The 288,358-nt window shown below is 37.5% G+C and overlaps 2 protein-coding genes across 2 annotated transcripts; one reads left to right on the top strand and one right to left on the bottom strand.

Annotated features, from left to right (window-relative positions):
• The first annotated feature begins 133,640 nt into the window (after positions 1 to 133,640).
• On the top strand, positions 133,641 to 241,279 carry Crk (Crk proto-oncogene, adaptor protein). The gene is made up of 6 exons (XM_083117502.1): positions 133,641 to 134,291; positions 180,662 to 180,784; positions 185,075 to 185,279; positions 212,306 to 212,434; positions 220,703 to 220,816; positions 240,207 to 241,279. Exons 1-6 carry the CDS (start codon positions 134,257 to 134,259, stop codon positions 240,423 to 240,425), a joined length of 825 nt encoding a protein of 274 aa, XP_082973628.1. The 5' UTR covers positions 133,641 to 134,256; the 3' UTR covers positions 240,426 to 241,279.
• Positions 241,280 to 270,137: 28,858 nt separating this feature from the next.
• On the bottom strand, positions 270,138 to 288,151 carry LOC145984094 (tubulin alpha chain). Its single transcript, XM_083117501.1, has 4 exons — positions 287,993 to 288,151; positions 278,374 to 278,596; positions 275,638 to 275,939; positions 270,138 to 271,110 (listed from the first exon to the last, which is right to left on the bottom strand). The coding sequence occupies exons 1-4, from the start codon at positions 287,993 to 287,995 to the stop codon at positions 270,289 to 270,291; spliced, it is 1,350 nt and encodes a 449-aa protein (XP_082973627.1). The 5' UTR covers positions 287,996 to 288,151; the 3' UTR covers positions 270,138 to 270,288.
• Between the last annotated feature and the right edge of the window lie 207 nt (positions 288,152 to 288,358).

The raw sequence follows: 288,358 nt of genomic DNA, 5'->3' as shown, positions 1-288,358 counted from the left end.
TGTTAATTTTGTCAACTGAGGAAGGTGACACAAAAACTACATCGGGGGTTGTGTTACTCTCTGGACGAGTTGCAGATGGTAAATCTTGAAATATACCTGTAGTATTGTTATCGATGGTAGTATGGAAAGCTGTTCGTTCTGCATTTGTTCGACTATGTATATTAATATCAGCTAGTATGAAGTAATGACGGTATGTAGAAGCGATATAAAGAAAGAAGTCTGTAGGTAGAGGGCTAGTAGGTCGTATATATACAGTAGCCAATGTCACATTTATGCTTTTGAGATAAAGTGTGGCAATAGAATATTCTTGGTATGGAAATTGAGGTGGTAATATATTTGTTCTATAGGGAAATTTTGGCTTGATCCCTAGGGCTACTCCACCACATAATCGTTGCGCCGTTGTAGGACCAGGTGTATGTAGCAAGGAATACCTGGGTATGTAAAGGGGTGTGGTTTTGGGGATACGGGTTTCATTCAGTGCAAAGAAATGAATGCCTTCTTCCAGGAGAAGTTCCTGGAATATAGCTTTATGTTTCGGTAGAGAACGGATGTTCATAAATAGGAAATTATATTGTATATAGCCCGCCATAATTATATAAATAACAGTTAGGTTTCTAAACTTCAGTTTCCAGTGGTACAATTTGAAAATGTACATGTGGACCAGAATATGTAGCGAACAGGTGGACACGAAAAAGAGTCTTAGCTGTCTGTACTATCTGTTGTAATATATGTTGGCGTAGAAATGGATGGATATTTTGTAGGGTTAATGTTTGAAATCTAAGTAGATCTTCAACAGTCACTGGTTGTTTCAGAGAGTTCTGTGGTGGAGTTGTAGAGTCCATAGTTCTTAATGGTACAGTTAGGTCAGGGCGTGAGGCTTCGGGGTTTGGGCGTGCAGCACAGCGGTAACTATATGAGGGATGAGCCTGTTTGCACGTGTTACACTTGGGTGGTGCATTTAGGTTCGTGCAATCTTTAGTTGCGTGTTGGCCAGAGCAATAGCCACAGATAGGTGTTTCGGGGCAATTTGCCGTAGTGTGGGAGTTGTATTTCTGGCAGCGTTCGCATCGTAATGGAAGGGGTGCTTTTGAATGTGAAGGTTCAACCCTGTGTCTTTGGCGATATATATAAGCCCCTTCATGAAGTAAGCGATCGATCGTGTTGGAACAATCTGTTATGACTCGCATCAGGAAAGTTGGACCATTATTGTTCTGTATTCGAAGGCATTTTATGACTTCATGGCCTTCCAAACGCAGTTCTTCTAATACTTCTTGATCAGCGAGTTCTGGATCTACGCCTCTGATAACCACTGACATGTGTGGTGGTTTGTTTGGAGGTGGTGGTTGTTTGGTGGTTTTGGGTGTCAGTTGGGAAAGAGCAGCCTGTGGTCCAAAAATTTCAAACGAAACTTTGTTTCTCAGAGTGGAGAGAAATTGTGGATCTTTTGATTTTATAATGATGCCATTTCTGGTGAATATAATTTGTTCTACTTGTGCTCGGGGGAGGTATTTTTGCAGCTGTTGAAGAAGTAGCTTAGAAGTTCTATACTTGGGGTCGTAGTGTTGCAGTAGGAAGTTGTAGACAGTGAAATTTACTTCAGTGCGACCATCAATTTGCGCAGTATCTCTGGAATTGAATTTTGATATGCGTGCTTGTTCTTGATATTTTTGTTTCTTTTGTAGTTGAAGAGGAGATCGAGAGCGATCCCTGGATGTTTTTGAATCGGCTGAATTGCTTCTTGAGTTGCCTCGGTCTTGTTTTTGGATTATCCTGTCGCTAGAGTTTGCACCCCCAACTTGTTGGGGGAGCCCTTTATGCATGGTGAGCGAAGGGAGGCAACCTAGTAATCCTTTTCAAAGACGAAACTATTAGGAAACAGAGTTATTTCAGGTGTTGCAAAAATAAGCAAAGTACAAGGTGCTGCAAACGAGAATTGTAGCGCAGTTTGCTTCAAAATAAAGAGAGTACAAGTGCTGCAAACGTGGATTGTAGCACAGTTTGCTACTAAATAAGCAGAGTACAAGTGCTGCAAACGAGGATTGTAGCACAGTTCGATTCTAATTAAGCAGAGTACAAAGTGCTGCAAACGAGAATTGTAGCACAGTTTGCTTCTAAATAAGCAGAGTTCTTACCAGTGTTTGCAAACGTGATTAGCAAACAGTTGCTCCAAAGTAAGCAGTAATGGTTGTATGTCCCTTCACAGCAAGGCGTTCTGCCGAAGGCACCTCGAACACACCAAACCACTGTATAGGATTCAGTTTCCTACAGCCGTCCGTTCCAAACGTGCTGAAACCAAACCCACAGTCAATGTGTCAAGGGGGACCAACCGAGAGAGATGTTTCTTGCAGTACTTAGCTCCTGCTTATATAGTCTGGGATAAAAATATTTATCATGGGAGTTTCACTTGTATTAAACATATTCCATTTTCTGATCTTCCTTACAACTTCAATATTCACACATCTTTCGAAGGATAATAAAACAAATTTTTTCACTAATTACAATCGAAGTTATCCTTATTTGTGTTACTAAAAGTTATGTTTGTTTTGCATTTGAGTCGCACTGCCATCTAGTGTACGCTGTAGGAAATATAAGGTTTGGTGGTCAGTGCACATACAAATTCAGATTAAACAAAACACTCCGATCTGATGCTTGTGGTGCTCATGGTGGTGACCATCCAAACTAAAGCGTATTCAGTGGAATGTTTTTTTTTTTTTGTAAGGTTGATGCAACGTTATCACAACGTTGTTCCCCTACATACAACATTCATCATAAATACAACATACATACAACGTTGTGGCAACGTTATCACAACGTTGTTACCCTACATACAACATTCATCATAAATACAACATCCATACAACGTTGTGGCAACGTTAGTGTGTTGACTGGGCACCTCTCAGGTCACCACATGCGATTCTGTGTAGTTGCATTTACTATCCGTGACAAAAATATTGAGTCCTTTGTTTACGCGCTTGTAAGATTGTACTTCATGGGAGGAAAAAAAGTCAAATATACCCAGGCCCGTAGCCAGGTGGGGCTCAGCCCCCCCCCCCCCTGGCACTGCCGCCAGCCCCTTTGACATTAGGTAAAACTATTTGGTATTCTCATTTCTTTGAGGTGAAGAGTGAAAATGTAGACAGCATATATTATTTTGTTCATCTTGTTTGTGAGCAGAAATCTAAGTACCGGCAAGTGTTTAGAAGATTCTCTAGACTTTAGAAAGTTCTCTCATAGGGAAGCATCTTAATCTAGCTTCCCTGCCCCTGTTGCAGCCTCTCGTTTGACAAATATCTGGGACTTTAACGTCATCATCCACATTCCTTCTACAGCTGCGTCAAGTGCCAACAGATCCATAGTTTTGGGAACAAAGGGGAGTTTTATTGCTTCGGCCGGGGTACGGTATAACTTGACAAGTTTAAAAACAAGACGCTGCAATCCATTGTTTGCGCACCTCACATCACATTTCCCCACTCCATTGTCTGCGGCGACGTTCATTCGCAGTGTTGCAAACTGGAGGGAGCTGAATCCTCTGTGAATTTTAAACGAAATTTGAATGTGAAAGGCATGAATTAGTATCCCGTCACCTACGCTACCTATTGATTGCGCTAAATTCTAAATACATTTTGATATTTTCCCTTTAAACCTTAAATGAATTAAGTTATATTAGGGATATTTCTTACCAGCATAAGAAATGTATGAAATAAAACGATAGAAAAATGAAAAATATATAAACGATAGAACTGAGCTCACCGTCTAAATGTTTTCCAGTTCTCCTTCATCAGTTTCACTCTCCCACTCATCCGAGTCTGTGTCTACCGATGAATCTGTGTCCGTGTCTGAATCGGCTTCACCAAGTCTAATTATCAGTTCATCTACACGCTCGTCCATAAGTCAATCTCTTTCAAAGTAAGAATCTTGCAGCCAAGAGTAAAGAGCATGGACATTTCAATGCTTTAGAAAAGAACACAGGCAAGCGTGTTATCAGATTGCCTTCTCGTGGTGATTGTTGTACGATAAACAAACGAACCACCACCCCACTCGGTTTAAAAAAATAATAATAATAATAATAAATAAACTGGACACTGCTCGATGTCGCATTCAGAAAATGAAGTCATTCGCCCTGTAGTTTCTCTTCGTTATAAACCTTAACACGCGTGCGTAATACTACAGTTTACAATCGGCGCACCGCACGCATTTTCAAAGGCCGGATTAAATCAAATGAACCACTGATATAATAGGAGCCTGCATGCACCGTCACGCTAAACAGTGAAAATTGTTTGTCATATTTGTTTTAGCTTAATTTTGCTGAGTTGGCACCACTGGTACTCTCAACGCCAGACCAGTGAGTAGAAGAGTGGTGGGGAGGATGACGTAATACGAAGTGCTCCGCAGCGATCTGCGCATATCGGGACTTAACTTGTCAGGCTATAGGCACTATGATTGAAGTGAATATTGTACATTTTACTTGCATGATATAAATACCTGTATCATCAAAAATAGTATAGGAGTGTGTATTAAGGGATGGTGTCAGTAGCAGTCAATTAACACTTCAATGGATGTTTTAGAAGATATAGAAAAAACTGCAGTATTTGCATGATATTTCAAAAATTTTATGTTTTATAATAACATAATGCCCCCCCATTTACCTTGATTTAACCCTACGTTTACCACCATATTTTTGAAACGTGTTTTACTACTTGGGGTCCGTCACGGACCCCACAATTTTTTTTTACCGTTCTTTTTTGTTTTTACTTGCCATTATTTTGTCTAATGTGATTTCTAGACATTAATGAAACACTCACAACTGTGTTCAGATGTGAATTTTATTAAAATTATTACAAAAAACAGAAAATTGTATAGGTGCTATCCACCGGAGGGAAGTGCCTTCGCGCGGACGCCATACTTGTAGCACAACAACTTCCGGTTCGTAGGCTCACAACATGCCGCTGAAGGGAGCTGAGATTGTGTCATGTATGAAAGGAACGAATGAGTGTGTACAAGGCAGAGGCGTGGCGTGCATGTAACCGGTGTTACCGCAGGTAACAGAAAAATGTAAAGAAATTAAAAAGTTTTTTTCTGAATAAAATAACAACATTGTTAAATAAGTTAACCGAGTTGAGTGTATATTGCAGAGGACATTTTTTCTGCAGCTGACAAAAGCGAAGAAACAGGCCGTTCCGCTACCCTCAAAAGGCAACAGGAGGAAAGGGCGCCAATGCAATAGAACAGCGGGGACAGACTTGGAGGCAAGTGTGCTAGGGGGTTATTCATATGCCTGTTTAGGGGCCCTGTTGCCGCTGCGGCCTACAGGATCAGCAAGTGTTGTCACATTGGATTTCCACAAAAGAGCTAAATTACGCCTAAAACGGGGATACTATATCTCTGTAATAACAAGAGCTAGACTGCAAAGCCAAAGCTGAATTTAACTACAACTGAGACCGTTTACGTAATAGACGAAAAAATAAGTACTTGATGCGATTCGTGATTTGGACAAACCGTGCTCTAAAAAAACTAAGTCGGCAACAGTAGAACGTACTTCCCTTCCACCGCTGGAGGAGGGGAATTCTGTCGTCTGCCCACCGCAGAAACGTCAAACTGACCCGAATGTGTGGTTCTTCCCCTTTCCACCTCTTTGCAAAGAAACAGAGGTGGTTGACAAGGCTCGACTACTATTCACTGGATTTTCGCGGTAACTCTCTCATGAGTGGTAGTTCTTTCTAGGAGTGATTGTGGCTAAATAAATCACTGAGCGGATTTTATTTAAAAAAGAACGAAATGAACAAAAATCCAGATCAAAGGCATGTTTTTTTTTGGGGGGGGGGGGTAGGGTGGAGATGATAACGTCTGATGACCGCGACCGGTAACACTTTTGAAAAATTCACGCCACGCCACTGGTACAAGGAGAATGTAAACTACGATCAGGGCTAAATAATCTTTCACGGATCTCTCTTCATCCATTTCTTCGAGATCTAGGCGCCAAAAGCGTGAAAATTGGAAGCCCATTAGCAGGAGTAGACTCCGCAGTAATGACAACGGATGTGCAGGAACCCAAAAAGTCGGGACCTGAAAAAAAAATCCCGTTCCGATCCAGACTTCGGAAAAAATGATAGAGTTTAAAAGTAATTTATTCCCTACATATTTTTTTTTGTACTAAATGTCCGAAATTTATTGAAATTAGCAGTTTTTATTCCAGGAATGCAAAATAAATCATCACCCGAGGATGAAATTGTGTGTATAATTAACATTTTTTTTAGTATCGGGTAATGTTGAATATTTACCGCTCCTATAATCTCCCAATTTAGTCGGGAAATAACATTATTTTTCCCGTTTTGAACGTCAGGACTTTAAAAATACTCCGTCCTGTTTCCTTCCCAACCAAAAATTTTGCGTCCCGCACCCCTTTCACTTCATTAAAGGTGGAAGAGAAATCATTTAAATCTCGATTTTCTCTCTGTTTTAGTGATATGAGCAAAAATATTACTTTTCCTTTCAAAAGATGCTCGGTCATAGTCAGATAGGTTACACGTTACGTTACACACGAACTGTATTAAATTTTTGTGTGACCAGATTTTTTTTTGTGTGTGTAACCAGAGGAAATAAATTTTTGTGCAACCAGAGGAAATATTTTTTTGTGTAGCCAGAAAGTTAAGTGCGGGTACTATTATTAATTTTCGTCTTTTGCAATGAAAATATTTTCAACATTGATAGATAGAGTGCCTCTCCGATGGCGCAGTGGTAGCGTCGTCGCCTTGTAATCAAGGGGAGGCATATAGTGGTTCGGATCCCACTTTAAACTGTAGGTACAGTCCCGATTAGCCTTACTGTGCACAAAGTGGACTTAAAACACCAACTCAATCAATCAAATCAACATTGATAGAGAAGAGGTCCTAGGTTTGAACACCATGGTGAGGTAATGGTGTGTCATTGTGTTTGTCCCATCATTAATTTTTCCAGTTTATTATTCATCTTCATCGTCATGTTTAACACAAATAGCAGAAAATGGACTTAAAATAACAATGAGCGTTTTGTATTTCTGCGTTCAAACGGGAGCGAAACCAGCAACTGTGCATTACCTCATCCCTCTGACTCGCCCTGACTGAAGAAAGAAGGAAAGAAGCTCCTTTTTCCGTTTTTTATATGTTCGTACATCTCGCACTTTTTCACTTAAAACATAAATGTATGCATTGAAGCGCTCTCGCTCTGTAGGAAAAATTACTTTCTATTAAATATGTAGGCTACAAATATCGCCAATGAAACGACGATCAGCAAATGGATCTCATCTTGGAATAATGCCGTATTACTTCCTAGTTGCTCATCCAATTGATAAGCAAAGGCCTTTACTTTGCCCTGATGTCTCTTATTCTCCTCGTCGTCAAGTGCTTTTATATGATCCATTTCATCCAGTATACAAAACGAGAAGAAAGGCCACAAGTACGCGCTTGAATTACCCGGCCGCCGTGAACCGGAAGTTGTGCTACAGTTCCACAATCGATTGTGCCGTTCGATATGTTTTTTGTTTACTCGTGGATAGCCCCTATATATATAAGGCTCTATCCGAAAGGTACAAAGTACGGACTTGAAATATGGTCTTGGCGGAAGTGACGTCACCTAGTACAGTTCGAAAGCGCTAAGAACAGAAGCACGCGAGTGCACAGCTCGCAGTGCAGATGGTTGGTGACTAGGTCACGTGGTTTCCGCACTCGTTGTTCATTTGTTTAAAATCACGGAGGTAGAAAGCCAGCGACAAAGGTAGATATACGTTATGGGCCAGCAAGTTGTTGGTTATAGTTCTTCTAATGTGTGGAAATGTGTGATTTCTATGGTGAAAAATAAGTGCTTAAAACGCGAGGAAAACAACAAGTACTCAGTTTTATCTACTGATCGTATTTGGCGCTGCAGTCGAAGTGCACTTCGAAAAACTTTCACTTCCAGTCCACGACTTGAAGACCGCACTCCAAGACCATACTCGGAGGATGCTCGCTTCAAGTACGGTCTTGCACCTTTCGGACACGGCCTTAGTATCATATCAATACATATACTATTTGGTCCAAACTACATAAAGTATGTTCCAGATATTGTGTCGATTGAAAAATATAGGAATCAAGATGTTACATTACAAACATTGTTTAACAATTGGGACATTTAAATTGTCGTGATTCTTGGCGGTGTTCTTTGCAGACCCAACGAAAACAAATGTTACACCGAATGTCTGTTTTCTTGTCTCCTTTTCTTGTCTGGAAACAGAATTGCTGTGGATGTTTCTTGAATTGCTGGAACAGTTGCTTCTATTCCAATGCATTCAGCAGCCAGAAAAACATGCTTTTGGCGGCGTGGAGTATTTTGAAGCCGAGCTTAGACCCATGAAGTAACAAGTTGCTTTGCAAGAGCAAGAATGAAGTTTTTTTTTTGTCAAATTATGTACCTTCCTACTCTGCGGCAGCTGCTTATGGCACCAAATTACAAACGTGTTTAGAGCTGCTATATCAAGATACTTCATGAATAGGTTAAATGGCCATCTTCTTGTTGTTCTACAACATGAATAGTTTCCAACCATCTTATCCACCAAGTAGACGCCCCCTTTGGTTTTGTTGTAATGTAATATTATATCAGGTTTCTTACCAACAGATTCGTCTCCTGTTGCTTTGTCATGATGCTCAGTAGAAAGCAAGATTACATTTCTTCTTTTTTTCGGGATGTATGACACCATCGTCATCTTATCGCTGAACAAAAATAAAGAGGATTGTTCATTCCGTCCACGATTTTCTAACAACGATTGTGGGATATCGATCTTCTGCTTTCTCATTGTTCCAACGAGCGTAATTTTCATTTCTAGGAGAAATAACGCAAGCTCACAATCAGTAAACAAGTTGTCAACAGTTAGTCCTCGACCAGTTCCGTACAAAGGTGACATGAGATCTTTCACCATTCTGGGACCTTGACCCTTTTCAGGAGCATTACCGTCCTTTCCAGTGTACACTTGTAAATTATAAGTATAAGGCACTTTGATACCATATTTTGCAGGCTTCGATTTCATATAAACTCTAAATGGACAAATGCCCCTGAACCCTATCAGCTGCTCGTCTATTGTTACATACTCATGTGGGGAGAAAGCTTCTCTACAATGGAGTAGGGGTGTGCGGAAAAGAATTTTTTGGTCGGGACGGGATCGGGACGGGAAAAATTTGTAATTTTCCGACAATGTCGGGAAATTTTCGGGACGGGAAAAGTTCGAAATTTCCCGAAGCTCTAAAAATCTCGAATTCTACACGTAATTTTTACTTTAAGTGATTGTTTTTTGCATTTCTGCAATAAAAACGAACAATTACCTATACGTTCCAGACAATTACAATGCAGAAAACGTCGAGAATTAACGACTTCTTAAAATGAACATTCGGTATTTCCCGACCGCTCGGGATCCCGAAAAGTCGGGAAGTCATTTCCCGAAGTCGAAATCGCGACGGGAAATTTTTTTCCCGATCCCGGTCCCGACTTTTCGGGATCCCGCACACCCCTACAATGGAGGGAAAACCTGTTGGTTACATCTCTAATTGCTGCCAGTTTATCAGTCTCCTTTCTGTGAGCCCTGGTTGTTTTGTCATCAAAACGACACAATATGAGAAACTCTGTAAATCGGCTACGTGATAAGGTGGCTACAAACAAAGGGTAGGGAAATGCCTGATCTCTTGACCATATTTCTGAAAGACGGATTTTATTGATGTGAAGAGCACCCATAGCAAGCAACAATCCAACGCAAGCCCTTATTTCATCATTCTCGAAAGGTTTGAATTATTTTCGTTTCAAAGGATTTTGATCATTCCACTGCTGAATTGCCAATTGTCCATCTTCGTTTGTGTATTTCACTACAATATCGAAAATGTCACTCAAAACAGTCTCGTTCACAAGAAACCATAGCACTATAATTTGTGAGACCTGGTTTTGCTGTCACTATGTTAGATGCAAGATGCCGGGTAGGTACTGGTTCTTTTGCATTCCACTCACGGTTGTTTTTTTATAAAAAAAAACATCTTCTATAACGTCGTCAACAGTCTCAGCATCAAATAAATCTGTTGTATCTGAACGGTCACTATCTTCCTCAACATAATCCGAACAGTGCCGGATCTACAAATCTTGCCCCCCCCCCCCGCACAATATTACAAAAGGCCCCCCTCTACCCACCTTCACACACACACACACAATATATATATTATATATATAATTAATATTATATATATATATATATATATATATATATTACACATATATAATGTCTGTGTGTGTAATTCTTGATCTCATGTTGACAAACTCACATACGAGGGTCTACGGTGGGGGGTGATTCAAAAGTCCGTTAACACCCCCTATAAAAAGTAAAGGAGTTAGGCTGGGTAGAATTGGTCATGATAGAAACAGGTTAGGCTTAGGGGGAACCACATTGGTGTGTTCCAAGCGGACGTCCACCATATTAGTGGCCGCCAAATTGAATTCAACTCATTTTTTTAAAAATGGGAAGGGGATGATGTGCATAGGCGCCGATTTCTTAAGAGATTTGTGGGGGGTAAAGCTATGTAAAGCATAAATACCAGTGGCGTCTCGTAGCCTCAAATTTGGCCGGGGCTTATTTTTTTAAAGAATTTAAAATATAATGACAATTCACATGAATTACAAAAAATAGGTGTTTTTTTCTTCTAGACTACAAAACTGGACTTACTTTTTTGAAATAATTTAAAATGTAATGACAAATTACATGAATTACAAAAAAACGGGTATTTATCTTCTTCTAAACTACAAAACTGGACTTATTTTTTTAAAGAATTTAAAATATAATGACAATTCACATGATTACAAAAGAAACAGGTATTGTTCTGAAACATACCTTTCTACGAACGTTGACTCCTGTTCTTCTGCTCAGCAAATTTTGTTATAATTTTTTCGTTGAAGCCCTCTATGTTTGAAATGTATTCTAACTCTATTGTAAGCAAGTGCCAAGGCATTTGGTCTATCTTGTCCCATTGCATTTCTTAAGCAGGTTTTAATACCCTTCAATGTGCTGAAACATCGTTCAGATTCAGCTGTTGCCACTGGAGTTATTAAAACTATGTTTGTCATTTTTACTGTTTCTGAAAAGGTACCCTCTAAATAATTTTAAATAAAAAATGAATGCAATCTACTGGTAGAGTTTATGTTTTTCAACTCTTCACTACAATAAAGAACACGAAGTTCCCTCTTTAGTTTTCCCTCTTCTATGAAGGGATAATAAATCTGGGAAGATGCCTCTGTTTAAAGATTGTTCTCTTTCATTATGTCCTCGTAGAGCAAGTTCATGTCGACCACAGAATTTTAAGCAATCGATAATTCTATTTAATATATGCCTATTTTTCCGGACAAATTCACTGTGTCTTGTAATTGACAGCCTATGTCCTTCATCAATTTGTGTTCGAACATCAACCGTGCTAAACTCACTCAAACATAGCGAATGAAAGCCACCAAAACACTACAGAACAACACGCGAGATCGAACGCGACGCAAGGGAAGTAGCCCCAAATCAGCACTCAAATCCATTGCACTCTCCCCTCCTCTCTCTGCTAGCATGTGACCTTCACTGTAGCGTAGGTGGGTGTAGGCCACGCCTTCCTTTGCGACGTGCCCCGGAAAATGATAATTGACATCAATGCCGCTAGGAGCGCTGTCGTATCCATTGCAGCAGACGATGAATTTACGTGGGTAAAAATCGCCTTTTAAAAGACTGTGTGATAGTTATGCGTTATGGTGATTGATAATTACGTGAATACGTCCGTTTTTCTTTAGGGGCTAAGCCCCGGAAGCCCCAAGGGACGAGACGCCACTGATAAATACTGATTTCTTTCTGTTTGCTGGAAGACGGGCAATTTTCTTTTCCTTAAGGTGGAACCTAATACACTTGAATAAACCTTTGAAAAATAGTAATTGCAATAACTATATTTGACAACAAAACATATACGTATATCAGGGTACATCGAACTTTATTAGCTGGACAAAAAATTCACTGCACTACTGTGATTATGTAATTATACAACATAATACTTTACATGTAAATTTTGACTGAGAATTTTTTATCATATTCTGTTTATAATTATACAACATAATTATACATCAAAGAAATAGAACAAAATAAACAAAAAGATACCAAAGGATTCTGGGAATTTGTGCAAAGTAAAAGGGGCAAGAGAACCAATTATAATCCTACAATGGCCTTTGGAAATAAATTACTTGAAACGAGTCAACATATTGTTAATGGCTTTGCGTCCTATTTTAAATCAGTGTATGTAGATAGTACTGGTGTTTATAATCCATCAGAATATTCTAAAACAGAAGTCCCTTATGAACTATCAATTAGGACAATAACATCTAAAGAATATTTTGAAGCCATAAAAAAATTGAAACCAAAAAAATCAACTGGGCCGGATGAAATCCCTCCTTACGTATTAAAAGCATGTCCAGAAATATTAGAAAAACCTTTGTGTTCATATTAAATTTAATAATAAGAAATCAATACTTCCCTAATCTATGAAAATTAACGCAAGTCTGCCCCATTTTAAAAACAGGAGATTCTAGAAATATAGAAAATTATAGACCCATTGCAATTTTATGTGCACCAGCAAAAGTATTTGAACATATTATATATATGCGAATATTTAATCATGTAAAGAGTTTTATAAGTGAAAGTCAACATGGATTTTTTACTGGTAGGTCGACAGCAACGAATCTAATTAATTTTGTCCAATATGCACACAACATACTGCATGATCGTTCAAGTGTGCATGTAATTTACACTGATTTCTCCAAAGCATTTGATAAAATTAATCACGATGTCTTGTTAAAAAAACTTTCACGCTTTGGGTTGACACATAATTTTTTGTCTCTTATTGAGTCGTATTTGAATCATAGGAAACAGTATGTAACATATAAAAATGCTAAGTTATATATGTATACTGCACAGTCAGGGGTACCTCAAGGATCCAACTTAGGACCATTGTTTTTCATTCTTTTCCTAAAAATGATTTACCGTTACATGTTAAACATTCATATTGTTTAATGTATGCTGATGATGTAAAGTTATATAAACAAATTAACGAGCCCCAGGATGTTATGAAACTACAAACAGATTTAAACAGCTTATTTGAGTGGAGTGTTAAAAATCTTGGACTCAATATCAAGAAATGCTGTTTTATGATAATATCAAATACAGAACATACCACACATTATGAGTACGTCATTAATCAGGAAAAACTGAAAGAAGTTAAAAGTATTAAAGATCTGGGAGTAATAATTGATTGCAAACTAGCGTTTCATGAACATATATCTCATATAATAAATAATGCGTATAGATCTTTGGGTTTACTAATAAGAAATTGTCTCAATTTTAGCAGTACTACTTCTATTAAGCTTCTGTATAGTGCCTTAGTTATAAGCAAACTAGAATATGCATCTATTGTTTGGTCGCCACTTTACAAAACCCACATAAAACAAATAGAACAAGTGCAAAAAAAGTTTTTGAGATATCTATATTACAAGAGGTACAACATGTCTGCATACGCAAACAGAGTTTCATATGTCCTTTTACTGAAGGAATTCTCATTTATGCCACTCAGCAATAGAAGAGAATTAGGACAACAGATATTTCTTTATAAAATTATAACTGGATTGTTGGATAATAGAGAGTTTCTTCACCAAATATGTTTCAATGCTAGCACATGTAATTTAAGAATAAGAAATGTATTGCTATATAATATCCCTAAAACTGAAAAGTACAAACAATCACCATTAATTAGAATGAGTAGTATGTATAATAGAATAACATCCACAAATCCAAATATTGACTTTAATCTTAACATTTTGGAATATACAATTGCTATAAAAGCCACACTTAACAGATATACTTTCACAAATGGTTGATTATTTATTGTATTTATTAATTATTGTAGAATATATTCTATATGTATCCCTATATCCACATAAATGTGTGTGTGTATATATATACAATGTAAATATATGTATGTGGATAAGCTTAATAGATATGTGCCCATTAATATGTGTATGTATTTATTTCATTGTTGTTTCTATCCTATCATGGCCATATTTATTCTGTACACTCATGAGAAATGTGATAATATTGGTTGTGGATATATGAATAATTTATGTGTGTTGTGTATATGTTTGTATGTGTTTGGTTTGAGTTGCTGTTTTAAGTCCACTTTATGCACAGTAAGGCTAATCGGGACTGGACCTACAGTTTAAAGTGGAATCCGAACCACTTGTGCCTCCACCGGGTATCGAACCCGGGACCCCTTGATTACAAGGCAATGACGCTACCACTGGTTTGTATGTGTGTATGTATATGTATGTATATGTATATACGTATGTATATATATATATATATATATATATATATATGTGTGTGTGTGTGTGTGTGTGTGTGTGTGTGTGTGTGTGTGTGTGTGTGTGTGTGGGTGTGGGTGTGTGTGTGTGTGTGTGTGTGTGTGTGTGTGTGTGTGCGAGCACGTCATTACTCTACGTTATATAACGTTAAGTGTACTTATGTTATAGTTAATAACTATGTAATATGTATGCATGTTATTTAATCTCACTTATATTCATATTCACATTATTTATGCTATATTAATGCCTCTGTAATTGGAGATATCCTTTCTCTGTAGAAGGCAAATAAATAAATAAATAATCAGGAGATGTTTCTGCTCATCGAGAGATGCGGCGATGACCAAGCAAAATAATAAAAATATTGCATTTTATATATTTTAGAGAAGCAGTAAAAATAATAAGTCAGAATACTCGCATATTTGTGCGAAATAAGCCAAGCGACAGCATGAAACAGCTCGAAATACGCAAGAGATTCGCTTAATCTTAGACTCCAGTACTACCCCTCGCGCCGAACCCTCCCGCCAAGTTTCCTATTGAAGGCAATGGTGTTCGTCGGCCCAGATCATCGCAGAATGGTGCGAATCTCTCTGGTCTCTGCCGGTGCCGACAACAGCGGAACGCCTCCGAACTGGCAGACAGGTCCAACGACCTGTACGTTCCCCCACTCTTGAAGGTCTGGGTCATAACAGGCCCTTTTTCAGCCCCCATCCCCATTTTACAGCCACGGCAGGGTTTGTCTGGAGTCATCAAGATTCTTCCGAGTGTCCAGTGGCGTGCTCAAGACGGGGTGGTGAGGATCATAATTCTGTTTTGCTCAATATTCTTTGAAAAAGAAAAAGAAGAAAGAAAAGGCAGGAAAAGATGGCAAAATGAGGACTTCAGGAATAACTACTAAAAAGTACACTTAACCTCCCCCCTCTTCTAAAATCCTGGGCACACCACTCGAATGTCTGCTATTTCCACTTGTTAAGAGGAAAAGCACACATTGAACGATATGAAATCTGCTTTTCATTATCAAAACAACAATTGGCGGCGAACCGTAAACGTTCTTCTTACCTTTAAACGCGACAATTGAGGCGTTTGCATTTCAGTTTCCATCATATTTAATAATTCTCGTCGTATGGGATAGAATTATGTGTCTTTGTAGTCGTAAGGTCTGTGGTATGAGCTTTTACATTAAATTGGCAATGACCTTGGCGCTTATCGCAGAGAAATATTGTGCCTCGCCCTCTCTGTTGAAAGATGGACCCTGACGTTTGGCAAATCTTGCGATGACTACGTAAAAATGTCACGCTTCGCCACTGTTTATAATACTTATTCTTTCAATCCTTTATAGGAGTTTAATATCTTCACACATATTTACATAAAAACGGAAGGCCCAAGATAAAATCTACATCTGGGCGAGCGATTTTTGACATTTCCGAAGGGAAACAAAGGAGCCTATCTTGCAATGGACTGGCTCATTCAAGAGCACGAAGACTACAGTATTCCCATGCTTCTTCCTCTATTCTCGCACATATTCATTCATAATATGCCATGCGTTTTCGTTAATTCATTGCCGGTTTGAAAAAGAAAATACTGAAAAAGTAAACGCACAAGCACAAGAAACACCCCCAAACTGAGTGATAGTACCACATTATTGATTCTGCCCATTTCAGAGCCGAATCCTGCGTAATTTCCCACCTTTTGTGTGCAAAAGTTATGTAATATGTTGGAAGATATGCATTGGGCCCCTTATATGGGGGTCAAACGAGAACTGGATGGGCCCGGCCCCCTCTGCCTCTGCCTCCCGGTTTCGGCACCGGTGGTGATGTGATATATATATATATATATGACACTATTTTCTCACACCTGTAGAATGATACATTTGTTACAATCATTCAGTCAAAACTCTTTCCTGATTAAAGATAGGTTGATGAAACCTTCACCACAGCATTTATCGTGAAATTGTAGCCTAATTTGATCTAAGGTCGGAATTTTTCCAGCTTTGTCACCGCAAAAAGCTGATCCAGGGTCCACCCAGCATAAAATCAAATGGTATGTACCGTTGGGGGGGTAAATGCGGCCGGAGCGTGGTGCTGATCACATCACTTCCAAGATGTCCGGCATCGAAAATATGTGTGGCCCTGCCCCCACATATCCTAAATGTGCCTTCATGGCACGGTGCTACATGCACAGGGAACTTTACCTTTACCTGTGTATATTGCATTCGTTTCTGTATCTCGGAGTAACTACGTTTTTTTAATATGCGCATATACGAACCCTCTACTATGTCAATGGCTGAGCCCCCCCCCCCTTAAAGGCTTACTTATCTCCGCCCCCCTCCCCCACACTGCGGGGTTTTGCGGGTTGTAGATCCGGCACTGAGTTCGAATCACACACTGAGTAATCACTACAGATGTCTGCAATTTCTGCATCGCTTTCTTGTCCATCTGCTGGTATTTCAACTTCGCTTCTTATAGGAATTTTATCACTTTCAAGTAATTCTTCAATTTCCTTATCAGAAAGATGCCTTTCCATTCTGAAAATAGAAAAAAAATATGTATGCAAATTCAGTTTTATACGAACTATGTCTTATCCCAGTGCATAGTCTGCAACCAGAACGAACAACCAAATACTACTGCTTGGATTGCTCTGATCAGGAATGGAGCAGCATCAATTAAATGCATAGCCGAAAGTGTTACATGGTTTACAACGTTGGGTCCATTGCGGACCCCAGCAATTTAATTTTGAAAATCTCAGCGATCAATTCTTTTTTTCAATTAGTTTTTGCAATTGCGTATTGAACATGTATTTGTAGAGGCATACACAGGGTACCAAATTTCTAGGTCCAACACAAAAGCAATAATAACTGGAAAAACTGCACTGGGGTCCATAATAGACCCCACGTGGTAAACGTAGGTTTTTGAAAACTGGACTTGGTTTACAAAGCCCCCCTTGATAACCCGTGAGCTCTCTCTGGAGATTAATTCTAGCTACGGGTCTGAATATACCTCATTGGAAAGCCAGAAGTGTCTGCTTTTAGACATACAAAAATGTTCGTAGAAGTGTAGTTTTTTGGTGTGTTTTTCATATAAGTCGAATTCAATTGTGTGTAGCTTCTTGTAAACCAGTTGTAAAAACATGAAATTGCTTGTGATTGAAGGAAGCTTGTTTATGTGGAAATATCTCAGCCATATATAATGTTGATAATTGCTATCACCTGTGGAACAGTCACAATGGGCCTGTAGGCCAGTCAACAAGGGGGTCCAACAAGGAAAAAAAATCAGGGAAAGCTGGAACAAATTTTATTATCTTCCTTAAAGGATTCTTAACAACATATTAATTTTTCACCCTTGTACCACCCCGGATTTGGCCGCCATCTTTGAAAAGTGGCGCCCAAAATTAGTTTTTTGCAAATATCTCGCTTGAAAAGCATTTTTTTTTTAAAAAATAGATTTTGCTCAAAAATAATTTACATAAAATTCTCTACAAAATAGGTTCTGTGCACTTTTCTTCTAGGATGCGCCGTTTGGGTGCTAGATAAGCGAGACATTTTACGTTTTTTTCCGCCCCGTTTTGGAAGTGCGGAACTCATGGAAACATCTGTTACTGTTACATGATGTTTTGTAGTATTTATCTTCTATAAAACTGGACTTATTGCATTTGTTCTTTCTTATAGAATGCCATTTATGGGTTCAATTGCATGCAGTACTTACAGGAAATAGTTTAGAGTCACCTGTGTGCAGGAGATAATATGTTTGGTCAAAAAAGAGAAGATGACTCGAAAGGAACATATTGACTTGGTCGAAAAAGGTTATATCTAGGGCTGAGCCGATACCGGCAGTATCGGCATCGGTGAGTATCGGTTGATTTTCTTTTACCGATACCATCCGATACCAAAGATTTGCAGTGGATAGAAGAGCGGGCAAAGGCAACAGCTCGTCTCAACATTTGTCCTCTTTAAAAGTTCATTCACCCTTCCTTGTGATAGATTGGGAGACCAGCACAGGAAGTTCCATAGATTTTCCTAGAAACACTGGATAAAACCCCACCCTCCTGGGAAGCATATGGCAAGATCAAAGGCATGGGTAAGTGAAAGCTGAACTCAAACGTATCTATGAAGCCGTGTAACTGCTTAGTTAACGCTGTGGGAAATAAACCATTCACTGCCAATCGTGGTCATAAGATAGGTGAATGTTTTTAACCCCCCTCCGCACTAATGCCGGGTCAGGTAGTTGTGGAGTTCTTGGAAAAGAGGGATGAAGGTCACTGTGAAATTAGTTTTGTTTTATCTACGTTCAAGCACAAAGGGGAATCAGCAATTTATACTTATCATCTTCACTTCTGTCTTTCCTGTGACTGTCGGTATTGGCCAATTATGGCTATTTATTTCCGCCGAAAGCCGCCCCCCGTGGCGGAGTGGTTAGCACATCGCGCTTCGACGCCAGGGTTCGAATCCCGGCATGGGCATGCATGTTTGGGAGCGTCCAGTCATCAATTTCATCACAACATCACTCATCCTCATCTTCGCAAATAACCAAAAGAAAAGTGGCACAAAAAGCGAAGTAAAATAAAGCAAATCAATCAATCAATAATTTCCGCCGAGATTAGATTCAGAACATACGGCTTTGAATAACAGTACTAAGAAAGATAAACTAATCGGGACTGGACCTACATTTTAAAGTGGGACCCACACCACTATGTGCCCTCACTGAGTATCGAACCCGGGATCTATTGATTACAAGGCGACGGCGACACCATCGGAGAGGCCCCTCTAAAGATTGATATACACCACTAATTACAATAATGTACATAAAGTATTTATCAGGAACTTTACTTTTCATCAAATAGACGTACCATCATTCTTTTTGTTATTCAATAAATATTAATTTTTTTACTTCTTTGACATCAATTTCCTTGCCATGGCTGTTGTTTTTACACAAATTTTAGCGGTCTTAACTACACGTAACCAAGATGATGAATATTTGTTGTTTTATCTCTGATTTTATAGCGTCTTTTTACTATTTATGTAATAACAATATTTTTAGTCAAGATAGAAAGAACAAAATAAGTATTAACGTTGTCTTTCCTCCGTTTCTTAGTCTATGGTTACATACAACAATACTCCATACGCATCGGAGAAATTAAGTACTAATTAATTAATTTTCATGTTATTACAAATAATTATATTAACGTATTAAATAGAAACACTTTTATTATTATATTTCTGAGACACTTACTTGGCTCGGGTTGGCCCCAAATTATATATTTCTAAATACGTGCCTAATGATGTGACGAGTTAGTATGACTCGGTAAGTAGCCTTTGTTATTTTGTACTGGAATTATACAAGTATCGGTATCGGTATCGGCATCGGTATCGGTGGGTATCGGTCATGGTATCGGTATCGGTATCGGCAAATGGTGGTATCGGCTCAGCTCTAGTTATTTCACAATAAAACGCACTTGTAACCAAGGGGTCCTGGATTCGATACTCGGTGGAGGCACATTGTACAGTGGTTTGGAGCCCAATAGCCTATCTGTGCATAAAGTAGACTTAAAACAACAATTCAAACCACAATAACAATGATCAGAAAAGTTTTAGTCTAGGATCTGGTCAGATTTGACGACTGAGCGTGATGCGCTCATTGATGATTGAAGAGTTGTGTGGGATTTCAGAGGAGTGACTGACTTTATGGTAACTAAGTGAATTTTTGGCATGTCTACTAGTTCTAAGATAGGCAATTGGGAAATCTGTTGGTAAACTTTATGGTAGAGACGTGTAGGAAGGTCAAGGAATAACGTTGATTGAGTTGGACCTAAAGGCAATCGGTAAGGATGGAAATGATTGGATTGGCCTTGACAAGAATAAGGACAGATGTTAGAGGCTAGAGAGTTAATTAGTTAGTTACTAGTTCCCAGATAAAATAGATGAGCTGCATGTTGATGAACGAACGTCTCGTATATCAAAGGATAAACAAGACTTTCAGTTCTCTTGTCAGTGATTCTCATCTCATCCACCATTCCCTGCTTTTGTTACAGGAGCAATATTGAATAAGAAAACTAATTCTTCCGATGCTCATGGTGTTGGAATGTCTTCAATGTTGAGTATTTGGCAAATGTCAAGTTTGAACGAAATAAGAGAGGTAATCACTGGAGCGGTTACTTCTAAAGTGAAATAGAGATGTGTTGTATTCAGTTGATCCAGAGTTTTTATTTAAAATGATATTTTATTAAAAAATCACAAGACCAATTCAAAGAAAACTTTAGGTACAAACTTGCCCCGTTCCCATTATAGCTGGGCCTCTTCGATGGCGCAGTGGTAGCGTCATCACCTTGTAATCAAGGGGTCCCGGGTTCGATACCCGGTGGAGGCACATAGTGGTTCGGATCCCACTTTAAACTGTAGGTCCAGTCCCGATTACCTTTACTGTGCGTAAAGTGGACTTAAAACACCAAATCAAACCAATCAAACCGTTATAGCTCATGAGGTAGTCATATGGAAAACCAAGAAGCATTTTCTTTATGATCCTCTTTGTACCACTCTCTGAAAATATCACAACAGACACAGAGCTTCTTCGCATTATATCCTGTGAAAGCCTTAAAGGTTGCACAATGGGCCTTGTAGCTGTAGGAAAATTGGGCTAAAGTGTACAATGATCTGTGAACATTGCAATACGTTAATGTGTTCAAGATCTGACATCTGTCCTTGGAATCTCTGAAGCAAGGAGGCAGATTACAGTAGAGAAGGGGAGAAAGAGAGTGGGTGGAGCGAAGTAGAACACGCTCCTGTAAACGGCTAGTAGCTGTATTCGCTTTCCCCCCACCACGCAACCACGTTCCCCTTCACGTGCTCATTGGTCGAGTCTTCTCGAGTTACTACTTGCGCAGAGGCTTGGTTACGTTCGCTCCCTCCAGAGATTCCCGGGACAGAGTATAGACGAGGAAGGGAGCTTTCATACGGAAGCGACACATGTCTCTCGGAAACCAATGTTAAGAAATAAATGCAGCTTTTCGAACTGAAGCGACACGGTAAGCTGCACGTGTCCCTCCAACTGGGTCGTGTTCACAATACCTTGCATCGTAGCACGTCTGTTGTTCGCGCAAGCACGGTGAATGTTTTTCTTTAGATTAAAGGGGGCCTTGTCGTAAATTCTGTTTGAAATTCTTCTGTAGATTATGGCCTGTCGCTTTCCCTTCGATCTGAAAACTCACGACAACTGTGATGATCTTGTTCATGTGTTACTACAAGAACCCTTGCTGGTAGAAGACAAGGGATGGTTTGGTTTTTAAGAGTAGCAGAAATACAGACATTGTGTTCATTTGTTTTACATCAAATATTACAAAATTATTGTTTATTTAATATGCATATATTACCACTTGAAAACACATTTTCAAAGAAAGTCCTTAGAACATTTAGAATAGGTATTTTAATGAGAAATAAGCCCTCAAGTAACGGTGCAAAAACGTTTCCTTGTCTTTCGCTCTTGCAAAGTGAAGCGGGAAAAAAACGTAATATTTCTCGCTCATCTAGCGCTCAAACGGCGCATCGTAGAAGAAAAATGCACAGAAACGTTTTTGTAGAGAATTTTATGTAGATTAATTTTTGTCATAACCTCTCTTGCTGTAAAATGCTTTCCAAGCGAGAGATTTACAAAAAAAAACTTATTTTGGGCGCTACTTTTTAAAGATGGCGGCCAAATCCGGGCTGGTACAGGGGTGCAAAATTAATATGTTGTTAAGAAATCTTTTAGTAAGACGATAAATCTTTTTCCAGCTTTCCCTGTTTTTTTTTCCTTATTAGGCCCCAAAAACATCCCTTGTTGACTGGCCTACTGGTCAAAGCAAACTATTGTAGGTGGCAGCACCCCCGTTGTGTCCTCACCCCACGTTTTTAATGGGCAATTGTTCTCCGATTTTAATACATGGAGAATTTGATGCTGAACGTGCTGCTATTACATTAAATTGCAAGTTTAATTTCATCTTAACCTCATAAATTATGTCGGAACATGGCAGATAAATAAATAAGTGCTGTGAAACTAAGAATTTTAATAAGACGATCGTCAACAACAGAAAAGATATCGGAACTCAAAAAAGCCTTAAAATTTGCACAGCACTTGTTTACGTCACTTGCAATTTTCACTTTATTTTCGCTTTATTCTTGTAACTAACTAACTCCTACTAACTCTCTAGCCTTCTTAAACCCGAAGGTTCATGGCTGAAACAACACAGGCCTTCCATCTGTCCCTATCTTGAGCAAGATCTACATATATATACTCTTTTCCATTCCTACCGATTTCCTTTAGGTCCATCTCAACGTTGTCCCTCCATCTTCGTCTTGGCCTTCCTACAGGTCTCTTACCATCAGGTCTCCCAACAAGAATCCTGTAAACTCCTCTTTCCTCTCCCATTCGTGCCATATGGCCTGCCCACCTAGTTTTCTTGATTTAATTATTATAATAATATCTGGACATGAATACAAATTATGTACTTCTAAATTATGTAACCTTCTCCACTCACCTGTCTCCTCATCCCTTTTAGGTCCAAAGATTTTCCTAAGGATCTTATTTTCAAATACTCTCAATTTATGTTCCTCTTACAATGTAAGGGACCCATATAATACTACAGGCAGAATTACTGTTTTGTATATTTTAACTTTTAGTTTCTTAGATATTAAACGAGAAGACAAAAGTTTACGAAGAGAGAAGTAACATGCATTTCCTGAATTAAGCCTACTTTTTATTTCCTCTTTAATATAATTTTCATTTGTTAATATTATTCCTAAGTATTTGAATTTGGAAACTGGTTCAAACGAGTTGTTATCAATAATTAGATTTTGATTATTACCTAACACTTGGTTTCGGCCTGTAAGCATATATTTAGTTTTCTCTTTGTTAACTTCCAAACCTATCTCTTTAGCAGTTTTGAAAAATATTTTAGCATTGTATTTATATCATCCCCTATTAAGTCTACATCATCTGTATATGCTAACAACTGAGTCACACCATTTAATGTTAGTCTTCTTTAGTTTCTTTTACCTTCCTAACAGCATATTCTAAGGCAAAATTAAAGAGCAATGGAGATAATGCATCTCCTTGTTTTAACCCATCATGAATCGTAAATGTGTTAGACACATTAATACATTTTACTTTCTGTTTCACTGGTGCATACTTTTATCATACTAACAAGCTTCTTAGGTATTCCAAACTCGACAAATATATTATATAATTTATCTCTTTTGATCGAATCATATGCTTTTTTGAAATCAATGAATAGCTGATGGACATTTTGATTATATTCCCATTTTTTTTCATGTGAAAAATTTGATCTGTAGTTGATCTGTTACGTTTAAATCCACATTGATAATCACCCATAATTTCATTAGCATATGGGGTTAGTCTTGTTAAAAGAATGTTAAATAACATTTTATATGTTGTTGAGGGTAGAGAAATTCCACGGTAATTATTGCAGTTCATTTTATCACCTTTTTTAAACACAGGAACAATTATGGATTCTTTCCACTGTTGAGGGATTTCTTCTTTATTCCATATTAAACAAATTAATTTATGAATTTGACATATTAACAAATTTCCACCATATTTAATTAACTCAGCTGGTTTTAAATCTATGGCAGGTGCTTTGTTATTATTTAGCCTTTTAATAGTATCTTTAACTTCAGTCAAGTTAGGTTCTGGAACTAAAGGTTCTGTTGTGTGCACTTCATTTACTTCTGATTTATCTCCTACATGAACATTTAAAAGGTCATTAAAGTAGTTCTTCCATCTATTTAGAATATCGCTTGGGTAAGCCAGAAAATCACCGTTTTTATATTTTATCAAGTTTACTTTAGGTTGTCACCCCTTTCTAAATTCATTTACACCTTTATATAAATCTCTGATATTTTTATTTTTGCTGTTTGTTTCAATTTCGTTAATTTTGCTTTTCAAGTAATCTCTTTTTTTTTTACTTCTAAACGTGCGGTTAACTTCTCGCTATATTCTATTATAATTGCTTAGATTTGTATCATCAGAGTTATTTAACCACCTAAGTCTAGCCTGATTTCTTATTTCTATTAGATTATGACATTCATTATCAAACCATGGCTTACTTTTTCTTCGTTTATGGTATCCTATACTTTCTAGAGAATATTGATTACTGGAAAACCGAAATGGCACAAACACAAAATTGAACGGCACAAACGAAATACTATCTATTTCATATTTTTTTGTCATCCAGCTTAAAGGGGGGGCAGACCCCCAAATTTGAATTTGATTTTCTCAAAAACCATTACGGTGCAAACGAAAAAAATGTGGAACGAACATCAGATATTCCAGTGTCGTTATTTTTGTGACGGTACAAAACTGTGAGGTGCTGCGTCAAGTTGCTCCTCCCCCAAATTCAATTTACGATTACTTGATAACCGTAGTAGTACAAACGAAAGTAAAAGCGGCACAATCCGGCACAAACGAAGGAGAATTTTATGACATATTTCAATCGTTTGTACAGTGTCACTCAAAAGTTTTTAGGACAACGACATTTTAAACTAGGCAACCCAATTTACACAACGCGTTGGTGGGTTGCTTGTAGAGTTAGACTCAATTTCAGGGTTGCCACATGCACAATAGATATTTATAAAATACGCGAAAGGAATAAAAACAAGTAATATTGTATAAAATTATTAAAAATATCACTATTATGTCGCAAGTGACAAAATTCTTTCTGAAAGAAAAAAAATAGGTTTTCTAGTATTTCATCGCTGATGAGTCTACGGAAAGGAAAAGAAGGGAGAGAAAACGAAAGGTAACAAAGGAGAGGAGAAAGAGAAAGCGAAAGGAGAAGAGGAAAAGTAGAGGAGAGAAGAAAGAGAGGATAGACGAGGAGAAGAGAGTAAATGGAGCAAAGAAGAGAGAAGAGGAGACGAGAACAGGGGAGTGGAGAGTAAAATAAAGGGGAGAAAAAGAGAAGAACGAAAAGAAGAGGAGAAGAGTGCAGTGGAGTCGTAAATCTAAGACAGGAGAGGAGATACGAGGAGTGGAGATGAGTGGGAGAAAGATGCGAGAAAAGTAGGGAAGGCGATATGAGATAAAAGCAGAACGAGCAGAAGGAGGGGATAGGAGAAGGAGAAGAGAAGAACAGAAGGGATGAAAGAGAAGGTAGTTGCAGAAAATATCGTCTCAGCGTCAAGAATTGAAGCATTGGTCAAATTATCGACATGAAACATTCAATAACATTTTGAAATGTATTGGAGAATGTATTAGATCGGTTCGAAATGCATTTTAGTTTAGTTCAGAGCAAGGTAAAATCTTCCATGTAAGATCTTTGATTTTACCTGCGATTATACCACTAAAAACATGAATGTAATTTGAATATTTATAAGAATTATCCAATTTTTGTCCACTTCTCGGTTCGTTGAAATGGAGCTCTTGTAATTTAATATTTCCCCTCCCCCCATCGTTAATTCCAAACTGAATCATTCCGTTTCACACGGCGTGGACAATCAGCACGAGAAGGAAATTAAAATTTACGAAAAAATTCTGCTACCGGAAGGGTTTGAACCTATGACCATCAGATTGACAGTCCTAAACGCTAAACACTTCCCTCCAAGCTTTCGATCCTGAAAGTAAGTAGAAGGAGCTGACCAATGTGAAATGTAGATGCAACTCTCCTTCTACATGTAATGTGCAAACAATACTTGTTTGTAACAAAGAAAACGAAGGTAGTACGACTAGGCGAAAATATTTAATGGAGAATTGCACATGATGAAAACTTTTCATTCGATATTTGCGGAGGTATCCTTGCATTGAACTCGAGTTTGAAAAGGGGTAAAATTAGTATATGTCCTGAATTGCCACAAATATAAATAGTTATTTCATTAATATTTGTCAATGTCTTTGAAGCAGTACACAATTATCGTTAGAGTTTCATAATTCACGATCTTATACATGAAAATATCCCTTTGAATGTGTGTCAATTCATTTATTTCTTTATAAATTCCATATGCAGAACAATGTAGCCACTATACACTGCTATTACAAATAATGTTACCATGCTCTCCACACCTAGTATGGAGGATCAAACATGGGACCGCTAGCAACCCAATCAAGAACTCTAACCACTACACCACGCCCTTACCTTCGATTGAAACAACAATTTTTAAGTATTCTGTCTGTCCAATATTGTAAATGTCGTTGGGTACATGTATTTGAACTTTTACTTTAATTTTGAATTGCTTTCTTGTAGTATAGCAGATATCTTCGAGAAATAATTTTCGAAGTGATGAAGAAAAACGAGAATATTGGTAGTTTCGAAAATGCGAGTTATTTCTTCTAACTTATTATTGTGATTAGACATTATTAATGGAAAATATCTAGAGGCTTGAACATTGCCGGACGATATTCTTTTCCTGTGATACTGCAACAGACGAAATGCTTGTTTACTGACGCAAGTGTCGTGTTCAGAACAGTCTTATGAAATGTAGTTGCTGTTGCGTAAGGTAACACGAAATAATTACACCGTTTGCGAACTACCAAATCTGCCCAACGTTAGACGTAAACAGGCGAAAAATTTTATTCATAAAATCACTTCACATTTGACAGTATTAGTCAAGAGAGACTCGTGGGACACTGTGTTAAGGTGCTGGAGTAAATACTTCTTATTTTTCTTCCTCGAAGAACAACGATTATTAAAGTAGAGTAACAGTCGTTCTGCTCTTTCTTATTTCTTTTAAATTCTTCCACATTCCTTTTAATTGGGTTAAAAATAAATAATAATATTGCTTGCATTTCTGTCATTGACCTAGACCAGGCCCATACGCAGGATTTCTTTGAGGGAGGGGCCAGACCCAAATATATATATATATATTGATATATATATATATATATATATATATATATATATATATATATGAGAGAGAGACAGATATTACAAAATAGTTCAAATAGTGCTAGCGCTATTGAAAAGTCATGGTAATTCTATGTTTAGAAAATAATATATTTATAAATTATACGTTGCGTACTAGGAATTATTATTACAATAAAGAACACGTCTAATTGTGATTTAAGAAAAGCAATAATAAAGAGATATTCTCGCATCACGATTGCAGTTCGAAAAAGTCAGTACAGGGATTGAAAGTAACTCACTGTCCTGATTAAATCGCTGAATCGGACGTCTGGTAGCCTTGCATCAATGATTATAAAACTAAAACTACCCAATATTTCAGCCTGAAGACTTTTGCGCAAGAAACAGATTCATTTATGTAAGAAAAAAATTGAAATCTTTACACATTTCTAAAATCGACGATGTTATTTTCGTAGTTATTGATAGGTTCACATTTAAATATTTTTTCAGGGTTCGAGGGGGGCAAGGCCCGCATGCCCCCCCCCCCCTGGGTACTGGCCTGACGTAGACAGTGGGAGAGAAATGTTGGAGAATCTTTCTATTAAATTTATTATTTACATCCACCTTATGCTCAGACAGGTTTATTGACATGTAATTTGCCCGGGAAAACAAAAACTACCACTACCTAGATAGAGGCGGCAAAATCTCCCTCGGACAAGTGGAAGTGCTTAACGGTCCAGGTTGAGTTCGTGTATAGGGACGGTAACCAACAGTGAATAGCGATTAGCGATATCAAATAAAAACATATACTTTCAATTACCACTCCTTTACCTGTAGCCGGGAAGCGGCTAGCTGCATACCTGAAAATCACGGGTAGCGACATACGTATGAAATGATATTGCCCAAATTAACATAAAAAATAAAAAGTATATTCTATTCATAACAAGAAAAAATCAATTTAGTACATTTCCCCCTCTTGCACTCACACACATTCACTCACAGATTCAATCTTTTTGGGTCGCATCAACAAAAATAATACATAAAATGCACAGGTTTTTGACGACGAGCCCTAATTATTGCATTCGCATTTACTTTTACCTTGACTTTTGGTTTAATCAGGTCATTTGTGAATTTGCTTCAGTGCTACTCAAATCACTAGCCAGCCCTTACTTAAGTTCACCTTTTAAAAAAATAGGTCGGTGCGGTGACAATACATTATTTGTCCAGAATAAACAAAAGCGTCTCAACAGCAATTACGCTCACGTGGGCGGACGTTTTTCCTTTTACTTGACCTCACGTGGTCCTAAACATATCAATAACCTCCGTTGAGCGACGCAAACATATACTCTCTAGCGAGCGGGACTTCAACACTTCGCCGCGACGAGCAATTAATGTTAGCAGGCAAATACTTTAACCATAATCACATACGCGACCTGACGTAGCTAGCAGCGTCACAGCGCTGACACATATTAAACTGAACAAACGTCAAATAGATAAAACAATTAAGCGGGCGGCGCTTTACCCTAGCAGTACGCACTTCAATGAAATTAAAAAAAGGAGCACAAACAACAGTGAACTTAAGAACATTAAAAAAAATCACAAGAGATGAGTAAAATTGACCTGAGACAATTCAATACAAAATTAAGCGCAACGGGAGTCAGATACGAAGTGTCGAGTTGCGTGGGCGTTTTCAAAACATCGACGAATTTCTAGGGCATTCTCAAAATATCAATCGAGCCGGTACGTGTTGACATTCATACAGACGAATACGTTACCATCTCTCTGGTTCCACGGCGCATCCTGGTGTCCTCGCAGGCGATTGAAATCACTTAGAATGCACACGAAAGGTTTTCCTATTCTTCCTCGGTCGCAACGACGAGGAGGTGAAGAGCGTTCATGCACCTTGTTCCTCGGCGGATCAGTGAGGATGGGTCGTCGGCGTCGCTCGGGGACGTCAAGGACCTCGGCGTCTCTTCCTCTCGGGGTCGGTGAGCATCTCCGTGGTCAGGCGTGATTCAGACGTCGCATCTGGGTGGTGGACGGTCGTTCATGGGTCGCCGGCGTCTTCTTCATCACCGTCGGACGATCTCAAGCGCCGGGACGTCGACATGGCAGCGTTCGACATCTCTCTTTCTCTCTGTGGCGGCTGGGAGGCATCAGGCGGCGTAGCTCGGGTTTTCAGCATGATGTAGGCATTAGTAGTGGTGCCTCGTCTGGCATCGGGCCGAACCGAGGGTCACCCCTCTCCTCTCTTTCCTTTTAACCGGCCATGATTGTATTGTTTGCACATTATATGTAGGAGGAGAGTTGCATCTAAACCCCGCGACAAGTTAAGTTTGCAGCAACTTTTCGCCCATGTAGACCCAAACGTGCGCGCAGAATATAGTTCCGCTGCAATACTGCCGATTTTCTCAATGTATGTGATATGAACAGCTCGGCGGATGAGGCAAGACTCGCACGGGAGATGCTGAGCGCCGTTCTCGCGCGGTTTAATACATAAAACCTGCTGCAAACTTAACCTGTCGCGGGGTATACATTTCACATTGGTCAGCTCCTTCTACTTTCTTTCAGGAGCGAAAGCTTGTAGGGTAGTGTTTACCGTTCAGGACTGTCAATCTGATGGTCGTAGTCAATCTGATGGTCGTAGGTGCAAACCCTTCCGGTGGCAGAAATTTTTCGTAAGTTTTAGACCTATCCCATTGTGCTCATTGTCCACGCCGTGTGAAACGGAATGATTCAGTTTGGAATTAACGATTGGGGGAGGGGAAATATGAAATTACAAAATCTGCACATCAACGAAACGAGAAGTGGACAAGAATTGGATAATTCTTTAAATATTCAAATTACATTCATGTTTTTAGTGGTATAATCGCAGGTAAAATCAAAGATCTTACATGGAAGATTTTACCTTGCTCTGAACTAAGCCAAAAGGCATTTCGAAATACATTCTCCAATACATTTCAAAATGTTATTGAATGTTTCAGGTCGATAAATTGACCAATGCATCAATTCTTGACGCTGAGACGATATTTTCTGCAACTACCTCTTCTCTTCAGTCCCTTCTGTTCTTCTCTTCTCCTTCTCCTATCCCCTCCTTCTGCTCGCTCTGCTTTTATCTCATATCGCCTTCCCTACTTTTCTCGCATCTTATCTCCATCCCACTCATCTCCACTCCTCGTATCTCCTCTCCTGTCTTAGATTTACGACTCCACTGCACTCTTCTCCTCTTCTTTTCGTTCTTCTCTTTTTCTCTCCTTTACTTTACTCTCCACTTCCCTTTTCTCGTCTCCTCTTTTCTCTTCTTTGCTCCATTTTCCTCATCTCTCCTAGAATCTTTTTCCATTCTCTTCACTACATCTCCTCTCTTCGTCTATCCTCTCTTTCTTCTCTCCTCTACTTTCCTCTTCTCCTTTCGCTTTCTTTTTCTCCTCTCCTTTGTCACCTTTCGATTTCTCTCACATCTTTTCATTTCTGTAGACTCATCAGCGATGAAATACTAGAAAACCATTTTTTTTCCAGAAAGAATTTTGTCACTTGCGATATAATAGTGATATTTTTAATAATTTCTTACAATATTACTTGTTTTTATTTCTTTCGCGAATTATATAAATATCTATTGTGCATGTGGCAACCCTAAAATTGAGCCTAACTCTACACGCAACCCACCAACGCCTTGTGTAAATTGGATTGCCTAGTTTAAAATGTCGTTGTCCTAAAACTTTTGAGAGACACTGTACCATGTGGTGGGGGGGAGTAACTCAGCAGTTCATTGGTGGGTTCACTTCCTCAAGGAAGACGATTTCTCCTCGGTTACCCTCAGCAAGATCTTACCCAACAGGAAAGGTTCCCATAAACAGGAAGAAAATAGACGATATTCGTAAGTTGCTGGATTACACAAGCGGATATGAGAACTGTAGCCAACAACAGATGCTGAATGCTATGAGGAAGATTAGGACCGTTAGTATACTACCTATTTTGTTCTCTGAAAATGAGAATTTTTATCTTTCAACGTGGAAGATTTTTCCTTTGTTCCCATGCAGTTTAGTTCAATTTTTTTTGAAGAAAACAATATATTTTTGTTTTCAACTTTTTTTAAATTTTCTTCACGCTGGATGTCATCTATTTCATGAATAAGGAAGAACAAAAGTAATATTTGTGATTCGTTTAGATTTTTCCCCTTAAAAAAGAAAATAATAACAAATGAGCATTATTAAATCGCGGAAATAATGGTGCAAAACAAATGTACAAAAGCGGATTCTTGCAGAAACCCCGTTGTGAAAATTAGAAAAGAAATTATTTCATCATTGCAAACTCTCAAAAACCACGTAAAAGTGTTTGTACAATGGGACTTCAGTTTGACCAATTTGTTTTACTGCACTCAAATATTATGTGGGACAATAGCACATATTTTTATTATTCTCTCACAAAAGTTATTTTCAAAACGTTTCTGAAACAAACGATTCATTTGTATTTGCCTGACATCGCTCCCTTTATGGCTGTGTGCATTTTGTTTTGGACTGGTGATCTCTATGCAAAAGAATATGAGTTCTAGTGTTGACAGAATTTGAGTGTTTTCTTTTGTTAATTCTTTCATCTAATCGACATCCATCTTCATTGTCCATATTAGCCTGAGGTAGAAAAGCAACTTCAAATATTAAAAGTAACAAATGACAATAACATGGATGAACGAATGATTATACAGCAGAGCATTACTTCTATCATTTGTAGTTTTCTGACGTCCATAACATTCCTTAGTTACATGGCCCATGGTAGATCAGGATATTGTTTGTTTGTAAGGTAAAGTGTAAGGCACGTGATCGACCGCTTACTGAAGAAGATCTCTGTTTTAATTTTTTATGTTGGACATTTAAATTACCTGATTCAAAATAAAAGTCTATCATAGAAATCAAAACTTTTTTAACAGTTTAAAGAATTTATTTCTTGTTTCATTCCAAATTGTGGTCATAACTTTTGTTTTTGCTTTGTCAGTGCAATGTAAAAAAAAAAACTAACAAAGGGGCTGAATCCGGGCCGCCGTTAGGGAACGCGAGGAGGCCCCTGTATTATGAAAAGTTCGTTTTTCGTAAAATTCTGCGCTAAAGCAAACATGGTTATTAGTATCATATAATTATTTACTATTGTTATACACACGCACGTGTTCTTGGTATCCCGTTTTACCACCAGTGCCGGATCTATAAACCGCAGAACACCGCAGTGCGGGGGAGGGGCGAGCTACCATTGAGGGGGCCCTTGCAATGACGTTTACGTACTCGAATATGTGTATGTAAAACAATAAACGTACTAATTTGTCCAGCACCTCATAGCAGAGAAGAAAACACCATCTAAATATTATACATCGCGTTACGACGCCAGCGGTTTCGGGTTCGAATCCCTCCTGGGCATGGATGTTTGTGAGTGTCCATTCATCAATTTCATCCTATCATCACTCATCCCCATCTTCACAAATTAGCCAAAAGTGGCTCAAAAGGCGAAGTAAAATAAAGCAAACCAATAAATCAATCAATCAACCATCTAAATATTGTAAGGCGAAATGATTTGTTATTCATTTTAAGTTGGCTAACATCAGTAGTTTCCGTTTAATAACTTCTGTTGAATGCTCCATAACACAAACTAAACATTAATTTATTTTTAATCATACTCATGAGTTAAAGAGGTGAAACGGGCCTTACTAGAAGTCCAATACGGTGGAGCAAGGGACGAAAATCCCTTGGATAGAACTAAATAACTATTTACTTTGGGGGCCGTCAGGGCTCTAGTCAAGGGTATGCGGCGGTCTGGTCAGTGGCGGCTCGTGGTCTGACTTTATGGGTGTGCACTTCAGCATCGCGTTCAGAAGAAATGTTTTATAATTCTCTCAAATACTCGCTCTTTTTTTTTTGCGTCCATAATGATGCTAAATGTATTGGTAACCCAAGTTATGAACACCTTTTACTGAAAAATAAGGCTATGAGAGAGTTTTATTTCATAAAAATATTAATTTTTACAATTTTGAAATACAGCGGCGAATTTTCCGTCGATCACAAAAAGAGCGATGCTATTGGATATAGATAATTCAACATTCGATAACCTGACAAAATCACTATAAACATAGAAATGCCGATCTACAATATTCAATATTATTGTCGATTTGCAAAATATTTAGTAAAAACTTTCCCCCTCGCTCCACTGATAAATGTGAACAAGAATAATTACATTTGCATACATGAAACAAGCAGGATTGGGCGACTATTCAGGCGCCAAATCGGGGCATCCTCCTTGATTAGAGCCAAATCCTAAGCGTGAGTTTATTTTTTAGTCCACTTTATGCACAGAATAGCAAATAGAGACAGACGATCTACAATTTAAGAAGGGGTCCGAACCACTATGTGCCTCCACCGGCTGCGTGGCTATTTGTTATAAAAATAGTTAGATATATTGTTGACAAGAATTAATTCAAGTTACTGATGAATAACTTAATAAGTATATTGCAAAATCTTCTAAGCTCAGAAATTATCGTTGTTTTGATGTCATTATGTAGGTATTAAATAAACACATACCTACAATAAACGTGCTCTTTAACAGCATTATAGTATTTTTAAAATAAGGCTATTAGTTTTCATCATTAAAACCGTAAATATATAACATGGTTATGATTTATATTGGAGGAATGTGGAAAGTAGGGAGAGCCAAAATTCCATCTCTCCCGGGTGAAAATTTTATCCTGCAAACAAGGTAGCCGATCCAATGACCACATGCAGAAAATCAGTTGTAATCTATCTAGCAGTTGTTTATTTCTAACGACCGACTGACCAAATCAACAAACTCAAGCGAAATCAAGAGGATAAATAAAAACTATCAAAGAAAATGACAGTACTCACTCAGTCCACACTACCCTTCTTCGTACTTCATAATTTGTCTTTCCCTTCCGCCTTATCTGTCTTATTACTGCAGTTGCTGCGCACTTTGTACGAGTAGCTAACTTCCCTCCAAATATTCAACAATGTTAAATATTACGTATTTGCTTTCACTATGTACGGTACAGTTTCCCCTTTCATCATGCTCACTTTGCAATGAAAGAGGAACGAGCTTTTGATAGTGTAACAATTTTGCCACACAATAGAAAGAGCTGACTGATCCACGTCTTTCCCCCTCCCCTCGCCTGAGCGGGTGGATATTTCGACTATAGTGCCACAAGGATAGTTTATTTTGGCCAAGCAAAGGTAATGCAAGACATTGTTTAAAGCACGCGTTTCGCTTTCAGTTGTCCTCCCCTCCCTCCTGTCTTCTTCCTTACCCCTGTCATGCTCGGAACAGAGTGGGCGGAGATACCATAGAAATGTCCCTTTTCCAACAAAAAAAACAACTCGATTTACGGTGATGAGTGTGCTGCCTCTACTCCGCCACACGATCTCGAATGGAATGGGATTGCAACACTGCTGTATCGTGAACACAGCACTAGCATTGCGAGTTTAGCCCATAATACCGCGATCTAGAAGAACGAATCCCTTCTGTCAGGGATTTATCCAGGATTTTTCTCTTAGGAGGGTGTTAGAAACTTTGGGGGGGGGGTGTAAGTTTGGGGATGTTAAGTACATATTTTGGACTGTTTTTAAAATATTCGCCCTAATTCAATTTGTTTATAGATGTTTCCAGAGATTAACCCCCCTTCATTCCCTTCATGTAACATTTCAGAAGAAAAAAAGATGTCAAATGCTGGAAAAGTTGGAAAATAGATTTTTGTGGTAATGTTAGCATTTAGTCTAACTTTTCAAGTATTGCTTTTCAATAATGTTCAATAATGTACTTGATTTAATCAATCGTTAGACAAATACAACATTTAAACATATTATTACCAGGGATTATTTCATGCAATTCTTAAGCTGGTTGTAAATAAATTAGGAACACTTGTGCAATATTTTTTTACTGTATTTTATGGTTCTTATCGTAGATGTAAGTCAGATATTATCTTGGGGGTGCCCAATTCATTGATGAAATATCGGTGAGAATGCATTGCATGGGTGTGTGCGCTCTTGCTTGTCTGAAGTAGTAGTAATAAGTGCATGTATCTGCAGATATAATATGACTCTTAAATAAATCACCACACTGCGAGCGATGCGAGCAAAAAAAACTTTTAGAACTATTTATTTGCATACTGATAATGCATATTATTAATTAAGCATAGCAACAATACTTTCATTTCACAGTATGTTTACTGTTTAGAATCTTGCTTTGCTCGTTCGGTATCCTCTTTACCACAGCACATGCCCCCTGCCCCCTCTTGTTCTAGCTTCAGTTAGATTGATTGAGTGATTGAGTTGGTGTTTTAAGTCCACTTTATGCACAGTAAGGATAATCGAGACTGGGCCTACAGTTTAAAGTGGGATTCGAATCACTATGTGCCTCTACCGGGTATCGAACCCAGGATCCCTTGATTACAAGGCGACGACGCTAACACTGCGCCATCGGAGAGGCCAGCTTCAGTTAGAAAATATGAATATATAATAAAAGAAAATAATAATAATAATTCTATGTTGCGAGTGTTCCAGATTCTGCTGGTGTTTTCAAACCTCTGTTTATATACAACCTCTGATTCACAAAACTAAAATAAAGTAATGAAACTCTAGCACGGCCATGAAGACTTTAAAATATAGTGGGAAGTTTGGATGCACGTTTGATAGATACCTGGTATTGCTTTTGAATGGAATCGGTCAAGGAATTTGATATTGAAGTCTTTTACCCTAACAAAACTTTGGAAAATACGCTTGGCGCTGTTGAGAGATCTTTCAAACAACTGAACGAGAGACTCTAGGGAATTGTGCCTCTTTGCCTTAAAAGAAAACTAAATAACATGTGCAAATAAACTCATGGCATGTTAGCTGCAAAGGGAAGGCAAGGAATTTTCACTTCTAATTTGATGCAATTATTTAAAAATTGAATAGCATTTATTTCACTTTCCAACACAAAGAGCACAATGAAACAAGCTAATTTTTTCTCTCCACGTTTTCCAGCAGGCAGTGGCAAGCAGGGAGTCGTACGGTTTCCGTTACGTTACAACCAGAAACAGAATAACTTTTTTCGTGAACAGAAACGTTACCTCAGGTATATGAACATTACGTTACAGGTGTGCATAACGGTACCGAACCATAACTGATCTCTAAAGGAGTAGGTCTTCACGTGACGCTTTAACGTTACACCCATTGCCGGCAACCAGTAACGTTGCATGGTAAGAAAGAGGTTCGTCACGTATTGACTAGTAACTTTAGTGTGTGTGGAAAGTGATAGTAACGTTACAATTAACCAGTAACTTAATTGAGGTCACGGCTGTAAAAACGTTACACTCCTTTTTTCAAAGCAACAACGTTATTTATAGCTGGTATGATACAGACATTCCGATGTGCAATACCGTGTCCGATGCCGTGTTCCGGAGAGAATAACATAGGTCTCTCGTTACTTTTGTAACGTTACAGTTCTTTTCCTCCACAAAAGTCTGTTTCGAAAAAGTGATACACATATCCGTTACGAATAGCAAATACCGTTATCGAAGGCGTTTTCGAAGAAGCCTCATAATTATGATCGGCAGCATACTAACATTACAGTACTTTGACCCCTTGAAAGTCACTAAGTTATAATACGTATTTTCGTTTTGGATGTCAGTGAAAAAATTAAATTGTAAAACAAAACGTTTGAAAACATCCGTAAACAAGATTCGGCGTGACAAAAGTTCTGGTTATTGGAATTTACTTATTAACTATGTATTTATCACAAATATATTTCTTTTCTGCATACTTAATCGCTTTATGTGAATTTGTTCTAATTTGATTATTTATGCTAGATGAATTTTAACATGTACGTTCACTTTATACGATAGCAAAGCAAACGTTTGTTGAGGGAAAACGTTTATATCTATCTATCTATCTCTCTCTCTCTCTCTGTTTACATGTATTACATCATTTTTTTTTAAAAAAAAATACAGTTGTTTGGCGAAGACAATGATTCGTGCTTAGATTAAGTTGCTGAAGGACGAAACATAAAGGACCAACCATGGTCGAGCCAAAAAATCATCCGTGCCACGCGTTCGTCCACCTAAGCGAGAGGCAAGCTTTCTCCTATCGGAAGACGAAATATAATTGCTTGTTGCGCGACCTTGAGAAGGCGAACCGAACTGATAGCAGCAGCACCATGCAAAATCGGAAAATCTGAATCCTGAAACTTTGTACACGTGACCTTCGATCACGAAGCATCCGAGTAGACAACGCCTTGGGGCGATATGAAAGGCACTTTTGGCAAGTAGAAAATTCGTAGAAACGAAATGTTAGATGGAATTGTTGTACGAAACAAGCGAAACCGCGTTTGTGCAACTGGTCTGTAGCTAGACAGGGCCATTGGACTCTCAAGAAGGCAAGAATTGTATGGAAAGTGATTCTCAAAACTAAGCGAATAAAAGGACAGTATATTTTATCATTTACAAGGGCCCTCATCCGCTTACAATTTTGAAAATTACTTTCAGTAATTCTTGTCTTCTTGCACTGGAGGTGCATTAAACTTTTTGGTGTAGAAACAGACAGAACGCCCGCCTACCTACCACGTTTGAAAGAAGAGCATAGACAGACAAGAAAGTAATTTTCAAGAACGCAAGAACGGCAGTCGACATGGACATTGAGCAACGTGTGACTGAGAAATACAATCGGAACAAAGGACAAGATTATTCAAGAAACAGTAATTTTATAAAACTTCCTATCATTAACTCAAACTCAGTTCATCCCTTTATCCTCTTTTGTTTGTTATACTTTTGTATTATTCATGTTTTATATCGCTTTTCTGCCACTTGTAGATAATCGCGACGATGAAGATGAATGATGCTCATATTAAATCTATGAAGGGATGCTTACAAAAAATACAGCCATGCCCAGATGTCTACTCGAACTTGAAATGTTTGGTACCGAGTGTATGAGTGGATCACTAAACGACTTCGGCCTTCGAGGCTACGGTTTCAGTTGCAACATGCAGTATAATTACGTTTCTACTACTCTGAATTGACCAAAGCATGTGGTATGTATCCTTCATTTTACATAAAAAGCCCCCTTGATACATGAGATACTACAAATAATTTCAGGCATACCCTCGAATTCTGATTGCCTGGCACTTTTTTTTTAACTAAGTAATGAAGTGACGTTTATATTCATATTAGGCCTACGACTAGCTCGAACTAAAAACTCTTGTGAAATACTGTGTATATGTTATCCTTGTGAAGTGAGGAACTTCATATTTTGCTAAGAAAATATGTATGAAAAATTATATTTGTAGCTACTACTTGAAGAATTCAAATTATTATTATGATGGAATTTCAACTTACGTATACTCTGCATATAATGTGTTATCGGAGAGGAGTTTTTGTCTCGCAGTCAATTTATTTTTAGTTGAGGAACTCGAGAGTAAGTTGGAAATATATAATGACCCACGTTGTGGTGTGCTGTTCGATTAATCAGAATTGGAGTGAGAGAAATCTGTAGCTAACTTTATCCAACACGTCAATTTGTAACTGTGAATGCAAGTTTTCTTTGAATTAGCAGGAAATCAGTCTGCTATTGTTGTAAGTAATAAATGGAAATATATATTTTTTCTCCTCGAGTAGGAATCCGCAGCCGTTATCCAATCAATCAGTTTCTGTGTGTGAAACTTCTGTCTAGGAAAGCTACATACAATTTGCTTTTAATAACAGCAGCTTCAAAATAACCTATCCATTCTTGTCATGACAAGTAATGCTTGATTTTGATTTGTTATATTTAACTTTGGTTTTATGCCACTTTTGGCTAATCGCGAAGACGAGAATGGGTGATGAAATGACAAAATTGATGAAAGGACATCACAAAGAAAATAATGCACAGGCTGTGATCCGAACTCGGAACCTGTGGCGTTGTATTGCACTGAGCTAACCACTCCGCCACGGAGCTCTGCAAAGTAATGTTTGACCATACAATGTTCATGAAATAAAAACATAACATATACAGTGGCTCACATTAGTAATCAAATACGTAGCATCTTGCTGCATTTCTTCACAATATTTGAAAATTAACAACATGTACATAAATATAAAGGATGGTGAAATATTTATACGCATTTCTTAAAGTTATATGTAACTTTTTTTTAAAAATTTTGGGTGCGTCAGCACTTAGGTTATTTTGCACCCACCACGTTATACGGGGTGCAGCCCCTTACCATAACAAATAACATAACTGTAATGTCGCATTACTGAAATATTAAAATATTCTGACAGGTTAAAAGCTGAGGCTGTAAAGAGGCACTCAGCGCATATGACAGAAAGCAGGAGAACACACAGAATTATACTGGCCATAGGGCCAGTCGCCAGAGTCTCGTTAGTCTGCAAAGAGCAGTCCAGGGTGTACTACGTGGAATGAAGTTGAGGATTGGATGTAATACGTGGAAGGTCACCCCTTACACCCCTGTTACGTTTTCAAATCTGAAAATAGTTATTTATGTTTGGGTGTGAAAAAAGAGATCACTTTAATATTCAGACAAATCGTGAAAGCCTTCTGTTTCTGTTAAGCTACGTTTCCATTCTGACAAGTTCCAGACCCATGACGCGCAACATGTGCCGGCGCATGTTGTGTGTCATTCAGTGCACTGTTTCCAATTCAAAACTACCTCTGCAAAATACGCCCGCAACAGCACCGGAGTGCAGGACTTGAGTGTAGCGTTGTTCCATTGTGCTTTAGAGTAGTCAGTGTTTGTTCTCTTGTATTGTAATAATTTGGTAGTGATTTAACTTGTGTAAAGATGAACAATACAACTATGGCGGGTTTTGTGGTTATGGCAGGCGCGTACCATGAACTTGTAAAAATAAGAGGCGAAAACGACCTAGATGGTGGATTAGAAGTTTTCTAGCGAAAAGAAATTCGGAAGGAGCATATAACTCGTTGATGAGAGACTTACGTCTTCAAAGTGGATACGAAAACTTTGTAAGAATGACTGTAAGTGATTTTGCATTGTTATTAAATCTTGTTGGACCACAGATTGTAGTCGCGTCGTCTGTTTCTACTCTAGTGCGCATGCCCCAGGAACTTGCTGCAGGCTGTTTCCATTGTCCGTGGCGCATGTTGTGCGTCTTAATTGTTGGGGCAATTTTGTCCCCGGCACTTGCGCCCCGGCATGTTGCAGACAGTTTCCATTTCAACAAATGCTTGGCACATGCAGCGTCGCATGCCGCGCGTCATGTTGCACGGCAAATTTGTGGTAATAGAAACGAGGCTTTACATAGTTTTTTTTTTACTGGTCAACTACAGTGCGGGGAAGGAACAATTGATGCTACTTCCTGACTACATTTGTTACCAGTAGCTGCATTGCTCCCTGACTGAAGTACGAGAAAAATGGGTAACAAAAACAAAAATACAACATTTGACGAATGGCAGCTATTTATTTTTACCGTACCTAACCAAAGGGTACAGGGAAATTGAAAATGTTAAGTAGTTGATTGATTGATTTAGTTTATTTTACTTCGCGTTTTGTGCCTCTTGGCTAATTTGCGAAGATGGGGATGAGTGATGAAATGATGAAATGGATGAAAATGGACATTCACAAACAACCATACCCGACCGGGATTGGAACCCGGGACCCTTGGCGTCGCAGCGCGATGTGCTAACCACTCGACCACAGGGTCGGGCAAAATGTTAAGTAGTACATGTAAGCGTACCGTGGGTGATGCAATAAAACGTAATGAAAAGCAAGATGAGGTAGATTCCGTATCTCAGAAAATTCAACCAAGAGAAATAGGAGAACGAAATGAACGAGCTTCAGTATAAAAAATCAAGACCCTTTCCTCATCCCCACCCCCTTTCCAAACCAAGAGCTCCGAAAGCAGCTGTGCAACTTGGAGTAGGGATGGCCAAACGGATCCGGATCCGAAAATTCCGGATCCGGATCCGGGTCTGAAAGTTTTGGATCTGGATCCGGATCCGAGAGTTTCGTATCTTAATCCCATTATAATATTACCACACCTTAAAAGGTATTATGATCTTCGATTACAAAGAAATTTTTCATTAGTTAGTCCTACAAGAATTTTTTTTAAGTGTTGTTCCTAAAATACTTTGCTACGCATCGGCTAACACACTCGCGCACAAAAATAATCTTACTTGTTTAACATAAAATGTCAGAGGTGATTTTGTAAATGCCATTGAAACGAATATGTATTCATTCGAATGTATTGGAAATGAAAACACACATAAATGTGAGACATTCCATTCCAGGATGAAACCTTTAACACATATAACAAGATAGAAATGTTATACAAAAATTATACAATTCTTCTACAGTTACAGTTTTACAAATTAAAATAAAACATTATAATATATGCAGTGTTACATAATTACAAAGTGGGGTGTAAGGGGTGACCTTCCACATAGTACACCCAAATGTCAACCTCACTTCCACGTTAGTACACCCTGGACTGAAGACTAACGAGGCTCTGGCGACTGGCCCCATGGCCAGTATAATTTTGTTTGTATTGTCCTGTTGTCCTTATGTGTGCCGAGTGCCTGTTTACAGCCTCAGCTTTTAACAGAAGTCAGAACATTTTAAGATTTTTAATTATGCAACGTTAGAGTTGTTCTTTGAAATGATAAGGGGCTGGCCCCCGTATAATGTGACGGGAGGAAAATAGCCTAAGTGCTGACGCTCCCACAATTTTAAAATCAAATCAAATAATTACAAAGTGTAAAACTAACAAAGGAGGTTATCTAAGTGTCCCCCTCCGATTTCCACGAAACTTGGCAGGCGTATAGTGGGACCCAAAGGAAGAAATACTTTTTTTTTTTTTGTTTCAGCTAAACAACTGTTTTAGGGGGCAAAACCCCCTCAAATGTCAAGATGAGGACAAATTGAACTGAGGATCAGACCCCTGTGTCCCTCCGATTTCCATGAAACTTGGCAGGTGTATAGTGGGGCCCAATGGAAGGAATACGTGTTTTTTGTTTCAGCTAAAAAAACTGTTTTAGGGGGCAAAACCCCCTCAAATGTCAAGATGAGAACAAATTGAAGTGAGGATCTGACTCCTGTGTCCCCCTCCGGTTTCCATGATACTTGGCAGGTGTGTGTATAAACGGGCAAATAGAAAGAAATACGTGCTTTTTTTGTTTCAGCTAAAAAAACTGTTTTATGGGGCAAAACCCCCTCAAATGTCAAGATGAGGACAAATTGAAGTGGGGATCTGACCCCTGTGTTCCCCTCCGATTTCCATGAAACGTGGCAGGTGTATAGAGGGACCCAAAGGAAGAAATACGTGTTTTTTTTGTTTCGGCTAAAAAAGTGTTTTAGGGGGCAAAACCCGCTTCAAATGTCAAGATGAGGACAGATTGAAGTGGGGATCTGATCCCTGTGTCCCCCTCCGATTCCCATGAAATTTGACAGGTGTATAGAGAGGCCCTATGCCCCCCGTTTCTTCCTATGCCATATTTACGTGGTTTCAGGGTCTCCCCACTTCAATTTCTCCTCATCTTGACATTTGAGGGGGGGCTCTATACACCTTCCAAGTTTCATGGAAATCGGAGGGGGAGACTTAGACCTCCCTTGTAAGTGTATTAATTAATTACAATTCGCGCACACACACACACACTATATATATATATATATATATATATATATATATATGTGTGTGTGTGTGTGTGTGTGTATGTATGTATATATTATATATATATGTATATTAGCAGGTAACAATATGTTATAAGCACATTCTTACTTTCCAAAGATGCGCATGTGGGATGGCAAAACGGATCCGGATCTGGCCATCGCTAACTTGGAGCAGGCATTGGGACTGCTGTTCGTCCGAAAGCGAAATTTCTAGAAAAATGCTACAGTTCGTCTGCGACGGTTTAATGAGTTGCGTTTCGTTCGAGCCTGGCTGATGATGAGTCACACCTTGACTAACCACTGGCAGCGATGGAATTGGTGACTAGTATACCTCGGTTTACAACTTTTAAAACTACATTGCATAGACAGCGGAGTGCAGACTCAAGACAAATTGTCGAGAGAGAGGTCCCGGGTTCGATACCCGGTGGACGCACAACTGGTTCGGATCCCCCAATCCCTATTAGCCTTAATGTGCATAAAGTGGACTTAAAACAACAAATCAAATCAAAACAAATCGTCGAGAGGAAGTGAACTTGGATCTAGACATTTTAGCAGTGATCAAAACGCTACATTTTAAAAGTAGCTTCGCTACAGCTACAGCTACTCTTCCAAAATGTAGCTTCGCTACAGCTACAACTACATTTTCCAAAAAGTAGCTCGCTACGCTACTCCTGTTCGCTACTCGCTACTTCGCTACTTTTTGCGCTACTTCTGCATAAAAAACTTAAAAACAACCATGTGGATATTAAAAAAATCCCCTTCTACTGGTAAATAGATTCTGTTATTTATTATCATGGTTCCCGCCATTCGATAATTTTGATAGCAGTATTATTTCAGTTACTTATTTTTACTATAGTTTTTGAGAATAACATACCTATGCAAGTGGCATTTCAATTCAAATTTGATATATGAATATTGCAATTAGGGTGTTACCCAAATTAATGATTACAACTATACACAAATGCAATTTGGTAGGATTACGTATTTATGTTCACATCAACATATTTTTCTTGAGAATAAATGTTTCATTTTTTAATAGACTGATACGAAGGCAGCATTTTGAATGAAAAGTACCTGGGGCCCTTTGTTTACAAAAGGGCTCCAGGTTCGATACCCAGCGGAGGCACATAGTGGCTCGGATCCAGTCTCGATCAGTTTATCTATGCATAAAATGGACTCAAAACAAAAACTAGAAAAGACGCCAAGTTGGATGGGATCCTCCTGCTCCTCCATTCCCCACACTGCTCATCATTCATCATTCTTCCTTGTTCTCACAATTAGCCGAAAGTGGCAGAAAGCGACTATAGATAAGAGAATAATTAAATTTTTGTCATTGTCATGATTGAGAAAAGTTGAAGAGGTAAACAGAAGAGGATAAATGGGTGGTGGACTATATCAAAGCGTTCAAAGATTAATATGGAACAGGGATGTACCTATGAAATGCAAGAAGGTAATATATAACACATACTATGTGCCAATAATTACGTGACATAGAGAAACAAGAAAAGATGCAGGCAGTGAAGATGAAAATTTTAAGGAGTCTATGGGAGAAGACTAGAAGGGATAAAATAAGGAATGAGGAGATCTGACAGACAGTGGATATGGGGAAGCTTCAGGACAGGATAGATCAGGCACAGATGAGATGGTTCTTACACATGAAGAGGATGGATGCAGAAAGACTACCAGTAAGAGATTACAATGCACAACGAGTGGGAATAAAAACAAGGGGGAGACCAAGATGTCTGTGGAAAGAGCAGATAGTGGAGAGCGTTAGGAGAAGAGGACAAGATTGGAACACCGTGGAAAGAGAGGAGTGGTGGAAGACTAGGAAAAAATGGAGAGGCTTGACTTCTATGCAGACCCAGTCAGAGGCAGGAAACTGCGAAGGATAATGATGATGATGGTGTCATGATTAGCAAAAGTTACAGAAAAGTGACGCAAAAGTAGGAAAAATACATAAATTTGAAAACTATGTATATTAACTAAAGAAAATTGAAAATTTCTGCAGGAAAGTCAATAACTCGTACATACTTTTTGCAATATGATAAAATTATTGAGGAAACTGTCGTGTATACCCGAGTGTTCGAAACGTATTGTAATTTCAAAATTTGTGAACAAATATTATCGCGAAAATAATTGTAATTCCAGAAACTCTATCATTCTTGCAACAATAATTTCTTGCTGGTGAGATCCTATATACTGACAATGATCAATGCTGTTAACGTACTGAACTATTTATTGCTGGCACTATTCCTTTGTCAGTGCAGTGGAAAATCCATCGCTCGTTTTTGCACTGCAAGTTGTGTTTTACACAGCAATTAATGGCATTTTGGTGTCTCTTAGAGCATGGATATCCACAGGATTTGTTCCGGGGGTGACGCAAACGAGGCACTTTTTTCCAGCGGTGCAGCAAACGAGGCATGTTTCTCCCCAAAATAGCGATACAGCTAAAAACAAAACGTAACTGTTGGCTGGAATATATTCATATATGTCAGCTAGTTATCTGGATATTAGAATTATTTAGATACTAATTAAATAACATGCATATATATTTAATCTACAATCTAGATAATCTGTATTTCCATGTAATAGACTTTGTATTTATGAACTTCTTACAAAAGTAAGCATTATTGTCGAATTATTTTTGACGCTGTTGACACATTCAAAATTCACCTCAAAATGCTGAGAAAAAATGTAGCTGTAGCGAAATTTTCGCTACAATTACAGGAATTTTGTAGCTTCGCTACCGCTACAACTACAATTTTCAAAATGTAGCTTCGCTACAGCTATAGCTACAAATTTTGTAGCTAGCTACTGTAGCGACGCTACAAGTAGCGCGCTACTTCTGACCACTGCATTTTAGTCATGGCAGATGGCAACACTTTCTTACTATCTGACAACTATGAAGGTGAGATTTGTAATTTCCAGAGGGAAAGAAATATTAAAACAAAAAAAATATATTTTCTTCGATGGAGCATTTAAGAGTGTTAGCAAGAGTTTGCTTCATTAAACACTATTAGGAAAGTAGCCCTCGGACGAAACGCTACTTGGTCAGGTAACCGTAAGTTGCCTGTTCCTGGAATTCGGACGCGAAACGCTACGCCACGTGCTGTACACCTGGCGGTTCAGAAAGCGAAGATGAACATGAGCGACGAATGCTGAAACTCATGAAGGGACACTCACAGAGAACACTCATGTGCAGGTCGGGATTCGAAACCGGGACCTCTGGCGTCGTAGTGCGCTGTGCTAACCACTCTGTCACGTAATATTTTTTATTTACTCATTTTTAGCTACTTCCTTTTAAACTAACTAACTAACTCTCTAGCTTTCTTAAACCCGAAGGTTCATGGCTGCAGCAACACAGGCCTTCCATCTGTCCCTATATTGAGCAAGATCTATATACTCTTTTCCATCCCTACCGATTTCCTTTAGGTCCATCTCAACGTTGTCCCTCCATCTTGGTCTTGGCCTTCCTATAGGTCTCTTACCATCAGGTTTCCCAACAAGAATCCTATAAACTCCTCTTTCCTCTCCCATTCGTGCCATATGGCCTGCCCACCTAAGTCTTCTTGATTTAATTATTCTAATAACATCTGGACATGAATGCAAATTATGTAGTTCTAAATTATGTAACCTTCTCCACTCACCTGTCTCCTCGTCCCTTTTAAGTCCAAATATTTTCCTAAGAACCTTATTTTCAAATACTCTCAATTTATGTTCCTCTTTCAATGTAAGGGACCAAGTTTCACACCCATATAATACTACAGGCAGAATTACTGTTTTGTATATTTTAACTTTTAGTTTCTTAGATATTAAACGAGAAGACAAAAGTTTATGAAGAGAGAAGTAACATGCATTTCCTGAATTAAGCCTACTTTTTATTTCCTCTTTAATATAATTTCCATTTGTTGATATTACTCCTAAGTATTTGAATTTGGAAACTGGTTCAAACGAGTTGTTATCAATAATTAGATTTTGATTATTACCTAACCCTTGGTTTCGGCCTGTAAGCATATATTTAGTTTTCTCTTTGTTAACTTCCAAACCTATGTCTTTAGCAGTTTTGAAAAGTATTTTAGCATTATTCTTAATTGTATTTATATCATCCCCTAATAAGTCTACATCATCTGCATATGCTAACAACTGAGTCACACCATTTAATTTTAGTCCTTCGTTAGTTTATTTTACCTTCCTAACAGCATATTCTAAGGCAAAATTAAAGAGCAATGGATATAATGAATCTCCTTGTTTTAACCCATCATGAATTGTAAATTGTCAGACACATAAATACCCACACGAATTTTACTTTCTGTTTTACTGGTGCATACTTTTATCATATTAACAAGCTTCTTAGGTATTCCAAATTCGACTAATATATTATATAATTTATCTCTTTTGACCGAATCATATGCTTTTTTTAAATCAATGAATACCTGATGGACATTTTGATTATATTCCCACTTTATTCAAGTGACTTCCTTTTACCTACGCTAAAAAAAGAAATTTAAAAAAATGAATATTATTTTTTTTTTCAACATGTCCATTGAGAATGTAAATGATCTGTCCATTTTTTATTTTGTCAGGAAACCTTTAAAGTTTGACATTATAGTTATGGGACCTTTGTCGCCATTGCACTGAAAGTTTACATCATTGCAAAGGTTGATATATCTATCTACCAGATAGAACACTGGAATTGAATGAGATTAGGTAGTTGTTCTGTAATGGAGATAACACAATTCCATTATAACTTTGTCATTCGGTAAAATAATCGATTACTTTGATTTCACTATTATTCAAAATGTATCTATCTGTTAAAAGCAAAAGTAAGAACCGAAGTCCACCATGCCAGCAACACTACTACTTCTAAGCAGCTCCCACAGTTGACTGAGGTTAGAATGAAAGTTTGTCTTGTTTTAAGTTCACTTGTATGCACAGATAGGCTAATTGGGAGTAGACCTACAGTTTAAAGTGGGAAATGAACCACTGTGCCTCCACCAGGAATCGAACCCGGTTAGAATGTAAGTGGTTTCTCATACTCAGATGGCAATTGTAGTTGATTGAGGGAAATTGTAGGCTGCAATTGTTTCATCTCTTATCGTCTGATGTCTACATACAAGCAATTTGGTATATTGAGTGTGTTTTTCGTTCATCTACGCAATATGGCAGCAGCCACGAGAATGCAAACTCAAGACAGGCACACAAATTTGGAAGTAGTAAATACTGTATAGATGAATGAACAGGGCAAAATTTAAATTAACACACAAGTATTGCTTTCGAAAATCTTAGCATGCTGTGGAGCAAATTGTGGTTTTGCATTAAAGGGAAGACACGCGAATACCACTACTCACTCTTGCATGCAGTGATCGAAGTGGTAGTTTGTAGCTAGGGTGAAACGAACCTTGGAAATCGGTCGGGAAGTTGTTTGTTATTGTTTCACATAATTTGTAGGTAGTCACACGTAGTCTGAGAAACAGAAAAGTCACACATACAAGAACCTTGCTTGCAGGCCACGGATAATAATCCTGGGGAAGTGGCGCTGCCAGCTCCTATTTTCCAAAATTTGGCACGTTAGGTATTACACCAGATGTGTCATTTGGGTATGATACATTTTTATTATATTCCTGTGGAGATTCGAACAGTGTTCTCGGCTTACGAGCCAGCTTAAATCGGCGTTAGCGTCCAATGTTTCGAGCGCATACATTGCTCCCATCATAGGTAGAGAGCATCCTGCTTAGAGCAATGTATGCACTCCATTAGTTTGAGAAAATCTAAAATATGAGGAATTCCTATCCCTGTTCTCGTGTTGATATTTCCTGGCAAATAAGAGGCTGTCGCGGTCTATTGCCGCGCTATACATTGAAGAAACAATGCTTTCTAACGACCGCCATGTTGGGCAGATTTCAGTTGTATATTGGCATTTATCTTATTCGTATATTTTCAAGTTAAGAACTTGGATTAAATTATTTACAGTTAATTGTTTTTATAATTCATGTATATATTACGTTTCTTTATATTTTATAATATTATTCACGTATTTTTTTTTTACTTTCTTTTTCGCGTATTTTTGCAACATTTATTCAGAATTTATAGGATCCCAAATAATATATGCAACGTTTTCATTGTTTTTGAAGCACAAGTTAAATACATTTCTTCTTAATATCGATTTTTGTTCAACAATGTACAAGATTGAAGTAATTTGTCTTCCTTATAAACTAAATCTTTATTTAATCATTTTTTTATGTACAAGGGCAAATATGATTTATTTGATAAAATCAGTTTAGTTATTTCTATATAGTTTAATATTGTAATATTATAGCAAAGTATTTCTCCCTCGTTTTCAATAAAATATCGTATTCCTATTGGCTGTTTATGTTAGGAGTAGGGGAACCACGCTTCGTGTTTTCGGCGATGTAGAAACTTCCACGTTGGCATTTTTAATTGTTGCCAACCTTAACTTTAGCTTACTATCGCTAATTAACATTGATGTGTTATATAAATTATCAGTTTTTCTTGTGTTATTTTATGTTATGAGTTTGTATTGTAAGTTAGAACAATCTGTTATGCTGCACCTCGCGCTTGAGGTAGCAGTTGAGGTCTTGCTATTAACTGTGAAGGCGGTGCGCGGACTCTCGTGTTAAATAAATTGCTTATGACTGCCTGCGAGCGTGCATGACCCAATGAATTATAACTTTTAACTTGTGCAAATCAGTACGTACGCGCGCGATTCGTGATTAAAGATTTTGTACATTTTAATTATAAAGTATTTGGAATTTTATTTACTGTCACGTGTCGCAATTCGGTGGTTTCCTTTCTGGAGGAAGGGTGGATCGTATTAATCCCGATCCCTGGGTGAGAACTGGTGCTCCCAACTGACCAGCCGGAGCAAGGAGCGGTGTGTTGCCAATTCGGCATACCCTGGAGTTACAAGTGGTGGCACGTTGCAGATTTATACTCCGAAGTCGATACCAAAGGTTCATGGACGTCTGCAGGATTTTTTTTCCAGGGAGGGGCAAGCAAGGTAGTTTTTTTTTCCAGGGGGGGCAAACAAGGTGCATGTTCCCCCATAACAGTGTTGTCTCCTCAAAAACCATTGCTTTAATTTGAAGTTATCATGTTCATGCAATAATTAACATATATTATTATAGCTAAAATGCAATTGCGCGATATATATAATTTTTGGTTGACTTTCCTTTTCCAGGTGGGTCGTGCCCTTGCCTCTTTTTCGGACATTCATGCAAAGGTTCTATTTTTATTTCGCGTCTACCACTTTATGTTAATCGCGATGATAAAGGATGTGATAGGTGATGGAAGTGGTATAAAGACGAATGACCCATCCATATTTTCTAATCCGACATTAGACTTCGCAGTGTATTACGCTAACTAATTTGCCACGGGATCGGCTTCTTCGTGTTTGTCTGCTCATCAAATAATTGATTAGTTATTCAAACTATATAGGTAGCAAAGCTATATAAAATAACGAAACAGAAAAAAAATCCACTTGACGTCTTGTAACCTGACTGATCCACGGTTCCCCTGCGCGGGTTGATACGATATTTCGACTACAGCGCTACAAGGGCAGTTTATTTTGACCAAGCTGCAAAATTGTTGCACTGTCAAAAGCTCGTTCCTGTTTTAGTGGAAAGTGTTTACTTTCATAATGAAAGGAAAAACTGTACATAGCGAAAGCCGAGACGTAATATTTAACGTTGTTGAATTTTTGGAGAGAAGTTAGCTACAAAACGTGCAGCGACTGCAGTAAAAATACGGATACAGTGGAAGAGAAAGGAAGAGTTCGAAGTACGAAGAGGGCAGTGTGGAGTGGACTGAGTGAGTACTGTTATTTTCCTTAATATGGACGGGTTAAAGTTACAGTGGTGTAAGTCACTTTGTAAAAAAAAAAAAAAATACTTAGACACAGAAACCAGATCGAGATAAGTCAATCTGTTAACAGAAAATGTGAAGTAAGTCATGGATTTATTCAACTGGCAACAGATGGCAGTTTAAGGTCTAGTGATAAAGGAAACAGCTGTTTTGTTGATCAGCAAAGTGCTGTGAGTCAGACTCTTTTTCTTTTAAAAGAAAAGTGACTTACACCACTGTAACTTTAACCCGTCCATATTTATTATTCTCTTGATTTCGCTTGCTTCTGTGGGTGATTAGAAGTAAGCAACTGCTAGATAGATAACAACTAATTTTGTGCATGTGGTCGTTGGATCTGCTACCTTGTTTGCAGGAGTGGCTCAAGATAAAATTTTCAACCGGGCAAGGTGGAATTTTGGCACCCTACTTTCCACCTTCCTCCAATATAAATCATAACCATGTTATATATTTACGGTTTTATAATGACGAAAAATAATAGCCTTATTTTAAAAATATTTTTAAGTTGTTAAATAACACTTTTATTGTAGGTATATGTTTATTTAATACCTACAGATCGATATTTCTATGTTTATAGTGATTTTGTCAGGTTATCGAATGTTGAATTATCTATACCCAATAACATAGCTCTTCTCGTGATCGACGGAAAATTCACCGAAGTATTTCCAATTTATATATATTAATATTTTTTTATATTTTTCATGAAATAAAATTCTCCCATAGCCTCATTTTCAGTAAAAGGTGGTCATAACTTGGGTTGCCAATACATTTAGCATCATTATGTACGTATAAACGGGTGCGAGTATTTGAGAGGGTTGATAACACTTCTTCTGGACACGAGTCTAAAGTGCACACCCATAAAGTCAGACCACGATCCACCACTGCCTTCTTCTGCAGTGAGTGTATCTTCTACTTTCAGGGTATGAATGCATGATGCAAATTATTTTATCGTCATTATTTGAGGAAATTATAATCATTTTGTAGGTATTTTTTTGTAGTAATAAATTGATTTCAGGAAACATAATCCAAAATTAATGGTCTCCACTTAACTTTTTACGAAACTTTGCGTATACCGTGTGGAAATTTTGGGACTACAGCACTGGGGCCTTCAAACCTGATTTGCTTACCTAACCACCACTGCTTAACCAACCCAACGCACAGGGCCGGCGGCAAGGGGGGGGGGCAAACCGTGTACTGCCCAGAGCGGCAAATTTCCAGGGCGGCAAAATTGGTAGAGAAGAAAAATAAGAAAAAAATTGAAAACTTGGAAGTTATAATATTACTGTATAAAACTTGTTCGAAATAGGCTGAATTGCACTCAACAAAAATGTAGTGAGCAAATGTCTACAAATCATTAATCTCGATGTGATAGATGACTGACCCAAAGATGTTCATTTATTTCATTTATTATTTATTGTTTTATTTTGTGTTTAGTATGCATTATGATATATTTATGTTGTTATTAATTTCTATTTTGTTATGTTCGCAAAACGTTTTGAATTAATGTGATGTATAATTAATTATTATCACATTATTGATAATGTAAATTACGATGTATAAATTTATATATTCATTTTGAGCATAGCAACGGAAAAGAAACAAAAGACTGTAGATCAAATAAGTGAAAAATATATGAAAAATTTTAAGTAGTGACGTCCGATTTTTCATTGGATTTACCAAACTGTAAGCAGATTTGGATAAAGGGAAATACTAGGATGTTTCGTTGAAGTTAAAGTAAAAGGATTGCTTCAATAATTTTGCGCCTACAGCCAGGATTCAAGAAAGAAAGGACAATCTTCTAATGCGTGATCTGAATTTGTGCAATGGTTGTTATAGACTTTTAAATTTTATTTTGTCTTGGATTTGCAATTTGTTGAACATGTTGCGAAGACAAAATTGGCGACCCTAAATATTGTACTCAAGATTATTATTATTCTGTGCAATCATGGCAAGAAACGAAGCCTAGACATTCACGTAGGCTAAAGTCTAATGTTGCATATGAAGGAACCTACTTAAATAGTAGTAATTCTCACGATGGTGACATTTGTGATGTACAGTCAGGTAAGATTGAAGGAGTGGCATGTTGTGATAAACTCGATAATGACCTGAGGTATGTGCAATGTTTTGATTGTCATTCGTGGTATCATGTTTGAAGCTTTCCGTCACACATTGGACAATTTACCTAGGTATTCCATTCTACCACTAAGGAAAATTAATGTTGTAACAAATGTGATTCCAGTTACGATCCTTACCAATTGCCGGTTTCGGTTGATTTGGAAAGTATAAATCCTAATTTAAATGACATACTAAACATCATTAGAAGCATACAATTAGCTGTTGTAAGTTTTAATCAAGAACTAAAGACTCAGTTGGAACAGTCTAATCAAGAACTTAAGGAGTCTAATCAAGAACTTAAGACTCAGTTTGAACAGTCCAATCCTAATCAGGAACTTAGGTCAGAATTAAATCTGTCTAATGAACATATTCAGGTTAAGTTCTACGTTATATCTTTGAAACAAGCTGAATTATCTATTGCACATACACAATTATCTTCACAGCTTGATGCTAAATTTGAAGCTGTTAATCATGATATTAGTCATGTTAACAATCGGCTCAATATTTTAATGTCTGAATTTAAGGACAAAATAGATGCGGTTAGTACAGCGTGTTTACAATCAACTACACGTCTTGAATCTGCATTTGATAACAAATGTTGCAATTTTGATGAGAAACTATCTCAATTGGAAAATGTGCAAGAATCATTGAAAGAACACGTTCTTGATTGTAACAAACGTCTAAAGATTGTTAGTAATAAGTTTAATGATTATGATCAACGTTTAGATAATCTCAAATCAAATTGTAATGACTGCTCTTCTAACATTGTTGATCTAATGTTTAGAGTCACTATTAATGCTGATCTACATAAGCGTATTTCTGATTGCACAGAAAAATTTAAACAGTTTAATTACCGTATTGAAGGTATGGAACAAGGTAGCAAAAATCTTCAATCTGATTGCAAATATTTAACAGCCGAAGTCAATTCTAATGAAAATGATAAAGGTAACGTAGTCCATGCACATAATTCTTCTGCTCGTAATTCAGCTGTTACAAATAGTAAAAGTAGAACAAAATCAATTGTTGTGGACAATACAGAATGGAAGATCCAAGTGTGATGTTGAACTCAGTACTTCGTCTAGTGATGTATCAGATGATTCTTAGGACAGTTTCTGGTAAGAAGAATGTTACTAACACTCGTGCCGTAAACGTGTCCGTTGGAAGCACAGGTATAATAAATCTGTAAGAACTAGCTCTGAAGAAACTTCCGTAAAGAAATTTCAATGTGACGACACAGAAAGTTCACTCCAAAAATGAGAGTTAGATGCTGAGAAACATAACTACACTAAAGCTTGATATCAACTGTTTGGTACAAATGCATATCCTACTTCTAGTTCTGTGCTTACTACAAATAATGATAATGTTCGAAACATAACAATCCACATTGTCATATGGATCAAAACTTTAATTCTCCTTGATGTGGTGCAGGGGTGGCGCCAGCGGAAGGGGGGGGGCGAAGGGGTGCTTGCGCACTCCCTAATTTTCTTCCGCACCCCCTTCAGCAAAACCTATGTTGAAAACATGAACTCTTGAAGTGTCATATGTCGTAGTCACATTGAGCACCCGAATGTTAGGTATTGTCGTGAGACCGCTGTTATTGTATACAACAGCCAAGCATTGAGAGAGAAGCCGCATATATTTTCCTGTACTGTCGACAGTCTCTATAAAGCCGGCCCCCGTGGCGTAGTGGTTAACACATCGCCAGGAATCCCGGGTTCGAATCCCGGCCTGCTCATGGATGTTTGTGAGTGTCCATTCATTAATTTCATCTTATCATCACTCATCCCCATTTCCGCAAATTAGCCAAAAGTGGTATAAAAAGTGAAGTAAAATAATGCAAATCAATCAATCAGTCTCTATAAAGATCAGAGGCCGTTGTCTTTTCTTTCGTCAGTTAAGTGAGTTCCTATTTTGACAATGTTCTTTAACTATCATCAGGTCGTGCTCGGGAAATTATTTAACGCGAGTTGTATCGTGAAGGGTATTTTACCTGTTAGTACGTTCTATATATTCCACGTAACATGTTTAGTAGTAAAATACAATTTCAGACTTTGTCGAGGAGCCCAAAGTTCGCGAAGACATGTTGCAGTTTGTTGATGGGGATAGTGCGGCAGAAGGGGATTTTAACAAAGATGAAGTTGTGGTGCACCTCGCGTTTTGTCCTGCATCTGGGGCAGACGGAAGATAGCCAGTGGCGCAACGACAAGAGGACAACGGGATATTACCCCCCCCCCCACCTTGGTGGAAATCAATTCTATAGGGGGCTAGGGGGCAAATATTGAAGTATAAAAAAGAAAGCAAAGCTAGCAGAATCTAAGAGTATCAGGACAAAATGATACTCAAAATGGAATTAGTTTTCATGTATATCCTTATTTTCTCTTCCAGACGGCCAAGAGCACCTACAGGGGGTTACAGAGAGGCAAATTTTATGCAAATAATAATATATTTCGTATTTTGTTTCGTAAATTCGTAAAAGTTCAGAGTCGTAGCTAGAGGTTGGCTAACAGTCTAAATTAAAACGTTATAAAAGAGAGAATGCAACCCCCTATTAAATATTGTTTTCACTTTGCAATTATTTGGATCTAAAAACTTTCTTGCGAGCGTAGCGAGAAATATCAATATTTTCTATAATGCATTTATAAATTGGCAGAGAGAGAAGTAAATCCAACTATGTACTTAAGACTGTTACTGCTAAATGCATGAACAATTGTTTGGATGAAATGGAGCGCGCACATTTGAGAGATTTATATCATTTTTACTGTTGGTTTGTTATGAGGCGAATGAATTGATTATGTAATAAAATAATAATAATATGTTATATATATGTATTAATGAAATTTTGCATGCGTACAATATTTAGTATTAACATGTTGCAAATGTATTTTCTTATTTTTTACGTCGCTTCATGTTGCATATGTGTAAAACATATGTTGTACATGAAAGTTGTACATGTCATATGTACAAAAATATTTTTATTCGTCATGCATTTTCTGTCTTTCAAAAATACAGTTTGTGTGTATGTTTTCAATTATTACCTAATGTTAAATTGAACGTGTTGAAAAAATATTTCAAATCGTTTGTCCAACACAAATGCTTTAACACCGACTTCTCCCCTTTTTGCGTGATTTACGAGGATAATAACGTCTTCGATACTACTAATAATGTTATTATTATTATTGGCACGTTTATACCCAGACAAAAATTCATAGTTGCGCATCTGCTAAAATATGCATGCATATTTCATGCTTTCTTTATTTTCAACATTGCACCCCCTAAATTTTATTCCGCACCCCCTCAGCATACCCAGATCATTAATCCTGGCACCGCCACTGATGTGGTGTAATTTTAACCTACACATATCTGAATCCAACCTACAAAATGACTGCGTTAGCACTATTTATCGGGATGCAAGTGTACCATGTTCAGTTTCGAACAATCACGATGATCCTTATTCTTATAACACCATTAAGCCTTGTTTCCATTATTATGAAAAAATATAAATATGCTGACCAAGGCAGTAATTTATTTTATTAAAAACATAAACTAAACGTAACGTTTCAACCTTCTAGCAAGGTCTTCATCAGACTCTGTATCAAGTACAAAAGTAACAAGATACCAAAAACAGGGCATTATATACACAAAACATTACTCCCTCCAGACTAATAGAAAGTTGTTTTGGAACTTTCTCGCAGGTGGCTTTCACTATACTTTCACCTAAAAGGCGAAAAATATATACTTTCATATAGAATGTGGATTGGGCTTTATATATCACGCTCTTTTTCCTTCATTTTCTTCCTTCTCCTCTCCTCTTTCTCTCTTGTCCTTTCCACTCTTTCTAACACTTTCTTCCATTCTTTGTTTAACTTCAGTCCCCCATTCCAGTTCATTGTGTCTTCTTCACCTTTCCTCTCTATTTCCTTGGCTTCCTTCCATTTTCTCACTAGCATTCTCTTCTCCCTTCCTATCTGCTTAGCCTTATCCCACTCTATGTCATGTCCTGTTTCTCTCGTGTGTTTAAATATCGCATTTCTCTCTCTCTTAAGTCGTACATCATCCCTATGTTGTTTCAACCTATCTTTCAGTCTCTTTTTCGTTTCTCCTATGTACACACTCTGACATTCTTTACATTTTACTTCGTAGATAAAAGGGATGATGTACGACTTAAGAGAGAGAGAAATGCGATATTTAAACACACGAGAGAAACAGGACATGACATAGAGTGGGATAAGGCTAAGCAGATAGGAAGGGAGAAGAGAATGCTAGTGAGAAAATGGAAGGAAGCCAAGGAAATAGAGAGGAAAGGTGAAGAAGACACAATGAACTGGAATGGGGGACTGAAGTTAAACAAAGAATGGAAGAAAGTGTTAGAAAGAGTGGAAAGGACAAGAGAGAAAGAGGAGAGGAGAAGGAAGAAAATGAAGGAAAAAGAGCGTGATATATAAAGCCCAATCCACATTCTATATGAAAGTATATATTTTTCGCCTTTTAGGTGAAAGTATAGTGAAAGCCACCTGCGAGAAAGTTCCAAAACAACTTTCTATTAGTCTGGAGGGAGTAATGTTTTGTGTATATAATGCCCTGTTTTTGGTATCTTGTTACTTTTGTACTTGATACAGAGTCTGATGAAGACCTTGCTAGAAGGTTGAAACGTTACGTTTAGTTTATGTTTTTAATAAAATAAATTACTGCCTTGGTCAGCATATTTATATTTGATCCTTATTCTTCTGTAAATGGTTCGAGATTGCATGATTATGGTAACACAGGATTAAATGGAGCAAATTATATTTGCCGTAACCGACCGTATAATTCGAGAGGAAGAATTGATCAGCCTATTCGCCATTAAAGTTAACCGATATGCCATCTGGTGGGACTGTCAGGAACTAGTCTATGTAGGATACGTTGTGTTGAGTCGTTTAAAGCATGGGGAATATGCGAAAGAGTAACGTCTACTGTTCAGGTTTTTTTTGTGCTCTAAATCGTTTTATGGGTCAGAAGAATGAAAAGTTTTCATGTGTTTCCACCCCGTGGAATCAACAAAATGAAATTTGTAAATAAATCAGGGAAAACGTAATTGATTGACAGACGATTGGCATGAGGAATAACACTGCAATTCGGCAAGGAAATTACCAAGAATGCACGAGTCTGCTGACTTTATTTTTCTATATTGCCATTAAAGTAAAGTTTTAAATTGTACTTTATAAATAAAACTTTTTTCTTTTTAGAAAAGCCATGAACCGTACCTTACCAAATACATCCATGTATTATGTATGTGTGAAATTTGGAACAGGTGCAAGTCGAGAGAAGATGAAAGTAGTTTGAGAATGAATTAGTAACCAGAAAATGAAAGTGGACATGCTAATGTTGCTGTTTCATTCAGTACGATGACCTTTTTAAGTGAGGATAGCCTAGTCATGAAGTGGTGAATATTATCGAGAAAGAACTGCAACGATATGTTCGCAATTTTCTCCTGCCAGCTTTTCAAGTATAGGTCAATTTCAATTTCTTTATTTTCAAATAATTTCCGAGAACCCCAGTTACAACATGAGGTACAGATGATACAGAACTGCTTTGAAGAACCAGTGCGTATACATTAGTTTCGTCTGCGTTTTCCGTGTTATTTTTGCCTATCATAATTAAATGCTTCGTTCTCATCACAGCTTCGTTAGAGTTCCTAGAATTCACATCGCATTGGCAATATTTAAAAATATCGCGTAATTTAAACATTTTTACCATACCAGCCATGACAACACGCTACTGTTTCGTACTACTGCTGAATGAAACAAATATTTATCCTACATAGAGCGGCCATATTGGAAGCGACACTAGCTCTCAGATGGTAATTTTAATCGCGAATAGCCAGAAATACATATGATGGAGAGGGAAATGAAAGAAGTAGACGTTTAATTTTAAATGAATTATCTCAATTGCCCAAGTTCTCTGGCAAGATAGAACAACAATCAGCAAGAGAATATATTGAACAGCTGAATAATATATTAAATCTTATAGGTGTAGGCTACCAACAGAAATGAAACTGCAAAATATACAGCAATATATTATTGGTAGAGCTGGTTATAGGTTTCGTATCATAAATATTACTTTAATTCCTATGACCAGTTTGTACAAGAATTCATCAATCCGTTTGCTTCTTCAGAAGTTATTCAGTCACAACTCTCCGTATTGAGAAATCGCAAATACGATCCCAGCGTACATGACAGCTTAGATACTTTTGCTTTGAAAACTCACTCCAGTTACAGTAATTTGGTTGAAAATCCTAAAGATATAGATGTCGTGCAGTTAATATTTAGCCAGTTACCTGACAATATTGCCAATCACATTACTTGTCACGAAATTCGTTCAGTAGATCAACTGACTAGCATGTTAAGAAGGTTAGACGTAATAAAATTTAGTAGAAAGGGGCTTGTTGCTCTTCCCAATGAAGACAACGAATGTGAAAATATTCCAAAGGTTTTTAAGAACTCTGAACAAAGTAGAGGCAAGTTAAATGTGCGACGCTCAAGGACCACTACTGTTTGTACTCAGACTCCAACTAGTAGAAGGTAGAAGCCAATGCTGTTATCAATCAAGGTTACGAAAATCGGCAGGGAAACAATCTTTGAGGTCGATATTTCAACAATTTTAGGTGAACCTCTAATAATTATGGATTTCATGGAAATTTCACTGGAAGAAACAATTATAATGGCTTGGTATCTAAAAATGGGGGACAATTCCGAAGGAATTACAGCCAAAATAATTATCGTTCACCTACAGGACAATTTAATAATGAAAATTTACTCAATCAATCGAGGTTTCATTACAGCAATGAAAATCGCAATGCTAATGATAATACAATGCCATGTCATTATTTTCCTGCGAATTCAAATCCATCAAATTCTTAACTTGAGTCAACGTATGTCGAAGCAGAAGCTAATTCGTGTAATCTACAAGAATGACAAATATTATGCAAGATTCTGTACCTTTAACGCAAGTTCCCGTGAGATGTTATACATATTAAAAGGTTGGGATAATTTACTTCAAGCAAGTTTTGTACGTACAAGGGCAAAATTTTGCTTAAGACGACATCAAGAGATTTATCTATTCTTTGCACTTTAATTTAAAGAAAGGTGGAATATTTTAATCTATGCATATTCAATGGCACTGATGATGTTGAAACTTCTTATACAGCTACTGATGTGAAAAAAAATACAAGAATTGTTTCTGCGTGCTATTATTTAAGAATTTGTTCAGAGAATAATATACTCTGATTCATGCCAATATATTGTATCTAGTAGGAATGAAAAATGGAATTATCCACTAGATTACACACATAGTTATTATTTTATTTGAGAAGTGATGTGTCTACCAAGTATATGAATGAATGTAGACAAATTTTTTTGAAAGGCCATGGATGCCTGGGCGATGTGATTATTATATTCGTCTAACAATTTTATATGCGCGCAAAGAAGTATATTTGAAGAAACAGTTGCAGAATTAATTTACTGCTTGAATGTATTTAACTTCAATTGACAACGTTAAAGTATTCGTTCAAGGAAATTTGTAATCAGGTAGACATATTTGAAAAAATACGGAGTTTCCAACTGAGATAGTTTGGTTTGGTGTTTTAAGTCCACTTTGTGCACAGTAAGGCTAATCGCGACAGAACCTACAGTTTATAGTGGGATCCAAACCACTATGTGCCACCACCGGGTATCGAACTCGGTACCCCTTGATCACAAGGCAACGACGCTACCATTGCGCCATCGGAGAGGCCCAAACTGAGATAGTGAATTGGAAGATTAGAAGAAGGAAAGAACTAAGTGTATGTTTTGAAAATCTTGATTGTCGTGCATTATTTGCATCTATCAAACACTTTTGCTGAAGAAATTATCCAAGATTGAGTAAAGAGGTGTAATAAAATAAGAATGTTTGAAGAATTTGAGTACATCGGACAATGAGGAGTTACTAATACAATTTGAGATGTAATAATCTATGTTGTTCATGTTTCTTTCCATTCAAGAATATTGTTTATTTGCTTAATGTACTGAAGGAATGTAAGTACAACAAATCGAAAAATTTGTCAGTCAAGTTTGGTTCACGGAGTTCATAAAGGACTGGATTAATATTGTTCAATAAAAGGAATAATTGATCCCAAGTTGTAACTTAAAAATAACATGTTCACAAGTTTGTAACTAAAGGTGGTAAAATTTTCGATATTTACAGAACTGAAATAAGTCGAAAATTTTCACCCGGAAGGGGTGCGTATTGTGACTGACCCAAAGATCGTCATTTATTTAATTTATTATTTATTGTTTAATTTTGTGTTTAATATGCATTATGATATATTTATGTTGTTATTAATTTCTATTTTGTTATGTTCACAAAACGTTGTTAAATTGTGTCAGCAATATGACTGTTCTCAAACGTATGTTTATTTCTACTTTTCTTATTTTACGTCACTTTTCTGCCTCTTTAGGTAAATCAAATCATGAGCATGAATGATGGTAAGATTAAACTGAAGAAGGGACACTCACACACGTCCACCATCATATGAAATTGATGGACACTCAAGTCCAGGCCAGGATTTGAACTCAGAATTTTCGGTGGGGTTGACCGCTCAACGACCAGGTTTGCTTTAATTCTGAACAATAAATATTATGAAGGGGGGAGCTCCAAGTTGATCGATGACATGCATGGAAGATAGAGCCCACGAGGCAAAACTTATTGAACAACCTACGTACTTTATGGATGCCTCACTGGACAAGAGTTGTTTCTTGTACGCAAATATTAAACAGAAGTGTAGGAGTGTAAGAAAATAACATATTTCGAATCATTACTTCTGATTCCCCTCACCTTTGAATGTAGACGGTCTGAACCTTCCCCGTGTGGATCGGATGCAGATCGGGGTGGGTGTGTGTGTGTGTGGTGGGGGGTGGACCCACCGGACCATCTCGCTAGTTACGCCTCTCTGACAGTAGACCTAGCTAATAAAATATTTTTGTTGTTTGCTTTCACGGCCCTTGCTAAGTTTACGGGGCGAGCAGAAGCCCTGCCTGCGAGCCTTCCTATCTGATGATAGCAGGCCAATCAGAGAACGTTTCTACTTTAAGGCCTATTACTCCAAAAACCAAAACAAATATCGCGCAGATATTTTGCACATGTCATTTTTGTGTCATTATCCGTAAAATGGATTCAAAACGTATTTCATGTCGTACTGCAAATGTTCATTCCTTCTTATGGCTAGAGTATCCAGCTGTGGTTGCAAATTCTAAGTTGTGAGGGGGCGGGGTGTGTATATATATATAATATTCCGATGCCTCGAAATAGGTTATTGGAATTTATTTAACTTTCTCCCACTAGAACATTTTCAATTACCGCACCGTGGACTTGAATATGGCGCTCAGAATTTTGCAAGTAACTTCTGTTTCAGCTAGTCGGTGCTATAATTATCATTTTCTTTAAGTATGAGGCGATACGCCCCTCCCATCAAACAAGGCAGTGATTTTCATAACAGTTTACCTCTATTCTATATTTATAACGTGTTGCAAAGCAAGGTGTCCTAGATCGGAATCCTGAGGAAGACATGGATGTGTCATTGTGTTTGTCCTATTTCATCAGCTTATCATTCATCCTTATCGTCTCGATTAACATTTGGGCACAAACTGGATATACGCCATTACTCTTTCTCGGAGCTGAGGTGTTGCCACGTTTGAAATTAAATAACTAATTATTTAATCCATTGACAAAGATTTCAGTTAAAAATAATATTGTGCTTTAGCATTGACCATATTTTTTATTAACCTTCGAGCGGGCGCGCCTGCGCAAAATTTACGCCAAAAGTAATTTTCTTTAATTTTCTTGTGTTTCCTTTGAATTCATCGACCTATGCTTTTTATGTATTCCTCAAAGAGGTATTTTGTGTTGCATATTAGCAGTCATTGTTACTAATCCATATGTTATACTCTGTCAATTGTTGTTTATTTCAGATCAGAACACCGTGTCGTAAAGTTTGCGCTGCGCGCCTGCTCCTGTTCTGTAATTATTTCGTCAGGTCATTATTGAAAATGAGTCGACAAAACGTAGACGTTAGCGAAATTCAGCGTATCCCTCAAGTTTCTCGAATAGAATTGATTGATTGATTTTGATTTTGAGTCCGCTTTATGCACAGAAAGGCTAATCGCGACTTGACCTACTTTGGTAGCTAGACTCGTTCCCAGGATGTTTTGAGGAGAAGGACATATCCGAAAATGTGAAAGTAAGTTCTTATTATTTGGTTTATTTTACTTAGTTTATACGAGATATAGTGTGTGTGTGTGTGTGTGTGTTTGTGTTGTGTGTGTGTGTGTGTGTGTGCGCGCGCGCGTGCGTGCGTGCGGTGAGGGAAGGGGGAGGCGGGAGTGTGTACATATAATATTGCCTTAGTCTGCCAATAATTTTTCATATGACGTAGAGAATTTTTACTCGACTCGGTCCTTCTTGAACTTGGAATGTAAAGTGTTTGTACATAAACTTGTAATATTTAGGTTTTCAGCAGGAATATCTGTCGTAAAAAGTACGACACGCGCCTGCTGATGAAAAGCGTGGTGCGCTATAAATATGTAATAAATTACGTACTGTTTTTTTCTTTTTTTCAGCATTCTAACTTGTATTTCCATATGTTTCATTTATATTAACCTCAGATATTATATAAATAAATGTAGACCCAAAAAAATTTTCGTTTATATTATAAAAATTCTTGCTCATAATGAATGATACTAAATGACGTAAAAAATGCGTCACGCGCCCGCTGGTGACACGATTATGAACGCGCCCGCTAGAAGGTTAATGCCGTACTTGCTAAACATACCAAGTTAGGAAATTTGAATATATAACTTATGGTAACAAATACCATCACAATTCACGAAACAACACAGAAGGAGCAAGAAAGCCTCAAAAATGATTAAAAATGCAATAAAAACGGCCAAAAATTCTGAAAAATGACCTAAAAGACAAAAACGGCCTGAAAGTGCAAAATAAAAATAACGTTTCCTGGTTCTAACTGAAAGGAAACAGACCACTAGCAGGTTTAGCATTTTCTTCAAGACCTGTGGAAAATAGAGGAGAAACTGGGACTTAGTGCCCGAGATTCACGATCTTGTTTGAGATTTTGCTACGATATTGAAAAATCACGTAAACCGAATTTACTTTACTATGCAACTTCCTTAGATAAGTCATGAATTTTTATATAATAATTACAATGCCAGTTCATTCGTGGTAATTTTGAATCTGCCGTTTAGTTTGCATTCATAATCACGATAATATTTAGTTTTCGACGACCCGTTGCGTCAAAATGAGGCGTCAAACAAGAAAACGTTTTTTAAGAAAAGTTGTTTGTCTAATAACCTGTATACACTGTGAAAGTTTGTACGGTGACCCTTTGCATACGTTGTTTTGCTATTTCGAGACTTGAGAAGAGGCCGCCAACGAGACATTTACAAATGGACACTAGGCCAGGAGTGAGACAGGCAAATTACGACTCAAAACGAGACCGAGACTGCCGTGTCTCGTCTTGTCTCGATTCCATCCCTTGGTGAGGATGTGAGGCGACGAACTAACTCGTTCGGACAATAAAGATAATATGAGTCGGCTATTTCATCGTATGTCCTCCTCCGTAGTCGAGCGGGTTAAGGCGTTCAATCGTCTTGAGATCGTTCGCTGCGGGACGGCGTAGGTTCGAATCAAGCTCTGGTCGGAATTTATTCGGCCTACGTATAGGGCCGGTGGCAACCCACCATCGTGAGGAAATTGGGGAGCTCCGAGTGAGTGAGTGAGCGTAATCCGGTCGAGACGACCTACTATAACGGCTGGGGATACGTCGGGCCGACCCCCCGACTATTCCAATACTGGTTGAAGATCTCCACTCTTAGAGGTGACGAAGGAAAGTGTGGGAGGGAGACCGGCAGTCGGTAGGTAAGCCAAGGCCCTTCATGGGCTGTCGCGCTGAGGATTATTATTATTATTATTATTTCATCGTATAATATTGAAAATATATCGTACCATTTCAGTATGCGATATAATGGTATACACATTATTTCCTTGTGATCATTATACAAAAAATTGAGCCCGGAAGTTTGGCAAAAATGCCTTTTCTCCCTGCTGCATTTATTGATATTTTTTTTTTCCAGATATACATTTTCTATGTTGTTGCTAATGTTTTAGAACCTTTTTCATTTTGCCTATTTTGTACCCTACTGCCTATTTTATTTTTAATTCCCTTTTTTGCCATTTCCAATGAAATTTTAGTTTTTTTTAAATGATTCTTACATAACTTATTTTTCTTTCAAAAACGATATTAGCATTTATTTGGTTTATTATGTGAATATTTTTCGCCTTATTTAAGTAATATTGGGGACTTCCTCATCTTTCAACATTACTGAAGGAAAAAAGCGTGAGAAGGATGATTCATGCCCAGTTAACATTAACATGCCCTTTGGGTTAACATTTGCTTGGAAACCTGGATATGCTAACAATCTTTTGAAAAAATCGGTGAGGTGATTGACACTCTACCAGAAAATAAAGCGCCTTCAATTTGTGAAGTGAAAACTTCTGCGTTGTTCAGAAATGAAGAATAAACTTTAATTTATTTTGGCACATTATGGTTTGTTGCCAGAGACACTTACAAAGCTGGAAAAAAAGGTTGAATCTCTTACAGCATCCATGAAGTCTTCAAGGAACGGGTGTAGCTGCTGATGGAAGTGCGAGGAGAAATGGCGTTAGCTGTTGCAGAAAAGTGCAAACGTGTGAGTGCAAATGTGGACTCAGAAAAACTGAAAACAATTTGTGATATTCTTAAGCTGGAAATTATTTTCTTGACGATATGAATCCACCTACAATAGCCTACTTCATGAATGCTCCAATTACTTCTGTTTTACAGACATCATTTTCTGTTATGAAAGCATTCTTTCCGACAGATGGCTATATATGACTGTTGAAAACTTAAAATGAAAAGGTTATGTGCAATCAGGGCAAAAAAAGAAAGTAAAATGTTATTTCCTTGTAGATTTTAACGTTTTGAATGAAATAAGTAACTTTCAATTTGCCACCTTGTTTTCCTGTTTATTGTGCCTATTTCTTCCTTTTGGTGCCTATTTTCCATATTATAAATGCCTTGCCTGCCTATTTTAACCAAAATAAATACCTGAACTTCCGGTCTCTATACGTAAACTAAGTATTGAAATTTACTGTGCAACTGATATAACTACTACGCACACAGAAAGGAGACCCAAACTGAAATTGCCTTATAGAAAAGAAAGTATAATAGACTTTATAAATAAAGAGAAAAAAATATGAAAAGTTGGATACCTTTTCCTGCCAAAACCACAGCGCGTGCCACGGTTGACAGTCGAACGCGTTGCCACATGTTTTCCTCTTCTCGTCTATCATCAGCCAACCGATCTCTGCGCGTATGGTCACTGCATCGCCCAGCAGCACAGGGAGGGGTGATGACACGAAGGTTAAGAAAGAAAGGGATTAGACTGAATCTTTGGCGACACTCGAAAACACGCTGAAGGGAGCAAGGGAGGTCGGGCAGAAGGAGGTGGCAAGACGATTGGCAACTTCGAACTATACCGTGTCCCATCTATCTCTGGGCAGGCGAACGTAAACAAGTCCCTGCACAAGTAGTAACGCGAGATGGCCCACCAACGAACACATGAAATGGAGGGGGAAGCGACAGGGGCGTAACTAGACCGGGGCGTTGCCCAGGGGATTCCGAGGTAAAGGGCGAGAAACTGTAATGGATTTTCCTGACTCATGTTTTTGGACCCGCTGCATTATAGTGACGCGTGGGGCCCAGAGCTGGTAGTTTTGTATAGCTGCACGTCTGCAGTAATTATACAACGATTTCCCACTATGCGAAGCAAAGAATGCCAGCGGAGTAAAATTATGGAGGTTGTAACACAATTAAGTAATGATTGCAACGTTGGCCGGGAAATCGGTGTACGTACAAAAAACCTATCAACTTGCACCTCAAAATTACTTTAGTCAGAATTTTAATTTGGTTCTTAATGTTGTAGAAGATAACCGGGAAGAGCCTTTTCTTTCAGTTCAGAATGGCTATAATATTTTTGGGAACACTATTCTGCGATGTCAAGACTTAAAATCTTGAACAAGAAATAAGCCGAACCCAACTCTCAAAACACGACGGGCAGGTAGATAAGAAGTTGTGTATGCTCTTAAAAAGACATTTTTCGATATTATGAAAGTTTTTTTTTATTATATAGCCTAATATTAACAAGCAAGAAGCCAGACGAAAAAACTGGGGCTTTTGGGCTTAAGGGGGAAAATTGAATCGTTCAGTTTCATTCTATTATTGACTATTCAATTTAAAGTCTTGGAGCATATGAATGTTACTTCAACGTCATTAAAAACAGACCATCTTGATATGGCTGCATATGATCTTTCACGTGCCGGCCGGCAGAGTGGTTAGCACATCGCGCTACGACGCCAGAGATCCAGGGTCGAACCCCGGCCTGGAATGGGTGTCCATTTATCAATTTCATCATATCATCACTCTTCCCCATCTTCGCAATTAGCCGAAAGTGGCAGAAAAGCGAAGTAAAATAAATCAAATCAAATAAAGATCTGTCACGTAACCTTCTCTTAGAAATGACTGAGCTTCGGGGATCATTTGAATCACTTGTTGAAATGATGGAAATATGTGCCAACTGCCAAGTAGGAGGATTTCACGTTGATTCTCTGACAAAATCTAAAAGATAAAAATGCACTTTGACGAACTCTGTACGAAGACTTGCCAACCGAGAAAGCTGCTCCAATGTATCAATGTCTTACTCGATTAGACACAATTTCCTCACAACTGGACAATAGTTACAAAGGCATGAAAGCATTTGTAGACACATGGAAGGTGATACAACCTTCATTGGATCTACTCGTATAACTGAGCCAGGCGCGGCTCGTGCATTATTTTCCTGGAGGTTCATTGAAGTCATGTGACACATATTCAGTTTCCGCAAATAGACTTCCTTCGCCAAACAAAAGGATGGGGAGGAAGGGGGCTTAAAATGTTTGTCCATTTTTTTCTCATCTGGGAATATAAGGTTGTTTCTTAGTAGGGATGTGGGAATAAATTCAATAAATTCAACTACAATAAATTGTACTTTATGAATTTTTTTTTTTTGCATAATCAAGGACGTCCTCAGATACAGGGCCAAGGAATATATTTTTTTCCAGGAGGGGCAAAAAACACTCCTTCTGAAGTTACTTCAACCCTTTTATAATAATTACCATAAATTACTGTGATTGAAATGACATTTTATACGTGTAATATATCATTTTTGGTTGACATTCATTTTCCAGTTGGGGCGGCCCCACTTTTCCCCTTCCAAACGTCCATGCCGACTAATCAGAACTGGTCCTACATGTATTAAAGGGAAATGGCAACTAATGGCATGTGCGTGCATACTAAAAATCGAACCTGAGACCCTTTCATTGATACGCGACAGCTTTGTTCAAATTTGGGGCTGGTCGACCAGCACACACTAACTTTCTATCAACGGACGAGAAAGTTTGTTTACGTTAATTATGTGCATTTTTAGCCTTCATGTCTTACCTGCGCAGACAGTAACACCTACACTGAATCAATTGACGTAACGTAGTCCATCCCTCGCTTCACTCACAGCATCATTTAATACTTTCCAACGGGTATCCAAGCACTTCAAAAACTAACAAACTTGAGACAAAGTTCCCACACAATGTGTGATGTAAATGACAATGTTGTAGTACATACATACAACTTTACCCCTCCTCCCCCGCTCCCTAACAAGCTACGGCTCAGTTGTGTCCCGAATTTTCACTTATGGAATATAGGAACCCTCAAAAGTTGACCCCCCCCCCTTTTACGTGAGCTATATATACGCCCATGCACAAAGCATTGCAGGGAAGCCGGAATTTCAGGATCTAGGTGTCCTATTTTTATTGCCGACAATTCTGTTCCTCTCACAGTAGGAAGGGCAGAGAGATCGTTTTCTAAATTTAAAATTATAAAACCTATTTACGCAGTATTATGAGTCAGGAACGTGTGGTCTGACTTTACTTTCGACTGAAAATGACAGCCAAAAAAATCAAGTTGAAAAAAGATTCGAAGCTTTTGCGTAAATTATAGTAAATTAATCTATGATGTAAACACTGTAATTAATCATTAATCTTAATTTGTTAACGAGTAAAGAATGTATTTCACATTATCTATTTTATTAGTTATTTTGTATTATTCGTTTGTAGCATTTATCAAAAAAACAAATACGTATGCAATCATAATAAAGATAATTATATTTGCTCGCATCCCGTATACTAAAATTACGCATTTTTGTTCGTAGATCCAATCACTGCAATAGCAATAACTGGGGCCCCTACTTGTGTAGTCTGCACCGGGGCCCCCACGAGTGTCGTTATCCCCTGGAAAGCGACTGCAGTTATCAGCCTTCGCAGCAGAAAGTGCTCCTTCGCTCTGCCACTTGATTTCCTCTCCTTCTTTGACGCTATGCCCGGCCTTGCTCCAGAGATAAATGGGACAGGGTATAGCCCTCCTTCTCGGTGTGTAAGTACTACACCCCAAGATTTATGGCTGTGGTTTTCTCCCCGATTTTGGAAACCTAGGGCGTTTAAAAAGGCCAAAAACTATACTTTTATTACATTCTTATTTTGCACTACTGCAATTTTGATAAATATAAGTTTAAAATAAAATTTTTAAATTAGGTTAGTAACCAATTTTAGAAGCAATATTTTTTGTACGACTTAATGAGAACACGCACGCGTGAGACCTCTTTCATTTATCTTGCACGTGGGCAGCAGGGATATTTAATTGAAGAATGATATATACAAGGCATTGCTTTCCCTTCCACTATTGCTCCTTCTTCCACTATTTCGTTATTTAAATCTGTACAGATCGTAAAACTGCCGTACACGTTGTCTCTGTATAGGCTACACGGTAAACTGAAGGCTCGAAGAGCAGACTACAAACTATACTTTGTCCAGGATATCTCTGGAGCAAGGTCGCGCATAGCTGCAGAGAAGGGGGAGAAATCGAGTGGACAGAGCAAAGCAGTACACGCTGCAGCGAAGGCTGGTAACTGCAGTCGCTTTCCCTCTCCATACAATCCCATTCCCTCCAACACTGGCGTACGCAGGTTTTTTTCGGGGGGCGCTGAACTTGTGAACTTGGATGGTGCATAAACAGTGGCGCAGAAACATTTTTCATCTGCAAGGTACAATATTCGTCCTGCACGTAATATATATATATATATGATGTGTGTGTGTGTATACATCCGGATTTCCTGTTCTTTTTACGTAAATACATTTTATTTCTTTATTTTTTAGAATTTATGGCTATTTTAAAAACAGATAATTCCAAAACATATAAATCCCTAGACATCGTTTTGAGTTTATTTGGAATGTGATGGAACGGAAAATCAGCATTTTGTCATTTGAAAGTAGCGAACAAACATGCATCTATTCATTTTAATGCAGGGTGCGATTTGAAGGGGCGATAGGTGGGATTCTCACCGCCCTCCCCTTCCTGCTTTGAAACATCAAATCTCTGGTTATGAATGACACATCTCAACGGGAGATCATTATTTCCAACACACTTGTAAACTATATTGTGCTTATGGTGTTCCAGTTGAATTTAATTAAGTTTACCGCACTATACCTACCAAAAGAACAATCGTTACGCAATTTATGTCGACTTTGTACAGTGGCGCCAATTTATATGGGTCCGTGGGACGCAAACCACCCAATAATTTATGTGATTTTTTGTGAACTTATAAATCAAGTGTTTGAGCCCACCCAATGTTTTTGAAAAATTGGTGCCGCTGGTTGTCTCTCTTTTAGATGCCATCAAGGGACGTCGGAACCGGTGGGGCAACTTACCCCCCACTCATCATCGAGGGGGGCAACATAGTCTTTTTACCCCCCCCCCCAGTCGCATGCTAAAAATGAGACTATATTTTTTTCAAACTTATCTCTGGTTTTGGAAAAAAATTAAAAGTCAGTTACTGTGTGAAATACAAATATCTTGTAGCCGGCCTCCGTGGCGGAGTGGTTAGAACATCGCGATGCGACGCCAGGGATATACCAGGTTCGAATTCCGGCATGCGCAGGGATGTTTTTGAGTGTCCATTCATCAATTTCATCATGTCATCACTCATCCTCATTTTCGCAAATTAGCCAAAAGTAAAATAAAGTAAGTCAATAAACAATAAACAAGTATCTTGTAAACTGACAAAGTATGGCAACAATCAATGGCTAAGCACGGACACAATCTTGTCAATTGCCAGTGCATAGGTTCTGACTGTCGAGAAATTATTGTTAGAAGAATGCCTTTTCTGGAATTATACTTTTTTCGTCATATTTTGTTCACGAAGTTTAAAATAAAAATATGTTTAGAAGGGTTTACAAGTCAATTTCTTCAATGTAAGTTGTGATACATACGTAAACAAGTGAAAGCGGAGTTTTTAAATTTCCTGCAGCAAACGACAGTTTTCTTCAGTTAATATATATTTTGCAAATTTATGTATTTATCCTACTTTTACGTCGCTCTTTTCTGTATAATCGCAACGATGAGAAAGCATGGCGAATTTATTATTTCTCTTCTCTTGCATCACTTTTCTTGCCACTTTTGCCTAATCGCGACAATTAAGATGAATGACAATAAGCAGTGTTCGATGTCGGGGTGCAGGAGGATACTACCCCCCTCCCCCCGCCACTACCACCACCACCAACCAGTACAATTTAAGTATCACCCAATCTGTCTGATTTCCACCATGTTAACTAGTGTTGCCTACTGTAACGGCGCCAGCCTGAAATAAGTGGGGGGGGGGAGGGGCTACAGATTTCGTTTTCAAGTTTTCGGGAGGAGGCTAATACCGGCAAAATTGTATTTACTTAGCTAATACTACTTCTACTACGATAAAATTTTACCAATGGCATGTTTTACAATCAGAACCAAAGGTAAATCTCTATGTAAGATGTTCCATCATATACAAAAGAAGAAAAAAAGTACTTTTAGGCACGAATCTCTTATGCTAAATAAAATACAATAATTACCTAGGTATATTGTTTTTTTTTCTAAGCCACAATTTAGTGGAATAATACCACAGACATATTATTCATATTAACAGTACAAAATACACCATAAAAGTTATACTCATTATCAACACTCTGGATATACGTATAAATACTACATGTAGCACTATTTCTACGTAAATATTAGTTTGTGAATACTTTTTGGCTCAAATGAAAAGATGGAAACACAACAAGAAACTACAATAAGACACGTCTGTTTTTTTATGAGAACCTGCAAAATTATCTACAACCTGATTTAAATCCAAAGATTTTGCAACCCTTTTCTCAATTGACAGAATAGACAGAGCACTCAACCCCTCGTTACCAATTTGATTACGAAGGTAACTCTTGATTTGCCGTAAACCAGAAAATGTTGTTTCCCATCCATCTGTTGATGGGGGTATGCACATTGCAATAACAAAGAGCTTATACAGTTCGTGAAAGTCAATTTTAATCGTTTCAACCATTGCAAGCAGCTGCTGAAGGGTCCTTATTTTGAGTTTCCTTTCTGCCTCGTAGAGTGTCATAACTTTTGGCATCAGCTTTAACTCGGACGACTCTGAACTACCCCAATCGCAACAGTAGTGAGCAACGAAAGATTGTAGCTTTTCGTACTTAAAAAAATCCACACTTTCTTAATTTAAACAGCTAACTCCAATCAACACATCACTGTTCTTTGTAAATCTTTCCTTTAGTTTAGAAATTAGGCACTCAATTACTGAAAAATAGATCCTAACTTTAACACTCTCTTCACATGTACCTTTTGCTTGCACATGCTGTAATTCTCCTGCACGCAATCGAAAATGGCCACTAAGACGGTCCTGCAGTAATGATAATTAATTAACATGTAGGCCTACGCCTAAGACCATTCCATGTTTTTGTTAAGTGGCCTTAGAGTATTTAGGTGTTACTAGCGAACTCTATGGTAAGATATAAGAAATAAATGTGACGTCAAGCGTGCTCTGACATACGAACTCGAGGGTTTACGAGCGACCTGCAAGTCTCGTCCACTCGAGTTCTGGGTAGCACGCCGAACACATTACACAGCCCGAATACACTTCAGGTAATGGGTGGGCCTTTTGGTAAATAAGGGGCAAAATTTCTGATAGTGACACATTTCATATCGATTGCACGTTCACACTCACGCCAGCAAAATAAAGGCATAGAGTTCGTTAGAAATAATTTGTAAAACTGTTGAAAAGTGATGATGATGTTATAGGTTTGTTTTGTGTACTAACAAGGGAGGTTATCTAAGTGTTCCCCTCCGATTTCTATGAAACTTGGCAGGTGTATAAAGGGGCCCAAAGGAAGAAATACGTGTTTTTTTGTTTCGGCTAAAAAACGGTTTTAGGGGGCAACCCCCGCCCTTCACGATGAGGACAAATTTGATATTTGAGGGGGGTTTGCCCCCTAAAACAGTTTTTTAGCCGAAACAAAAAACACGTATTTCTTCCTTTGGGCCCCTCTATACACCTGCCAAGTTTCATGGAAATCGGAGGAGGACACTTAGGTAACCTCCCTTGTAAGGTTAACTATGTAAGTGTTTAATGGAACTATGTAGAATGGTTTAAAATGATTTTTGGTACAGTTAATATATTTTGAAATTTGTTATCACCAGACAATGAATAAAACTGAGGTTCATATATTTATCTGTTTAATTGAAAGCAATGCTGGTATTAATTTCAAGATCTTAATTTACAATGACCGTCCTCGAGACGCATAGGGCATTCTCTGGGACGTTTCCACTGCGCGGTCACATCAGCCTCGATTCCGCGCACGAACGTTTCCTTCAAGGAATCTATGGTAGTGATACGCCTACGAGCAACAAAATTGTCACAGCGTGCTGATTATTGCAATATTATTTGGTTGCACAGAGACTAATCGGGAAGAGACCTACAGCTTTAGTGAAATCCGAGCCACTTAATGAAATGTGCCATCACCGAGGATCGAATCCGGAACCACTTGATTACAAGACAGCAGTATTACTGCTAGAATCTCTGGAGCAAGGTCGCGCATAACGCTAGACAAGGGAAGGAAGCGAGTGGACGGAGCGAAGCGGTACACGATCATGCAAACAGCTTGTATTTGCAGTCTCCCCCCCCCCTCCTCGCAATCCCGCTCCTTCGCTTTTGTTCATTGGTCGAGCCCTGTCGAGTTACTACTTGCTCAGAGATTTCCTTTCGTTCGCTCGCTCCAGAGATTCCCGGGACAGAGTATTTCAAGGCGGGGCCAATCTTTCGAATTCTTAACATTTAAGAATGAGGTACTTTGTGTTCTAAATATTTGATTCATTAACGTCATATTTATCTCTTTCGGATATTTGCAACGATGAGAATAGACATAACGATGAAAGTGAATGGAGAACTCGAATGAGAAACTAACAAAGATAACGAAACTTGACGGTTATTTAGATGTTGAATGTCCTCCTACTTACAAAAAATATTTTTTCACACCTGGTAGAAATATTCCGCAAAATAGTTATGCGATTTATAGAGGTTAATAATTGTACACATTTAGCTGTATATATTCTTCGTAACCGACACCAGGGGTCCGGGTTCGAATCCCGGCCTGGTCATGGGTGTTCTTTGTAAGTGTCCCTTCGTCAATATCATCACTCATTTTCATCTTCGCGATTAGCCAAAAGGGGCAGAAAAGCGTAATTAAATATCTAAATTAATCAATCTTTGTCACCATTTGAACCTCCAACAACCAAAGAACAATCTCACAGACACTAATACATCCACCTACCAGACAGGCATCAGAGTATCATGTAAATTCCGTAGCAAGTTTGGTGACTCATGACTACCCCATTACTTAATATCAAAGTATCCAGGCAGATATCGTCCTACGATTTTAGAACACATCGTAATAAAATAATTTTGCGATCTTACTAAAGTAGAAAATGTACTTCAACAATGTAATGGCTTTGCTCCAACAGAAGTTTTATAATGAAAAAATAATGTGTAGCTAAGAAAACTTCTAGTTTTCCTAATTTTCGGTCAAAATGCTACAAAACATCTTGGGGGCTACAGGGGGCTGAGGTCTCTTTTGAGGGGCTTCAGCCTCACTAGCCCCCCTGTCTCTGGTTGCCTACGAGACGATAAGAGACTTTGGTCTGTCCCGTCTCGTCTCGTGAAAACCTCATCTGGTTCCGTGTCTCGTTTCGAAAATATTAGCTTGTACAGTCTCGTGTGCCGTCTCGCTTTACGAGAGGAGACAAAATGTTGTGTTGTGAGCAACACTAATGTTAACCATAGAAGCATCCCCACCCCCAGCTGTCCCCTCCCACCTAACAATTTCCACTTCAATGAAAGGACATTCCCACTTTAAACTGTATGTCCAGTCCAGATTAGCCTTACTGTGCATAAAGTAGACTTAAAACATCAATTCAATCAATCAACCAATGAAAGGACATTCACAAAGGAACAGTCATGCCAGGTCGAGAGTCAGACCTGGAACCTTTGGTTGTGACGGAGAAGATCCCGAGATGGGCTTGTAATCGAGACGAAAACGAGAACAGATCATATGAGACAGACCTCTGGAAAATTGAGGAGAGACAGATTCTCGATCTCGTTCGAGAAATTGGTACGATATTGAAAAAATAATTTAAACCGAATTTACTTTACTAGGCGACTAATTCAGATAAGCCATAAATTTTGTGTATAATAATTCGTGGTTAATTTTAATCGGCGGTTTGGTTTGATAATATCCAGTTTTCGAGAGCTCGTAGCGTCGAAACAAGGCGTCAAACAAAATACGTCATTAAGAAAAATTGTGTCTTAATAACCTCTATGCACTGTGAAAGCTTCTACGGTGACCCTTTGCATATGTTGTATTCTATATTTTTCGAGACTTGAGACAAGAACGAGAATTGCCCTTCGAAATAGAGACGAGAAGAAAACCGATGTTTATAAATCTAGACGAGACCGTCAATGAGACATTTACCAAGAACGATGCAGGCATGGGCGTATTTAGGGGGGGGGGGTTCCAACCCTTTCCATTATGGTTCAATAAAATTACCAGATTACCTGTTCTATCCGCTTGTTCATAAAAATTTCTTCGGACGTATTTTATTCTCCTAAATTCGAGACGTATAGGACGGGATATGGATGGGAAGGAAATTACGTAATTTCAAACACTAGATGGGACTGCAGACCAAATGTCTGCAATTTCCTGATAGTTTCGGAATTTCTGCGATAAGAAACTGCATTGGGACTGTCATATCAGTTATATTTCTTTTCCATCGAGTTTTCTTAAAGGAATTTGGTTTCTAAAAAAGCAGTGCAAGAAAACCAGGGAAACACCGTAACATTCTCAAGTTATTTGGCACAAGATGAACGGAAAAGCATCAATATTAAGTAGCGTGGCTTGTGGAATTGGATTCACTAATTATAGAAACTACGTACCTTACAATTTACTAGTAGAAGATAAATATTTCAGCAAGCTCTTCAGTTTCTTCGTCCTCCTCCGTGGCCGTGCGGTCTAAGGCACCTTGCTTTGGATGGCGGCTGCGGGACGGCATGGATTCGATCCTGGGTTCAGCCTCCGGGAATTTTCGGCCTGTGTATAGGGCCGGTGGCAACCCACCATCGTGAGGAAATTGGGGAGCTCCGAGTGAGTGAGCGTAATCCGGTCGCGAAGTTCTACAACGGCTGGGGGTCGGTCGGGCCGACCACCCGTCCCCCTAGTCTGGTTGAGATCTCCACGCCCCCCTGGTGGGCCGCGTGGGACTTGTTCTAACCAAATTGTGTTCATGCAGTGCTAGATTATGTTGGGCACCTCAAACGGGGTACTGTGAACATGTCAGTATTCTAAACGAGATATTAAAAAAAATGCCCCCTTATCAAGGACGTCCGCAGATTTTTTTCCACGGAGCGACAAGCAAGGTATTTTTCCATGGGGCATATTACCCCGATAATAGTGTTGCTCCCTCAAAAAACACCACTTGAATTTGAAATTATCGCATTCCGGCATCCCCATTATAATAATTAATGTAAATTTCTGTAACTGAAATCATATTATACGTGTGAAATATGTACTTTTAGATTGACATTCGTTTTCTAAGGGGGAAGTGTGGCCATCCTTGTCCCCCTTCCAGATGTGCATTCCCCTGTATTATACTTTCACCTATAAATTTAGTGTAGAGGAATCTTATTGCCGTTATTAAACTGATGAAAGTTCAAAGCAACTACGGGTAAAGGGGGTACATTGGACGGAAATCAATTCTGTGGGGGGGGGGGGGGCAACATTTAAGTAAAAGAAAGCAAGGCTAGCCGAATCTAAGAGTAGCAGGACAAAAGGACACTCAAGATGGTGTTAGTTTTTACGTCTTTCTTGCATTATTTCTTCCAGACGGCAAGAGAACCTGCAGTGGGGCACAGAGGGGCAATTGACCACTCTATTTAAAATGTTACCGGGAGTTGGACCTCGGCGCCAAACAATGTAAAGTAAATGAAAAAAATGTAAAGAGAATGCCATGGCGCCCCATGGATTTTTTAGTGCCCTATTAAATCAATATTGTTTTCAGTTTGCAAAAATTTGGATCAGAAATTTTTCTTGCTCGCTATGCTCGCATTTTACTTCTTCTGTACTGCATTGTATATTACTACAAGAATTTCAAAATTTGCATAATGTAAATATCACAAACCATGGCATAAGAAGAACATATCGGAGGACGCACATAAAATGTCGGTGCTTGGTAGGTGCGGGGAGGGAGGGGGGCACAATCCTGCCTAGGGCGCCTAAATATCTAGCAACTGGACTGTGTGATATAATGTTATACACATTATTTCCTTGTAATCATTATGCTTAAACGAAGTATTGAAATTTTCTGTGCAGCTGATGTAATCTACATTGTATTGTTATCTGCACAAAAATATTTGATCACAATTTATAAGGACTGCGCACACACAAAGGAAACACAAACTGGAATTGCCTTATGGAAAAGAAAGTAAAATAGGCTTTATAAATAAAGTGAAAAGTTGAATACCGTACTTTTATCTCATTCAATAAATATAAGTTTAAAATTGATTTTTGAAAATTTGGTCAGTAACCAAATTGAGAAACCATGTTTTTCGCATGACTTAAGTTGAGTTTCAGAACACGCACGCGACAGATCTCTTTCATTTATCTTGCATGTGGGCAGCAGGGATATTTCATTGTAGAATGATCAATAAAAAACATTGTTTTCCGTTCCACTATAGCTCCTTCTTCCATTATTTCGTTATTCTAATCTGTACAGATCGTTCACTGCCGTTCGCGTTCTCTCCGTAGGCTACACAGTAAACTGAAAGTTCGAAGAGCAGATGACAAACCAGCTACGAATAACTGACGTATCAACATGGCGGATCGTGTTTTGAGCGCGACGCTAGTCTCGCAATCGTGGAAGTCTCGCTGAACGCAGAGAAACGCGAGAACTTGCAGGGGTATTTTTCTAGGGTGTAGTTTTAAAAATTGTTGTAAGTAAAATTTACTGGAAATATCCATTTACACGCGCTCTTATTGGGCTTTGGTTCTTCTACCACATATTTCTGCTGGACGGAGGTTCAAGTCGTTTCACGTGAAAAACCGCTTCGGTTGCTCTACCGACGCTGGTTTGATGGAAGCAAGGGGCGTGAATGAATCAGAACAAAAGCATGCCTGTTCCTTTAACTTCGCGTCAAAACTTCAGCGTCGCCTTTGACCTTAGCTACGTGACATCCCTTCCTGCAATTTTTTTTCACATGCATCAGTGTTTACAACCACACATATGTGTTACCAATATTATTGGAGCTTTAAAAATACATTCCGTTCCGCGGTTCTTCTACTACAGTGCGAAACTCTGCGTATGGTGTTGATTTGTCTACACAGACCCATTGAGCGGATTAACGGGGACGGCCTAGCGATCGCCCCCCCCCCCAACTGATTCCTCTATCTACATCTTTAATTGACATAAGAGTGGATGGCAATCGCCGCCTTCAACATCTAAAACAGCGAAACTTCTAGAACTTATAGGAAGCCTTTCTTGAACCAACAAATCAAACAAACAAAACCAAGGGGCAACAACTATAAATCTAAATTTGGTTAATTTAATTAATGTTTTGAGCCCAAGTTATCCTCTAACTAACTAACTAACTCTCTAGCCTTCTTAAACACGAAGGTTCATGGCTGCAGCAACACAGGCCTTCCATCTGTCCCTATCTTGAGAAAGATCTATATACTCTTTTCCATCCCTACCGATTTCCTTTAGGTCCATCTCAACGTTGTCCCTCCAACTTCGTCTTGGCCTTCCTACAGGTCTCTTACCATCAGGTTTCCCAACAAGAATCATGTGAACTCCTCTTTCCTCTCCCATTCGTTCCACATGGCCTGCCCACCTAAGTCTTCTTGATTTAATTATTATAATAATATCTGGACATGAATACAAATTACGTAGTTCTAAATTATGTAACCTTCTCCACTCACCTGTCTCCTCATCCCTTTTAGATCCAAATATTTTCCTAAGGATCTTATTTTCAAATACTTGCAATTTATATTCCTCTTTCAATGTAAGGGACCAAATTTCACACCCATATAATACTACAGGCAGAATTACTGTTTTGTATATTTTAACTTTTAGTTTCTTAGATATTAAACGAGAAGACAAAAGTTTATGAAGAGAGAAGTAACATGCATTTCCTGAATTAAGCCTACTTTTTATTTCCTCTTTAATATAATTTTCATTTGTTAATATTACTCCTAAGTATTTGAATTTGAAAACTGGTTCAAACGAGCTGTTATCAATAATTAGATTTTGATTATTACCTAACACTTGGTTTCGGCCTCTAAACATATATTTAGTTTTCTCTTTGTTAACTTCCAAAGCTATCTCTTTAGCAGTTTTGAAAAATATTTTAGCAATATTCTTAATTGTATTTATATCATCCCCTAATAAGTCTACATCATCTGCATATGCTAACAACTGAGTCATACCGTTTAATGTTAGTCCTTCTTTAGTTTCTTTTACCTTCCTAACAGCATATTCTACGGCAAAATTAAAGAGCAATGGAGATAATGCATCTCCTTGTTTTTACCCATCATGAATTGTAAATTTGTCAGACACATTAATACCCACACGAATTTTACTTTCTGTTTCACTGGTTCATACTACTATCATACTAACAAGCTTCTTAGGTATTCCAAACTCTACTAATATATTATATAATTTATCTCTTTTGACCGAATCATATGCTTTTTTGAAATCAATGAATAGCTGATGGACATTTTGATTATATTCCCACTTTTTTTCAAGTGTCTGTCTGATGTGAAAAATTTGATCTGTACTTGATCTGTTACGTTTAAATCCACATTGATAATCACCTATAATTTCATTAGCATATGGGGTTAGTCTTGTTAAAAGAATGTTAGATAATATTTTATATGTTGTTGAGAGTAGAAAAATTCCACGGTAATTATTGCAGTTCATTTTATCACCTTTTTTAAACACAGGAACAATTATGGATTCTTTCCACTGTTGGGGGATTTCTTTTTTATTCCATATTAAAGAAATTAATTTATGAATTTGACATATTAACGAATTTCCACCATATTTAATTAACTCAGCTGGTATTAAATCAATGCCAGGTGCTTTGATATTCTTTAGCCTTTTAATAGCATCTTTAACTTGTGTCAAGTTAGGTTCTGGAACTAAAGGTTCTTCTGTGTGCATTTCATTTTCTTCTCATTTATCTGATTTATCCCAAGTTATCCTCAGATATGTTAATCAGGAGTCGACCTATAGTTTAAAGGGGGATCCGAACAACTGTGCAACGTGCCTCCAAAGGGGATTGAACCCGGGACAAATTAATTACAAGGCGACAGCAGGCTGCTCTTATCTATGTCGTTTCACTCAGACCGATGAAACTTCATTTGATTCCTAATATTTCAAAGACAGCAAAAGAGTTATTTTCTTATGTTCAGAAAGTAATGTGTATAAATTATACGAAATCAGTAAAAGGCTTGCAATAGGGTGGGAAGGGGAAGGAATTTTCGAGCTTGAGACACCCATAGAAAAGTTTGCGCTCCCCAAAATGAACCATTTCTTTCTTATTTTGCGTTCCTTTTTCTGATTCTTAAAGTTAATCGGGATAATGAGGACGAATTATCATTAGATGAAATTAAGGAAGGTGCAGTTGCGAAGAACAACCAATGCAAAAAATAACTCGATCATCCCGAAACTTTCGCTGGAGAGATCGTGAAGCGACCACTCAACGCGGTCGGCCACCGAAGAATTAGCTACTTACATTTTTCTTTTAATGACATGGAACAATTTCCCAAAATTCAGGGTTTCACATTTCACAGCACCTAACTTTTTTGTGTTTTCTCGGATGGAAAATATCTATACTGCACGTTATGCACGCCAAGTGCATTTTCCAAAGTTATAAAGGTTTTGTAAGTTAAAGCCCGCAATCTTGAACGCTTTGACAGATTTCATTCAAATGTAATACGAGATAAATCATCAGGTGTATCTAATATTTGTTTGAATTTCAGCTTAAAATCTGTAAATTTGCTGATGCTTTCGTAGTCACGATATTACTGACTTGCCATTATTTCGACCCCGGCCTCTAAATTAAACCAACGGTCTTGTTGGACTGAACTTTAGCTGAAAGAAGAGGCTAAATATTCAGATATGAATATATTACTTTACTAAATTGACTATTAAATTTATTACTCTACTCATGACATTTCACACGATTGATTTAGTTTATTTTACCTCGCTTTTCTGCCACTTTTTGGTTAATCGCGAAGGATGAGTGATGATATGATGGATTTGGTAATTGGACACTCCCAAAGAACACCAATGCCCAGGCCGGGATTCGAAACCGTGACCCCTGGCTTCGTAGCGCGCTGTACTAACCAATACGCCACGAAGGTCGGCTTTTCACCTTACACAACAAACTCCAGTAATGATTAAACTGCGCATCATCATTTTACCATGCGTGGAACTTTTCCACTGCATTATGACCAAATGGACTAACAGTATGATTTATTGGATCAAACCAAATATCCTTCTAAAGCTTTTACGTTCCTTTCTCATTATTTTTTCCTATTTAGGATAATAATCTCACTACTCTTCTTTTCCTTCTCCTAGAATTGAAAACATTTAGATGAAATAGATGTGTAAGGCTTGGTCTTTTCGAAGGCATCCAAGTCTGCATTACCCTCTAGGAACTTAATTCTTACAGGGTAATGAGGGTCTGGCTCATGGCCGTGGCCGTATAAATACAAGAAATAATGGGTGGGGTTGAACTTAATGTAGACGAAGGACGGTACAACTTTAAAATTATAACTCCATTAAGCCTTGTTTCCATGATTATGAAAAACTAAATATGCTGACCAAGGCAGTAATTTATTTTATTAAAAAACATAAACTAACGTAACGTTTCAACCTTCTAGCAAGGTCTTCTTCAGACTCTGTATCAAGTACAAAAGTAACCAGATACAACAAGAAGGGTAATGTATATACACAAACATTACTCCCTCCAGACTATTTAGAAAGTTGTTTGGAACTTTCTAGCAGATGACTTTCACTTTCCAACTTAGGAATAGCGAGGAATGCTAACAAGAAAAAGGAAAACAGAGAAGAGGAAGAAGAAGGGATTATCTACGAAGTAAAATGTAAAGAATGTCAGAGTGTGTACATAGGAGAAACGAAAAAAAGGCTGAAAGACAGGTTGAAACAACATAGGGATGATGTACGACTTAAGAGAGAGAGAAATGCAATATTTAAACACACGAGAGAAACAGGACATGACATAGAGTGGGATGAGGCTAAGCAGATAGGAAGGGAGAAGAGAATGCTAGTGAGAAAATGGAAGGAAGCCAAGGAAATAGAGAAGAAAGGCGAAGAAGACACAATGAACTGGAATGGGGGACTGAAGTTAAACAAGGAATGGAAGAAGATGTTGGAAAGAGTGGAAAGGACAAGAGAAAAAGAGGAGAGGAGAAGGAAGAAAAATGAAGGGAAAAGAGCGTGAGATTAAAAAACGTCCAACCACATTCTATATGGAAGTGTTTAGCCTTTTAGGTGAAAGTAAAGTTGGAAAGTGAAAGTCATGTGCTAGAAAGTTCCAAACAACTTTCTAAATAGTCTGGAGGGAGTAATGTTTGTGTATACATTACCCTTCTTGTTGTATCTGGTTACTTTTGTACTTGATACAGAGTCTGAAGAAGACCTTGCTAGAAGGTTGAAACGTTACGTTAGTTTATGTTTTTAATAAAATAAATTACTGCCTTGGTCAGCATATTTAGTTTTTTAAAATTATGATTCACTTGTTACTATTTATTTATTATTAATAAACAATTTTAAATGTTAACCAATAAAATTGTCTCTCTATATAATTTAGATATAAATACGAGCTTGACATACATTGATTATATTGACCAGAGCAATATTGTTTTTCCATTTAATTTTGTTCGAGTAAGGCTTTTATTTTTTTTAAAATCCTACTTGTGTGTGATGTTAATAGAACTTTCCAAATCTTTTCAACTAATGTAGTGTTATTATTTTGTTACACCATTTGTGCTAAATGTTTACTAGCCCAAATGGAGGGGTTTGGACCCGTTAACCCCCCTTATATACGACAATGGTCTGGCCCCTGGACTCTGACAGTACAGTCAATAGAAACATGTGTGGAGTTATGCATTGTCCTGTTTAATGTCCTTGTAGTGCTCTCATAGCCTAAGCTTTTATTGCAGATATAGAGATTTTAGATCTTATATAGAAGTATATACGTTTTTGTTTTAGATACATGTAATGGTTTTACGAGTCTTGCTGCCCCATTTAAGTAAATACAAAAAAAAACCACTTTATGCACAAAGGCTAATCGGGAGAATCGATTGGTCACTGCATGGCAATAATGTGGAGTAATAGCAATATAAAAGCGTGATAACCAAAATATAGGATTGGAACTAAATAAACAGTGAATAAATATGTGCTACAGGTGGCAACATCGATGTTGACATACGCGGAAGCTCTGCTCTGGCAAATCTGTTCGGAGCGTCGTCGTTACTTTGAGTTCCCGCTTCCTGCGAGTTGCGCGAGGCTGGCGTGTTGTGCGTTCCATGTCCAGTATTGTAAATGAAGTTTAGCATTCTTGAACGGGTGTTGATATTAGGTTGTGTGTGTTTCAGTGGCGAGTAGTGTAATCTTCTGTTGTTCTCAAGTGTAGTGCAGTGACTCTTCAACTATTCCTCGGTTGTTCTGCACCTAATCTCTATCTGAACTGACCATCTTACCTTCGGAATGTTCAAGTACTTACTTACCTGCGGTCAACAGGAGAAAGATCCATACGCAGAAATGAAGGATATTTCAAAACCAGGTGAGAACGTTCAACATTTAAAACCAGGGGTGCCCAAAGGGCCGATTATGGCGCAGACTGCGTCATCGAAATTTGGGGGGGGGGGGATTTTTTGCCTTAAAATAATATAAAATTCAACATTTATATATTTTTCTGAAATATATGTAAAACGATGTAGGGGAACCCGGGGTGGAATGCAACCAAGGGGCGGAACGGAACCCCCCCTCTTAAAATTAGCGAGAGTCTCTGGAACAAATCAACTATCCATAGCGAGGTGTTGAGAAGTATTTCGCGCCATGTTGAATGACCAGTGTCGTGTCGACGACGTTTTGGTGCGATTTTTGTTTTGTTTTGTAACTTTTTGCACGTCTCGACTCTGAAGGAATGACAAATTGCTTCATGTAACACGTGTCTTCCCTGATGTGTATGGCAAAGACATAGTTTGTACTACTGTGTTGCATATTTACTATTGCATATTTCCCTGGTATTTCCCGTCATAACCTCATGTAGAGTAACCGTGTAGGATGGGGCGGAATGAACTAGGGTTCCATTCTGCCCCATGTTATGTTATTGCATTAAACAACAATTAAATTCAGACCATCGGCAAGGAAAACAACAGAGTCATCAACTGAAGATGAAACAACAACGACTTTTTACTCGAAGTCCATCGAAGTATGGGTTTCCTGCGCAAGCTGTCATTAGTATGTCCACAACTCATGCACAGGAATTGATAGTGATGATGAAACAATCTTAGTTTGTGAAATTTGCACACAATAAAAACTTATTTTTGACGTAAGAAGGTTACATAATTATCATACAATATCATATCCATATAAATGGTCAAGTACTGAGAAAAGGGGGTCCATTGTGCCCCAGTGGCGGGACAGAATGGGCCGATTTACATTTGTCCATTCTTTCCAGTTTTTCTACACGTGTGTAACGTCTCCTTGAGTGTAAGTTATATTTTTATGCCTGTCAATCTTCAAAGTATATGTACCGTAATTTGTACCCTTGATGAGTGTTAAATATTACATTGTCAAGGGATTTCTGCAGTGGGGGTGAGGGTTCGAACATTATATTTTAGGGACAATATTAGCGATATGCTATGCACAAGTTTTCAGCGCCAAACGGTGCGAAAAGAGAAGCTAGAAAAGTAAATATCTCGGGATTCTATGAAAGTATTGACACGCCATTAAATTAATGTTCTTGAAAGCCTGCAAAGAAATGGATATAAACATTTTCTTGCTTACTTCGTTCGCAATAATGTGTTACAAAAATGCATGTTTGGCGTTTTGATGAGGTGATTGTGAAAAATTATACCATAGCTCCATTATAAAGATTGATTGAGTTGGTATTTCAAGTCCACTTTGTGCACAGTAAGGCTAATCGGGACTGGACCTAGAGTTTAAAGTGGGATACAAACCACTGTGTGCCTCCACCGGGTATCAAACCCGGGACCCCTTGATTACAAGGCGGCGACGCTACTACCACTACGCCATCAGGGAGACCCTCCCATTACAAAGATATAAACAATATTCTTTATATTTATTAGTTCTTAAAATATAATAGTATACTGCTATATTTAAAGCAGGTGCATCATTTTGATGATGTAGTTCTATTAGCAGTATTATTGTATTATTAATTTTATCTTTTCATAACAAAGATATTTTCGACATCAAGTTAGAATACGTGTGCATGGAGGAGGAGAAGGTGATGGGAAAATGTTTTTCCTTTCCTCTTGTAATTGTTATATTTTTAGTGTCCTGTAGTGTATAAAGATAGGTTAGTGAGTGAAGATGAATCGGATTAGTACGTTATTACTTAAACACATGTTGTTTTCCACGTTACCAAACGAGGATAAACATCTTGGCCAGTGGCGCAACCTCAAGGAGGGGGCGGGGGGGGGGGCATTGCGGATTTTTTTTTCTATTTACTTGATCACGTTGGCACTACCCATCACAGTTGCCGCCGGCCGCCACTGCATTTGACATAAGATCGTTCCACAGTTTTCTATTCCTTCCACCTAGATCCGAAACTATAGCGACTATTTTATACCCAGCTACCCCAACCATTAATATAATATCAAACAACAAAGCCTTGGTCATGGCCGTATCAAAGTTACACTATACTGGCTGTTTCCATTCACCTGTCAATCCTCGAAGCATTGCAACCTGAACATAGGAACCCAAAACTCTGTCATTTTCACTGTCGTAGCACACGCGTCCGTTAATATTCATTTCATCAAACAACAGGACACTCAGTTTTTCCACTTCAGTCAAACACTGTCCTTGCTGTTTCATAATATTCAAAACGGGTGCAAGAATTCCCGGTGGGAGTCTCAATTTCTGCGCCCAGCGACGAAGTGTTGCAATGCTGGTTAATGGAATTCCGACCTCTGATCTCATGTGGGTATACAATCGTTCACTGATCGCCCTTTGTGTTAATGCAGGAATTATATCTTCCTGTTTCCACCTCTGCTTTCTTTTCCCCTTAATTAACATGTTGAGTAAAGGTTTTGCTCAAAATTTGTCTCATTTTTTTGTTCACAATAGTTTTCACTTTCTTCTGCTCGCTTGTTTTTAAAGCCACTTTTGACTGCAATACCTTCTTATACCTTGCTTGCCATTTTTGCAAATTGATTTTAAGGTTTTTGATTTCCTCATGACAATTATTTATATCTTTTTAACTTTTCATTTTTCCCACGAAGCACTTCCAGTTGTTTTGTGTTTTCGATTTTTTCACTTTCTATTGAACAAACGAATGACAACACAGAGAAATGCTCTTGTTCTTGAGATGGCACGCTACTGTTCACAAATAATTGTTCATTTACCTCAGAGAGAACCCTTTTCCTAGCACATCTTACCTTGCACGTCTTGCACGAACGCTGTTGTCGTCACTGATCTGCATATGTGTGACTGGAAATAACAATGTAGGAATGGCATCTCTCTTCAGTCTCTTCTTTGGTGTAATTCCTATTAATTCCGATTTTAAATTGCGTTCGTGACATTCTGGTGAAAAATGTGAAGAACAAATTCTCGAGTTACCAACCTGAATTTGTCTTTTTGATAACATTTGCTCTCCTAGATTTTTTGGAACTTCTCGTCGGGAGGAAATTTAAGGTAAACAATATCAAAATTTTTCGTTTTCCTGAGATAGTTTCCACATGTGCTCACAGCACAGTTAGACATTATTATTATCACTAACACGATAATATGAAAAACACAATAAAATGACTAAAAATACACACGAATACAAGAGCAAGAAAAGAACACAGAAACACGTTTCCCTTGCTAAAACTAGCGGATACTAAACTTTTTCCAGCGATCTGTCATTTGCATGATGTCACAGTTTTACAACCACCTCGGCTTGCTCAAAGCGAGCGGCAAACACAGGTCAACGGACCTTGCCATTAAATGCTTACATCATTTCAACCTACCTTCGTTTCATTTGTTACAGTCAAGTATTCTTTACTAGTAGATGTACTAGGTGAGTTGCATCACATTGGTCAGCTCCTTCTTTCTACTTTAAGCATTAATGAATAGACGAAAGCTTATAGTGGTTACCGTTCAGGCTTGAATCTAACGACCGTTGGGTCAAACCCTTTAAGTGGCAGAAACTTTTCGTAAGTTTTAGACATTAGACATTGCGTTCATTGTCTACACCGTATGAAATGGAATGATTCTGTTTGTCAAGAACGATGAAATATTAAATAATGAAATATTCATTTCAACGGACTGAGAAGTGGAAAAAAACTGGATACTTCTTGAAAGATGAAAATAAAATACATGTTTTTAGTGGTTTAATCGCAGGTAAAATCTGTGGATATAGACCCTCCTAGCGGTTCGGTTAGAAGAGCGTGCGAAATCTTGCAAACGACGATCACAAGCTTACCACCAAGCCAACTATCCATATTTCTAGGAGACATGAACGTACATCTACTGAAAGATGACCAAGATACAAATACATTATTCGAAACTTTATCAGCTTTACGACACAAACAACTCGTTACTCTGCCTACAAGAATTACGTGGACATCCGAATCGTTAATTGACCACATTCATTCCTCGAACCCTAACTTGCACACAGCTACACGAACTGTCTATGAGGACATGAGTGACCATTTTCTCATTTACACCACACTCATAATTACTACCCGTAAAATTCACAAAATATATGAACCTTCACCTTCGCGTCATCTCTTCCGTTCTACTCAAGTACATCTCCTGACTTAACCGTGGACGAGAAAGTAAGTCATCTGCAGTCTCTCATTTCGACTTCACTCGACGAATTTGCTCCCTTAAAAACTCTCAGGGTGAGAGAAAGCAGGAAACCCTGGATTACTCCTCAAATTATTAAATTAATATCACAGAAGAACAGCTTGTTCAAGAAAGCGGTGGACCCTTCCCGCGACTATACGTGGGAGCAATATAAATATTTTAGAAACCATTGCACAACAATTACTAGGCAGGCAAAAGTAAATAACTACAGAGATATGATGAACCAGACCACTATGAATAACAGCTGCAAATGAAAGGTTATCAAAGAGATCACGGGTAGAGAATCAAAAACAACAATTAATCAATTACTAGTCGACAATGTCCTCCTAACAAGCCGGCCCGATATAGCTCATTATCTGAATATTCATTTTTCTAATATCTGCAAATCATCGACTCACGTTAATCCCAACAATTCAGGCGTAAATATACTAAGAGAAGACCCCAATGCAACTATTGTCAAGCAAATTGAAGAATTCATATAAAAATCTGTCACTGTCAATGGAATTTTTTTCAATTCTTAATAAGTTAAAAAAATAAAGGTTGGAGGTTCGGATGGCATTCCCAACAGCGTTCTGGTGGTGTTGGCCCCACTTTTAGTGGAGCCACTTGCCGACATAATAAACACGTCCTTCAAACGTGGCCAGTTTCCAACGAGCTGGAAGTACTCCATAATAACACCAATCCACAAATCTGGATCTCCTACCTTAGGGTCTAACTATACGCCTATTTCTCTAACACCTACTTTGAGCAGAGTTTTAGAGAGGGTAATAGACAGGCAATTGTCTTACCCTCCTGGAGACAAATAATCTTGTGTCTGTTCAACAATTTGGATTCAGAAAGGATGTGTCCTCGGAATTATTGTTACTTAGTTTAGTTAATGAATGGCGCGAGACACTGGACCGAAAAAACAGTGCCCTGGTTGGATTAATTCCCCTGGACGTATGCAAAGCATTTGATACTGTTAACCACAAGTTGCTAATACAGAAATTAAAGGATAGACTTGGGTTCCATAGCAAAACAATTCTCTGGATGGAAAGTTTTCTCGTGAATAGGAAAATCTCAACGAAAGTAGGATGCTCACTTTCCACCAAGGAGTCAGTGTCTGCAGGCATTCCACAAGGCTCTATACTCGGCCCAAAATTATTCAACCTCTTTATTGACGATATCACACTGATAAATTCAGATTTATCTATTACTTTGCACGCAGATGACTGCCTTCTCGTCCATGTTGGAGACACGTACGAGGATGCAAAGAAGAAGATGGAAAACTCATTTCCCAAAAATATTAAATCGGTACAACATCAACAACCTGAAGCTTAACGTTGCTAAGACGAAGGCTATGGTGCTTCACACTGGGAAGGGAATCCAGGCTAACACGATAGATAAAATCGATAGATGACGCCAGAGTACCTTTGAGCAATCATTTAATGTATCTCGGAATCATTATCGACCCCCAGCTAAATTTTAACCTCCAAATAAATAACTATATCCGTAATATTTATTACCATGTTTACATATTTCGAAAAATTCGTAAATATCTCAATAGAAATCTTAGTAGACATTTCTACCTTTCCTTTATTCGTCCCGTTTTCGAGTATGGTGCTAGTCTTACTTATAGCGGTAACTTAACTCATCTGAAGAAACTTGAAACAATCCAAAACAATTGCTTAAGAACCATTCACATGCACCCCCAAGAAAATAATTCCCAACAATTGCGCAAGATTTACAACATACAGTCACTTCGAGAATACATTACATCTACCTGAATAAGGAATTCCATAGTATACATAACAAATCTTCTCCATTGCATAATAGGATTAAGCTCCGCTCTGAGTTCAGTACCCGAAACACCAGATCGTCCTTACATAGAGACCTAGTAATCCCCTAGTAATCCTCAAACCTAACAAAAGCCGATTTGGCCAGAAGTCCTTCTCGTACCTAGCAGCGGTAACCTGGAATTCACTCCCGACGAAGGTCAAACTCAGTACCAGCAAAGCGCAGTTCTGTCGTCTTCTACGTTCACATGCCTATAAATTCTAACTCACAGTAATATTATTTTCAATGCTTAGCCCCCCCCCCGCCCCCGACGCACATATGATTTAAATTTTCATCCCTATCCTTTTCAAATAGTAATTCCATACACACTCATATCCAAACCCACACACCCATACACCTTCTTTTCTTTTAAATAACACTCAAACTTTCCTTATTTCATTGCTACTATGTAACACTCTACATGCTCATGGAAATTCATCTCATTTTCCTTAGATGTAGCATTTGTATATATACATATATATTTTTACAACATAGGACAACAAGTCATTATTTGTATTAATATTGTTCTAAATGAAATGTTGTATGGCTTAATTGTAACCCTATTGAGATAATAAATAATAAAAAAATAGTAGAAAATCGATTATCTTTAGATAGAGGAGCTCTATTTCTTTCATGAATTATTTTCTCATTTGCGATATAATACTGATTTTTTAATATTTTAAATACATAATAATTAGTATGATGCCTTTTGCGTATTTCACACATATCTATTGTGCATGTGCAACCCTGAAATTGAGCCTAAGTCTATACGCAACCCACCAACGACTTGTGTAAGTTGGATTGCCTAGTAAAAATTTGGCTGTCCTAAGGCTTTTGAGAGACGCTGTACACATTCTGTGCACTGTCATCATGCAAATAGCCGCAGAATATATGTGGCTTTATGTTTTTTATGTATTATATTCTGTTATTAGACAGCGTAAAGTATCTCTATTCACGAAGTCAGATTTTTGTCCCCATTTTCAAAATTCTGGCTCACTGTGCACCGGCAAGAAATTAGTAGGAATCCAGAGGGAGGCAATATTATGCTCCTTAGTACTATAAATACGTACGTATATTTATTATATTATGTTTACTTTGTTGACACGAATGATTGTTAGTTTCTCTTCGCACCTCGAAAAAAAGGTGCCGGTACGGTGTATCGTTACGTGCTGCCAGAAATACATTTTAGAACTATAAACTAAAATATTATTGTAAGCCTTCTTGTTGTGTGTGCGATTTCTTATCTATACTTGCACAAGACATACAAAATACGTAGGTTCAACTTAAACAACATAACTTTAAGCCTGGAAATCATTCACGTACATCTTACACCTGGTTACTATGACAACCAATCAATAACTTTCTATAAAATACAAATTCTTCTTCTTCCTCTTATCATCTCCTCCTGGAGTCTCTCTTTTTTTTTTTGTTTTAAGCGCTGGTCTCACCATATCTATCAGGAGGTCTCCTAAGTCTATGCGATCTTCTGAGTGATGCGTGCCCAGCGTCTGTATTTGGATGGTTTTGGTTATCTCTTCCCTCTGCATCCTCCGGCTGTCCTGCTGGGGTCCATTCGAGGTTTGGATCAGGTAGATTTGTTGATGAGGGGTTTGGTCCACACTCACGTTTTCTTAGCCACCTGACGTGTACCGTCACAACTTCTTGACATTTTGCTGGAGTCAATGTAGGCTCTGACAGTAATTTCTTGCTAATGGCGTCTGACCGAACACCTACAATTATTTGCTCTACAATGGCTTCCTGTAAGCATGGCCGTATTTAGAGGAGGGGTTTAGGGTTCAACCTCCCGAAACTTCTGGCATGTTGGATTAATGGAAGTTCAGAAACCAAAATTTGTAACACATTTTCAAAAACTTATTCGCAGTTTCACAAAAATACAACAGGAAGACAATGCTGAAATGATCGAGCTAGAATTTTCAAACATTTTGAATTCTGAAATTTGAGGGAAACGGGTTTAATTCTTGCAGCTCACCTTCAACCCATTCCTTTTCACTTCTGCTGTCCTCTTTCTAGTGCTGTTTCTGGATCAAATTGAAAATTCCCTTGTGATTGTCCCAAAATTCCAAATGATAACACTGTTAAGACTTCTTTCCATGTTAATAAAACATTCAAATGCTGACCAAGGCAAATTTATTGTATAAAAAAATATAAACTAAACAAAGATCTCTTTCAATTTATTGTGAATCTTTGTCTGAGGGTGGAAACATTTCGTTTGTAGTGTAATTTTTTTATACAATAAATTTGCCTTGGTCAGCATTTGAATGTTTTATTTTTTTTACCAAAATTCCCGTTCCAACTTTTTAATTCCCTGTTCTATATGGGTTTAAATCCCCCTTGATAAGAGTTTAAACCTAAGATATCCAGCTTCGTAGCGCGTTACGTTCACTATCCTTCACCCAGCGGTCGATATAGTACATACATTTAACCTATATGCGGTCCTATAAAACACATACTTGTATAGTGCATTGTTGATTGATTGATTGATTTGCTTCGCTTTTTGTGCCACTTTTGGCTAATTTGCGAAGATGGGAATGAATGATGATGTGAAGAAATTGATGAATGGACACTCACAAACATCCATGCCCAGGCCGGGATTCGAACACGGGACCCCTGGCGTCGTAGTGCGGTGTGCTAACCACTCCGCCAAGGGGCCGGCATAGTGCATTGTGGTTTTATATAATGCTGTTTCGTAAGCATAGGAACAATATGAGCGTCGGAAAGTGAGATCGAACTGATCCATAGAACCCTCCCCTTCCCCCCGAATTGACATCGTTTATTGCAAGTTACAAAATAGCAGAACGTTTCTTAGTTTTATTGTTAATAACAGAAATAGAGTCCAGTTAGTAATCGAACAGAATAACCAAAGAAAAACAGCGTTAGATCGAAAAATTTATGTTACATTACAGGTACCAGGTTATGTTTTACCATTTAATCCAAAGAATTACTGGTTCCACAGTTTTCAAAATTCCAAAAAGTAGGTTTCGTGAATGGTCAAACAACATAATTAAAATTTCTCTTACTTTTAAAGATTTTTCCTGAAGGTACCTAAAATTTAATAACAAAATATAATAACTGTGTATTTCAGTACACTGCATGAAACGTACAAAAATAATAATAATAAAAACAGTTGTGCTGCATATTCACACTTCCGATAGATAGAGTAGAAAAGTCTCCTCAAAGATATAAGGACAGCAATAATAATAATAATAATAATAATAATAATAATAATAATAATACATTTGGAATAAATTAGTTTATGAAATTTTAATTATTATTATTTAATAATAATAATAATTATTATTTCTATTATTCAAATTTCTTGCGACGCACATGGAAACAATTATGAGTGTACCCACCCCGAAAATTTTTCCTGCCTACGGCCATGCCTGTAAGTACTGGCCAAAACTATTGTACATTTAAGTGCTTGTTTCTTAACAGGTACCATAAATTGTGTTGCATTCTCGCCACTTTCCCCAAGGGTCCCGGGTTCGTATCCCGCTCGGGCTTGGTTGTTTGTGAATGTCCATTCATCAATTTCATCATTTCATCACTCATCCCCATCTTCGCAAATTAGCCAAGAGGCACAAAACGCGAAGTATAATAAACTAAATCAATCAATCAATCAATCGCCACTTTCCCGCATGCACTGTCTGAACTTGAAACGTTCCACATATTTGTTTATTCTCTGGCCATAATGTTTAACCAGATTGTCCTTGATGGTCGAATACGTTTGCTGTACGACTGATTCTGGTGCAAGAATACTTTTCAGCACCTTGAAAGTTTCAGATCCTATAACTGCAATCAGTATGGGTACCTTCCTGGCTTCATTAACGTCATGAGCCAAACAAGACTGTTGAAACCTCGTTAAATAATCTTCTATTTCTTCCGAATCTGGCCGGAACTCGGAGAATAAATTCAAACCGAACATATTCATAATTGTGGACAACTTAATATCATGATATCGTAGACACAATCCACATCACACTGATCTAAACTTGCCCTTGTACAATTATTGTCAATAATATTGTCTTACCGTAGAAAATGATGAAGCCGACACAATTTCTCGTTGCAAGAACCTATGCTGGAATGATGGTCGTCGCGTACTCTTTGTGACGTCTTCATCCATACTTATTCTCACGAAGAATCACCAAGAATATCCCACCGACTGGGCCATAGATGTAAGCCTTGTTGTTGTGTGTGCGATTTCTTATCTATACTTGCGTAAGACATACAAAATACGTAGGTTCACTTCAACTTAAACAACATAACTTTAATGCCTGGAAGCCATTCACGTACATCTTACACCTGGTTACTATGACAACCAATCAAATAACATGCTATAAAATACAAATTCTTCTTCTTCCTCTTATCATGGGTCTATCAATTATACTGGAATTATGGACAGAAACGTTAAAAAAATCAAAGTAGGTTGATTGATTGATTTGCTTTATTTTACTTCGCGTTTTGCTTTTTGGCTAATTTGCGATGAGTGATGATGATGTGATGAAATTGATGAATGGACACTCACAAATATCCATATCCAAGCCGGGATTCGAACCCGGGACCCCTGGCGTCGTAGCGCGATGTGCTAACCGCTCCGCCACGAGGCGGCAAAGTCAAAGTTAAGGTAGGGTCTGCTACATTGATAAAGGGCCAATATGTAGATAAGGGTGAATATATTATTTTGGAACGAAAAGCAGGACGTTCATGGATGCATACAGAGAGGGTCTAGGAAGATCACTTGCTCCATAGTCTATGGGCCAAGTGGCCAAAATCAAGTATTCGGTATAATTTGGGGGTACTAATATTCCTTTATACCACAGTTACATGGTTATGAATGGATGCCAAAAAACCATGATTGCCATCTCAAAGTGGTAGCTAATAGAAATGGCGGTCAATCCAAAATGGCGGATGTTGACATTTGAAAAAATGACTATATCTCTGAAATCAACGGCCCGATCTCAACGAACATTTTTAAATGAAAGCTTCTATACTTAATGTTATCTTTATTTTTTCGATACGAGCAACCATTAAATAGTTAATCACGGATTAGTAAAAAAAATCGTATTTTTTACTATTTTATATTTATCACTAACTTATGAATAATCTAGGCATCTGAGAAGAAAATATTCCAAACAAACATTGTAGCATAAACGCTTATCTTTAATTTGACATATTACACTTGTTGGTTTTCACCTTAGAATTCATATAAAACAAATGAATTATGTAGTTTGTGCATCGAATTCTTCTAGCAGCATGTGTCCTTAGTCCTATTTAATTACACGTATTGTAACTGGTATTGACTATTGAATAGTATATTATTGTTATATATTATTGTTGTCACCCATCATATTATATGAGGCCAAGCCCCTTACAATGTATAAAAAATCACCATGCATGTCTCTAAAATCTCCTTACCCAGGGTAAAAACAGAGGCGGTACTGGAGCACTCAGCACATATATTCCTATGAGCAATACCCAGGAGACCATACATACAACCATACAAAGGTAGCCTCCTCGATGGCTTAGTGTAACGTCGTCGACTTGTGATCATGGGAACCCGGGTTCGATACCCCTGTGGAGGCACAAAGTGGTTCTGATCTCACTTTATACTGTAGACCCACTCCGGATTTTCCTGTCTGTGCATAAAGTGTACTTAAAAAGAAAATCTCAAATCATACAACACTACAAAGGATTGTGCTGGCCGTAGGTTCAGACGCCAGAGCCTCGTTGATCTCCAAGACTGCAGTTGCTGAGGTGAATTACGTGGAAATGAGGTTTACATTTGGGAGTGTTCAGAAGAAGATCATAACATACGTGTACCTAGGTATACTCGTTATTAGTTATTACAGCCGAAATGTCTGCTTTCAAGAAAGTAAAAATCCCTAAAATCAGAAGACTGACCACAGAAATTATATTATATGTGGGGGAAATGCATTCACCAAAAGACATAGAAAGTTTTGTACAGTGCTGCCGTGAGCAGAAATTGTGATTGAGAATAAAGATGCATGATTTATCGGCTGAAAAATTTCTTCGCAAGTGTCGAGCTAATTTGACTAATATCAAGTGCTTAAGAAGACTAGAAGCAGATGCTTCATCCTCCCATTTGTTTTCTGAAAGTCGTCTTTGCTCATCAAAGCATGCCGAGAAACGCTTGAAACGGACACTCACAGATGAACACATCGTATACATAAAGAAATGTGTTTCGTGTGACAAAGAAATGAAATACAAGAGAATGTGAAGATCAAGGGAAACACTTACTCAGGTTCCGGAGCTGGAAATTGATAAGAAATTGCGTGGGACTGCAATTGAGAGAATAGTGGGAAAATCATCGCAATCAAATTAAGGGAGATTTTAGCTGCAGAAGAATGTTATCATAAATCTTATTACTTTGCCTACACCAAATTCAGATCAGATAAACCTGGAAATATTGGTGAAAGTAGTTAAGCAAGAAAATCGGCATGTAAAATCTATGGTATATATTTTTTCCGACAAATTCGAGGGTTGAACCTCAAAGTTACTTCCTTTCAAAACAATTAAGGATGATGATAATCAAATATAAGTCTGCCGAGAAAAGTTTCCGTTATAGCTTGTACAGTGTCTCTCAAAAGTTTTAGGACAACGACATTTTAAACTAGGCAACCCAATTTACACAAGGCGTTGGTGGGTTGCGTGTGGAGTTAGGCTCAATTTCATGGTTGACACATGCACAATAGATATTTATAAAATACGCGAAATAAATAAAAACAAGTAATATTGTATAAGATTATTAAAAATATCACTATTATATCGCAAGTGACAAAATTCTTTCTGAAAGAAAAAATAGGTTTTGTAGTATTTCATCGCTGATGAGTCTACAGAAAGGAAAAGAGGTGAGAGAAAACGAAAGGTGACAAAGGAGAGGAGAAAGAGAAAGCAAAAGGAGAAGAGGAAAGATAGAGGAGAGAAGAAAGAGAGGATAAGCGAGGAGAGGAGATATAGTGAGGAGAATGGAAAAAGATTCTAGGAGAGATGAGAAAAATGGAGCAAAGAAGAGAAAAGAGGAGAAGAGGGGAGTGGACAGTAAAGTAAAGGAGAGAAAGAGAGAAGAACGAAAAGAAGAGGAGAAGAGTGCAGTGGAGTCGGAAATCTAAGACAGGAGAGGAGATACGAGGAGTGGAGGGCCTCCCCGATGGCGCAGTGGTAGCGTCGTTGCCTTGTAATCAAGGGGTCCCGGGTTCGATACCCGGTGGAGGCACATAGTGGTTCGGATCCCACTTTAAACTGTAGGTCCAGTCCCGATTAGCCTTACTGTGCATAAAGTGGACTTAAAACACCAAATCAAACCAAACCAAACGAGGAGTGGAGATGAGTGGGATGGAGATAAGATGCGAGAAAAGTAGGGAAGGCGATATGAGATAAAAGCAGAGCGAGCAAAAGGAGGGGAGAGGAGAAGGAGAAGAGAAGAACAGAAGGGACTGAAGAGAAGAGGTAGTTGCAGAAAATATCGTCTCAGCGTCAAGAATTGATGCATTGGTCAAATTATCGACATGAAACATTCAATAACATTTTGAAATGTATTGGAGAATGTATTAGATCGGTTCGAAATGCATTTTGGCTTAGTTCAGAGCAAGGTAAAATTTTCCATGTAAGATCTTTGATTTTACCTGCGATTATACCACTAAAAACATGAATTTAATTTGAATATTTATAAGAATTATGCAATTTTTGTCCACTTCTCGGTTCGTTGAAATAGAGATTTTGTAATTTAATATTTCCCCTCCCCCCATCGTTAATTCCAAACTGAATCATTCCGTTTCACACGGCGTGGACAATGAACACAATGGGATAGGTCTAAAACTTACGAAAATTCTCTGCCACCGGAAGGGTTTGAACCTACGACCATCAGATTGACAATCCTGAACGGTAAACACTACCCTACAAGCTTTCGCTCCTGAAAGTAAGTAGAAGGAGCTGACTAATGTGAAATGTAGATGCAACTCTCCTCCTACATGTAATGTGCAAACAATACTTGTTTGTAACAAAGAAAACGAAGGTAGTACGACTCGGCGGAAACATTTAATGGAGAATTGCACATGATGAAAACTTTTCATTCGATATTTGCGGAGGTATCCTTGCATTGAACTCGAGTGGGAAAAGGGGTAAAATTAGTATGTCCTGAATTGCCACAAATATAAATAGTTATTTCATTAATATTTGTCAATGTCTTTGAAGCAGTACACAATTATCGTTAGAGTATCATAATTCACGATCTTATACGTGAAAATATCCCTTTGAATGTGTGTCAATTCATTTATTTGTTTATTTTTATTTTATAAATTCCATATGCAGAACAATGTAGCCACTATACACTGCTATTACAAATAATGTTACCATGCTCTTGTTTATAATAAAAAGAGAATTAAAAGAAAGAACACCTAGTATGGAGGATCGAATGCTTTCAAGAACTCTAACCAATACACTACGCCCTTTGTTTCCCTTGGAGCAACAGTTCTTAATTATTCTGTGGCGTCAATATTGTAAACGTTATCCTTCAAAAAGAAGTTCAATACTCTGATATAGCTCTGTACTTCTAGAATTACTCTATACACATGCATTTGAAATTTAACTCTGAATTTATTTCTTCGTTGTTAGTATATCTACGTAAGCTTGTGAATATACTTTATTTGTAATTTTATAACGGTTACATGAACATCTACGAAATAGTTCCTTATAATAACCTCCGGTTGACCAAGTTGCCAATATAAACAAATGGAATACAGATTGTCTTCGAGCTAACATTGTTAAAAAGGAGCGGATACACGTATTACTATCCCAATACTTATTCAATAAGATTTCTTGTTTTACAGAAATTATGACTTATACTATTGCATGTTGAGCTAGTGCCACCTAGCCGCCTCTGATGAAATCTATAATTCTTCAGATTCTCTTTCAAATTCGACTCTGGTCACTTGTAACTTGCTGGGTGCAGAAACAGTGCATCGACGCACAGTGTTTTGCGATAAGAAGCGGCCTTGAATAGCGTGAGTGAGTCACTTTGAATGCGAGCAAGCTACGCTACCAAGATTGTCTGCCTTTGAAAACCAAGTCATTATATTTTCACCGTTTCCGAACGCGATTGCTATTGTAGAAGTATATATTCTCTCAAAAGAGCACGAAAGGAAATTTGACCAATATTTTCCCGTCGTTTAAAACCAAATATTATCTATTAAACGAAAAGTTCACGATTGTCAATAAACGGTTTAACCTATCTCAGCATAGGTTCGATCCCGTGTTCAGTCTCCGGGAATATTCAGCCTGTGTATAGGGCCGGTGGCAACCCACCATTGTGAGGAAATTGGGGAGCTCCGAGTTAGTGAGCGTAATCCGGTCGCGAAATCCTACAACGGCTGGGGGTCTGTCGGGCCGACCACCCGTCCCCCTAGTCTGGCTGCAGATCTCCACGCCCCCCTGGTTGCCCCTCGTGGGAGGGAGGCCAGCAGTCGGTAGGTAAGCCTTGGCCCAATATTGGGCTGTAGCGCAATAGGATTATTATTATTTAAATAATAAAATTTAATAGAAAGATTCTCCGAAATTTCTCTCCCACTGTCTACGTCAGGCCAGTACCCGGGGGGGGGGGGCATGCCCCCTCGAACCATGAAAAAATATTTAAATGTGAACCTATCAATAACTACGAAAATAACATCGTCGATTTTAGAAATGTGTAAAAATTTCAATTTTGTTCTTACATAAATGAATCCGTTTATTGCGCAAAAGTCTTCAGGCTGCAATATTGGGTAGTTTTAGTTTTATAATCATTGATGCAAGGCTACCAGATGTCCGATTCAGCGATTTTGTCAGGACAGTGCGTTACTTTCAATCCCTGTCCTGACTTTTTCAAACTGCAATCGTGATGCGAGAATGTCTCTTTATTATTGCTTTTTCTTAACTCACAATTAGACATGTTCTTTATTGTAATAATAATTCCTAGTACACAACATTTAATTTATAAATATATTATTTTCTAAACATAGAATTATCATGACTTTTTAATGGCGCTCGGACTATTTGAACTATTTTGTAATATCTGTCTCTCTCTCTCTTATCTCAAAGAAATCCTTCGTATGGACCTGGTCTATGTCAATGACAGAAATGCAAGCAATATTTGTATTTATTTTTAACCCAATTAAAGGAATGTGGAAGAATTTAAAAGAAATAAGAAAGAGCAGAACGACTGTTACACTACTTTAAAAATTGTTGTTCTTTGAGGAAGGAAAATAAGAAGTATTTACTCCAGCACCTTAACACAGTGTCCCACGAGTCTCTCTTGACTAATACTGTCAAATGTGAAGTGATTTTATGAATAAAATTTTCCGCCTGTTTACGTCTAACGTTGCGCAGATTTGGTAGTTCGCAAACGGTGTAATTATTTCGTGTTACCTTACGCAAGAGCAAATACATTTCAGAAGACTGTTCTGAACACGATACTTGCGTCAGTAAACAAGCATTTCGTCTGTTGCAATATCGTCCTGCAATGTTCAAGCCTCTAGATATTCTCCATTAATAATGTCTAATCACAACAATAAGTTAGAAGAAATAACTCGCATTCGCAACTACCAATATTCTCGTTTTTCTTCATCACTTCGAAAATTATTTCTCGAAGATATCTGTTATACTACAAGAAAGCAATTCAAAATTAAAGTAAAAGTTCAACTACATGTATACCCAACGACATTTACAATATTGGAGGGACAGAATACTTAAAAATTCTTGTTTCAATCGAAGGTAAGGGCGTGGTGTAGTGGTTAGAGTTCTCGATTGGGCTGCTAGCGGTCCCAGGTTCGATCCTCCATACTAGGTGTGGAGAGCATGGTAACATTTGTCATAGCATATGGAATTTATAAAAGAAAAAATAAACAAATAAATGAATTGACACATATTCAAAGGGATATTTTCACGTATAAGATCGTGAATTATGATACTCTAACGATAATTGTGTACTGCTTCAAAGACATTGACAAATATTAATGAAATAACTATTTATGTTTGTGGCAATTCAGGACATACTAATTTTACCCCTTTTCCCACTCGAGTTCAATGCAAGGATACCTCCGCAAATATCGAATGAAAAGTTTTCATCATGTGCAATTCTCCATTAAATGTTTCCGCCGAGTCGTACTACCTTCGTTTTCTTTGTTACAAACAAGTATTGTTTGCACATTACATGTAGGAGGAGAGTTGCATCTACATTTCACATTAGTCAGCTCCTTCTACTTACTTTCAGGAGCGAAAGCTTGTAGGGTAGTGTTTACCGTTCAGGACTGTCAATCTGATGGTCGTAGGTTCAAACCCTTCCGGTGGCAGAAACTTTTCGTAAGTTTTAGACCTATCCCATTGTGTTCATTGTCCACGCCGTGTGAAACGGAATGATTCAGTTTGGAATTAACGATGGGGGGAGGGGAAATATTAAATTACAAAATCTCTATTTCAACGAACCGAGAAGTGGACAAAAATTGCATAATTCTTATAAATATTCAAATTAAATTCATGTTTTTAGTGGTATAATCGCAGGTAAAATCAAAGATCTTACATGGAAAATTTTACCTTGCTCTGAACTAAGCCAAAATGCATTTCGAACCGATCTAATACATTCTCCAATACATTTCAAAATGTTATTGAATGTTTCATGTCGATAATTTGACCAATGCATCAATTCTTGACGCTGAGACGATATTTTCTGCAACTACCTCTTCTCTTCAGTCCCTTCTGTTCTTCTCTTCTCCTTCTCCTCTCCCCTCCTTTTGCTCGCTCTGCTTTTATCTCATATCGCCTTCCCTACTTTTCTCGCATCTTATCTCCATCCCACTCATCTCCACTCCTCGTATCTCCTCTCCTGTCTTAGATTTCCGACTCCACTGCACTCTTCTCCTCTTCTTTTCGTTCTTCTCTTTTTCTCTCCTTTACTTTACTCTCCACTCCCCTCTTCTCGTCTCCTCTTCTCTCTTCTTTGCTCCATTTTCCTCATCTCTCCTAGAATCTTTTTCCATTCTCCTCACTACATCTCCTCTCCTCGCTTATCCTCTCTTTCTTCTCTCCTCTACTTTTCCTCTTCTCTTTTCACTTCCTCTTTCTCCTCTCCTTTGTCACCTTTCGTTTTGTCTCACCTCCTTTCCTTTCTGTAGACTCATCAACGATGAATTACTAAGAAACCTTTTTTTTCTTTCAGAATGAATTTTGTCACTTGCGATATAATAGTGATATTTTTCATAATTTTATACAATATTACTTGTTTTTATTCCTTTCGCGTATTTTATAAATATCTATTGTGCATGTGGCAACCCTGAAATTGAGCCTAACTCTACACGCAACCCACCAACGCCTTGTGTAAATTGGGTTGTCTAGTTTAAAATGTCGTTGTCCTAAAACTTTTGAGAGACACTGTACCAAGAATTTGGTTCCACCTATACCGCGTTTGTTACAAGCTGTCCCCTTTCCCGCGCTAGGGAGCGCTCGGCAGTTTCGGTGCCAATGAGAAACGAGGAAAAATCGTCTGCTGGACAGAGAGGAGCGAATGGAAGCCAGAAGAGAGGCGCTTACGTAGACGCTGTTGCGACGATGCGTATTTTAATTGGCTGCCTGGCTTTGACTTTCCCCAGCACCGAGAAAAGCCAGGGAGCAACTAGCGCGGGAACCGGGACAGGTTGTAACAAACGCGGTATAATGTATTCCAGCATTGACAGTACGATAGGTAATCTGACTTAGGATTTGCTTCTTGTAAACTATCTGACGACGTAAATCATATTAGAAGCAGCTCTTGAAATGGAAAAATTTTAGCTGAGGGGGTGTTTGGTCGAGACTTGGAGTTAGCTGAGGGGATGCTTCTATAGAATGAGGTAACTGGGGAGATGATTTGCGACCATTTCGCTAGCTTTTGGAATACTATTCCAAGCAACTTTGAGCACTTATACGAGATCACACTTTGGCTACGGTAGGGGGGAACCCTATTCATGGAACTACTAAACACATAAAGGAAGATGCGAAAGGTGTAGAAAAACCCCATCATCATCTCACGAGCTTTACATGAATTACCTAGTCATACTTCCTAGCAAGATTGCCTGGAACCTTTTAGATAGTTGCAATTTTAAATCACCTAAGCTAGAAATGTAACTACACTAAAGTTTCAGAAATAGATACAGCGTTGTCTATAGAACAATTGCCCACAATTTTTTCAAAGTAAGTAATCTTGCATACACGAAACTGATATTGCAATACTTTCTTGCTTTCTCCTGATAACTGTAGTACTAGACCTTTGTGCCAGCGTCACTTAATGTTTCCTCTGTATGGTGTACATTGTCAGAGACATGAATGCTGCTTGTTTGTCACACGAAACACAATCTTGATGTATGTATACGATGTGTGCATCTGTGAGTGCCCGTTTCAAGCGTTTCTCCTCATGCTTTGATGAGCAAGGATGGCTCGACACTTGCGATGAAATTTTTCAGCCGATAAAAAATGCATCTTTATTCTCAATCAAAATTTCTGCTCACGGCAGCACTGTACAAAACTTTCTATGTCTTTTGGTGAATGCATTTCCCCCACATATAATATAATTTCTGTGGTCAGTCTTCTGATTTTAGGGATTTTTACTTTCTTGAAAGCAGACATTTCGGCTGTAATAACTAATAACGAGTATACCTAGGTACACGTATGTTATGATCTTCTTCTGAACACTCCCAAATGTAAACCTCATTTCCACGTACTTCACCTCAGCAACTGCAGTCTTGGAGACCAACGAGACTCTGGCGTCTGAACCTACGGCCAGCACAATCCTTTGTAGTGTTGTATGATTTGAGATTTTCTTTTTAAGTACACTTTATGCACAGACAGGAAAATCCGGAGTGGGTCTACAGTATAAAGTGAGATCAGAAACCACTTTGTGCCTCCACAGGGGTATCGAACCCGGGTTCCCATGATCACAAGTCGACGACGTTACACTAAGCCATCGAGGAGGCTACCTTTGTATGGTTGTATGTATGGTCTCCTGGGTATTGCTCATAGGAATATATGTGCTGAGTGCCCCAGTACCGCCTCTGTTTTTACCCTGGGTAAGGAGATTTTAGAGACATGCATGGTGATTTTTTATACATTGTAAGGGGCTTGGCCTCATATAATATGAAGGGTGAAAATAGCCTAAGTGCTACCGCATACAGAATTTTAATTTCAATCAATCAGTAACATTCTTCCATGAACATCGGTAACAATTAAACAAAATTAATGGCTAGTTAATACTCCTACAACAAAAAGAACTATTATTATTATAATAACAATACTAATATCAATTATTATGATTATTATTATTAAATGTGATTGTATATATATAACAATAATATACTATTCAATAGTCAATACCAGTTACAATACGTGTAATTAAATAGGACTAAGAACACATGTTGCTAGAAGAATTCGATGCACAAACTACACAATTCATTTGTTTTACACTGGTCAAAACAATTAGGGGAGCAAGCAAGAAATCCCAAAACCAAAGTTGGAAAGTCAAAAGTAGCAATGTATGTTGATGAAGTGAGTGTGTCCTCAACTAGTACAATTCATCTGTGATGAATCATCAGCATGAAGAGCTCTCTAGTGACACCATAAGGCACGTGGCAGAATTTGTGATATGAGGAGCAATCACGAGGTCACTTGGGAACACCGGAGTAGTTGGAATAATAGTTAGTGGATGTTGCTATTTAATATTCGCAATTCATTTGCACGTACTTATAACTAATTTGCACGGGTTTTAATTAATTTGCATGTACTTAGAATTCATTTGCAAGTATTTAGAATACTTTACATTTATGTATTTGCATGTTTATAACTTTTTATGAATATATATTTATTTATTTTATGAAAAATATGTATATAGAAGGTAATTAGAGGTACTAAACGCTATGCATATGGTTTTATATTCATTACTGCAAAGTATGTAATGTATGAAACTATAATAATTAATGTTTATAATATTGAAAATAAGAGTTTACGGTTTATGAACAGCTACGAACGGTGGTAATGGTACGAAAGAAGACGGTCCCGGTACTCGAACCCGCGATATGTAATATTATTAATTAGTACTATGTAATTATTTCATTAAGTTTATGAAACACAATGAACTCAGACGCTAGACAGAATACTGTCTCAGAATCTGAACTCCGCGCAGGTAGACGAGAAAGGAATGGACATTTCCACTCAATTTTTTTTACAACATTTTTAAAAACTACACCCTGGAAAAATGACCCCTGCAAGTTCTCGCGTTTCTCTGCATCCAGTTTAAGGCAGAAACGAGACTTCCAAAGTTGCGAGCCTAGCGTTGCGCTGAAAACACGCCGCCGCCATGTTAGTACGTCACTCCTTATGGAGAGCTCGTTGTCGTCTGCTTCGAGCATCCAGTTCCGGATGGATAGCCCACGGTGAGCGAACACGTGCAGCAGTTTTACAAATCTGTACCGATTTAAATAATGGAAGAAGGAGCGATAGGAGAAAGAAAAGCTATGCTTTGTAATGATCATATTTCTATGAAATATCCGTGCTGCTCACGTGCAAGATAAATGAAAGGGTTCAGCTGCGTGTGTGTTCTCAGGCCATGCGAAAAATATTGCTTATAAAATTGGTTGCTGACCAGACACTCAAAAATATTTTTTAAACTTATATTTATCGATATTTACCGTAACCTATGTAGTGCAAAATAGGAATTTTTACATTCTTCACTTTATTTATAAAGCCTATTTAACTTTCTTTTCCATAAAGCAATTTCAGTTTGTGTTCCATTTCTGTTGCCCAAATTATGATCAAATATTTTTGTGCAGTTAAGAGAAAATAAGATTACATTAGTTGCACAGTACATATCTATACTTAGTTTATGTATAATTATTACAAGGAAATAATGTGTATAACCATGGGCGTATTTAAGGGGGATTCAACGGGTCCAACCCCCCTCTTTTTTTGGTTCACTAAAATTACCAGTTTCCTTGTTCTATCCGCTTGTTCATAAAAAAATTCCTTCGGACTTATTTCATTGTCTTAAATTAGAGACGTATAGGACGGGATACGGATGGGAAGGAAATTTCGTAATTCCACACACCAGATGGGACTGCAGACCAATATCTGCAATTTCCTGATAGTTTCGGAATTTTTGCGATAAGAAACTGCATTGAGACTGTCAAAATCAGTTATTTTTCCACCTCGAATCATATTAAAGAAATTTGGTTCTTAAAAACGTAGTGACACAAGATGAACATGTAGCGTGACTTCATGACTCAAACGCACAACTTTGTCGGGTCCAACATCCCCTCCCCCCATGCTCCCCAATCTTCCGGCCAGCAATGTCCTGGATTTTCACTTACGAAATAAAGCAACCCTAATCATACCAAAAGTTGATCCATCCCTCCCCCCGTGAACTATATATACGCCCATGTGTATAACAATATCCCATACTGAAATAGTACGATATAATTATTTTGAATTTTGTACTGCGAAAAAAGCCGCCTCATCTCGTTACCCCGAACGCATTAATTGGTTGGTTCACAACTTCACCACTAAGGATCCTATCGAGACGAGACATGGCAGCCTTGGTCTCGTTCTCGTTAAAATTTGTAAATGTCTCATTGACAGTCTCGTCTCAATTTATAAACATCCGTCTCGGTTTGGGAGGACAATTCTCGTTCTCGTCTCAAGTCTAGAAAAATATAGAATTAACAACGTATGCAAAGGCTTATCATTATAAATACAAAAAAACCTTTCTTAATTATTATTTTTTTTTTTTTTTTGACTCCTCGTTTCGACGGTACAACCCTCGAAAACTAAATATTATCCTGCTTATATATGCAAACCAAACTGCAGATTCAGAATTATCAGGAATGAACTGGCGTTGTAATTATTATACACAAAATTCATGATTTATCTGAGGAAGTCGCATGTTCCAGGTTTGACTCTCGACCTGGACATGACTGTTTCCTTGTGAGTGACATTTCATTGAACTGGAAATTGTTACATGGGAGGATGTTTGCTCGAGACTTTGGGGACAGCTAGGGGGATGCTTCTATTGTTAATGTTAGTATTGCTCACGAGGCGAGACATGTTCCGTCTCGTCTCATAAAAGGAGATGGGACAAGTGAATGTTTTCGAAATGAGATGGGACAGAAGAAAAAGTTCGTCTCTTATCATGGCAGGTTGGGTGATACTTAGATTGTGCAGTTGGTGGTAGTGTGTGTGTGTGTTGGGGGGGGGGGGGTGTACTCCTGCACCCCGACTTCGAATACTGCTTGTAGTTATTCATCTTCATTGTAGCGATTAGCCAAAAGTGGGAAGAAATGTGATGTTAGAGATGATACATAATAAATTAACCATGCGTTCTCATCGTTGCGGTTAAACAAAGTGAACGGAAAAGCGAAATAAAAGTAGGCTAAATACAAAAATTTGCAATATATATTAACTGAAGAAAACTGTCATTTACTGCAGGAAATTTAAAAACTCCCCGTACTTTTCTATACCGTATCACCTCTTATATTGCAGAAATTGGCGTGTAAACCAGAGTGTTCTAAACGTATTATCTTAAAATTTGCGAAGAAAATATTATGACGAAAATAATTGTAATTCCAGAAAAGGAATTCCAATAACAATAAGTTCTTGCCAGTCAGAACCAACCTATGTATTCGCAATGAACAAGGCTGTTCACCTGTTCAGCCATTGACTGTTATAAGGTTTGCTTTGTCACCCTAATGGAAAAACCTTTTACCGAGTGGCTGAATTATAGTAATTACTACTATACTGCTAGGGCATAATTCATCTCCAAGAAATGGAGCACAAATTTTTGCACTGGAAGTTGTAAGATACTTGTTTTGCAAAGTAACAAGTGAATTTGCTTTCGCTTCCGCGGCTCATGCTAAGTTGACGGGACGAGCAGAAGCCCCGCCTGCACGCATTTCTAAGTGATGACGTCAGAGGACCTCCTGTCTGTGGAGAGGACGTTTTCAAATCCGTGACGTAGTAGGTGAATTTCAGCGGTGTTTGAAGGCGTGTTTCTCGAGAACCGAAACAAATATCGCCGAGATATTTTGCACATCTCATGTTTGTGTCATTATCTGTAAAATGAATGGATTTAAAACGTTTTTCATGTCAAAGTGGAAATGTCCATTTGGGGGAAGTGCGTTCAAGGTCAAATGACGTCACAACGTCAGAACAAAGAAGGAATCTGAATCACCAATCAGAGAACGCGTCGGTAGGTTTTCAGAACCGGTTTTTTCAAGGTTAACCAGTACGCAAGAACAGGGGAAAGCTATGCAATACTGTAGGGCAGGGGAGGTATTCAACCAGACAACAAAGGATGTCTGAGAATGCGCAGCAAGGGTCAAATCTCTGAAGCTATGCGGTTTCCGCCGCCAATTAATATTCCGCTCAGGTTTGCCTCCAAGGCACAGGACGCTTTAGCGCAGGTTTTTTTTTATCTGTACTATGAAGAAGGGAGAGCTATTAGGGACGGGGCCTACAGTTTTCACCATTTGCTTTTATCACGGGGTAACGAACCTAGGACCCTTTGATTATTGATTTAGGTAGTAAATGTATGTTACTGTGTGCTATTTAATTTAATTTTGAGTTTATTTTTTTACCAAACTTTGACTTTATGTCAAACATTTTCACAGCTTATCCTTATTTTTACCAAAATAACACTATTTGTACTAATCACCAACATTTTTTATTAAATTTTGGACTCACAAAGACATTTTTCAACTTTTAACTTATTATTTTACAACTTTAAGTTAATTTTTTACCAAAATAACACTATTTGTACTATTCAAGCAACATTTTTTATTAAATTTTGGACTCACAAAGACATTTTTTTTCAACGTTTAACTTATTATTTTACAACTTTAAGTTAATTTTTTACCAAAATAACACTATTTGTACTATTCAAGCAACATTTTTTATAAAATTTTGCACTCACAAAAAACATTTTTTCAATTTTTAACTTATTATTTTACAATTTTATGTTAATTTTTTTACCAAAATAACACTATTTGTACTATTCAGGCAACATTTTTTATTAAATTTTGGACTCACAAAGACATTTTTTACAACTTTTTAACTTATTATTTTACAAGTTTATACCTATTTTTAACCTAAATAACACTATTTACACTATTCAGGAAAGACTTTTAGTTATATTTTCGACACACAAAGTGTGTTTTTTCAACTTCTATCTGTTTATTAGGCTTATTATTACCAAAATAATACAATTCAATCTGTTCAGGAAAGACTTTTAGTTCTCAACTGCTATCTGTTTATTTCACAAGTCTAGGCTTATTATTACCAAAATAACACAATTCAATCTGTTCAGGAAAGACTTGTAGTTACATTTTCGACACACTAAGTGTGTGTTCTCAACTTCTATTTGTTTATTTCACAAGTTTAGCCTAATATTACTCAAATAACACAATTTAATCCAGTCAGGAAGGATTTGTTATTATATTTTGGATGCACAAAGAGATGTTTTCAACTTTTTTTACTGATTTTTTGCAGGGTATGTATTAATTTTTATTTATTTTGTTTTGTATTATATATACATTTACAAATTTTTAACTTAGAGTTTAGTATTTATTTAAATTTTTTCGAAAACACTAAAGAAAAAGTACTTTTAGCTAAAATGTAAGCCACAGAATATATTATTATTATTATTATTATTATTATTAGTGTTTACTGATTTTTACTATGCTATTTTTGGTTTTGTATTTCTATATGTATTTATTTAGGTCAGGTTACGCCTGCTACGTAGGAAAGTTTGTTTATTTTAGAGTTTGCTGAGTATTTTGTTACTTTTATACTAGGTAAAGTTTTCTAAATATATCAGGTAGAGCTCCATCCATATACTTTTGTTTTTGCTGTTTGGAGATGATGCGATCAGCATCACTCTCCATCTGCTTTTTATTTTATGTACCCAATATTATTTTGAGGCTTAGTGAATTCTAGAGCCTATTTATGCAGAGAGAGGGCTTGAAAATTTTGATCTCAGATAACCCACAACTATTTGTCAGAGTATTTTAAAGGATATTTTATATTTATTATGTGCCACTAGAATATCAAACCTTGCTTAATTTTTATGTCTGTAACGCTGTTATTGTATTTCTAGCTAAGCCTTACTGGATAAAGTACACGAAATGTTTAACATTTCGACTATTTGCCTTTATACGAGGCCAAATTTTTAGTGTAACGAAAATTATTGTGTGTCTATAAAGACTGAAATCCCTTTACCGATGGGTCCATAACTGGACGCTTACCAACATTGTTCCTTTTTTAAAAAAATATAACCATTTATCAATATATTGACAATTCACAGGACAAGACGAAGTTCACAGACGACTGACTACATATATGAACCATAGGTCCATTTGCTAAACTTTTTTTCTATGCTAGAAGAATAATTTAGCCTTATAGCCTTTTTCAAAGTATTTTTGAAGTATTACTGGTTTTTTGGGTGCATCAACACTTGGGTTATTTCCATTTAGTTTATTATACGAGGCTACAATCACTATTTGAACACTGAAATCCTCTGATTGAAACTAAAAGCTTAGGCTGTAACTAGGGACTTAGCATGTATATCGACAATTTATAGGACAACACGAACCTTACAAAGGATTATAGGTGACGTAGGACCACACGCCAGAGCTTTGTTAATCTGCAAGAAGGAGTTGCAACTAATGCTATGAGGATATAATGTTAATTTTTCATTGTTTCACAAGGAGGCTATTTTTTTTACACAAACAACCTAAGTCAAATTCAAGCAGCAAGAGGAATACACAGAAACCAACATGGCATCCAGAAAGAGAAATCAATAGTCACACCCATAGCACAGTTTAAAAAACTACATAGCTGAAACCTTAGAGAAACATAAAACTGCAAACACAATATATCTAGATTCTTCCAAGGCATAGGATAGAGTAAAAACATGTCTTGCTTATGGACAAACTCAACAACATAGGAATAAAATAGACAAGCAATCCTTTTTTCAGTAGAAAATTCAAATTACTCAAGTAAGCTACATCATACGTAGTACATAAGAAGAGCAAATTAACATCATCAGCAGTAAACCATCATGCAACTTCTACCTGCTGAAACAACTAAGTGAGTATAATGTATCAGAAAAATGCCTACATTTCAGCCTAATTTACCTCTACATTAGTAATACTACCAGAATACTAAGGCTTCAAAAGTGAACACTAAGAATAATGTTCAGACTAAAGTATAGAGCATCTTGCAAAGGATTATTACTCCCTACATCTACAAGTCAATAACAATTATTCTAAATACTACGAACTTGGACAAAATATAGTCAAATACACAACACAAGAAGGAAAATAATTACAAGTAGAACAGCAGGCACTCAATATCTCAAAACAATCCGGTAAAAATATTCTACAACAAAGTGCCTCATAACATAAAACTGCTAAGTCCCCAAAACATATACAAATACAATCAATAAAAACTACTTGAAAAGGGAAAACTGACTACAGTCTCACAGACTTGATGTAAAATAACAGCAAAACTTAGAAGCATGCACAGTCAATAGTGCTCAATTTGCATACAGTTCACATGCAAACTATCATGAAAATGTTCAAAACAGTCTCCCAGCTCAGTTCTCATCTATACTTGGACAACAAAATCCTGCAACAAATTCTCAGAAATCCTACCTTTCCTACCCTTGCTTAAATAGCTAAAGTGCAATCTTCATACTAAAATATTGAAAAAAGGCATATCTATTTACATAAACGTGTGTACACATGTGTTTGTCTGCGTGTACTCTTAGATAAATTGATAAAAAAGCAATATAGTTATAAATCAAAGACTATAACTAATAATATTAATTTCAAAATAAGCTGATAGAAAAAGATATAATAACTACAGTATAAGCTTTTAATTTTTGTTAATTACAAAAAATGAAAGTTAAATACAGTAAATAAACCTGGTCCCTTACATTGAAAAAGGAACATAAATTGAGAGTATTTGAAAATAAAATCCTTAGTAAAATATTTGGGCCTAAAACAGATGAGGAGACAGATGAGTGGAGAAGATTACATAATTTAGAAGTACATAATTTGTATTCATGTCCAGATATTATTAGAATGATTAAATCAAGAAGACTTAGGTGTGTAGATCATGTGGTACGAATGGGAGAGGAAAGAAGAGTATACAGGATTCTTGTTGGGAAACCTGATGGTAAAAAATCAATAGGAAGACCAAAACAAAGATGGAGGGATAATGTAGAGATGGACCTAAAGGAAATTGGTAGGGAAGGAAAGGAGTATATAGATCTTGCTCAGGACAGGGACAGATGAAAGGCATGTGTTGCTGCAGCCATGAACATTCGGGTTTAAGAAGGCTAGAGAGTTAGTTAGTTATACATTAAATAAGCATAATATTTGGATTGTAAGTAGAGAATATAACAAATGTACAATGCATTTTGCGAAAACTGTCAACTTTGCATTATAAGCAGAAAATTAAACCAGTTTGCCCTAGAAATACATTTTAAGAATAGCCCAAAATAGCATGCGTAATAGAAAATTAAGAAAACTTTCTGATGCATAAAAGTACTGACTACTGCTGAATGAATCAATTACTGTAAAATATTATTCTCTGATTCAAGTAATTTAACTGTAAACATTATCTTTTGTGTGTAAAATATAATTGTAAGTTGAACTGATAAGTACAAATATTAACTTTATACGCCTTCATACACTCTAAATAACATAACTTTGATATATAAATTAGTAACAATTTGTTAAAATTAAGTTAAACTGTAGAATTGTTTTCTTAAATAAATATAAAAATACTAAACAAATAATTCCTTCTTTTCCTATTTAAAGGATGCCAAACAGTGTAAACCAGTTGTTAGTGGCTAAATAACATAACATTTGAAAGCAGTAACAATATTTTTTAAAAATACTGTTTTTTACCTAACTTTGTGAATTAAATACTAGTACATTTTGTCAAATTATAAATAAAATATACCTATTTCTTTGGTATTTGTACTAAAGTGAAGAAAATGTTACTAAAACTTGGCTAGTACAGTAAATCTGAGAGTTTTAGCTTTATTTGTCCGTAACTGGATATAATTGTAACTTGTTAATCTCGCCAAACAAAATCTTTACCTCAGTTTTGGAAGCTAGCTGAACTTTAGCGTTTCGAATTACATATAGTGAAGGCCTCTATAGTGGAAAAATACACCCAGTCTGTAAAAATTTGGAAATGTTGTCTCCTTCTCTGTCGAACCAGACCAAGAGTGTTCTCAAATGTTTCAATATATTTCTTAACATAACTAATTTTTCAAGAAAACAATACCTTGTGCCCAGATAGCTTAGTTGGTATAGCGTTAGGCTTTTAACCTATCTGTCCAGGGTTCGAGTCCCTGTCTGGGCGATTACAATTTTTAAATTTTGTCATCGGATCTTGTGCAGAATGGATATAAAATATGTTTACAGTCTAACAGATTATTATTTATCTTAAAATTTTGCAAATAAGCTTTTGAGTTTCTCAAATATCAGCATCTTTAGCTAACAGTACAGCATAACCAGTATTATTATGATAGAAAAATTCTGGTGGTAGAAACTACACCTACTGTAATATCTCTGTGGTATTAACTTACATGCAGCTCATAACTTTTTGGACTGTTTCTCCTCCGTTACATTTCCTCGCCATTTACCCTTAGCGTCGCGATTAGCCTCAGAAGCAAAAACAGCAAAATCTTATATTTGTTCTTTTTATATCTCTGAAACCACCTATACTATAGAAATACATTTAATAAATTTTGCAGTCTTCCTGTTTGATCTGTTAAATAAGCCAGTCAATAAAAATATAGTTGCATAGAAAAATCCTGATATAGTTGGATTCTCAAAAATATGTACAATCAGTGTTCTTGATACATTTAGCACCTGAGATAGTATAAATCAAAATCTAGTTAGTGTTGGCATGTGTGCTTCTGGTACATGTAGTTACTTGAAAAAGCAAATATTGATTGTGTAAAAAATAGCCTCCTTGTGAAACAATGAAAAATTAACATTATATCCTCATAGCATTAGTTGCAACTCCTTCTTGCAGATTAACAAAGCTCTGGCGTGTGGTCCTACGTCACCTATAATCCTTTGTAAGGTTCGTGTTGTCCTATAAATTGTCGATATACATGCTAAGTCCCTAGTTACAGCCTAAGCTTTTAGTTTCAATCAGAGGATTTCAGTGTTCAAATAGTGATTGTAGCCTCGTATAATAAACTAAATGGAAATAACCCAAGTGTTGATGCACCCAAAAAACCAGTAATACTTCAAAAATACTTTGAAAAAGGCTATAAGGCTAAATTATTCTTCTAGCATAGAAAAAAAGTTTAGCAAATGGACCTATGGTTCATATATGTAGTCAGTCGTCTGTGAACTTCGTCTTGTCCTGTGAATTGTCAATATATTGATAAATGGTTATATTTTTTTAAAAAAGGAACAATGTTGGTAAGCGTCCAGTTATGGACCCATCGGTAAAGGGATTTCAGTCTTTATAGACACACAATAATTTTCGTTACACTAAAAATTTGGCCTCGTATAAAGGCAAATAGTCGAAATGTTAAACATTTCGTGTACTTTATCCAGTAAGGCTTAGCTAGAAATACAATAACAGCGTTACAGACATAAAAATTAAGCAAGGTTTGATATTCTAGTGGCACATAATAAATATAAAATATCCTTTAAAATACTCTGACAAATAGTTGTGGGTTATCTGAGATCAAAATTTTCAAGCCCTCTCTCTGCATAAATAGGCTCTAGAATTCACTAAGCCTCAAAATAATATTGGGTACATAAAATAAAAAGCAGATGGAGAGTGATGCTGATCGCATCATCTCCAAACAGCAAAAACAAAAGTATATGGATGGAGCTCTACCTGATATATTTAGAAAACTTTACCTAGTATAAAAGTAACAAAATACTCAGCAAACTCTAAAATAAACAAACTTTCCTACGTAGCAGGCGTAACCTGACCTAAATAAATACATATAGAAATACAAAACCAAAAATAGCATAGTAAAAATCAGTAAACACTAATAATAATAATAATAATAATAATAATAATAATATATTCTGTGGCTTACATTTTAGCTAAAAGTACTTTTTCTTTAGTGTTTTCGAAAAAATTTAAATAAATACTAAACTCTAAGTTAAAAATTTGTAAATGTATATATAATACAAAACAAAATAAATAAAAATTAATACATACCCTGCAAAAAATCAGTAAAAAAAGTTGAAAACATCTCTTTGTGCATCCAAAATATAATAACAAATCCTTCCTGACTGGATTAAATTGTGTTATTTGAGTAATATTAGGCTAAACTTGTGAAATAAACAAATAGAAGTTGAGAACACACACTTAGTGTGTCGAAAATGTAACTACAAGTCTTTCCTGAACAGATTGAATTGTGTTATTTTGGTAATAATAAGCCTAGACTTGTGAAATAAACAGATAGCAGTTGAGAACTAAAAGTCTTTCCTGAACAGATTGAATTGTATTATTTTGGTAATAATAAGCCTAATAAACAGATAGAAGTTGAAAAAACACACTTTGTGTGTCGAAAATATAACTAAAAGTCTTTCCTGAATAGTGTAAATAGTGTTATTTAGGTTAAAAATAGGTATAAACTTGTAAAATAATAAGTTAAAAAGTTGTAAAAAATGTCTTTGTGAGTCCAAAATTTAATAAAAAATGTTGCCTGAATAGTACAAATAGTGTTATTTTGGTAAAAAAATTAACATAAAATTGTAAAATAATAAGTTAAAAATTGAAAAAATGTTTTTTGTGAGTGCAAAATTTTATAAAAAATGTTGCTTGAATAGTGCAAATAGTGTTATTTTGGTAAAAAATTAACTTAAAGTTGTAAAATAATAAGTTAAACGTTGAAAAAAAATGTCTTTGTGAGTCCAAAATTTAATAAAAAATGTTGCTTGAATAGTACAAATAGTGTTATTTTGGTAAAAAATTAACTTAAAGTTGTAAAATAATAAGTTAAAAGTTGAAAAATGTCTTTGTGAGTCCAAAATTTAATAAAAAATGTTGGTGATTAGTACAAATAGTGTTATTTTGGTAAAAAATTAATATAAAGTTGTAAAATAATAAGTTAAACGTTGAAAAAAAATGTCTTTGTGAGTCCAAAATTTAATAAAAATGTTGCCTGAATAGTACAAATAGTGTTATTTTGGTAAAAATAAGGATAAGCTGTGAAAATGTTTGACATAAAGTCAAAGTTTGGTAAAAAAATAAACTCAAAATTAAATTAAATAGCACACAGTAACATACATTTACTACCTAAATCAATAATCAAAGGGTCCTAGGTTCGTTACCCCGTGATAAAAGCAAATGGTGAAAACTGTAGGCCCCGTCCCTAATAGCTCTCCCTTCTTCATAGTACAGATAAAAAAAAACCTGCGCTAAAGCGTCCTGTGCCTTGGAGGCAAACCTGAGCGGAATATTAATTGGCGGCGGAAACCGCATAGCTTCAGAGATTTGACCCTTGCTGCGCATTCTCAGACATCCTTTGTTGTCTGGTTGAATACCTCCCCTGCCCTACAGTATTGCATAGCTTTCCCCTGTTCTTGCGTACTGGTTAACCTTGAAAAAACCGGTTCTGAAAACCTACCGACGCGTTCTCTGATTGGTGATTCAGATTCCTTCTTTGTTCTGACGTTGTGACGTCATTTGACCTTGAACGCACTTCCCCCAAATTCCTTTCTCGTCTACCTGCGCGGAGTTCAGATTCTGAGACAGTATTCTGTCTAGCGTCTGAGATCATCGTGTTTCATAAACTTAATGAAATAATTACATAGTACTAATTAATAATATTACATATCGCGGGTTCGAGTACCGGGAACGTCTTCTTTCGTACCATTACCACCGTTCGTAGCTGTTCATAAACCGTAAACTCTTATTTTCAATATTATAAACATTAATTATTATAGTTTCATACATTACATACTTTGCAGTAATGAATATAAAACCATATGCATAGCGTTTAGTACCTCTAATTACCTTCTATATACATATTTTTCATAAAATAAATAAATATATATTCATAAAAAGTTATAAACATGCAAATACATAAATGTAAAGTATTCTAAATACTTGCAAATGAATTCTAAGTACATGCAAATTAATTAAAACCCGTGCAAATTAGTTATAAGTACGTGCAAATGAATTGCGAATATTAAATAACAACATCCACTAACTATTATTCCAACTACTCACCGGTTGTGTGGTGCTGGCAGACCGTAAGTGCAGGTGGGATTCAGTTGAGTAGTGTTGAATAGGAACGATGGCAGAACAACACGATTTAGGGGAATCTAGCGCATGGAGAGCCATTGGGAGGATGGAGGCAGGGCAAACACAACGTGAGGTGGCTGCAGCCCTTGGTGTGTCACGCAGTGTCATTTCCATGTTGTGGACACGATTTCAACAGACAGGTACAGTACGAAGGAGGCCTGGGCAAGGTCGCCCACGGTCAACAACAGTTAGGGAAGACCGGTACTTAACATTGTCGGCTCGCAGGAATAGGCAGCAAACTGCAACTGACTTGCAATGCGGCCTTGTTTTGGCACCAGGACGAAGGGTCTCGGGCCAAACTGTACGAAATCGCCTGCGGGAAAGGGGTCTTTATGCAAGAAGACCAATGGTGTGTGTCCCTCTGAATGCCCAACACCGTAGGGCCCGCAGACAGTGGGCTGTGGAACATCGTGAGTGGGGACATGGAGAGTGGAGTTCAGTTCTCTTCTCGGATGAGTCGCGTTTCAGTCTCCAGTCAGATAATCGACGCATTCTCATCTGGAGGGAACGTGGGACTCGCAATTATCCCGCACATGTGCGCGAAGTGTCTCAGTATGGTGGCGGTGACTTAATGGTATGGGCAGGGATCAGTGTTGGTCGACGTACCCCCCTGCACATTATCCGGAACGGTACTTTGATAGCCTTACGGTACCGGGATGAGATCCTCAGGCCTCATGTTGTCCCAATGGCTGCAGATATCGGTGATCGTTTCATTTTTGTGGACGATAATGCCCGACCTCACCGAGCACGTCTGGTTGACGCCATGCTACGGGATGAGGGTATCGAATGAATGGTATGGCCAGCATCCTCCCCAGACTTGTAACATTGAACATGTGTGGGACACACTCGGAAGACGCATTGCTGCTCGGCCAGCACCGCCTACAACTCTGCAACAGTTGGAAATGGCCCTTCTGGAGGAATGGGTGAATATCCCGCAGGCTGTCGTTGATAACCTTATTGGTTCCATGCAAAACAGATGTGCAGCTGTCATAGCAGTTCATGGCGACCACACACCTTATTAGAGGTATGGATCTGTTGCGTATCTGTCCATTTCTGTTGTCTTATCACCGTGCTGTTCTGATTTTGTGCAGTACCTTGCAGAAATCACCCCTAGAACTCTGTTGTGCTAATGACTCAATAGACATGTATTGTACTGGTCGAGGACACACTCACCTAATCAAAATACATTGCTACTTTTGACTTACCAACTTTGGTTTTGGGATTTCTTGCTTGCTCCCCTAATTTTTTTGACCAGTGTATATGAATTCTAAGGTGAAAACCAACAAGTGTAATATGTCAAATTAAAGATAAGCGTTTACGCTACAATGTTTGTTTGGAATATTTTCTTCTCAGATGCCTAGAGGGTTGGAATCCTGGCCTGGGCATGGATGATTGTGAGTGTCCATTCATCATTTTCATCATATCATCACTCATCCTCATCTTCGCAAATTAGCCAAAAGTGGCACAAGAAGCGAAGTAAAATAAAGCAATTTATTCCTTCATTCATTCTCTTTTATTTTTATCTTACATTCATTCCTCTCTTTGCTTTCTTTTTTTTATTGTACAGAGAAACCTTCCTTTTGTTTTCATTCTCTTACTACTTTTGTGTTTCCTTATTCACTTTCTTGTTCCTAGTTTCTGTCTTTCTCTCTCCTTGTATGTGTGTGTGCGCGCGCTTCTTATTTTTCCTCTGAATTGTTTTACAGATTTTTCTCTTTAAATTTTATCTTATAATATATTTTTTTCTTCTTCTCTTTTAAGTCTCTCTGCCTCTCATATCTCTTCTTGTCTTAGGGCTTTTAGATAAAATGTATGCTATTGTTCCTTCTAATTATTTATTGTTTCTCTGATGTAAATCCAAAAGTCATTATTACTCCTGCTTCAGGATAAAATCGAGATTTTTACCGTAGACTTTTTGGTTGTCCAAACGTTGCTCATTATTAAAAATACTCTTTAAGTTGACGCAATTGTCCTGGTAAACGTAAACCAAACGTACATATTATCACTTGCAAGAAGTAGCGGCTTCTGCTTATTCGCACACTCGCACGTGCACACCCAAATAAATCTGCTATGCAAATATTTTTGTTTATTATTGTAGTTATTCATTGAACACCATCTCCTTCAAAACGTAGAATGTTCCCTCGCTACTTCACCTGCTTCGCTTCATCAGACCTCAGTTGGGTACACTGCGCTTACGAACACAACTCGATTTGTGTTCAGCTTACTGCTGTCTGCGTAGAGAAAACCGGTTCCTTCTTCTGGCTTGTGTCATGGGGAATTCACTCGCACCGAGCCGCGCGTCTGCGCATCATTTACACTCATGCGCGTGTTGAAATCCCAATCCATTCAAGACCATGGCAAATTGAAGGATTTTAAAGGGACGCCATCTCACCCACCTTGTTTCGTGCATGGCAGGGGCAAGAAAGAGAGGTTGGGGAGTGGGGACAACTATACCGCGTTTGTTACAACCTGTCCCGGTTCCCGCGCTAGCTGATCGCTGGCTTTTCTCCGTGCTGGGGAAAGTCAAAGCCAGGCAGCCAATTAAAATATGCAACGTCGCAACAGCGTCTACGTAAGCTCCTCTCTTCTGGCTTCCATTCGCTCCTCGCTGCCCAGCAGACGATTTTTTCCTCGTTTCTCAATGGGCGCCTCCAGGACCACTCAGCAACCCAACATTGTTGAGTAGCAAGAACCCTGGAGGCGCTTGCTACCTGGTTGTTGAGAAGGAGCGACCGCGGCTTCGCTCAACATGAAATTCTCTCGCTACCTGCGGTCAACTGTCGTCTGCAAGTCTGCTGTCTTCTGTTAGTTGCAACATGGCGCGGCGGAACTAAAAGATGCGTGGAGTAAAATGTATTTGCAAGTTCGATTATGTAGCCCAAGCGCACCTTTAGGTCGCGCATCCAATAGCCTTAAATAGTAATAACTTTTTCGCCACTATATTCTCGGAGAATGAGTGATCTGTCAACGGATAATTATGCACTGGCTTCAACTGAAGTATATTTAAAAATACCAACAAAATAACGTAGTTAAAAAAGTAATGAACCCAAATACTGTTCACAACATTAAGTTGTTTTTTTGGCTAAATCGGATGAGCATGCTCTTGCAAACATGTGTTCAGCTTGAGATGGAGACCACTTTTTATCTCGCTACGTAAGTTTCGGGTTCGAGGTCCGGTATAGGCATGGATGTTATTTGATTGATTTGATTTATTTTACTGTGCATTTTTGCCACTTTTGGCTAATCGCGAAGATGAGGATGAGTGATGATATGGTGAAGGAACAGTCACAAGGAACAGCATGCCCAGGCCGGGATTCGAACCCGGGACCCGGCGTCGTAGCGCTATGTTTAACCACTCCGGGATATTATTTGTGAATGTCCCTTCTTCATGTCCCTTCTTTTTGCAAGAAAAATTGGCATCAAGTATCGAGGCCATTTCCTGGGTGAAATACATACTTTTCAAGAGAGCGTGATATCAAGAAATGCACCGTGTGATATTTGAAAATCCATTGGAAGGAGGATGGTTTTACAATAACTTAAACGATGATCATGCAGAGTTAATCATAAAGACAACTAAAAAATGTGGCATATTCATGTATAAACGTCAATTCGTACGTGTTTATTTATATTGCTTTAATTTACATTCTTTTTGCAGCTACAAAAGCACAATCAGCAATTGATAATTTAAACTATATCAAACGTTATTGCGTGAAAACAACGTGAGAACACCGTTATACAATCTTGCACACATTTTGCAATTTATACTCACTGTTCAACATTTCTGTTCGTAAGCCAACCTCCGTGGCTACAACGTCAGGGTCACGGGTTTGAAATCCCAGCCTGGGCATTCTTTGTGAGTGTCCTTTCATCAATTTCATCATATAATCAATCATCCTCATCTTCACGATTAGCCAAAAGTAGCAGAAAAGCGACGATAAAAAACAAAATTCAAATGAAACTATTGTTCTTAAATCGTATTTATTATTGTCCTATTAACAATAGTTCATTTATTGATTTGTTTTATTTTACTTCATTTTCGTGCCACTTTTGACAAATTTGCGAAAATGGGAATGAATGATGGCATGAAACTATTGAGGAATAATGATCCCATTTCAAAGCACATTCTCGAAACTAATCTTTCTTTCACTTATAGTGTAGCGTATGCGTATGTTATAAGTGTTTTAACAAAGGTTTACAACCAATACGGTCACACACACACAAAAAGCGTTTCGGGTTCGATACCCGGTGTAGGCACATGGTGGTTCGGATTCCACATTAAACTGTAGGCCCAGTCCAAATTAGCCTACTGTGCATAAAGTGGACTTAAAACACCAAACAAACAAACACACAAGAAGTAGAGTGTTGTGTCAAACTTGCACTCCTATACGAAAATAATCTTTAATTTATACACATATATCCTTAAATAAAACTGGCCACAACCTTTCTACACTCAATGTCACTCCTCCATGGTTATTACGTATTATTTTGGAGAAATAAAATTGTAACCACAGAGAATTGTTGTAACCAAAGCTCTCAAATTAGGAATATAACATTTCCCCCAATTGTATCTCTATAGATAGTAGACACAGATCTAGATCTACTCATGTTTTACTTCGAGATTAACCACATACTTTAATTTGAAATAGCATCCATATATATGTCATCACATCGATTCATAATCCATTAATAGTGACACCGTATTCAACAGCCCAACACGCCCTGCCATTTTCGCTGCAGACGCCACAATGCAACGCGATGCGATTTTCAATTGTTTTCGGCTGGAACGTCGCTACTTCTCAACTTTGCATCCAGGAAAGGCCATAAAACTGTGTGACGTAGCAGGTCAACATTTGCTACCATGTTGAGCGATCCTGGAGGCGCCCATTGGCACCGAAACTGTTGAGCGATCGCTAGCGCGGGAAACGGGACAGGTTCTAACAAATGCGGTAAAAGCGAAACCTGTGTCTTTCATTGTAGACAGAGTGAAGCAAGTTAGCTACAAAGCGTGCAACGACTGCAATAATAATACGGATATGGCGGAAGGGAAATACAAATTATAAAGTACAAAGCAGGCCAGTGTGGAGTGTACTAACATATATCGCTATATTTGGTTGGTTCGGTGATTAGAAATAAACAACTGCTAAATAAGTTACAACTGATTTTCTGCATGTGATATTCTGATCGGCTTCTTTGTGTATGCAAATGTTATTATTCTCCTTGGTCACTATTATTAGCGGAGCGAGGTGGAAAGTTTTTACTAAATATTTTGCAAATCGACAATAATGTTGATATTGTAGATCGGTATTTCTTTGTTTTGAGTGATTTTGTCAGGTTATCGAATGCTGAATTATTATAACCCCCAGTGGAGTCACATTGTGGTTCGGATTCCATTTTAAACTGTAAGTTCAGTCCCTTTCTGTGCATAAAGTGGACGTGAAAACCAAACTAGTTATTGTCCAATATCATCTTTCTCCTCGTGATCGACGGAAAAATCACCGAATTATTTCAATTTGTAAAAAAAATCATATGTTTAAAAATTTTGAACCCTGCCATAGTCTCATTATCAGTAAAAGGCAGTCATAACTTGGGTTACCAATACATTTAGCATCATTATGTGTGCAAAAACGGGTGTAAGTAATAGAGAGGGATGATAACACTCCTCCTAGACGCGAGTCTGAAGTTCACACCCATGGAGCCAGACCACCAGTCGCCACTGCTTGCAAGTAGGGCACATAGCTACATAGATTTTTGCATCCATGGCAAGAATAGATTTCGGCGCCCTCAGCACCTAAATAGACAAACGTAATTCTTCTAGCTTACACTTCTTTTGTAATAGTTGTGATCAAGCAACAACATCCCGGACGCGTAAGGCATCCATATATTGTAATATTAAAATATTAATATTATTATTAATCAATACTGAGAATATATTTTTCACTTAGTGCAGCTGAAGTATATTCCTTCATGATCAACTCATCGAAACATCAAATATCCACAGATTTTGTCAGTTTTCAATTTTCAGAAAGACCTTTCATATACTTTAATCAACAGTCGGTATCTTACATGTCTCGTCATGAACAAACTGCATGATACATCTGCTTTGTGTTGCGACCGAAGCGAGAGTGTATTTACGAGTATTTCTTTGCAAATTGGCAACATTAGTAATTTGAAATGCACTAACTCTTTCACAGGGCGATGCGAGATTTACTCTTTTCCAACTATTTTCTTCTTGCTCGTTCAGTGTTCTGTTTCGGCATTGGCCCATCCCTCTCCCCCGTAAGTCTGCTTTCCTTCCCATTGAGGTTTAAGGGTATTTTTAAACTGTGCAAGTTAAAGATCAAATGAAAGAAAGTGAGCACCTAAACTCATTTGTCAATTTTTAGCACTATTTCCATTTCTGTGAATAAAGCCTTCTGCATATACTACAGTTAAAGCTTATTTATACGTATGTCAAGATGAAGAGAAAATAATACGTATAACTGAGAATTACTTACAAATAAGATTTAGATATCATGTCATATCATTATTAAAATACTGTTATTGTTATTGTGTTTTAAGTCCACTTTATGCACAGTAAAGCTAATCGGGACTGGACCTACAGTTTAAAGTAGGATCCGAACCACTGTGCCAAGTGCCTCCACCGGCTATCGAACCCGGGACCCCTTGATTACAAGGCGACGACGCTACCACTGCGCCATCAGGAAGGCCCATTATTAAAATACTGTAATTGTATCTGTTTTGAGGAACAAGATACACGTAATACAGGTTATTACTGTCATAAAATGGTAAATTAACGAATCTAAAACTTTGATTTTTAAATACAGGGAAGAAGCGCATTTTCCAAATCTGCATATCTTCCCCCTTGTTGTCGGTTGCGTTTTGTCGATTTACTACCCAATTTAAAAAATCCGTCTAAAATAGCATTTCTTTTACTAATGACTGTGCAAAGTGTGGTATACGCGAGGCCTAAATCTTCAGCTGTTTGTTTTAGTTTTAATGGATTAGCGTCCACTTCCCGTATAATTTTTATTATTTTCTGGTCAAGCGTGTAACTTTTCCTCTTTCTGTTCTCCATGGCCAGCCAGTAGCAAATGAAAACTTTCTCTGAAGGAACCGCTCTTCTGTTTTTATTATGGAACACGGCGCACGCCATCTATCGGCAAGTCTTTAGCGTGTGTACTTTCGTATCGCAATTACGTACAAAAGAAAATTCGTCTCATATTTCTGAACAAATGTGGCAAATCTTTCTCATCTGATTTCATGCCGCGCGCCGCCCCTCCTTGCCTTCTCTGTGACACCGCCGCACTCGTCTTTCTCGCAACTCGAGACCGACCGCCACTGGCGTACGCAGGATTTTTTTTCGGGGGGAGGCTGAACTTGCGCACTTGGGGATGGTGCATTCAATGGCGCAGAAACATTTTTCATCATATCATACAAACAAGTAACTCTTCCCCAAAAACTTTACCTCGAAAGCGCTTAGTTTCTGCGCTACAAGCGCTTAAAATCTATCCTGCATGTATGCAACCCAACGCAGCAAACGACCGATCTGAAATATCTTCCACGGGCGCGCGGCAGGGTTGCCACTAGCGTGACTTGCCAGTCTTACCTCAGCAAAATACAAAAGGATGATGATACTTGCGATGATGTAAGAAGTATTTACAGTACTTACAAACTTACCAAGTGAGTAAGACACTTATCACATTCTAAGGTAATCCTCGTGTATTTCCATTTTTCTCATATTACTTAAGAGCCATTATTTTGAAATTCGAACGAAGTGAGATAGTTGTATTTTTTGATTGGCTTCATTTTTTTATATCTTGAAGTAGGTCATGAAAAATGAATATTGTGCAATTTTGACACCTTGAAAATTTTTCCCTCCCCTGTAGAAAATGTCAAAGTTCAAGGTCAGAGACCATTTTTCATGAAAAGTGAAACATGGGTAAGTTCAGAGTGCTGTATCTTTGGAAATCAACAACATCCCAAACTTTTGTTTTGATATACTGTTAATATAAGACTGGTTGCTTATATACATTCAATTGTTTTGATGGGACATTGTTGCTTTCCATTGTTATGCGGCAACAAAGAGGATTGAAAATGCAGTTTTTTCCTGTTTTCGGCCCTTAATATCTTGGTTAAGCAACAGTACCCCAAAGATTTGTTTACTGGTCATTGAAGCTTACTATTAGGACAAGCTACCTGATATAGCACATTACTGGGATATTGATGCTGTTAGAAGATATAACCCTTTGAATACTCAAAATTTGCGAAATCCGCATCATTAGAATTAGGCATATCTCAAAACAGCATCAAGCTAAAAATACACTAAGTATGCCAACTTGTAGGTGAATGTATGTACTAACACCAGGAAAATAAAAAAAAAACTTTGGGGCCTCGTCCCTAATACTTAAAGTATTAGGAAATGTCAATATAAATATAAATTATCACACTTCCTCCCCTATCAGAAAGTGGAACAGACCTTTCTCCTACTTTTCTTTGTTCCAAATGGAACAGCCCATGTCTTGACAAGTTGTGGGAAAGTTTTTGTTTTTCTTTCTTTGATGGATAGCATAGTGGTAACGTCGGATCCTTGTTGTAAACTAGAAAGAAAACCAAGCAAATCTGGAATACCCCATTATGCTTGAAAGGTGAAGCACCCGAAAATATAAATTTGTGTCTGATGTTTGAATATTTCTTTAAGAGAATTGCCAAGATGATAAAAAAAACACGTTGGTTATTTGCAGTAATAATATTAAAGATGACGGAAATATCCTAAGCCTACTTTTCCTAAGCCTATTTGAGATTGATTTCCTGATATTGGGTTATTTTACGTCGCCGTTCTGTCACTTTTTACTAATCATGGCAAAGAGGGTGAGTGATGATATTATGAAATCGATGAAGTGACACTCACAAAGAACAATAAATCATCCCCAGACCGGGATTCGAACCCGGCACCCCTGGCGTCGTGGATTGCTGTGATAACCACTCCATCACGAAGGTCCGCTCTTAGGCCTATCTGAATTGAAACTGGTTTATTCTGGGAATCTCAAGTTATGTATAACAAGAAAGTTATGTTTTATTTGGTACAATAATACAGAATCTTTTACAAACATACTCTTATTGCAATATAGACAGTGGCGTGCATAAAGGGGGGTGGTGGGGATAATAAGCCCCCTTTGGCCCAGTTAAAAGAATTTCAGTGGCAGGAAAAGATGGCAAATAGATGGCTGCCTACTAAATATATATATATACCCCCTCCCACCCTTTCGGAAGTCATTGGTATGTACGCCACTGTATATATAGCTTTGTTTTAAGCCCACTTTATTCACAGGAAAGCTAATCGGGACTGGGGACTTGCAGCTTAAAGTGGGATCCGAACAACTTGTACCTCAACCTTGCATCAAACCCGGGACCCCTTGATTACAAGGATTTGACGTTCAAAGAAAGAAAAACGAAAACTGTCCCAGAAATTGTCAAGACATGGGCTGTTCTATTTGGAACAAAGAAAAGTAGGAGAAAGGTCTGTTCCACTTTCTGATAGGGGATTAAGTGTGATAATTTACATTGACATTTCCTAATACTTTAAAACTTATTTTCTCAAAAATGGGACGAGGCCCCAAAGTTTCTTTCTTTTCCTGGTGTTAGTACATATATTCACCTACAAGTTGGCATACTTAGTGTATTTTTAGCTTGATGCTGTTTTGAGATATGCCTAATTCTAATGATGCGGATTTCGCAAATTTTGAGTATTCAAAGGGTTATATCTTCTAACAGCATCAATATCCCAGTAATGTGCTATATCAGGTAGCTTGTCCTAGCAGTGAACTTCAATGCCCAGTAAACAAATCTTTGGGGTACTGTTGCTTAACCAAGATATTAAGGGCCGAAAACAGGAAAAACTGCATTTTCGACCCTCTTTGTTGCCGCATAACAATGGAAAGCAACAATGTCCCATCAAAACAATTGAATGTATATAAGCAACCAGTCTTATATTAACAGCGTATCAAAACAAAAGTTTGGGATGTTGTTGATTTCCAAAGATACAGCACTCTGAACTTACCCATGTTTCACTTTTCATGAAAAATGGGCGGTCTGACCTTGAACTTTGACATTTTCTACAGGAGAGGGAAAAAATTTTCAAGGTGTCAAAAGTACACAATATTCATTTCTCATGACCTACTTCAACATATAAAAAAATGAAGCCAATCAAAAAATACAACTATCCAAATATCCCTCTTTTGTTCCAGGCAAGTCGCAACCGTAACGAGGAATGACCCAGTAACTCTTTTGTCCAGGCAGAAACTTGATTCCCAGATCGTGTTCCGAACCACTAAACATAATCGATCACATTAGCGGCTCGAGAATATTCCTTTGCGGGGCTTTGTTTTTTTCTTTTCTCATTGTGCATTCCAAGCACCCTATAAAGCTCGGCGCTTGACATAAGTATGGTATTACTTCATAATAAGGATTGATTGATTGATCGATCGATTGATTCGGTTTATTATCCTTCGCATTTTTGCTACTTTTGGCTAATCGCGAAGATGAGGATGAGTGATGATGTGATGAAATTGATGAAGGACCACTCACAAAGAACATCATGCGCAGGCCGGGATTCGAACCCTGGGCTCCTTGCGCTGTGGAGTCCACTCCGCCACGGAGACCTGCTCTTAATACGGAGTTGATCCTTCTATTATTTTTGTTTTGATATTTTTATTAATTTATTTCTGAATTAATTTATCGTCAAACGACGTTGTTTTTTGATTTTATTGCAAGAACCCTTAGCATTATTTTGCTTTCTGTAAGGGACTTGCTCCGTATTATGTGACGGACTCGATTATAAATTACGCTATATATTGCCAAAGGATAATTTCCAAATAAATTGTTACAGTCTGCGTGTTCGAAACGAACTGTGATTTTCACAGTTTAGTACGTTTGTATGTAATGGAACAGGTTTACCTTTGGGTCTGACAACTAGCGCACGCAGAGGGGGGCTGATGGGGCTACAGCTCTTTCCTCCCGAAATTTTGAGAAAATCAAAATCTTCAAATGAAAGCAGTAAAGAACTTGGGAAAAACCAAAGAATAAATGAAACCGCGCCTTAAAATGACACGCGATTACATTATTTTTGTCTTTGAACAACCTTTAAGACCAAAGTTAAATATGGCAATTATGATATATTTTATAGCATATCCCGCCCCCCCTAGAACGCAGCTATGTGATACCCACCATTACAATTCCACCCCCCCCCGAAAAATACATCATGCGTACGCCAGTGGGTCTGACTGGTTACCAGTGACCTTTAAAATTATACCGTAGTAAAGTATTAATTAAATACCTTTTAGCCTGTATTTGTTGTATTTAGCCGAGAATTTGAAACCGAAATCTGCAGCCCCCTGCTTATTTCAGGCTGCCGCCGTCACTGTCATCAACCCTAGACCTCGGATTTTTAGCTTCTAAAATGCGTGCTTTTATAGGTTCCTAAACTAGGCTCTAAAATCCTAAAATTGGTTCTAAAAATCTTAAATTAGGCTCCAAAAATCTTAAAATGGTTCAAAATTCCTGAAAAATACTGATTGGGTGCAATTGCTAAAAAGAAAGTTTCAAAAGAACCGCATGAAATTTAGATAGGTATATATAACAAGCAAATAGTAATTTACTAACCAAATTTTCATTTGTATACATACATAATTTTCAAAATTATGTAATACTATACTTGTGCTGTTAGCAGAAAGTTACTTGTTGATATGAAAAATGAATTACGTGTGTATAGTTTGCTGCACAATACTATGGTGGCTAATCATCTGGAATTACTCGAATATCGGGAATTTTGCGTGAATTAATCTTTCGCGGAATTGTGAGTGATTTTTTTCTCCGTAGGCTTGAAAAGATGCAACTTTTATTAAACCAAATCCAATTGAATTCATACATATTTATAAATGCCCTGAGGCAAGTTTCTCACAGTTTAGCTTTTATTGTTATCGAGGAAGGAAAAGATAGCCGCGTGGAAAATAAAACGGAATTCTCTCATTTATTGATTTTATTAATTTTACTTCGCTCTTCTTTCACTTTCGGCTAATCGCGAAGACGAGAATGAGTGATGATATGATGAAATTGACGAAACACGTACAAAGAACGCTCATGCCCAGGCCGGACCTCTGGCAACATAGCGCACTGTGCTAACCACTCTGGCGGTCGGACAGAATTCTCTCAATCCTTTTACTTGTTAGTGTCTTTGCAGAACAATCTCTCTGACAAGCGGAAGATTTTTGCAAGATATCTTGAAGTTGATTAGATAAATTTGAGTTTTAAATTCTTATACAATTAACAATTTTTCGTAGATTGCTTGATTTGCTTTATTTTTCTTCACTTTTTGTGCCACTGTCCTCCTCCGTGGCCGTGCGGTGCAAGGCGCTGTGCTTTGGGCTCCGACAGCGGGACGGCATGGGTTCGAGTCTGCCTGGATTCAGCCTCAGGGTTCTCGGCCTATGTATTGGACCGGTGGCAACCCACCATCGTGAGGACATTGGGGAGCTACGAGTGAGTAGCGTAACCCCGGTCACGGATATCTATTCTGGCTGGGGGTTCGACGTGCTGACCCCACGCCACCCAATTACCGGTTGAAGATCTCCACACCTATAGGTAGGATTGTGGGAGGGAGACTGGCAGTCGGGAGATCGGCCTAGGCCTTTCAGGGGCTGTCGAGCCACGGGTTACTATTATTTTATTATTTTGTGCCACTTTTGGCTAATTTCCGAATGAGTGATGACATGATGAAATTGATGAATTTACACTCACAAACATCCATGTCCTAACCGGAATTCGAACCCGGCCCCCCTGGCTTCGTAGCGCGATGTGCTAACCACTCCGTCACGCGGGCCGGCAGGTTACATTGGAATCACACACCCTTTGTGTGTGGGTGGTGAGAGGCGGTAATAAGTAAGGTTGAAATAGAGGAAACATCTTGTAGCCCAGTGGCGGATCCAGAAGTTCCTTTCACATTATTAATGTTCTTTATCTTGTGTGAAAGAACTTCTAAAATAAATGTTTGGAAATATTTTTGCAATTTTTTCAGGTTCTTTGCGAAGCTTAGTCTGACAAAAAAGGTTGCAGTGACGTGCCTAAGGAAGAGGTTGGTGGGGCGTCATAACCCCCCCTCACAGTTGGGAGGGACGAATTTCAGTAGTGTAACTCACCTCACCAAGAATCTTTACACATGACCAATATAAAATTATACTTATAATATTTAATTTAATTGGTTCAGTGATACTTGAAAGAAAGCACCAGAAAATTGTGACTCATGTGCCTTTTCCCGGATACCCTAGAATTCTAACCTACACTTGTTTTTTTTTTTTTTACATAAACAATACATCATAATGTAAACAGGAACCAATCTGACTTCCATGTTACAGAGATTAGAGCATTGTTTTGCGAAAATAGGAACCCATGGCTGGAATAGATGGTTATTATTGCATGTTGCTATCATATTTCCTCCCATTGCCACTGTAAACTGATCCGTCAATTGAAGAATAAAGTGAATAAACAAAGAAAACAAAAACCTATTGTATCAAGTGGTCTCGTGTTCCATCCCGTTTTGAAGCATATTGCACAGTGGCTCGGATTCAAATATAAACTGTAGGTGCAGTTCCGATTGGCCTACTTTGACTATAAAGTCGATTTCAACTTTAAAAAATATTACCGAAGCTGCTAAACTTGGCGATAAAAGACAGAACATTTCAGTCTGCAAAAATATTAGGCTTAGCCAAAAACCTGGTAGTTGGGAGGGGCGATCGCCCCTATCGCCCTCCCCGTGGATCCGCGCCTGTTCTACCCTTGAATTTTTTAAATTTCCCCTTGAAAACCGGGAATTATACTTTTTAATACTATCATGGTCCTAGATTGGCCACCCTGAATACATAACAATCTTTTCACGTTATCCACAGACAAACTCCGCTTTTTGTCTGTGAGGATCATCTTAAATGCTGAAAATTATCTTTCAACAGAAACACGTTCAGTGATGCAAATGTGAATGCTAAAACGATGTTTCGCAAGGCGTGAATGCCACAAAGCACTGAACTGACGCGAAAGTGCGCAAGATCACGGATCGCGGAAGTTTTTCAGGGTCTTCTTTATTGCACTAGGATAGACCAACTTCGTCTTCTGACGTCACACGAGGAATACCTATGTTGTTAGGTTAGGTCTGTTAGGTTTGATTCCCTTAGCATAAATACACAGAAAACGTATTGTACATGCTAAGAGAACTAAACCAAACAAAACTAACCTAACAACTTAGGCATTTAGGGTAACAATGAAAGTATTCCACGGTAACATCAGTACGCAAGGTTGCTCTAACGTTGTGCGATAAGGGAGACCTAGTTCTCTTCGCTTTGGACTGTGGAGGTAACTTCGCCAGAGCGTTGAAAAAAAAAAAAAACACCATGAACTTGGATGAAGGAAAATCGACAGAAAGTATGTTTCTAACACGTAGTAACGAAATTTTTTCGTCACCAAACAGAGCAAATACCTCTATGGTATAAAAATCCTGTAAAATCTTAAATCTAAAATAGGTTCGAATAAACAAAATAGGTTATTCTAGGCACTATAAAACTTCAGTAGTTGTTAAGTTTTTTTAAATGAAACGCTGACGTAACTTATTTCTTATTTACCTGCACAAAAAAGGTTAAAATTCTAAAATCCAAGGTCCATAGACTTCTCAAGATAAAATTTTTATCCGGACGAGCTGGATTTTAGCGCCCCCCACCCACTTTTCACCCTGCCATTCCTAAGTTTCCACCATGTTACATATTTACAGTTTTAAATAAGAAAAATAATAGCCATATTTTAAAATACTTTAAGCATTAATGTTAAAGAATACCTTTATTTTAGGTATGCATTTATTAAATAACTACATATTGACATAAAAATAACAGTCATCTCTTTTCTTAAATTGCTACATGATTTTGCAATATAGGTACTATGTTATACAGCATAAAATTTAAAGATTTCCTCCCTGGAGGAATGGTAGCAATGAAAACAAAGGTTATATTGAGCTGTCCTTCTGAAGCCTCTAATTTTTTTTTACTTCGTTAAGTACTTCCTACGTGCCTATTAATTCACTTTATGATTGAACTTGTTGAATGATGAAAACCACTTCTATTTTGCTTTTCATCTATTATCTATTTTTTATACATCGATTTAATCTCTCCCAGATCTTTCTATCATACGTTTACTCTCACTAAATCGATACTTATCCCCCAACAATTTATTTATATTATTTCACCTTGTATATACTGCCATCTATGTTTCTTTTTCCGAAATTCCTTTAGTTCCATGCCGTGTTATTGTTTCCAGTATGAAATACCTGGTTCGTAACAACTCTTTTAGAAACAAATAGCCATGCTTGTGTAATCAAAATTAAGGTTTTGGCGCTACTCGTGAAAGACACGCCACTTTGGCGCCCCCCCCCCGAGGGCGACGCGCTGGTCACCCGGCCCTTAAGCCACGAAGCATTAAGCCGCCCCTGCCGAGGTCTACTTATTACACCGATCGCTTTGCTATCGAGGTTGGCTAATTGAACCAATGGAACGGGAAATGTTATTTTGATTTACTTGATTAAATCAGTAGTGAGCTTTTTTTAGATGCCATTTTAATTCCTAACTCGAACTCTTGATTATGCATTTTTCTTGAATATGAGAAGATTGCAATTGTGAACTTTTACATCGCAATACAAAACGTATTCGCCTGAGTTGCTAATTAAAATAAGTGTGAATGAGGCTTTAAAACAACAAAATAAGAAAAGCAGAAGCAACGCAGGGAATTTTCAGGGCAAAATGGGATTTTTTGCTTTCACTAGGGAAATTTAAGTCACGACCATCACTGGTCCGACTGGTCGTAATCATGGAACTAGTAGCCAGCCATATTGAGCGTTATTAAATCCCAGACAGACAGACCAACTAACTGTGACTGTGAAGGACAAGATGTGCAACGTTGGTGTAGACGAGTGTAGAAATTATAAAATGCTATCATGTGTGAGAGGATGATGCATTGAAATGATAGCTTCGTGTGGCATAATGTTTTTACTCTCTGTATGCATAAGAAAATCGCCGGTATTGAAATTGCATATAAACTTCCCACTTGTTGCAATTAACTTGTTACGGCGTTGATAATGCATTAATATTATTTATGCTTTCGATATAAATTTAATGTTTGCACAAATGTACCGTCTTTGCACAAACCTACACGAGCTGCGTTAGATAGTATAAATACACGTAAACGTTTGTACAATCTTATGGCTCAAACTTGTGATCGGTTGGACAACGAATATTGTATTTAATCTGCCGTTTATATTATGATTACATCATGTACCAATATTTTCGTAGCATAATAATGTAAAAATGCTTAAAGTTGTGAACTAAGGACAGTTTATCCATCGCCTGAAGAAAAGTACGCATACACTAATATACCCTGTTGGGTTTGTTCTGCTTGCGACTTCAAGGATGGCAGCAACATTTGATGCCCATGACAGGTCAAGGTATGTTGCCCATTGGCAGATTACAATTACTAGTTATTGCAAAACTGTTATGTCAAGTGGAGTTGTTAGGGCTCCTTAATTAGTGATGCATGTGTATTTCTGGGCATTAATCATTATAAAAAATAGATGTTTAACTAAGTAGGATATAAAAAATAGATGTTTAACTAAGTAGGACATTTCAAAATTAACACTATGCCTACATGATTAAGTTCTGAATTTCCATGGAAATGTCAACATTTTCTTAATGGATATTTTAAGCTAACTAGTTAACTAACAAAAATGGTGATAGAAATGGAGTTTACCATTTACACACCTTTTGATACATTCCAGATTATCTCCAATCTCTCATTTAAGCTTAAAAAAAGAAATTGAAAAGTTCAAGGAAAATACAAATATGTTCAAGAGCATTCGATTGTACTTCCAGTAGCTAAAATCCATGCTGTTTCATTGTAGTTTGAGGGACTGTGTTCGAGTGCATACCCCTCAAAAAACTTTGCCTTTTGTTTTTCAGTAGAAATACTTCGATGTTTTATGTCCATAAACTTTGTTTTGGTGTGCAAAATACCTAAAACATTAACAAGATATTTGATTATAGGTTGGCCTGTATATATGTTATGCCCATGTAAAATGGTACAATATACAGATTCTTATTTTTATAAAGGAAAATATTGAAGAAAATGCTATATGCAGCAGTGGTGATTAAGGGGACATGGAGGCAGTCCTCCCCCCACCACCATGTTTAGCTCCTGCACTATGACTTCTGCTAAGCTCTGTCTACCAAGAAAAAGTAAACTGTTCTTGCCCCTACACTTTTGGTACCTGATCTCTACTACTGGCTATGCGTATGCTTCCAAAGAATTTACCGGAACCTTCCTTTCCTGGCCTGGATATATCTCAAATACTACAGTGTATACTGTTCTCCACTTCACTGTAAGAATGAAGTGAACGCAAACAAAAGCATTTGACTTGGGACGTTCTGATTTCATTCCATATTTCTGGTGTCTGCTCATTTTTAGATAAGGTACATAAAATCGAAATCAACTCCCACCCTGTTTTAGTATAGAAGCTCTTGGGCTGTGTGCATCTGTTTATATACACTCCCTGCTTGCTGTGGACAGACAATTTCTCAAGTTACTCTAAGCAGTTAAGTATTAAATTAATATATTTGGTATTAGAATATTTTTTGTAGTTCACATGGAAATTTACACACACATAACTTATTGCAGTCTGTCATGCCCTCAATTCCACTGTGAACAGCATGGGTCACTCTTTCTATGTCATAAGGATTATGAACACAACCATTTATCCACAGTGGCATCCAAAGTCAACATTAAAAAAGTAGGATTTTTTTGGTTCTGATTTATTTTGTTATTACCACTTTTTGTTCATGTATTCCCTATACATAAGAATATTACAGTAGGAAAAGTGGTTCTTTTAGTTTGGGCCACGATTTTAGGGCCTTGTAAACCCTGTGCAACAGTGTAATTCAACCATATTTTTTTTGACTTGCATAAGACTAGTTGTGGGTATCTGTGCAACTTTATTAATTTCTTTTACAAATTTTGCATTTTCACTCTCGTTTAACTGTTAATAACTAATGCATGATGAACTTGTTATTTGGGACAAAAACCTACCCGACAATGATTACACCTTCTGGAGTCATAGAAGTTTCTAAAGTAAGCCTCAGCAACTAGTCCTAAATTTCTGCTTTGTAATAAGTCTCTATCTGCAAAAAATACAATTGAAAGGAATGCATTTTTTCACTACCAATGCTGAGCAATTACATTAGCCAACTACACTAGAAATATGGGTCTATGGGTGGGAATTGCTTCAAGTCATTGAATTGTGGGCAGTAGCATGCTACCCGGGAAGTGTGAGGGTATTGGTGCCATCATGAAGCATAGATACATTGTTATACAAAATTTTAGAACACCTTTTAAAAATTTTTAGTGCATATAAATCTACCCCCCTAGTCATTACATAATAGAGACTGCCTTGGTCAGCATTTTTAGTGTTTTATTAAACATGGAAACAAGGTTTGCTTGATAGTGTTATCATGAATGTAGATAAGCAATGTGCATTTATAGCTTTTATATAAAAAAACATGGGGGGGGGGAGCTGCAGCAAGTCAATTGTAATTTGAGTTGTAGCACCACATAGATCAAAAAATTAATGCATCTACAATGTTTCAGAAGGTTTTTCTAGTTACTTATTTTTCAATTCAAGTTTCATATACAGTACTGACTGAACATTTTATACTGAAACTGTAACTTGGATAACACCTGATTAAGATGCTTTTTAATTTTCAGTATGTGAAGTGTAAATTTTCTGTTCCATTTATTTTACCTGCAAGGTTACATCTGCAACTGAACTCAGTTCATGAATATACATGTACTTCCTTCATCATAATATATTGTTGACTTGAACATGTTGAAAGTATTATTCCATTCTTGCCTCTCTCACATGCATGCATATATTGTTCCTTGCCTTAAAATCTAAGAACTCTGCAAATAATTGAGTTGGTTTAGAAGAGTGAACCAAATTAACAGCAGGACTGTACAAGTTTTGTAGTTGTATGCTTTATTTATGTACACAGGGGTTACATTGATCTTGCTGTTTAGTCTGAAATGGGCTCCTGTTCCTACTTTTCAGCCAATTTTCATACTTTTTAACATTCATTGTGTGCAGGGTTGGGGAAAAACTACAAAAAACAAAAATGAAACTTTTTTTTTTGTTTAGAATTTTTCAATTATAGCTATACTAGCACATATGTAATGTGGCTTGATACATTTTTCTTGCATTAACATGTTTTAATACACATTTTACACAGGTTGTCTTCTCATGTGGAAGCATAAGCAGCCATTGCAGTGGATGTTGCTTCAATTTAACTTTCACTTCATGAAAATTTAGAATAACTTTGATTACAATGACAGCAGTTAGGAAACCAAATAATAATGTGTATAACACTGTGCACTGTTGTTAACGTACATCTGCGCCCGTGTCATCTGCTATTAACTGTTGTAGTAGGGGAATCAAAGTGTAGTGTGCCTGTCCGCTATAGATGTTTAGCTCGTGCGGGAAGTGCATTATGGCATGCGTTTCTTTGATTTTGGTGTCTATAAGTGTGTGGGCAGTGTGTTTGACTTGTACCTTTTGAATTTTATGGCTATTGTATTTGATGTGTTTAGCAAGACCAGTCGTGGGTTGGGCTTTTTCGTATCTGTTAGGGGCTGTTGGATTCTTTCATTGACAGATCTGATGGACCTGCTAATATAATGTGCCTTGCACTCACACTCTGCATCGTATACACCTGGGTTATCAGGGGGGGAGGAGGAAGTGCAGTTTGTGTCTGTTTAGTTTATCAGCTATTTTGGCATTGGGTTTGTGTGCTACTTTGATGCCATATGGGAGAAGGGCTTTGGATATGCGGTTGGATGTGGTGGGATGGTAGGGGAAAGGAAACCATTTATATTGGCCATTGGAGGTTGATTGTGGCAGGTTAGGGTGTCTGACCTGTATTATGGAGTGTACATGTAGTATGTACATCACATCATCCTAACCTTTTTTTTTTTTGCACTGCAGAAAAAAAGAACCAAATATAAATTGATAAGGTTGTCATCCTGGTTAAATCATTTGAATTCAAACATGGTTGGGTCATTCCATATCAAATCAAACAAATCTATTCAAACTTTAACCACACCATCTCCAGTTTGGGTATTTTTTTTTTGTTCCAGGATGTAAATATCAGTAAAATAACAGCATTCAATATTATGAATTGATCCTCACAGATATGATGCATGGAAGTTTAGTTAATGTTTTTTATTTGTAAATCATGTGCTACATAAAATTCGTCATAATTCTCTTGAGTTCTCAGACAGGATCACCAAATTTGACACAAGTTATATTTACCATTGTAAATACACCAATATTTCAAAATTTCATTATTCCAAACTATTTACACAGGTATGCCCTTTTGCCAACTCACCTTGTAGACTTAAATTTACAACTGGTGGCTCTGCTTCTATGATTATGACAGTGGACTCTATCAAAAGGATATAAAAAGTAGAGTTGCTGCCCTAGCTTGGTGTTCACAACATTAGTTTCAGGAAATGAATAGCAGAATCCGTAAACACTGATACACATTTTTGAAATGTAGAAATTTCTTTACTTACACCATTTTGAACACAACAAAATTGGGAAAATTCAATTTTCAGAGTTGGGTGGCATGTTTGGAATTCTAAAGGGTTTTCCAATAAGAATGATATGATTCTACAATGAAATAAAATAAAAACTATTTCAGATACAACCAAACTTTTTATATTATTTTGTTTAGTATAGTGTGACAATTCATCATGGCTAAATACACGCTTCTAGAACGTTTGGTTAGTATCCAAAAAAAAAATATGAAAATAAACGTTCCATTGAACTTGAAATGGATCATAATTTTGGGCAAAAAATTATCTTCTCAGATGAAGCTCATTTCTGATTAAGTGGATATGTTAACAAACAAAATTGTCGTTTTTGGTGTGAAAACAATCCATAAGAGATTCACGAGAAGCCCTTGCTTCTGCAAAAGGTCACTGTATGGTGTGGTTTATGGTATGGTGGCATCATCAGGCCATTTTTTTTTTTCCAAAATGAGATAGGAGATTCAGTTACAGTGACTGGTGAGTGGTACCAATTGATGTTAACAATTTTTTTTGTGGCCAAATTTAGATGAAATTGATCTGGAGGACATGTGGTTCCAACAGGACTGTGCCACATGTCACACTTATAATGCCACTATCGACGTATTGCAAGAACAGTTTGGTGAAAGGATAATTTCAAGAAATGCAACTGTTAGTTGGCCCCCAAGAAGTTGTAATTTAACCCCTTTAGATTGCTTTGTGTGGTGTTATTTGAAATCTATAGTCTATGTAAACAGACCACGAACCCTTGATGCATTAAGATTGAACATCGAATGCTGCATTCATGACATTAGGCCCGAGTTGTTGCACAAAGTCATCGAAAATTGGGTTCATCGAATTCACTCGTGTGCATGAAGTCGAGGTGGACACTTAAAAGATGTGTTATTCAAAACATAATGTAATAAACTATGCTTCAAAATGATATAAAAAGTTTATTTGTATCTGAAGTAGTTTTTATTTTATTTAATTGTAAAATCATATCGTTCCTATTGGAAAACCCTATATATACACAACTGCTTCATATTTGCAAGTAGTATCCTCTTCTGTTTTTGTATTCTTCCTGAATTTGGAGTCTTTATTGAAACATATTCTTTCTTGAAGCTTTCTTGGTGACAAATTATGAAAAGATTCTCTCGGGCTAATCACCAGGTGAGTTGTGGAAATGATTCCAAGCTTTCGAGAGCTAACGTCACTCTCATCTTCAGGGTAAAAGATATTCTTTCTTGTCAGGACTCATTGTGGAACATTTATCATAAACAAAATGATGCAGCTTCAAGCATGGTCTTTTCTGGAAGGTGCTTGCCTGGCTGTTTTGCAGGCTCGGGAAGAATTTCATAATCTTTTTTGGTGTTTGGTCTTTGTGTATCATATATTTGGAAACAAATTTCTGCAGCAGTTTTTTCAATTGTCCAACTTCTTGGTGCCAAAATCGACAATTCTAACTTTTATTGTCTTGTTGAAGATAAACTTTCCTGCTTCATTTCCCCCATTAAAGCAACAAATTCTTCACAAATTCTTCACAACATGTACACTTTTATCGCAGGGTTGGCCATTTTGCCCGGGCTTTTTGAAGTGACCCAACATAGATGTTTTTTTTTAGACAAAACCTGAAAGAAAGATAAGACTGGGTTTTATAAACTGCTTGCCATTAAAAATGCAACACCCAGAAGGAGTAATCGGAATTGGACGAAATGTGCACAGTGTGTAGAGGAGAGGTGCAGAAGGAAATGATTAGGTGTTCAAGGCCGTCATGCGTCATGTGCGCCTGCCACGCCATCTGGTAAGTGGTACCTGTATCAGGTCAGATAGGTGCAGAAAGCAGTGAAAGTGCATGGTCGTGAGTGTAGTGTGTTAAAATTGGTCACCAATGCCACGTCGTCGAATACACCAGCGATTCCAGCAGGTTTCCCAGTTCGATCGCGGCCGAATTGTTGCATACCGTGAATGCGGATTATCCTACCGTGAGATCGGTGCCCGTGTAGGATGGAATGCATCCACAGTGATCCGTGTATGGAACCAATGGGTCCAGGAAGGCACTGTAGAGCGACATAGAGGTTCACAACGTCCGCGTCGGACGACGGAACGAGAGGACAGACATCTGATACGCATGGCCCTTACAGACAGAACGGCCACGTCAACGAGGATTGCGCATGAAGTACGGGATGTTTTACAACGTCCAGTGTCCCCACGAACCGTGCTTCGTTGTTTGGCGAGCCGGGGAATTTTTTCCCGGTGCCCACTGTTGCGGATTCCTCTGACGCTAGAGCATAGGCGTTTGCGTCTGAGATGGTGCCAAGACCGTCGTGCATGGATGGCGGAGTGGAATGCTGTAGTGTTCTCTGATGAATCCCGGTTCTGTATACACCATTATGATGGACGTACACGCGTGTGGTGGCACCGTGGCACTAGGCTTCATGATGCCTGCATCATGCATCATCACACAGGGCCTTCATTGGGTATCATGGTATGGGGTGCCATCGCCATAGGTGTTCGTTCGCATCTCGTACACATTCAAGGGACATTGAACAGCCAACAGTACATCACACAGGTTCTCACCCCTGTTGCTGTCCCATTAATCCATGCACTGCATAATGCCACTTTTCAACAGGATAACGCGCGCCCTCATGTTGCAAGGAATGTCCTCGCATTTATGGAAGCTAACCACATGCCCCTGCTTCCTTGGCCAGCACGTTCGCCGGATATGTCGCCAATTGAACATGTCTGGTCCATGGTGGGTCGCCGACTGGCCCAACTCAGGTTTCCGGCACGTAATGTTGAAGACCTCTGGCACCATGTGGAAGCCGCTTGGGATGCCATACGGCAAGCAGACATCGATAGACTCATTCTGTCCATGCCTCGCCGTGTTGCAGCAGTTATTGCCGCCCGTGGAGGCTGTACACGCTATGCAACCATGTTCTACGTGTCACATGTCACACCACCGAGCTCTAACTGTAATCATTTTCTTATCTTATTATGAACTACATATTTGCCAAGTTTCGTGTTTCTATCTCATTTCCTTCTGGGTGTTGCAATTTTAATGGCGAGCAGTGTATATACAAAATATATATATCATTTTTTCCTGGTAATAATGTATCTGAACATTCAATTTGTATTGTCTTAGTTGACTGAATCAGAAACCATGTAATATTTTTTTTTTTTTTTTTACAAAGAATTTTATTTCCTAAACAGTATACAAGATATGGTTACATAGAACGATTATTATTTTTTTTATGTATACGGATAAAAGTAGTCAAGCTACTTTCAGAGGTATGTGCTTATGCCCTGGTACCTGAAAATTAACCCAGGGCGTCAGTTCCGTGAATTTTTTACGGATTCCCCCGCTTTTCTTTGATTCATCCTTGATTTCCATTATTTTTTTAATTACAATAATTCACTGTGACATTGGCAAGAATGTCCCAGTGTGAAGAACCAAATTTGTTCGGTTTTCCTGAACAAAGTTGGTTTCACATCATTCTACAAGGTAAGAAGATTAAGATAAAGGTTAGAAATAGTAGGAAGTAAATAAGTGTTAGTGTTTAACATTAATATTATTTATGATCACAGATACGAAATTACATAAGTGTGTAATTGGGTGGGTAATGTTTTCTTAGGATAAGTTTTATTGTGTGTCGTGTGCATTAGTGTTGATGGATGAGATGAGGAATGGACATTAACACGATTCTATGAATGTTAAGCAGGGTCTATGTTCTAGTATGTTATGTTTGAGATATTGAGAGTATTATTGGCTTTGAGATGTACGTATTAATAGTAGGAAGAGATATGAAAGAACGAGTGGTACCTGATGCAAGGAGACTTGCGGGAGACCAGCAAGAGTTGGTCGGACTGGGATGAACATCGGTACGACGGTTGGTACCCGGGACATCATCAGGAAGGGAAGAAGTAGGGAGGGATTTCCTGGGAAGTATCGGGTACATTAGTACGTTCGGTAGTGGAAATATAGAGAATTGTCAAGAATCAGTGAGAGAAGTTTGCAGTGTGTTTAGTAACGAGAATAAAGAAGGGGGTGTAAGATTACAATTTAAGAAAGAAACGAAAAAGAAGAATCTGGGTTAAATTCGGTTGGTTCCTAGATCGAGTCCTTGCAGTGTTATCCTTTGCCTATCTCCGTGGAGGCGTAACCTTTTTTCGTTTTGGCGTATCACTGTCTTCTGTATTAGTGTCTCCTTCTTGATGTTCCTGTGGGAGGTTCTGCTTCATTATCCTCTTGGTGATCTTAGTCCTAAGGAGGGATGTCCTGTTGTTGAGTTTGTCGAAGGTGGATTCTTTGTGATCTTCTGGGGGGTATATTACATTCCGGAGGTAGGGGTTGAATGGGGAGGTGAGTGATGCCGGATTTGAAGAGGGAATGTTCCTCTTTCGACACCAGGTTTGTTAAGTCGTTTAGTGACGTAAAGTGCTCGGGATTTCTTATTAACTGGTACGTGTTGAAGTTTGGTAGCTTTTGTCTTAAATCTTCGATTTGTTTGTTTGATGTCTGGCAAAAGAAGGCTTTATGTTCCGGTGTGTCCGTCTCGGTTTTACATTTCAGGCATTTATCAGTCTGTCTGAGGTTGTGCCTATTTAGGTGTTGACCGTAGGGACCGTGTCCCGTTAGGAAATGTATGAGACCTCTCGTGGGATGGAAATGGTCCATCGAAAGTCGTTCTTTTATGTTTGGAAGGAAGCTGTGAAGTCTCCTTCCTTGCGTAGCTTGTGTCCATTCATGTTGCCAGATGCTAAACAAGTGGTTGTAAATTTCTGGTACCGTGGCAGGGCGTATTCCAATTAGTTTATAGATTTCGTCCTCTTGTCCATTTCTAAAGTAATACTTTGATGCTCTAGTTTTAATAACGATTTCAATAGGCTGTAGGCCCGCAATCATGAGAAGAGCCAGGGTTGAGGTTATTCTGAATGCACCCGTTAGGCAAAGTATCACTTTGCGTTGTGAAGATCTCAATCTATTTTTAATGTACTGTTTACTGGTTTCCATGGCCCACAGGGGCGAGCCATAGGAAATAATAGAATTATATATGGTAATGAGATATGTTTTTATGTGTGATAGTGGAAGGTTGTAGTTTGCTGAACTCAATGTGGCTAGACTGTTTATAGTTGTTTCGGCCTGGGTTGTTGCCAGGGCTATGTGTCTGTTAAAAAACATCTTCTCTTGAAGAGTAATACCAAGGTATTTAGCTTCTCTTACTCTTTTTAAATTTCTTTCTCTGAGTTTGATTTGAGGGTTTCTTTGTAACTTCCCCTTAAGGATAATATAATGAGTCTTTTCCAAAGCTATTTTGAGTTTAGCATGATCACACCAATTGGATAGCATATTGATTGCAGTAGATGCTTTATCTTCGATTTCCCTTCTTGAGTTACTGGAAGTGAGCATGATAATGTCATCCGCATAAGCTATGATCTGGTCTATGTCTGGATGGTCTTGTAGTTTCATAAGCGCAGGCTCCAAGTTAGTATTCCAAAGCTCGGGTCCCAGAATGGAACCCTGAGGACAACCTTTTGACGTGATCTTACTCATTTGTAGATCCGGATATTTGATGCTAACTTTTCTGTTAGAGAAATAACTTTTCAGAAGTAGGAAGAGTGTACCTGGGCAGTTCATATTTTTAAGTGTTTGAAAAAGGCTGGGCCACCACAAGTTGTCAAATGCCCCGGCGATGTCCACCATAATTCCAACCATGTACTTGTTTGGAGTGTTTTGTGTTGTAGACGATAGAAGGCGTAATGCATCGTCAGTGCATTTACCTTTCGTGAACCCAAATTGTATCCCTGATATGGGTTTGAGCAGGCGAAATTCTTTGAGTCTTTTTAGGATAAGTTTCTCGAAGAGTTTTCCCAAAACGTTGAGAAGGCATATTGGTCTGTATGAATTGACCCTGGTTTCATCTTTATTTGGATGTTTCTTGATGATTATTAAGTTTGCTTCCTTCCAGGTTTCTGGGAATATCTTCTGAACAAGGCACTCATTAAATAGTTGAGTAATGTAAGACGTAAGTACTGGGGTGATTTCTTGTATTATTTCCACAGGAATTCCGTCTGGTCCAGGGGACTTCTTCATTTTCATGCTGCTTATTTCGTTTTCTACTTCCTGGGTAGTGAAAGGTAATATTGGTGATTCTGGATATGGCTGGTGATAGATTTTTCTTGTATCCTTATTTTCATCGCTGTCGTTTTCAGGTTTGTCGTCTGGTATGAGATTCTTCATTAAGAAGTTGATGGTTTCTTCCAAGTCCTTTGTCATATTCGTGTTGTTCTTGTCATTAATTAAGGTGGAAATGGTTTGCGGTTTTTTTATTTTGCCGGTAGCGATTTTATACGGGGTGCCCCATTTATTTATTTCCAGACGTTTTTCGATGAAGATATTCCATTGTTGTGTCTTATAATTTAGTAGCTCGGTTTCGTATTGCTTTTTTTTGGCACGGTAAATCTGGAGGTTGACATTTCTGTATTGTGTGATGATGGATTTTTGATATAGTTTCCTGGCTTTTTGCATTTGTTTCTTAAGGTTGGTTAATTTCTTTGGCCATGGCTTCCTCTTCATTTTCCTTTGGTTATTTCTGGGTGATAAATTTTCAATTGCTTGTCTGATGTTTGCAGAGAGTTCCTCTGCGAGCGTGTTGAGTGATTTTTGTTGGTCCAATTGTTCAGGGATAATGAGCTTTTCTAGGAATTTTTGATGATCGATTTTTCTCCAGTTCAATATGTTCTCCTGGTTTGTCTGTTCAAGCTGATGTTGCCTGTAGATTAAGTCGAATAGTATTAAGTTGTGGTCGCTTGTTGTGGCGAGATCTATAACTTTCCAGTTTTGGACATCGCCCAAGGCCCTTGCATTCGTGAGTGTTAGATCAATGTTGCTTGAGGCGCCCGCCCTTCCCCTGTAGGTGGGGGGGATTATCTGGCTGATTTTCGACTTGTAGATTGTGCTCAGAAATGAATTCCTCCATGGCTACCCCCTTGGTGTCGGTTTCTTGGCTGTACCACCACAGAGAGGAGGAGTTCGTGTCAGCTGTGATTATGATCTTGTAGTTTTTGTACGCATTGCAGATCAGATCGATTTTTTCCAAATATGGGTCTATGTCATGGCTGAATTGAAAATAACTATTTATTAGGATCCAAGAACCATGCTCGGAAGATATTTGAGCGGAATTTATGTGTGTGTCACAAAATTGTGCTATTTTGGTGATTGTTAGATTTCTGTTTAGGTTAATTATTGCTGCCATGGTTTGATTGCGGTCCTGAATTGTGTGAACGTTGAGTGGTATGTAGGGAATTTTGTTTTTGGATGTGTATGGTTCTTGCATGAGAATTATGTCAATGTATTGCTCTTTGCAGTAATTGATTGTTTCAAGTGTTGCAAGCTTGCTTCTTCTGGTGTTGATCTGTGCAACGCGTATCTTGTCGTTATCTATGAGTGCTGTACTAATTGGTGGCATCGGGGCCATTCGTTTGTTGCTATGAACTCCATTCTCCCGTGTGCCCTTACAAAGTCCGCGTAAACATCGTCAAGTACCAGGGACTCTCCGCGACGTCCGAAAGCTGTCTCGGTTAGCCGGAGCAGCTCCTCTGTGTCGGTAGGAAGGTTGTAAGTTTTTAAAGTAATCCTGTCCACTGCTTCTGGTATGGGGAAGGTAATAGTTTTGCCCTTGCTATGCTTCTTCCTGACTAGTAGTCTCAGTGCAGTAATGAGAATATCTCTCTCTTCTAGGCGTGAAAGTTTCAAGTTGTGTTCGAAGTTTCTATATATTAGGTACGGATCCGAGGGATGGGATGAGTGTTCTGGCGAGGGTGATGGAGGTTCCGAGTCAGTATCGAGATCGGTGTCATATAAGTCAAGTGTGTCTTCTGCAGTGAGTTCAATTTTCTTGAATGTGAGAGGGGTGTGAGATGATGTGTCAGATGTAGGTGTTCGTGTCAGAGCGGGTTTTATTACCTCAATTGGGGCAGGAGAAGTTGGAAAAGGGTCGTTGAGGATGGAATGGGTGTTTGTAGTGAATAGTTTGCTTTGCTCACCCCCAAACCCTCACGCAAGAAGGACCAATCTTCATCTGAAAATAAACTAAAAGTGAATTCACCCTTAAGCAAAATAACTGTTGCGAAACAAACATCCCCATGCTATCCTTACGGAGCCACGTCAGTTAAGCCTAACGGATGTCAGTGGTATAAATAACAACCAGACACAGACAACCCGAACTCAGTTAGCTTGGTTAATAAACATAGTAGTTTTATGAGAAGCCTGATTGACATTCTGAGACCCCCAGAACCGAATTCAATACAGTAGTTCCAGTTTTATTTGACAAATACAACTGCCACGACACGGCGTAATTATCGGCTAGAGGGGTCTGTGCATTGCCGGGGCGCGACGTCATTCTCACTCACTCAGCTGTTACAAAGGACATTCACATAGCGTGACGTCACTCGAGAGTATGAAGTCCATTCCAATACTATACAATACGCGTCAGTTCTCGTAGCACCGGGCAACCTGTGTTTGCGACCGTGCGATTGCAGTTAACGGCCGCTCTCCGTCAATTGGCTTCTTTAATCCAGATTTCATCAGTGCGCACAACTTGGACTACTGTTGGTGTTCCTCATGGTCCTACCGGTGGTGCCACACCCAAAAACAAAAATTCTACCCCCAAGCAAAACACTCACTTTGGTTTCGAACAGGGTGGCCCTGTCCGTCATTCCCCCCACCTTCACCTCTGACAAAAAAGAAGCCTGATTCGCCCCTACAACAACCCCAGGACCACTGGAAAAAGTCATTCAACCCGTCACCTGCAAACCCCTTCAGCCCTTCAGCCCCTCAGCCACCCCTTCCTCCCAGACACCAGGCACCAACGTTCAGACATCAAACTCCAATGCGACTGGCGTATCTTCAATAGACAGTGTTCCCGTTTCTCAGACTATCAAGCTAGAGATGCACAGAAAACTGGTATTAGAAATTACTACCCTCGTCGCTAAAGATAAAAACATATCAGAAGAAAGAAAATCCATCCTCTTAGAACTGATGAGCAAATTAGAACAAGTACATGAAGAAACAGTGTCGGAGAACAAATCACTCAACGCCGTAAATAAAATCCTTCAAGATAGAAATCACCATGTCCAATCTGCAACCCCTAGAGAAGACGTATTATACTCCCAGGTTGTATCAACAAAAAAAACCGACAAACAACAACAAATACAGAAAGCCACATCTACCGTAAAGCACACTGTCTTTATGTCGGACAAAGATAGGAAAATGAGTGCTAAGAAGATACAGGAAATTTTGACCACTACAGTAAATCCAGTGAGGGAAAATATCAAAATCAAAAGCATAAGAACCACAAATCAAATGGTGATAGTGGAAACAGCTTCCAGAGAAGGAGCCGAGAAATTAATTAATAATAAAGATCTTCCTAAACACAACATCAAAGTAGAAAACCCTCGAAAAAAGGATCCACTTCTGATCATATATGACGTTCCGGCCAATAAAGACCCAGAGGAATTTTACACAGAATTTTACAGCCTTAATCTCCAAGAATCAATTCCATATGAAGAATACACAAATTATTTCAATGTGAGATTTAAAACAGAACCCCGTAACAGCAACACAGTACATCTAGTTGTACAAACCACAAGTAAAATTAGAAAAATCCTTCTTCGCACAGAAAACGTATATTTACCGTTCCTATCTCTTTTCATCAAAGATTATATCGTGGTTGCACGTTGCCTGAAATGTGGAGATCTGGGCCACGTAGCAAAATACTGCAAAAACAAACCCTTGTGCACCCATTGTGGAAATGAGAATCATGAACGCCAACACTGTGATAAAAAAAACCAACCGAAAACATGCATTCCATGTAAAAACAGGAACAAAACATGCAATAGTAAAGACAACAAAGACTGCCCAACATACACCCTCATGTGGCAAAGACTAGTGGACAAGACAGACTATGGAGAACACCCCTAAAACAAAACGGAAAAGAAATCCACCAAGTAGAAGAAAAAGGAACTCTAAAAGAGCGGCAGCGTACAGACTAAAAAAAGCAATCGATTTAGTAAACGCTTCCACGCTAAACCCAGAAGCTCCCCCCTTCATGTACCCATATAGCACATACTTCAATCCCCCAACCCTTCTCGACCTCTCTACTGAACCGTCCAACCTATCGGAGAATATTTTTAATTATAAAATATATCATTACACTGCTCTGCAATTTGAAATTTTTATTTTGATGTTTTGGTTTCGAATGTCGTTTCCCCCTAATTTTGGGCCGCTGATTCCAAATATGTAAGCAGTTTTCTTCCATCACGTCCAGATTGTTGAAAAAAATGAAAACAAAATTTGCATATTGAACCATTACCGACATATATTTATACCCTTCTACAAGATCATTGCCATGCTTAAAGACGTGGTGTATATTATAATTATGTAATTGCAAACACAATGTACCTACAGTTCACAAGAACTGCCAACAAGTGATATTATTTACAGTGACCCTTCACTTATTTTACAGGCAGGAATTTTCGTCTTTTTGAACTTCTTCTATATGCATGAGAAGTACTTTCCCTTCAGAGACCAACAGTAGTCTGCCATCATGTTCACAGTCCAACCACCATGGTATCTTCTTTCCATTTCTTTCAAATCCTGATGGAAACGTTCACCCTGTTCCTCCCTGTAAAATCCAAGACAGGTATCTGGAAAATAGTCAATGTGAGCATGTAGGAAGTGTAACTTCAAACTCATGTTACAACCTAGTTTTCTCAAATTTTCCAACATGGTGTTCAGAATGGTTTTGTAAGCTGGACTCCTTCTGTTTTCTAGGAAGTTTTTTACATCTTTGTAGCTCTCCCAGGCTTGCTTTTCTGTTTAGCTCATTGTATCCTCAAAATTGGGGTCGCACATTAATTTTCTGATCTGAGGTTCAGTAAAAACACCTGCTTTCAGCTTATCTAGGGTCATTAAAACACTCACTGTCCTTATCTAGGGCACGTACAAACTGCCTCATGATACCCAATTTAATGTGTATAGGAGGGAGAAGAACTTTTGTGGGTTCCACGAAACATAACATTCTTTGTTCCGGGTGTCAAGGGTCCTCTGGTTGGCCACTCCCGCCTTTGCCAGTGATTTTGTCTGTCTCTACTATTCCAATCGCACAGGAAACAGGGCATTTTTGTGTATCCCATTTGTAGTCCCATTAAAAGGTTGATAACTTTGAAGTCACCACATACAACCCACCCATACTCGGATTGCTTCACACACTGCAATAGAAACTGCAAACTTTCATATGATTCTTTCAAAGTAATAGAATAAGCAACTGGTACAGATCCAAGAACATTGCGATTGCGCAGTAAAACACCTTTCAGGCTGGTTACAGAAGAATCTATGAAAAGCCTCCATTCAGAAGTTACATACTTTACACCAAGCCACGTTACAAGTTTCGGTAAGTCATTGCAGAAGATCATAGACTTTTCTTCTGAAAATAAAGAAACTATTTCTTGTTCCCGGGATCTGTAACATGAAATTTTAGTGCCAGGCAACAATAAATGTCTGTATTTCAGTACAGAAGCTAACAGTTCAGAACTTTCCTTTGGTAACGCAAGATCACGTACCAAGTCATTCACTGTGGTCTGACTAAATAAGTGTGGGGTATTATCACTTGTACTGATCCACTGATGTCCGTTGTATCACTTACAACTTCCTTTCGAGGCAATGTACAGCTTGAAGATGGACGAAAAGGAATATAGGTAGACTTTCGTCATGTTTGATTGGTCTCATTGCAGATCGCAAATGTGGATACACTATGTCACTTTTGTTCTTGGCACTGAAACCTTGCACTTGAACTTGACAAAAATAATAGTCATCCGTATGGTTTAATTCTTCCCTCCATACCATTGGCAGAGCAAAATAGAATTTTCTCTTTGTCCGTTCATCCAGAACCTCAAACCTTCCACACAAGTCTTACATACTTTCTGGGGTCCCATGATTTATTTTCATCGCCAAGCACAAGTCCAAAATATGCAAGGTAGGCTTCTTTGGCGAATGGCGTTACCTTTAGTCTTTGTTTACACAACATGTACTTCCCACATATGTAACAGAAAGTGTTCGGGTCGTTCACAATTTAACTCTAAATACTCTCCATGCCCTCCTATGTATGGTATTTAAACGGGACTTTTATGAAACACAAATTCCTGATTTTCTCGAAAACCTGACGTTATAGGAAAATACTGATTGCACCGTTGAACTCAGCGTGAAAATTCCATTTAGGAACACTCATTCATTTGAAAACCTCATTTTTGCTGCAGAGCAGTGTTATTATCTGAACAGAAAGTTTTCTCATTTCTGTCAAAATAGTTAAATAATTGATAATGGTCTCGCACCTTTCAAGAGATTAAAGTAAATATACTGAAGTATTCTGTTCTAAAGTATTTGTCCCACAGTTTGATTCTAAGCTTCCTGGATGGTGTAATGGTGTACTTTATAATCAGTTTCCAGGGTTGGATTCCCTGAGGAGGCACTTTTTGGTGTATGCAACGTTTTCCAAGTTGCCTATTTGACTCTAGAGTGGAATTTATTTTTACAGCAAGCAGAGGTAGGTGATGTAATGAAATTTGACATATAGGAAGAATTTTTGAACCCATATAGCACACAGTTATTTGCTTATTTTATGTCACATTTGTACATCTATAGGTCAATCACACCTACAAGATGTTGATTAGATGAAGTACACAATCAAACACACACACATATATTTGTTTCCTTATAAGCCACTATAGGGCATTAAATAACCCAAAGATATGTTTGAATCACAACCAGGATATTATGTTTGTTATTTTATCCATTTCAGATATACGTATATCATTCATATTTTAATGATAACCTAAAGCCTTACCATATGGCGCTACAGCCCTTCGTGGGCTTTGGCCTCCTCAACTATGTGCTTCCATCTGTCCCTATCCTCTGCAATCTCCCACCATCTTTTCACCTTCAAGTGATGCAGATCGTCCAGGACATCATCCATCCATCTCTTCATTGGTCTTCCTCTTCTTCTTGTTGAGTAAATTTTCTCTTGCATCAACTTCCTTTCCATTCTACCCTTTCCCATTCTCTGTACATGACCCAGCCATCAGATTCGTTGTGATTTAATGAATCTCACTATATTCTCTCTCTCTATACTGGAATGAGCTGACTCTTTCAAATTCCTTCCCATTCATTTTTATCTTTTTCTCTCTATATTTATCCGATTTTTGTGTAATAATCATGTATTTTGTTTCATTGACATTTGTTTCTAATCCTAACTTGCTTGCAGCCTCTTCCAGCCTTTGATAAGTTTTCTTCAAACAATTTTCTGTTTTTGTTATTATTGCAATATCGTCCGCATACGCACATATTTGAGTGCTCTTTGTGAAAATTGATCCTCTCTTATCTACTTTTTGTACTGCCTGTAGTGCCAGTATGAAAAGTGTAGTTGATAATCCATCTCCTTGTTTGACTCCTCTATAGTAGAGGAATTCTCTGCTTGTTTCGTTCCCTATTTTCACTTTTGCACTAGTCTGTTTCATTGTCATTTCTATTAAGTTTATCAATTTATTAGGGATTTCTAGTTCTTGCATGGCTTTAGTGAGTTTGGTTCTGTTTATACTGTCAAATGCTCTTCGGTAGTCAATAAATAAAATCAGAAGGTCTTTTGCATGCTCGTAGTGTTTTTCAATTATCTGTTGTATTACAAATAATTGATCTGTTGTGCCCCTTACTGGTCTAAATCCACAAACCTAAATAGAGAGGGTAAATGACCAAGTACTAACAAAGCAAGTGAAACATTATAGTGGTTGTTGGGTCTGTGTTTGGGTGAAGGGTATTATGCAGAATTCACACCGAAGAGATACATGTCGCTTGGAAGTGAACCATCAGTAATCAATGCAACCTTTCGAACCAAAGAGACACGTGTCACATGTCGCTTACATGTCTCTCAGACTGGGCAGTTTTCTCAATACCATGCATTATGTCACCTCAGTTTGTTGTTTCACGTATGTGTATTGAATGCTTCATTCCAATGAGCTATATTTAGACTAGAAGAGAGTCCAACTGGCATCATACTTGAACCTCGAATTTGTTGATATAAAAAAGAATCTATATGTACAATGTTTTAAGATTTAAACACAATGTTCTTTTCACTTTATCAAGTTTCTTGATACTGTTATCGGTTGTAATTTGCCTTTAACATTGTGTAAAGAGGCTGTGTTTTGGCCATTTATGTTGTGACTGCTTTTATTTGAAAAAGCCAGCATATGGAGGCACATTATTCCAAAATAGATCAGTCAAAGTGGTAAAGTACTCTAGTGCAGCAGTTCCTAACCTGTGCTCCACGGACCCCTAAGGGCTCTGGATGCACTTCCCAGGGGCTCCGCGGCCACTCCAGGAAAATAAATAAAAATTGAATGAATTTAAAGATTAAGAAACAAAAAATAGAATCAAAATATGAAAGCTAGAAATTACATTCTGAATGGAAATTTGCAAAGTTTAATTTCGCACCTCCTCTAGCAGACTACGCTTGGTCATTCTGCTGCCACTAACTCCAAAATTATCGAAGCGCAAGAACGAGACAGGCAACGAGAGTGAGCCATGAGACATGTGCTAGCCTCTAGAAAAATGCCTTCCGAGCTTATGCCATAAAAATAATAAACTATATAGAATCACGACCTCTTAAAATCAGGTTCTTCGAACTAATGTATGAAGATATGGGAAGCCACCATCAGTCCCTCCTGCTGCACACTGAATTAAGGTGGTTGTCTCGGTGAAAAGCATTGACACGTTTGATGGAACTGCATGCAGAGGTAGCAGGATTTTTGATGGACCATAACGCTCTATTTTAAACGGTTTTAAATGATGAAGACTGGGTGTGCAAACTGGTGTCGTGTTTTAAGACGAAACTTATGTATTGGTTGGAGTGTGTGGAAAAGGAAGATATCGATTGCTTCCCTCTTACAAGAAGCTTCTTGAATGAAAGTAACATCAAGGTTTAAGAAAAAATACAGAAGAATATTCAGGTGCATCTCAAAGCTTTGAAAGACTTGTTTGAACATTATTTTCGAACAGCTCAAGAGAAGGTGCTTGATGACTTTAAATGGGTACAGAATGTGTTCAGGGTGAACAAAAATCCACCCAGCTTATACTCAGCAGAATACGAGGTTGTCATAGATTTGACATCTCACAGCAAACTAAAAATCGTGTTTCAAAACCAAAGTCTACCGGAGTTTTGGTTGCATTTACAAAATGAATTTAAAGTCATGTCTGAGAAAGCAAAATTAGTATTGCTGCCTTTCTCAACTACATATCTCTGTGAAGCGGGATTCTCCTGTTGAACAAAATACGGAAGCCACTCAAAACTCAAAGTTTTTAAAATGTAATTCCATTGCATGAACATTGTGCAATTGTTTAGATCTCTCTCTACTTTACATTCCCTTACTATCTACTCCCTCTTCCTCCACTCCGTAACATTATTTCTAAATACCATTAACTTGCAAGATATAGGGTACGGTAGGCCTCCTATGGTTTCACAAAGATTGAGAACCATTTCTTTAGTGTTTAGATATTGGCTTTGTTCTGGCTGGAAAGTCTAGCGTATACAGTTTGAGGTCAGTGCATATTATTTCTCAGTTTTCTCATGCCTCCCATGCCCCCCCCCCCTTCCTACACATATTTGTGTCTGGGGTCTCCTGATGGGCCAGTGGTAGCATCAAGGGGTCCCAGGTTCGATACCCGGTGGATGCACAAGTGGTTCGGATCCCACTTTAAGCTGTAGGTCCAGTCTTGATTAGCCTTACTGTGCATAAAGTGGACTTGAAAACACCAAATCAACCGACATATTTGTGTGTGTGTGTTATATATATATATATATATATATATATATATATATATATATATATATATATATATATATATATATATACAGGGTGTCGCAAAACAACTTCAACAATGCTTGGGTGCTGGTAGATATAATAAAAAACAAGTAACTTTTCCTCATATACTTTACTCGAAAGTGATTAGTTTCTGCACTATACTTGCTTAAAATCTATCCTGTATGTATGCAACTCAACACAGCAAACTACCACTCTGGCATAACTTCCAGGGGCATGCGGCAGGATTTCCACTAGCGTCACTTTGCAGTTTTACCCAAGCAAAATTCAAAAGAATGATGATACTTGCCATGTTGTAAGAAGTATTTACAGTACTTACAAACTTACCAAGGCAGAGGATTCCCAATAAATTAGGACTGTTGTTCAAGAATGCTCATTCTATAAACTCTCCATGGTGTATCGGCTGTCATGGAACATCAATAACCACAAGAGAGACTTGCGGCAGATGATGAAATTGACAAATGAAGAACAAATGCTAACATAATGTGCTTTCCGCCTCGTTTTGAACACTCCGACTGTAACAATTTATTTGGTACTTATACCTTGGCATCGAGTCCATTACATAATACAAGAGCAAGCCCCTTACTGAAAACAAAATATTGTTAATGGCTCTTGAAATTAAATGAAAAACATAGTTTATACATACATTAATTCAGAATAAAACTAATTAAGTGATCAACTCCTTATTAAGAACTAACTCCATATTTATGTCAAGCTCGGAGCAGAGTCGTAGCTAGAGATCTCTGTGCCCGGGGCAAGAATAAATTTTGGCACCCTCACCTTGTTGAACTACTACCATTGCTTTTTTTTTTTAAGGGAGGGGTACAAGCATTTGTTGTTGTGCCTTACTTAAATAATGTTGTTAATTCAAATTGATGTTTCATTTATGCTAATAATTGTAGCAATTACAACTACCGAGTTGTTTGTATGTATACATGTATTCTTCTGAATCAAGGATCATTATTGCCCTCTCGGTGTGCGATGATAAAAAATCGTAGAAATGAAAGTAATCCATGCAAAAAACAAATATATCTTACCATATGAATAGCATATATATTTCTTAGGTAGCAGAAGAATATCTAAGGAAGATCATTAATGTAATGTTTTTAAAAATGCATGCAACCCTTTCAAATACCCTGCAAAGTCATTTTCAAACTAGCTAAAATCATTCAGTATTAATGTAATGTTTATAAAGTAAAAACTATTTACACTGCAAAATGTTATACTGATGAGCTGATATCAACAACAATAAAAACGAAAACGTATTAAGAACTACAATCAGTACATGATTATTTGACAATTCTTCTGTGCAAACATACTACCTACAGTTTCACTTTTTTTGCCTTTCGAGCAGCAAAGTCATTAATAATAGGGATGTGCCAAAGCCGATTACAGATGTATGAAAATCGGCCGAAATTGACACATCGGCATCGGAATCTGCAAAAATCCGATATTTAAACCGGTACAGATTATACTAGAGTTTTTACCTTCTAATAAGTTTTATATTCTAGTTTTGTAAGATTTATTGAAAATGATTCGTCATTATTGGAGAGTTTTTGTAATAAAATTATTGCAAACTCATTCAGAGGATCAACCTAACTATAAATCGGAAATAAAACAGTACATTGCTGAACTAGGATCTGCTGTTTTATTGGAAATTCAAAAATGAATATTCAAACCTGAAGCAAGTCCTGAGAAAATACTTGGGCATACCTGCTGCATCAGTATTCAGTGATTGAGTGTTCAGTGTTGGTGGACAGATTTGAGATAAGAGAAGAAGTAGGTTACTACCTGAAGTGCTTCCCAATCTCGTGTTTCTGAAGTTGAATCTGCCAGAACAGGAATTCATTTTGCATTTCAAAGAACTGCTTGTGTACTAATGTTTAATCTCTTGAGAATCCATGTTCTTCTTAAAGGTTCACATAACATTTTGTAGATGCAAATGTACATTCGCATCTCTTGAGAATATATATGTATATACATATGATATGCAATAGAAATGTACATAGCAAATTTATTTTTGTCATGCTGAAAATAACATCCCATTTCTGTTTAATAATCTTATGTATCGGAATCGGTTAAATATCAACATCGGTATCGGTTCCAAAAATTATCGGTGAGTACATTGGCATCTGTAAATTTTCAGCTTCGTCACATCCCTAATTAATAACATCATCGAACACAAGTGATTGAACTCTGTACTTCTTAACAAACAAAATAGCCAGGTTAGTCAGCTTTTCTTGACTCAAGGAAGAACGCAAGTAATTCTTTATAAGCTTCAGCTTACTAAAACTCCTTTCACAAGATGCAATAGACAAAGGTAGAGTTAAAAATAGTTTCAATGCAGTGACAAAATTTACGTACAACTCAATACATGATATTTTATGAATGAATGAGAGAGCAGCAAGTGGTGACAATTATGACAAGCATTCCAAGTGAAAGTCTTTAAAAAATGCTTTCACATGATGTTTAAAGAACAACAGTTCATGAATTAGCTCACTTCCGTTGATATCCTCGGGGTATAATAAAGCCAGATCAAAGACTCCCTTTCTCAACGTTTCTTCTGACATAACTGCCATATTGCTTGGAATAATTATGGAAAAATCCTCCAAAACTCCTTTCATTAGCTTGAATCGATCGCCTATGTGTGTCAAAATTGAATCCAATGTGCAAAATAAGCTCTTCCTAATTTTTTGTTCTTCATTTATGGCTACACTTTCATCTTCTGCAACTTCATCGAAAAACTTTTTCTTTTTGGGACGCTGTTCTCTACTTGCAATGTTCATATCATCGCAGATCTGTTGGCTTTTCTCAAAAGCGTTCGTCACAGTTGTTTCCCAATTGGCAGACAAAGCTTTGCAGTCCCTGTAAGTGACTAACACCTACAGGGTGGGAAATAACCTTTTGCTAGGGGTCTGCAAGAAAAAGTAACAACAATTAAGAAATTATGGTAATACCAAATGTTTACTATGACAATTGTGGTTACAAAAACAAAATTAAAAGTTAGTTCACGACAAACCACCTTGCTTCAAGGCAAATGCTAAAACCAAGACCTTCTTCGGCGAAGTGGCATTGACTTCTTCAGCAGTTCTGAATGGCCGGGTGCATCACCGGACCTGAATGCAACAGAGCACTTTGGGGTTATTCTAAAGGACGCAGTTGAGTCCTTGATGATAGTGGAACGCGGACCGGACCGCTATTCCCGTCCAACACTCCTTGCACATCTGGAACAAGTCCTCTGTGACATGGAATGGAATACGGACTGTTTGCGAATCTTCTGAGCTCCTACCCTGATCGTCTTCGTGCTGTGAGAGAAGCAAATGGCGGACATACTAACTTTTAATTTTGTTTTTGTAACCACAATTGTCGCAATAAACATTTGGTATTACCATAATTTCTTAATTGTTGTTACTTTTTACTGTAGACCCCTAGCAAAAGGTTATTTCCCACCCTGTATATCTACTGTAACATACTTTTCTTGTAGCCGTAGGTTAACGTGGTTAATAGATCAAGATAACAGCCAAGCAGAATAAGAACACAAGAAAGTTAAACTTCTTAAGGCTGTGTAGCAAGCATTTGGCACCGTGTACTGTTTCGGGTGACTCTTTTGAGAGGTCACATAATTCCTCCAAAGCTGCACAGACATCCGGAAATTGGGTACTTAGAGATTGTACTGCGTTTGCTTTTGAATACCACCTAGTTGCTGATTAACTCTTCACAGTTGTGTGGTTTCTATTTCCGGCGCTGAAGAATCTTCGTTAGCGTCTTTGGATTCAACATTTTTCTTGAAAAACTTCGATAAAATTGTTGCACTTCTAATGTCCTCTTTCTCTCATATCTTCTTTCTTTTCCTGCTTTGAGCCCCAGAAAGTTTCTTGGAAGACACCACTTATAATAATTACACAATTTTGGATACACACAGCTTCATCAAAAGCATGTTGACTATACAATAGTCTTCGCAGAGTGAGTGTATAGTTCGTAGTATCTACATCTAAACTAGAATAGCATGAATGCTTTTGTGAAGTTATGAGAACATCAATTCTGATTCCCTTTTGCCCAGTTGCTCCCTTCTTTTTCGAAATTTTGTTTATCGTAATGCTCTGAATGGATCATTGTCGCATATGAGAATGCAGCCACTACTGACAAAGATCAAAGATGTCCGAGTATTGTGTCTCGATGCCAAAGAGCATAGACTTTTATTTATTATTGTTGTTCTAAGTGACTTGTACTCTTGTCCTGTACACCTTTTAGCTATTTGAAAGCTGCCTGGAAAGATCATTGAAAGAGCCAAAATCCATCACAACGTATTCTTTTAAATGAAATAGCTTTTTTGAAGAGATATTAGGAAAACTTTATACATGCAGACTGCAGTTTACACCAATAGTATTTTTACAACTGCATACACTATTGGAACTATTCACTAAGAAGTTGTAAAACACATCCTCACTAACAAACAAATAATATATATATATATATATAAATTGGATATTTATTTATTTCCTTTTATTTGTTTAAAAGAAGAGCTTGTAACGTGAGCGTAGTGAGCAAAAAAAAATCAAATCAATATCTTTGCAAACTGGCAATGATATTGTTTTAATAGGGTGCCAAAACTTTCGAAGGGATAGCATGCATCCTTTGTTACAAGTAATTTCCAATGTTTTTCTTCTTGCCGTCCGGCACCCCCTTCCATCAGCGCCCGGGGCGACCTCCCTGCTGCTCCCCCTATCTACGGCTCTGGCTCGGAGCTGTATAAAATAATAGTATTTAAAGTGAACTAAATTGGCATCATTCTGTTGAATGAAACATCTTATTCACATGGAAGTAAACTATTCTGTGTACATTCAGATAAATAGGTTTTGGCGAAACAGGAGTAATTCTTACGATACTAACAAACATCGAGGATTTATTTCTATAGCTCCCGCATAAGAAACACAGCAAAGCATTAGGAGGCTAAGGTCACAAAATAACCAATGTTTGATAGGTATTCTGCAAGACAGTGGCAAGAAGGATTCACTAAACACGTACTGTCTACAAACTTCAGTGGCAACTGATATACATGTGAGGAAAATTATTTGGTGTAACAAAAGAATGTTCCAAGATTTTTTTTTTTCAATACTGTAGTATCAATCCCATTGCAACATGCGAATTGAAAACTGTTTTACATCAAGTTATCTTGCTCGCTCTCTCTCTCTATCTATCTATCTAGGCAAACTGGGTCATCTCAAATGTTCTATTAATGAGGTTATATCAAGATTTTTTTTTATCGAAATGAATTACATTGAGTTCGGTGCCTGTCTGTGAAAGTTTATTCAACACTTCACAATATTGAATGACTTTGGTTCATAAACAGAGACTTTCGTAATTTATACTGCATTTACATGTGAGAATTAGTTTCAATATTGTGTTTTTGTAGCTGATTCTTTTATCATTGAATGAGAAAAACTGTTAAGAAAAAGAAACCCGAGAACACGTCATGAATTATCCATATTTTTCATTATACATTGTACTGAATAGCTGACATTTTCCGAAGGCATCCAAATTTCAACCTTTAAATTTGCCTTTTGCAGAAGACTAGCTTCTGACAAGTGGATCAGTTTCTAGGGCAATTCTTGTGTATTTCTGTCTTTCTCATTTTATTTAACCTTTCTGCCTTTCCAGGCAAATTACAACCATAACAATGAATAACGCAGTAACACCTTTGTCCAGGCAGGAACTCAAATCCGAAACCTTTGGTAGCTAGATCGTGTTCCCATCTCTAAACTTAATCGGTCACTCAGGCAGCTCAAGAATATTCCATTGTGGGGTTTGGGTTATCTATTGTTTTGTCATTGTGCATTCAGCTCGGCGCTTGACATAAGCATGGATATTTTTTTTTAGTTCCTAATAAGGATTGATTGATTGGTGTGGTTCATTTTACTTTGCACTTCTTTTTCTTTTGGCTAATTGAGAAGTTGGGGTTGAGTGATATGATGAAATTGATGGATGAACACTCGCAAAGAACATCCATGACCATGCCGGGAAACAAACCCGGGGCCCCTGTCATCGTAACGTGCTGTGGGGACCACTCCACCATAGAGGACTGATCTTGATAAGGAGTTGATCCATTTATTAATTTTATTCTGAATTAATATATATTTAAACGATGTTTTTCATTTTATTGCAAAAGTCATTAACAATATTTTGTTTTCAGTAAGGGGCTTGATCCTGTATTATGTGATGGACTCGATGCCAAGGTATAATTACCAAATAAATTGTTACAGTCTGGGTGTCTGAAATGAGATCGAGAGCACATTATGTTAGCATTTGTTCTTCATTCATCGATTTTATCATCTGTCGCAAGTCTCTCTTGCGGTTATTGATGTTCCATGACAGCCGATACACCATGGAGAGTTTTTTGGGTGTAAGGGGTGCTCCTTCCACGTAGTGCACCCAATAGTCAACCTCACTTCCACGTAGTACACCCTGGACTGCAGACTAACGAGGCTCTGGCAACTGTCCCCATAGCCAGTATAATTTTGTCTGTGTTGTCCTGTGTTTTGTCCTTATTTGTACTGAGTTCTCCTTTACAGCCTCGGCTTTTAACGAAAGTCAGAAGATTTTAATATTTTATGATTTTAGTTATGCAACGTTAGAGTTGTTATGTGTAACGATAAGGGTCTGGACCCCGTATAATGTGACTGGTGCAAAATAGCCTTAGTGCTGATGCACCCAAAATTTTAAATTCAAATCAAATCAAACCATGGAGAGTTTATAGAATGAGCATTCTTGAACAACAGTCCTAATTTATTGGGAATCCTCTGCCTTGGTAAGTTTGTTAGTACTGTAAATACTTCTTACAACATCGCAAGTATCATCATTGTTTTGTATTTTGTTTGGGTAAAACTGCAAAGTGATGCTAGTGGCAACCCTGCTGCATGCCAGTTCGCATCCCAGCCTGGGCTTGGGTGTTATTTGTGAGTGTCCCTGCATCATATCATCACTGATCCTCATCTTCGCAATTAGCCAAAAGTAGCAGAAATGTCAAGTGAAATAAACCAAAACAATCAAACATTCCCACCTCACTCAAAGAACTTGTGAATTCAATCCAAATTCTACCAATATCTACAGCTGATTGTAAAATCAGGTTAATGCCATGAACCTAACTTTAACTGATTAGAAAAATCATTTAAAAATGTTAAAACTGCTCTTCCTTTCAATAAATAGAACCCCAGTGCATTGCTTTGATGCAGATAAATTTGCAGCAAATTTTATCAAGTGCCCTTCAAAAGCCAACTGGCAAACCATCGAACCTGAAGAATGTCTTATTTATCTCGAGCATTCATCTGACAAATGTAATTTTCTTACAGTTTGACTTTAGAATTTAACTTATAATGGTGTTGTGTTTGTGTTGAATTCGATATCAAAATTTGATTTTAAGAAATGAATGTCTAATTCTAAGCATACCTAATACATAGGTAAAAATAAGTCCTCCCCCTCTGATAAAAATCACAAATTGCACCCTGTTTTGCTGGACCCCATGGCAGAGTGGTTAGCACATCACACTATGACACCCGATTTGAACTAGGAATGGTATCAAGATAAAATAAATCTAGAATTGTCACAGCCTTGTCTTGCATCCTGTGTGGCGAGATCCTTCTCGTTCTTGTTTGTGCTTATTCTTGCCTCAGTTTTGACTCAATAGTTGTTAAGATTAACTTCATGCTCAGATATGCTAATTGGGACTGGATCTACAGTTTCAAGTTAAATCCAAAGCACTGTGCATTTGGGACCCCTTAATTACAAGTCAAGATATCTTGTCCTGCCGCACGGAATGTTTTGTATAAGAGTGTGGATCACCACTCAAACTTTCACAACATACATATGTGTGTGTGCATGCAATTAAAGCAAAAACATTTCTTAATGTTTTCCTGTTTTTGCATCTTGTTTCGATGCTGCAAACTGTCGAAATATGGAATTTTACCCTGAATAGATGAAACCTGGAAGCACAGGCTTGCAATTGTCACTACTGGTTTTACTTTGCAATTACAACAAACAAAATATAGGAGTTACTTGAAAGATCAATATGATATACACTTGGTATGTCTGAATAAGACATAGTAATTTATATCTATTTTAAGTAATCTCTTCAAATATGATACAAAAGTTTCGAATGAGATTGTCTTGCTGTGATTTTGCAGAAATTTATTTCAGTCTCCTCTTGAAACTTGAGGAAAGAGAGACTTTTCTTGTCTCAGAACCATGTATATTTCCAACAAATCTCTATCTATAAGTTTAGGTATAGTTTTCTGTAGAACCTTTGACAAAGTTATGAAATTCTGTGAAATACAGGAGTGCACCCCCCCCCCCCCCAAATTGGGCTATCGTGTCTCATCAAAGATGAGACTAGACAGGAATTGTGGAAGTATTTAGTTTCAGAAAATCAAAGGGAAAGGTGGTCAGTCAAGTCACATACTCTTCTGGTGCAGATTTCTTATCTGCGAATCGATGTGACCATTTCCTTAGAAGAGTGAACTCCCCTTACCAGGGTGGCGACAGACCTGGAAAACCGGGAAAAGTCAGGGAATTTGAGGTGTCAAAAAAGTCATGGAAATGTCAGGGAATTTCGTCTTCATTGACTTTTTTAATATTATTTATTTATTTAAAGATATCGTTATGGAACTCTGCACGGGAACAGGAAATCTCGTTCGTAAGTTTCGGCCTTAACTTTTAGGCCCCTTTTATGCGCAACACAACCACGGCGCCAGAAACCAGTGATGGCAGGAGGAGAGAGAGAGAGAGAGAGAAATTTCTCTCGCCCGGGCTTCTCGGCAGGAATTTTAAATTCGAACACTCTTTGGAGGAAAATTGTTATAACTGAGGCACTATGGGAGCAATCTACTTCGGATAACTTTTGTTTTGCAGCTAAAACATCAGCGCATGTAACCGTGTACAAATCAGAATACCGGACCGAGGAAGGGGGCTTGAGGGGGGGCACGTCCCCCGAATTTCAGTGAAAAATAAAAAAAAATCTGGAGTATGTCCCCTCTTCTCCTGCTATTTTGGGGAGAAGGCGCGAACTTTAGTATTCTTTTCTAAGAATGGACATTTCTCAAGAGAATGAAACATGTTTCATGTTCTTGGGTGCCATACAAGTTGAATAATAAGCCAAAATGTGATATATTTTTTTTTTACGAAAAATAGGTAATTTGCATTTTTGGAGGAAAATTGTTATAACTCGGGCACTATGGGAGCAATCTAGTTCAGATAAGTTTTGTTTTGTAGCTAAAACATCGGAGCATGCAACCGTGTACAATTCAGAACGCCGAACCGAGGAAGGGGGGCTTGGGGGGCGACCCCCGAATTTCAATGAAAGAAACATAAAAATCTCGAGTTTGCCCCCTCTTCAAAGATGAGACTAGACAGGAATTGTGGAAGTATTTAGTTTCAGAAAATCAAAGGGAAAGGTGGTCAGTCAAGTCACATACTCTTCTGGTGCAGATTTCTTATCTGCGAATCGATGTGACCATTTCCTTAGAAGAGTGAACTCCCCTTACCAGGGTGGCGACAGACCTGGAAAACCGGGAAAAGTCAGGGAATTTGAGGTGTCAAAAAAGTCATGGAAATGTCAGGGAATTTCGTCTTCATTGACTTTTTTAATATTATTTATTTATTTAAAGATATCGTTATGGAACTCTGCACGGGAACAGGAAATCTCGTTCGTAAGTTTCGGCCTTAACTTTTAGGCCCCTTTTATGCGCAACACAACCACGGCGCCAGAAACCAGTGATGGCAGGAGGAGAGAGAGAGAGAGAGAGAAATTTCTCTCGCCCGGGCTTCTCGGCAGGAATTTTAAATTCGAACACTCTTTGGAGGAAAATTGTTATAACTGAGGCACTATGGGAGCAATCTACTTCGGATAACTTTTGTTTTGCAGCTAAAACATCAGCGCATGTAACCGTGTACAAATCAGAATACCGGACCGAGGAAGGGGGCTTGAGGGGGGGCACGTCCCCCGAATTTCAGTGAAAAATAAAAAAAAATCTGGAGTATGTCCCCTCTTCTCCTGCTATTTTGGGGAGAAGGCGCGAACTTTAGTATTCTTTTCTAAGAATGGACATTTCTCAAGAGAATGAAACATGTTTCATGTTCTTGGGTGCCATACAAGTTGAATAATAAGCCAAAATGTGATATATTTTTTTTTTACGAAAAATAGGTAATTTGCATTTTTGGAGGAAAATTGTTATAACTCGGGCACTATGGGAGCAATCTAGTTCAGATAAGTTTTGTTTTGTAGCTAAAACATCGGAGCATGCAACCGTGTACAATTCAGAACGCCGAACCGAGGAAGGGGGGCTTGGGGGGCGACCCCCGAATTTCAATGAAAGAAACATAAAAATCTCGAGTTTGCCCCCTCTTCTCCCGCTATTTTGGGAAGAAGGCGCAAACCTTAGTATTCTCTTCAAAGAATGGACGTTTCCAAAGAGATTGAAATATGTTTCATGTTTTTGGGTGCCATACAAGTTGAATAATAAGCCAAAATGTGAAACTCTGTTTTTTTCGAAAAATAGGTAATTAGCATTTTTGGAGGAAAATTGTTATAACTCTGGCACTATGGGAGCAATCTACTTCGGATAAGTTTTGTTTTGCAGCTAAAACATCGGAGTATGCAACCGTGTACAATTCAGAACGCCGAACTGAGGAAGGGGGTTTGGGGGCGCGATCCCCGAATTTCAATGAAAAAAAACATAAAAATCTGGAGTTTGCCCCTTCTTCTCCCGCTATTTGGGAAGAAGGCGCGAACTTTAGTATTATTTTCAAAGAATGGACATTTCTCAAGATAACGTAACATGTTTCATGTTATTGGGTGCAATACAAGTTGAATAATGAGACAAAAAGTGATTTTTTAAAATTGTTTTTACGAAAAATAGGTAATTTGCATTTTTTGAGGAAAATTGTTATAACTCTGGCTCTATGGGAGCAATCTACTTCGGATAAGTTTTGTTGTGGAGCTAAAGCATCATAGCATGCAACCGTGTACAATTCAGAACGCCGGGGAAGGGGGATTTGGGGGCGTGACCACCGAATTTCAATGAAAGAAAAACATAAAAATCTGGAGTTTGTCCCCTCTTCTCCCGCTATTTTGGGGAGAAGTCGCAAACCTTAGTATTCTCTTCAAAGAATGGACGTTTCCAAAGAGATTGAAACATGTTTCATGTTCCTGGGTGCCATAAAAGTTGAATAATGAAGCAAAATGTGAAACTCTGTTCGGAAATCTGGTATGGATATGTTGCGGAGAGGGGGGAGGTTGGTCATCAATATGAATTTCTCAGGCTTGCTCCAGACCTGTGTCAGAGTTTCCACCCAAACATAAGAGTATGAAAGTCCAAAAAGCACATTCATTTCGTAATCAGCACCATGATACCATATGGTATCATCGGGGGAGTAAAGGTTAAGCCTCTAAATATTACGTGGAAAATGCATTGAATTATCATTTTTTCTTGTCCGTATGTGAGTAGTAAGAGGACTTGTCAACAGATGGAAGGGATAAGAGCGGGTGGCACCGTCCGATAGTTGTCGGACGTCGTAGTAAGGCATTTTGTTGGGCAAACTATAGGAACATGGAAACAAATAGGTTCCATTGATACATACGATTTTTGTCGAATATCGCCTCCCGACAGAGTATATCACTACAACATGCGACAGAAATATCATAGAATGCAACATCCAACAAAAATCGCATAAACAAGAAGAGCTTTAGACTGCAAATATGCTGCTGGAATTCTATTACTCTTCTGGCTCACTTCACCTTATTTAATGTAGCAGTGCTTACGAAGGTTTTCTTTCATCATCCTGACGTATTACTGGTTTCGCACAAGTTAACATACGTTTACAATGACATTGCACTATTCTTAGATATCAAGAAGAATCCAACCAAATGGGATATATATTGAATACTATCAGGAAAAAATGAAACATAAATCTGCATTGGTGAACGTTATAAAAATTGGCTCCCAACCTCAAATTTACTGCAACACTAGTATTGCAATGAAATTAACGCCACTCTCTGTCCTGTCTGTTTAAACTCATGAGACATGGTCATTAATCTCTCACTGAGTAAGGTTACTGTCCAATATTATGAAATAAAATACTAATAATAAATACGTAAATATTTTAATAGCATATTTACTCGAATTATTTAATCATAAAAGCAAATCACTTTCTTCAAGAATTGACTTTTCTCTGCCAGCCCTGCTAAATTTTCACTTTCCATCTACTGATTTATACGAGGGGTGGCCAGAAAGTAATTTCCAATTAGTAGGGACATTGATTTTTCGCAAACGCGAAAACCGTGAAAAATGGTAATTGCTGCGATGTTATGTTTAGGAATGTGCAGTGATGTCTGGACACATTTTTTGAAATATCGAAATAATGCGAATTTGGCATAAAATGCGAATTTTTGGCGGTTTTAGCGATTTTTTTAAAAGAAATGTCCTAAAACAACGAAAAATTCCATGAAATTCATTCTTGTCTTTTCTAGGCCATGTTTATGTACATAGAACATGCAAGTTTTCCAACATTTTACTCAAGAGTAAACTATAGTGTATACTGAAACATTTACCTGGGAAGGGGGGGGGGCAACTCACTTGATCCCCACCTAGGATACGTGCTATGTACATGGAATAATTCCGACAGTCACATTAAATCATGTATTTCCCACGACTTTTTCAACTTCTATCAAAACCATTTGCATCACAGAGCAAAGTGGCAGGGTTCTAACAGGGGATCGAGTGCGTATCTACCGTCACACGGGAGCCACATCTTCGTATTTGTCGCACGAGATATACGTTTTGAATTACCAAGCTAAGTGTGCACCATCGGCATTTGTCGAGCAAGTAATAATGGAGCTCAGTCGTTAGGGTGTCTGACTACTATGCGAGAGACCCGGGGTCGATCCCCTGCAGGGGAGAACTGGGATGTTTTCCACCTATTCAAACTGCCCCGGCACCCACCCAGCATCATATGAAGCTGGTACCTTGAGGAAACTTTGATCACATCACCCCTACCTTCAGCTGTGATTAAGAAAGTGTGGGGCCCTAACTCCACACCCCTACTATACACCTTCATGGAAAAGTGCAGGGGAGAACTTTACTTTTACTTCCTCAAAAATCAGTTCTAACATATCAAACTGTCATGAAAATACGTAGACCATGTGACCTACAATTTAAAATATTAGTTTAAAAGCACAATGGAGTATTAAGTTTCGGTATATTTGGCAGATAAATGTTCTAAAACAAAAAAAAACTTAACACTAACAAGTCAAGAAAAGATAATGCCAATTTTTGGTGCCATAATATATCGGTATCTATCACGTGAGATTGATTGATTTTAATTTTTTGGGTGCGTCGACCACTTATGGTCATTATGCACCCTTCAGAATATACGGGGAAAATTCTATTATCTAAAATCCTTACCTTAAAATTAAAAAAGGTGTATGGAAAATAACTTTCCCAAAATAACTTTCAAGATATCAAATTCTCACAAAGAGGCGTAAGAAATGCGACTTACAATTTGAAACAGTAGTTTAAAAACACCATGAAGGTATAATTTCAGATATTTGCCAGAAAATGCGCTAAAATGAAAATGTGAATTTTGAATTAGTAAAAAATAAAAAAAAAATAAAAAATACACCAATTTAAAAAAAATAACAAAATATCAAGGTCCTTACCGATTAGGCATAAATAAAACAAGAATATCAGTTCTAATTTATTGCATTAGTAACAATGAGTCCTAACCTAATTTTCGGCATAATCACCACCGTTGTTCTGGCGTTTGTCGTAGCATGACACTAAATTTTGTATACCCATCACATGTGTGTCTGACATCAAAGACTGGAACTATCTCTACCGCAGTGTAGCTGTCAAATCCTTGCCCTGCCAGAAACCTCTTGAGTTAAACAAAGAGATGAAAGTCTGTATATGCAAGGCCAGGGTTGTACAGGTAGAGATCTGCACAAGACCCGGGAAAAACCCATCTGCGAGGAGGCACGCCTACAATAATATGCAACATGCGCGTCAAGCCCAGGTGTTCGAAATCGCGCAAGCGAGCTTCACGTCACAGTTGTCCACAGGCATCGATGCCTGCCAGGTTTTTCTAAGAAGACCCTTGAGACTCGATGTAGTTTTTGCAGGTAGATGGCGAGCACTACTGTCAGTGTTGCCAACGGCCATTATATTTCACTATGCATGGAAATATTTGAATTTCTGCTAGGGGCAGGTGCCTTGAGGTTGTATAACCATTGGCATAGCAAGGGGTGAGCGAAGTGGGCAACCACCCTGGGCCTCGCGCATATAGGGGCCTCACATCCTATGATTTTGATACGAAAAACGTAATAAATGGAAGTGAGAAAGATATAAAAGGCTAATTTTTTTGGGCAATAAAATTAAAACATTTTTTTTATCTGGCTTTATATTCTAGTTTAACATTATAATTTGAATGAATATGTCAAATCAGAGGCGGGCGCGAGCTCTAAGCCTAAGGGGTCCCAAAAAAGTCAAAACAATTCTCATTTCTCATGTGAAACATTAACGCAAAAATTGCTTGGACAATTTTATCCAATTATTATTTTCTTGAATAGAAAGCGCTTTGTCTTGGCTTTTCTTCTGTCTCGTGACCTTGCATAGCCTACACGATTTTAATATGTTAACGATAAAGCACCTCAAATTGCCACGGAGCAAAGTATGGGGCATTTAAATGCTCCCGGTGTTTTAAACTGAGGAAGGGTATGGATAATATTAGTAGTTCTTCCTTCCTTCCTACAGATGCAGCTATTGCCCTATGTAACAGGCACGAAGATGATTTATCTTCAGAATATCCTGATAAAGTTTTACGTTTCAGGAATGTGCTTAAATCTGAAATCAAGTGTTTTGGCAAAGTTTCTTCTCCTGATAGCTCTACACTAGCTGTACCACCTTCTGTTTTTTTTCCTACTCTTCAAGTAACAACCACGAAAAAGGAACTTTCTCAAAATTGAAACATAGGAAAAACTTCTGGAAGGTAATGTCGAATGGCATGATTCAGCCCAAATTTACCGGACTCAGTAATCTCACTCTTGAAGGAGAAAGGACAAGATCTAATGTAAAAGTATCATTCGCTGCCCAGAAGCCAGCTTTCTGTTAAGCAAGGTGGTTTGATTTAAATCAAAATTTAAATTGGGGAATTCTATTTTTAAAAAAATCACTTATTGAAATCACTTTAAATAAAATTACAGAATAATGTACACAAGAAATTTGTAGATATCAGAATTGGCAAAATTACACCAGAGAGAAAATCTGTTTGATTGATTGATTCATTTATTTGGTCAATTTATGCACAATAATGCTAATCGGGGCTGGACCTACAGTTTAAAGTGGGATCCGAACCACCATGTGCCTCCACCGGGTATCAAACCTGGTACCCCTTGATTACAAGGCGATGACACTACCACTGCGCTATAGGGGAGCACCCCCCCCCTGCAAAAGTATAATGTAGAACAACCACCAGTAACACAAAGTCCAAAATATTTACGATGGCACTTTTTACAAAACTTGGTTCGTACTCCTTTACAGGTGTCAGCAGTGGCGGCAATTAGGGGCGGGGCCGAGAGAGTGCAGTTGCCTCTCCCCCCCCCCCCCGACTTTTTGAAACTTTTGCACCATGCTAACCTCATGTATCAAGGGAAATTAAACTGTCCTTGCCCCCCCCCCACTTTTGCACCTTGGCCCCTTAGTTTTGGAACCCAATCGCTGCCACTGGGTTTGAGTGATACAAATGTTTTCTAGCAAGGAATAAATGTCTGCAATTTCAAATTGATAAAAGTGATGAACATTTTAAGTGCTCCTAGAACAGTTTAGAATCTAAAAGTTGGCAACGGGGACTGCGTGACTGGAGACGGTGCAAAACCGGAATGAGCGTTCGCTGAAGATAAGCGAGCTTCGTCTTGCAAGGCCTTCCAGTTACCCATGGGCTTTCGATTCTTGACGGGTCAAAACTCAGGTATATAGTTTTACTCGCCCGCCAGACCAGCCAGGCGGGCCTAGTAAGCGATTCTGACCGATATGCAGCCCTCTGTGTACAGGGACTGGTCCAAGATCTCTCATCTGAAGTGATGCAAAGGGCCCATGTGTAATCAGCTGTATGGGGTTGTGCACATTCGATTGGCCTTCCGTGAATTGTCTGCACCATCGTCTGACCATACTATCACTCACAACGTCCGGTCTGCACACCTCACACGATTGCTCTGTGCCAAATTCTGAGCGTGCAATGTAGGCCACATAGCAGTCGGTGGGAGACTGTATGAGAGCTGCAATCTTTAACCTAGAACTGTCCTAAAACGGCTGCATTGCAACTGTACCAGATTACAGCTACATGCCACTTCTTCCTGCCTGCATGTGTGTGTGTGTGTCGCTCTCCGACCACTATTGCTGCGTATAGGCACCATTGGAGCTTTTTTCAGGATGCTCCTCGTATATGAACTTTCAGAAGCTTTCATTATTAGAGTGTTCCTGTTTTAATGTGTGGTTAGCTAAATAAGGTACCTATACAATGCAATTCTATAAATTCAGTAGCACCTTGAATTACACTGTGGAACAATTTTTTTCTCATTTTCTGTTGCATTACATTTTTCAACTGTTTCTGAATATTTTTTGAATGCTGATATCAAATCTGATATTAGTTTTCCTATACAAGCTTTAGTTATCATGCAATTTGAAACTTTTACTTTTGCGAAAATGGACATCCATTGGTATTTACACTAGGGATATGTTGACAACTATGCTTAGATCTGCCCTAGGCACAGATGCAATCACATCCTCTTCTGTTTTTTGCATCGAATTGTCTTTTCCTCAAGTAAGCATAAAAAAGCAGCTGAGTTATTAGCCTCCAGGCTACAAGAAAAAATATACTGCACTGCTGACCAGAGTGTCATATTTCCGAAGGCGGAACCAGATTTTTGTGCATTTTTTTTCAGAAGACAAATACTTTTTTTACTGCCATGATATCTGAGGTCTTCTCGGTCAAGTAGGTTTTATCTTGTATAGTCCAAAAATGGCTATTATATTTCAATAGCTCTAACCACACTTGTACAAAGTAAATTTTTATGGAGCTGTTTCAGTTGGCCACTCAGTGCATTTGTGAGAACATAATCACATAAAAATGGATATTGACTTACTCAAATATCACGAGCACAAATGGATCATTTTGCGTAATTTCAAAATGGTAAGCAACCTGCTTGAACAGCAGAAAGGCTTCACGAAGTATCCATGCTTGAGAGAAACACTGGACCCAGAAGGAGTGGCCCATCCCTGAAACTCTGTCAACTCTGACAAGAAAACCCATTTTAGTGTCGGTATTTACCGCTTTATTCTACTTTTTAAGAAAAGCGATCCACCCTTCCTCCAGATTACCATCATCTCTGTTAAGCTTATTCCTTTTTCCTGTGCATATAAATGCAGCTTCATAAACGTTCTTGTTTAATTTATTCTCCTCTTTCCTAATTACTAATTACTTCCCTTTTTATAATCCTATGTCCGCTCAGTATGATATGTTCGGATAGGCCTGTTCTAGGTACCCCTTCCTTAATATCTTTATCATGTTCGTCCCATCTAGTGCGCATGTTTCTCCCCGTGTGTCCTACATATTCATTCCTGCATTCACATTTGATCTGGTATACCCCTTTTTGTTCTTCCAGGTTATCCTTGTTCTCCCCCCCTTTTGTACCCGCTAAAATTCTTTTCAATATTTCTAGGGGCCTTCATCCTGCATTTTACGCTGTATTTTCTCATTGTCTTTGCGATCTTTTCGGAAACCCCCTTGTAATAGGGGATTCCGACGATATGTCCTTCATTACATTCTTCATTATAATCTTTTTCTTTTTGATTATTAGTTTCATTCACGATAATCTTTCTTGCTATCCTAGCCATCCTATCTAATTCTCTGATATTATATCCATTCTTCGGCCTACCCTTTTAATCCAGGTGATTTCTCTCTCTTTTTCATTGCTATTATTACACAGTCTTTCAGCTCGGATAAAGAAATTAAGGACAGTTTAACCCCATTAGGTGTTCTGATTTTTTTATTGAGGTACAGTTCGCCTGCCAGTGGTTTATGAAAAACACTGGTTGTAAGCCCTTTTTCAGTTTTGGTAATGCTTAAATCCAAAAAATTAATACTCCCATCCTTTATATTTTCCCTAGTAAAGCTGATTCTTTCATCCTGTTTCCCTAATTCAACAAAAGCTGTGTAATGTATTGCTGTCCCCTATAATGAGGATGTCGTCAACGTATCTGCCATAATACATTAAGCCTACCCCCACTTGATCTAAAGCCGCTTTTTCAACATAATGCATAAAAACGTTGGCGATGAAACCTGAGATTGGGTTACCCTTAGCCAGTCCCTCTTTTTGCCAAAAATTTTTACTGTTTACAGAAAAGTAATTATATTCAGTAACAAGAAAAAATCACCGTACATACTCCCACGCGACAAGAATCTCCACCCCATTATCTAAAAGCCATCTCCGGAGGCAGTCTCCAGCTTTTTCTCGGGGTACACTCGGGAATAAGTTAACATCAAAACTACTAATGGTGTCATTATCCCCCAGAACCAGTTTTTCAATGGACTTTTTGACCTGAACAGAGTTTTTTACACTAAACTGAGGATTATCCTTGATCTTCCCCAGTCTCTTAACCATTTCTTTGGCCAAACCATATCCCGGATGATCATACATTGGGATAATAGGTCTAAGCGGGACTTCGGGTTTATGTGTTTTTGGGATACCGAAGGATGTTGGAATCTTCCCTTCTTTGACTCCTTTGATAAGTTTCTTTTTTTCGGCAGTTCCTAGGGTGATGCTAGTTTTGATGCCTTTCTGTGTCTCGTTTCTAATCTTATTGATTGGGTTCCTTTTAATTTCTTCGAAATCCTTATTCCTAAAATTATCCTCTAATTTCTTATGATACGCATCTTGTTCCATTATTACCATTTTATTTTCCTTTTCTGATCTAATCAGGTATAGCTTATCCTCAACTTACGATTTAACAACACGGTACCATGGTTGGCACCTAAAGTTTTTTATTTTATTACCTGATGAAGGAAGTAGTATAGACTTCCGAAACGTCGTTCTGAAACATTCCTACTCACTCACGTAAGTTATTTATATATTTTTATTTGAATTGATAGTGAGTAAAATGCTCCATTGTAATATGTTAATAAGATTGCCCTGAGAAAGTTCAAAAGTTCACTAACATAAGAGCTACAAGTGCAAATTCTTTCCTGAATAGAACCTATTTGAACTTTGCATGCCACGCATGTCAATTGTTTTTTACATTACCTGCTTTCTGTGTGTAGACATACATGTTAGTTTAAAGAAAAAAGCTTTAAATTGATATGCATATTTTACTATATTGAATATATGTTTAATACTTAAAAAAAGTGCTTTCATTTTGCTATATTTTAATCTGTAATCCATATTTGGTGCACCTACACATTTTTATGAATACGTGAATAATTTTCGCCAAGATGGCATCCAAATTTAAAATGTTTAATTGCATATTGAAAATTTAACATGAAGATTAAAAATTAAAATATTGAATTGAAAAAAAACAAAAACTAGAGCTTACAGAGAAAAATCAACTTTGGATTTGAAATCAGCACACTCAAATTAGGTTAGAGCAAGTGCTGAAAGCAATGCAACAAAAAATTTGTTCCCCAGTGTTTTCTAGGGGGGCTACAAGAGGTACAACTGGATCTACAGATTTAGGGGGTACAGTAACCCCCTTAAAAAATTAGGGAGTACAGTACCCCCTTCAAAAATTAAGGGGGTACAATGTACCCCTGTATCCCTCGTTCCTGTGCCACTGCTACAGAGCCTTCGCAATCCATGCTGTACCAACTTCCCTTTGGGCATTTTTGCATTGTTTGTCATTGTTTACTCATCCAGCTGGCAAAATTTGTTAACTAATACAGTGAATGAATGCATGTTAAAAAATGAAAACTCAATCTCATGATAGGTGATGTTTGGCAAAGTTGATATTAGAGAGCTATTAAGTTTGCAATACAAAGAATCCATTGTTATGTATAATGAACAATAGGCCAGATTAAAGAAAACACAGATATGTGCTTGTCTTCTTTTCTATGGTGCCATCACAAATTATGCATGACACACACAGACATGAAGGGAGGGAGAGAAGGAGGGTAATGTGATAATAAAGCAACTTTCCTGGAATTAATTAACTATTTGTATATTGCTTATGTACAGTGCTTTTCTGCCTTATTAGGCTTATCACAACAATGAATATGAGTGATGATTAGATGGAACTGAAGAACTCAGGCTGGGATTCTCATGGAGACCTTTCAGTGGAGAGAATTTAAATTGAGCACTCAACAGCTTGACCACCAGGGTGGCTGACTTAAGTTCTGTCTTAGATAAGAAAAATTATGAAAGATCAATCAAGTTCAAATTTCACATACCATTAAATACAATTAAAAAATAATCAGGGTTCCCACACACCTGGAGAACCTGGAAATCTCAGGGAATTTGGAAAAAAATACAATTCTCAGGGAAATCATCTAATTGTTCAATGAGCTGCAATGAAGTACATCTGAAGGAATGGAATATGTTCCTGCCTGTTGATAACAACAATTATAATAGACACCAATAGTTACAACTTGAGTAATTTGCATTGCAGAAGCTGCGTGAAGATATGCTTCAGATATACGTTTATTTTGCATTACGGATCAATAACTGTCGTGTTCATTTGTGTGAAAATATTTGAGCCCAAGTTCTGATTGTTTAATTCAGAATTAATCATGGTATACAAACTATGTGCAACTGATCCAAATATTGATGTATTTAGAATGACCTTCGCGGAATTCAAAAGAGCAATAAAATATATAGGTGACATAATCAATGTATAACCAGTATCCAAATCTGTATTGATATGATTATAATGTATTATGTATATACATGTGTGTATATATATTTGTCAACTATCAATAAGAATTATTAAGGAGTTACTCACATTGTATGATAATCTTGTAGTGTCTGAACACTGTAACTGGGATTTATCCTGTTGTGTTCTATTGAATAAATAAATAAATAAATAAATTTTGACATGGTTCAGTTTGACAATGTTTTTTCCCTTCCGTACACTCGTATATGATTTTTTGTTTGCGAGCATAGGTTCATTCACTCTCGTCTTGGGTATGGGCTGCTGCTGTCATCTACTTCACATGTGTGGGGTGCGAAGAAGTACTATCTCACTAAATGCTTTCGGTATTAAGTTAGGCAGATTAGGTTTAAGTATCTTGGCATTAAAGAAACATCTCCAAATGCTTTTTGTTATGTTAAGTGGGTCAGGTTTAGTGCTCTTACCATAAAAATAATGTCCCTAAATGTTTGCAACACCAGGTCATGTAACTAATCTTTTTACAAGCAGAAAACCCTCTTCCAGTCTGTTAACATGAAATCTGTTAAAACTCCATGTCTGAGACAACCAGACACCAAGAGCAACTCCTCGATGCAAAGCATACATTGCATAAGCTACTTTTCAAATTATTATTTCTGTGGTAAATATTGCTTAGTGAAACTTTTAATAACCAAAAATCAACTGGTTCTTTCACCTCCTCAGTTAGTGTGTGTGACAAAGTAATTCAATGGATTTTGTCTAATAAAGAACTGGGTATTTAGACATTTAGTTTACAAAACCATGACATGCAAATTTTTTGATAAGAATAATAAAATAGCAGACTACAGACTACTGTATAAATATATCAGATTGGTAAAATTATCATTAGTATTACTGATACACTGATATGCCGATACTGATAGAATAATAATTAATATGACCCATCTCGAATAATAATAATAATAATAATAGTCAGAGGTCCTTGGTTGAAAACCTGTCCTGGGCATCGATGTTTTTTGCGAATATTCCTTCAATTTCACCATATCATCAATCGTCCTCATCATTGCGACTAGCCAAAAGTGGCAGAAAAGTAATTAATAAAAAAATCAGATATAATAATAATAATAAAGAAGGAGAGGGTGGTAAGGCTACGAGGGCAAGTTTAGGCTAGTGTAAAATAAATTTAAAATATATTGCACTGTGCATAGACTACTATGGAAAAAAATTGAAGATTCTGAAAATGCAGAGAATCCATTTTGAGTTTACGTGGGAACCCTGATAATGCATTTAAATTACATTGTTCATACATAAACTTGAGGGGCATTTATTCTTATTTGTTGATCAGGCCTCCCTAATGGCATAGTTGTAATGTCGTCACCTTGTAATCAAGGGGTCCACTGGTATGATACCAAGTGGAGGCACATAGTGGTTTGGATCCCACTTTAAAGTGTAGGTCCATTCCCAATTAGCCTATTTGTGCATAAAACTGAACTTGGAACTCTTTATTTATTGATCACAATTACATTACCCCTCACACTAGGTAGTGGTTGCCACTGGTTTTAGTACCAAGAAATGTTTCAATGTATAACAAAAATGTTTATTTATACAGTTGTCCAACCAATTGCAGAAAAACAGTTCTAAGAGTTATGGAGGCTGAGAAGTATCAAGTACACCTATAAAAACAATGTAGTGAATCAGACAGGTGATTTTTTTTAAAACTGTATGGTTACTTAACAATTGAGTTGCTGATATTGTCATAGGTTGCATTCTACAATTTGTTAGGTTGCATTCTACAATTTGTTGCTTGTTCATTGACATTGTATGCAGGGACTGCGAACCGAATTTGAACTCGAACTGAAACATGCTCCAGTTCGACTTATAGTTCGCACTCGAACCTGAACTGAAATGTTTCGCTACATTCTGGTGCACCATAACCCTCCATGTACTTTCAGTTTCAGTTCAGTTCCGGAATGAAACCTCATTGTGAACACTTTTGGTTCGCACCCGAACCTGAACTGAAATGTTTCGCTATATTCCGGTGCACCATAACCCTCCGTGTACTTTCAGTTTTAGTTCAGTTCCGGAATGAAACCTCACTGTGAACACTTTCGGTTCGCACCCGAACCTGAACTGAAATGTTTCGCTACATTCTGGTGCACCATAACTACCGTGTACTTTCAGTTTCAGTTCAGTTCCGGAATGAAACTTCATTGTGAACACTTTTGGTTCGCACCCGAACCTGAACTGAAATGTTTCGCTACATTCTGGTGCACCATAACCCTCCGTGTACTTTCAGCTTCAGTTCAGTTCCGGAATGAAACCTCGTTGTGAACATTTCCGGTGCACACCTGAACTGAAATGTTTTGCTACATTCTGGTGCACCATAACCCTCCGTGTACTTTCAGTTTAAGTTTTGTTTCAGAATAAAACTTCGTAGTGAACAATTTGGTATTTTGGGGGCTGCCAGATCCGAATATTTGGAAATAGATAAGATCCGAAATGCCATTAAGGCAGTGTTTCTCAATTTTTTGTCTGAGAGTTCCCCTTGACATAATTGAATATTTCTGTGTACCCCCTGAATTCTCAATATTTTATATACCTAAAAATTGTATGAAATAAGTGTGAAAAATGACACCAAACACGAACTCATTGCTTCCAATACGCTACATAATAATATGGATACGTAGTTATTACTTCTGAGTGGCAATATGTTTGTAATTCGTATATCTTGGTCGTGTTTGGTGTCATTTTTCATATTTTATAGCCCAGATTTCAATTATAACAAAATAAATGTAATATTGTTACAACATAAAAAAATAACATTGTTGATTCAAATAGTCAGTAGGTGACTCACTAGTCACTACGTCCGTCCGGTCCAGTTCCTATTGCGTCTCCACCTGTAGGAAGGGAACAGGAAGTATGTATTTTCCAACAGTGCCTTACATCGCATTGCATTCCCGTTCCCAACCAATCACCTGGCCTCCTACCCGACTGCCATGCCATCAAACTGTTTAAATCCAGGTACTATATATAACCCTGTTCATACAAGATATTAGTCAAATCCACATTGGAATCGTGTTTTTCACCACAGCTGCAGGGCAATTCAAGAAACAATTCTCATATCGGCATTGTCCAAGAGTGGTGGTCATTGGTTCTGCGGTCACGAAAGAAGTTTGATCGACACACTGTCGGCTTAAACCACAATACATTTTCTTTCAATGGGTAACTGGGGAAGGCAAGTGCAATGCGCATTTTCCCCACTTTTCATTGTGGTTACTCTTGAGAGGGCGCATTTTCCCCATTTTTATTGCGAGAGCGCACTTTTCCCAGACGCATTTTTCCCGACACCGGTGGTTTTGGCTGCACCAGCCACCCAGGTAAGCGTGGAGCGGTTGTTCCCAAGTGTGAAGTTTGTAATGTCAGATTTGAGGTACAACCTTTCCTCTCCAACACTTGATGATCTCATGGTCTTGCGGACGAATGCTTTATTCCAAAAGCGTTCTGATCAGCACTTGCCAGCCTTAAACCAAGATGAAAATTCTTTCAGTTCCTCTATTAGCTCCAGTAGTGTTTACGAGTTCGTCGAGGAGGAAGATCAATAGTCATTGATTTTAATGATCACATGTTTGCTGTCGTTTTTCATAATTCTCGTTTGGAAAGACATTTAAAAGATTAACATTGTAAGATTTATGTATGACCTAATTTCCTTTTTTATTCAAAATTTAAATAATAGCTGTTAAAGTGCAAATACGAGGTTACATACGAGGAGGAGGAACTCGTACTACAAAATTATGACATGTATCATTTACAATCAACCAAAGTTTGTGAAGCATATTTTTAAGTGATTTTTCTTTAATCCATGGTTATTTGTAGGTGTGAAAATATCCATCGAGGATAGATGCTTATTGCGTTTTTCATAAATTAACAGTTCATACACTATTTTATTTTAATTTTCTATTTTCAGGAATTCAGAAAACCAAACAAAATTATGTAATTACATACAAAAGAGTAATACAAAAGTGTAAATGCCATTTTCCATGAATTGGAAAATTTGCTGCCATAGGAAAATCTAATGTGTATTAATCTTATTGATGTAGTTTTGCGCGAAAATAGACACACTTATGAAGCTATCCACAGCTCACATAGAATTGTATCTGTTTTATTAACTACAATTTGGTTGCTGTACTGTGATGACATACGTTACTTTCATAAATGTATTTGTTTAACTACAATTTGGTTACTGTACTGTGATGTCATACGCTACGTTCAGAAATTAAAAAAGAACAAGAGTTTCCTTATTCTCTATTGTAAAAAAACAAATAACAACAAAGCTGGAACCTGCCATGGTTGCGAACCCATAAGAACTTGTTTGTTACATCTGCACATGTGTTTATGTGTGAACAAGTATGTTGAAAACTGAAAACTTTCATTCCGGGCCAAACTGGAAGTGAAAGTTCAGACCATCCATTTACAGTTCGGGTAGATATACTCCGGTTTCGTTCCAATTTTAGTTCGAGAACTAAAAATGAACAGAAGGGTTTCATTCCGGGCCGAACTAGAAGTCCAACCTCAGATCATTCTAGTTACGGTTCGGATAGATATGCTCCGGTTTCATTCCAGTTTCAGTTCGAGAACTGAAAGTGAACCGAAAGGTTTCATTCCGGGCCGAACTGAATCTAAAACCCCAGATCATTCCAGTTGTGGTTCGGACATATATACTCCGGTTTCATTCCAGTTTCAGTTCGAGAACTGAAAGTGAACCGAAAGGTTTCATTCTGGGCCGAACTGAAACTAAAACCCCAGATCATTTCAGTTACGGTTCGGATAGATATATTCTGGTTTCATTCCAGTTTCAGTTCAAGAACTGAAAGTGAACCGAAAGGTTTTATTCCGGGCCGAACTGAAACTATAACCTCAGGTCATTCCAGTTACGGTTCGGACATATATATTCCGGTTCCATTCCAGTTTCAGTTCGAGAACTGAAAATGAACCGAATGGTTTCATTCCGTGCCGAACTGGATGTAAAACATCAGATCATTCCAGTTCTGGTTCGGACATATATACTCCGGTTTCATTCCAGTTTCAGTTCGAGAACTGAAAGTGAACCGCAATGTTTCATTCCGAGCCGAACTGAAACTGAAACTAGGTTTCAACTGCAGTCCCTGATTGTATGTAATCAACTGAAAAATGTACAATCTTGAATTTAAAATTTTGAAGAAAAAAAAAAACAAGCTTTTTCAAAGGTTGGTAAAGATTTGTAAATGATATCTAATTTAATTTCTGTATTTTTTTATGGTAGAAATAGTCTACTGGCATTTTAGTGGGAGAAATAATGTAGTAATGTTTGCTTTTCTCTTTGCAGTTGGTATTTTGGACAGATGTCCAGGCAAGATGCGACAGATCTTCTAATGGGTGAAAAGGAAGGTGGGGTCTTTCTTGTTCGTGATAGCATAACTATACCTGGAGATTATGTTTTATGTGTAAGGTAAGTGACATTCTTCATGCATCTTATCCATTTGATTCTAGTTGCTCTTGTGTTCTGTTGACCCCTTTGTATATGTGGTGAATGAATGAATGAAGACCATTTGAATACATAGTGTGTGTGCAATTTTGCCTTAAATCCAATGCAAGAACATGTTTAATTTTGTTTGTAACAAAGCCTGGGCATTTTTTTTTTTTTCATTTATTCTACTTTCACAGCTTTAAGTTCTCTGTCTGATCTATTTTGTGTACAGCAGTTGCATGTACTTGGACTTTTTATTCTATGAACCTAGTACCGAATATTTCATTTCCAGCTATCATTATAATTTATGTGCAACTTATTTATCTCGGAAGCTTCAAAAATTCATCAGAAGATATTCTCAAGATCTCCATTTTACTATGGTATCATCAGACATAGCTGTAATGAATCACTAATGTGATTTATCTATTGTGAAACTTCAGCAGGATTTTATTATTTTCAAGCTAATAAAATAATCTTTCAAAAAGGTTATTATTTTCATTGTAGGGCGAGGTAACCATATTTTGTATACTTAATTTTAAATTATAATTTCATTACCTAAATGCAAGGAAAATAATCTGTCAATGTGTTCACACACATTGTATATTTATTTCTGTTTCTCAGAGGTTTTTTTTCTTTTACATTGAAATAATATACAGGGCATTCAGTTTTAGCTTGGGGCCGAAATAGCATATGACTGCAGATGGCGAGGCATCGCCCAGATGCCATCATTTTTGGACCCATAACATCCCGTTTATTTTAATGCACTTATCTTTAGCATGCAGACAATTATATTTATATTGCATAATGAGTACTAACCTGTGTTGTAAGAGTTGTTGAAAGTGGTGGCCAACTGCAGTCACACATTCCCTGCATTTTTGCACCCCTTTTATAAAATTTGGTGGTGGGGATGGGGTGTGTGAAAAATTCACAATTGAATATTGCTGATATAGCTATTTAATTTTCTGCAAGATTTTCTACTTGGAATAAATTGAGGATGGTCTTCATTTGAAGTGACAATACCCATCCATATTAGCACCGAAGCCCACCTCATGATTTCCACTAAAAGCACTGAAAATGGTGCCCAATGTGCAGTGGCATGCCCATGGGGGTGTTGGTGGGGGTAATACCCCCCTTCCCCCTTTTCAGTCCAGTATTTCCAAAAAGGAACGTTAACGGCAGGAAAATATGGCAAAATGAGGACTGATTACCTAAAAAAAAATAACCTATAACCCCTCCCTTTCCAAAATCCTGGGCACACCACTGCCAATGTGACAACCATAGTTGGGATGCTTTTCTCAGATGATGATTGTCATATAATATGGTGGACATTGATCCTTTGGTCATTTCCATAATGAAATGAATGACAGTTCATGTGGCTAATCATCAACTTTCATCACTGCCACATAAACTGTAGAGAATATGTTTCCTTTCTTTGGAGTCAACTTCTAGTGTCAATATTTGAGTTGTCATGCTGATTGGGTATGAATATTCTGCTCCTCTCTCTCCTCTAATAATTTTTCATTTTGTTGTAATTACATGTAGTTTCTTGGCCTTTGATTTGGTTTTTGTCATTTAGTGGATTTTTTTGCCACTGTTGGCTAATTGCAACAATGATGACGAGTGATGATACAATGAAACTAATGAAGGGACACGACACTCTCAAAAAACACACATGCTCAAGCTGGGATTCGAACCTGGCACTCCTGGTGTTGTAGCATGCTGTGCTAACCACCCTGCCATGGAGGTTGGCTCTTTTCCTTTGAAATAGGGTTGAATGAAGTCCCTCGTTTTCTGGTATGTTCTCAGGATTCAGTAATCCATTATTATTGTCCTTTCTAGAAGGCCTAATCCTCAATAGACAATGTATGGGAGAACATACCCTGCAAGTGGAGTTACGATCAATTGATTTTTCATTCAAATCACATTTATTTCAGTTGGGAAGCATTGAAAGTTTGAAATATCCACTTAGGCTATCTGCACTTTTGGATCCCCCCCATGCCTGTCACATTTTGTAAAAGGGATTTGAAGTTACTCTTTTGACTAGAACAACACTTGTATAAGTATTGATGCTTACACTACTAGACACACTGCAATTTTAAACATAAAAGGCATGCATATTGTTTGTAAGTTAAATGTGGTAGTTAGATATTGATAGTTTCATATCTACAATTTGTCAAAAAATATCAGTATTGAAGTTTGGAAATGCATCACTACCTCTGTGTAGGAGTGAGTTATAGGGGATGAGGAATGATCACCTACTGTCATAGGTGTAACTCTGAGTTTATATCTTTTGGGGGGGGGGGTCAAAGTTCATCGAAGGAAACCATGTCTTGCATGTGCATATATATATATATATATATATATATATATATATATATATATATATATATATATATATATATATATATATATATGTGTGTGTGTGTGTGTAATACGTGTGTGAATGTGTGTGTATGTATGTATCTACTTCAAACCAAATTTTTTAAAACTTCTTCATTTGATAGAGAAGTTGTGAAATTGACATATGTATATTCAGATCTCTACCTAGTAATTTCTGTGCCCGGGTCAAATATATTTTGGCATCCCCACACCATGTTTCAGAAAAATGTTCTTTTCTTAACTTACACTTCTCTTTAATATCTGCATACACATAACTCTGGTCCCAAAAGATGCCCATAAAATCTTATGAACACTCGAGTACCTCTCATTTGTTTACAGTAACAATGTGTTGTTTCTTGGCTGCAACAGGGGAAACTTTTTGATACAAAATTATACTTTGATTTACAAATGCTCATTTGGAGTGGTAATGTCGTTGCATTGCAATCAAGGGGTTCCAGGTCCGATACCAGGTAGAGGCACATTGTGGTTCGGATTCCACTTTAAACTGTAGGTCCAGTCCCAATTAACCTTACTGTCCATAAAGTGGACTTTAAACTCCAACTCAATCAACCAAATGCTTATTTGGCATTATTTATTCTGTTTATTGAGTAATTTATAGTGTGTTGCTATTCTGTATATAGAGTACAATTTTTACAGAATACAGTTCTTAAGAAAATTGTTTTGAATTAGTGATAATTAGTACTCCCTCTGTCCCATAATTATTGTCCGGTACACCTTTGGTTGTTGTCCCATAATAATTGGTAATCGGCTGGGCGGTATTTGTTGCTCGTTGCGATAAGGTCACGTTGTTCCTCTTCACAATCTTGAAGACTGATGTACTGTGCCTCTCCTCATGTGTGTGCTTTCCATCTTCCTCTTCATCTGTAATTCCTGTACTACCATTTTGGCATACTGGACTATAGTTATGGGACAGAGGGAAAGGAGTTTTGATGTGACACTTAAGTAAATGGCTTTACTGCGAGCAATAAAATGTTTAGAATATGAAAATATGTAGAGCACAAATACCTTAATTTCACAGTGTCTCGCGACATTCACCATTTACAACTTTTTTTTTCTTCTCCTTATGTGGCCTGTTTACCTTGGCATCTGCATTCTGCCTAACTATACCTCTCTTTATAATTCTAAATGTTCTATGTTGCAAGTGAACACTGCAATTTCTGTTCACAGATTGGTGCTTGGTTGGGGAGGGTCATCAATGATTTGGTTAATTCAACTGCCTTAAAATTAAATTTTTTGAATCTCATTTCTTAGATCTGGGTCACATTTTTCTGTTGTGCACCACCTTCTTCCACAGGCTATAACTCTAGAACTATTGCTCAGAGGAACCTAATGTTTGGAACACAAGCCTTCCAGACACGATTGAACCATCATGCCAAATTTCATCCAAATCCAAAACTATGACCTGGAAATTTCTGAAATTGGTCGATTTGACATGGAATGACCCTTTTGTTATTTAGCAATGCTGTTCTGCTCCTTTTGGCTAATCGATTGTGATGATGAGTGGTGATTAGATGAAATTGCTCACAAAGAACATCCATACCAGGTCAGGATTTGAACCCAGGAACTTTGGTGGTGAGACCAAAAGTTAACCACTGTTACTAGTAACTGAACAAGATAAAAAATTGTATGTTGTGTTGACAAATATTGGCAATTGGCAGACATGAGTGAAACCAGTTTTTCTGAAATAAATAAATAAATAGAATATTTATGTTTAGATGAAAGTTTTGAGACATTATTTTTAACTTGTTTTAACAGTGCATCTCAAATTAAAACACATAATTTGGTATACAAATCAGTCTGAAAAATAAGTACGGTATTTAGCTATGTGTATGTTTTCAATTTAGTTTTTAATTTATTAAAATTTTTCCGTAGGGAGGACAGCAAGGTCAGCCATTATATTATTAATAAAATTGAACAAGGAGATCAAACACGCTACCGTATAGGAGATCAAATGTTTCCTGACCTGCCTGCTCTTCTAGCTTTTTATAAACTTCATTACCTGGATACTACACCATTGATCAGGCCAGCTCCAAAACGTATTGAGAAAGTTGTAGCCAAATATGATTTTGATGGCAGTGTAAGTATTTCATATTTTTGTTTCATAATTGTTTAAAGGTGAAAAATATGTTCAATGCTTCCAAATAAATGTGATATCTACTTCCTTTCAGCTTTGATTATCATAAAGTTATTTGTTCTGATGTCTTGTAGAAGGAAATCTGATTTTGTTGAGGTAAAATTTGGTTAAATGCCAGTTGTTTCTTGTTGCCACCATGTCAGTCATATTTTTGTGATGTGCAGCAAGTAATTTAAAATATGGCACAGAATTTGAGTAAATACAGACATATGAATGACATCCCCTGAAGGTGAGAGTGACGTTAGCTCTCGGAATCTCGGAAGCTTTTCCGGAAATCACCTGGCTGATTGCCTGAAAAAACCTCTTCAATATTCGCCACCAGGAAAGCTTCAAGAATTATATGAATGATTTATTGTATTTTTTTTTTACTAAGGATATGTGATACTGGGAATTAAATCTCATGCTGCCATTGGTATTTAGTTGATTTTTTCTCAGCAATATTTGCACAATATATCAATCAGGAATTATTTCATGGTAATTTATGGTTATTATAGTCCAGGTCCATTTGTAATCCCATGGGTTTTTGAATGAAGGGAATATATGACTATAAGTGATGCGTTGCTAAGTGTGGTACATTCATGTAAAAACGTACTTCCCCAATAGAGCCTTAACACCAGTAGTCTTATTGGGGAAGTATTTCTTTCCACAACTGTACTACCAGGTGTTTTGCCCGCAATTGTCACATTTGGCCTGTGTGACACCATAAATCCAAGATGGCTGCCACTTCATGCACTAACAAAGAAAATCGATCATAACTCCTTTAAGACATTAACAAACAAAAATGACCATATCTCCTTAACACCTTTAGTAGTCATTTTGACCATTTGTAAGTTTGTTGGGTTTTTGCACGAAGGGAAGACATGTGTATGGAGGATGCTTTCATTTGAAATCATGCAATCATGTATTACTACAGCTGTTTTGCTGGAAAATGTGTCTGAGACCATACATGATGTCCAAAATCCAAGATGGGTGCCATGGAGAGGTGCTGCACATAAAATAATGTCCATATCCTGATTTAGAGTTCGTTTATCAGATTTTTCCAGATGCATTTTCTGTTATTAAATAACAAGTGAAAAAAATTCATCATCATTATTATTCTTATCATTATCATTACTATTATTGTAACTATTATAGTAAGGGAGTAGTAACATCATCTGTGATTTCCGTATTGTCTTTTGAAAATTAATCATCTCATATGTTATCAAGATTTAGAGTGGTTGTTTGTAATCATGTGGGAAAAATCTTGTCATCAGTACAGTTACTTTATTCAAATTCCTCTTCACCCTGATCTGAATCTCTGTCCTGTAAATCATTGTTTTCACACTTTCTTCATCTGCACTACAAAGACACAGTTCAGTGTGTCGCAGGGACTGTTCCCAGCATATGCATGAACATTTCCTCTTTCCGCAACCACAACTTGTCAACTGTAATATTCTCCCGAGCTCGAGGTAGTGTGAGTATGGCAAGAATGATCTTTTTGTCATTCTCATTTTCTACTTTTTTCCCTTCAACAGCCTATTGGGCTGGGTAGATTTGGATGTTCCTTTTCTTCTGTTATTTCACTCTAATACTTGGAAGTAACTCCTCCTGGTGAAAGGTGTGAAGGCCACTTTGGTGGCAGTGTTCACACTAACTGTTAATGGTATCCCAGTTTTTGTTTGTACTTGCAGAGAGTGCAAAGAAGTGGTGGTTGAACGTATTTGATGGCGCAGAAGATGATGCACTTGAATCTCTTGCAAATCTTGGTTCTCCTGGATTCATTGAACAAGATGACAGAATGAAAGAATGAATTGATTTATTTTACTTCTCGTTTCTGTTACTTTTGGCTTATTTCAAAGATGAGAATGAATGATGATAAGATGAAATACATGAAAGGACAATCACAAACTCATATGGGCAGCACACATCTCAAGTCCCATGGGTCTAGACGTCAGAGCATTGATTGATTGATTGATTGATTGATTGAGTTGGTGTTTTAAGTCCACTTTATGCACAGTAAGACTAATTGGGACTGGACCTTCAGTTTAAGGGATCTGAACCACTATATGTGTGTCCACCAGGTATCAAACCCGGGACTGCTTGATTACAAAGCAACGATGCGACCACTGCACCATCAGAGAGGCCCTAGATGCCAGAGCATTGTTAGTCTCCAGAATACAGTCCAGGCTGTACTACGTGGAAGTGAGATATATGACACAATATAATATGACACAATTTTTAAGAAATTCATTCATATAGTATACGTACCTGACACCATAATCAAAGATTTCAGCAAGCTACGATGGTGGCTGTTCGTGAAAAGCAATGCTTAAGGCTCATGTCTTTCTCCAACCAAAGTGCCCCTCACACCTTTTATCAGAAGGAGTTACTTTGAGTGAAATAAAAGCAGAAAAGTAGCATCAAAATCTACCCAGCCCAATAGGCTGTTGATGAAAAATTGTGGATTACAAGAATATCGTTCCTGTCATATTGACACTGCCTAGATCTCCAGAGAATGTTGAATGGGGAAGTCACAGGAGATGTCATTACTCCTTTAGCATAATACAGTAGTGTCCAAAAAGTATAAAAATGGAAGGGGAGATTTGCACGATCACTATAAATATTTATCAAGGAGTGTAACTCACATTACGTGCATAGGCAACAGTACTACCAGTGTCAAATAGGCCTGTGATTGAAAGGTAAACAAAACACAGCATATCAGAACAAGAGTGCCTCATTCTGTGTCGAACGCTCATTGTGATCGGAGGACAATCTCTTGGTAAAGTGTGCAATTTCAGTAAAAACATGGCACAAAGAGTCAGTGAAGAATCATCTGACACCTGGAAGCAGGTCAAACACAGACTGAAGTAACAGCAGCATTGACTGTGCCCAAGTCATTTCCATGCTTTGGCGACGGTTCCAAGCCACAGTTGATGTTCATGGTGGGCCAGAACAAAGTTGTCAACGAGTAACAATGCCACAACAGGGCCGATATCTGTCTTTAACTGCACGACAAAACTGGACGATGCCTGCAAGACAACTGTCCTCAGAGTTTGCAGCCGCATCAGGGGTTTGAGTTTCTCACACTAAACTGTGTACCAGAGACTAAGGACAGCTGGTCTCTGTCAGATGTCCAGTAGTGTGTGTCACGTGATCCAGTTCACAGAAGGACCATTTACATTGAAATCGGACCCTGAATGAATGGAGGAAAGTGATCTTCACAGATTAGCCCAGATTCGGTTTGCAAAATTATTCCAATCTCACATTAATCTGGAGAGAACCTTGATCACGATTTAATCCAAGGAATATCATGGAAAGGGATCAGTTTGGTGGAGGAGGAATCATGCTCAATGGACGTATGGAGCTGCATGACTCTGCTGGAGGCACAGACGCAAGGTATTGCAACAACATGTGCAACTTTTCAGAGGCACAGTCAGCCCAGACATAATCTTCATGGATGATAAGATGATAATACATGTGTGCATGAAACCAAATAGGTGGACGGATGACTTTCTTGAAGGTGAAGAAATCCACCACGTGGGCTGGCCACTGAGGTCCCCAGACATAAATCCTGTAGTGTCTTAAGGAGACGAGTTAGCCCACCATCCTCCACCAAGGACATTTCCAGAGCTCTGCACTGCTCTTCATGGGGAGTGGAACCAACTGTCCGTATAGCTCTTGAACCACCTTGTAAATAGCATTATGTCGTTGCAGGGTTGCAAACCTCTTTTTTTCATTAAGGAAGTAATCTTCTATTTTCTTTTTTCTTTTCTTTTTCCTTTGTGTCCTTGCACTAAAGAACAATTGTTAATGTCTGGAGCAAGCCTGGGAAATTCACATTGATGACCAACCTAACCCCCCCCCCTCCCCCCTGCAACATATCCATGCTACATTTCCGAACAGTTTTTCACATTTTGGCTCATTATTCAACTTGTATGACACCCAGGAACATGAAATATGTTTCATTCTCTTTGGAAACGTCCATTCTTTGAAAAGACTACTAAGGTTTGCACCTTCTTCCCAAAATAGCTGGAGAAGAGGAGGCAAACTTCAGATTTTTGTTTTTTTTCCATTGAAATTCGCGGGTCGTACCCCCCAAACCCCCCTTCTTCGGTTTGGCATTCTGAATTGTACACAGTTACATGCGCTGATGTTTTAGCTGCAAAACAAACCTTATCTGAAGTAGATTGCTCCCATAGTGCCAGAGTTATAACAATTTTCCTCCAAAAATTCAAATTACCTATTTTTGGTAAAAAAAAAAAAAATTACATTTTGGCTTATTATTCAACTTGTATGGCACCCAAGAACATGAAACATGTTTCATTCTCTTGAGAAATGTCCATTCTTTGAAACAAATACTAAAGTTTGTGCCTTCTCCCCAAAATAGTGGGAGAAGAGGGGGCAAACTCCAGATTTTTATGTTTTTTCCATTGAAATTCGGGAGTCGTGCTCCCCCAAGCACCCCTTCCTCGGTCCGGCATTCTGAATTGTACATTGTTGCATGCACTGATGTTTTAGTTGCAAAACAAAAATTATCCGAAGCAGATTGCTCCAATAGTGCCAGATTTATTACAATTTTCCTCCAAAGAGTGTTTGAATTTAAAATTTCCGCCGAGAAGCCCGGCGAGAACGGGGGATACTTTCGTAAACCTGCTCGGGAGTGTAAAGCTTAATAAAACATTTTCCCATATCTTAGTCATGCTTAACTTTTGGATACTACTGTAGTTATAAAAATTGTAATATTTTTTTCACTTTATAATTATTAACAGAATATGCCTCTGGAAAAATCTGATAAACGAACTCTAAATCAGGATATGGACAGTATTTTATGTGCAGAATCTCCGTGGTGCCCATCTTGGATTTCAGTTGTCATGTATGGTCTGACACATTTTCCAGCAAAACGGCTGTAGTAATACATGATTGCATGCCTCCAAATGAAAGCATCCTCCATACACATGTCTTCCCTTATGCAAAAACCCAACAAACTTACAAATGGTCAAAATGACTCCTAAAGGTGTTAAGGAGATATGGTTATTTTTGTTTGTTAATGTCTGCTGAGGCAGCCATCTTGGATGTATTATGTCTCGCAGGCCATATGCCACAATATCAACAAAATATCACAGGCAGTAATTTTTCCCCTTTATGTGCCAAAATGTCAAGTAGAGTGTAAATAATGCTTAAAATCCTTGCAGAAAAGGGCACGAAATAGTTTCACTCTATATATCTCCATAACATTGCGAGTTATAGAAAAATTGTAAGAATCAATTTTGTTCCATTCTGAACAAAAAATGTTTCTCTAAAAATTTGTGAAACCCCACTCTTAAAGGAGTTATGATCGATTTTCTTTGTTAGTGCATGAAGCGGCAGCTATCTTGGATTTATGATGTCACAGAGGCCATATGCCACAATTGTGGGTAAAACACCTGGTAGTACATGATTGTGTACCACACTAGCAATGTATCACCTGTAGTTATATATTTCCTTCATTCACAAACCCACGTACTATAGAAATATTGACATATGCCCCTGGACTATTATGTTTGTAAATCACAAGAACATATCTTGTTCAGCCAAAGTGGATTTAGTTTATTGTTTGAGTTGTTGTTTAAGTTCACTTTATGCACAAAAAGGCTAATTGGAACTGGGCCTACAGTTTAAAGTGGAATCCAAACCACTGGGCCATGTGCCTCCACTGGGTGTCAAACCTGGGACCCCTTGTTTACAAGACGACAACGTTACCACTATGCCATCGTAGAGACCCTTGATTTAGTTAGTACATACACTTCAATGAATATTCATAAGTGGTTAGCACCAGGGAATATATTTCTTCTTAACTTAATGATGCTATGCTAAATTTTGTATTTGGTGTATTCTAAATTCTTAGGATTCAGAAAGTTTATATTACTTTGATGAGCTTAAAAAGAAACTGCATGCACACTATTGTTTTGTGTGAAATTTGAAATATCCTGTATCTTTTTCTACAACTAAAGTTATCAAAGGTATGGGCAGATACGTCGAGCCACATATTTATGGTGTCCAAGATTTTGGTACAAAAGAGGGCATATTTCGGAGTCAAATACTGTATAAAATGGTAAACCTACAAAATTAACATTTCACTTCTAATATCACATTTATATAGTTTTTTCCTGTGTAAAGGAGTCCATTTTTGCTTCTCAAATATTTATTGCAGAATTAATGAATTTTCTATGATTTGCATAACTCACAGGATAATTCAGCCTTCAGAAGGTGTACCATTGATAAATAAACTACATTTTGTGTTTGAGTTTATTTCACATCATTTCGTAACAAAAATTGGCAGCAAAATTCACACTTTTCAAAAATGTGAAAAATTAACATTACAGTGTGTTATTTCATATTTCGTGTTTTCGCCAAAAATGAAATATGCATGCCTGTCCAGATACATTTTCTAAGCAGGTGAATACATATTTAGTTACTCCACAAAATGTGTGGCATTTCACATCAGCACTTTATTGGTATTTGTAAAAATGTCATATCGGCACATTCCTATTCAATAAACTGCCACTAACATTAAACCTTTGTGATACTAGTGATTCCATGATATTCATAGCTGTCAACAAGCTGATTTGCTATAATTCAGCTAATTTGCCACTAAGGCTTGCAGGATAAATTAATTTACTCAGAACAACTACATTGCATACTGCTTCATACTAGCAACAAATCCATTCAGGCCAGCACCAATTACACTGGTCGACATGGGATTTGATGTCTCACAGATAACTGTTGTCTCTGAATAATTTCAGCATGCTGATTTCAAAAATGAAATCCATATACTCCCATCACGTCAGAATTTTTCACAATGTCACAATCAAATTATGATATTCGCCATTACAGTACATTTATTACAACAAAAGGGAAATTTCTGTTGTTTCCAAATCAATAATTGATTCGGGAAGTATTTTTAATGCTGATCATGGAAATTACATCCATTTTTTTTCCTATCACATCAGGATTTTTTACAATTTCACAATCAAAATTCTCATTTTTGCCGTTACATCACATTTATGCAAGAATGCAAGAAAATATATTTTTTTCAAGGGAAATTTCAGTTGTTTGCAAACAAATAAGGGATTCTGGAAGTATTTTGAATGCTGATCACGCAAAAAGCATCCATTTTTTCCCATCACATTGGGATTTTTCACAATTTCACATCAAATTTGTAGTTGTATTATTTTCTCAATAGATGGCTCTGTTTTGATGCTGGTAAAATATATCTTTTTTACAATGCAAATCCTCCAATTTTGAACCATAAATGCATGCAAAATTGTATGCGTTTAATCCACCTTCACATGACACATTAGCATGAACACATAGTTTTATTTTCGAAATCCCTCATGAAAATTTCCTTCAACCCCCCCCCCCCCCTCAATATACTCAATATTATGATATGGTGGATTGATTGAACTTATTGACATGGAGAAAAATCCTGATGTGATAGGTAGGAATTGATGTAATTTCTGTCATCAGCATTCAAAATACTTCCAGAATCTCATATTAGTTTGCAAACATCCGAAATTTGCTTTAACCCATTAGTGCATAAAGTTTACTAACAATGTTTTTTGTATTTTGTCATAATTTTGGTACTCATGGGGTGCAAATATGAAACAAATACCATAATTTCAGTTTTATTGTTGGTAACAATGGAACTACGGGGTGTGCAATATATTGCACACTATGCATAGTTAACATGTGTATTGTTTATTCACATCACAATTAAGAACTTGGTTTCAACTGAGAACATTTTTTTCACTGAAACCTATGACTTTACTTAATACTACAAATTGTTACAAGCTTTAACAATTTGCACACTTTAACATTTTTTGAATAATAACAATAATTATAATCATATATTATAACTGGTTATCAGTTTTCACATGGTATTGTAGGAAACACTCAGGATGGAGTCCCACGTTACATTTGTTACATACGTATTTAGCTCTCCCTGAACAGAAGTACATCATCACACAAACAATAATCATGCTCTCCTCTATTCTTCTTTCTCATGTCCTTCTTTTCCACTAGAGTGCATTTCATTGTTCTTCCATCCTGTATTGTCCCTGTAGCGCATATGCCATATGCAGATAGCTCTTTCATAAGAGCTACAGAGGTGAAATAATTGTCAAAAAAAACTTTATGCCCTGCATTTGGAGGAATATCAGCTGATTTTATAAAAGATAACACAATATGTATAGGCCGCAGACTTCAGAAATCCCCAGAGGAAATAGTCCGGCGGAGTGAGATCAGGAGAACTGGGTAGCCATAGTGGCTTCATAATGATGCACCCAGGTAACACAGATTCAAACAAATGTTACATGGGTTGCGTGACTTTTTGATCACTCGTTAGAATTTCGTGCACATTCAACCTGAAAGAAGGAAAAATTTTATTGAGAAAAAAGAACGTATGCACGTATTGATAAATTAGTGTTTGAAGTAAAAAATGAGAACAGTATATGCCCTCTTTATGAATAAATTTCATTATTTTGTAACAATAAACAATAACAAGCTACATACATTGTTGTACAACAAGGCTCAACAATTACATAAAGAAATCTTGAAGGAAAAGCTAGTGCAACATTTCAAGCAGAATGCAAGCCACAATCATGAAACAATGGCTTTCAAAGAGGTTGCTATGCATAGTGTACAATATATTGTACACCTAACTTTTATTGTTTCCAGATATCTATGTAAACTGATTCTTTGTGCAAATATTGGCTGTACACAAACATGCAATACACAGCTTCCTGGTAAACAAAAAATAGTTACATGAAATGTAAAAGAAAATTTATAATTTGAAATTTGCTTACCCAGTGCGTGTTACTTGTTATTTAGATATTATTTCAATTAATTTTTAAAGTTTGTATGGAAAAGAACATCTTGTGGGGGTCCTTACTACATCAGAATAATAAAGAGATAGAACTATTCTCTGTGTATTGCACTGTGCCTTGATGGCACATACGGAATGTGGAGGTAGGGCTCCACATATTCCTGATTTTGGCTTACTTTAACCTCTGGTTTGCCTCCCCAGATACCCATTGATTAGAGACTGGGTAAGTCTCGGAGCCACTCTATGCAGGGACATTGTTGGAAAAATTCCCACCTAAAATCACCCAGCCTTTGAATTGTATCAAGGTGTCTGTCCTGCTTGACATCAGAATTATAGTAACAATTATTGTATGATTTTTCAATATTTCATGTTCATCTTGCAGCTAATCAAATAAGAAGATCAGACCTTGCATTCCTTTTTCATGCTTGTATGTAAGATGTGTTTTCATGTTAGTAGTCATTGAGGTTTGCACCAAGACCTTAACATTTGGAAGCCATTTCACACTGAATGTATGATATCTAGATGGAAAAACTAAAAGGCTAGTGATCAATGCATTGATGAAAGAACAATGCCAAAAACCGTGTGTAGGAAACACACACTACAACTGTGATAATGTACACAGAATTACTTTAAGCATCTTTTGCTCTTTTTTTGTAATCATTATAAACATGGTTCTAATTTTGGGGTACATATTGTATTTTTTTTTCATTTGAATGTGAACTCTGAACAGTTACAAATTCTCAACACTGTGACTAGAAGTTAAACAACAACTTTTAACGTGTGTACACTTTCCAGTTCTTCATATGTAACTTATTACATATTTTAAATTACACTTCCACCCTAGGATGCAAGTGACATTTGCTCTCAGAAGTTTGGAAACTGTTCCAGAATTGACATGAGCCTGAGAAAATTTACATGTGGGTCATTCCATGTCAAATCAACAAGGTCCTCAACCTTACATTTTTGATTCATTTGAAATTTGTCATACTGGAAGGGCCACCCGAGGTTGGAAAATATGCAAAGTTGCAGGTCCATATCTTTTGTCATTATCTCATGTGAAAGAGCCCTTCATGATCTTCCCAACACCATCTGAATTACTTCTGTAGGTGCATTGGAACTAGAAATCCTTTCCCTAGTAATAAATGAATGAATTAGTTTAAAAAAAATAGTGAGGAAGTTTTTAACAGACATATTTTATTTTCTTGTTAGGAGCTTATCCTATTTTTGTTTTAGTTAAGGGGGTCACTGTATTGTGTAACAGGCAAAAATAGCCTATGTGCTGATGTGCCAATAAGATAAAAATCAATCAGTCAATCATAAATATATATAACATAAATATATGTTCTTAGTTTTGAAGTATCGAAATGTTTACCTGTTTCTATACTCTATCTCTGTAATCTGTGGAGCAAGGCTGTACATAAAAGAAGAGAAGGGGAGAAAGTAAGTGGCAGAGCCAAGCAGTGCATGTTGATGCAAATGGCTGGTAGCTTCACTCATTTCCCCTGTCAAGAGTTCATTGGTCAAGCCCTCTTGAGTCACTACTTGTGCAGAGACTTGTTTTCGTTAACTCTCTCCAGAGATTCCCAGGACAGTGTGTACATCGTTTGTTTTGCCTCAAAGTTTGACATTACAGTGCATAACTTGCCTGCTTGATGTGTGTGTTGTGCATTTTCTTATTGGGCACAATGGCTGACAAAGCTGCCCCAGTTTGCTCCAGTAGATACTCTCCCAGGATGATATTCAGCATTGCCTGAAGGAGATTGTGCATGATTCTGGGTCTGAACATTAAAAGGATGCAGAAAGTGATGTCATTCACTGAATATTTGAAAAAAATAGATACAGTATTGAACATATTTTTATTAGATTTTTTAAATATTTTGGGGATGGCAACACTGACACTTGAAGAAAATTACATGTATTGAACAGTGGCAGCCACTCATAAGGATGATACAGACGCCGCACAAGGGAACAGACATTACATTAACATCTACGTATAGTTCTGCATTGCAAATATTTCGTTCCTCACAAATCGTTGGGTAGTTGGTTTTGTATTATTTTTATCCCACGATAGTTGTGAAGTTTACAGGGCACTGTACGGGAAAGCGAGACTTGGCTCTTGCAGCGAGAGAAATCTGGTGGGGTGCTGCACTCCACGCTCATGCACTTTACGTCCCTGTCACATTCTCTGGCAAGGTGGGGCAGGAGTGAAGCGATGCAGCTGGGAAGAATAACACACAAGGGAGGACAACTGTTTTCATCATCCCAAATCTCAGCCTCTAGCGGAAGCTGCCCCCTCTTCTCAGAGAAATGTAAACAATGAAGAGTTTCCAGAAGCAAGGATGTTAACATAAGAAAAAAAAATATCAACAGTTTGGAAAAAAATCATTATTCCATAAACTTATTCACTTATGACGTTAGCGTAGAGTAATATACAAGGTAATTTTCAATGAGGAAGAAATAAATTACCGGTAACTCAAAAAGTATAGATTTGTTTGATTTTTCTTATTTAACGTTTCTTTTCTCCCACTTTGGCTAATCGAGATGATGAGGTTGTGTGATGATATGATGAAATTAATGAAGGAACATTCACAAAGAAAACCCATGCCAAGGCCAGGTTTGAACCCGGGCCCCTGGTGTTGTAGTGTGTTGTTCTAACCACTCTGCCAATGAAGTTGACTGAATATCGCTCCTGCAGTTTGGTTCACCACGAGCCACCACTGATTTTGAACATTAGTATTTTGTATTCATGCACAAAATTTTAGGTCTGTTTGGTACTTAGTAACAGAGTATTAAAAAGAATGAACAAACAAACAATGAAAACGTTTTAGAGGTTTTTAATTATTTTCTGGAATTGCAACACTGATACTTGAAGAAAATTACATAAAGTTTTTGTAAGGTATATTGTAAACTGTAGCATTTTATATTTGTGCACAAAATTTGAGGTGTGTACAGTACATAATAACAGAGTAAATCATTTTCAAGAAATGGTCCAAAATGGTATGTTGGCTGCAATATTTCCGTACTTCTGCATACACGCCAAAAATGTATGTTAGCCTGTGACTTCCATGAGTTTTGCCTTGAAAAATAAATTTTGCATATTTAAACAGTTACTTACAACTAGGGCATACTTGTATGGCTTAGTTTTGTAAAGTAATTGTCTAAATGTGCAAAGTTTCTTGTATGAATTGTGTGTTTGTAAGCATATACAATATGTTACTTGTATATACACTAGTCATGTGTATGTGGGTGTGTGAATGACGACGCACAGGACAAAGATGCACTGTAATGTAATGAAAAGTTTGCAAGTATGTTATAATGTAAATAAATAGATACATATGGTATAAAATATGTCTCCTCACACCAATGATGCTACGAAGCTAGCGAAAATTTTGAATTTTCTACTGTCCGGTGAGTGTTTCCTTTTACCTTCTTTGATTTTTACTTAGCCCTTTTGGCCCTCCTTGCTTTTATCTATATATATATATATAAAGAGAAGAGAGGAGAGGAAACACTCACCGGACGCAGAAAAACTTCAAATTTTTGTGACGGTATGTCACATCTTCAGGAGTGGAGAGACGTTGTAGAACTTTGTTACAAGAACGAATAGTTAGCGTGACCTGCAGTGTTGCCAGGTCCCGAAAAAAAAGTGTTGACAGTGCCACAAAAAATATAGGTGATTCTTTCGCCAGGCTTGTCGAAAACTGTGAGGGAGGGGGAAAGGTGAGGATTGGGGATGAGTGGCATTACTGGGTGGCCTTGTTCAGGCCTGGAGGTGTGGTTGCATTCATGGTCGATATGTAGGCTCTCTCCCATCTTCTACATATTGAGGTGTTGGTGGATTGGGGCAAGTAGTGGATGATCGCTACCTGGAAGCAGTCATTAAAAGGAATATTGTGGTGATTGGTGTGAATGGCAACAGCAAAGTCCAGGTTTTGGGTGGAGGAGTGGTGGTTGTTGATGCGGAGGTTCAGGGCTGGGATGTTTCCCCCAGGTAGAAGCTCCCACAGATGTTGCAGGTGAGGATATAAATTATGTTAGAGCTGTAGCAAGTTCCTTTGGGGTAGAGGGTGAATTTGCCGGTGGCAGTGTGGATCTGGAGGGTGCGGGAAGTGACAAATATGGGCAGGTTTTGCACTTTGGGTGGTTGCATTTGTGGGCGGACGCGAGTTGATTGTGAGTAGGTGGATTGTGGTGGACCAGGATGTTTTGGAGATTGGGAGGGCATTCAAAAACCACTCTGGGCTTGTCGGGGAAGATATTTCTGGTGTCAGGGTCACTGTGCAGGATGGGAAGGAGGGAACGTAGAGAGTGTGTGATTTTGTTGAGGTGGGGTGATATTGGGTGACAAGTGCAGGGGGATTGGTGGCAAATCTCTTGGGAGTGTATGAAGCAGCTCGGGATATTTTTTTAGTAACCAGTGTGGAAGGATATCCACGGTTGGTCAAGTTTTGGTGTAAGCTGAGGTTATATTTCTGTCGGGAGGTGGGTGAGGTGTTGAGGCATTGATCTCTGAGGGCCAGGGAGAATGGGATGGCTTTCTTGGTGTGGAACGGATGGGAGCTGGAGAAGTGTAGGTATTGTATATGGTTGGTAGGTTTGATGTGGATGGAGGTTTCCAAATGTCCTTCCTTCATGTGCACATCCACAGCCAGGAAGGTGATTTGGTTGGTGGTGTGGGTCCAGGTGAAATTGATGGAGCTGAAGTGGTTAAGTTTGTCTAGGAAGGTGGTTAGGGAAGGTTCTCCATGTGTCCAAAGCATGAAGATGTCATCGATGAAACTGAGCCAGAGGAGAGGTTTGAGGGATTGGGTCTCCAGGAATTCTTTTTCAAGTTTGCCCATGAACAGGTTGGCATAGGATGGGGCCATTCTGGTACCCATGGCTGTGTCCCGGATTTGGAGATAGTGCTTGTCCTCGAAGGTGAAGTTATTGCACGTGAGGACAAGGTGAGCTAGATGGGTCAGGAAATTAGTGCTAGGGTTGTGGGGTTTTGGTCTGTTGTTGAGGTTGAAGGATTATATGGAGCAGAGGACATGGGAGTGAGGTATGTTGGTGTAGAGAGAAGTAACATCGATGGTGGCAAGGATGGGGTTGGCAGATAATGGTGGGAGAGTGTTGATTTTCTGAAGGAAGTGGCTGGTGTCCCAGAGGTAGGAGGGCAGAGCTTGAACAAGAGGCTGGAGGTGGGAGTCGACAAAGGCTGAGATTCTTTCAGAAGGTGAATTGTAACTGGACACGATGGGTCTACCAGGGTTGCCAGGTTTATGGATTTTGGGCAGCAGGTAAAAAGTGGGGGTGCGGGGGTTGTGTGGGATGAGCATGGATATGGTGGAGGCTGTCAGGCCCTCAGGGGGGGGGGGCCTCGGGTGTGGATAAAGTCCTGGATTCTGTTGAGGTGTGTGGCTGAAAGGTCGACTGTGGTGGTTTTGTAGGTGGAGGAGTCGGCCAGCTGGCGAGTGGCTTCCACCAGGTAATATGTACTATAATCTATGGGTATGGGAACTTCTTGGAATGTTGTTCTAAATTACAGGCTATTTATAGATATACAGGGTGTCCATGAAGTCCCTGTACCCCTATATTATAGATTACCCCTAGGTATATATGACTTCTCTATTATTCCATATGTATCTATTTAACTTACTTGCAAACTTTGCATTACGTTACAGTGCATTGTCATTTGTGCAGCCACACACACGACTAGCCATTCCTCAGCACTGTAACTACGTCTGCTCACATCAGCCATGTTATAACAACTGACATTTGAATTCAAGTAGGCATTCCATGTGACTTCCAGAGTAGGAATGTCAACCTTGGAAATGAGATCATTCCAAGCAACCAAATACTGACCAATTTTCAACAGTCACAACAGGATACATGCAAGTTTGGGTACAAGGATTTCTCAGACATACTCTATATTAAATTGGTAAAATCATAAGTAATTTCACAGATAAACTGATACATTAATATACTTATTCAATGTCAGCCAATACCAATTAATGTATCCTCTCTTTCTCCCTCCCCCTCCTCTCTCTCTCTCTCTCTCTCTCTCTCTCTCTCTCTCTCTCTCTCTTTCTCTTTTCCTTCCTTCCTTTCTTTCAAAATTGTTGAAACCTGGTAGAAAATTGGTTTCTAAGGTTTGGTAACAAACAACATGTATATCTTTTTGAGAATACTACAATGTAATTGCAAAGCATTAGAAAGGTGATTTATGCTGAATATAATACAGCAAACTGTATTGGATTTTCTTTATTCTATGAGAAGTTTTAATATAGAAGTTATAAGCAGGAAAACCATGATAACCCATGTATCCTAATGTCACAATTTCTGTTAGTACTTTTGCCTTACATTGGCATCTCGTGGAGTGAATCAATGAACCAATGCCTTTAGTTTGTCGGTTGTTATAATCTGAAACCAGGTTTGTGGTCAGAGCTATTACTTGGCCATTATAGCAGTGTAATGTTATTTTTCTTAACCCACTTTTTTGCGCATGGCAGCAATTTGACTAAGAGCCAAGTCCTGTTGAAATATAGGCTTCGTTATCCTTAGAATAGATCACAAGATCAATTTTGGCTCAAGTATATCACTGATACATTTTTTGGATATAAGGCACAATTAATCACAGACATTTTGCTTTCATGCAACCCCAGACCATAACACTAACTGGATGCATTCAGACAGTCCCATTTCTCCTTACATATTTTATTCCATCACTACCAAATAATGGTATTACAGTCTCATCACTCCAGATGACTGCCTGTTTGTTTGACCAATTTCAATTTCCATCTATTCTTTGTTTGCTTGTGAGATAAGGTGACTTATTCCTTGGAATTGTAGAATTTATACAGAAGTTTTTCAGTCTGCATCTAACAGCCCTGCTTATCTGCAAATCACAGGCAATTAATTTCTAATTGACTTGCATTATTTTCTTCTGCACTTAAACCATCTTTTAATTCTATTACTACATGATGTTGTGCACCATTTCCTGCCTTTAGCACTTGAATTTTGAATTGAACTGATATGTCTTGCACAGTTTACAAATAGCACTTTTAGTTAGATGCCCACCTACTTTTCATGTGTCCTCATATGTATAATCATCATCACTCAAAGTTAGTATTTTACATTGCTTTCTAAGAGACAAGGTCAACTGTTTTCACTTTTATCATCTTCCTTAATTGCACATTTTACTAACTGCACAAGGATGCAAAAATCTATAGTTGAAAATCAGTAATCAACAAGAAAGCAGTGGCCAACTTCAGGACACTCTCACAACAGAATAGGAGTTATATTACTAGATCTGATTGAATCATAACTCATTGATTCCAGTGCTCTTGTCATAATTATTAACATCTAACAATCTCTAATATTTTGCAGAACAATACATTTTTTGATCAGTTTAGAGTTACAAAAATTCTCTTCTTGTTACAGATGGCAGTTGTTTTCATGGTCTAAAATGTTTGATAGGATAATTTTAAATTGAATACTGTTTTTTGCATTATACTTTGCGTGAAATTATCTTTCTAATGATGTATAATTGCAAGATATTATTTTACAAAAGTTTGATGTTCTGAGCCATCAAACCTTAGAATACATTTTTTTCCAAGTTTTAATAAATTATGTGAGGGGGGGGGGGGAAGGAAGGGAAAGAGAGAGAAAAAAGTGTGTGTGTGTGTGTACACACATGCATGCATAATGTAATGTGCAGTTAACTTGCATAATAATATCAATAGATCAATTGAACAATTTGTATACTTAAAATTGTAATCAAGTATTATACAAGGACAAAATGTCTGCAAAATGTATGTTCTCAGCTTTAAAAGAGAAGAATAATGTGGAGATATAAATTGCCTTCCACAGACTCCATCAGGTAGAGAATTGGTGTCAGGAGGAGACGTTGCATGTAATATCTAAAATTTTGCAATATCTGGTTGCAGAAGTTGGGGGTGACCCTTCCCTGATAAATTTAATTGGAAGTAGGTGAAATGTCAGTGGTGCCTTGCAACGTCCTGCTCGGGAAAAGTGCCTACTACACCTACACGAGCACGTCAGCTGGATGCAAGTCTACTAACTTGGCCACGACCAATCAGTAGCACCATACGCTCTGCAAAGTTTACCCATTATGCTAACCTTTTCTCCAGTGGTGGCATGAGACTCTATTTCACTCAGGGTTCGGGAATAAGTACACAGTCCAACGTTGGAGAAAGTTTAATGAACGTAGCTGGATACACTTATGCAACTATAAACGTTGTAAGTTTAGCACACGCCCGTGTAGGATATTACACTCACTTGGCCAATATATTGCCACACAATGGGGGGAGAATGGCTTCTGCAAACTGCCATAAACTGGGAACAGATACACTGCTGCTGCTGTCCTCTGGGGTCGTATCCTTAGCTCCAACAAACGTCAGGAAGTGCAGTCCTTTTGCTAGTGCCGACTTTTATAGCTGCAGGCTTTTACAGGGAACTGTTGGCTTTCGGGGAACAAAGGGGCATCTATTAGGGTCACCCTCACGATAACCATAGTATCTCACTGACCTGTAATTTTTCCTTCTGGGCGGTTGCCTAGAAACCCCACGCCACACTACCCTGGCGGGGTGCCGCAGGTTGATAGGGGGGAGGAAACCTCTCGCAACAAGCGGAGTGGGTCCTCTCACTCTAAAGTGGAGTTTTTCTCTCTCGCCAATAAGCGGAGTGGGTATCTCTCACTCGAAAGTGGAGTGGGTTCTCTTGCCAAAGGCAGAGTTCAACCTCTCTCGCTGGAAGGCGGAGTGCGGCTTTTCTCGGGTGCTTGGCCTCTTGCAAGAGCGGAGTGCACCTTCCTTCCTTCCTTCCTTCTTTAAGAAGCTTGGCCTCTCGCAAGAGCAGAGTGCTCCTTTCTTCCGGGTCAGTTGGTAAGAGAGATCTTATCGTGAGCCGACCTGAAAGCCAACTGAAGAAAATCTACTCCGCGGCTGGTTATATAGCCTCGGTTCAGGTAGCGCCTCTAGCGCCGTTCACGCGAACTACGTGGAACCGTGCTAGAGCAGGCAAGGCCATCTCTACGGCAGACGATTGAACTACGTGCTCAAGGCACAAACGATAAATACATATAACATTAAACGTGTGCTAAACATTAATGTACAATTATCAGATAAATAATACATATTCTTTGCGACCACGCAGGGTCTTATTAATGGAACAATAAAAAGAAAAATCGCTACTGATAAACACAATTATCAAAGGAGGTATTAACACATGTAACATTGAACAAGTAATTAAAATGACTTTGAACATAATAACATGGTTACATATACACTGAGTAAGTAAACATTAGCGTTACTAATGAGAATGATCTCTCAGGATCATTACAAATGCCCCTCTCCTGGGGAAAAATTTTGAAGAAATTTAAGTTCAAGTTCTTAATTCAAATTCAAAATTTCTGAAAAATTTTTGAGCACTTAACACACATTGATCTCCCCTAGTATTTCACTTCTCCGACCTGGGGAACACTGAAATAGGCGCAGATTATCGAAGTTAACTCGATCCACACTTTGCTTCGTCTTTGGATGAACCAGCAAGGCAGTGTTGTTTCGAAGGTCAGTGGCAATGAAAGGGCCGATGAACACCTCGAAAAGCTTAGCTATAGTTCTAGTCTTTCTAGAGCTAAGCTTGTGATTTCTCACTAACACTAAGTCATTTTCGCTTAATTCCCGGGCATGTCCTTTAGTTTTAAACTTGCGTTTATCACACTTTCTTCTCTCACGGGTCTTAGCGAGGAATAACTTTTGGTTCCAATTGGTAATTTGAGCGTCAGCTTCGTCATGGGCCAGGTGAAATGGTCCAGCACCTCATTGGGCACGGGTCGGTTAAAGAATAATTCCGAAGGAGCATATCCAGTAACTTCTGACACGGAATTGTTCAGCAACCATGAAATGTCTGTTAAATGTTTTGACCAACGCTGATGTTCACTATGGCAAAACAGTCTAAGCAGTCTGACTATTTCTTGGTTCATTCTCTCTATGGAGTTACTACTGGGGTGGTAAGCTGTAGTGAAGAAATATTTGATTTGCTTGCCGTCAAGGTATTCCTTCCATATGTGTGAAGTAAATTGAGTCCCTCTGTCGGATAAGATGGCCTTTACTTTAGGGAAATGAGTAAAGAAACCTCTTTCCATTACATTTACCACTTCTCTGGCAGTTCCACGACGTAATGGATAAACTGATACGAACTTGGTACCTACATCCACAAGGGATAGTATATACTGGTAACCTTGTGAGATAGGTAATTGACCTATTAAATCAATTGACAATAGTTCATGAGGCTCCTTTTGACTAATGTGGAGTTTTTCCTTAAGAATGCCCAACTTATCCATTTTAGTTTTAGCACAAGTAAGACAGTCTCTGATATGCCTAGCTATATCTTGCTTTAACTTTGGCCAAAAGTATTGGAGTTTAACCATTTTAAGAGTCTTTCCCAACCCAAAATGTCCTTGCTCATCATGGTTGTCTTTTATGACTTTGGTTTTAAATTGCTCAGGAACACATAATTTCCACGAAATTTCGTCACCAGAAGTCTTTCTGAACAATAAGTTTCCATGAACTTGGTATAATTTTCGCAACTTGGCCTCTAAAGGAGAGTCTTCTTGGGAGTTTTGGTTTAGAAGCTTAATGATAGGCTGACAAAAATTATCAGTTTCTTGTGCTTTGGTCCAATTCTCAGCATTCTCTAGCTCTTCTCGTTCTTGCCATATGTAATTTACATGAAAAAACTTGGGATTCTCTTCTATATGGTTATCCTCTGCTGGATACCTACTGAGTACATCGGGAATTACATTATCCTTTCCTTTAATGTAAATTATTTCGAAAGAGTAAGATTGTAATTTTAATGACCACCTAGTAAGGCGACAGTTCCAGTTCTTGGAATTTTGTAGCCAAATTAGACCTCTATGATCTGTGTAGATTTTAAAGTGTCTTCCTTTTAAATAAATTTCAAATTTATTTACACCAAATAATATTGCCAAGCATTCTAACTCGTGAATAGAATAGTGCATCTCATTATCCTTTAGCTTTCGGCTAGCATATTGGATGATGGCTTTTTCACTTCCTTCTTCTTGAAACAGTATGCAACCAAGACCTTTAGTAGAGGCATCACTCTGAATGCAAAATTCTTGGTTCAGATTAGGTTGAGCTAAGGCTGAGGCACCAACTAATTCTTCTTTGAGCTGGTTAAAAGCTGTTTCTTGATCTTGATTCCATGTCCATGTACAAGCCTTGGATAATAGCTTCACTAGTGGTTCTGTCTTTGCCGAAAAGTTTTTAATAAACTTCCTTCGCCAGTTGGCCAATCCCAAAAATTTTCTAACGTCTTTCCTACATTTAGGTTGAGGAAACTTAAGGATGGCTTCGTTTTTCTTGGGATCTACCTTAATTGTGTCTCCAGAAATGAGATGTCCGAGATATACTAGTTCTCCCTTTACGAAATCACATTTTCTTAATTTAACTTTGAGACCCACTTCTTAAAATCTATGGAGGACCTTTTCAATATGTCTCAAATGAGATTGAAAATCTGCATCAAAAATTAGAAGATCATCAATGTATACAGTTAGATATTCTTCAGTTTCGGGGCCAAAAACTTTATGCATTACCGAAACAAAAGTTGAAACAGCATTAGACAGGCCATAAGGCATCTTCAAAAATTCGTACTGCCGACCTTTATAAGAAAAGGCAGTATACTTTCTGCACTCAGGTTTTAAAGGAATTTGTAGATATCCAGAGGACAGGTCCAAACTGGTAAAATATCGAGAACCTTTGAATCTTTGAAGACTCTCGTCAATGGGTGGAACTGAACTTTTTGGTATAATCATGATAGCATTGAGCTGCCGAAAATCTAAACACAATCTTACGTTTCCATCAGGCTTGTCGACAACCAGTAAAGGATTCAGGTAGGGAGAGACGGAAGGTTGTATGATATTCCACGTCTTTCATAGATTTAATTCTTTTTCCAAAGGCTTTCTCTTGGAAAGTGGTACCGGATATGGAGCCCGGTGGACAGGTTCAGAAGTTTTCAACATAATTTCACATTCAGCAGTTTCCATCGTTCCTGGTCTTTCAGAAAATACCTCTAAATAGCGTAGCAACACTTCAAACAACCCCTGCTTTTGGGAATCATTCAATATATTTATAGTTTTGACCTTCTCTTTGAGGTCCTCAGGGCTATTCATCCATTCATCATCCTCTTCTTGGATCCTTTGGACGTAGCGTACTATATCTATATTTAAGGGATTTCCCTCTTCATGTTCAGGAGTCCTTCCGAAGTATAAAACTACTTTATTATCTTTGAAGCTAATCTCGGCTTCATGCTGCTTAAGAAAAGGCATTCCTAATAGAAGGTCCGTTCCGAAACCTCTGAGGATAAACACTTCTGTGCTGAAATTCATTCCACCAATTTCCAATTCAACACTACGACTTCCATACACTCGTTTCCTGTGACTTCCAGAGAAATCAACCAACCTTATCTCTGGTACTTTTTGAATCCGTATGCCTGGAACTTTTTCCACTAACTTAGTCCACACTGAATGACTAAGGATTGAGCACTCACTACCTGTGTCAATAACACAATTCACCAAAAGGTCCATTAGTTTGGCCTGAATAATAGGAGATCTGTATTTAGTTCTGGACTCACGTGCAGATTTCAACTCTTGTTGTAACGAACTTTCTTCTGTCTCTGTTAACTGGAAATTAACTTGTAACTCTTGAACATCTCTTGTAGTTGAAATTAGTCGCTCCTTCGAAGCCCCTTGCCTAAATGGGAACGAAGCAAGAAGACAAGGTCCTAGTTTGTTTGACAATATTGGGACCTTTGATTCTGATGGAACTCACGAGCCGTATCAATAGCGTCCTCCTGTTCAGATGTCAGGTCATCTCTTATCTCAGGAGGCCTTTCCAAGTTTCGAGGAGGATTTGGTCTAGTAGAATTAGGAACATCAGCGTTTTGGTTATTTTCTCTAGGTCCTGGTGACCTCCTACCTTGGTTACGGTTTCTTAGGAAAGCATTTCTCTGACCATCATTTCGAGTATTACCATATCGTGCACCCCCTCTATTATATCTCCAAGGCCTACCATTAGTGCCTTCTCTTCCAGTAGGTCTAGTTTCGATGTTTCTTACCTTAAAATTTTTAGCTCCATTAACTTCCTTTTCTCGTGAATCCTCTTTGTTTTTCCAAGGCTCTGGTTCATCATAGATGTCAAAGTCCTTCAAAAACTGAGTTAGTTCATACACTGTCCTAGGAGCATGGGCTAGACAAAGGCTTCTCATCCGATAAGACAATTGTCCAATAATTAAGTTAAGAACTTCACTTTCACTGAAATTCTCCGCCAGATTCCTGTATGCAGCGTAAACACTCCAAGCAAAGCTTTCCATGTTTTCATACACCAATCGAGAATACTTGCGATTTCTGACAGCCGCCAATTGCCTTTGCTTAGCTTTCTTAGAGGCAAACTCTTCTCTGAACCTATCACAGAAATCTGTATAATCAACAAAGTTATCCATGTTGCCGGCTAACCAATGTTCTGCCTTTCCAGTAAAAACTCGGGGAAGTAATTCAAGCCGATAGTGTTCAGGTACCTGCATGAGCTCGAAGCTAACATTGAGCTCTCGGAGATATTTCTCAGCAGATTGTGCTTCTATATCGCCTTTAAATTTAGGTATATGAGCGATATCTGCCATTCTGGGCATCTTAAAGCGCGACTTTCGCCTTGGAAAGAATTCATCTGAACTATCACCATCACGAGGTCTCTTTCTCCGTTCTAGGCGGTCTTTATCTGTAATACAGAATGGGTTTCGCACTGTAGCTGGTAATTCAAATTATTCTGCTTCGGGATTTAAGCTTCTATCTGGAGTTACTATGGGAGAACTTATCCCATGAGTAAGCTCAGGTTGAATTTTTAAATTTTGGAACTGCACCTGCAAGTCGTCCACTCTTCTAACAAATAGCCCAGTTTGTTCTTGTAATTCCCGCCTTAAGCTTACTTCCAGTTTCTGATTTTGTACTTGAAGATTTTTAATCTTATCTACAGTTGTCCTCTCAACTTCATCCCGAAGAGTGGAAGTGGCAACCTCAATAACTTCATGCTGTTTTTGGACTTCTCTTTCTATTACTTCAGTTCTGTCATTTAACACTTGAACAGAAGCTTGAATGGACTCTACTGTGTTTTCAATATTTCTCACCTTCTCTTCATGACGTTCACTATTTTTTTCCTTCTCGGCTAAAGCGTGGGCCAGCTCCAAGTAAGAATCGATGTTTCTATTGATTTCACTTTGCCAAGTTCTTACAGGTTCTACAACTTCACTAACATACTCCTTTAACTTTACAGTTGTTTTGCCCATTTCCTCCTGTAATTGCCCTGTAAGAACCTGTAATTCTACTCTACGCTTTTCATCTTCCTCCTCCTTCTCTTGTTTTCTCCTTTCTTCTAGACTTTCAACTAATTTCTGAAACATCTCCAGGTCTTCTTGTCTTCTAGCTTCAGACGCCTTTTTCTCAATTTCTCTTTTCTCTTCATGAAACTGCATTAGAGTTTTAAGCTCTTGCAGCTCTTGCTTTCTTTCAGCTTTTTCACTTTCACGTTTAGATTCATTTTCAGCAGCTTCTAGCAGTCTTTTCTCCTCCAATTCTCGCTTCTCAAGTTCTCTTTTCTCTACAAGTGATTCAATCAAGCGAGTAACATCAAGAATTTCTTTCTTCCGCTGTTTTTCTTCCTCAATCTTTTCACTTTTCCTTTCCTCTTTATCCTTCATCAGCTACTCTAGTAAACCTGGAGCTGCTGGAGTTTGAGCAGAGAAACTAGGTTCAGGATCGGAGGCTACGGCAGGCATTGACAAACACGTCCGACACAAAAGTTCACCTTCGGTTATATTAGTCATCTCTTTCCCTTCACAGTGACAATGGAAATTTTTATGACACTGGCTACACTGGAATGAGTCCTTTAGCTCTCCCTGGTTTCTACAGCAAGCAAATTGAGTCTCTAGATCTATTGTTTTCTTAGATCTACTTCGGAGATTCTTCCCTAATTTATCACCTTCCATGTCCTCACTTAGGTTCAACACTCAACTTTAACAGTTCGTAATATACACCTCGGGCCCCACGGTGTAAGCGCCAATTAACTTTGCAACGTCCTGCTCGGGAAAAGTGCCTACTACACCTACACGAGCACGTCAGCTGGATGCAAGTCTACTAACTTGGCCACGACCAATCAGTAGCACCATACGCTCTGCAAAGTTTACCCATTATGCTAACCTTTTCTCCAGCGGTGGCATGAGACTCTATTTCACTCAGGGTTCGGGAATAAGTACACAGTCCAACGTTGGAGAAAGTTTAATGAACGTAGCTGGATACACTTATGCAACTATAAACGTTGTAAGTTTAGCACACGCCCGTGTAGGATATTACACTCACTTGGCCAATATATTGCCACACAATGGGGGGAGAATGGCTTCTGCAAACTGCCATAAACTGGGAACAGATACACTGCTGCTGCTGTCCTCTGGGGTCGTATCCTTAGCTCCAACAAACGTCAGGAAGTGCAGTCCTTTTGCTAGTGCCGACTTTTATAGCTGCAGGCTTTTACAGGGAACTGTTGGCTTTCGGGGAACAAAGGGGCATCTATTAGGGTCACCCTCACGATAACCATAGTATCTCACTGACCTGTAATTTTTCCTTCTGGGCGGTTGCCTAGAAACCCCACGCCACACTACCCTGGCGGGGTGCCGCAGGTTGATAGGGGGGAGGAAACCTCTCGCAACAAGCGGAGTGGGTCCTCTCACTCTAAAGTGGAGTTTTTCTCTCTCGCCAATAAGCGGAGTGGGTATCTCTCACTCGAAAGTGGAGTGGGTTCTCTTGCCAAAGGCAGAGTTCAACCTCTCTCGCTGGAAGGCGGAGTGCGGCTTTTCTCGGGTGCTTGGCCTCTTGCAAGAGCGGAGTGCACCTTCCTTCCTTCCTTCCTTCTTTAAGAAGCTTGGCCTCTCGCAAGAGCAGAGTGCTCCTTTCTTCCGGGTCAGTTGGTAAGAGAGATCTTATCGTGAGCCGACCTGAAAGCCAACTGAAGAAAATCTACTCCGCGGCTGGTTATATAGCCTCGGTTCAGGTAGCGCCTCTAGCGCCGTTCACGCGAACTACGTGGAACCGTGCTAGAGCAGGCAAGGCCATCTCTACGGCAGACGATTGAACTACGTGCTCAAGGCACAAACGATAAATACATATAACATTAAACGTGTGCTAAACATTAATGTACAATTATCAGATAAATAATACATATTCTTTGCGACCACGCAGGGTCTTATTAATGGAACAATAAAAAGAAAAATCGCTACTGATAAACACAATTATCAAAGGAGGTATTAACACATGTAACATTGAACAAGTAATTAAAATGACTTTGAACATAATAACATGGTTACATATACACTGAGTAAGTAAACATTAGCGTTACTAATGAGAATGATCTCTCAGGATCATTACAAATGCCCCTCTCCTGGGGAAAAATTTTGAAGAAATTTAAGTTCAAGTTCTTAATTCAAATTCAAAATTTCTGAAAAATTTTTGAGCACTTAACACACATTGATCTCCCCTAGTATTTCACTTCTCCGACCTGGGGAACACTGAAATAGGCGCAGATTATCGAAGTTAACTCGATCCACACTTTGCTTCGTCTTTGGATGAACCAGCAAGGCAGTGTTGTTTCGAAGGTCAGTGGCAATGAAAGGGCCGATGAACACCTCGAAAAGCTTAGCTATAGTTCTAGTCTTTCTAGAGCTAAGCTTGTGATTTCTCACTAACACTAAGTCATTTTCGCTTAATTCCCGGGCATGTCCTTTAGTTTTAAACTTGCGTTTATCACACTTTCTTCTCTCACGGGTCTTAGCGAGGAATAACTTTTGGTTCCAATTGGTAATTTGAGCGTCAGCTTCGTCATGGGCCAGGTGAAATGGTCCAGCACCTCATTGGGCACGGGTCGGTTAAAGAATAATTCCGAAGGAGCATATCCAGTAACTTCTGACACGGAATTGTTCAGCAACCATGAAATGTCTGTTAAATGTTTTGACCAACGCTGATGTTCACTATGGCAAAACAGTCTAAGCAGTCTGACTATTTCTTGGTTCATTCTCTCTATGGAGTTACTACTGGGGTGGTAAGCTGTAGTGAAGAAATATTTGATTTGCTTGCCGTCAAGGTATTCCTTCCATATGTGTGAAGTAAATTGAGTCCCTCTGTCGGATAAGATGGCCTTTACTTTAGGGAAATGAGTGCTAGAGCAGGCAAGGCCATCTCTACGGCAGACGATTGAACTACGTGCTCAAGGCACAAACGATAAATACATATAACATTAAACGTGTGCTAAACATTAATGTACAATTATCAGATAAATAATACATATTCTTTGCGACCACGCAGGGTCTTATTAATGGAACAATAAAAAGAAAAATCGCTACTGATAAACACAATTATCAAAGGAGGTATTAACACATGTAACATTGAACAAGTAATTAAAATGACTTTGAACATAATAACATGGTTACATATACACTGAGTAAGTAAACATTAGCGTTACTAATGAGAATGATCTCTCAGGATCATTACAGCCTTCTGTGTTTGTGCATGCTATTTTTTTTCTTGTGAAGTAACACAATTACTAAGAAAATGCTACATATATTGTTCAAAACAAACAGCTTAAGAAGAGAGAATAGTTTTAAATTTTGTTGTAAAATGTTAATGTTTGTGCTTAAATTTCTGCACAGACATTTGTATGTTGAATTCTTCCAAAAGTAAATCTCTAACCCTTCTGCTTGATTCTAATTTAAGACCTTTCTCCACATGTGTATGGTTACATGTTCCTTTATTCAGTGATTTTTGGTTCTTGAAAATATTTTGGAACCAACTACTTAGTGTTTCTATTAAGAATCTATCTCTGCAATATCTACAAGTACATGTATGTTGTAATTTTTTGTTTATGTACCAAACTATGGTAAATGTCATTTCCAAATATTTCACTGTTGGCTCAATAATGTTTGTCAAATCACACTGAATTTGGTGTGTGCACATGTGTGTATACTGTATAATAGAAAGAATAACAACATTTAACTGCTCTCTGTGCAGGATCCAGATGACTTGCCTTTCAAGAAGGGTGAAATTTTGACAGTTGTGACAAAGGACGAAGATCAATGGTGGACAGCGAGGAATAGTTTGGGTCAAACCGGGTCAATACCAGTGCCATATGTACAAAAGGTATTATAAAATATTTTATATATATTTGATAGCATAATAGGTTGTACATAAGCATTTGTACAGCATTGTTTTAAGTAAGAGAAGATCCAGTTTGCTGAAAAATACATATTCTTACTTGGAATAAAATCAGGATAGAAACATGACAAGCCACACAGTGTAAGCCTCAAAGACAGTTGACATTTTGGTAGTATCGCATTACTGAAAAGTTCTTATTCTTTCACTGTGTTGTTTATGGAGTTCTTATCCTAAATTCAACCCAGGTAAGAATATTTATATGGTGTGTGTGTCAACAGAATTTTAGAAACAATTAATTCAATAGTAGAATTATGCATCATAGTTAATTTTGAAAAGGGCATTCTCACAGTAAAATTGGTTGCATGTGCTTTAGTTGAATTTAACTGACAACATTTTAGGTGTTACATGCATGCTGTCTTTACATACCATACAAATTATTTGATTTCTGACTGATTTGCCACTCAACGCCAATCATCAAATGATTTTAGCAGCTACTACTTGCCCTTATTCACATAATTTTTTTTTCTGAAAATCTGATTGGATTTTGTTGCTTTTCAAGTTTGAAAAACACAAAACAGTCAGTGAAACTTGATGTCACAGCATCGTGTGAGTGTAATTTTAATTTGATTTCTATTGTTTTACTTTGATCACTACTGTTGATATTTTTTATTCCCACTTTCATTTTTCATTTATATACACATGAAGGTACGAATACTTGCGTTAAAATAGTTCAATACTTTTGGAGGGAAAATATTAAAAATTAATAATGCACCTATGAAAAAGGAAGAAAGTATTGTATCAACATTATCTGGGGGAGTTAAGGTACCCAAATTTCAAGCTCACTTCCATGTAGTACACCCTAGTAACTGCAGTGTTGTTGGCCAACGAAACTCTGGCATCTGTACTCGCAGTCGGTATAATCCTTTATGGGGCTTGATTTGTGTCATCCATATATGTTTGCGATTGTCTCTTCTTATCACCATTACCACCATTTCCATTCATTCACATCATCGCGATTAGCTAAAAGTGGCAAAAATGTGACACTAAATAAACCAAATGAAAAAAAAAAATTTTGAGGAAAATTGGTTTTTGCAGCAGCTTGAGATTTGCAGGGAATCTCCATGGAAGACCTGCCTTTGATGTCATGTGGCCTTTGTCCCAATATTTTGGAAAAAGAAAAAAAGGGGGAAATTTTGGAATTTGGGCCTATTCCTCCAGGCCCCTAACAGGCACACATGGAAAAAAGAACAGTTGGTTTTCATAACATGAACATGGTACCTATCCTTGCATGGTAAGGTGGTGGTAGTAAAAAGAAAATACTATGTAATTATAAGAAGTGAAAGGGGTCTGTCTGAGAAACATTGTTACTGACAATCGGTTGTTGCATTGCCCCTGTGGATGCTAATAGGTTGAGATTTGCAGGGAATTACCATGAAAGACCCACCTTCGATGTCATGTGGTCCCTGTCCAAATATTTTGAAAAAAGAAAATATCATAATTTTCGAGAAGTTTTGGAATTTTGGACAATCCTACCAGGCCGAAAATTCCCATTTTATTTATTACCTGCAATTGGGAATGAGGTATTGATCTTTGGTGGATTGTAGATACATGTCTGTACTATGAAAACTAACTATATTTTCTTTCATGTGTGCCTATTACCATCTTGTAATCAATGGGTCCTGGGTTCGATTCCCGGTGGAGGCACATAGTGGTTCGGATCCCACTTTAAACTGTAGGTCCAGACCCGATTAGCCTTACTGTGCATAAACTGGGCTTAAAACACCAATGCAATCAATCATGTGTGCCTATTAGGGGCCAAAATTTCCCCCAAAATATATATTTTTTAAAAGATATTTGGGCAGGGACCACATGACATCAAAGGCACGTCTTTCATGGTGAATTCCTGTAATTTCAAGTGATCCATAGAAACAAAGCGACAACTGATTTTCAGGAACCATTCTTCTCAGCACATACTTTTTCACTGAAATAAATAAACTTTTTATAAAACTGCCTACAAAGAATACTATAGGTGAGTTGTTTTGATTCTTGCGTATGTCATACTTTTGTATAATAATAATAATAAAAAAAACTGAAAAATCTTTATTTGTTTCGGAGGAATAATGTGTTACTAGGGCAAATGCTATTCCAGCCATCCTCAAGGGGGTTCTGGGATAGCAGTTGTCCCAGCTGGTTGCTAAAGGTTAAATTTAATTTTTACAACATGAGCAGTGTCTATAAACTGTGTTAAAAATGTCAATGTGAATTATAAGCATGGGCTTTTCAAATGTGTAGATATGCACCAAAAGAATCATAGCTGGATAACAATTTGGTTGATGCGGCAATGACAACACAAAGTAATAAAAATATTTCATTTTAAACATTTTATAGAAGTAAAAAATAAGTCAGAATATTCGCATATTGCTCCTAAATAAGTCAAGCGACAGCATGAAACAGCTTGAAATACACAACAGATTTGCTAACCTTAGCACATTCAAATGAAAGCCCAGTACTACTCCCTACTCCGTACCCTCTCACTAAGTTTCCTATTGAGTGCAGTGCGTAGCTCATTGCAGAATTGAAAAGGCTAATTTTTGGGTAGCATTCGGCTGTTCTCGGCAGACACCCTACGGCAAGGAAGGAGAGACTTCCCCCTGTCCTTGAAGGTCTGGTCATATAACAGGCCTTTTTTTTAGCCTCTATGTTTACAACCATAGCACAGTTTCTCTGACATCATCAAAAATTAAACTTAGAGTTTTCTAAGAGGATAATACATATTGAGTGATATGAAATCTGCATTTCATTATCAAAACCAATAGAGAAGTTTGACTAACATGACTAGAGATTTCAAGGTATCTAGTAATCCCCGTGCAAAAATTCTCAATCTTCTTGTTTCTCTTTCTCGCAACTATTAATGCTTCCCTGTAAATGTGACAATTGAGGTGTTCGCATTTCAGTTTCAAACACTGAGAGAAAGAAAAAAAATGAGAATTGTTGCTTTTTCGTATTGCTCAATTTAAGTAGTGCGGTCTCCAAAGTATTTTCTTCCAAGTTTATCATTTTTAGTGTTATTATTAAATTATTATAAATTATATAAATTATTATTAAAGTTATTAACACTATATAAACTTACAATTCACAAAAGCAATACCAACAAGAAAGTAAAATGCAATGTTTACTTTGTAATTCGTACATGTCAATTTGTTATTCATATTTAATTACAGGAAGAATACAAATTCATCAGATTTTATAATTCTCGTCATGTGGGATAGCTAATTTGTCTTTTGTAGTCCTAATAGTTGAAGTTTGTTTTATTTATGTGTGGTCCAGGCATTCACAGGAAGTGAAGTCTTTACTTCTCACCTCCCAACCAGAGACTTGCACAAGACCCGGAAAAAACTCGTCTGTGAGGAGGCATGCCTACAATCATATGCAACATGCACGTCAAGCCCAGGTGTTCAACATTGCGCAAGCAAGCTTCACGTCCCAGTTGTGCACAGGCATCGATGCCTGCCAGGTTTTTCTATTACCCGGGTCTTAAAAAGACCGGTGAGACTCGGTATAGTTCTTGCAGGTAGACGCGAGCACTACTGTGACTGCTGCCAACGGCCATTATATTTCACTACACATGGAAATATTTGAATTTGTGCTAGGCGCAGGTGCCTTGAGGTTGTATAATCATTGGCGTAGCAAGGGGTGGGTGAAGTGGGCGACCACCCTGGGCCCCGCGCATGTAGGGGCCTCGCGTCCCATGAGGTTGATAAGAAAAACATAATAAATGGAAGTGAGAAAGATAGAAAAGGCTAATTTTTGTGGGCAATAAAATTGAAACCTTTTTCTTTATCTGCCTTTATATTCTAGTTTAACATTATAATTTGAATGAATACGTCAAATCAGAGGCGGGTGGGAGCTCTAAGCCTAAGGTCAAAATAATTCTCATTTCTCATGTGAAACATTAACGCAAAAATTGTTTGGACATTTTTATCCATTTATTATTTTCTTGATTAAAAAGTGCTTTGTCTTGTCTTTTCTTTCTCGTGACCTTGCATAGCCTACCCAATTTTAATATGTTAATGATAAAGCACCTCAAACTGCCACGGAGCAAAGTATGGGACATTTAAATGCTTCCGGTGTTTTAAACTGAAGAATGGTATGGATAATATTAGCAGTTCTTCCTTCGTTCCTACAACTTCAGATGCAGCTATTGCCCTCTGTAACGGGCACGAAGATGATTTATCTTCCAAATTTCCTGATCCAAGTTCTAAGTTTCAGGAATGTGCTTAAATCTGAAATCAAGTGCTTCGGCAAAGTTTCTTCTCCTTGATAGCTCTACACTAGCTTCCAGTGTTCTCTGTATCCTGTACCACCTACTGTTTGATTCCTACTCTTCAAGTAACAACCACAAAAAAAGAACTATATTTCTCAAAATTGAAACTTAGGAAAAACTTCTTGAATGTAATGTCGAATGGTATAATTCAGCCCAAATTTAGCGGACTCAGTAATCTCACTCTTGAACGAGAAAGGTCAAGATCTAATATAAAAGTGTCATTCACTGCCCGGAAGCCAGCTTTCTGTTAAGCAAGGTGGTTTGATTTCAATCAGGAATTCTATTTTTAAAAATCACTTATTGAAATCACTTTAAATAAAATTACAGAATAGTGTACGCATGAAATTTGTAGATATCAGAATCACTTTTTGTGAAAGTATATTAATCTCGTAATAATTTAATGGTGTTTATTATGCTCTAAGAAAGGAAATAAAGGAAACAAAATATATGTACTGATGGGGTGAAGCTCAGACGAATGTAAATGTAATATGTCATCTGAAAAAACACTTAAATTTCCCTTCATTTAAAATTCAGTAATTTTTATAAGCAAAAATAGCAGCTGTTAAGAGGGGCAGGGGAGGGGATAAGTAAGTATTTGTATTTTCTTCTTTTGAATACATATATGTCAAAGAAAGATATGTTGTAATATGTGAAAATTCAGAGGTATAGCATGGATTTGTATAATTATTAATGTAAGTGTAGCCACAACCAGCCATTCTAAGTAATTACATACATTTCCTGGAAGAATCTGACTGTACTTGAAGAACCCAAATTTGTTTCTTGCGGACGCGTACTTTACGATTTTGTTACGCCACTGCGTCAAATATTTAATATTACAAGAACATTAAGATGTAACAACAAAATGAGATTCACAACTATTATTATCATTTAAGTCCTAAAGTTCAAAATTAACTGGTACAATTAATGTGCAACATGGTACAATTAATGTGCAACAAAGTCAAAATTGCTAATTAAAAAAGTCAAATCAGCTGTATCAATTGATTACACCAAAGATTTCACACTTATGGGGCAAATGACTATCGTTTTATGATTTGTTGATGTTGAAACCGATTTTGTCGAAGAACTTGTAGGTAGATACCTTTGGCCCCTAGACAGGATTGCGGTTTAGTGCACCCCGTTCCCCCCACTGTAACAAGCACCGACATTTTATGTGCGTCCTTCAATATTTTCTACTTAAGCCATGGTTTGTGACATTTACATCCCACAAACTTTGAAATGACTCATTAAATAATATATAGGTTATATTTAAAGATTCTTAGTTTGTATTTCTGATTTTTTTTAAAAAAAGTTTAGTACATTTAAGGATATTTCAGTGGTCTTACTGCTTAAAAAACATACTATTACTACTACTTTGGTTAATGAAAATTCCAGCAGCGTGTTACTGTAGCTCTGCTAAGTTTAAATTTCTCTGTCACGTACTATTAAAAATAATTTTTGTCAGAAATTAATTATTATTATAGGTTATTATATAAATATGATAATTTGCTGACATTTCCTTGATGACTGTGTATCGATTCACATTGATATTTCAAACTTAAAGAACGGATGGGGCCTTGCATTCTAATCTTGCCCAGGGCCTCGCAATATGTTGCTACGCCACTGTACCTAAGATTTTGTAACTTCTGAAATTAGTTTCATTATTATGTCAAACCAACTACCTCATATTTTCCAAATTTTTTTCGAAGGTCTTGAAATAGGTTTGTGTGTCTTGTTCATTTTATGTCACTTTTCTGGTCTTTAAATCGTAAATCTTCTCTCGGTTTCATTTTTACGTTGTTTGTTTGTTGAAATGTGTAAATAACATTGCCTGCTATTTGCACCCGTATGAAGATACAAGCTAACAATTATATTTTGCATCGTATTACTATCAGTGCGGTGTGTGGAACTAGATAGCTAGCAACAACATGAGCGAACGATGATTTGTTGAAAGAGATGACAATATTCAAAAACCTTTTATAATGCAAATTCTGATTTCATGTTCCATTTTATGGACCATCGTGCTTTAGTGTTTGGGGGGGATCTTGAGCAACATTTGGATATTGAATTGGCAAAATTACACCAGAGAGAAAATCTGTTTGATTGATTGATTTATTCATTTGGCTAATTTATGGACAATAAGGCTAATCGGGAGTGGACCTATAGTTTAAAGTGGGATCCGAACCACCATGTGCCTCCACCGGGTATTGAACCTGGGAACCCATGATTACAAGGCGATGATACTACCACTGCACCATAGGGAGCACCTCCACCCCCAAAAGTGTGATGTAGAACAACCACCAGTCACACAAAGTTCCAAAATCTTTACGATGGCACTTTTTGCGAAGCTTGGTTTGTACTCCTTTACAGGTGTCAACAGTGGCGGCGATTAAGGGCGGGGCCGAGAGGGTGCAGTTGTCCCCCCCCCCACTTTTTGAAACTTTTGCACCACGCTTACCTCATGTACCAAGGGAAATTAAACTGTCCTTGCCCCCCTCCCCACTTTTGCATTTTGGCCCCCTAGTTTTGGAACCCAATCGCCCCCACTGAGTGTGAGTGATACAAATGTTTTTTTTATCAAGGAATATATGTCTGCAATTTCAAATTGATAAAAGTGATGACAACGGTGACTGCGTGACTCATGTATCTGGAGACTGTGCAAAATCGGAATGAGTGTATGCTGAAGATAAGCGAGCTTCATCTTGCAAGGCCTTCGAGTTACCCGTGGGCTTTCGATGCTTGACGGGTCAAAACCCAGGTCTACAGTTTTACTAGCCTGCCAGGCGGGCCTAGTAAATGATTCTGGCCAATGTGCAGCTCTCTGCTCCCAACAAGCACAGTTAGAAGAAGGAAGGGAATTTTTACACAATAAATTTATCTTCAAGTCCCTGTGACCCCCAATATAGACTAATGTAAATAGAAAAACTTTGAGATGTAGTGCTATTATGCAATGCCCAGTTGAAAATCATCCAGCATGATAATTGTTGCCACTTATTCCCAGACTTAAGTCCTAGCAACTATACCATATCAGCCAGGTACTTGAATGCGAGTACCAGTAAAGGCCACTCTTTGAGAAAACATTACTCGTCAAAATATTTGGAAATAGAACAAAAAAATAGGGAAAAATCTTAAATTTCAGTTTCTTTTTATTTTTTAACTCTGGTCGATTCCCGTTTACCTCCTAATTAGTGCACATGAAGAAGATGGTTTTTCTGTAGGGCCTATGTATATAATCAAATGTTGTTTGTTCATGTTCAAGTCTCCAGTGTACTACTTGACTAGAAGCAATTATTGATATCAGCTCTGCTTTTTTAGTATTGAATGATTGTACATAACATTACTACATTTTAGAATTTTTGTATTTACTTTTGTTTATTGTTGGAGCCACAGGGGTTTGCTGAAGAGGAATTTTTGCATAAAATTTAAATTTTCTTTCTCTTCTTCTAAGTGTGCTTGGTGAGGAGGGGATTCTCAAGTTTCACTTTCCAATGGAGACTGATAAATTAAAAAGAAAACTGTCTCATGTTTATTTGCACCTCACACTGCATGTGTGAAAGGCACTTGAAAACCCAGTGGGTCTCTAGCATCTAAATACTTCTTTCACACTGGAATGGGAAGGTATTGAACTTCATTTCTCATTGAGTTGCTGAACTGAGCCAGAAAATTATTAAAATTACTGAAGAATCAAGTGTTCTTGTTGTAAGGCAAGTAATACAAAGATAATGTAATAATACAACACACACACACACACACACACACACACTGAAATAATCACAAATAAGCACATGATCAATGTAAATTTAAGCAACCAATAGAATCTCATTTTGTGGCAGATAATAATTGTAGATAACCCTTGTCTCATATTTAAAGCAGCTCTCTCTATGATATTTATGTACATGAATTGAACCAATTGAAATTACCATTATTTTCAGTGTGAAGATAACCAGCACTGTGTAACTGATGGACTTCGGCCTAGTTCAGGAGGTGGAAATGTAGTCACTCAACAGCAAGAGGCAGCAATTCGAAGAAATACTGGCAATATTCAAGTAAGTGTGATGGGATAATTCTACGATTTTAAAAATTATTCTAGAACCTTCTATTTTCAGTGAATAAAGATGCAATAAATAGTATTGTTAATACAATTTGCATTTATATTTAACCTTTAGCAGACGGCTGATTTCAAGTGAATCACCCAAATTATTCACTTCCGGGTGGTTGAGTTCAAATGAAACCACCACTCATGTGGAAGCAACCAACATGTCATTTCTTGAAATCTACAGATGATAATTCAGTTCTGTCTTTTTTGTTCATTCATATACATATAAAGATATGATATACTAAAATAACAAGGCAATATATTTATTGTTACTGTTTTTGAAAAAGATTGAAAGAAGATCATAACATTATTGGATGTAATTTATGAATCTCATGAATCTCCATCTTTGCAAACTAGCCAAAAGTGGCACAAAAAGTGAAGTAAAATAAAAGCAAATCAGATCATTCACTTTGGTTCATTGCGGTGCCCACAGTGGCATGCCGAATACCAATTTTTGTGTAAAATTTCAATTTTCTTCTTCCTTTCTTTCATTATTGGGAGGTACAATGTACAAATCTTGCCTCTGCTAAGAGCAAAAATTTTTTTGGGAGGTGGGGGACTAACAGACTAACACATGGGAGAGACTCCCGTCTGCTGAAGGTTAAAATTCTATAAACATGATGAACATATTGTACTAACTGATATTTAAATTATTTTAATTATATGATTCATTTCATCTTGTAGGGATGCTGGGTAGCTATTTTTCAAAGAACTAGTGTTCATGAAAAATGGTAATGAATTAAATGTATTGATAATTTCAGGTTTTTTATTCTCATTATCTCCCTTCCTTTTGTATTGTTGTCCTAGCATATTGCTAGTATGTTGTCATTTGCCTCTGTTTGATCTAATAAGATTGTTTTGATACCTATGATGAAATTTTTATCAGTAACCAATAATATATTGCCCCCATGTAAAATAAGAGGCATTTAATGTGCCTAACTTGAATCATATATCCTCTTCCTTATCAATGTACGTGATGGGAAATAAATCAATGTTGTGTTTTCCTTATGAAAATAAACTGTGTGTATTGATTCTTAAAAATAATTATCTTATTTCAATAAACTGCTAACTGTGGTCTTTAAAATTCATACATAATGGAAAATGTACAGTGCGTTCAGTTTGGCTCAGAACCGAGATAGCGCATGACTGCAGGTGGCAAGGCATGGTCCAGATGCTGGCATTTTCAATCCATAACATCCCGCTTATTTTTATGCACATATCTCTAGCATGCAGACAATTATATTTATATTGTTGTAACAGTTGTTCAAAGTGGTGGCCAACTGCTTTCACACATTCCCAGCATCCTTTGATGTCTTTTGATTGACATGTTTGTTTTGCTTGCAAGTTGTTTTCTTGACATTATTAAACACTAGACACGAAGTTGTTAGGTGCTGGGAATCGAAAATGCCAGCATGTGGGCCATGCCTCACCGTCTGCAGTCACGTTCTATCTTGGCCCTGAGCCAAAATGAACGCACTGTATATTATACTTCCTTATGTCATCATGTGCATAGAAAATAATAAACATTGCAACAACAGTTTAATAATAAATTTCAGTTTGTTTCTATCAAGTAGTGTCAAATTCTTACTCAAGTACGAGGGGCGATCAGGTTGCTCTGACCCTAACATAGAAAGAGCGGCAATAGAGTTTCAATTTTATTTTTATTTTTCAACATACTCCCCTGCAACTCCAATGCACTTCTCCCATCGGTGCTCCAACGCGTGGATACCTTGCAAAAAAAAATCTTCCGACTGGTCCTCCAACCATGAGTCCACAGCCCTTATCACCTCAGAATCATCAGAAAATTTTTGCCCACGAATGTCATTCTTCAAATGTTTGAACAAATGGAAATCACTGGGGGCCAAATCTGGGGAATAGGGTGGGTGGGGCAGCAATTCGAACGATGCATCTGCGATAGCGGCCCTCGCAATGCGTGAGGTGTGGACAGGTGCATTGTCCTGGTGAAGGAGCACACCACGGGTCAACATCCCACGCCTCTTTTTCTTGATGGAATCACGTAATTTCTTGATTAGGTCACTGTAGTATGTGCCAGTGATGGTTTGGCCTCTTTGTAGATAGTCCACAAGAAGGACACCCTTGCAGTCCCAGAAAATTGAGGCCATCACCTTCTTGGCTGACGTTTGTACCTTGAACTTCTTCGTTGGTGGAGAATGTGGGTGTTTCCACTCCATGCTTTGTGATTTTGTTTCTGGGTCGAAGTGATGGACCCATGTTTCATCCATAGTTACAAATCGGGCAAGAAAATCGTCTATATCAGCACGAAACTTGGCAAGAAGTTCTTGACTGATGAGCACTCGGGTGCGCTTCTGATCTGGGGTGAGGTTTCGAGGGACCCATCTTGCAGCAATTTTTTTCATTTGCAATTCCTGGGTAATTATGTTTTGCACAGTGCCATATGACAGGCCACACATATCAGCAACATGACGGATAGTGACTCGACGATCCTTCAGCACGATATGTGGACTTTGTTAATGTTTTCGGTCGTCATGACAGTTTTTGGTGCTCCACCTGCATGTTCATCCTCACACGACTCTCTCCCACAATTAAACTCACGACACCATCTCTTCACCATATTGTATGAAGGAGCACTGTCCCCTAATGTATCCACCAAGTCCTCATGAATTTTGGATACCGTCCACTTCTTCTTCACAAAATATTTAATCACAGCTCTCACCTCAGTTTTCTCCATTCTGGCACATTGACACAACTTCACTCAGTTAAACCCCTGTAAAGAGAAAACTGTACGTTACTTAGACTTGCAATTCAGATTGAAAGCATATAAAGGATCACTAAACAATAACAAAATAAAAAATCAATCGTGACGTCATTCCTTCTATGTTAGGGTCGGAGCAACCTGATCGCCCCTCGTAGTATGTTTTGACTGGCAATGTATTATATACAGGATGGCTACTCACCGGAAATCCCTTGATTTCCAGGAATTCTGCATGAATTAATGACTCCAGGAATTATGCGTGAATTCTGCTTGAAATTTTCTCCATAGACGTGAAGAATTGGAACTTTTATTAATGCAAATCCAATTGAATTTATACATATTTATAAATGCCCTGCAACTTTTTCACAGTTTAGCTTTAATTTCAGGGAAGGAAAAGAAAATGCATCGAAAATAAAACACAATTCGCTCAACCCGTTTACTTTGTTCGTGTCCTTTCCAGAACTATATCTGACAGACGGAAGATTCACCTTCCTTGAAGCTTTTAGAATTATTAATTCATTTGTGATTTACAAGAGCACTGTTTTTCATCTTGAAGATGATTAGGTAAATTTTATTCTGAAATTCTTATACAATTTACAATTTTTCGTAGATTAGAATATAAACCATAACATTTGTGACTTGTGTTTGTAGATGTACTGTATTTCGAGTCTGAGTTTGTGAAGTGGCAAATGTACAACTCCGCACCTTAAATTAAATATTTTAAATGTATTTACCGTTTAATTTAATTTAAATTAATTTGAATTGTTGGATACATTGGAATCACACACACTCTTTATATTGTTGATATATTTGTGCATATGTGTGTGTGGGTGGTGAGAGGTGGTAATACGTAAGTTAAAATAGAGAAAACACGTACTTCTAGCCTTGAATTTTTAAAAAGTTTGCCTTGAAAACTGGGAATAATACCTGAATTTTTTCAAGGTCCTAGAGTAGCCACCCTGTATATACTCCATTTTAAACCTTTATATATAAATTGAGGCTTTTATTTTCTCAAGAACAATCACAAAATTATAGACATGCTTAACTTATGTATGTAATAAGTCTTGTCACTGCAAGAACTTTTGAACAACCTAGTGCAAAGTGTGAGCAGATTTTGCAAATCCGGCATAGAAATCCCCCTATTGAGGACTTCATCTTCCTTCACACAATCTTCATACAGTGATGTATCTGTAACATGACACCCAGTAATTTAAAGCTAATTCTGAATAGAAATCCATTTGATTCCTCTGTTTCTATATTTGTGCTGCTGTTACACCATTTCAGTAAATAATGAATTTCACATATCCAGGCTGTTCCTACATGATGATAGCTCATCTTTTAAGTTTTGTACACCACTGTATATCACATTGACTGGAGCCTGCTTCTCTAATGTACTTGTTTTTGATTCCTGGAAAAGACACGGATATTTCTTTGTGGTTGTTCCCTCATCCATTTCATCAATTCATTATTCTCATCACCATAATTAATTTAACAGATGTGAACATAAAATAACTAAAATATACAATGCAAAAAAAAGGTAAAGGTAAAGTGTTCCCCTGTGCATAGCACTACGCCATGAAGGCGTATAGGGGGTGTGGGGGTAACGCCCCACACTTTCTTGATCCGGTCGTGAGTGGGGGTGATGTGATCAGCATCACGCCCCTGACTGCCTTTACCCCCCAGGGTTTCCCCCAGGTACCCATGTTATTCGACGCTGGGTGGGCGCCGGGGCCGCTTCTTCCACCATTAGAAAAGTTCCCGGATGCAAACACACACAAAAAACATTATTTGCTGATAATTACCATTTGCTAAAATTTTTGGCTTAAATCTCTTGTTATTGGCAGAGGAACCTGATAGCTTTTAAATTAATACTCTGGAAGTGAATTTTGCATATTAACAGATTTTATTTTATAAATGTACAGAACAATGTTTGCCATTTATATATAAATGTTCATTTAGTCTTAAAAATAATGTCATTTAGTTGATTCCAATTTTTTGCAAACATTTTTGTTTCGTAGTCTGCATTGTCTGTTTCACCATGTTTTGTAGCATTGCTGTAAGTTCTTGATGATTAGCAGTTTTGAGTTCATCTGTTGTGAAGTTTATTGATCAACATTTGATGTAGCTTCAGATGAAATAATCGCAAATTGAAAGGTGATTGGGCAGACCATAGCAAATCACTGCACTTAGAATGGGCAATATATATATATATATATATATATATATATATATATATATATATATATATATATATATATATATATATATTTATTTATTTATTAAGAATCATTTCTTTAACATCCACCATTGAATCTCTTGCCATATGGTTGGACAGTCAGTCTTATTTTTCAAATGTTAATGCCATAACTTTCCAGTTATGGTAAAACAGATGTGCAACATCAACACCCAGTGATCAGAATTCATTGTTAACTGAATTTCCACCTTTATCAATGAAATAATGGAATTAGCACCCTACAATGTGTTCACAGTGAAAGGGTTGCTTATGAAGTTGTTATGGATTTATGTTGGTCTAGTGAACATTTTGCTTGTTTACACAACCAGACCCATGAAAGTGCACCTTATTGCCCATAATCATAACCATGTCATCCATTAAAAAAATTGAGCATATTTTTCTACTGTTTGCAGTTTTTCAACCATGTTCTACAGCTTCATAGCTACTAGCAAGATGTCATGTCCTGTTGAACATAACTGATCATATATCCAGTGTTGTCCAAACTACATCCACATTGAAAGTGTCAGTTAGGAAATATTTCAAAATTACCATTACTAAATTATGCAACAGATACTATATTTTATTAAAAATGGAAAAGGATCTCTCTCTCTCTCTCTCTCTCTCTCTCTCTCCCTCCCTCTCCTCCCCTCTCCCTCCCCCCTCTCTCTCCCTCTCCCTCATCCCTCTCTCTCATCCCTCCCTCCCTCTATCTCTGCAAATGCTAAATTTTTCCACCTTTCAAATATCTAGATGATATTCCATTTCATCCAGTATGTGTTTGAACCACAAACACATTGATACACTTGTGAAGTTCCATGAGATTACTGAGAAGTAGGAGCACCAAGACTGTCTCATTTAAGAATCACCATGAGAAATAGATGCAAGAGTGTAAATCTAGAGATTGGGGTAGCCATTGCATTGACACCATATTATCAACACCTTCTCTTGCTACTACTGACTTCTAGTGGCAACCCATGGCAACTATGCATGAGCACTTTCTATTACAAAACCTTGAAAGAGTTTTGTCATTCTTTCAGTGTACAAATTACTACTATCTGTTGGTTAGTTTGAGTGGTATTTTTTTTTAAATGTTTCATGACATTACAAATAACTCTGTATGTTAATACAGCATATAAATTATATAGAAGGACTATAAATTACGCCTTGCATTTTTTATATATTCTAGATTTTCCATGTTATAGTGCCTGGACAATTACCATAACTCCATGCTTAATATTTACTGCTGCATCATATACAATTTGAATTGAATAGAAAGGTACCATTCAATCATAATACTGTCATTGTTTGGGGTCCTTAGTTGTGTCTGGATGCTAAATCTTGCTGCCTAAATTTGCAGTCAAGGTAACAAATAAAGTATTTTGCTCTAAAGAAAGTTACGTGTTTTAACTTTTCCTCTGATGGAGTAACATTTCTGTGTTGATCTTTAATGTCTTCTTCTGTGGGTTGAAAGCATGAAACTTACTTAACTTACCCCAGAAAGAGCTAACCATACAGGACATTATTACTCTTCATATTTTGATTATTTGCGTGTAGTAGCACAGTGCCTACCCCAGATGAGTTCCCAGTATGAAGCTTTATGTAAGAAGAAGTGCATAAAAAGTACTTAGAATCTTCTTCTGTCAAAGATTTTCTCATTGTAGACATTTCAGTGACCCTTGTAACCATCTCCCATAGCAATGTGATCATCTTTTTCTGAATTGCAAACTTCTTTTGCACTGTATAAATTGCTGTTATATGTAACATCCGGTTAGGCCATATAAGATAGCTTTCAAACCGAAGTGACTGGCAACATGACAACAAACTGCACACAGACACACACACACACACACACTGGAATAGGCAATTCACCCCTCCTGGCTGCAATAAACCGAGCCAGAAGATGATCCAGTCTGAGTAACACACAAATAACCTGTGCAGTTTGTCATGTTACTCCAGTATGAAAGGTTGCATTTATTTCTGAAGGTTTGTGTCCAAGTGTCAAATGTTGCTTTCCACATCACATGTCACTTTTTACTTCAATCTGAAAGCTCCCTTACTGATACACAATGAAGACTGCATTCTACAATGCACAATGTGCATGAGCTCAAAGACTACCCCATATGGATTTCACTTTTGCAACTGATAGAACAAACAGCTTGTAGAAGCAGATAGCCTGACCAGACAATGGCAACTCATGCAGCAATAAAATGAAGATCCCAGTGGGTCCCAAACAACACAAAGGAAGATAGTGGCAGTGCTCACTGAAACGAATAAAAGGACTAAAACTTGAGAAAAAAAAATACATATTTCTGGAACTTTCGGTAGCAAACAGCACTTTATGTACTAAGGTATCCTACAAATATTGCAGCCACATTTTTAAACCACAATTAATTCAAACATAAATGCCACATGTCTATATAAAAGATGAGTTATCTTAGTTGTGTTTACAACCTCCCTCTATATTTTATGATAATCACATGACAGGAGGGGCCTCCCCGATGGTGCAGTGGTAGTGTCGCTGCCTTGTAATCAAGGGGTCCCGGGTTTGATACCCGGTAGAGGCACAAGTGCTTTGGATCCCACTTTAAACTGTAGGTCCAGTCCCGATTAGCCTTACTGTGCATAAAGTGGACTTCAAACACAAACTCAACAACAACAACACATGACAGGACAGGTAAGTTGCAAGAGTTGTATATGAATTAAGCTTTATTTAAGTATTCTTTCATATTTGGGATTAAACTTCTATTAACATTTTCACAATCTTAGCAATCATCTGTTAACCTCCATATCAATGACCCAGCAAATTTTGCTTTGTATTTAGCATAATGGCGAGTCTTATGTAAACGATTACTTTTGTAAAAGTTAGCAAATTTTCCAGGTGAGTTATACAAGAAAATGTTTCTAAAATAATTTAACTTCCTACTGTTGCTGAAATGTAAGTGGGTTAAAAATATTTTATAGAAAACTTTTCTGGTAGTTTATAATGTAAATCTTACATAAAAATATGTGCAGTACATATAAAATGTTAAGTGTGAAATATAGGGATGTACTGGTAAGGAATTTTCATCGATACTGCTCAAGTACCAATATAAAATGCCAAATGTTCCTTTAAAGAGACTGTAGCAGCATCACTTAAAAAGATCACCAGTCAGATATTCAGTATGCTGGCAGTTATACTTCTTAGTCCTACTGCTACTGGTTCCATTTTTCCCTTCAAAGGCAAACCCACTGTTGCTTTTGTCAGAAGAAGCAGACGAGGTCAAAATGAATCCTGATAGTCTCTCCTTTGTTGTTGGATCTTTGCATGAATTCATACGGGTATTCCATGTCAGATCCACCAGGGCCTCCAGGTTATAGATTTGGATGAAATTTGGCATGATGGTTCAATCATGTCTGGAAGGCTTGTATTCCAAATATTAGGTTCCCCCATGAAATATTGGTTTGTGGAGATAGGTGGTGTGCAAGAGAAAAATGTGACCCAAATCTCTGAGAAATGGAGCCTCAGAGCTAACTTCAGGACTCAATAACTTTGGAACTATTGATCACAGCCTGGTGGAGGTAAACAAATCTCCACACATTGCATCAAAATACCCTCAGCTTGTTTACATTAGCAAATAAAAAGTTTACTTTCTCTTGGTAGACAAGTCTTAGCATTAAGGGGCCATAGTGTGGAGGCAAAAATTGGGGAGCAACTATCCCCTAAATCGTTGCCACTGTTTAAGGCTGCCATTTCAATCAGAATGTGAAATCTGAACATATTTAACACACTACTCCCCTGTTTCCATGCATTAACATTGTGTGTTGGAACCATCTGAGTATGTGTGTGTATCCATTTCTTCTCATCAGGTATCAAAACATCTTTGGTGTCTTTGAGTGTTTTTTCGAAGCTGTTACACATGCATGGGATGGACAATCCACTTGACAACACGAGATTCAACCTGTAGGCTGCGAACTTGACGCAGACAGTTCTCGAATATTTCTCGACGATTCGAACCTGAACACCACTAATGAGTCTTGTCCTCCCATGTTTGCAGCTCTTATAGAAGCCTAAACCCACCAAATTGTTCATATTCAGGCCTAAGCACTCGCAAGTGTTCAAAATATTCCTTCATAGCTTCTACAGTCTTGTCATATATCGGCACGAAAAAAGGAAGTCTTCTCAAATCCAACTGGATCATGAAACAATTAATGCACAGTGAAAACCCTTCCATTCCCAACACATCTAATGTTTGGTCTCCCAATATGATCAAATGTTTACTCATTTACCATATTTACTCATGGAAATGAGTAAATTTTTCCAAAATTTTTGCTCCTAAAAACTGTGGTGTGTATTATGCACGGAATAATTCAGACAGCCAACATGAAACTGTACAGGGTCATTCCATGAATTTGGGACACTTGCATTGATTTTTCATGTTTTCGGAACCCTATCATGTTATATATCATTGTAAAGCTTAAATCCTGCAATTTCTGAATATGGCAACAGTATTCCATTCAAGATAACGACACTTAACGCGAAATGCGGTTGAAATAAGTTCATCACAAAATGAAGGAACGTTCTGATTTCTATGGTGCTTTGGATGAAAGAAAACATAAGGAAAAAGAAAACAATAATTAAAATGTATTACTGGCCAAATAATTATATATGGAGTGTGTAAATTCCTTAATGGAAGAAATCTTGTGCTGCTAACTACTAAGTTTGAAGGTTCTGAATGTTACATTAGTCACGGAAAAAGTATATACAGTAGAGCGTCGATTATCCGAACGTCGGTCAACCGAACGACCGCTTAACCGAACTGTGTACTCGCTCGCACCTGTTACTCTCCCACCCTACCGTCCATCATCCCCCTCACTCCCAAACCAAGTTTCCCACAGTAGTCGCCGCACTGAGCCACCGCTGGCGGAACATTGCTTCTAATGGGGCCTTCATAAGGCGCTGCTGACCGGCCAAGCCGCCAGTCGCTGTGTTTCAACAATCAGCACACTTCTGTCGGTGTATGTATTGTTCATGCAAAATGCGTATGTAATATGTACATATTTTTGTTTAATAAACTGTACCACATACTATATATTCCTACTAAAGTTGCCTTTGTACGTTACTTTGTAATACTTAGAGATGCCTGTTTTTATGAATAAATTTACTGTACACTACTTCTTTTTGGCAAATAAACATGTACAGTTCGATTATCTGAACAAACCAGTTTTCCGAACACCCATGTCCCCCAATTACTTCGGATAATCGACGCTCTACTGTATTTTGAAGTTCTTTTAGAAAAAGTAAAGTAGGAATGAGCAAAACCACGTATAAAAGTGTGAAGACCATTTCACACGATTCTTCACTTTGTGTTGTGCTGTAATGTTCTGCGACACCAAGAAAAGCAGTACAACTCTGGCGAAATTCGAGCATGCACCGTCCGTCACATGGGATGCATATCAGCAGTATTTGTTGGCGAGAAATGATAGAAAATAACTTCCTGAGCACTGCAAATCCATAACGTAATTTTGATCTTGCTTTCTACTATTACAGAATAAATAAGGTGGTTAAAGATTGAAAGCTTCGGGATGCTAAACACAGTGGAGGGAGAACCGGGAGGTGGCATGGGTTGGAGACTTATTGTTTACACAAGAGGATATTCTCCTCTTGGTCCACATAGCAACAGGTGACTCATTGAATAGGTATGATGTTATTCACTGTTGATCAGCATAGCAACAGCTTTACGACCTACGACTAAGAGAGCCATTTCTTGAAACTGGATTGTACTGCGCATTATATACGAGATATAATTTTTTGTAACTATTCATAATTATGCCCTTTTGTGTTTAAACTTGACAGAGATTTCCTCCAGGTGGACCGTAAGCGAGTGCAGTGTTTCCGACCTCACAACAGTTTTTCTGATTCCAATTTTAACATGCCGAATGGCAAGTATTCTCTTAAATTATTCCTCATTCTTGAGTTTTCCATTTTGTTATCTATTAATATGTTGGGCAAACAGTTTCTGACTTCATGTTATTATCAAGAATGTAAATGTTTCACCACAGGGTTTTTCGCCTAGTAGAGGGACCTGCAGTAAAGTTGGCTACTCTCTGCTGGTTCTCAAGAGCTATGTTGGCAAATTAATGATTTCTGGACTTATAAATCTTTCAGGGCGGTCAAGTAACATTTGGAGAAGTGTACATAGGAGACTGCAAATTGGCCGCCAACAGTCTTTTGAAGTGATTGGAAATTTGTTGGATACGTGCACACCTCCCTTGCAATAGGATCATGGCACTTGTAAAAATCAGTTGAAGATGTCTGCAACTCTTGAGCAATCATTTTATTATCAGGGTTGCTATGAGTTTTTGATTATGAAACTCTGACATTTCCAGGTGTTCCAGTCCAAAAATGATTTTTTTCCAGACATGTGTATTAATCATGTGCTCTTGAACCTAGTGTTTTTCAATTCAGTTTTGCTAATTATTATGAATATTCACTTTCATCACTTTTTTCAAGCAAATTTATTTCTACAGGCACAAAAACATGAAAATCTGAAGAATAATGTAAAATTACAATAGGCATCAAGCGTGTTGGGTGCTATAATCAGTTACATCTAGCCTTCAGGCTAAGGTAACAGTGGTACATTATTTCACCTTAAAACACATCCCTGCAATCTAAAAACATCAGAAAATATTCATAAATAACATAATCTTCATAAACCATACATAATTGTTCACTTTCAAGCAGATTTGCTATACAATTCCTAATGCAACAAAAATTTCTCCAAATTTTATGTGCTTGTAAACATAAACAAGCAAACAAAACAAAACAAAAAAAAGCAGCAGCACTTTGTGTGACACTATATTCGCTCTGCACTATGCATGTACTTACTACTATTGTGCTGAATCAACAGATAACAGCCAGGCTAACGTTCATTATGTAAAATTCTACAATCTTGCTAACAAAATTTTTTTCCTTGCTACACCAAGATGTAAATGCCAACAAGACCAAGATCTGCAAAATAATAGACGATAACCACTTCTTCACCAATTATGATCATATTGTCAACCTGCTTTAGTTATCAATCAGTATAGTGTGTCTACAACTTTTACTTTGATATTCTTTTTAAAATCTAGTATTAAAAAGTAAAAATTAAATATATCTCCTATGTAGAACTGTTATTCAAAGGAACCAGATTGAGAATCATAAGGACGAGAGGAACAAGTTTCTGAACTGAATCTTTTTGGCAAGTGGAATTACAAGAACCGAATCCAGAAGTGGAAATGAACCACATGTTAATTTTGCAACTTTTTCTCTTGCAGGCTCCGAAATGCATGTAAATTCCAATCATCTGCAAAATTCCCTGACTTTTCCATGACAAGCCAAATTTCCTGGCATTTCCCTGTTTCCTAGGTTTTCCACTGATTATGTGACCTTAATCTCTGAAAAGAATGCAGCAACACCAGCTGCTCATGTCTGTAAACACAGACCATTGTGGTTAGGGATTTTATCACTTTGACTTGTGCATATCTGCCAATTCGATATAATCTCTTTTGTATGAATAGCCTTGAGAAATGACAAATTTCAATTGCATTATGAGTGATAAAGTTGCTGAATAGGTGCAATTGTATTGCATACAATTAGGTGTTGTGATAAGTGTGTGGTACAGTGAAATCTCAGTTATAATTTTATGGGGGACAGAAGGAGGGGGAACATATGACTGAGAAAAAAGTATTATTGAAAGATAATTAAAATTGTAAAATTAGGTACACGGAGTGCACTAATCTGATCTAAATCATTAATGTAAATTCACAAAATCGCTAGAAATAGTGAAGGTGCTGGGGGGGGGGGGGTTTGCAAGCAAGGTAATCTGTTCAGCCATTCAGTCCTAGCAAAACATCATGTTAAACATTATGATGTTTCCCACTTTATACATCTTCCAAGCCCTTCGGATGTCATAAAATTTGCCAGAAGCCTGTTTCATAGGCAGCCTCATTCATTCACCACATGAACTTGAACAGAGCACTGCACATGGACCAGTTTCACTTACTAAGCCTGCCTGGTCGCCAGGCCGAGTTTTCCTCCTCCTCCCACCTGGCGAGTCAGCGAGTAAGAATTGCCTGCCTGGGTATTGAAGCTTCAAGCATCAAAAGCCCATGGGTAATTGACAGGCCTTGCATGCTTCCAAAGACCCACCTTACTGAACGCTCATTCAAGCTCCAGATACAAGTGTCACGCAGTCACTGTTGCCGACTTTTAGATTCTTAATTTTTCAAGGAGCACGAGGCATGTTCACCACGTGTAATCAATAGCGGTGTGCGGGATTCCGAAAAGTCAGAACCGGGATTGGGAAAAAATTTCCCATCCTGATCCTGACTTTGGGAAATAACTTCCCAACTTTTCGGGATCCCAAGCAGTCGGGAAATACCGAATGGTCATTTTAAAAAGTCATTAATTCTTGACATTTTATGCATTATAAATTTCTGGAACTTATCGGAAACTGTTAGTTTTTATTCCAGAAATGCAAAAACAATCATTTAAAGTGAAAATGATGTGTAGAATTAGAGATTTCCAGAGCTTCGGGACATTTCGAACATTTCCCATCCCGAATATTTCCCAATGGAAAATTGCGAATTTTTCCCATCCTGAATGTTAGGGATTTAAAATATTTCCTATCCTGATCCCATCCCGACCCAAAAAAATTCTGTCCCACACACCCCTATTAATCAATTTCAAATTGCAGATATTTATTCCGTGGTAGAAAACATTTGTATTACTCACACCAGTATAAAGGAGTACGAAGCCAGTTACGCAAAAAGTGCCATGGTAAATATAATTTTGGAACATTGTGTGGCTATTAGTTGTTCGACATTAAACTATTTTACAAATAACTTTGAAAACTTTTGCTACAGGTTTTCTCTCTGGTGAAATTTTGCTAATGTCCACTTTTTGAAAATTTATGCTATTCATAACTTGCTTAGTGTTATTATCCTCTGAATGGCACAAAGATTGGTTGTTTTATTTTCGTAAATTTAATAGCGAAGGTAATTTTGTCCTCAATTTAGGTGTGATGTATCACTTATTCAACCATTACATTCTGTCCATAAAATATGTGATAAAATCAGTATTTACAGTACAAAAGGTTTTTGCACATTGCCATATATTTCTAGCTCGTGACTTCAAAGATGCGTGCTACAGGTGATTTTCTTTCCTGCATTTACAATTACCCCCTCTCCCTCCCCCTTGCACACACATACACTCACTTGGAACCACTATACCTTTTCCGCGCTTAGAAGGGACTGCACTGTAAACACAAGGGCAAAGGTATTACTCCGCCAGGCTTCAGCGATTGGATGATAGAAAAGCTTCTGCTGCTTCCACCACGTGTGAGAGAAAGTTGGCGCGAAAGCAATGTTACAAGCTACGAGAAATTAAATAAAAAGGAAAGCTATAACTATTCACAAGATAAGCTGAACTTCTGTACTTAAGAATTTAATTTGAAGGTATAAAAGTGTTTTACTTGCCTAAGCAGAGTCAGATAGAAAGTCGATTCCTTCCATAGATTCCTCCCCTTCACTGTTGGTGCCGCCGCTACTGCTATCAGCTGGATTGATAACAAGTCGGTCAACAATCGTGTCGCACATGTAATCTGATTCCCAGAAGCATTCCTCTTCTTTCGCCAATATACAATACAATAAGGCGTCTGCCTTTGCCGGTCGGGTTTCTTAGCCCTGTGGTTAATCCTTAGAGGAAAGTCTGTTTTTTTAGAATTTACGGCAGAATCTACCTACACCTTAGAAACAATATGGCCTTCATTCACCCACGTTTCATCAAGGAAATACAACTTTCGCCCCTCCCGCCTGTATTCGCGTATTTTTCTCAGGTAGTTCCGGTGCCACAACAATATGTCTTCTCGGTCAACAATAATATTTTTTCTGTTGCGTTGCACAAACTCGAAGCTGATTTCTTTCAGAAGTGTGTGGAAACTTGTTTTCTTAAGGTTCGGCAGATCCGGATCACTATTCACACTCACCAACACTTTATTCATTGTTGGCGCTTCGTTCCTCTCAAAAAAGTGATGAACCTTACGACGGATGGCACTTCTCGCAAACTCATCGCACTGAACTTGTAACACAGGCTTTTGACGTTGACGCTTTTTCCCTGGTGTTGTTAAAATGCCCTTATTTAGAACCTCGCTGCGCGCAGATTTTACACTCTTAACAGAGACACCAGTAAACTCAGATGTCAATTTCATCACGTCCTGGATAACCATAGTTGGATATTTCTCGCAAAACTTTGCGAACACATTCAATACAATTTGTTTCTCGGCGCTTTTCAACGGTTTCCCGCTGCAGTGTTTAACGTAGCCAACGCGAACATCCATCTCGCACAAATTGAAATTCCCTCCCGCATGCCCAGCCTTTACGCATGCGTGTTGTACCCAGAGTAAAAATTGTCACGTCTTGTGTATTTATGCCAACCTGGAGTTCATTTACATACTAAATATTGGTTATGATAATTCTAGAGTACGATAATTACAATTGTGTTGAAGGAATGTTCTATTCTTGCAAGTTAGAAAGTGGACTATATTTTGTTGCGCGTGGCAGGGTCTGTTGTTCAAGCAGGCTCAACGAGAAGTGTTGCCAATCCGCCTATTCTTTTGCTAAAATTAGCTGTTTTGAACTTTTTGGTCCTGCATTGGTGACAATAATGGCTTTCAGATATTTGCACAGTAGTATCATACTTATTTGACTTCATTCAAAAATAGGCACGGAAGTGACCTATTTTTCGTTTGTTTATTTATTTTCTTTAACAGCAGTATTAATCCTTGTGGTATTGTTGCAGATGTTCCTATTCGAACGTTGTCTACGTCGCTGTTTGTAAATATGATGCTAGATTTTAAAAATTTTGAAAAATGGAAGAAATAAAGTGGCTGAAGTTCCATTTCGTTGGTAATTTTCGATTCGTCAAACCTCTTACGATTTTTGAGTAAATTAGACGAAATTCTGCACATATATTCTCTACGTCCATTGCAAGATAGGGTCTACTTCATTTTTTGATAGCATAAAAAAAGAAAATCGCGGATCCACGATATTGGATTTTTTTTTCAAATTCTCTTACAATTTTTGTCCAATTTGCGTGAAATTTGGAAAACTCTAAAAATGTATGCAAAACTACTCTAGTTATGTGAATATGTTTATACTACATATATATATTTAATAAACCTACGGATATACAAAGATAACACTCGGAAAGAACTGGCCATTCAAAAAATGGCTTTTCTTGTGAGGGAAGGGAGGAGGAAAATTTGTATTCTTTATTCTATGAAAACTAGCAACAAATAGGGTATGACGTGTCCACATTGTGATTATGGTGATTATCCATAAAAAGCATTTCTACAATATAATCTAGAACCCTACACACTGTGAGAATTCGCTTTTCGCTATATTCTGCAGTTATTGGTTGGCAACACTGTATTCATACACTTGCATTTGTTTACAGTACAGTTCCTTCTAAGTCATAAAAATAATTTCTACAATATAATGTAGAAACTACACACTGTGATAATTCGCTTTTCGCTATATTCTGCAGTTATTGGTTGGCAACACTGTATTCATACACGTGCATTTGTTTACCGTACAGTTCCTTCTAAGCGCGGATCCAGTATAGCATATCCAGGATTTTTTTTCAGAGGACTCTGAAATTGTAAAAGTCTGTATCGCATAGCTCTTTCTAGGCAGAGCTGGAATAAACCTTTTTTTCCTATTTTGAAATCACCGCTTTCAACCTTCATTTTTAAAGCTGTTGAAAGACTAAAATGGTAATCAGAGGTCATTTTAAGGGGAGTTTTCATTTCCCACATTTTCTTTCCCAGAGTTCTTCACTGCTTTCATTTAAAAGTTTTGATTTTCTCAATTTCGAGAGGAGGTGTAGCCCCATCAGCTCCCTCCATCCCAGCGTACGCCAGTACATGGAACAACAAAACGCAACTTATCCTTCACAATGACTGCTCCATATGTCACGTGTCTGACAATGAACCGCACGAAAACTTCTCGGTTCTGAATCTGAAGCCAGTTGGAACAACACACATTTGTAAATCGATCCGCGCTTACGTCCGAAGATGAAGGGGAGGGAAACGCACAATGAGTTTAAGAATTGTGCGATAAGTGAGACCTCACCTTTTGTTTTGTCTTAATGACTGATGTGCTGCAAAATCATTAGGGAATAGATTTCTAGCATTTTAAAAGGGTGGCTTAGATAAAATATCAATATTTGGAGAATATGTTGTCATCGATTTGACAAAATAATGAAACATTCTTAAGAAAAAATATTAATTTGCGAAGTTATAAAATCTCAGTTATACAACCCCAGGGCCCCTGTGACTAACATAAATTCAAATGTCTTTATGCGCAGAGAAATTTAATTGCAGTTGACAACCCTGACAGTAGTGCTCGCATCTGACTTGAAGCAACTACATTGGGTATCACATGACTCCTAGGACCTGGGTATAGAGGAAAAACCTGGCAGGTCTTGATGCCTGTGGAATCTTGCTCAGGCAAGCTTGCTTACACAATCGTCCAACAGATGGGTTGATTTGCATGTTGCATATTATTTCAGGCACACCACCTTGTGGACTGGTTTCTTCAGTGTCTCGTGCAGGCCTCTGACCTTGAACTTCTAAGGGGGTAAGTTTCTCATGCCAGAGGAGAAAGAGAAGAGCCATTGCTGAGTGGGAGAGGGGCACAATTTGCATTCCTCACACCTCCCTTGATGGAGTAAGGAAAAAAGGCACTTCTTAGATCCCCCATCAGGTAGGAATCCACGGAGCCTTCTGCCTTATGATTGGGGAACAAGAGAACTATTGCCAGATAGTCACTCTTCTCTAGGGTTTGAACACACTGTAAAAGTGCAACTGAGATGTATTTGTTCTCCCTCCCTCCACAAAAATGCATGTGGAAAATTGACAACAAGATGCAACCACTATTCACACTTCTTTACCCATGCTTTTACCAAATCCTTCTGGATAGATGGAAGAGAAAGAGAGGGGGACTTGTTTATGAAAACTTTTCCTTTCTTCTTGTTTGCCACGTTGGCTATGGGGAAAAAGTAAGAATAATTTCCCAAACCCAGTTATCCGATATTTGTTTAGGAATGAGTGAAAAAATAGTCACCCATCTCCACTCACAAGGGCTCATTAATTTGCAACTGCCATGCACGGCTATGCAATCATTTCATGAAGCAGCCCCCTCCATTTTTTTAATGTAGCTAACTGCATAGGAAATATTGTTCACATGTCCCTTACATTGACAGCAAGGGAAAAGAAAGCAATAATCCTCCCCCTCTCCTTTGCTGATGAAAAAAATGAATGCTGAAGTCCAGTTTCTCTGTCTTCAACAAGTGTAGTATCTTTAAAATGACCAGGATGTTCCATTCGGCCACCTGTTTCTTCAAACTTCCCCTTCCCTCCGTTTGTGCCAGTCAGTCTCCCCTTCCCTCCGTTTGTGCCAGTCAGTCTGTAAGTAGGCTGCTACCGGCACCAGTGTTACGTCTGGCTGTTCCAAAGCAGTCGCTCGCCGATATCAGCTTCTGACAGCAATGACTCATCTAATATAAAGGAGAAAAACTATTGTTTTGAATCTGCAGTCTCTTAAAACTGTTTTGCTTTGACGATTATGAAATATGACACAAAACAGCGAGTTAAAAAATGAGCCACTTTTTGTTCTTGTTCTGCCTTCTGATAAACTATAAATCTTCTTCAGGCAGATATGACTTACTGACAGCTTCAGGCAGATATGACTTGCGGAACACAATGCAAAGAATAAAAGCAGGATTATTTAGCAAGGGGCAAGCGACGAAAATAGAATTACGAGTCGAGAGTCTCGTTGCATGGTTCTAGCTGATAAAACCTGCATGGGTGGCACATGTTATCTTCATGGATGTCTTGAACTCCCAAGAGAGGTTTTTTTCCTTGTTGGGACTGAAATCGTTGAACGTATAACTCGAAAAATCATATAACTAAAATATAATAGTAAAAATTTGGGAAATTGACAGGGACCACCAGAAAGAAACATACAAACAAGAAAAATGTACTTTTGCAAAACTTATAACTGCTATTTCACTGTATTCATTTGAAATATGTAGGATATCATGTGCTTATTATGCCATAAGAATATAGAGGATGTACAGATAAGGCTATTTGTTACCCTAGAATGAAATTGTGTACATTGCATTCGGTTAAGTAGATTTAGATACAGAACCAGTGTACATGTTGTGGGGTAATTGTTGAACATATGTCAGATGTTAGTCCTTGTGTACTGCATATATACACATTACCTAGTGCTTATGTTCTGTGCACATTTGATTATGTGATTTTATTTTATTTTTTTTTTTGTTTACAGAGGAAGCTTCCAGCATATGCTCGTGTAAAACAAGCTCGAGTTCCAAATGCGTATGATAAAACAGCTCTAAAGTTGGAAGTAGGAGACATAATAAAAGTTACCAAGATGAACATCAATGGTCAATGGGAAGGTGAACTTAATGGAAAAGTAGGACATTTTCCTTTCACACATGTTGAATTTGTTGATTCAGAAAATAATGACGGAGCTGATGAAAGCTAAAGCTTATAATGCATATAGATAAACATAAATTTTAAGTCTGAGACAATTATTTCTTTTGCAAGTGACTATTTTCAGTTGTACATATGCAAATGAAGACTACAAGGAAACTGTTCTGTGCATGATGGAATTTTCACAGTTTGCAGTTGTGTTGCTTGTATAAAAATGAAAATTATACCAATGCTCAATTAATCCCAATACTATTTCCAGCTGGATTTGGTTGTACTGTATATTGATGAACAAATGATAATCTTGCTGTAGAAATATCCAATGTGCTTTAACTATTGGAAGGCTGGAGATACAAATTAGCTTCTTCATTGTAACTGAAAGTGCAATTGTGATTTTTTCCCCTGCAGCAGCTGAATGTCTTTCTTAGTGAACCTCTCAGGAGAAATGTGCATAATTTTTAAAATCTGACAGAGAGTATCTGCATAATATTTATAAATATGTTATAATTTTATAAGGTTTGGTTTAAATTGTATTTTCAAGATCGTTGCTTTGTGACATACTTATGTGAATGAGTTAACAGTATCATAATATAAGTTGTTTTTTTCTGTTATTTTGACAGGACATAATTTTATTGGATTGAGTGTTTTAAGTTGCATAATATGCATGTGCATGCTCCTATTTTTTTCAATACATATAAGCTTGGAGACTGTAGAAAGCAATCATTGTACTGTACAAAATAAATTATTACAAAGCATAATATAAGGTTCACAACATAGAATCATAATATCTTTGCGGGTTGTTGGAGTGGTAAATTGTGCAGCATTTGTTCATTGAATCATGAGGACTTTGGCAGGTGTCAGGGTTAATGATTGTGTGATGGAAATAAATATCTGTTCAAAGTTCTTTTTGTGTATAGTTCTAATTAAAAATTCCCTTAATTTTAACAAATAATATATAAATTGAGTCATGGGAGAAGAGAACTGATTTTCTAAAATTCTTAACACAAGAATGGAGAATGTAGTTATGCGAATGGATGTCAAATTTACTGATAACTGGTAGAGATCCCAATCAGTGTAGATACTTCAGATAAAAACTTGTAAACTACAGTTTAAGAATGTATGAAAGGATGCAAAGGATGAACTAAGTCTTTCCTTGAAAAAAAATAATGCAAATTTTAACATGCACAAAAATAACTTAACCAACATCCATAGACCTTTGTGACACAGTGCATGGCATGGAGAATTGCTTTACCTTTTTTTTGTTTACAATATTCACAAATAATGTATATAGGTCCATCAGTCATGTGAACAAAATAATTTACAAAGACTGGAGGTTTTTTTAAGCTAATTTTGATAATATTGTCACAATTCACCTTCTTTAGAATGTCTGACTCAATACCTAATGTAGCAGGTGCTTTCAGTCTTTCTTGCTTCGTTATTTTTCAAACTAAACTAAGGAAGCATAGATCTGACGAGTTCAAAATGTCTCTAGCATATATTTTTTTCAGATTTTTACCTTAATGTTCTAATAGAAGTACACTGTCTTCGGGATGGATTGTTACCAAAATTTTACCAAAACTAGGGTTACCAGATCACTATCAGGAAAAAGTAGGTAATGCTGTCCTAAAATGTAGGAAAATCATTTGCAGTAACTAATACACATTACTAAAACATGTTAGGAAATAATGTAAAATAGGTACCTTTTCAATTTTAAAAATATTGATTTTCCATGATTTCTTAAATACAAAATTCCTAAACTTGTAATCACAGAATGTCTACTGCTACCTCCATTTGTGCAAAGGTACATAAATCTTAATTTTAAACCTCAGCTAGAATATCTACAGGGTAGGGTTCTTGTAGGCAACGAAACCAATGAAGACGTTTAAACGAATATATTCTATAAACAAGGATACATGGAAATTGAATGTTTACATGATAAGATACGTTCTTCTATATTGCTTATTTACAGGTAATTTTCATCTCAATATGTTTTTATTATTTCTTTTCTTCAATTTGTATATTCTTCTATTTAGACTTCCTTCTTAATGGACAGATCTGGATCTGGAATTCCTCCTTAATGGACGTTCTGGATCTGGACTTCCTTCTTAATGGCTGGTCTGGATCTGGACTTCCTTCTTGTCTTCTTTGTGAACTTCCCTCTGGATTTCCATTTATTTATGTTTTTGACGATTTAATGAATTCCTTTATCCTTTTCCAGCTTTTTCCTTTAAACTTTGGGAATTATACTAATATCCTCCCTTGCGGCTGCGATTGGAATGCGCCAACACTAACTGGGTACATCAGAGTGTATACTTGGTGTCAAACGACTGACACGCACATCCAAGTAGATGAAACACGCAACCAAAAGTACTGTGGGGCGCCGACTGGAACGCGCCACCACTGATGTAAACAAAATTTCCGCTATGGGAATGGTAAATCAATCAGACAGATGCAATATCTGTTCAAAGACACACATTTGTAGCAGTGCTTTGATCTTTAGTTTTCTGATCAATTTACATATGATCACTGGTTTGATTTATCGAATATATACAGGGTGACAATTAATGAACTATATGAAATAAAACGGAAATTAGTGACAAACCACGTAGTACACAAACTGTATTGCACATGTAAACGGCACTACAGGCATTCAGATTTAGGTTATGACATGTTCGATATGTCTGCCATCTCTGGCGATGATGTGGGGCAGACGAACAGCAAAATTCTGCATGACCCGCTGAAGTGTCGAAACATCGATGACCTCCTGAATGGCAATTTTCAGCTCGGCAATGGTTTTGGGGTTATTTCTGTACACCTTGTCCTTAACATAGCCCCCTTCCAGTGGCCTCTTGAGTACCCCAGAGCCAGAATGCGGTCCCCAAAATACTCCTCCAGGACATTTTCACTTGCAAATGGCCGACATCAACACGTTGCGTGCACATACGCATATGAATTCCCATCATGCCCTGTGGCCAGCCACGCAGTTTGGACGTCATCACGTGAACCATTCAGAAATAATGACTGTTTTATTTCATTTAGTTCATTAATTGTCACCCTGTACATTAATTTATTTCTTTTATATTTATTCTTTATCTTCTTACAGTAGATTCTATTGTTTTTCATCTTTCCAATTTGCTTTGTTCTTATTTATAAAGTTGTTCACATCTATTATGTTAATTCTTAATCTTGTACGCCTAGTGCTGCCATCTCTATTCCTCTTTGGCAAACTATTTACATTATTTGGTCCTATTGGGTATGTAACACTACCAGTTTGGAAAACTTGGAAGTCCTGGAAAAGTCTGAGAATATAAGTTTTCTGGAAAAAAAATCATTGTTTTTTGTAGGATTGCAGTAAATAAAAGTTTTTGAACAAAGAAAGGAACAAAAAAATAACTTCAGTTTGAAATACTGAATATTACCAGCAGTTAGACATTTTATATTAAATAACTGTGGGAAAAGGGCTTGTGTTTTGAATTCTTTATCATAGGTGACAAGTGTCACATTAAAGCTCACCCCTCATACATGCTTGCTTGCTTCCCTCTCTCTACTCCAAGAGCTAAGTACTGTTGAATTTCCCTTCTTGCTATTATTGCTATGTGAAGTGAATGTTCTAAAAATTGGTTAAGTAAGATTCTAGATTCTAAGTGTGTATGTTTAGCTAAAATATAGGGACCTCCTTCCAGATGTGTTTTTTTTTATGGTAATTGTTCTAATGATTTGGTCTGGAAAATTTTAGTTCTTGCTCTGGAAAAGTCAGGAAATTTTCATTTTATGAAATATTCGTTCATGTTTTGGATTTCTGAAGTGAAGTGGTATTCTGTCCAATTTTTCACTTCATCTTAATATTAATCTGCAATTACAAAATAATAGGGATGGGACTGATTAATCGGTACTCTATCGGTATCAGCCAATATAGGCATATCGGTGTATCAGTAAAATTACCGATTATTTTACCGATCCGATATATCGATAAATATCTTATAATTTAGTGTAAAATTCTGCCATTTTGTTGTAATTTTTATGGATAATCTTGATGCCCTACTTTTTTAAAAAGTAATTGTCTAAATATTCAACTTCCTTTGCACTGCAGTCACCTCGAAACACACATTTATTAAGGAGATCAAGCAACATTTCAGGTTCTTCATGGACCATTTCTAATTTTATATCGGATCGGTAGAATATCGGTTATCGGTATCGATAAATTTTATATCGGTACTTTTATCGGTATCGGCCAAAATTTCATATCGGCCCATCCCTACAAAATAATACAAATACAAAATAATACTCCCTCTGTCCCATAATTATAGTCCGGTATGCCAAAATGGTAATTTTTATTTGTTTTTTTGGATACTTGATCGGCCAATTTGTACTGATCCTTGAGTAATAACGTCGTATGACTCATTCCCGTGTTTCATTTTCTTCTTCTGTATACACAAATGTCACAGTTTGAATATAGGACAAGTATTTTGTGACAACAAACAAAAGTCTACCGGACAATAATTATGGGACAGAGGGAGTAATACTATTGAAGAGATATTTCTTGGGCAATCAGCCAGGTGATTTCCAGATAGGCTTCAGAGAGCTAACGCCACTCTCATCTTCAGCGATAGTTGACTGGGAGTGTGGATGTTGGAGAAACTCCACTTACACCGGACCTCTCCCACACCAAATACATATAACTTCACCATGACTTATCTCTGCACTTCGATCCCTGAAGATGAGAGTGACGTTAGCTCTTGAAAGCCTATCCGGAAATCACCTGGCTGATTACCTGAGAAAATCCCTTCAATATTCGCCACAAGGAAAGCTTCAAGAACTATTCTTCAGTTTCAAACTGAGAAGACACCTGTTAATGAATAGTGTTTAAATCTCCACCAAACCTCTCGTCATTGGTGTAGCAACAAAATAGTTCCTGCTTGAAAGGAGCATTGAGTGCATGTTACAGAAGACTCAGGTTGCAGGATGCATAACGAGGACCACCATGTGTGAACCATGGTTCTACTCATCAAAATCAGCAATTTTATGCAAAACACCTTGTTGGATTACCTTCATTGATGTGACCCCCAAAGCAAGAAATTCATCTCGTGCATTGAACAGAGATATCTACAGAACATGGTCCCAGAAATTTGTTGATTATAGCTTCAGTCTTTGTTCTAGCACAGCAGACTTTTTTAATTTTGCAATGTCTGAATGAATATAAATTTCACTGCTGAGTTTGGGAGTGCATTCCATAGACTTGTAACTTGCATTATTTTTTTCTCTTTCTATAACTGAAATGCATTTTCTAAATTCAAATTATGTAATGCACAAAATGTAGGACATTTATGTTTGTTTTTTTTGTTTTTTTTTTCAAATTCCTCCCGGATGCCCAGTGGTGGCACCAGGATTAATCACCTGGGGGTGCTGAGGGGGTGCGGAATAAAATTTAGGGTGTGCGATGTTGATGATAAAGAAAGCATGAAATATACATGTTTTAGCAGAGGCGCAACCAGGAATTTTTGTCTGGATGGGGGCAAGTACCAGGATAAACGTGCCAATGATAATAATAATAATAGTAACAGTAGAACAGTAGTAATAGTATTAAAGATGTCATTATCCTCGTAAATCATGCAAAAGGGGAGAAGTCTGTGCTAAAGCATTTGTGTTGGACAAATGATTTGAAACAGTTTTTCAACACATTGAAAATAATTGAAAACAAACACACAAACTGTATTTTTAAAAGACAAAAAATGCATGACTAATATAATTAATTATTTTTGTACATATGACATGTATGTATAACTTTCATGTACAACAAATGTTTTACACATATGCAACATGGAGCTATGTAAAATATCAAAAATACATATGCAATATGTTAACACAATTGTGTACGTATTCAAAGTTTCTTTAATACATATATATATAACATATTTTTTAAATGCATTACACAATCAATTCATCCGTCTCATAACAAGGAAACCGCAAAAATGATATAAATCTGAAACGTGCGTGCTTCTTTTCATCCAAACAATTGTTCATGCATTTAAGACCAAACTGCTTAGCAGTAACAGTCTGAAGTACATAGTTGGTCTTATTTCCCCCTCTGTTCATTTACAATGCATTACAGAAAATAATGATATTGCTCGCTTTGCTTGCAAGAAAATTTTTAAATCCATACTATTGCAAACAACAATGCCAAAGAAAAGAATTGCCTGAGCTGTAGGCAAATATCGAAAAACACACACAGGCCACTTAAAACAGAATTACATCACAATATAAAAATACCTTTTATGTAATCACAAAATTGATGGAAACTATGAATATTGCATAACTTCCAGGATAATTAGACTGTGCAAAAGTGTTGCAGATCTGTGAATGATCAAAACAGCAGAAAACTTATCAGCCGGTATTGGTAATTAAAACCCAACGTATACCAATACCACTGGTATTGACCCATACTGATACAACAGCATAAGTATTGGATCAGTCCTATAAATAACTCATGGTGCAACAGCCTTTGAGGGCTAAGCCCTACCTACCGACTGCCAGCCTCACTCCCACATGCCTCAGCAGAGGTGAGAGAGAATGTTTTTCTATGATTCACAATTATTCTTAATGTTTGAACATCAAGGCAATCCAACAGAAGCAAATTAAACAATATTTTCAAAATTTCTTTGATTGCTATGCACATATTTGGAACAGTGATCTTTACAATAGTGTGTATGGGAAACATTGGATTTTTTAAACATATGTCCCTTTAATGTTCAGCCTATTTAACAAATATTGATCTATAGCATATTGGTTATGTGCGTGTTACACACTATCTATAAACAAAAATATGTTAAGAGTATTGAATTTCATCTACTTACGTAAGCGAGTATGTATTCGTTGTAAACTACGTTTCAGAAGCTTTACTGCTTCCTTCTTCAGGTGGTCGTATTTTAGGCTCTGAACATCAAGCCACATCTGAGAAGTGTCATGCAAGGATACTAGGTAAAAGGTTGGGGTTAAAAACACTTCATGGTGCTCGACACATACAGATTTAAAACTACCTTAGTTAAAAACCCTTAAAATACATGAAAAAACACATGTTAAAAACACCACCTGAGTGGTGTGTTTATTGACAAATGTTACGTACACGTATCATCTACTTTTCAAGTAATCACCAAGAAGATGCAGACATTTATCGTACCGATGCACCAGCTTTCCAATACCCTCTGCATATAAAGGGTGCCGCCTGCCTGTTTAGCCAGGTGTGCATGGTGTCCCGAAGCTCCTGATTGGTGTGGAAGTGTCATCCTCCCAACCACTTCTTCATCACCGGGAAAAGGTGGAAGTCACTCTGTGCTAGGTTTGGGATGTAGGGAGAGTGAACAAACTCTTCCCAGTTGAATCGTTGAAGAAGGTCTTGGTTGATGGAGCAACATGTTGTCGGGCGTGGTCATGAATCAAGACAATGCCTGAAGACTGCATGCCTCTCCGTTTGTTGTGGATGACTCTGCATAGTCTGTGCAATGTCTCACAGTATGCAGCTGCATTGATTTTGGTCGCCGACTCCATAAAGTCAGCCAGTAACACACCTCACACTTGGCGGGAGAGTCTATTGTAGCAGACATCTCTACGTGCCCGTCTTTCAGCTTCAACTGAAACATTGGCCTTGGCAGTGGTGGTGGTAGTGGCAGGGGGGACGCCAATCACGCTGCATGATGCCCTGCTTCGTGTGTATATATATAATATCTTCATCACACTTTGTGCACATCAAATATCAATGGTTACTCAACTACTTGAGGGTCAATAACCATTATCTGTGAGTTAACTTTCCTTCACTCACCAAAATATTAGGCATAGCATATAGCATGCATATTCTTTTGTGTCAAGTATTGTGTCTGTCTACAGGGCAATGTTTGCTATTGATAATTTCGAATAGAACACAATTAAATTACTGAAGCTGTCTTCATAAGCAACATTTTTTTTCAAATTCACTGTAATAGCCATCTTGTCCTCATGATGCACTCATATTGGTCAATGGGCCGGCCCCCGTGGTGGAATGGTTAGCACATGGCACTGCGATGCCAGGGTTTGAATCCTGGTCTGAGCATGGATGTTTGTGAGAGTCCATTAATTTCTTCGTATTATCACTCATCCCCCATCTTCGCAAATTAGTTTTTCATTGTTTAGCTTTAATTTTTATCGAGGAAGGAAAAGAAAGCTGCATGGAAAATAACACTGAATTCTCTGTGTTTACTTTGTTAGTGTCCTTTGCAGAACAATCTATCTGACAGACTAAAGATTATTGTATCCCTGCAAGATCTTGAAGTTGAAATAGAGAAAACATCTGCTTGTAGCCTTGAATTTTTCAAAAGTTAAAAACTGTGAATTATACTTTAATTTTATCATGGTCCTAGAGTAGCCACCTGGATATGTAAGAATCTTTTTTCACATTATCCAAGGTCAAACTCTGACTTTTTCTCTGTGAGGATAATCTTATATGCTGAAAATTATCTTTTAACAGAAATATAGCTGTTGGTGCAAATTTGAATGCTGAAATGTTACTTCAAAAGGTATGAATGCCACAAAGCATGAAACTGATGCAAAATACCACATGGATCAGAAGTTTGCACTTTGAACTGTGCAGGTAATAGTTGCATTGTTTGGAGCTTTGAAAAAACATAATGGACTTGGTGGGGGAGGGAAAACGTCAGAGACTAGGTTTTAAACACATTAAGTCATCGAATTTTTTCGTCACCAAACAGAGCAAATACATCTGTGTGATATAAAAATCCTGTGAAACCTTAAAAAATATGCAAAGAAAAAGAAAGTTTGATTTAGACACACAAACCTAAAATATGTTCTAACAAGCAAAATAGGTTATTTTAGGCACTATAAAACTTCATCAGTTGTTTCATTTTATAATGAAATGTTGATGTAACTTATTTCTTATTTACCTGCAAAGGGAAAAATATGTTAAAAACCTAAAATCCGAGGTTTAGTTATCATCCACTCTAGCACATTGTTCATGAGCCCATTGTTATGCATCTGACACATAATCCAACCTTCACCATGAACAGAATTTATCACTGCATTAAATACACACTGAATTATCATTATCACTATCAGAACTTTGCTTCTTACAGGGATCATTTTGCCCCAATTGCTGTTACCATAAAAAAAAAAAACACAATGCCATGACAAAATGGCATCTTGAATGGACAGGACAAAGCAGTTACTATTCTCTACATTCAGTGCTGAAAAACAATCACTTCCCTTGCATCAAGAGGTCTTGCAATAACATTTTTGGTCGTAAATTTTAAACAAAAGATTGTAAGTGAAACTAACTCTTACTGACAGTTTTTACCTCAACTAAAGATGTATGTAGTACATGAATTGCGCACATGATAGTATAACCACAGATAAACGTCTTATAAGTAGATATTGAGCTCGGGCAGCAAACCTGTGCTATGAATTATTGTCTTCAAGAAGATCTGGAATTGATTGCCGAGGTGCGCCACTCTCACTTTTTGCTCTGTTTCATAGGGAAAGTAACGCACTGAACATCCTGCACAGGTTAACAAATGAATTACCCTCTTCACCTCAAGGGTCCCAGGGGCACCAAATAGCTACAATGGGAAAACAGCTTTCTCCTCCATGTCCTCACAAAGTCAAGTCCATCCTCAACATGAAGGTAAGCTAGGACCTCCCCGATGGCGTAGTGTTAATGTCATTTTCTTGTAATCGGACGATTATGGGTTCGAAACTCCGGTTGAGGCACATTGCATAGCAGTTTGGATCCAACTTTAAACTGTAGGTTCAGCCTCGATTAGCCTGTGTGTGCATAAAATGTACTTAAAAAATAACTCGAACAAACAAACAATGAAGGTAAGCTAGTTCCAATTGTGTTGTCCAATAACATAACTGAGTGTTCCTAGAGAAGCAGCAAGTGGAAACAAAGAACAGAATCAAACCTTTCAAAAAACCTCAAACTTATAATCATGATAACTTTAGGGAAAATATCCCCCAATCAATGAACCCCCAGAACAACAACTCAATATTATGTACCAGAATGTACGTTGGTTGAGAACTAAAACAATTTATCTCCGTATTCTATTGAGTAACTATAACAGAAACTTTGCTAACATCTTCAAACAATGAAAATAACTTTTTGATAATGGATAAGATCACGTTGAAACATACTCAGAAAATCCCTGGGAGCAGGTGTGTTTATAAAAAAAGTGTTCCCCTGTGCATAGCACCACGCCATGAAGGCGTATAGGGGGTGTGGAGGTAACGCCCCACACTTTCTTGATCCAGTCGTGAGTGGGGGTGATGTGATCAGCATCACGCCCCTCACCGCCTTTACCCCCCAGGGTTTCCCCCAGGTACCCATGTTATTCGACGCTGGGTGGGCGCCGGGGCCGCTTCCACCGTTAGAAAAGTTCCCGGATTTGAACCGGCCGGGGATCGAACCCGGGACCTTGAGCATGGTAGTCAGACGCGTTACCGACTGAGCTACCTGTTTTAAAGAAATAACAACCAATCAAAATTGAGTGCACTCCCACCATTGACTCATAAATTGTAAATGTTAAAAACAAAAGACAAAACCTAATGCATACATTTGTGCAGTCTATATACCTCCTGATTCACCACCTAAAGTGTACAACAGTCATACACACTGCCAAAATTGCTGTCCTCTAATTTTAATTGGAGATTTCAACATAGCAGAAATCATGGACACTAGCTGTAATTTACTCCCTCTGTCCCATATTATAGTCCGGTATGCCAAAATGGTAACTTTTATTTATGTTCTTTTGGATACTTGATCGGCCAATTTGTACTGATCCTTGAGTAATAACATTGTATGACTCATTCCCATGTTTAATTTTCTTCTGTATACACAAATGTCACAGTTTGAATATCAGACAAGTATTTTGTGACAACAAACAAAAGTGTACCGGACAATAATTATGGGACAGAGGGAGTACTAAATTCTGGAAACCGTTGTTTAGATCACTTCAAAATCTTCTCAAACTAGGTTCTTTAAGGAGTAACAATAACATCAGAAACCTAATAGGCAGAACACTAGATTTAGTCATAACTAATATGAATTAAAAAGAACGAACTTTTGCTAGTAGCCGAGTAAACGCTCTATAAGTGCCACAATAATTCAAACACCGTTTTCCACGTTAAGCTGTGAAATGTGCCATGCTTTATAATGTGGTAAACGTGAAATGTGGCTGGTAGCCCTCTAAGTAGTTCAAAGGGCATGTAAAGAGGTCACTAGTGTGAATGTTCTTACGGGCTGATGTGTAAAACGATGCGATTTCCGAACACTTTCGCTTTTTGGCACTTACAACGTTTACCACTTTTAGTCCTCAACTTTTGTTCTCTCCATTGGTAGTCCTGAAATCTTGAAATATAGATGGAGATGTTGGTTGTTGTTTGAGTCCTTTCATCTGTTTCTTTGTGTGGCTCTTTGCCTGCGATATGGATGAAAGACCCTTTCTCTGTACAAATACAAATTCGTAGAGTTTTAGTAGCGGAATTTGGTGCGATTTGGCCAGATGTGGTGCGATATAGGAGCTCCCTTCATTTTGAAATAAAAAAAAAATCCCCTGCCTCACTGTGTAAACTTATCACAATGTGAATGTGGTTAAAATTAATTATCAGAATTGACAAATGTGACAAATAACTAAAGTAAAAAAAAATATAACTCACTTGTCTCCTATATCCTTATGAAAAGGTGGAAAAAAAATAGCATGAAGAACAGACATTTTCTTCAAATGTGCATACAACGCCTATCACTTCAACAGCTACAACTGACAGGTGGTGTTCTTTGGCATGCCTGAGGTTCCATATACAGCTGCTATATTTTATTAATGTTCAATACATTGTTTTTTAGGCCAGTGGTGCGATTTAGGCAACTTTCTCCTAATTTTTAAAAAAGCATATTTCTTTAAGCCATACCTAGAACTTCAAACAACTTTGTGGCGGAGTGGTTAACACAGTATGTTATAATGCCAGGGGTCCTGGTTCAAATCCCAGCATAGGCATGGGTGATCTTTGTGAGTGTCCCTTCATCAATATCATCGCTCAACCTAATTTCTGTGATCAGCCAAAAATGACAGAAAAGTTGATTCAAATGAAAATCGCAGATTCAAATAAAACATGTTTTTTCCCATTGTTTCAGAAAATTATTTTACATAAACAAAGCATGTTCCTTGCTGCAAAAAAACATCAAATTGCATAAATTAATATTTTAGCCAAGGTTGGTTACTGTATTTGTTTTTCCCATTACTTTTCTAAGTATGTTCAAACATATTATGAAAATAAAGTTGTGAGGTTTCAATGGCTTATGTGTAAAATTTATGCTCATTTATAAACACACTAATGGAGACTTCAATTAGAAACAGTGATATTGCACATTACAAAGACGTTTCTTAATTTATTACAACTGTCAACACTGTGTGACAATTACTATATTTATGACTATTAAAGAAAACTAACTGCACAAATTTTCATGCTACAACATATATTTGCAAGATTTTCATACATTAGTATACAGGATGAGCCACTTGTTTGAAACCACCACTTTAATAAAAGACAAACGAGCTGATGCAAACAAATCCAATGTCACAAAACATGATGTGCGTGAGGGGAAAACCCATCCAGGCCATGCCACCAAGATGGTCGCCATCATTAGAAACTGATGATCCTAATGTAATTTTTGAGAATTTGGAATATCATAGTGTACTGATTCCACGTCAAATCACCCAGGCCATGAAAACCACCGATGCAGACTTTAATGAAATTTGGTGTATTTCTTAATACTAACAAGGTATGAACACATGCAAAATTTTTCTTCTGTAGACCTCATAGTTACTGAGAAACAGGAGGCTAAAGTTTCAGAATTTTGCATGGATCGGTCATTGTCGTGGTAGCTTGCAGTGCTTAACAGAAAAAGTTATATCTCAGAGTCAAAATCGACCTATCACTTTGATTTTTTTTCTATACATGATACATTTATGTATATTCCATTTAAGAAGTTGTCACCAAGATTCCTTTGCACTGAGAGCCAGAAAAAATATTTGTGTTGTAAATAATGTTGATTTTTTTGTGTCAATGTCTGATGTTACTAAAATTGCATTATCACTAAAAGTCACTGCAGTTATTATGCCAATTTTTTTTAAGTGTGTTCTAAAAGACTATTAAATAAAATTAGTGGCTTTTTTAGTGCTTCTATTAATAAATCATCATTAAAACAAATTTTATGTACATTCATATGGGTTTATTCCATGCCAAATCATAACAAAAAGTGAATTTTTCAACACTACAATTTCAGATTTTCATGAAATTTGGTAGGATGGTAGAAGACCTGAAGTAACTTACATATGTAAAATTGTAACCCTCAGTGAAACACAGTATTCATACAGCAGGGTTGCCAACTTTATAACAAATGTAAAATTTATGTGCTTACAAGGTCAAATAAAACAATTCATAGCTTTGCTTCCAATTATGGTATAACTTTCATCTTGGGCTTGTTTTAAATTTAAAGCTAAGGGAGCATAGTTTTTATAAAAAAAAATCTTTATATGAAAATATTGAAATTTTTACTTCAAGGCCACATGATGTGACCTTTGAACTTCCATAAACATATGTATGGTTCAATTTTGTGGGCAAAAGTATGTTACACAGTTAAATGCAATCTTTGCTTGGTGTGAGTTTCATTTTGGGATGACTTTGGAAACAGAAATTAAAAATAATCTGACAGTAGTATGCCTCATTCAATGAAACACCTTATATACCAGTCAATGAAGGGAGGAAAATGTCGAGTCAAGATTAATTCCGTGAAAGCTGAATTTATTATTTGTGCAAATAACCTAAGTGCTGATGCATACAAAATTTTAATTTCCATCAATCAATAACATTCTTCCATGAAAACCAGTAACAATTAAACAAAATTCATAGCTGGTTAGTACAACAACAACAACTAATAATAATAATAATGCTGATAATAACAATTATTATTATAATTATTAGTAAATGTTATTACTTATGTACAACAATAATATACTGTTCAGTAGTCAATACCAGTTACAATAACAGTTGGGCTGAAAAGTTCGTAGGCTAACATAGTAAAAAATATTTTTTTGACAAAATTCGATTTTATTATTCAATATAGTTGCCTTCGAGGGCGATACAACGATTATAGCGGTCATACAATTTTTCGATGCCATTTTTATAGTACGATTTCTCTTTAGCCTCAAAATAGGCCTCAGTTTCGGCGATTACCTCTTCATCAGTGCTAAATTTCTTTCCAGCGAGCATTCTTTTAAGGTCTGCAAACAGGAAAAAGTCACTGGGGGCCAGATCTGGAGAATATGGTGGATGGGGAAGCAATTTTATTATGGTTGAATATCGCTAAACATTGCTCCAAATCATCAAAACGTTGTTGCTTTTGATCGATTGTGAGCACGCGTGGCACCCATTTTGCACACAGCTTTCGCATGTTCAAATATTCATGCACAATATGTCCAACACGTTCCTTTGATATTTTTAAAGTCTCAGCTATCTCGATCAACTTCACTTTACGATCATTTAAAATTATTTTGTGGACTTTTTTGATGTTTTCGTCGGTAACAGCCTCTTTGGGGCGTCCACTGTGTGCATCGTCTTCGATGCTCATTTCGCCTCGTTTAAATTTAGCAAACCACTTCTCAACGGTTGATTTTCCTGGTGCAGAGTCCGAATAATGTTTATCAAGCCAAGCCTTGGCTTCAACAGTATTTTTTTTCGCCAAAAAGCAATGCTTTATTAACACACGAAATTCTTTTTTATCCATTTTTTCACAATAACAAAATCTGCTTCACTCACAATGCTATATCTCACGAACTAATTATCCGGCAGCTGTGAAATTTATACACGTATCTTTTGAAGGTTAGTACTAAGTAAAAATCACATGGATTTAATTCTAGTAACGCCATCTATGAGTCAGCCTACGAACTTTTCAGCCCAACTGTTAGGTGTAATTAAATAGGACTAAGGACACATCCTGCTAGAAGAATTCGCTGCAAACTCTACATAATACATTCTTTTTATATGAATTCTAAGGTCAAAAACAACATGTGTAATGTATCAAATTAAAGATAAGCGTTTACGCTACAAATTGTGTTTGGGACACTTTCTTCTCAGATGCCTGCCTATATTATAAGTAAATTAATGATAAGCATAAAATTATAAATAAAAAATATGATTGTTACTAATCCATGATTAACTACTTAATGGTTGCTCCTACAGAACCTTAAATATAGAACACATCTTAAGCTTTTATTTGAGAAAACAAAAGATCGTTGAAATCGAACCATTGGTTTCAGAGATATAGTCGTTTTTTTTAAATGTCAACATCTGCCATCTTGGATTGGCCACCATTTCTATTAGCTACCACTTTGCATGGTGCAAAACACAGGGGAGGACTTACCACTTTGAAATGGCAATCATGTTTTTTTTGGTATCCTTACACACCCATATAACTGTGGCATAAAGAAAAATTGTACCCGCAAATTATACTGAATTCTTGATTTTGGCCACTCGGCCCATAAACTACTAGCGTCTCTTTTTAAGAGAGACGACTTGAAAACAAGAACTTGGGAGTCTTGCCTGACCAAAATACAAAAGAATAATGGTACTTGCAATGTTGTAAGAGGTATTTACAGTATTTACAAGCAGACAAAGACAAATAATTTCCAATAAATGCATACGAAATTCAAGAGTGCTTATTCCAAAATGTCTCCTGATTGATTGAGTTTGTGTTTTAAGTCCACTTTATGCACAGATTGTCTAATAGGGACTGGACCTACAGTTTAAAGTGGGATCTGAACTACTATGTGCACACACCAGGTATCAAACCTGAGAACCCTTGATTACAAGGATACGTTGTTACCACAATGTTTTTGGGGAGGGAGGCCCCCATTATGTTTCGAGTGTCATACAATATCGAAGAACAGTTACTGGAGAAGAAAATGAAATTAATGTGTTAGCTGCTGTGGCCCATGATCCTCATGTCAGCTCGCGGGAAGTAGCTCGAAATTCCGGATTGTCCCAGAGCAGTGTTTTAAAGATTTTACAGCATCATAAATATCATCCATATCATGTGTCATTGCACCAAGAACTTCATGGCGATGATTTTCAAAATCTAGTGACGTTTTGTCAGTGGGCACGTGAACAAATATACACCATGCTTTTTCTTGAACCTTCTATTAATTTCAGATTCAGTTTCACTAGCTACATAATCTTTTCTACCTTTATTAAAACTAGATTTTCTTTTGCTAACACCATTTCCACTTGTTCTTAAAGAATGACTAAGTCTATTTTTCTTTTTCTTATACTCTATTGAGATTTCAGTATCAGAACTAGAAGTATCAGACTTTGTACTAGTAGTTTTCTTTCTAAATGTAACATTGGAACATTTTTCTACTGGATATCTATCATCTATTTGACTAGATCTTGAAAAACGTACATGACTAGCTATACTACTAGGAATTTTATTTAAATCACTAAGTTTACTGGTGCTTTGCACTTGAAACCCCTCTTAACTGATAATCAAAGTCAACAAATTTATTTTCTAATATTTCTACTTTTGACGCAATGTCAGTTACTTGTTGAACAAAACCCTTATATGTAATCTCACATCCTGCAATTTTATTTGATACTGAATGAACGCTTTGACTCAGGTCCTGTATTGTTTGACCTGTCTTCATTGAAAGTTCTGAGAATTCTTCTTGTAACTGAACAATACTAGCATTCTGTTCACGTATTTTAGTAACTACAGTTTCGTACCTAGATTGGTCAGTACCGATAATGGACTTTATTTCTCGAAGTTCAAGATCATTCTGTTTAACGTGTTCATTCAACCTTTCTTGTAACTTGTTACTTTGATCGGATCAGTTTTTTGCAACCTTGTCAATATTTGTTTCTAACTAATTATGAAATGACTCAAAATTATTCTTTACATCAGTTAAAGACTCACGAGTTTGAACACACAAATCAGTAACTCTTTTTTTCAACCTTCGCTTCAAGGCGAACAAATTCATCAAAGTTAGACTTATCCTTTCCACTAAATGCACGTAACAGCTGCTTACCTTCGTTATCAAATCAACTTCTCCCTTCGCAGCTCAATTCGTGACGTAACGGTCAAAATCTTCGTGTTTCGTTGTTCGGGTGCCACTTATCGCCACACTGCACAGAAAGCCCATATGTTGAACAACAGATTTATTTCACAAAAAGAAATAAAGAAAACATAGTACACAAATATTACAGCTTTACGAGTACCAACAGCCAGTCCACTTCGAAACACTGATTGCACACAAACATTGTGCACCGCTCACAGTCTGTACAGCAAGTGTCTGACGTGAATCACTCTACCTCGCCAGTCAGCTGTTGCCACTTGGCAGTGCTGCTCTCACACAATGGCAGAATTTACATGTACTACACACCTTATGGTCATAATCAGATAAACAAAAAGTTGCCCAAAATTTGTTGCGTAGTGTTACCAGTCAAGATACTGAAGTGAAAAGAGTGCTGTTGTGTTTCTGTTTAGTCATACTGAAATATAGCAATTCAGAATCGATAGCTGCATAGTCTTTCTTCATAAAACCTTTGACTTCTGTTTGTGGGAAGGGTGGTAGAGGTGTCTGCAAATCCCAATTTATAACAATATATTGTAGTCAAGGAACAATTTTACTGGATGAAACTACTACTTGTTTTTTTTCCTTCCTAGAAGTGTATTTTTCTGTATTCAAAGTCTTCCACCCAACCAATGCCATCATGGAGAATGGCACTAAGAAAACATTTTCTTACTGATTACTAGGAAATAATCATTGATATAAAACTAACACATGAAATGAGAGATCACTAAATCTTAAAGAAACAAAGAGTCATCAATCTACATCTGCCTTATAAACTTGAAGTTGTAATTAATACTTTTCTTGTCACTGAATTTGGAATACATTATCATCTTACAAGTGTCTCTCAAAAATATTTTTTTATGTAAATGTTACCAAATGTTTGTGTTCTCAAACTTCAAAGCTATTTTCCTTCTTTTGACCATCAATTTTTATGTACAACTTACACATACATATTTCAATTGAGAAATCCCAAAGCACATAAAATGATAAAATTTGTTCAACAACCTACTCTTAGTGCATTATTACAAAAATTTATTTTTTCCAGAAAAAGTAAATTCCCTGAATTTTCCTAGGATTTCCAAACTGGTATAGACAACCTGGTTTTGCAGTGCACCACGAGAAGAAAAAATACTGGAAGTAGGACTAGTTTCCCTGAATATTATGGAGTTTACTCCAGACATTTTACATTTCCCTGACAGTACTTTGTAATATTTATTGTGCACACACAAATTTACTTCTCTGTCATGAATTAAGTGGTAATTTTCAAATTAAGGCCAAATGACTGGTTTTGAGGAATAGGCCATGTTCAAATTGCTACTGGCTTTCCTCGACTGGATTCTGTGGAACAGCTAATCAGAGCAAAGTTTGGCCATGTGAAGATAATCTGAGAGTTCGCAAAGGAGATTTTTTTGTCTGTGGTTTCAGTGTGTTGGCTGTTTTTGTTTCTCGATAAAAAAAAAAGTAGAGATAGGACGTGCAGTGCATTCGTGTTCAGTTTATTTAGGTATTTATGCAAAGCAATGAGATGTGTACATGACAAACATGATTAGCCGAAAATGAAAATCCTTATTATTACAAGTGTATTAAAGGTTTGATTTTTTTTTTTTTTTTGTGTGTGTGAATGAATCCTGCGAATCTCGTGTATGAATATGTATACCAGAGTTCATTAAAAAGTTTGATTGGTCCACATTGATTACCATATTTTTTCAAGCCAATTTCTAGTCCATACTTTCCTTTTTTAATTTTTAATAAAAGCACAAAGCAGTAATTCTCCTACAACATTCTTCAAATTGCTCATCCATCTTGTCTGCTCTGTGCAATGTCTTATGGGAACAAAATACTTATCGACAAGTATGGTAATAAGTATTGTGTGAGGCAAAAACTAGCCCTGTCCAGAACCAACTAGGGCATTCCTACTGGAAATCCAGTTCCGTGTGATTCAGACTTTACACTGTTCTACAAAGGTATTTTTCTTACATGAAAATAAGTTTTTCTGAAGCACTTTGGTATGGGAAATTCAAGTCCGTATTAGAATTTCACTATCAGGTACAGTCTTTTTTTGGTTAGAAGGACATAAAGCCTCATTTTACTCAGATTCACAGTTTGTGATTAATGCAGGGAGTTGTCAGTCGAGCAGTTGGCAACATCGGCTTCTGAGCTTCTGTTTCAGATGTACCTGCAAGTTATTGTCAAAATACTAAGCAGTGTGTTTGCAGCTTGTGTTTAAGTTGATATACCTTGCCTGTCGAAATCAACCAGATAGCTTCTGCTACATCTCTGGAGATTTCCCCTTTGCAAAGCACAAGAGGAGGATTCACTATCATAATAAAAGTCCCAAAAACATTACTTTGGAAAGGACATTGGAGGCCAGGAAAAGGAGTAGGCATCATATATTTGTTGTGCAGTGTGATATGTTAAAATTGATGGAAACGTAAAAATGCCGTGTTGTTTGCTGCATCCATAATATGGAGAGAACCAAAACACTTTGCCACCGATTGCTATTTTTGTTTCACGAATACACAGGGATTTACAAACAACAAATCTACGAGATGCTTGGTTTACTCCACCTTCTGAAAGACCAATGCCACACTCTGAAAATCTTCCAGTACCTTAGACAAACAAATGAGATGATTGATTGAGTTGGTGTTTAAAGTCCACTTTATGCACAGATAGGCTAATCAGGACTGGACCTACAGTTTAAAGTGGGATCCAAACCACTATGTGCCTCCACTGGGTATCGAACCTTGCATCACTTGATTACAAGGTGATGATGCTACCACTGCACCAATGGCGAGGCCCGAGATCGACAATGAGACAAGACAGTAGCAATGAGAAATTGCCATCATCTCCACATAAAATAACCCTCTGCATCAGGCAACAAGTGTACCAATTTGATACTTTTTTACTCAGGCATATCTAAATGATTTATCCAGTTACTTAGGCTTAAGTAAACAAAAGAACTGCCGGGTTTCAGGTTAAATGAACATAATCTTCTCCACCCAAACATAAACGTTACTAAATTGAGGAAAAGTGTCAAAGTTTATATTGCCTATTATGAATAACATTAGTGGTTTAATGAAAGCTAATATGTTCTAATGTCTCAAAGAAACCTATGAGATATTAGAAGAAATCCATTAAATATAATGAGTATAAGTGGAAGATATTTGGCGACTTCAAGATAGTTGCAATGATATTGGGGATGCAGCAGGACAGGGCTACACAAAGTATACCCCCTTCTTCTGCGAGTGGTATAGCCACGACAGAAAGAACCACTACACAAAAAAGAATTGCCTTCAATGAAATTGGCAAGTGTGAGCAAAATGTACACACTAAGCTAGACCTTATTAAACAATTTGCAACTGGAAGAGGATTAAATGTCTTTCAAACAAATTTCCTAGTCTTTCACCAGCAAAGGCAAAATTAGAGAACTTCAGCAAAATCCAGAGTTTGAAGCATGTCTAACAAAGAAAAATACCATGGATATAATATCATACGCAGCATAATATGCAAAATGTTTTATTATATTTTTGTAAAATAAGTATTATATAACAATTCTGTTTGCAAATATTGTGTCACATATCACATTTATAAATTTCAAACATAATATTCTAGATATAGAGAAAGGATGATTAAATTATTACATTGAGTTCGGTCAAGATTCACCTTAAAATTGCAATATTAGAAAAAAATAAAATAAAATCAAGATTACTCATAAATTATCCCTTACGGAGAAAATCTAAATACAGATTTGATATGAGCGCAAAATTTACAATTGGAATCATAAATTTTTTTTCATCTAGAAAAAAGAAGTTTTTTTTGTTGTTATATTATGCATGACACAGCTGAATGTGTGTTTAGTTTAGATATACTTATACAGGGTGGCCAGTCTAGGACTATGATAAAATTCAAGTATAATTCCCAGTTTTCAAGGCAAACTTTCCAAAAATTCAAAAGTACAAGCAGATGTTTTCTCCTTACATATTATGTAACCACTCACACCCAAATATATTAACAATGTAAAGAGTCTGATTGCAATGTATCCAAAAATTCCAATTCAATTAAATGGTATAGAACATTTTTAAGGTACAGAGTTTGCATTTTCCATTTCACACACAGACTCTAAATACATCTACAAACACAAGTCAAAAATGTTACGGGGATATGCTAATCTATGAAAAATTGTTAATTGCACAAAATTTCAAACTCAAATTTAATTAATCAACTTCAAGATATTTTATATTGCAATAATATTCTGCCTGTGAGATAGATGGTTTTCATTGATTTGCTTTATTTTACTTTGCTTTTGTGCCACTTTTGGCTAATTAGTGAAGATAGGGATGAGTGATGATATGATGAATGGACACTCTCAAACATCCATGCCCAGGTTGGTATTCAAACCTGGGACCCCTGGTGTAACATCATAGTGTGATGTGCTAACCACTCCGCCACACGGGCCAGCATAGATTGTTTTGCAAAGGACAATAACAAAGTACTAATTGAGAGAATTCTGTTTTATTTTCCACACAGCTTTCTTTTCCACCTCGATAAAAGATAAAACTGAAAAAACTTTTTTCAGGGCAATTTATAAATATGTATAAATTAAATGGGATTTGGATTAATGAAAGTTGCAATTTTTCACATCTATGGAGAAAAATTAATGCAAAATTCCCGGTGAGTAGCCACCCTGTTATATAAAATTCAGAGAGAAATTAGAAATCATTATTCACTGAAGGAGCTTTGGCCTTATGAGTCCCCTCTCTTAGGCTTGACTCACATCTACGCTCAAGTAATGTTCCGCTCACGGTCCGGTTAAATATTGTTGAATGATTTCTAAATAGAAGCATTAACACCTAGCGGTCCAGTCAAGGTTCACTCCGATCACAATCAATTGGAAAGAATATTTGACCTGACAGTGAGCGGAATGGAGCTTGAACAGACCGAAGCTTGATTGCTGATGTGAGTGTGTAATGCTCAACCTACGGTCCAGTAGCAGCCTTCAGCCTTGTTATAAAGGCATATAGATAAAATTGATTGATGGGGGAATAAGCAAAAAAATACCAAAATATTTTCTTAACAATTCTGTTTCTAAAATAGCAGTCAAGATATTCGCTTACATAAACACAAAAAAAAAATTAAAGAAAAGCTGACTGAAACAACCAAATTAAAATTACAGCCAATGGATAAAAAAATTGAATAAGGAACTAACCACAAATATGAACCATGAGTACCAGTTACATATTAGGACATTTTTCCAACCTGTTGCATCAAGTACAATCCTTAGATGAAAAAGGTAACTTATCAACTGTCATATTTTTCCAGACATCCAAATTGTCATTCTTTGTGTGTGCATTTTCCATTTCACACACAGACACTAAATACATCTACAAACACAAGTCAAAAATGTTCCGCTCACGGTCCGGTTATATATTGTTGAATGATTTCTTTTCCACCTCGATAAAAGATAAAACTGAAAAAACTTTTTTCAGGGCAATTTATAAATATGTATAAATTAAATGGGATTTGGATTAATGAAAGTTGCACATCTACGCTCAAGTAACGTTCCGCTCACGGTCCGGTTAAATATTGTTGAATGATTTCTAAATAGAAGCATTCACACCTATCATTCTTGATATCTAGCTGTGAATCAGGATTAACAACGAACTTGTTCTTCGTTTATGGAGAACAATGCAAAATTATTCCCTATTTTTTTAAGTCTAGGGAAGTCACACGATGTGCATAACAGTTGGATCCTTAAAACTAGGCTTAGAAGCTGTTGTGCCAGAAACATTCTAATAAAAAAAAAAAAATTGTGAACAATGTCAGCATGAAACAATGAGCTTGAAAATGTTCATGGCAAACCTAGACCCACAAAGTAGTGTTTACCATTGTTGACATTTATAGTTTTGCACATTGTAGCCGCAAATAAACATTTGCCACTTCACTTTCACACCAAAAGTATAACGTCAATGAATATTATATTTATAACGGCCAACCTTCATGACCGAGTGGTTAGCACAGCATGCTACAATGCCAGGTGCCCCGGGTTTGAATCCTGGCCTGAAAATGGATGTTCTTTGTGATGTCCCATCATCAATTACATCATACTATCACTCATCCTCATCCTCGTGATTAGTCAAAACTGGCAGAAAAGCAAAGTAAATCAACCAAATCAATCAATCTCTGCTTTCTCAATTATTTTTCTTCTTTGTCATTTTCTTTTAATTAATGCCAGTGATATAACAGCCAGTCCATTGTTGAAAATTTATTAAATGTTGTAGTTTGTACAATTCGCAGGCTCCTTATACAGAAAAATCTGTGTACTCTGTCAAGCAAATAACACCAGACTGACGATTTTACCTTGACCGGAGTGAAGCTTGACTGCTAGCATGGATACCCCCTGACAATGAGTGGACAGTGACCCAAGCGTTGGTTGAGCATAGAAGTGAATCAAGCCTTAAGAGGAAATGATGCCTCTCGTCCGAGCGTGACAGTCTCCCTCCCCCTTTCCAAGAAAGACTGAGTTTTCCCCGTTTACCTGTAATGAGAAACAATCGATTCCACTCCTTCTCCGTAACTATTGGACTTGCGACTTTCAAATTTTTGAGACATTATTCAATGGTGCATTTCGTAATCTGTACAATCAAATTTTCTGTTAACACAAATGGTTTGATTATTGGTTTTAATTACATTAAGTTTGGCAACAGTGTTCAATTGGCTCTCTGAAATGGTCCGCTTCTTGCTTTCAGTCTTCTTCCTCATTTCCAGCCAGGGTTTCGAGAATCAACGTACCAAGCAGGCAGGCAATGATTTGGGGGTGGGGGGTGAACTGCCTCCTCAAGAATCTTTGCTATAGCCGTGGACAGGGGCAACTTCAACGAGCTTGACAAAATGCACAGCCGCTTCTCTTCTTCCCTTGCCTGTGGCTATATGGGACACAGATGGCAAATTACTCTTTCCCAGCGGTTCCCAATCTTTTCAAGACCACTGCCTTTTTTTTTTTTTTTACGATGATGCCCAGTCAACAAATTTATTCGTAAATACCCTTCCATTATTTTAAAAAGTTCATACTAACACGATAATTAAAAGGTAATTATGGTGCAATCATAAAAACTGACAAATATAAAATTGAATCTAAATTAGTTATAAATAACTGGACTAATGTAGCTAATAAAGTAGCATATAAGATCCTCAGGCCATCATCATTAAAATAATCTGAACTGATTTTTTTAATATCCCTTTCTGATCAAAAATGTGTAATACTGTTCAGTGTAAAATTTATTATTGTATTATAAATTCATTCATCTTAATTGTGTTTCTAATAATTGAAACTGCACTCTCACACAGAAGTCAGCTAAGCAGGGAAAGCAACAGAAGAATGACAACTTTGTCGCTGAACACTTTTTATCACTATAAAATATTTATATATGCTATGTAATTTAATCAATAAACACTAGTTCAACTCTAATATTTTGAATCTAAATACCCAGCACTTGAATAGTGGTTACTAAGGCAAGTTATTCTAGTGAGACTTTTGTTGCTGTTTTCTGTCCATAAGTTTGTTAATTCTGGGATGAATTAAAGTGATAGCCAAACGGATACAGTCAGGAAGTTTGAAGGGTTTTGTCAATTAAAAAAAGCAACTAAAGCACTTTTTTCTTCATATCACTTCTTGAATTTGATTTTCTAACATGCTTGTGACGACCACAGTGGTGCAACTACAAGGGAGCAGGAGTCATAGCCCTCTCAAAAATTTACGGAAACCAAGTATAAGGGGGGGAGGAAGAGGGGGGGCAAGCACTGAAGAAAGAATAAGAAAATGTAAGAAGTATGACGAAATAGGATATTCAAGATGAAATTATACAGTCTCTACAAAACTGAAAGCACATAGGAAATTCGAACACACGCCTAATCCAACAAACGAGACAAAATTTGAAACAACCAAAGAAATGATTAGGAAAATATATTGTGAAATATTAGATACAATAACATGTCAGATGTAAGAACTACTGCCAAAGCTATGATGAAATTCCTAGAAATTACGTTACCATCCCCAGTTGCTGAATGGGAGTGATAAGAAAAGTGAGTGTGAAATTACTTTGTATGGAATTGCATGGGATTCGTTCATCCAGGAGATGAAAATGTTTTCCAGACTTTGAGAGGCTGCCTGCCCTGTTGCATTGTTCACATTCGCAAACTACACTAAAGTCTTCCTCAGAAAACAAAACTGTTATTCCCGGATGTGTGGAAAGTTCTGTCATTACTGTTGGTCGGTCGTGCTAGCTACTACGGCAATATGCGAATGGTCCTTCTCAACAAAAAAAAAACTTATTTAAAAAATACACTGTCACAGTAAAAGCTGAATAATCTTTGCGTACTTCACGTATATGAGGAAATGGCAAAAGCAATCAACGTAGAAGCAATGGTGCAGAATTCTATAAACTGAATGAGGGCCGAGCTTCAGTATTTGGATAATAGAAACACTCTTGTTGTTGCAGCTTTTCCAGAGAGATTTGCTGCTTCCTGATGTACGTTGAATTTTGTCTGACATACACTACCAATTTTTAACAATCGTTTTTATCTTATCTTCATAGTTTTAAATTTGATATATCTACATACAATTCTTTATTTTTCATTATAGTTTCCCCCCCTTTTCAACTTTAATTGTGTATGTCCTTTATATGTGACAATATAAAATTTGTTTCTCGTGACGAAAACTTATTTGCGATTAGACAAATTTCAAACCTAATATCAAAGTTAAAAATGTGTTGAATCGAAAAAATTGAGTGTAAAATGCTGGAAGCAGTTTATGTTTTCATATTCTATCATTTAAATCAAAGAGTAAATGGTTTCACAATTTTTAAAATTCCAATATAAACACTTTGACCAAAATTTATCATTGCTTTTAAAGCTTTTTCTTGAACGAGATGTGTAAAAGTTAATTACAAAATAGAATAACTATGATTTTCAGTCCTCTTACTGTATGAAATGGATATTCGCTCATCTGGCGGATCGAGTACAAAAGTCTCCCCAAGAAAATAACAATAGTTTATTTTAAGTGCAGAGTACAGCATAAAACCTAATACAGAGGTAATTCAAATAAAAGCATACAAAATTAGACAGATAAAACAGGTAAGATATAAAATAATACAGGGAGAATAAAATATTTGCATTTCAAGTTGTAGTTTTCAAGATCTACTATGTAAAGCACCGTGACCGTGCGGTCTTTTGGGGCTAAGGGACGCGTGCATGTTCGAGTCTTCTGGGGAAAGCATAACTTTTCTCCTGAGATTTTGGCCTGTGTATGGGACCGGTAGCGACCCACCATCATCATTAAATTGGGGAGCTACGAATGAGTAGCGTAACCCGGTCATGGAAACCTACGATGACTGGGGATTCATTGTGCTGACCACATGTCACCCCGTAACTGGTGATGATTTCCCACCTCGAGGCCCGGCAGTTGGTAGGTAGCCCCCGCCACTCACGGAGTGTTGCGCCACAGGTTATTATTATTATTATTATTTATATATATATACCTCTGTGATAAATTGTTTATGTTACTTCATGATAAGCACATCAATGGCACAAAACACCGTAACATCCGATTTCCACAATAAATTCACAACAGATCTACCTTTAAATTGTTAAAAGAGTTTTTATCAATTCACCATCATTGCAACTATTTACAGAAATAAGGGTTCGCATCTTGAGCTATATTTGATACCCTTGTAAGCAATAGCCCTCATGAAATGGTCATATCAATCTTTGAAGAGAGTAAATTATCTACAAATACGCTTATTTGGTATAATAGTGATAAAAGATAACAAATTTGGTATGAAATTTGTTTATTTTTATTAGTTTATGATAGTTATTTTGTAATAACTATGATAGGAATGATAATTGTTATTATTACTATTCAATTTTTATCGCTAGCCTGAATCCCCCTACAACAATGTCTGGCGATGCAGAAATTGGGTTTTAGATAATATTTAGTTCAGTCTTCGTAGAGTTGCCTGCATCTATTTTCAGAAATAGCTCATGAATCTTCACTGTGAAATGAGATTTGAAAAGTTTAAATTGTGTAAACTTTAGGCTATACGAATTCAGGATCAAAAGACAAATTCACTGGTATGTAGATAACGTAAATTTGTAATTTATATTTTCAACATATACGTACGTATACATGTAAGTCGTGAGGTATATACTAATGAAATTTGTCGAGAAATCTTGCTAATGGGAGAATTAATAGAATTTTCAAGAAAATGTGAACATTGCCCAGGACTGTGTTCGAACCTGGAAACTTCGGTGGTGGGATTTTGAGTATAACTTATAACGTTTAGCCACTCAATCAATCAATCAGTTTAATCTTTGTATTGTTTTATCTTCCCTTCCTAGTCTTGGTTAATCAAATGATATAAATAGCAATATATTGAAGTTTATACGATGCATATATAAGTACACACACATTTACTTCACTGTTAGATCAATTTGGATGGGAAAAGTTACGAGAAAATAAATCGAAAGAAGAAAGTGTGTGGCCTTTATTGAAATCACAATCCTATAATTTAGAACTAACTGTATTTAATTATTATTTTAGTTGGTTTTCTACTTCTTGGGTTAATTGTGAGGATGATGACAGAAGATAGCTATAATGGAATTGACATCCACGGTTTACCCAGGATTTGAACTAACTGCCTATCTAGGACAGATTCTTGATATACTCAAACCTACACCCAGAAATATTGTTTTTGTATCCAAATTATGTGAAAAATATGCAGTCCACTTCAAGTCACAATATGACACGTAAAATACGTAGCTTCAATTGTGTTTAATTGATTACCGTATGAAGTATCTTCTTATCCTCAAGTCATACACATGCTTCCAACATACACTGATGCCATCCTTCGTGTCAGGGTGGTTAGCATAGATCACAAACCCTTTACATGTTCTCGGTTCGAATCCTAAGTAAGGCATAGGTATATGAGAAGAGCGGCCTGACGACATTTCTTCTTTGGAACCTCCAATATGGTGTTCTGCACCTTTTCTTTGATTGTCTTCCCTTTCTGTAAGATTTATTCTTCTAACATAGGTCTGGCTGGGCTGGCACTTGTTACAAATAACACCAACTCCCATTGCTTCCTAAAAGACACCACATGTGAAGGAACAGGTTCAAGCATTCCATTGAATGCCAAAAGCAATTGGGATATTAGCACCCAGCTCCACTCCCTCCTCCCTTCCCTCGCGGTCCTTCTGAAATGGTCAGGAAAAAAACTCCCAACCACCAGGAAAGACACTCTCGTGAAGTCGAGGTTGACTTCGCCTGTTTATGGTATTTGGAAACACTGTTGTCAAACTTAATGTAATTAAAACCAATAATCAAACCATTTGTGTTAGAGAATGTGAATGCATAGATTACGAAATACACCTTTGAATAATGTCTCATAAAAATTTGAAAGTCGCAAGTCCAATAGTTACGGAGGAGGAGTGGAATCGATGGTTTCTCATTACAAGTAAACGGGGAAAACTAAAGTCTTTCTGGGAAAGGGAGGGGGAGACTGTCAGGCTAGGATGAGGCGCATCATTTCCTCTTAAAGGGAAAAAAATTGTGTGAACACTTCTTATTTTGAGTACTGTATTTTGTTTATATCCTTGAAGCATTTTGTTAAATCAAAAATCAAGAGTACTGACCACTGATCTACTTGTCTTTTTTTAGTGAATAGGTTTTTACAAAATTTGAAATATATATTTGTTTTTATTCTAAAACTTAGCATTTTATTTAAAACAATAAATGCAAGTATTATGGAATTTCTAAAATGATCCTTCTCCAACACACATTATTGGATGCTAAATTGAGGAAGTAAAATTGGAAAAAAAAAGTATCTAAATTGATAAGGGCATGGTGTCAAGTAGAACCCATTACCAGGCGTCAAAGTGATAAAACAGGTAATCCAATTGAGATTTTCTAGACACCACCTATAGCTGTGGTAGGGTCTTGGAAATACTACAGCAACCAAACCTAACGTTTAGGATTGTTACGACAACCTAAAAATACAGCCCCAAACCTTGCATATTGAGCTGGTAAGGTTTAGTTGCATTACTATTAGATTAGATTTTGTGATATCAAGGGATGGGACCTGTGCTATAAAAATTTAAATCCATGCTGAAATGCTTGGGTGTGATAACATGCTACATGGAAATCCACTTTCTGAAAATTTAGTAATTACCTTGAAACATAAGTTAATGAATATTTTGGCATGCATATACAGGGTGTCCGGAATGGGACTGACAGTTTTGAACAGTATAATTTTTTTTACAAACTGAGCTTGTTTTTAACAATGGACTGCAAAGGAAGTATACATTCGCGAGTTTAGTTTTGCAATTGTTCATACTTGTACGACTAGCGGTGTCCATATTAAAACCACAAACTTTTAAAAACTGTCAGTCCCATTCCGGACACCCTGTACATTCACAAATTGAGTTCTCCTGAATGGCCTAATTAAGTTAATTTGGAAAACAAAATGCTCCTTGTAATACCACCATTTGAACTGTAATCTACATTGTGAAAATAGGATTTCTGGTTTCATATGATATACCATGTGAAAAATAAAAGCTTTAATTATAAGCTCAAGAAATTTATTGAAAAATACAACTGGAAGACCAACATGACATGTTTATAAAACTTATACTGGCTCAATGCCCTTACACAAATGATTGAAGAATAATATTTCAATATCACAATTAGTTTCAACGGATTCTCCCAGCTCAATACTCCTCAACTTCCTCCTCTGCTTCAGCTGAATCCATTCCAACTTCTTCATAATCCTTCTCAAGTGCTGCAAGATCTTCACGGGCTTCAGAGAATTCTCCTTCCTCCATACCCTCGCCAACGTACCAATGGACAAAAGCTCTTTTGGCATACATCAAATCAAACTTGTGATTCAATCTAGCCCATGCTTCAGCAATGGCAGTAGTATTACTCAACATGCAGACAGCACGCTGGACTTTGGCAAGATCGCCTCCTGGAACCACAGTGGGTGGCTGATAATTGATTCCAACCTTGAAGCCAGTAGGACACCAATCAACAAACTGAATTGAGCGCTTTGTTTTAATAACTGCAATTGCAGCATTTACATCCTTTGGCACAACATCCCCTCTGTATAACATGCAGCAAGCCATGTACTTTCCACGTCTTGGGTCACATTTCACCATCTGGTTAGCTGGTTCAAAGCAAGCATTGGTGATTTCAGATACTGAAAGTTGTTCATGGTATGCCTTTTCTGCGCATATCACTGGTGCATATGTGACAAGAGGGAAATGAATTCGTGGATATGGCACCAAGTTAGTTTGGAATTCAGTCAGATCTACATTCAAGGCTCCATCAAAACGGAGAGAAGCAGTGATTGATGAGACAATCTGCCCGATCAGTCTATTAAGGTTTGTATAGGTGGGGCGTTCAATGTCTAGATTCCTTCTACATATATCATAGATAGCTTCATTATCTACCATAAATGCACAATCAGAATGTTCCAATGTTGTGTGTGTGGTGAGAACAGAGTTATATGGTTCGACCACAGCAGTTGACACCTGAAATGAAATATGAAAAAAATAAAAACCTGTTTGTAAAAGTATGCAGCTTCTGTTAACCAATACATGTGTATAACCATTAAACAAAAAATAATATTGCTTCTTTATTTGAGGGTAGTGTTTTTTGTCAGTAAACCACAGGAATTTGCATATTTTTGTTGAAACAAAATACAACCATATTTTGCTTTTTACATAAGTTCAAAACAGACTTGTAAAATTGTCCCAAATGATAAAAGTGCACACTACCTCAATGAATGAATAAACTGTCATTTAGAAATTATTGGGGGATGAGGTTACAGATGAATCTGGGTGATACATTCACATGAATGACCAGTATGCAGTCATCACACAATGCTTCCTGCAGAAAATGTGTGACAATTGTGAAATCTGCATTATGGGTACAACAGCAGTGCTTTATTTCAAGATTGAAAGGGGTAGAAAGGAAAGTTACAAGAAAGTTAAATGAAAGAAAGGTGATGCAGATTGGGTAGGTCTTGCACTTGTCATTCATATGGGCATGACTATGCATATTACTAGGGCTCGTAAGTTGACAACCTAACAAATCTCAAAAAAAAGACCTATAAGATGACCTTAAAATTATTTAAAAATGACCTAAAAATAATTTTCAATCTTAAAATTAAAGCTTGATTTTTCATAAATTAGACAAAATACATTGTTAGCTGTCTAAAACTACTGAAGCAAAGGGGAAGAAAGAAATTAAGTGTTTATGGGTCATTCCACATCAGATCGACCAGGGCTTCCAGGTCATGTTTTTTTGATTTGGATGAAATTTAATCATGTCTGGAAGGCTTGTATTCCAAATATTAGGTCCTCCAAGAAATAGTTCTAGAGTTATAGCCTGTGGAAGAAGATGGTGCGCAACAGAAAATGTGATCCAAATATGAGAAATGAGCCTCAGAGCTAACTTCTTGACTCAATAACTTTGGAACTATTGATCACAGCCTAGTGATATTAACACATCAAATAAACATCTCACCAAGGAACACGTGCATTGCATCAAAATACCCTCAGCTTTTTTACATTAGTAAATAAAATATTCCAAAATATGCCTTAAAAAACCTTAAGTGTCAAAAAATGCTTATTTTGTGTGCCTGCTGTTACAACTGTAATCCAACCAGGAAGTTTGTCCCTCGCCTACACGAAGAACTGTGCGGTGAAAAGCTTTCAATTTCACACATTCCATGAACTTAGAAACTATAAACTGCTATTATAATACACGATCAAACAAATAGTAAATTTGATAAAGAATCTTGTGGAATTTTTAAGATTCTGCTAGCTTGACTTGAAATCAGAGAGGTTTGAAACACTGAATAGAGTTTTTCTACACCTGGAGGAAATCACCAAGTTTGAGCAGAAAGAAGCAAATTTATGAGGAGTTTATGCGACATTTCACTTACAATACCCTGCATAATATTGAACAGTTCCCAAAAAATAATACTTTTCATTACTTGAGAAAATGTGCTTGGAAGACAGGAAGGTGGATGTTTTCATAAACGTTAACGTGTCTTTAAGGGCATAATGCCATAAGTTAATGTAGAGTAGTTTGTTCGATGCTGCTTTCGTTATTTTTTTCTTGTTACCTTAACAGACCGTTTATATTAGAATATACAGGGTGGCCCAAAAGTAAGTCCCCCCCCCCCCCCCCCGAGAGAAACCGGGTAAACTGTGTTAAACATTAGCGTTATCTGTGTAGAGACTGCTGAATTGTGAGCATCTGGTGGTGGGAGTAGGAACTACTACAAGTACCATAATTTTGTTCTCTCCTAGGGGAAACTGACTTTTGGGCAACCCTGTATTTCAAAAAATTATCCAATGCACACTTATGTGCATTATTACCTTAGATGTTATTGATTGGCAGGATTTAAGGATAAAACTGTTCTTCTTTTAGCCATTCTTCATAAGTTGTGTTATTAACACACACGTTATGACTAATTCTCATCACATACATGTATTCAGAATGCTGTATGTAATGTTATTCAAGATATATTATTTCTATATACTAATGCGCATACACAATTATATTAAGCAGTGATGTAGTGCATTACTGTAACAAAGGGGAGAGTTTAATGAGTTCAAATTGCCAAGATTGTTAATTTTATGTCCGTTCCTTCGTAATGACTGTTGTTAATCCCCTTACCTCTATCTTCCAATGCATCTAAAATTAATAGTAAATCGCCAAATAATGTAATTTCACCTCGTGAAATGCAGAGACCAACGTTAATTTACCAGCAAGGTGGATAAACTTTACACCCAGCATTATACTTCTGGGGAAAAAAAAAAATCAAAATCCTACCTCGGAGTATCGAACCCATGACCACCTTCATCAGAATCAAGCACGCTACCTATTCTCCAAATAGCTCACATTACTTGCAAGTTTGAAGAAGTCAATGCACATGTGATGTTATGTCTATAATCTGCTCATTACAATTTTTAAGTCTAAACGTATTCAGCAAAAATCGATAAACGCTGAAAGGGATGAATGGTGAACATTTATATTGTTGTTTTGTCACATTTTCTAAATGGTGTGTAAATGCAGTGATTTGAACAAACAATCGTTTAGTTATGAAATATTTTCTTGTTTGTTGAAAGTAGGATTTCGAAAACGAAAAGGATGCAGTTGAACCACACCCTGGGTGCCAAGGAACTTCAACCTTTCCAAAGACTATAGAGAGAAAGGAAAGGGATATTCAACTTCTGAAATATAAAATATGTGTGAAATTAAAACAATGGAAAATCTTACAAGTGCATATTAACGAACTACAAACTATGTAAAACCTATTTTCGTGGTGGAAAATGTCATTGGTCTTAAATTCATTTTCGAAAAATTAAGCTCATTTTTCTGTATTATAAAGTTAGAATATGGCAATATATTATCCCTCAGCAAGGAAAATTTACGTAAGCCGCTGCCTTCCCTCCAACTTATTCAATGGCTATAATGATTAATCCTACAAGCTCTTCCCAGCTATTCTACAGGCTCAAGCAAACATCCCCCACATAAGACTTTTATTTCACACTACACTACTACATAAATGTGTTTCTCTTCACCCCTCGAACGGAGTGCTTAAAATGATGTAAGCAGTGTGGTGTAGGGAGATCTTGTTCACTTGCAGAATGGAAGGTCGTGGGTTCAAAACTCCTTCTTTGCAGAAACTTATGCAGGAAAATAAACTACCTTGGATGAGAAGGCTTGTCTATATTTCTGGGAAATTGCAGTTGATTGATATTTATGCAATTTACATCCAGTATTTCTGAAAGACATTTGAATCATAGTAAGCAAGACAGAACGTGGATTGTGCAGAAACAAGTGAAGTAAATTCTGAGGTGGGAAGTTTCAAACGTTGAATAGCATTATATTTGTGGTTGCATCATGGAAAATCAGACTTACAATTTAGGTCGACAGTGAAGACCACAAAGAACTTACTGCTTGTATATGTATTTGTATTGTTGTTTTATGCTTTATGCATGGATAGGTTAATTGGAACTGGACCTACAGTTTGAACTGGAATCCAAAGCATTTTACAATGTGCAACACCAGGGTATTCAATCAGGGCCCCCTATTCAAGAAGACATATGACATAAATTCTTAACTTATGTTAATGAAATAAAAGGTGTTGCTTAAAATCCTGCCAATCATTGAGTAATGCTCAACTTGTGATGAGTACTGCGCCAGAGACAAATCAAGCAAGATGAGCAGAATCATTCCTTGAGGAATGCATAAATACTTACAATTATTTATTATAATCTTATAATTAGGGTGATCTTATGTCACGTTTTGACCAGGACAATTCTGTTTAGGAGATTTATTTTAAAAATCCTTAATATGTTCAGTGTTAAAAAAAAAGTTGATGGCATATTTTAAACTCCAACTGGCAGCTGGGAAACAGCAATCAGTTGAATTATCTTAGACTGAATTTTGAGTCACAAGGTACCGAATGTTGTTGGACAAAACAAATGAGCGTTGGGTCCACCACATGTTGCCAAACATACTGTAAAGTAAGAGAGAGTCTTCTTGGGTAATGATATTGCCAGCACCAGAAATCAGCGGTGTTAATGGTACAACTGTACATATGGTCCTACATGAGGGACTTTCACACACTCTAAAAAACATGCAAATAGATAACTGGTGGAAACAGAAGTTCGCCTGGCAATGTTGCTTCGGGAGAGGGATGTGACCCCTTCAGCTTTTACTTTGCAGCTGAGTTCATTGACACCCATCGAATCCATTTTTTCTTCCTCAGCTGAGAGGGTAGTTAAACTGAGCCCAGTTAAAAGGTCGTGCACTGTAATTATATTTGAAAACACAAAAAAATATTTTTAAAGGAAAAAAAATTGAGAAATGCAATAAATTGATAAACAAGATTTATGAACACGCTAACAGCTTATTTTCTTTACATTTAGGTAATGAAAATGTATTAAATAAAATATCCGAAATTTGATCACCTTACCCTACGAAAGTCACAATGGAAAAAAGCAATTAAAACTGCCCAATATCAATCAATAGCCTACCTGTGGAGCAGGATATATAGCAAATTCTAATTTGCTCTTCTTGCCATAATCCACGGATAAGCGTTCCATCAACAAAGATGTTGATCCAGACCCTGTGCCGCCTCCAAATGAGTGGAAAACTAAGAAACCCTGAAGGCCACTGCATTGATCTGCTAACTTCCGAATTCTATCAAGCACCAAGTCCATAATCTCCTTGCCTATAGTGTAATGGCCTCTTGCATAGTTGTTAGCCGCATCTTCTTTCCCAGTTATTAATTGCTCTGGGTGGAAAAGTTGACGATATGTTCCTGTTCGTACTTCATCTGGAATGTAAACAAGCAATATATGGACTATGCAATTTCAAGCATGTGGTCAAACTTTTACATTATTTTTAGATTTCAAATGGTCCCTTTATCATGGTTAGTGATAATTGTATGCTGAAAGTATATCAGTGTGAAGCAACTTTAGATCCAAAATACAGTAACTTACCCCCTTACAGCTACTCTTCCAAAATATAGCTTTGATACAGCTACTTTTACCAAAAAGTAGCTTGCTACGCTACTTCTGTTCACTACTTTCTACTTTTGCGCTACTTCTGCATAAAAAAAACTTAAAACAACCATGTGGATATTCAAACGAAGTCCCTAGTATGATAGTTGTACTTACTGGAAAATATATTCTGTTATTTATTATGATTCCAATCATTCGATAATTTTGATACCAGTGTTACTTCAGTTACTTATTTTTACTACAGTGCTTGAGAATAATATACCTATGTTAAGTGGCATATCAATTCAAATTTGATATATGAATATTGCAATTAGGTTGTTACCCAAATTAATTATTACAACTATGCACAAATAAAAATTTGGTAGGATTATTTGTGAGCATATATCAACATATTTTTCTTGAGAACAAATATTTAATTTTTAATACACTTATATGAAGATAGCATTTTGAACAAAACACACATTGGAGGATTAACTATGCTTTATAATCATTTTTCTTATTAAATATTCCTGCTGCTCATGTGTGGAATATTAATGGAAACTAGGCCTTACACATGTGAGTGTTGTTATCATTGTCTTATCAAAAAAATATTTCTGTGACTGACTACTTTTTAATATTAATTGGAATTTATCATGTATCAAAATTAACTATAATGTGTTGTGCAAAATGTGAATAAGATAAAAATGTGATATTTATCAATTTTATCTTCTTAGCACTTAAACTGAATGTTAGTTAGGGGGCTGGGCGATGCTGGGCTAATGGTATAAATGAGAAACCGGTGGAGCGTTGCTTTGGGTAAGTTTTCATGTTGAGATTGCTTCCCTGAAAAACAGTGGAAATTGTATCGCCTTGTAATTTAAGGGCCCCACGTTTGATACCTGGTGGAGGCATGGTGGTTTGCACCAGTCTCGATCAGCTTATCTATGCATAAAGTGGACTCAAAACAAAAACTAGGAAAGATGGCTAGTTGGGAGGGTGGGATCCTCCTGCTCTTCCATTCCCCACACTGCTCATCATTCATCATTCTTCCTCATTCTCACAATTAGCCAAAAGTGGCAGAAAGTGACTAGATAAAGGAATAACTAAATAAACCATTCATTCTCATTACCATGGTTAGCAAAAGTTACAGAAAAGTGACTCAAAAGTAGGAAAAATACATACACTTGAAAACTATTATGTATATTAACTAAAGAAAATTGTATTTTCTGCAGGCAAGTCAGTAACTCTTATGTACTTTTTACAATATGATAAAATATATTGAGGAAACTGACATGTAAACCCGAGTGTTGTAAACATATTGTAATTTTAAAATTTGTGAACAAACATTATCACGAAAATAATTGTAATTCCAGAAACTATCGTTCTTGCTGGTGATATCCTACGTTATGAAGTCAATGCTGTTAACGTACAGAGCCATTGATTGCTGGCACTATTGCTATGTTAGTGTAGTGGAAAATTGATCGCTCATTTTTGCACTGCAAATTGTGTAATTTTTTATATTTTGCTGTCTTTTACACTGTGGATATCCACAGGATTTGTTCACGAAGTGATGGAAACTAGGCATGTTTTTCCCAAAAATAGTGATGCAGTTAAGAAAAACAGTAGCTGTTAGCTGAGATATATCCATAAATGTCAGTTACCTGGATACTAGAATTATTCAGATACTAATGAAATAAATTATGCAGATACCTATAATCTGCAATTTCAAGATATTTATAATCTACGTAATCCCTACTTCCATGTAATGACCTGTCTTTATGAACCTCCTGCAAAAGTAAGCATTATTGTCGAATTCTTTTTGATGCTGTTGTCACATTCAAAATTTACCACAAAATGCTGAGAAAAATGTAGCTTTGCTACAGCTACAAATTTTGTAGCTAGCTACAGTAGCATGCTACTTTAGACCACTGCAATTCACCAGATGTTTACAAATTTCATGACTTGAGCAGTACCAGGTAGTTGCATGCTGCAGCTACTTCCAGGTATATAGAAAAATACAAGTTGAGAAAGCACAAGGGAGTCGAGTGGTGCATAAATACTACCAGCCAAATTGTCCATAGTCATGCTCACATGAATGTAATGCAAGAATTGGAACAACTCCCAACACAGCAGTTGAAAACTTCTGCATCAGCATTCTATTCCTTAAAAACATGTAGAGAGAGCAAAAAGTGAATGCAAGTAGTGATTGGCAACTGCCTGGTATTATTTATGCACCTCACTATATATACTGTTGCATAAAGAACTTACCAACAACTGTTGGTTCCAGATCAACAAATATTGCTCTTGGGACGTGCTTGCCAGAACCAGTTTCACTGAAGAAAGTATTAAAGCTAGCATCTTCTTTACCAACAGTTTTGTCAGCTGGCATTTGTCCATCGGGCAGAATTCCATGCTCTAGGCAATACAGCTCCCAGCAGGCATTACCCATTTGCACGCCTGCCTGGCCAACATGAATACTGATGCACTCGCGCTGTAAAAAGACAAATTTAAAATAATTTTAAAGAGCAATGCCACTGAACAAATATTCTTATGTGAATGAACCGTTTTCCTTTATTGTCTGCCATTGGTACAATCTTGAGAAAAGTTGCTGATGTAATGGGTTAACTACATCCATCAGTTACGTAGAAAGAAGAATGCGATAACATTACCACCAAAGATGATTGTGTGCATTTAAAAACATGCAAACATAACTTGATCTCGCATAAATAAAAACTGAAGAGAGATTCACATTGGGCTTATTGTACTATAAAGCGTTGCCCATTAACCTATTACTAAGCACAAGGTGGCACAGGGAAATGGAAAATTTTGAATCTAGGATTAGCAACACTGTAATGCTGGCATTTGTAAGGAACCAATGTGACATCATTGAGAAGGCTTTACATTTAGTAATGATGGTGCGCAACGTGCGTTCACTGAAAGCATTTTATAAGAACAGTGATAGTGTGACTGCATAGTGTACACTGAGCATTTCCAGAGTTCCCACAGCAGACTACCAGAATGTGTACTCCAAGAAGGAATACATCTTTCCGATGTCATCTTCAGGTAAAGTAACATGTAAGTGCCATAGTTAATGCATTTCAAGGGGAGAGTGAAAAGTTTTGAGCCTCACAGGGAAGGGGTGTTTGAGGTAGTTTCTAATTATGATTTCTCTACATAATCACATAATCTCTATAATCACCCCCCAGATCAATGCACTTATGCATTCTGTGCTGCAATTTGTTTACAGCCATCTGGTAGAATGATTTGGCCTGAGTCTCCCATCACTGAATGACAGCCTTTGTCCGTGTGGAAGTGACGTCCTACAAGTGAATTCTTCATAGCAGGGAAAAGATAAAAATCTGACTGGGCAGGTTGGGGGAATAAGGTGGATGGGGAAGTGTCCACACACTACCAAAGCAGCCTGTGCAGTGAGGCCTTGCCGACAGAGGTACCGAATTCACGAATCATGTGAATTTCATAAAAGTTCACACAGTGTTCTAAAACTCAAACCTTACTTCCTCCAAAATTTTAACTAATTAGCACCACTCCTTCCATGTGAGGCTCAAAACTTTTCACTCTCCACTCATAAATGTACTTTTTCCTGTTTATTAGTGCATTTACGTCAATTGAATTTTTTCTGTTTCGATGCACCAGCCTGTAACTTTGGTTTCCAGTATTCTATACAGAAAATTCTAGAAATTAAGCAATTGGTCTTCAGTTTTTTAATTTCTTTTTATTTATAGAAAGCCAATCTAAGGGGAGAAAGAGAACACCATCACAGCCATAATTTGAGTTTTTGATTGGCACCAAGCCATTCAGTGGTTTGCGACCAATAACAATCATGTGCATCACTTAATGGATTTAGAAGTAGCAATTTTATGCCCGAAGTGAAAAGTGACATTTTAATAACCTGTAATCCGAGTCCAGCAGTCCAGAATTTTTTTCCGTTCATGCAGGTGATGTATACCCAAGTGCCGTCACAAACCTCATGAAAAATCATAATCTTGCCCTGAGAAAGGATTCACAGTTGAGCTCTGCTACTTTGGTTCGACTTTCCTACCCTCCATTCCAACTGTACTGGAATCACACAAAGACTCCTTCCTCAGCTGCACTCTGTGCCAAACATTTACACTCAAAATCACTGCCAATTCAATGTGACTAAAGGTGTGTTGAGAATTACGTATTATGCATTGTCATTTGGGAAGTTGTTGATAAATGTTCTATACACTAGAGCCTGGATTTTGCCCTAATGTTTATTTTATTCCTGTGAACAGATCTGTAGCCAAGTATAGAAGTGTGTTTATGGGTACCACAATAATTTACATAAATTCTATTCTCCCTAAAAGCATTTCCTGAGATTTCAATCTGCCTATGGGGCCAGTGGTTACCCACCATCGTGAGGAAACTTTGTGACTGAAACCTACAACAACGACTGGGGTTTCACGGCACTTACCACACGTCACCCCGTAATTGGTTAGATGATCTCCCACATCTGGTGAGAGTGAGGCTGGCACTCGGTAGGTAGGTACTGGCCCTCAGGGGCTGTTATGCCACAGGTTAATATTATAGTACTGATATATACATCCCACACACTTACTTTTATCCATTACAAAAATCACAGGCATTCAAACATGGTCTTGTATTAAAGAAATGGAAATCTGCTTATATCCGGTCACTTTTATTAAAGTAATAAATACAAAATTGTTGCAAATTTATTAAAGAACAAGTTTCTTCTTCAAATTAAAGATTGTGGATCATTCCTTGCGAAATCACCCGGAGCAGGTTGCTTCATAGTCATGGATTTGCTTAATTTTTTTTTACTGATAGATACATGGCCCAATATGACAAATATATGAGACAAGTAACAAAAAGGGCCGATAATTTTTTACTTGGGCACTGATGAAGCTGCACGTGCACGGAAGCATGCTTTAGTATTCTGTGCCTGCAACAGAGGTATATTTCTCAGTGTGGAGGTGCGTACATGCGAGTAGCAGGAAGTTGAAATTGCTGATGTAAAAAATCCCGCCAAATGAGAGGTGAGTTCGGTAATTAGATTTCTCAACGCAAAAGGTCTGAGTGCAGCTGACATTCATCGGGAATTGTGTGCCATGTACGGACCAACAGTAATGAGTGAAGAAAAGGTAAGACAACGGTGCCGTGTTTTTCGGGAACAATGTTCAAATGTTCATGATGAGTGGAGCGGCAGGCCTAGTGTTCAGATGGACGACCTTGTGCAATGTGTTGATGAGAAAGTACGATCCAATCTCAGTTTCACCATTACTGATCTAGGCAAGGAGTTTCCTGAAGTGTATGATAAAATATTGCACTGAATTGTAACGGACAATCTGGGTTATTGCAAACTGTGTGTGAGGTGGGTGCCAAAAATGTTAACAAACACTCACAAAGATGAAAGAATGAAATCAGCACGTGATATTTGGTCCGCTGGGAGAAGGATGGGGATGACTTGGTTTCTCACATAGTGACTAGAGACAACTCCTGGATATCGTACGTCACTGGTGAGTCAAAACAGCAATCCATGCAATGGTGTCACTCCGGTTCACTGAAACCGAAGAAATTCAAGCAAACACCATCACATCGCAAAATCATGGCAACCGTGTTTTGGGACCAAAAAGGTGTATTCCTCGTGGAATTCCTGGAACCGGGATGAACCATCACAGCAGATGAGTATTGCCAAACACTGTCTAATCTGAGATGTGCCATCCAAAACCAGCCAAGAGGAATGTTACGGTCTGGAATTCTGCTTGTTCATGACAATGCTTGCCCACACACAGCTGACCATACTGTTCGATAATTCAAAAAATCTGATGGGAATGTTTTAATCACCCACCACACAGTCCCCATCTTGCCCCAAGTGATTACTTTCCGTTCCTTCACCTCAAAAAGTGGCTTGCTTCGCAACGTATCGATGATGGAGTTCTCAAGACATCAGTTCTGATGTCTAGTTGCTGGGGCTTATGTATTTTAGGTTTTTGCTTCAAATAAGATGATCCTGCACTAGACATTAACAGCTAAACAACATGCACAAATATGTAGAAGAAATTAATCAAGTTGCACACACATACACAACATCTAGTCTTACAGTCAAAAATATACTGTTGGACAGGGTTTACAAAGCCATGAAATCTTGGCTCAAGCCGAAAGGACCAATTTCCCACTAGAAATATTATTGTTATGGAGTGCATGGACAAAAAATGGTAATAATCAAATAATTCAGACCAAAAAGGTGCCTATTTTTTTTTCCAGCTTTGACTCTGGACGCCATTGATGATAAATGGTTGTATTCTGATTTTCAGAAAAATCACTAGAAATTCGAAGAATGAAGTAGTACCTTGAAAACGCTGTGCTTAGTCCTCATGGAATGGAAGGTAGAATGGTATGATTTTACAATACCGGACCCTTCTCCCATTTCGTGCATATTTCGCATACTGACAAATTTAGGGCTCCTAATCACGAATCTGCAGCTAAAATTTGGCACTCTCGTGTGTAACTTTCAAAATAACGTGTAGAAGGTTAGATTTTACAATACCAAAAAAAGGCATAATTTCGTTAATAATTCTAATACTCTCTAATTATGGAGTCCTGATGACGGATCTGCAGTTAAGATTTCGTGGTCACATGTAGAAATTGTAAATTAACGTGTAGAAGTTGTAAAATAGCATTGTGAATTACCACGGTGATTGTTGATACATGAACAATGAAGAAGCCATGTTTTATCATGTGAACAAGTGACGTTCACAACTCGCTACGTTGCGTTCAGAAGGTTGCTAAAGTGTTGTGCGATAAGTGAGACCAGTTATTTGTTACGTTGCTTTAATTACACAAGAAGGTTGATAAAGTGTTGTGTGATAAGTGACACCTTCAGTTAGTCAGTTGTTCATGTGAGGAAGATGGTGTCTTTTGAAGGAAGGAAGTAATGTCCATTTTTCCTTAAGTTTTGCTTTGGAAAAAGCCAAATACTCTCAGATTTTCTTCGTATTTGGCATACTTACTAATTGAGGCCTGCTAATGATGAATCTGAAGTTAAAATTTGTCTGAAACGTCTAGAAATTTCAAAATAATTACGAATCATTGACGCTAGCCCCACGAACCACTGACATGTGGTTAGGTTAGTTTCGGTTAGGTTAGGCAAACAGTTAAAATTTCATTTCGTGGTAGTATCAGATCTAGAAATTTCAAAATAATTGCAAACCATTGACGCTAGCCCCATGAACCATTGACATGTGGTTAGGTTAGGCAAACAGTTAAATTTTGGGGTCGTAGTAATATCAGGAATATATATTTCGTTCTTTAAGTATTCGAAACTCAAAATCTTGCGATAAATAATGAGCAATTGTGCATTGTTGGTTGTTATTTTTCAAGTTCCACACGTGAGGGCCAAATTTTAACTTCCGATTCGTGATTAGGAGCCCTAAATTAGTGAGTATGCGAAATATGAACGAAATTGGAGAAGTCTGGTAGAACCCCATTCTGTTCTCATTAAAAACATGGCCATGATGGATGGCAACAAGTTGATGTGTGTGATGATAATAGTGCATGTAAATTTTTATGACCCATAATAAATTATTCTAGATAAATAAGATATTAAATTTTGATATATGGTCAGACTAGACTTTTCCGTTGACAAGCAACTGTAAATATTGTAGACCAGTGTGAATTAATGTAGAAGTAAATCACAACCTTAGTAGAATGCATTTACGGACTTTATTTTAATGCTAACAGAACCAAACCTGGCCTGCCTAACCTCATTATGAAAGCATATATTGAACAAAATCTTAAGTAATTGCTAAAACTCCACAGTATGTTAACAGGAGTAAATCAAAATCGAACCATGTTAAAATTGCAATAAAACAAAAGTGACTTGGGACAAAATCTTTTTTAACATGTGAAGTATATTCTGAGATGGGTAGTTTTAAACGTTGAATGTAGCATGAAATTTGTGGTTGTAGCGTGGAAAATCAGACATATTTTTGGTCAGCAATGAAGATCACAAAGAAAAAAAAAACATCCTGTTTGTATATATCTATACAGGGTAATTCTAAAGGTAGGGTACAAACGAAAACCACAGATATCTCCCATGAAATAGAGACAAAAGTGCCCCTTCCACTTTGCCGAGAGGAGGTAGACAAGGCCAAAAACGTGTGAAAATGAACTTCACACCGTTGTACAGCCAGTACCAGTGAAGATAGAAAGGCAGAATAAAAGAAGTCAAAAGGAACACCAAAGTCACCCATCAAAAAAACACCAGGCGGCAGCTGCGCAACGCATGCACATGGGATTCCACAAAGGAAATAGGAGTGTCCTGCAAGACAAGTGAAGGGAAAGGGTAGTGATCGACAAAGGTAGGGACGAAAGAAGAAATGAAGCATAAAGTAACAATTGCACAGCGGGAAAAAAACACCATGACTGAAGCAGTGCAGTAGAGAAAAGTAGTGTAGGGTTGGAGAACCATGGGAGGACGACATAGGATGAAGAAACACACCGAGAATGCAAGTAAAGTGGTCCGTGACACTGGACAGGCAACAGACACGTACATGGTTCGGGGCAGAAATGGTGGTACTAGCAGTGCAGTGAAAGGGGAGTCCCCACACACAGTGGGGAGACCGCAAGAACAAAGCACGGTGCAACAAAAGAGAAAGAGGACCGGACGGGGAATGGTACCTGCCAAGGAGACAACAAATGTGGGATGAGGGATTCCCGTAGCAGGACAAACAACCTCTGTGTTCCATTTGACTTCTTTTCTTCTGCCTTTCTATCTTCACTGGTACTGGTTGTACAGTGATGCGAAGTTCATTTTCACACGTTCTCGGCGTTGTCTAGCAAAGTGGAAGGGGCACTTTCGTCTATTTCATGGGAGATATCTGTGGTTTTCGTTTGTACCCTACCATTAGAATCACCCTGTATATATTTGTATTGTTGATTTAAGTCCACTTTATGCATTGATGGGCTACTTGCGACTGGACCTTAAGTTTAAACTCGAATCCGAAAAAATGTGCCATGTGCTTCCACTGGATATCAAACCCAGGAGAACTTGATTACAACATCCTGTTCTAAAACATACATTGACGACATAAAAATTCTTAATGTGTGTTAACGTAACTTATGGCAGCTGAATGAAAAAAATGTCTTGCACAAAATCCTGCAAATCACTGAATATCATTGAACTTGATGAAAAGGTTCTCTCAGGCTATCGACCAGGTGAGTTGCGGAAAAGATCCCAAGCTTTCGAAAGCTAACATCACTCATCTTCAGGGTAGAAGTGCAGTTCTGAGTGTCAACCCGGTGTATATAGGTTCATGGAGGGGGGATCCCAGTGAAGATTGCAGACCAATCGGGTGGTGCATCTGCTGGGTGCACGCTTCTGGTTAACTAATGCTAACCAAAATGGGTCCAGTTCGAGCCCCATGTCATGATTAAGGTTATCTTTTTCCTCATGAATGGCTATTGCTTCCTTGATAATACGGTCCCAGTAGTTTGAAGTTTTGGCTATGATTTCTGTGTTGCTGAAATCTGGTCTATGTCCCTCGTTGATTGAATGTTCTGCTAGTCCCGACTTGTCAGGGTGGAAGTACTTGGTGTTTCTTTGGTGATTTTTTTTTTTTACAAGTTATCTCAAACTGTTTACAACCATTGAACCTCTAGTATTAAAAGTATTAATTTACAAAACTTGTAGTTTTTTTTTTTTTTTGTATTTTTCAAGGTGGGTTTTCATGATAAAACCTGCATTGGGAAAACTAGGCTGTGTTCACCCTGAGAAATAAGCATGTTTAAGTGGTAGTGTGAAAGTACTATTTTTTTTTTAATATTATTATTACACGGGCCATACTTTGGGATCAAATATCTTATTTGTGGTTTCTGTACTCAGAACACATTTTATGTTGCATAAAAAATGTGGCTCCTGTACCCCTTTCTACACCCTCTATTTCAGGCACATTTCAAATATTTAGTTCCCCATAACAGTGTTTGCAAATAGCACGGAAGTTAATTTTTTAGATCTACGTGCTACGAAACGTACGCAAGGAATTTTAATTTCATAAAAAATGTAATGTCAAAAAGGTTTTTCAGAACTTCTATGATTGCGAATGTTGGATTCATGTCACAGGCGCACGTCTTAATTTTTCCTTTTTCTTCTTATGATTGACTTGTGCGAATATTTGAGATTGCGATATGTTATTTGTGTGATATATTGGCAGATTGGACATTTCAGACATTGGATTTAATTTATGAGACTTCAGAAATTGGAATTAATTATTTCTTTTTGGCAACTGCAGGCCGTAAATGGGAGGGTTGTTTTTTCTAAATGACTTGCGGGATGGGATAATTTGAGACTTATTTTTATGATGGGAAGGGAGTGGGGGGGGTGGTATTCTGTGGAAAAGGACAACAAGGACTTTCAAAGTAGGAGTTACTTCATTTTCGGACTTACAAATTTAACTTCGACCCGCAATTCAGTGCCTGGCCTTGGTAAAAAGAGGTAAGTTACCTTCTTAGGTTTAATGTTAGCCTTCATTTTTGGTATCTTCAGGTGTCAATGCAGAAAACAGTGAGAAATAGTGTTGGGGCAGGTGACTCCGGCCAATTTCTAACATGCCTTTAAAAGGGACTTATAGATAAAGGCGGAGCCGCAGTACGGGGTGGTAAGTCAATTATCCCAGGGGCGGAACCAGGAATCTGTGGGAAATTTAGAGTCAAAAATTTCAAACGGCAAAATCTCAACTTTAAACAGCTGTACAGTCGTAAATACTTATTTCCGCACTCCAATTTTTTTTTATTCAGGTACTTGTTTACTATCCTTCGGACACATTTATTTTTACAGAAGAAACTACTTACCGTAATAAGTTCCTGTAGCATTGTCGAACACCAGGAAGGTGTTTTGTGTGCTGTGGGAATGTTTCATAGCTGAAATTCATGTTGTTCGTTGAAAATTAATTCTCCGACGGAGAATAGCTAGCCCCACGAACCAATGGTGCGTGGATAGGTTAGTTCTATTAGGTTAGGAAACATAGTTAAAATTTGGTGTCGTGTTAGTATCAGGATCTAGAAATTGGAAATAATTGCGAACCATTGGCGCTAGCCCCACAAACCATTGGCACGTGGTTAGGTTAGTTCTGTTAGGTTAGGAAACATAGTTCAAATTTCATCAAAACAACGTTGATACACCTACAGGAATGTTCCGCGAAGCAGATACGTAAGTACAAATGTCAAAAATTGACGAAACGAAAAAATTAGAGGTGCCCGAAGGATAGTAAACTAGTATCTAAATTTTTACCTATTCATATAATTCCTTTGCAAATAGCGGCAAACAACTCGCGGATGTGAGGACTTCCAACTTCCGGAACTTATCAGAGATAATGGTTTCCGCGATTGAAAACTGACATTTTATGAACCAATGAATTTTCAGTCCTCTTATACTACTGTTACCCTAATAAAACCTGGTTAACCATGTGTCTTGGGTTGTCCCCATACTGGCAGTTATTTCGAATTTCTGCACTGAGAACCATTCGACATTGGAGAGGGAGCGTGACTTTGTTTATTATTTTCGCATAACTCAATAGCCACATCTTCCCAACCAGTTGCACTAACATTGTTATTACATGCCATAACAGAAAATCGTCCACGTGATGTTGATGCAACAAGTGGGAACTTCATTAGAGGTGATTGAACACCAGTACTCAAGTCTTCAAAATAAATTGTTCATAAACGAAGACGAATTATAGAACAGAGTACATAACATGTTCAGGTTCATATATAAAAGAATGAATGAATGTTCAGTGTGGGCCACTAACCAAGAGAACAGCTGACGTGTTTTTGAAATATCTTTTCGCTTCGCTTTACAGCATTACAAAAAGTATTTCACATTATTACTTACCATTTTCTATCTTCCTATATTCGGATCCTTATCTTCCAGAGGATTCACTTTTCGCCTACTACTTTCTTCGCCGTTAATGCAAGCAATCCACGAGGCAAAAGAAAGCAGAAAGGATATCCACCCTGGAAACACCGCAGTTCAAATACGAATGACACCTAATGTTGCCAGTCCGTGATAGGATGTATTTCCTTCAGAGTGTACGAAAGTTACAACTGCGCATTCTTTCTCATGCAGGATGTGGAAAGAGAGGGGAAGTTACCCGATAACTATTTAACGAAAGGAAGTCTGTGGTCATATCAACTTCGTGGAATATTTTTTAATCACCTTTGAGGCGCTTTAGTTGAGATCAGTGTTTTGTTTTGTCAT

Source organism: Lepisma saccharinum, chromosome 2 (genome assembly GCF_977018435.1).
Source record: "Lepisma saccharinum chromosome 2, izLepSacc3.1, whole genome shotgun sequence".
NCBI lineage: Eukaryota > Metazoa > Arthropoda > Insecta > Zygentoma > Lepismatidae > Lepisma > Lepisma saccharinum.
This window is presented reverse-complemented; position numbering and strand designations above follow the sequence as displayed.

Bases quoted from the DNA above. Each gene is read 5' to 3' on its own strand.
- LOC145984094 (XM_083117501.1), bottom strand. The intron at 275,940-278,373 runs GTAAGTTCTTTA...TTTACATTCCAG, and splicing joins TCTGGAACCAACAGTTGTTG to ATGAAGTACGAACAGGAACA. The intron at 271,111-275,637 runs GTAGGCTATTGA...ATTTCATTTCAG, and splicing joins CTATATATCCTGCTCCACAG to GTGTCAACTGCTGTGGTCGA.
- Crk (XM_083117502.1), top strand. From the start codon at position 134,257: ATGGCAGCAACATTTGATGCCCATGACAGGTCAAG. The intron at 185,280-212,305 runs GTAAGTATTTCA...CTCTCTGTGCAG, and splicing joins AATATGATTTTGATGGCAGT to GATCCAGATGACTTGCCTTT. The intron at 212,435-220,702 runs GTATTATAAAAT...CATTATTTTCAG, and splicing joins CAGTGCCATATGTACAAAAG to TGTGAAGATAACCAGCACTG.